We start from the raw sequence: 288,358 nt of genomic DNA on the forward strand, positions 1-288,358 counted from the left end.
AAAAAAAAAGACAAAAAAAAAAAAACAATCTGAAAAGAAACAGCATCTTTAAAGGTCACCTATTGCACCCATCAAAAGAACAGAGGCCAGTGGTTTGCCATCCTATTGTACTATCTCACGGAGAACAAGAGACTACTAGGAAAAAAAAATAAGATTAAATTAAATTTTTTGAAAAAGCAACAATGGAAGAAATTGTGTGATAGGACATCACAAAGAGGGACAGTCACATTTTCCAAAACTGACTTTTCTTTTTCTAAAGAAAAAAGGGGTCAAATAAAGTGAATCAATATTTTAGCCCAGAAGTAATTTCTGATTTTTGGAGAACATTTCTGGAATAAGAGACTAATTTCTAATGAATAAGCTTGATATTTTAGGGAACAAATATAGATATAGATCTATTTAATCTTATATTCATATAGTTACCATTTTGGGGAGGGGAAAAAAATAGAAGAAATGGTCAGCTTTCTGTCTTGACATGCTACAGCACTGCCATGGTTGAACTGGAAAATGCTACTTTTTCCTAGAAATATTGTAACTCTGTGTGCAATAAAACCCAGCAGGCTAGCGAGCAATAAACAAAAGTATTTGTTATTAGCTTGTGTTCTTCCTTTTATTGAGTCTCATGTTTCTTTGCCAGGAAGAATATTATTTGTTTTCTTCCTTTACCTCCCAAAGGTTTTCAAATCTCTATGAATATTTCTTTATTCCTCAATTACACTTTTATATGTTTATATGAAAAAACATAATTATATATCTACATAGACATGCACACATGGATTGAGACAATTTTTATATAAGATACATAATATATTAATAATTTATAACTAATGCATATTAAATACCCAACACTTTTTCTTCTTTCACTTCCAGTGCTATGAATAAGGAAAATCATAGTGATTTACCGTTTAAAGCTTTTTTAAGAGGTCTCCAATTTAGAAACACTGTGCAAGTGCCAGAAGTTTTGTATAACAAATGACAAACCCTCCCAAGATTTGTAACCAACTAAGATTTCCTAGCCAGGAAAAGACTGAGTTTCTTAGAAATACATGTCTGAGCCTTGTGTTGGGTCAGCTCTTCATGATAATTTGGAAACCATTTGCCAATTTCAATCAACTTTGTCATTGGAAGGCACATAAAGGCACATCTCCATATAGCATCCTGTAAAATGGGAGGGGATTGATCCCAAATGAGAATAATTACTGAAGGAAGGGAAGTGCCACTCGGTACAGACAGTCCAGTGAGCTCAGCTCACCAAGCACTTTTTCTGTTCAACAGTTACCTGTTATCTGCTCTTCTCTTTACCTGTTTATTTTTCTGCTGGTTCTCCTCACTTCTCTTTACAAACAAGGGTTTATACAGGAATTTTAAAGTTTCAGCCTCCAGATAAATGTGTTTTTTTTTTTCTCAGCACATAACTCGCATGTATTTTTAATTTTACAAAATGCATGTATTTGAAAAAATAGCAGTGGGATTTTTCATTGGATTTAGCTGACTTTATTAGCTGTGGGAAGCAGCAGAGTAGCTGCCTCTGGCAACACAGAAAGGAGCAGATGTTGCACCAAGGTAGGGAGGTTATTTTCCTTTTTATATTCGACATCTGCTTTAATCTTCTTTGACCTGTTCTATGATTAAGCTCCGGAGAGACTGTTTGCACTTAAATGTTCCTGAAGACTCCTCTCCCTGGGAAGGATTCTTCACCTATTAGGAAGGATTTGATGATCTACCTATTCAGTAGTAACATCCTGCAGATAATTCTGCCACTTCTTTATTTTAAAAATAGCATGTTCCTCCTCTGTCACCTGATCACTGCTGTGTGTGGAACAAGCAGCCCACTGCACTGAGCATTACCATGTTATTCCATTTTTTAGATCCTTTGCTTATAAATTTAAGCCAGTAAGAAAAGCAGTCATAAATACACAGTGTGAAGTGTAAGACTGGAGTATGTGCCTGTTACTATTACACAGTAAGTTTTTCATCTTGAAAATATCAGCATGTGAACACTAATGGAAGACAGGTGACCCTTAGTGACCCCTTGTAGTTGCATCGCTAAGTTTCATCTACAATGTCCTTCAAATGCAAATGCTGGGGTTGTAAGTGTTTGTAATGAGATGCTGGGTATCTAACTTGCATTAGACACCTGAGTTTCAAATGGCAAGAAAGTGTTGAAACACAATTTAGCTTGAATATGCATCTGAACCCCAAGAGCATCATCACATGAGGGATTTTGTTCACCTTTGAAAATGTAGTAGACAGCCTTAGAGCTATCGCATGGTCAGAGTGATCATAAGGAAATTAGATCAGAGTAACTGGATTGCTATTAATTATCATACTCTCGCTAAATGTAAAATACATTTTTTCCAGTAAACAAGAGCTCTGAGTGGAAATACTTGGTTATGGAAAGCTGCTTCCTCTAAACTGCCCTTGCCATTACACTGTTGGAGAGGTATGAACACAGACATATATATATCAATGATCTTTCTAGAGGACTGCAAATGGAACTGCAAAAAGAAAATATAGAAGTAGTTACTCTAACACAATTTTATCCTAAAAATTAAGGTCTCAGAGAAAGGTATTTAGATGTATGATAAAAAAGATATATTCACGCAGAAGAAGTTGAGGAATAATTATTGATATATTTCCAGCAGGAAGAAACCAAAAAATCTGAAGACAGACTTCAGCAGCCAGTCAAAATGAGTTATTTCCACTTACATGTAATCATTCACTACTTTTCAACCTAGGGAACTGGGACTGTCTTCACAAGAGAGTTCAGTAGTTGGACTGCCTCTCTCTAACGGATTTCTATTCTCCTGAGGAAAATACATTTTTATAAAGAGAGAAGTAAAACTTTGATAAATATTGTTCTCTCTCCAGATTATTTTTTTTATGCTTCCTCACTTATAAATTTAAAGCAAATGTTGTAAATATAAACAAATATTTTCTAAATACTTGGTGTTCCAGTACTGAAACAGACTTCATGAGGAGGACTGTACCAGTGTGTCATACAGAAGACAGGCAAGATTACTGTTAATCTCAGCTACAGAGTTCAGAACTACAATTATAACCCATTGAATATACCACTGGGTAAAACTTTTCTGGAGCACTTTCAATTTTAGCAGTTTCTAAGAGCAGTTTTAGAACCTGTACCAAAGTTTGTTCCCACTGTGTCACAACCCTTAAAAATAACTTGCTTGTGGCTTTAGATCACACTGGCATCTCCCAACTCGTCAATTATCTTTAGCACGCATAAGGGAAAATTAATTTGAACACTGTCACTGACAAAATCCCCAAGGCCACAACCACTGTCCATACAGACAGCAAGCGTGGAAGCCCGCAAAATCTTCACAACCCACTGTGGCCAAGGGGATTCACACAACTGCCCCACTGACACAAGACCCATCCCTCTACCTCTGCTACTCCCACCTGTGAATCTGGTAGGCAGAGTCTCCTCCAGCCCAAGAGACAAACAGGGGCAGCAACCTCACTCTCAGATGAACAGTTTGAAACAAATGTGCAAAATAGGCAATAGTTAAAAAAAAAAAAAAAAAAAAAAAAATCGGTGAGATTTTTATTTTCTTTGATTGCTTCCAAAAGGACAAGGTAGAGTTTGGCTGTAGAAAAGAAGCAGAAAAGCATGAACAATTTGTTACTGCGAAGGTAAACTGAAGGCAAAATAAATTCTATCATATACCATAAGCTGGCCAAGTCCTCACCAGCACAAAAGCCTACAGCCTTCACCCTTGTCACAGAGACGTGTAACAGTCATCTGCCAGCTTTTACTTCTTACAGCCTCATAGAATAAGGCTTTATTTGCTCACATAGAATGCAAATTTAAAATTGAATTCAAACATTAAGAAAAATAGAGTCCACAGAGATGGGGAAGAAAGAGCATACCTCCAGAAAAGGGTTAGAAACTAAGTGTGCATGCTACAGTTTTAATTGCACAGTAATTATTTCTTTTTCTGTAACAACCAGGTCTGGACTAACAAACATCTGAGATTCTGATTATACTAAAAATATATTATTGATTTACATACATTAAGAGGTGCTCCCTCTTTGCTCATGATCTGGATTTTGAGCATGGCAGGACCAAAATCTAAGGTGTGCCACTCCTATAGTATACAGCTTTCACAGCCCTGTGTCACAGAGCCAAGTTCCCAGCAGCGAGCTCTTGGGGTCAGGCTAGTGATGATGACCTCTTTGACTTGGAAACATAAAGCACGATCTCTACCAGATTCAGGTTACAGGCAGAAGCAGGATTTGAAATGCTTAGCTCTCTTGATTTTTATTTTCTGAGGTTATAAATGCCCACCTTTTCTGAACACAGTATCTTATTTCCGATTTTTAAGTCCCTAAACACATGAAGAAATCTCCACTGTCGATATTTTCAGAACTCAATATTCGTGTCTTGCTTTAAAATTTCATCTCATTCTCAAGACATCCTGCATAGGAAGGTATTCTATTACTGATTGCTACAGATTTGCAGTTCCTGTCCAGGTACAATTCCTTCCCATGACTGCAGCTGCTTCAGCAAAATAGAGGTCCTGGGATGTAATAAAATCCTTTGTTATGCTGTACTGTGTCATTTTTCCTTCATCCACATAACTCGCATAGAATCTTAACATTAAGGTCAGGTTATTTTTTCACCAAGCTAATGGTAAAGTAACTCCTTTATTCACATAATAATCATTACTAAAATTTACAAGGCCATGATTTGTACAGAAGAAAGTTTTCAGTACAAAGGCAAACTATGTGTACAAAGAGAACCCAGAAACTTTAACAGAAAGAGAAGAGAAACCTTGATCAAGTCTAACTTTTCATCAAGATACAATATTCTTACATACAATTATCTCCATGTCTTTCAAATAGAAATTATTTTTTTTTTTTAATTAACACTCTAGATAGAGTAAGACATTAAATTCTTGGTAAATCACATCCCTCTAGCCTGAGCCTTTAATCAGAGTCCTATCACACCTACCAGCCAAAATTATTGAATTATTGCGTGTATCATATCTATCTTCTAACTGCTGTCAGTAGCATCAGTGTAAATCCTTCAAAATCTCAGTAATTGATAAGCTGGTAAATTTTCCAAGACATAAACAAAAACTGATGCAGTGCATGAAATCTCTTGCTATACAATTATGTATAGCACAGAGGACGTCTTAATGTTAACATCTTTAGCCATGCCTAATTTTAGCATCCAAAAAACAAATCTAGATAAAAATCAGATAACTTCAGAATTTTCAGAGTTTGTTACATAAAGCAGTTTGTTACATAGATTTCTTTGAAACTCAAATGCCTTAAGCACAGGGAAAAAACTGTTTAAACCTTTAGGATTAATAATAGGAATTGTGTTGATGGTACAGATCTCAAGGAGGTCTTTGAAGATTAAAAAATAAAATCAACTGCAGGTATTTGCATAGACTACTAAATAAAAGTATAGTTGTGTTATTCTTCTTGTCCTTGGGGCCAAGTTCACTTGGGGCAGTGGTCCACAGGCACAGCAGCCATCTGTACAGCACTGCAGTCACAAATAAACCGGGGAGCACGATGCAACTTTCAAGGGCTAGGCAGGGCACATTTCACATAAATAAATCAGGGATATGCACTTCTACTTTGAAGATGTCATTATGTGAGTGAGATGAATAAAATGAGTAATGTCTCATAACTTCAGAGATAATTTACATTTTTATTTTTTTGAGTGACCACCATCAATTTTGAAATGTTTGTTATTTGAATAAGTGAGCTTCCATTCTGGGCAAAGGAACGTGCACTGCAGAAACCTGGAAAGGACCCAAGAAATGTGGCTGGTTTATTTTAAAATTCGTTCTAAGTAGATATTTTTATAATTCATCATTCTAAAAGAATACAGAAAGCTATTATTTATATTGATACCAATAAAAATGTGTAATTCTGGTTAGGATTTAAAGTGTTTATTAAATTTTCCACTGAAGCTTGTTATTTCAAAGGGAAGTTGTGCATGACAACCATATAGACAGTAAAATTCCATTTTCCAGAGTGATGAGATTTTCCAGCCACAGGACTTTTATAGAAGAAGCTACCTGTCTTTGTATATTTAGAATTGTCTCAAGACTGCCAGTTCTGTAGCTGGGATAACTGTGGATTTTGACTAAAAGAACCTTGTTTAGATTTTTCTGCCATGCCTTTCCCAGACTACTAGGTATCTACCACCATAACTCACAGAGAATGAGACGTACAAGCTTGGGACAAGCAGCGCAAAGAGGGAGATGAAATACAGAAGTCTCCTGCTGCGAGTCTGCATTGCCTGGTAACTAGAGACACTGTTCAAAGCAGGGTTTGTTGGATCCAGTTGTACACTATGCCCATTTACATTGGCTTCCCTCATTAAGATGAGTTAACATTCTGGAAGTCTCAAGAAAATTACTTGGGTGTTCGAAATCTAATTTAATATACCGCCTCCACATGAAGCCAGCAGCGTGGGTGTACTGAGACATTGTCAGTCTTCCCTTATCCATGCCTGTTGTATTGACACTGCAATGTTGTCCTGCAGCTGTAAGTATTTTGTAGGTACCTACTCTGTAGGCACAACCCTGAGGGAGAATTTTGGTGCACATCCTAATTAAATTGGCCAAGAAAACAGCGGAGAAACAGAAAGCCATCTTTAATTTCAGATCTTGCTCTAAAAATCAAGCCAAGTTGTGCTGATAAATCAATTTCACTGAATGCAAGATGTTTTAAAAATTAGCCCCAGTGGGTTTACACACACTTTACTCTGGTTTGAGTGGGGACCCTACTCCCCAGGGAATGTGACCCTGTAATGCCTGTAAGAGGGAAAGCAATATGTGAGATGCAGCAGGTAAATATTTTGCTATTTATTTAAATCCAAGCAGATTTGTTTTGAGTAGGCTCCATATCACACAGAGGGTAGAGACTTCTTCTGTTATAAAGCCATGTGCCAAAGAAGCTCATCTTACCCTGGTGCCATACTGACCTGATGCTCCTCTGCTCAGCTGCAGACAGGTCTTCTTGGTGCCAAGCTCAGCTCTCAAGCTTTAGCTTGGAGCTTTCAGACCTGCTGAAGTCAACCACATCCACTCACCACAGGTGTCATGGACATACTCCAGAGTCCTTTTTCCAGTCTACAGGAGCTCCTTCTGTGGGACACAAAGGGCACCCAGCTGTGGCCATGTACCTGTCTATAAAAACAGGCAGCTCAGTTAAGGTAGCTTGTTTGTCTAAGGTAACAAAATAGATCAACCTGGCAGCATGCTACCAACAGATTTATTTTCTCTGCTACACAAAACAAGGATCTCAAAACACAAAGTATCAGTAAATCGAACAACAAATTAATTGCCATACAGGAACACTTAGAAATAATAAAAGTACCAGGAATGCAGTATGATATTTTTTACTATACTCATAATTCACACAGTTGGTATTTAGGGGAACAGAAAAACTCTCCTTTCTTCTTTCTTTCAATACGTTCCTGGAAGGGGATGAAATATTATTCTGCTTTCCAAAATAAAGGAATTTTGTCAAGTACATTTGATACACAAAATGGTCTGATGACTTCTTCAGATTTTTTTTCCCAATATTTCAAATACAAGCAATTCACCTGGAAGAGCCATAAGGCCTGATTTTATCCTAGATTAAATCACCTTCCTTGGCTTTGTCTGGGCAATTTGGTGTAAAAACACAACTTAGCCACTATGAATCAGGCATACATAGTACTTATTTAAAAACTATATTAATATTTGGTGTTGTTTAGGGTTGGTTTGTTTTTAATTAACACTGTCCACAGTTTCCCAAGAATTCTGAAAGATTTTCCCCATGAAATGAGTGCTGCAGTTATCACTGGAGGAACAATAGGAGGAAATGCACAGATTTCATGGGGAATTTAAAAGTGATTGATTTCAGGCAACTTGAATCATTAAGATCTTCCAGTATAGCCAGCCCTATAGCTTGTGATTATAGTGATTTTCTATGTATATAATGCTCACTCTGGTGGAGAAGAGAGATGGAAACCAAAACCCACACCTGTATTCAGTACCCTCAACCAGGGATATCACATGGGGACAAAATTTTGTCTGCCTACTCGTCATATAAAGTCCTGAAAAATGTGAAGTACAAGCAGTCCATTTGGTATCTCCACCACATATTGGCAATTACCCAAATGTCAGAGTGATTTGAAAAAGAAATAACAGAAGAAGCAGCCAACCATGAGGAGTTTTTTTCCGCAGTGACAAAGGACAATGAAAACAACAATAGCCCCAATAACTAGGAAATACAAAGTAGTTCAGATAGGAATATCTTATTTTCCAGATCCAAACATTCAACATCAAAAATGCCAAAACTTAAATGATCTACATCATTTCCAGGTAGGCCTCCTGGGGACCATATTCATGTGTTTAAGTAACTTAATTCTCCTCTGGATGTCTGCTTTATCTGGTGAAAAAAATGAAGAAATTTTATTGAGAGCAGCAAGTGTGCTACATAAGGAGTTTGACTGGCTGAAACTATACTGATGATATATTTTTGCACAGATGGTATTTCTACCACAAGGTCTGCTGTGGAAGGTCTGTGTATGAAAGGTTTGTCTGTACATATAATAAGCAAAATAAGACAAAAATGCTTTATAGACAGTCACATTTATCTTCCAGACAGAGAGCTAAATTCCTCTGAAACAATATCTTTAAGTCCAGACAAAATGAATAACCAACTCCACAATTGGTTGTAAGTTCCTACAGGTGTCTGTAGGAAAAAAAAAAATAAAAAAAATAGAAAACAACCTGAAGGACAGAGCAGTGACATTTTTCTTACCACAATTTCATCTCACTTGTTTTAAGTGAAAAATAAATTATTTCATTCTGTGAATTTCCCTGTATGTACAACGATACTGATCACAGATCACAATCATGTCTTGATCAGTGCTGCTTCATATGAGTGATTAAAAGACTGTTACTAAAATCTCAAGGAGAATAAGACCTGATTAAAAAAGTAAAAACCAATTCAGTTTAAGAAATACTTCAAAAAAAAAAAAAAAAGTGTTTTACCATCTATAACAGTAATATTTTTGTTTCTAAAAGTAGGAAACTCAGGCATAGTGGTACACTTAGCACATGTACAGCCAATACTTTAGCTGCAGAAAACAGGAAAGCACATTAGCAAAGCCAGTATTTCAAACAACTAAAAGTACTATTTACTTAACCATTCCCTCCGCATTCTAAAGGCAACGAATAGCAATTAGACATCATTTCTGCTAGTGTATGGAACCTGATATGGAATTTACAATTTTAAGACAGCTGCTGAAGCGCTATAAATCCAGATCCTTCTGAATACAAGGAGACCAGTAACATAGTGAAAACATGAAAGTGAAAAGGAAAAGCAGGGTAAGCAGCAAAAACAGACAGGAAAAAAAAAAGAATCTGATGACATCCAATCACAATATCTTATCATAAATTAATTCCTGGCAAAATACAATTGCTTAATTCCTGGTATTTCAATCTTTTCTATTTCTTTATATATATATATATATATATAAATTATTATATATATATAATTTCTTTAAATTAAAATAGAATTATCCTGTGCTGTGAGGTGCAGCATAAACTCCTATTACTGTCTGGAGTGTGTCTTTAAAAACTTGCTTATCTAAACAGCAAAGTTGTCCAAGGATACCGTTTCAATGATATTTGGTCTATAAAGTGTTGCGTGCGTGCCATAAGAGACAAGGCAGTAAGTCAACAGTAAATCTTACATGGGCTTGCAGCATTTCAGTATTGCAATCCTTTGCATTTAAAGCTTCCAAATTTGTAACAGCATTCAATGCTGGCTTTACAAAAATCTCATTCTTTAGATAGTTTTATGTCTTTTTTTTTTTTCTTTTTTCAAAGAAAGAAACATAATAAATCAATATAAATATGTGCACTTGGTAGTTTTAACCAACAGGTCTTTACACCCATGGTACTGAAGAGAGCTCTGCAACATCTGCAGGCTGTGTCACTTTGCAGCAGTGGGGAGGAACCAGGCGGTGTGGGGGTGTTTTCTCCTGCTGCAGAGCTGCAGCTGTCTTCCAAAGCTGATGCATTACCAGGATCGGTCCCTCTGAGACTGTGAGTGCTCAGTGTTGTCATGGAGCCAGCATTAAAGCTACTCTAAACATGATGTATCTAAAGCCTGGAGAAACCTTTGACTCTACACTGCAGGGAGAGATGAAAGCTCAGTATGCTTTAGGAAAATATTATAGAAAGGAGATTTTATTTAGATCCTAACTAAAGGAAGACATGAGTAGAACATCCACGTTGCTCTGCAAGAGGAGGCTGTACTGGGTCTAGCTGGGATATTAACTTTCCCTGCAGCAGCCCATACAGTGCTGTGCTCTGCACTTGCTACTAGAACAGCAGTGGCATCACACCAGTGTTGTGTCTGCTGCTGAGCAGTGCTAGCACAGCATCAGGACTCTCTCTAACCCTCCTAGGGGGTGGGCAAAAAGTGAGAAAGGAACATCACCAGGGCAGCTGACCTAAACCAACCAAAGGGATATTCCATACCTTATGATGTCACACTCAGCAATAAAAGGTGGAAACAGGAAGAAGAGGGGAGGGGTGGGCTCTTGCTGTGAAAATGTTGGTCCTTCTCCTGAACACTGGCTATGTGCGTTGAGGCCCTGCTTCAAGGACGTGGTCAAGTATCGCTCATTTGTGGGAAGTAGAGAGTAATTTCTTTCCTCTGCACTTCCACATAGCCTTCATTTGTTGGTTTGTTTTTTTTTTTTTGATTTCCTTTTTTTTCCCTTCCCCCTCCCTTTTCCCCTTTCCCTTTTTTTTTTCCCTTTAGTTAAATTGTTTAGTTAATAACAATCTTTCCTTAATAATAATAATTATTATTATTCCCTTTAATTAAATTATCCTTATCTCAACCTGTGAGTTGTTCTTTGCTTTACTTCTTCCCCTCCTCACGTAAGTAGGGGTAGTGAGAGAGCAGTTGTGGTGTTTGGCTGCCCAGCATGGTAGAACCACCACAGAGGCCCACAGAAGACATTCAGGAGGGAAAACAAAACTGACCAGGAGTTACTTACCTATATTACGCAGTGCAGAAGATATCACCCTAGGCAATGCAGGAGTGGTCCACATGTTCCCAGGTACTCCCAGACAGGGCAGGACTCTATCTGGATCCTGTTTATCTCCCTCTAACTTGAGGATTTGTGCAGGTGTTGTGCAGGTGTTGAGAGGATCATAACAACGTTGTCTCCATCACTATAGCAAGTTGAAAACAAATTATCCATACTCTGCCCCCTCTTCTGCCCAAACAGCCCAAGAAGATGGCTTCAGACACAGCTGCTGTACCTACCCCGGGCCTGTTAGATCTTCTGTATCTGACTATAATCACCAGGTTAAACTTTAGATGTCTTTAGGGACAAGTTTAATTGTAACTATTCTATTATACATGGACACAAACCCTTTGGATGATGTTTTCTGACCAAACTGAAAAAAAAAATGCTCAAAAGATTTTGATCAGATTAGCTTCTTCTAAAAATTAAAACATTTTTATTACATTTAATTTAATACATTTAATAATTTAAAATTAAAACCTTAATTTAATGTAAATTTAAATTACATTTAAAGAACCAGTCATGTCAGAATTAACTATGTAATGGTGAAATTTTAAGAGTGATTAGTTTGATGGGTTAGAAAACCTATCTATGGAGGGGGTGATGTGAAGGCTGTATGATTTTTTTTCAAGATGTTGATATAGGAGGCTGGATAGCTGCCTTTACAGCCAAAATATGGACTTTGGTAAGCCAAAATCTGGATTTTCATAAAAGCTTTCAAAGTCTCTTCATGATTCTCAGACAAAATATCATTTCTCTTTTGCTCCAGATTCATTTTAGAGGAATGAAGGTTTCTTGAGGGGACAAAGGGTCTCAGAGGAGCAAACAAGAGATTTATTCATCAATTGTCCAAGCAAGACTCAAGGCATTTTAAAAATATATATACACCTCTCCTTATCTTCTGCTTTCTGGCTCTTGTAAAAGGAGTCTGCCACTGTTCAGAGAATATGGACTATGCTCCTCTGCTAGCATGATCACGGTGCATTTCATGGAAGCTCTATTGACTACTAGACTGTGAAGAATTTTGCATTTTAAGTCACAAGATCGAAGAGTTACTCATCAGGAGATCTGAATGCAATGGCTTTTCAGCCTTTCTCTTGCATCTTTGTTTTTTAGCACCAATAAAACAGTTAGGAAAAAAAAAGGACTACAGCAATGCTGACGATGACCAAGATCGAAGAGCTTCAGGCAGTACACAACACGATATCCATTAGGATAATATGTAGCTGTCACAGGGTAAGGCAGAAGTACTTCTGTGAATTAATGGACAAACCTATAAAGTCTCACCTACTTGAAGCTGAACACAAGCTTTCCTCACATATAAAATACAGTAAGGTGAGAGAATGGGAGAACTCCCACAGCATGCTAAGGACAGAGTGTTTTTGTGGTTGTTTTTTTTTGTTGTTGTTGTTGTTGTTTTGTTTTGTTTTGTTTTGTTTTGTTTTTTGGGGGGGGGGTAATATAATGCCAGAGTCATGCAGAAGTAGGGAGGCTTGGAAATGGGTAAAGTTTCCAAGCACAGATCCAGAGACAGCTACTCAACACCCACACGGAAGTGGATGCTTTTTATTTCCATTCCCAGTTCTCATCAGTGAACTCCTAAAGATGCTTGGCCCAGCCATCTCCAATGCAGTGAATGTCTACCCAGAAAAGGGAAGAAAGCAAAAGAAAACAAGACAGTGAGAAACCAAAAGAAAACAAGAAACCAAAAGAAAGGAAGCAAACAAAAGCAAGAAAGGAAAGAAAGCAAGAAAGCAAAAGACAAAGAGAACAGAAAAAAAACAGTGAGAATACAACAGAAAACAAAAGCAGAGAGAAGACAAAAGAAAGCAAGAGGACAAAAGAAAACAGAAATAAAGAAAATGAAAGAAAAAAATAAAACAAGAAAACAGGAAAAAAAGAAATAAAACAAAAGCAAGAAAACAAAAGGAAAAAATAAAAAACAAACAAAGTAAACAAAAGTAAACAAAACAAAAGACAAAGAAAAGACAAAATAAAACAAAAGCAAGCAAAAGAAAGCAAGCAAGAGAAAAAGAAAGAAAACAAAAGAAAGCAAGAAAAGAAACACCTTAGGTGTGAATTGAAAGTGCATTAAGCAATCAGTACCCAGCCCCTCTGCCCATGCTGCCACTCTGGTTTGACACACTAATGGCTCCTCTGTTGGATTTCACCGAAAAAATCAACTTTTCAAAGGGTTGTTGAAGAAAAGCTATTGCAGGCCACTGCCATTGGGCCTGCATTGGTGGGGGGGGAGGGGAGGGGGTAGTCTTCATAAATAGTTTGGATATTTTTGTAGTCTTTTCAGAGGACAACTTCTTTAAGTCTTCCAGACCAGAAATAACCCTCAGGCTATAAGAATATCACTGCTCTTTTGCCAACTGTTTTGGCAGAAATCCGTGGACCTTATATCCTAAGATCCTAAATCTGTGCAAAGCTCAGCAAAATATGTGCCAGGGAAAAACACCCTGAGACTCTAGAAATAGGAAGATTCTCCCAGCAAGCTTTTAATGCTCCTTGTTAGGTCCACAGATCTGTTTCAGGGTGATCCTTATATGGAAAAAAAGATGAAAAGGGAAAAATTTCCCACTGAAATGAAGAAACTCGTCTCTTGTTCCACACTCATTTGGTTTCCAGTTTCACATTTAAAGGCAATTGAATTGTTTCTTCTAAATATTATAGGGCTTGCTTTGTTTATCTAGTCAAATTAATGTTTGAACAACCTTCTGAAGAAAACAAACTGATAAACTGGTAACTCATGATGTTCTGAGCAATCATTTTTGTTTTCATAGCACTGAAAACTGTGAAGGTTTCACACAACTGAGCTATCATTGCTTGAACTGGAGTCTAATCATTTCGGTATCAATAATACATTCATTTTTCAGAAGCAAGACTACCCTTAAAGTTTCAGGGGTATGAAACACCTATATTCTGGTGTTTGGCTCCCACCACCTGGACCCTGCATACTCTTGAGCTTTCCTCAGCCATGTGTCCTGGTTTCAGTTAGCACAGAATTAATTTTCTTCCTAGTAGCTGGTGGAATGCTGTGTTTTGGCTTAGAATGAGAAGAGTGCTGATAACACCCCGATGCTTTAATTGTTGCAGAGCAGTGCTTATACTAAGCCAAGGACATCTCAGCCTTTGCTCTGTCCTGCCAACGGGCAGGCTGGGGGGTGCAGTAAGAGCTGGGAGGGGACAGACCCAGGACAGGTGACCCAAACTAGCCAAAGGGGTATTCCATACCATCTGACGTCATGCTAAACAATATATAGGGGTGGCTAGCCGGGGGGAGGGGGCCGGACTGCTCGGGGTTAGGCTGGGCATCGGTCAGCGGGTGGTGAGCAATTGCATTGTGCATCACTTGTTTGTACATACTATTATTACTTTCGTATTATCCCCATTGTATCATCATTATTATTATTGTTATTATTATTTTTGTTATTTTTTTTTCCTGTCTTATTAAACTGTCTTTATCTCAACTCACGGGCTTCACTTTCCATTTCTCTCCCCCGTCCCAGAGAGGGAGGGGGGAGGGTGAGCGAACGGCTGCGTGGTGTTTAGCTGCCGGTCGGGTTAAACCACGACAGTCTTTTTGGCGCCCAACGTGGGGCCCGAAAGGTTGAGATAACGGCAGATCTGATCAGAGTGTGTTAAACTAAAATTGGTGTAAGGATTAGACCTGCTTAATAGTCACTTGTCATGATGCTGATTGCTTTAATCACAACTCTGCTGCGCCTGTTTTCCAAATTGAGTATTATAGTACATTATTTTCCGTATTTGCTCTCTGTAGTGTTGTTTCTCCTCTCCGGGCCCTGGTTTCAGACCATTATGGTACTAAGTGTTATAGCAATGGCTTATGAGACGATAAGATATCTGGTCATGACTCTAACTTGGTATTTATACTCAGTAACATCGTGGACTCTGTACTTTGGAAACAGCATCTTGGGAACTATTAGCAATTATACCTATTGTTTTTCTCCATTAGAGAGTCAATCTGTGGAGGGGAAAGGGGAGGATATTTTTCCTTACTTGCTTACTCTCCCTTTCTCCTTCACCACCCCTGTATCCTCCTGGGTCACTCTGCCTTCCTCCTTCACCACCCTCTTATCCCCTGAGCTTGTCACAATAGCTCTCCAAGATATTGAATATTTCTGGAATACTCAGAATACCATAGTCTTGTTGTTCTGCCTCATGAATGCACTTCAGATTCTGCTTAAAGTTAAACAACTACTTATGAAGCTCATCCGGAGATCTGCCCGGAGGCAGTATAGTTGTGGGTGGCAGGGAGTATGGGTGGATATGGGCAGGCATCTAGAGCAGTTGGCACCCCCAGTGTGTTGGAAATTCACCCCTGAACAATGGCAAAATCCTCAAAAACTGGCAGAATGCTTGAAAAAAAGGTGTAATGATTCTGGCAGTTCCAAAGTAACACAAATCATTGTAACGTGCTGGGGCCTGGCTCATGCCTATCGAGCTGCCATTGATACTGCTGTCAACTTAGTGACAGACCCTGCGGCCACTCCAAACCCTGTGACAGATCCAACGGCCACTGTGACCCCTACGGTGGATTCTGCAGCCGCTCCAGTCCCAGCTCCTGCAGCCGCTCCAGCTCCAGCTCCTGCAGCCGCTCCAGCTCCAGCTCCTGCAGCCGCTCCAGCTCCAGCTCCTGCAGCCGCTCCAGCTCCAGCTCCTGCAGCCGCTCCAGTCCCAGCTCCTGCAGCCGCTCCAGTCCCAGCTCCTGCAGCCGCTCCAGTCCCAGCTCCTGCAGCTGCTCCAGTCCCAGTTCCTGCAGTCGCTCCAGTTCCAGCTCCGGCCGCTACTCCAGTCCCAGTTCCTGCAACTGCTCCAGCTCCAGCTCCTGAAGCCGCTCCAGCTCCAGCTCCTGCAGCTGCTCCAGTCCCAGTTCCTGCAGTCGCTCCAGTTCCAGCTCCGGCCGCTACTCCAGTCCCAGTTCCTGCAACTGCTCCAGTCCCAGCTTCTGAAGCCGCTCCAGCTCCAGCTCCTGAAGCCGCTCCAGCTCCAGCTCCTACTGCTGCTCCAGTCCCAGCTCCTGCAACTGCTCCAGCTCCAGCTCCAGCTCCTGTAGCCGCTACAGCTCCGGTTCCTGCAACTGCTCCAGCTCCTGTAGCCGCTCCAGCTCCTGTGGCCGTGTCAGAGAAACGAGCTGTAGCAGTGCAAGTTGACCCTGCAGAGGGCATTCCAACCCCTGTGGCAGACCCTGTAACAAAGTCAGAGAAACGAGCAGTAGCAGTGCAAGCTGCCCCTGTAGAGAAGGTGAAAATATGGTACAGAAATTCAAGTCGTTTAGAACGCAGAGAGTCTTCTGCCAATCCAGGTAAGGCTTCTGCCAAAACTAAGTATAGAGATGACGAAGATGATGACGACGCTGGGCCGTCAAGGATTCAGGAGGAGGAAGATGAGGATGCCGAAAGAGCAACAGTAACTACCCGAAGCCTAAACGAGCGCGAGCTACGAGATGTGCGAAAAGATTTTGGTCGCTGTATAGGTGAGCAGCTTGTCACCTGGCTGCTCCGGTGCTGGGACTCTGGAGCCAATTGTGTGGAATTAGACGGCAGGGAAGCCAAGCGGCTGGGATCCCTTGCTCGAGACGCCGGCATTGACAAAGCAATTGCAGATGGAGCACGACCCACCAGCCTCTGGAGGCGTCTCCTCTCAGCTGTGAGGGAAAGGTATCCCTTCAAGGAAGATATTTTATGTCTACCAGGCAAGTGGACCACTATGGAGAAGGGAATCCAGTACCTGAGGGAATTAGCCGTACGGGAAGTGATTTATGAGGATCCAGACCTCAATCAAACATCCACAGATCCAGATGAAGTCAAGTGTACACGACCCATGTGGCGGAAGTTTGTACGGAGTGCACCATCATCATATGCCAGCTCATTGGCAATAATGGCCTGGAAAGAGGATGAGGAACCCACAGTGGGTGAAGCGGCTAAACAACTCCGGCAGTACGAAGAAAGTCTCTCCTCTTCCTTACAGGCCTGCGTCTCAGCTGTGGAGAAACTTTCTGAAAAGGTTCACCAACTTGAAGAGAATCTATTGTCCTCCCCACCTGAACCAACCAGTGCCCACCGACCAAAGGAGAACACTTGGGAGAAACTTTCTGAAAAGGTTCACCAACTTGAAGAGAGATTATTCTCCTTCGCACCTGTACAAAGCAGTGTCTCAGCTGTCAGGGGTAGGCGTTCACCCACACAAGGAAGACGATATGGTGGGTACTCACCCCGTGCCACCCTGTGGTTTTACTTACGAGACCATGGAGAGGACATGAGAAAGTGGGATGGAAAATCTACCGCGACCCTAGAGGCACGGGTACGTGAGTTGCAAAAGAAAACAATCAGGAAAAAGGGATTCTCCGAAAAGTTTGCTGCTCCAACTTCCAGCAGACAGTCCTTCAAACACAGAAACGAGGAAGATTCTGACCAGGATTAGGGGGGCCCTGCCTCCAGCCAGGGGGAGGAAAGGGACAATCGAGTTTATTGGACTGTGTGGATTCGATGGCCTGGCACATCACGCGCACAGAAGTATAAGGCTTTAGTAGACACCGGTGCACAATGTACTATAATGCCATCGAGCTATAAAGGACCAGAGCCCATCTATATTTGTGGAGTGACAGGGGGATCTCAGCAGTTGACTGTATTGGAGGCTGAAGTGAGTCTGACTGGGAATGAGTGGGAAAAGCACCGCATTGTGACTGGTCCGGATGCTCCATGTATCCTTGGCATAGACTATCTTAGAAGAGGATACTGCAAGGACCCAAAAGGGTTCCGGTGGGCTTTTGGTATTGCTGCCTTAGAGACAGAGGGCATTAAACAATTATCTACCTTGCCTGGTCTCTCAGAGGACCCCTCTGTTGTGGGGTTGCTGAGGGTCGAAGAACAGCAAGTGCCAATTGCTACCACAACTGTGCACCGGCGGCAATATCGCACCAACCGAGACTCCCTGATTCCCATCCATAAGCTAATTCGTCAATTGGAGAGCCAAGGAGTGATCAGCAAGACTCATTCACCTTTCAATAGTCCCATATGGCCAGTGCGAAAGTCTAATGGCGAGTGGAGACTAACAGTGGACTATCGCGGCCTGAACGAAGTCACGCCACCACTGAGTGCTGCAGTGCCGGACATGCTGGAACTTCAGTATGAACTTGAATCGAAGGCAGCCAAGTGGTACGCCACAATTGATATCGCTAATGCATTTTTCTCCATCCCTCTAGCAGCAGAGTGCAGGCCACAATTTGCCTTCACTTGGAGGGGAGTCCAATATACTTGGAATAGGCTGCCCCAGGGGTGGAAACACAGCCCTACCATTTGCCATGGGCTGATCCAGTCTGCACTAGAGCAGGGGGAAGCTCCTGAACACCTGCAGTACATCGATGACATTATTGTGTGGGGTGACACAGCAGAGGAAGTTTTCGATAAAGGGAAGAAAATAGTCCAAATCCTTCTGAAAGCCGGTTTTGCCATAAAACAAAATAAAGTCAAAGGACCTGCACGGGAGATCCAGTTTTTAGGAATAAAATGGCAAGATGGACGTCGTCAAATCCCAATGGATGTGATCAACAAAATAACAGCTATGTCTCCACCAACTAACAAAAAAGAAACACAGACTTTCCTAGGTGTTGTGGGGTTTTGGAGAATGCACATCCCAAATTACAGTCTGATTGTAAACCCACTCTACCAAGTAACTCGCAAGAAGAATGAGTTTAAATGGGGCCCTGAACAACGACAAGCCTTTGAACAAATCAAGCAGGAAATAGTCCATGCAGTAGCCCTTGGGCCAGTTCGAACAGGACCAGATGTAAAGAATGTGCTCTACACTGCAGCCGGGGAGAACGGCCCCACCTGGAGCCTCTGGCAGAAAGAACCTGGGGAAACTCGAGGTCGGCCTCTGGGGTTTTGGAGTCGGGGATACAGAGGATCTGAGGCCCGCTATACTCCAACTGAAAAGGAGATATTGGCAGCATATGAAGGAGTTCGATCTGCTTCGGAGGTGGTCGGTACTGAAGCGCAGCTCCTCCTAGCACCCCGATTACCGGTACTAGGCTGGATGTTCAAGGGAAGGGTCCCCTCTACGCATCATGCAACTGATGCTACATGGAGCAAGTGGGTTGCACTGATTACTCAGCGGGCTCGAATAGGAAACCCCAGTCGCCCAGGAATATTGGAAGTGATCATGGACTGGCCAGAAGGCAAATACTTTGGGATATCATCAGAGGAGGAGGTGGGTCGTGCTGAAGAAGCCCCACTGTACAACCAGTTGCCAGAGAATGAAAAGAAATATGCCCTGTTCACTGATGGGTCCTGTCGTATTGTGGGGAAGCATCGGAGATGGAAGGCTGCTGTATGGAGTCCTACGCGACGAGTTGCAGAAGCTGCTGAGGGAGAAGGTGAATCGAGTCAGTTTGCAGAAGTGAAAGCCATTCAGCTGGCTTTAGACATTGCTGAACGAGAAAAATGGCCAGTTCTCTATCTCTACACCGATTCATGGATGGTAGCAAATGCCCTGTGGGGATGGTTACAGCAATGGAAGCAAAACAACTGGCAGCGTAGGGGCAAACCTATCTGGGCTGCTGCATTGTGGCAAGATATTGCTGCTCGGGTAGAGAACCTGGCTGTGAAAGTACGCCACGTAGATGCTCATGTGCCCAAGAATCGGGCTACTGAAGAACATCAAAACAACCAGCAGGTGGATCAGGCTGCTAAGATTGAAGTAGCTCAGGTGGACCTGGATTGGCAGCATAAAGGTGAATTATTTATAGCCCGATGGGCCCATGACACCTCAGGCCATCAAGGTAGAGATGCAACATACAGATGGGCTCGTGATCGAGGGGTGGACTTGACCATGGACGCTATAGCACAGGTTATTCATGACTGTGAAACATGTGCTGCAATCAAGCAAGCCAAACGGTCAAAGCCTCTTTGGTATGGAGGACGATGGCTGAAATATAAATATGGAGAGGCCTGGCAGATTGATTACATCACACTCCCTCAAACTCGCAATGGCAAGCGCCACGTACTTACAATGGTGGAAGCAACCACCGGATGGCTGGAAACATATCCTGTGCCTCATGCTACCGCCCGGAACACCATCCTGGGCCTTGAAAAGCAAGTCCTATGGCGACATGGCACCCCAGAAAGAATAGAATCAGATAATGGGACTCACTTCCGAAACAACCTTATAGACACTTGGGCCAAAGAACATGGTATTGAATGGGTGTATCACATCCCCTATCATGCACCAGCCTCCGGGAAAGTTGAACGATACAATGGCCTGTTAAAGACTACCTTGAAAGCAATGGGCGCTGGGACGTTCAAAAACTGGGATACGCATTTGGCAAAGGCCACCTGGTTAGTCAATACCAGGGGATCTACCAACCGAGCTGGACCTGCCCAATCAAACCTGTTACGTACTGTAGATGGGGATAAAGTTCCTGTAGTGCATGTAAAAAATATGCTGGGTAAAACAGTCTGGGCTACTCCTGCCTCAGGAAAAGGCAAACCTATTCGTGGAATTGTTTTCGCTCAGGGACCTGGATATACTTGGTGGGTGATGCAAAAGAACGGAGAGGTCCGGTGTGTACCTCAAGGAGATTTAATACTGGGTGAGAATAGCCCATGAACTGAATTGCACCATGTTAAATAGTATATTATACTGTATGTTATCACTACCATGATTACTATAGGTGACTAATTAGAATGTATGGAAAAGAGTGTAACCTGAGCATGACATAAATGGTATGGAATAAGGGGTGGATAGATGTCCTGGTTTCAGTTAGCACAGAATTAATTTTCTTCCTAGTAGCTGGTGGAATGCTGTGTTTTGGCTTAGAATGAGAAGAGTGCTGATAACACCCCGATGCTTTAATTGTTGCAGAGCAGTGCTTATACTAAGCCAAGGACATCTCAGCCTTTGCTCTGTCCTGCCAACGGGCAGGCTGGGGGGTGCAGTAAGAGCTGGGAGGGGACAGACCCAGGACAGGTGACCCAAACTAGCCAAAGGGGTATTCCATACCATCTGACGTCATGCTAAACAATATATAGGGGTGGCTAGCCGGGGGGAGGGGGCCGGACTGCTCGGGGTTAGGCTGGGCATCGGTCAGCGGGTGGTGAGCAATTGCATTGTGCATCACTTGTTTGTACATACTATTATTACTTTCGTATTATCCCCATTGTATCATCATTATTATTATTGTTATTATTATTTTTGTTATTTTTTTTTCCTGTCTTATTAAACTGTCTTTATCTCAACTCACGGGCTTCACTTTCCATTTCTCTCCCCCGTCCCAGAGAGGGAGGGGGGAGGGTGAGCGAACGGCTGCGTGGTGTTTAGCTGCCGGTCGGGTTAAACCACGACACCATGACACACTTGTTAGGCACAACCCCTCAAGGAAAATGTGCATACATTTTGCTGCTGTTGAATGGTTCATAACATTAAAGGTTAGACTAGATGATCTTAGAAGTTTTTTCCAACCTGAACAATTCTATGATTCTACGATTTAGGAATCCGAGAAGATATATATAAACATATCATATATTGTGAGAAAAATATTCTGACTTAGTATATAGTGCTCAGTGGAGAATCCAACACCACAGAAGGGGACCAGAGAAAAACAGTTTGTAGGGTAAGAGCTGTAAATGAAGCAGTTCATACAAACCTAAATAAAATGTGTTATTCCACCTAAAATGGAAAAATTCTGGGTTAAAAGTATAGAGAAGGAAGATACAGAGGGTGCAATCAACTTTTCCACACTGTCCTCTTCAATGTCATCAAAGTCTGATTGTCAGTCTCAGGCTGGAAAGGCTAAAGAAGGTTTAAAAAAATCCTAATGGCCACACAGTATTGAGTGGAAACTACAAGGGAGTTGCTTTGGGGCAGCAGGCTAGCTTTAAACAGGCTTGGAAGCCTGAGCATGGCAAACTCCTGTCATTTGCAGAGTCAGGATTTCAGTCTCACCTGCATGTTCTTTACAAGCCATTAAAAAATATCACTGTGATTTTTCTTCCCCACAAGAATAATCCACCTCACTCCCAGCATTAGGTTGGTCCTTAAAAGTTGCAGTAACATCAGCTCTGTACCCTTAGCTTTAACTGTGACATTAGAGCAGAGAGCATTAATGCATGTGAACATTAGATGGTACATTAGAGAGAACAGCATTTAAAAGAATAAGGCTGTGCCAGTGTTACTCCAAGGATTTTGCTGAAGCCTCCATCTCACTGCAAACTCAGGGGAAAAATAATCTGCAAAGCTGCACATGGATCTCCTATTTGAAATGGCTGCTCAGAAGGAAGCACTGGTCAAAGAAAAGCACAGCCAACAGCATTAAGCCTTTATAAAACCATCCCATTTAAGACAGCACTATTTATTGGTTATTTAAAAGCGCGGTACATTCACGAAGCACGTAGCACAGTACTTTAACACAAATATTCTGATATTAAGTGTCATAATTTTTAATTATTCAGGTGTGACGGAAATGCATTGCACATCTCTTAGACATGGCTTTCACAAAGTTTTGTGAACCTATAAAACACTCAAGAAATTCAGAGTTATATTTCTCTATAGCCTTGCTGCTCTGGCACAGCAACCATTTAAAAAGTTGTAGTCTTTTTCTGCACCAAGCCTTAAAGTTCCTAAGAGAATCTTGCACTCTTCCACCAGTGCCTGAATGATTCAGAGACCTGAATTCAGCTGTCCACACTCAGAAAACTATTTAGAAAGTGCAAGTAATAATCAAGAGGAAGAAAAAGATGGAAGGAAGTACTGTGAGCAGTCACTTGATCCCCAGTCACCCTCTTCTGTTAAATATTTTCACAGGAGGAGGAAAAATTGTTTATCAGCTGCAAGAGGAAATCACTGATCACAGCAAGATGCAGGTTCAGTCTGCCCTTTCTCTTCAGCCTGCTGGCATGTTCTCCCCCTTGACAGAGAATTCAGAAGCCATTTACTCATGGATAATAAATTAATAAAGGTTCCTTTGTCCTTATCGGCTTTTCTGAATGATTGCAGAACCTGTAAACTCAGTAGTAACATAAAACTGCAGGAGTTGCAGATTTACCAAGGTATTTTATGGAATTTATTCCGAAACAAAAACCTATCAGCAGTTCCAGGATTTGTGTGAAAATAACTCAGCAAAAGTACCTGAGGAACTGTACACTCGTACAAAATGAACATGGGGCATCTGGAACAAGCACAGCTAACACACCTACACAAATAATTCTGTATAGCAGCTTCCAATATAATGCGCGGAAATGAAGACACCAAAGGGAAGTCATAACAAAAAAACAAAGTAGGGAGGCCCAAGCAGAAAGCCTCAGAATGACATGGGAGATGGAAACCACAAAGCATACACAGAAGGTAGAAAACCTCTGATATTGCTAAATTTTTACATAAAAGACAAATTATTCCTGCTTTTGCCACACCCCAGAGGTAGTTTCTGCTCAACAAATACTTGATTTGGAGTGTGAAACCACAAATTGAGACATGTGGCGTGAAACAAGAACGGGTCACTGAGAAACAGGAGGTTTGTGGTGGCCTTTGTGGCTCTTCTCTGGCACCTGCTTGCATGGAGTCTGCACCTGAATCAGAGCTCAATGTCTAGTTCTCTGTTCTTACAGTACCTTGTGCAGGAGGCAGGATCTGGTTTTCACTTGGACTGGGCTTTCTTGTATTCTGACAGAGCTCCATATTGCTGTTCTGCAATGGCAATGCTGAACGTGGGTGTCTGGTTCTCGGAGGCCTGTAGGAAGTGACTCAGTAAGCACTGATGAAACAGGAGCTCTTCATCCCAGATAGAGGCTGCAAAATATTTTAGATTTTATTTTTAAATATTTATTTTTCTGAAATGAGCAGAGCTGGAAAAGACCATCTAAGTAACAAGGAATGGTGACTGAAGTTTCACAACTCAGAAATTTAAGCTTAAAAAAAAAAAAAAAAAAAAAAAAAAAAGATTCTCAAGGAAAAAATATAATCCAGTGTAGTAAAACTTTCATACAGCATCACCTTATTTATGGGATCTCCTGCCTGAAACACATCGAGAAAGTGACTGAGTATACCTCATTCTATCACTTGTATTAATGTCCCTGTCTTTCTGAATGTCGTGGGGTTATCCTTTCAGACACACAAGATGCTTCTCACATTTAAATGCAGTACCATACCAGTCCATGTCAGGCCAGGCTCCAAGCCCAGCATGTGCATTATATTCCCTTAATTCTTGGTGTTTCCTTGGGAGGCTTTGATTTAACCTCCGAAGGGCTGCAGAAGGCAATGATAAGGCAGGGAAAGGCTGCTTCAGCCCAGCCAGCTCCTAACAGGAGCAGGTAAACAGGTGCAGACTGTGGGCACCTCTGTGCACATTGGATGGCTGCTGCAAGGACCGGGCCACCCTCCTCACACAGGGGATTGATTGGGGTTGTGTCTGAAGACAGTAATGAAACAGATTTGGCCTAATTAATAGACTTCTGAGTACTAAAGCTTTCTGAAATTCATCTCTCTGCTTCAGGTTCTGGCAGGGGAGATACCAGCTTGCTTGAAACAGTAAAATATTTACAGCAGCATGTACCTTCAAAAAAAAATTGGACAAATAATGCTGTTTGTTTCTTACTTTCTAGGCACGTTTAAGGTATTTTTTGTCTGTCAGGGAATACAACAAGCGTCTGCTACTCTGAGAGGTCAACAATATATTTTATTTCTACAAAGAATCTGTTATTCCCTCTTTTCTACCTGATTTAAATACACATGCTCATAGATATAACCTATAACCTATATATGTATTTATTACTTGCAGACCTTTAGAGATTTTTTCTTATGTGTGTTACCCTTCCCATTTGGCCAACCCATGTGGCATACCACACAGATCAATGCAAAAAATTCTTCCCTCATTTCTTTTATTATATTTAATATATATATATTGAGAGAGAGAGAAAAGGAATTTTCCTATTTTCCTCTTGATTTTGTATCCAGATCATCTCCACTTGAAAAGACTATCCTTCTAAAGCTTGTAAGTGTAGACACAAACCCATGGAGCCATCCCTAAGCCTCATCTCACTCAGCCTTTTCTTAGTCAGATCACGTGGGCGACTTGGAGATCTTCTCCAGCAAAACTTATCAAAATTAATCAGCACACAGAGCTATGCCAAGACGGATATTTTTACACATATACCATTATTAATATTGCAAGAAGCTTACCAGAAGCTCATATCAGTTACTGGAAGCAGCAAAGATAACAAGGCAGTGGAGGTCCTACTTTACTGTTTCACGTATAGAAAGTTTTCTCCAATTCTTATTTGTGATATGGTCCAGACCTATACCTCCCTGGATACCTTTATGAAACTTATTACTCCTTAAAATGTTCAGATAGCCCTTTGTATCCTTGAAAGTAAAACTTTGTTCTCTAAAGAAGTGATCAGTGTGAGTGGAAGGTTTCCCTGCGAACAGACAGAGCTTGCCCTCCTGTGTGTCTAGCTGCTCTCTGTCACATTTGAAGGATCTCAGCACCTTTGATATGAATCAATTTACTTTAATATAAGCCACTCAGTGGTAGGGCTGCAGGCACACTGGGTCAGGAAAGGAAAAGGCCTTATAAGACCAAACAAGTAACAAGATCTTCTCTTCGAAGACTTGGAAGCGTAAAAATAAGATGCACCCCACCATGCTAATCCAGACTCCAACACCAGGGCTAAAGCTTTGATGCCCACAGAGGAAAAAGGTTAAGTGCACAGTCAAATAACAGCTCAACTAGAGATGGTAATTTGCAGCTGGAAGAGTGAGGCCAGGGGGGCAGATGCCCTCTCGCCATCTGTTAGCTATCCCACCTGAGCCCAAAGCTCTGTGTCCAGCCACGACACCTAGAAAAAAAAAAAAAAAAAAAGAAAGAAAAAAAAAGCTAATGAAAGCCAGATTTTCTGGATATGACAACAACGAAACTACAGGCTCTGTAATGGGTTTTTAACAGTGTAAATAAGTAATAGGGTAGGACACACACTTATACCAACTATGCAGAACAGGCATCACCAATGACAAAGTCACACATCTGCAAGACACTAGGAAAATTTGTTAAATTTACAGATTTTGTCAACTCTTTTGTCATTGTGGGTGAGACTGCAATAACCAGAGTGAAATTCTTTAGTTTATCCTTACATATCTCATCCAACTCATACTAATGAACCTGCTGGCATGAGTAAGAAACAGGTTTGTGATGAAAGTTTGTAAGCTTTCTAGACACCATGGAGACGCAGGCAAGATACCTAAGGGAGTTGTTGAAGCTTAGGAAGCAGCAGAGATTACACAATTTTTGGACTAAAACAGCAGGAGGTGACACCAATCAAGATTTTGAAATACAAAATTGGCCTATTCAAATCCATCCCAAAGGACAAAACGATTTCACCTTATACTAGAAGACAAAAGTAGCACTCACCTGGTATAAAGGCAATATTGGCATAGAATATCCAGCATGTGGTCATAGTGGAAAAACACTGAAAATGTTTACACCATGGCCTCTATTCTGCGCCAGCAGTAACTCTCAAGAGGGGACATACTTAGCAGGAAAACCTTGCAGGAAGACTGAAGCAAGTCTATAGAGTTAAATTCAGCAATATCCACGTCCTTTGGAAAACAGACTCCTTTGCTGTGATTTCTCACTGCCAGAGTTTTGTCATCATTTTTGACAGAGTGGAATTTCCATTAATGCTTCATTCTGTATGCTTGAACTAAACAAAATTCAAAATACAAAATATATATATATATATATTTTGGTAGCTGGATGGGGAAAAGAATGGTATTTGTCAGAGAGCAACTCTAGTTCTAACAGCAGAATTGATAAAGGGTGCCTCCCCTCAAACCTCAAATAACTACATATTCAAAATCTTTTAAATCTAGTCTGCCGTCCCATGCACTAACCCTGTTTGGTCTCTGTATTGCAGAGTCCATTTTAATGACTCAAATTAAATAATAATAATAATAACAAACAATAATTAAAAAGGAGGAGTGGGATTTTCCATTACTTCTAAATTGTCCTGTAGAGAGGGCAAGTCCATTTTTCATCAAGTTTTATTAATATAAATAAATAAAGGCTAAGAGCAGCTGCCTCTGAAGGGAAAGGATAACTGCTTTTGAACAGCTGTATCTTAAGACATTCTATTCATGTGGAAACATCCCTGGCTAACTCCTAGAAATACCAGAGTGTAAGCAGGGATTTCTTCCCTGTGGCCATCCTCACCAGATCCTCATACAGGCTATAGCTCCAGTGGGCATCACCCTGCTGCCTCAGGACCAGGCAGTCCAGCCAGCTGTTACCCATAGAGCACAAACATGAAGGGTCAGGGGCACATAGGCACGCAGAGACATATTTAAGACCTTGACCTCCCCTAACCCATTCCCAGCAGGGCATATTATTATTGAGTACAGCCCTGAGTACTGCAGATCATGACAAGGCATAGGCCCTTTGGGTAATAAGATGTGCAATGAGCCTGATAAATAAGCCAAGAGCTCATTAACTTCATTATGGAGTCTGACCTCACAGACAGAGACTGACCACTCACAAGCATATTTCTGCAAGTTTTTGCTGTAAATGAATCTGATGAATTTGCAGGCAACTTCGGTAAAGCCCTGAATGAGCAGTAACCTCAGCAGCTCATCTGATGATCTTACACGTTTGGCTTGTTAGACCTCCTCAAAGAATGGCTCAAGTTGGAGGAGACTTCAAAATCACCCGGTTCCAACCGCTGCCATGGGCAGGGACACCTCCCACCAGACCAGGCTGCCCAAAGCCCCATCCAGCCTGGCTTTGAACACCTCCAGGGATGGAGCATCCACAGCTTTTCTGGCAGCCTGTGCCAGTGCCTCACCACCCTCTGAGTGAAGAATTTTCTCCTAACCTCTAATCTAAACTCTTCTAGTTTAAAACCATTCCCCCTCATCCTGTCTTTATCTGACTGATAATGAAAAAAAAAAAAAAAAAAAAGTGTTCTCCATCTTTTTTATAAGCTTTAGATGGTTGTAACAGAAATCTCCTTGAAGTCAAAGCAAAATGAGAATTACAGGCATTGTCTTCTGTCATTTCATTGCTCTGCCTGTCTTTGAACAAAGGAGAAGGTTTCTTACACTTTACGTTTCTATTCTCACTTTAAAGTTTATCTGGAGATGAGACTAGTTTGGGGTTAGCTGATAGCTTTTAGGCATTCTTCCCTTAGGCAAGTCCCCAGGGTGTTAAACACAAGGTCAGGAGTTGCCAAAACATCACCCAGAGCCCTTCACCACGTCACACTCGTGTACCCACCACAGACTCACATCAGCATTTGTCAGGCAAAGCTTCTCTGCGGAGCAGAAGGTTGCAAGGGAGAAGGTTGGGTAGTTAAGTCATTCCCCTTGGAAATATGACAATAACATTTTAAAAATATATTTTGGAAATTACTTTTTTTTCCCTCCTATTTTTAGGAAAGGTTACACAATTTGTGTTGTGGAGGTTATAGGTGATAATAAAAACCTCTTCTGCGAAATACATCATGCTGTTTGTCTAACAGCCTGGAACAAACTGAACAGAGATCTAAAGGGGAAGGAATTAATCTTGTGCTCATTCATCAGTAAAGAAAAATTATTATAATTAATTGTTATAACACAGCTATTTAACAAGGTACGCTGTTATCTTTTCATGTCCCATAGTGCAACTGAAAATTTCCTATCAGAAATCATTTTGATTGAAGGAACTGAAAGAGGCAATAGAAACCACTTGATTTAATGTCAGGAAGTTACTCTGATGGGAATGTATATTTGAATGAGCCACATTTATTTTGAGAAGTCACATTTACTGCTCATTCACCTTGGAATAAATATTTCCAAAAGTGCTACAACTCATGCCAGCGATTATTCTGCTGATAACAGCTGAAACAGATGTGTGTTCAGCAAAATAGGGCTTAGCTGTCTGCTCTGTGACCTTTGGACTCCAATAATTGTTCCAAAGCATCAGTTTTACCACAGTATATACGCAAATGATGATGATAGTTTTAGGATACTAGTTTGCATTCTATGTATTTTTAAGGGTGAAATGAGGAAAGACCTCTCCTGGACAACATAGTACTTTTATGAAGTCCCTGTGAACATCATCTACCAGCTTTCTACAATTCAAGGTGACATAAATGCAAGATTGATGATAATTTAGTTAAGAACTGCGTTATAGAATCATAGAATGGCTTGTGTTGGAAGGAACCTTAATGATCATCTAGTTCCAGTCCCCCGCCATGGGCAGGGACACCTCCCATGAGACCAGGCTGCCCAAAGCCCCATCCAGCCTGGCCTTGAGCACCTCCAGGGATGGGACATCCACAGCTTCTCTGGGCAACACCTGGTCCAGTGCCTCACCACCCTCAGAGTAAAGAATTGCTTTCTCATATCTAATCAAAATATACTCTCTTTTAGTTTAATATCATCCCTCCTTTGTCCCTGACAAAGAGTCCCTTCCCAGCTTTCCTGTAGGCCCTCTTCAGGTACTGGAAGGCCGCCATAAGGTCTCCGTGGAGCCTTCTCTTCTCCAGGCTTAGCAACCCCAACTCCCTCAGCTGGTCTTCATAGGAGAGGTGCTCCAGCCCTCTGATCATCTTTGTGGCTTTCCTCTGGACCCACTTTAATAGGTTGATGCCCTTGTTGTGCTGGGGGCCTCAGAGCTGAACACAACAATCCAGGTGGGATCTCATTAGAGCAGAGCAGAGAGGGAGAATCACCTCCCTCAGCCTGCTGGCCACGCTGCTTTTGATGTGGCCCAGGATATGGTTGGCTTTCTGGGCTGCAAGCATATATTTCTGACTCTTGTCAAGCTTCTTATCAAGCAAAGCCTCAGGTTCTTCTCATTAGGGCTGCCCTCAATCCATTCCCCTCTCAACCTGTATTTATGCTTGGGATTGCCTCAGACCAGATGCAGGACCTTGCACTTGGCCTTGTTGAACCTCATGAAGTTTGCACAGGTCCACCTCTCAAGCCTGTCCAGGTCCCTCTGGATGGCATCCCTTCCCTCCAGCACGTCAACTGCACCACACAGCTTGGTGTCATCAGCAAACTTGCTGAGGGTGCACTCAATGTCACTGTCTACGTCACCGACAACAACAAAGATGTTAAACAGTGACTGTCCCAATAGTGGCCCCTGAGGAATATCACTCATTACTGGTCTCTGCCTGGACATTGTGCCATTGACTGCAATTCTTTGAGTATGACCATCCAGCCAATTCCTTACCCACCAAGTGGTCCATCCATCAAACCCATGTCTTCCCAATTTAGAGACGAGGATATCATAGCAGATAGTGTCAAATGCTTTGCACAAGTCCAAGTAAATGATGTCAGTTGCTCCTCCCCTATTCATCAGTGCTATAACCCCACCATAGAAGGTTGACAGATTTAAAAAAGGAAAGGCCTGAATGGACTTATATCTACTATTGCTATGTGAGTAGGAAACAGTGAGTTGTGGAAGACACCATGTGTCTGGCTGCTTTCACACCTCTCTAACAGTACAGAACATACACAGCAGAAGCATCCAGCTATACCCTCAGTGATCTCCCAATTTCTTTGAGATCAGAGGACAGGTAGCAGATCTCTGGGGCAGGGGAAGAGGAGGAACCAACAAGATATTCCTCCTGTGGAAAGTGCAAGAGTTTTAAACTATCAAAGACATTTAATATGTAATTGCTTTGTTCTTCAATGTGTACGTGATGCTTTTTTTCTTCCTCCAGCATTTTCAAATGCTCACAGCAACTTATTCTGTAGGTATAACTCCATTGTTCCTCTCTCTTGGTTTTCCAAGCTTGAAATGGATCCTGCTGATCTGAATTATCATTTAAAAGAAACACCATTGCATATTTTTCCTTTAAAAAGGGTTTGGTTTAGGCTTGTCATGTCACAGCCTGGTCCATAGTTTATCTTTACTGAAAAGCAGGCCTGAATAGGTGTCATCAATCTCTTTGGTAACAAAAACTGATATGAAGAAGTCTCACATGACAGAAAGCATTTATCCCGTGGTGGTATCATTTTCCAGCAGGCTTATTGCATACCAGTTACTGCAGAAGCACATTTGGTTATTTTTTGTTCACCTCTGGCTTCATGCTCTTCAATTTTTCCCTTCATTTTTCCTTGTGTTGTTCAGGGACTAGAGTGCTACAGTGCTGTAATCTCAAACTCAGGCTTACATTTCCCAAAAGGGCTCTTCTTTAACAACATAGTTGAGAATCAGTACGTTGGCTTTACTGTGACCCCTCCTGTAAAGTTGTTAAGTTTAACTGCATTTTTAAAATTAACATCTAATAGCTAGAGTGGAGTTTATGAGCTGCAGTAAGTACTTCAAAAGCCCCTGTATCTGCAGCTAGCAGAGTTTCTAGTTCATGATTTTTACAGCAATAAAATCAAATGCACATAGTTTATGATGAGATCTTTTCCCTTGTAGTGATTTCTTTTGTATCATCAAAAGCAGAAAGATTACTCTTTAATACCTAAGATAAATCTCAGCTGTTGTACAGTAAAGCAGGACACAATAACTCCAGAGTTCCCAATTGCTATTCACTTTCAAGCCATCCCTCACCCACTCATCTCCACGCTTGGAACACCTATGGAGCAGTTTAAGACAATTTTAAACTCTGCTAGCAATTTTTTAAGAAATCTTTCTATAACTGGCTGAGACGTTTTCAAAAGAAAAACCGTTTACAAGCAAGCTTTCTAGACAGGCAGCCAACATAACAGCCAGACATCAAGCAGAATTGTCTCTTAAAAAGGGGATAAACAAGGAATAATGAGATCTGCTGGCTAGCTATCAGAGATCTGCAGAGCTTTCCAGTCATTTAATTTTGATTAACTAGCCCGGCAGCAGAATAGCAAAATTACTTTGTATTTCTAATTCCTCTCAGAATGCTAACAGAAAAAAATAATAAAAGCCTACTGAAATATTAGCTAATGGCAAGTTTCCTCACAAGATGTCCATGTATATGTAAGAGATGGTCACAAGTATAACTCCCTGTGGCTATGACACTGCTGAACCCTGGACATTTCATTTAATGTCTGAAAAGATTTCTTCTGTTCAGTTTCAAAATAAAGATTGAGAAAGCCATTTAGCTGGGCTTCCTTTAACTCAGATTTATTTATTTTTTTTAGAATTACCTTTTAAATTATATTTCTTTATCTATAAAAATATTATCTTTCCAATGTAATATTTTATGAAAGTTGATCATAATCCAGAACATGAAGAGCTATTATTGGATTATTCAGATATGATATTGTTGCAATATTCATTATTCTCATTTCATTTGTAAAGCGATTAAAGGCACATATTTCATGTAAAATGGCACCTTGTCTTTTCTAAATTACGGCTTCTCTCTCTGCATTGCCACGCAACATTTCCAGGATGAAAATGATCCTCTCTCTAAAGCCGTTTTGCAGAAGCACTCACCTTGGAATTGGCAGGTTTACATTCACATCCTCTTTGCAGTGGGTGGTACAGTTCCAGAAGAAGAGACATAGAGACTAATCATGGAGTATTCACGAGTTTTGAAGCTGGCTCATTTCCCTAGGATGCAGATCTGATCTCAGTTCCTTGCTCAAAATCAAGCAGAGTGGAAAAAGATTTTCCTTCAGCCTAAGAAGCACCTTATCCACAGTTTTCAGGGATCTGATAGACACACACAAACAACCTTGTGATCCCAGAAAGTATGTGCTAGGATCACTTTTTATAAGGGGAAAAGAATATTTCCTCTTGCACCAGATAGGGCTCCACAAGCAAGGTCGCTCTGGTTTAACCATCATGTCAGCTTTCATTCAGCTGAGGTCTGCCCAACAGGCGTAATACAAATGCAATAGCGGTGTCCGAACGTTGGCATCAGCCCCAGCTATTAAAATTACATCCATCCTCCTCTTCGACTTCAACAAGGTTCACTAACAAGGTGTGTGAAGACAAATATATATATATATATATATGCATTGGTGCTGTAAAACAAAGTCCCAAACCTTTTCTCAGTTCCATAATGACTCCCTAAATAATTTAGACAGATAACAAAGTAACATAGCAAGTAGGGTCCAGTCCTGGCAAATTAACATTCTGAGCTTGTTAGAGAGGAGCTGTCATATAAACTGTGTTACTGATGCCTTTTGACTGCTCCTCCATTTGCAGGGAAGATCCTCTGTTGAGGAAAGGAGTCTCTCCCACATACTGTGTTGGGACATGCTAGAAGTGAAGTAGGGCCTGTGGGTGATACCATGGCAATAGTATTTACTACCTAAACTGGATGGTGCATTGCTTGAAATCTGCTGTTCCAAAACTTATCCTAGAAATATGTGAAGTTAAGTAGCATTTGTCATCAAGAAAGGTTTTATAGCTCTCAAGCAGCACATCCAGCTGCAGAACAGCAGCCTACTCACTTCCTGCAAAGAAGGCCCTCATGAAGAGAGCATTAGCCAGGGCTGTGAGAAATAGTCTTACATATCTGATCTAAAAGAAGTCTTTTAATCAGAAGACTTATGTCCCAAGTGATCTCTGGATTACTGGCTTCATCTTCTTCCTAAAGGGGAGGGTTCAGCCCTGAGAAGGATAAAAAAACTATTCAATTTTTTAAAAGTAGAGAAACTTTTCATGTAGCAAGAAAAACAGTGAGGTGGAATGGTGTATACTGGTGTGCATGGTGGGGAATAGTTGTAACAGTAAACAGAACATAGCAAGTATTTTAAATTATGGACACTGGAAACAATCTATGATGTGTAATAAAATTTAATATTTATGTAAATAGATTAAGATGATCCCAGTTGTGATTATAAACAGATACCTAGCTTATGAGATTCAGGAGAACAAGATAGTCTTAAAATTAGCCTGAAACTCTACTTAATACAAATTTAATTGTTTACCTCTAAACAAATTATCTTCTAAATCATTAAAGACTATTTTAAAAGCCTTTAAATAGTTTTAGAGTGTAATTACTGCCGATTTCCAAAGAAAGTCACATTTCCAATACCTAAGCTGTTACAAAAGTATGTCATCCCGATTCATAAAACACCCAAGCTTTTTTGAAAACAACCTGTTTATCATAGGTAAAGTGTGTGCAATTAAGCGGATTGTGCTATTTGACTTTTCTTGTTCCAGAGCTGTCGCAATGTGAAGGGAAAATAGTCATGTTTCTATACAATGCATAGGCATTGCTGCTTCTTCTGGTAACAAAATAATGTTTATTTTGACAGAAGCTGCTGGGAAACTCGTGAATACGCTGATCTCACTGCCTACCCATTTGTCTGCTAAAGGGCTCAGTAAGTCTGACAGCCCCCAGAACATTGAGATGTTCTTAAAGCTCAGCAAAACCCTTTCCCCTCTGTTTATCCTGCTGTGTATCTATTTCTCCTCCCCCTGAAGAAGAGACTGGAGGGGTGTGTGTGCATTTTAGGCAAAGGCTTCTTTGGGGATGGGATGTTAAGCAGGCAGCCAGCAAGCTACCTTAAGACAGACTGGTCCCTGCTTCTCTCCACGTAGGTCCTGGGGAACATGGCAGTAACCAAAGCAAGGTCCCCAACTCATGCCAACACCCTGACAGCCTGCTGGGGCACAGACGCATGTGGAGCAGCACAAACACATGAGCAAAGCACAGCCAGACCCTGCAGTGCCAAGGTGCACCCCTCTCGGAGGGATAGATTGCAAAGTACAAAGGATTACAGTACATCTCCGGCCACAGAGCCTCAGCCTACCAGGGTGAGAGCCTTCATTCCTTTTTAAGACATGATGCCGAGGATGCAAAATATCATCAAGGGCTACATGAGGCTGTGGCACGTGTGTATGCATCTCCCAAGAATGAAGGGTGTACCGCAGCCTTCATAAAATTTCTAAGTTGCCTGCTGATAATTGTCCAGTCCCATTATTCTCAATTTTTCCACCAGCACTACCCTATCCAATCTCCCCTCCTCTGTGAGCTGGCACTGCCTCATGAATAAACCACTACAATAAGCCCTTAATATCCTAAAACATCCTGAGCTTCTTGCCTAAATGAGCTGCTCCGGTTTCAGCCATAACAGCTGCGGTTTGCACTACTCAGCCCTTCAGGGTGGTTCAGCTCAGCAAAAGCTGCTCTGAAAATGTGGCAAAAGATGTCTTCCTCACAAAGGATGTGAGTAAATGAGCAGAGGGAGAGCTGGCTGCCCTGCCTTGGAGAAGAGTCACGCGCTCCCAGCACCTCTCTAATAACTCATACAAATCTTAAGCCAGCAGTAACTGGAACTGAAATATTTTGCCTTCCACGTTACACCTCACCCCGCACATTTTTACAGATAGCTGATTTAAAACATCCACTCATTAGTCTGTGGCTGTGATATATGACTACTGAGCACACAAAGATTCAAGGCTCTGCTGCACAGTGCCAATGATTTCAGTTCCTTTACGGTACCCAGAGGAGAGCTGCTAATCCACAGCCAAGCACTGCAAGGTCTGATTTTCTGATGACCTCCCCTTTTTACTGCCAGGAGACAGCAACAGCACAAACTGTGCAGAACTGGGGCTGGGGAAGGTATCTCACGTCGTTCATTTTGCTGCCACACCAAACACGAGAGGTGTCAGGAACAAGAGGCTCTGTAACTCCACTCATAACGTTTTGGTGTAGCATTGCACTATTTGAGGCATTCACATTGACTTTATGTAGCCTGAAATTATTGCGTAATGAATTTTGGGGGGTTTTGAGCTCCACTGGACACTCATATGGCCTGGAAGGTTTCACCCAGAAGAAGAAACAAATAAAAATGCAAGGAAAGAGGCAAAACACTGAGACTGTGTTGTTCCCAGGAGTTACATCACAGAAGTACTAATTACAATAACTTGATGTTGCCCAGACAGTGGCATTCTGTCAAGTTAATGAATATTAGCATAGTGACAAATCATTTTGTTTCTAATTAGGCACTACAGTATTCTCCTTTTCAGTTAAATGATTTTAAAGTATTTCACCATGTTTGGTTGCTCTTGTAGTTTTTTCTTCATTTGAAGCATATGAATACTTTGAGAGAACTTTCCCAGATTTTCAGCTATTTAAAAGCACACACAGTTAATTTTTGTTAACCGGTTTTGTTAACCGGTTTTGTTCCTGCCGTTCACAATCATGCCTAAAGCACACAAATTACATCACTTTGTATACATTTATACATCATCCATAGCACCAGATTGTGCAAAATATTCTTTTAAGAGTCAAGGAGGTACTCAGGCTTGAATGCATCATTTCTGTACTTCCAGAGAGCAAAAACATGCTGATGAATGAGCAACCTCACAGCTGTAGAAACAAATGGTATTTTTCCCCCCAGTTGCCTCCACTAGCATCCTCACAGATGACTTGGGCTCCCTTTCTTCTGAATTACTGAAACACTCTGCCTGTAGAGCCATATGCATATTGATGTTGTGCTGTTACCAGATGCTTACACTACAGAAATTCTAATTACAGGATTGGACTCTGCGTAGATGATGGTAGTCTGTCAAATTAATAACTATTATAACTCAGTCAGTGCTGGCACCACAAAGCCCTGACGTTTTCTTATTTAAATGTTTTTGATTCAGAGCACAAGGAAGCTAATGACTTCCTCACAGAAACAAAAAGGAATATTACATCAGAAAAAGACTTATGGACAAATTCATAATACATTCAAGGGCTAATAAAAATCATGCTGCTTCTTTTAGGCATCGTTCAAGCGTTTTCTCTTCCATGTTGTGCCTGCTTCAAGGAGAAGTAACCAAAATAAAATAATTCAAGACAGATGACTCTATGCCTCTCAGAACACAGATCCAAATCCTTAATTACAATCAGTTTGATCAAGGTCCATAAGGTGCCGAGTGCTCCCTGTAGCAGGAGTGGAGGACTACTGGAAGACACCCAGCACTTTGCAGGACTAAACTCTGCTGGATGGTTTCCACTCCAAGCAGTGACCAGAGTAGAGTCATGAAATCCTGGTGGCAGGATTCAGGGCCTCCCACCAACCTGACCTACAGCACGTCCCTTAGTGCCACATCTACACATCTCTTAAGTATCTCCAGGAATGGGGAGTCCACCACTTCCCTGGACAGCCTATTCCAATGCCTAACCACCTTTTCCATGAAGAAATTCTTTCTAATGTCCAATCTAATGTCTATCCACCGTGGAGGGAACTCAAGACCTTAACCTCTGCTGACAGTGAATGATCACAGACCTCTGCTGTCCTTATGAGAAATAAAACTAATACTGTTTAAATCCTAACCTACATGAAGTTCTTCACTTTTGTCTTTATTTTTTAAAGCAAACTTACACAGTTTGTATGAATCCTACCCCCACCCCCAGGAGCAGGGAGAAGATTAGTGGTTTGTTTGTTTTTTAATTTCACCTGATTTTTCCACTGTAGCTGATGAGTGCTTTTCATTAAAGTTATGAATTAATTACCTTGAAGGAAATAGTTGTATCATCACCTGTGTTTAATATTCGCAATTAAGGAAAAGGAAGAAAAAATATCTAATAATGCACACAGGACGGAAGGACTGGTCTTGTATTTAATGACTGTTAGCTCCTAGCTCATTAATTTTTAAGTCCAAATAAACCCCCCTCAGTTTCTGATATGATGATGATGGATCCATGTACCAGAACTCTAAGGACATTTGAACCTGAGTAAGGAGAAGCAGCTCCAAGCCTGTAGGCATGGGCTAGAGATTGTGACTGCCCCATGCTGACAGCCTGAACCGATGGAGCCTGCTCCTCTGAGACCTGAAACTGGTGCAAGCTTTTAAACTTTCTGCTCTGTGCCTGTTACTTGGAGAAACACTTAGGACAATTATCCCTCTGCTGCTACTGATGAATCATTTGGGTGTGTAATTCCTTATCATGAACATACAGCAGAAGAATACAGTATATCCAGAAGCTTCAGTATCAAAGTCCATGCAATTCTACTGGTCCACTATTTTATAAATAAATGAGTGATTAGAACTACTGTAAATATTATAAATATTTACATTTACATATTGTTGATAGCCAGAAGAGACAAATTAAGGTGGGATTTAACACATAACCAGGTGACCTGACACAACCGAAGAGATTCTTCCCAATATAACAATATTGTATCTTTGCAGAGAATGCCTGCTTATCTGGCATATGTCTAATGTGCTTTATTGCTGCAGCAGCCAGAGCATTTATTTAGAGCCTCACTGAGCTGCAGTACCACAGCCAGAGAAGTCACTGCACCATTCAGCCCTGGTTGCAGAACTGTACTCCCAGACTTCGGCTTTTATTTAGGCCACTGATGCACCTACCCCAGAAACGCTCCTGGACATCACAGTGATGGAGAAAATAGTGCAAAGGTGGATTACTAAATGCCTTTAGTTTTTCCTAAAACAAGATCATCACCGTTCTTTTGTGGTTTTTGTTGTTGGTTGGTTGGTTGGTTTGTTCTTTTTTGTTAATCACCTAAGAAAGGTAGGTGGAAGATGCCAGTCATCATGCTTTTTAATTCCTGTAATACAAAATTAGACTTCTCTCTACATATTTAAGTTGCAGCACTGTCTTATTCTTGAGGATTCCTTTTTTTTATATAAAAAAATAAGCAGTTCAAAAAGGTGTATGCAATATGTGTTTTCCTTCAGTGACTATGACCTTTAAAAATATTCAAGCTGGTGTTTGATTTAACATTTCAACAGCAAATATATTTTAATGCACAGAGGACTATTCTCAAAGTTCACAAAACTGTTTGCATAGATGAAAGGAACAGCTAAAAGACTATACTAAGAAATTATAAATATATATTTATGTATGTAGATTCCTTCCAGGTATAGAATAACCTGAAAACAGCAAGGTTGCTCATATACAGCCTGACACTGCACACTTCTGATCACCTTCAGCTCCAAACCAACATTTATAAGCAGCTCTGCTCGAAGTTCACATACATAACCAGGAAAAGTTTCACTATTTCAGCGGAGTTGGATCACATCCTTCCCACTTGTTAGGCATTTTCCTGCAACCATCTTGCAAAGCGGAAACAGATTTTAGAGGAAGGACAGACCTCTCACAAGGAGAGTGTGTGGAGACCTGAGAACATAGGAGAGGTTACACCATCACCATCTCTGGCTCCTGACCAGGGATCAGACCACAGTTCATTTGTTTAGTGACTGTACATTGCCAAAATGAAAGTGGGAAATGGCACAAGATGAACAGAAATGGTGCCTGGTGATCTACATACCCACAGCTGAACATCACGATATTAGATTTATTTTCAGTGCTCATGGATCTTTCATAAAACAATCAGTGCCCTACTTTCTTTGTAATTTGTTAACCCCTCTAAAGATCATTTAAGTTATCTAAATTAGTTTCACATGTGGGCCCAGTTACTTGTCCTTATGCAATCTCAATTGCGTGTTCTGGCTTTTCTCAAGTGTTTGGGCTCACATTTTTCAAAGTTTCAGGATTTATAAAAATCCTGAAATCAGTAATTCCAGTAGCTACTGAAGTTTGTTTAGACATTACATGCCCCCAAAGGAGGGGGTGGGGGTGTGCGAAGGTCACTCATTTCAGCAGAAGCATCTGCTGCTCTTGTGCACATGCCTTACAGATATTTTAGCTTCTTTCACTGTTGCTTAGCAAGCATCTCCCATGTGCTGAACTCTGGCTTGACTCAGGCAGCCAAACCTCAGCACCTGGTGCCACCCAAGATGCCTTGGGGACTCCTACGCCCCAGAACTGGCTGACTTGTATGACTGGTACTCTCTATGGCATCTCAAATTGCTCTAGATACCCCTGTTCAGACAAATAACTAACATCTGTTGTGCTAGAGACCGTCCCCCTCACCTCCCTAGTGCATTTGTAACCATATGGTTCAGCCTTGCCTTGTTTCCTCAGCACCTGATCCTCAGCTTCTACTCTTACACCAGGGCATTTGGCAAGGCTCTCAGCCAAATATGGCCATGGAGACAACATGGTGAAAGAGGGCAGCTCTTGGAGGCCAGATCTTCTCTCCCCTGGGGCTGAAGACACAAAGTCCATGTCTATCCCTATGAGCTCAACATCCCTCACCCCTGAAGGAAAGCAATGACAGCACCAAGCTCTTGCTGGCAGTGCCAAGTCCAGCCACTGGGAAACTAGAGGGTGGGGAGGTGTGCCAGTCGAGGCATTTCTCCTCCCTCCCTGTGGGAGGCTCTGAATTTACACACTTGGTTTTTCTAAAATGGCATATTCCTCCTAGCCAGAGCTAGGCAGAATGGGCTTCCTTCCTTGCAGGCAGCAGCATTTTCAAGCCCATAATGTTCAGCAGGCATATAAATAGTCATTGAATATGGACTATGATTTAGAGGATTTTTCTTGCCTTTTGTTTTGTTTTGTTTTGTTAATTTTTTCAAGGGGGTGTTTGTATTTAAATTCCCAGAACATTATTATCTTTTTAGAAATGCACCCAGTTCAGTGCTTTTTTCTGTTTCATTTTGTGTCTGTCCCATATTCCCCAACACACACACCCTAGCCACAACCCCCTACCAATCTGAGGGGCTCTTGGTGGTACAAGCACTCATTTACTGTGCTGGTGGGCAAAACTCACAGCTGAAGCCATCAACTTAATCTTTAGAAATAAAATCAGTGCTTGCAAGATGTTCATAGAGTGCAAAATCTTCTTAATGTGGAACTTGTTGGGGTTGTTTGTTGGACTCTGCCAAGCCTGTGGACACTCATTCCCATCACCCCACATCTCCCAGTCAGTTCAAGCTCAGGCAGAGCCCGGGAGCTGCTTGCTAATCTACATGCGATATGCCAACACTGCCCACATCTGTACCTCGAATGTCAGAAGGCTGCTCCTGCACCTTTGGTGCTGCCAGAGCTGGGATCAGTTCAGAAAGCTTCCTGCAGACCCAGAGCTGATGATCTCCTTCTGGTCTGTCAGCAGCAGAAACCAAACGGAGGCTCCTTCAATTAGGAAAAAAAAAAAAAAAAAAAAAAAAAAAAAAAAAAAAAAGAGTTATGAAGAGAAGAGTCTCTACTAAATAGTCTGTTTGGGGATTTGTTTTTCCCTTTGCCTAGAATAATGTATATATATTATTGAAAGAGCATGAGACCCCTCCTGTTCACCTCTACTTCTGAGAGAAAAAGTTTGTCTTTCTCTCTAGGTCTAGTGTCACAACAGTGCCTTAATCTCTCCAGCTGGGCAACTGCTGTTTTTTATGGATGATGTTTATCTTTTTCTGCTGTTGCATTATTTAAACATTCTGTCACAGACAGTGGCACTCAGGCTAAATATTTTAAAGATCAGTGAAACAAAAGCCTTTCAAAATATTATTCGTGGGGGGACATTTTATCAGGACTGTACCGGGTGTCAGTTTTATAGCAGTCAACCTTGCTAATACTCCGCTTGTGCTCAACCTTACTAATACTCCATTTGTGCTTACAGACATTCACAGATAAGAGTGAGCTTCAGGAAAAAATGCTAACGAAATATTGGCAGTTACAGTGCAAACTATTCACTGAAGCAGATTTCTAATCTGCTTTGAAAATATTGTCTGGAAAATTCAGAAGCAACAACACAGCATGCAAGGGAAACGAGACAGAATCCAACTCATCCTTGGACTGATGCTCCTTGATCCTGCTCTTTAAGACAGCAGACAGCTCAAGACCAGTTTTCACTGAAGGATCCAAAAAAGCTTTCCTTTACTTCTGTATATGAAACACTGTCTTTACTATTTGGGATTTCAACCACTGGTATCTCCCAAGACCTGAAAACCAAAGAACATATGTGCTTTTAAACGCATTCGTGGTTCTTCACAAGAACTGAGTCTATGATCCACTCAGCTGTGTTTTTACTCATTCCAGGAAGAAGATTTCACAGCTAGAAAGGAAAACACCTTTGAGTCTTTGCTTTCATCTTCACAAAAGGGCAGCAAGAGCAAGTGTGCAATTTCTTTCCAACTAAATGCTAACAGATCAAAGAGCAAAAATTGCTAGCTTGAATGCCTGTAGTGTTTTAAACTCCAGGAAATCATTTTGTCTCCCAGCCATACTCTGGGCTGTGTGAAGGCTCCATGTTGCTGTCTGTCCATACAGTACTGCTAACAGAAAGATGGCTCCAGGAGGGAAGCTAAAGGTCCGTGCTTACAGATCGCTGACAATTCTGGAGAAAAACAAACCCAAACCCCCCACACTGGCAATTTCTTCATGCAAGAGGTGGCTAGGCTGCAGGACTCTCACAGAGCACCATAAATGTGAAGAGTTGAGCTCAAAAAGGGTGCTGGAAAATTTGTGCAAAACAAATTAAGCCTCAAGATTACTTGAGAAAGATTTTGGTGCAAACAACCAACCTCTCTCAGGTTCCAGAAGTCCCTGAACTTTACTGGATGCCAGCAAAACACTTCAGGGGATTACAAAGCCTATCCTGCCCTCCCACTGCATCTGCTATGCTGGGGCTGCCCACTCTCCTGTGCCAAACAAACTTCTGGCCTCAGCAAGTACAGACCTGCTCCCTGTGCTATATACAACCTCTCTGTGCTCCCTGGTACTGCACTGGGAAGGCTACCCCGATATAGAAATAGCATTATGGGAATAAAATGATACACTAAGGAAGCCATAAAACCACACTTTAGTTATTATGCCACAACTTCTCCAAGCAGGTGAGCCTTACAACGGATCAAACTTCACTGACAAAAGGCTTCGTTTCCCAGAGAACACAAAATGACATCTCTTGCAACATATTTTTCCAAGGTCTACTTCTGCCAGGAGCCCTTAGTTAAATAACACCCCGAATCATTCATAACACACTCATCTTCCCACACCTACTTCTCCAAAGAAGGGGCTCAAAATATCCACAGAGCTATTTAGTGCTTTAGTAGTGAGTTACAAATATTTATTGATTTAGCTTTCCAAGAGGCTCAAGTGTTCAGCCTGTTATCTAGCTTGAAGGTATATATCCCCTTCTTAAGCCTTGCCAGAGAAGTAAAGGATTTCTGCCAAGCTAGTTTATTGTCCTTCTCTTTCCCCCATGGCTATCAATACCACAGAGTCCTGTATGTCAGCCTTCTGCTCAGGAATTGATTTTAGCCTCTAGTCTGCCACAAACATGGTGAGATTGGCTGGTGCCTTTCTGATAGAGATGCTTTTCCTCTGGGTTAATGCTAAGGAAGAAGTGCCCTGTTCACCCTAATCCAACTAAATTTATATAACCAATATTCTCCCTGCAAACTGCATACTTACTGTTTAAGTGCTAGAAGCAAGCATTATATTGGGAAGTACAATCCAGCAACGCCACCAGATCATCTCCCATACTATTCACTTAGAAGTTTCTGCTGAATTCCTCCTGTGTTTGGTGCCAGAAGGCCCAGTAAGAAGAGACCATGAGAGCAAGCTTCACAAACACCTGCTCTACATAGCAAAAGCCAGACCTGAAGAGATCTCAATGGCACTTTTTCTTTCCCTGTGTAAAAACAGGTCCAAGAAAAACAGATGGAATAGAAACAGGAAAACCTCCTTTGAAATGATTACAAACTCCCCAATATGATTTCAACATGCTTACAGTCCAATGCACTCCAGCAGACACTACACAGTGCGTACATATAAAGCTATTATCAGTCAGATGGTTTACAACCCCTCAAGTTTTGCCCGTATACATTTAACATAATGCTCATTGTCTGTGCCATAGGATTAGGGTTTTTAAATGATTCCAAAGAGCCCATAACTAAATCAGTCCAAGAAATTGCTATCGTTTTAGGTTTCATTCATCATACATGTGATTTTGGTGCTGTTATCCACAAAAAGACCCTGAAGATGCTTTGCTTGCTATTTAAGTAAAAGAACTGTGATCCGATCGTTACCGTATTTATTTCACCTTGCAGAGGTTTAACAACCACTGATGATGGATTATTGAACAGAGAAAGATAAAATCTCTTTAAATCTCCGTATTTTTTTAAATGTCAGTTTTATTAATATGCCTTTTCATCTTTTAAACAATTGGCAGCTGCTCGATCACAAACACACCTTTCATCATTTAAAAAGCCCACAAGTGCTTTTGTGCTACCTCTTTCCTACCACAGAGATGAAGAGCAGCCCAGCAGGCATTTGTTAAACCTCTCCTTTGAAGTACGGTTGTTCTGATGTCAGGGACGTTTCTTCTAGCCTGACCTTATGAAAGAGATGATTCACTTTTCACTCTCTCTATTGCACGTAATTTAGAGTCCATGTAAAGCAAGGAAATGAGAAATTATGCTTTTGTAAACTTTGAAAAACACAGGGTTGGATTGTTGTCCCGCCTGTGACACCAGCTCCCCGCAGCTGCTCCTTGATCACAGCCCTCTGGGATGCTGGAGCTGTCTCCAAGCAGAGAAAAGCCAATGACTGCAGCTGCTCAGAGGGGATCTTACTTTATCGAAGCAGAGGCACTGAACCAGAGCAACAGGAAGGCACGGGCAGCATAAAGCCAACTCGTACACTGGCCCCAGGAATTTACTTTGCTTTAAATGAGAGAAAATTCCCATGCACATTGTGTGTCTGAGGGTAGATGGGCATGCATAGTGGTGCCAGGTGAACCTCCTGGAGAAGCCCCACAACCTCTTGTTCCCCTTTGGTGAGCTGTTGCTCAAGCTGGTGAGGATGTGCTTGGCAAACATTGTCACCACACCTTCCGCGCCAGTTCACAGTCAGCAAGGCTTTATCTGAGAGTTCCTGTCAGGCTCACCCTTGGCCATGGCTCAAGGTGTAAAGCACCAACACACAACCAGACACTGTTTTCTGCTTACACCACATCCAGAGCTTCTTCTAGGCATTTCTGCCACAACACCACAAATTGGTTACAGATTCTTAAAGTATCTTGCCTCTATTCTTAATATTTATTTTTATTTTTGCTATGCCTTCATTATTACAGCCTTTATTACAATGTCTCCTTTAAATAGTTTTATATCAACAAAATAATTCTGTTCAATCTACTTCAGCCTCCGTGTTTTTTGCTCAAGTGTACATATGAAGAACTCTTGCCTTTTTTTTTTTTTTTTTTTTTTTTTTTTTTTTTACATAACAGTCCTTAGCTAGTGAGTGCAAAATATATTCTCTCAAGTATTAGGAGTGGAAAAATTATATTGAGGGAACATTAGAGAGCTATGCTTTGGGGAACTGTAGCTTGAAGGCGTGTTTGAAGACAGAAATTAAAATATAGCAAAGGAGTTGTAACCTGCGTTATTGCTTTACATAAGATTTAAATCACATTGGCAAAGTATTGCACAAAGAGTGTAGAAAAATATTTTGCACAATAGTGTTTATGCAGATAACACAGTCCTTTCCGTGCAGTTGAAGCTCATGGTGGTGTTCATATGCTAACCTACTTCATTCTAAATTCAGACTGCAAATCAGTTTTCAAAGTTTGTATGGAGTAGCTTTAATTTTTCCATTAAACATTTTTTTTGTTTGTTTACTTTTCTATTTAAAGGTAGAAAAAGAGGGGAACAGGAAAAATAGGTGGAGAAATAACTTGTTTGGCTAAACCAATGCTTCAAAATTTCAGGTGGCTTATTCATCATTCTTAATTTAATCAAGATGGGGATAAAGGAACAAAGCCCTATATTTTATTCTTTCATCCCACTAAACAAAATGCTTGTGAGCTGACCAAGTAAGAGCATGTGACAGCACCCTTTTCTGTCTGTATTTGAAGATGAGTACCGAAGTAGGAGTGTTTCAAATCTCTACCACCTAGTATTTCCAGAGCATCTTTGAGATCTAAATGCTTTAGGCTGTTACGAGTTTTTACTTTAATTCCATAGGAAAACCAGGCTTAAAAGGAAAAATGTTTCATGAAAGAAAATTATGAAGCCTATTGCATTGGAAGGGATTGATGTTCTTACGTCAATTGATCAGCTCTTTTCTTCTTATTTCAGCCAACCTTTACAGAAAAAGAGCCATAAACTTTAGGATAACTATAACAACAAATGATCTAAAAATATGAATACACATTTCAAAAGCGCTGGAAACCCAACAAATAACAAATCTCTTGAAATAAATATTGCCCTGTAATACAGATCATAGGGGAAAAAAACACTTCAGTGAAGAGCTATAGGGAGCTTGTATTTATTTTTTTTTTTAATAAAAACCTAGGTTTAAAAAAATAATAATAATGAAAAACAGTCCCTCAGTAACTAGCAGACTTACAGTTCATTATACATGGGGGGGAGATGCAAATGAAGCCATCGCTAAAGATACATGCATAGGATTCAGTTCTCCTTTTGACCCGGGCTCTTGCATGCAATTACCTGCCTTTTTTCAGATAGTTGTTTCTCAGCTGGTGAAAAACACCTGCTGTTTCCATAGTTGTTAATCTTTCTGTGGACTAACGGGAGCTCTGTTCCAACAGCTCTTGCAGAAAATCTGAGGATTTAAGATGCTGTAAGACACCCATTTTCTTGGGCAGCCAGAGCCTATTGCCTTTCCAAAGCCTAGTGCAGATATACCCCCAGAAGGATGGGATAAGCCAGGCATAGCAAAGCCTGCAGAACACTGACAAAATCTTTTTCCCCCTATCTATGCAACTCGGGTGATAAAATGATACAAATTCTTGAACCAAAAATGCGACTGAGAAGCTGAGATAACATAACCTGCAGAGTCAGTGTAAGGGCCCAAGGTGTCCCCCTTGATAGAGAAGCATCATTTGGCAGCTGTGCCCTCTTCCATCTTCCCTGTTGGGTTTGCCAAGATTCCCAGCAAGACTCAGGAGTTAAGCACTCCAGTCCTTCTGTTCGGGTCTGAATCACAGTCAGCCATAGATAGCACAGGGGAGAAGTCGCTGTTTCTCAGCCTGAAAGGTGAAAATATCTTGCAGAATTGCAATAACTTGTATGAAAGATTTCTACTTACGGGTTATCATCAACTTGTAACCAGAAGGGCTGCAAAGCTGATGATTCTTCCCAAACGGGCCCAGCTGACAGCTATTCACAGGGAAAAGTATGCATCAACTAAAAGTTATCAGAATAGGAATTTTTCCCTCCTGATACTGAGATCCCCTACCAAATCCACATTTGTCACTGTCCATAACTTCTGGCAATTCTGTTTATGCTATAGTGTATGTACCTAAAAGAGGCTGTGTAACAAATTACTGTCTTGAATGTAATCACATTTCTTTTGTCTGCTTCCCAGAACAAGAAAACAATATTGCATATACACAAGATATAATTATAAGTCAAAATGCTCAGCATTTAAACCACCAAGGCTCTGCAGCTAGTACAGCACATATGGGATGATGGGCCCTATTTCAGGCAAACAAGCAAGATGCTGTTAGAGTACACACTGCAGAGCGAAAAGGGCAACAGCCCCCATTGGGGTTGGGAGAAACTACTGTAATATAAATAATTTGCAAAAGGAGATCTCATTTAACATCCAAACTCAGAAGAGAAATAAAGATAGGCCATTGTGTTTAGGGCTGACATTTCAGATACTGTTTAGGTCAAGAGAAGTTTCCTGATCCTCTCCATTTACGGCTGTTCCCCAAGAGTCAAATGCTTCACCCCATCCCCTCCAGTTCTTCTCCTAATTATAAAGCTGTTTTAATCCAGTCAAGATATATAAGTGATAGACTGTGACTTACGTAATTACAGCAGCTCATCAAGCTCAAATTTAACATCAGTTAATTACATAACTGCTACTAACAATAACACAGAAAGTAGCAAAACATAGTTCTGAAGAGAAAGTTAAGTCAAATTAAAGAATAAAAAAAGCACTGATGGAATCACAGCCTGCTCATAGGCATTTCTATGTACAAACTTCATCTCAAATCCAATAACTTCTGTAGCAATCCACTCAATACCACTTCTATCCAAGTGAATGAAATTTTACAGCAAAGTTAAGAGAGAAACAATAAAGCACCACATTAAAAATCAAGACAATATTATATTAGCTCTTCTGTGTGCACAGGAGATATCTCCTATCCAGGTGTTAAGTGGATTAACTTCTATTGCCCTGTAAGATGAAATCAGGTTTGCCTGGCTGGATTTAATTTCTGTTCTACTTATTACGCTTCAGAGTTCCCATTAACTCCAAAGCATTTAAGCTATTTAGGAACTTAGGTCAAAGCAGAAAAATCAGCAAGCCTCAAAACAGCGGTTAGACTAATCACGTTGTGAATGCTACTGTTCAAATACCTCATCTGCCTAATTTCAGTTTGAAACCAGTTCTCTCTCTCCAGAAGGAAGCTGGGAGCACCAGCCTGGACTTCCTTAGACACTTCTCCATCTGCTTTGCTGCAACAGCTTCATTTCATATATCTGATTCACTGAGATAGGTACAAATCTCTGCCTTCTGTGCCCAAAACAGGTGCTCAGACTCCTCTGTCCCAGTATTTCATGCTCTGTATAAAGTAAAGAGTAGTGCATCAGTACACGTCCAGTTTCCAGCATCAGCTCCACTGTCCCCTTGGAGCTGGACATGGGCTAGAGGCTTCCAAAGACAGTGACTACAATTTCAGACTGGCAACACCAGGTGATTCTCTTGGGGAGTCTCATGTTAGCATCATTAGTTCAACAGTTACTAATTATCTGCTTTTAAGGTAAACCTACTGGAGAATTGGTATCATACTCAGAGTAGTTACCAATACCATAATACTTAAGCAATTTTGTTAAGATAAAATCACCAACAACTTGTGATCCGAACATGTTTTTCTAAAAAGACAATTTTATGCTACATTAACAATCAGCCCATTAAACTCTGGAAATATTTCAGTGCAGTTCAGCTCAGGAAAAGGACTGCAAAACCTCTTAATCAGATCTTGCTATGCAACCACATGCATGCAGTAAAAATCCTGCATTTCAGGACAACACATTAACACACTGTTAAGTCTTGTGAACAGAAGCAGGAGTTAACCTCTTCTTTGCTCCAGAACTAGGAGAAGAGTTCTTCATCTGCTCTGCTAGCAAAATTAGCAACACAAAAAAATAAATCCTACCCTTATATTCAATAACCTTGTGAAGCCTGACTATTTTTTGCAGGATTATACTAGTCTCTTTCATGAAGAGCACGGGTGGTTCTCATTGCAGTAGCAAGTCAAGAACTGAGTTACAGAAGCCTGGGTTTTGTCCTATCAGCCCATGTAGACTGAACAGAATGGACAACTGAACTGGGGGAGGATGGACAGACAGGACCTAAAATACTGTTGCACAGCACTAATATTTACATGAAACGTGTCAGCACGGGAAGGGCACTGACATCAAGGACCGATGATTAATAAGTAAGGTAGCACCCAAATTATCTCAAATTTAAGGCTTATTTAATGCTACATATCTTCATCTTCCCTTCACATATTCAATTTCATATACATCAAATAAATTAAGAGACCACTGGGAAGACAATGATGAAACAAGCACAGCTGTGTGATGTTAACAGAATATAGTAGCAGTTACATCAGAAAAACAGAAACTATTCAAAGGAAAACAGCTTCCCAGGGAAAAAGCAACTCAGAGACAACAGAATTGACTTTTCTCTTTGAGAAGAAAACATTAGCATAGAAATGGAGTAATGCATTTCTAAATTATTCCTATGTCACTTAGGTAAGAAGGAAGTGAAGACTGACATATTTGGCCACATAATTCTTTGGATGCAAGAGAAAAACAAATTCAGGTAACAAAATCAGGGAAGAGTATCGTTATACCGCAGGGTGGTTCATTCTGTGTGGAAAAACAAGTCCAAACAGCAGACTCAGTCACAAGATAATTGTGAAGTATCACATTTACAAGAGCTGTTTTGCTCCTCTACAGAACAATAACAATGAAAATAAATAAATAAAATAAAAGCCACATCTATAAACATCTTAATTAAAGCTTCTTTTTTTTTTTTTAATTTAGATACAATACCAGTCTTCCCCAGAAAGCCACAAATCTGACCCAATGACAACAAATAGCATATCAGTTCAGTAATTAAACCTCTAGTTATCCACCAGCTCATTAGTTATGTGCGTGTTACTCAAGCACAAGATTTTTTTGTGTGTGAGAAGGTATTAATGCCATTACAGATAACACCCGTACAGCCTATGTTTTACAAACGAGTTCCCTCTAGCACAGATTGAAGTTCACATCAGAACTTCCTAGCACCTCTAATACATCTGGTCTGTGGTGCACTTAATTGTGTGGGGTTTTGTTTGCTTTGCATTCAGACTCAAGGAAGAAAACAGACTTTGTGGTAAAATTAAGTCCCATTAGAATCAGAGGTTACCAGTGTTTCTCCCTATATGGCTGTGGTTTCTCCCTAAATGACCTAGGGAGGTGCCTGGGGGAAGTTACTGCCACAGGAGTGTAAGTAGCTGTAGGAAAATATTTGCAAGAGTAAATGACAATATCCTTGCCATAGCTTCAGTGAACCTGGAAGAAAGGTTTAGGGCCAGAGGAGCGGGTTTCTGGTCCAATCTTCCAGAAGGAAGAATAAGAGCAAGAAACAGCTGATACTAGGAGAAAGACACTTAATGCTGCAGCCTCTGAGAGCTGGCGACCAGAACCAAGTCAGGCATTTGCTGATCTTTCCTGAACCTTTCCTCCAGTCACAAGACAACTCTGTTTCCACAAATTCAAACTTTCAAGCCTTTAATGGAAACTGGTTAAGCCCCCAGAAAAAATACAGGGGGAAAATTGTTTTATTTCTTTTCCCTGTTGTAACATCTTCGTGGGCACAAACGGGCAGTAGTCTGACTCCTGCAGCTCAGGAGAGCTTGCTGCAAGGATCTGCCCTTGGAAACCAGATCATGGAATCAGCCTCTAAAAGGGATGAAATCAAGAGTAATTCTTATGGTGTGAGCAACCTAGAGGTACAGCACAGCAGCACCAGCCCCTCATGGGGCCCCTGTGCACGTTGGCCTAACGCTCTGGTGAGCCTGGGGTTACCAGGCCGTGCCACGCACTGCTCCTGGCACCTCTTCCAAAAGCTGAGCCCTTCCCATCAAAGCCTTGCTGTTCTGTATAAAACAGGGTCTCACGATGCTGCAGCCCAGAAGGGGGCTGCGCAGCCAGTTAACTGGGGAACCTGCTCTCTCCACATGGCATAACAACTATTTTCGTAACAAATTACATCAGAACACAAATTGGTTTTGGCCTCTTTGGCTTTTTATAAACCCTGTGCTGCTATTTAATCACCACTGTTGCATTTCCAAGCACTTGTTTAATTGTCTTGCTAGACAAGAGCTCCTGATAATACTGTAACCTTTATTTTTCCCTCCTTCACTGCAAAGTTGTGCTGAAAAAAGCACCATCTGCCTTCTCCTCTGATCACTCCCTTACTAGTTACCAGACGCTCATTTTCCATTTTGCCACCTCAAAGATGTTGGGAAAATGGCATGTGTTTTTGAAAAAAGTAATGTTTACAGCAAGCAAATTCCCAGACATTTAGAGAGGCTCTATGGTGACCCATCTGTAAAAGCCTAAAGCTTTCTGTGGCAGTTACTGCATCCAAAATACCGTAGCAAGGAGGTACCTCAAGTGAAGAGATGAGTTGCTACTGTCTGACAGCAGAGTTTCCAAAGGCTCAGAACGGTCAGCAAAAACATTTAGTGTTTGACATTTGGTCACCAGTGAGGAACCCCTTAAAAAGTAAACCAGAAGTTGTTATACGTAGTATTTTATGTATACAAGGAATCAGTTTAAGTAAAGATGAATACCAGGAATTCAGCCAGCACACTGGGGCCCAGGAAGGGTATTTTTACTAACACATCCCAACCAGCACATGCTGCCCCACATACAGGTAGTTGATGCCCTCTCTGACCTGACACATGCTTCAGCCTACAGGTAGAAAGCCAGGACACTATTATCAAGTCCTGAGCAAGTCTCAGAAGTACCACTTTATGATGTATGGCTCTATTTCACTCCTGCCCCGGGCGCTTCAGATTGGAAATAGCTTGCCTGCCACTCCATAAAATGAGAAGTTTTATCTGCAATTTCTAACAGCTTCATATAATAGGAAAAATATAATCGAGATAAAAACAGCTCTAAAGGAAGAACAAACAACATTCACCCCTGGAAAAGCTGCATGGAGCTCCTTAGCCATAACTACAGCGGGAGGAAACATCACCTCTCCTGGCTTGCCTGCTGTTTATGCTTCAGGGTGGGGAGCAGGTTTTCCTGCGGTCATACTGGAAGAAAGAAAAATGAAGCTGTACATCCAAGTACAGATGGAAGCAAATTGACAGCAATGAGGTATATTCAGAACAGGCTATGCAACCCCCTCTGCTTCTTCGCCAGCCTTCCAGAAAGCCCAAAGGTTACGTGAAAATAGCAAGCAATTCTTCACCATCCTGGGAGTCTGCATTTGTATCAAGACACAGCATGGAAGTATGATAAGGTGCATTTAGGAGAACAGCAAAACTGCTACTACACAGATGCTATAGTAGTGCCTCAGCATATATTCTCAAGGGGTTTGGTTTGTTGTGTTTTTCCAAAGGTAAGCAAGATGTAATTTTGTCCATAGAAAGAAAAAAGCCATTGATATAAATTCTTTTTGCTTCTGTGAGACAGATCTAGAAGCTGCCTCATGTTTGGTAAGGGCCCCACTGCTGACCAGAGCCGAGCCAATAAGCAATGTTGGTTTGTGCCTCTGTGAGAGCAGATTTAAGACAGGGAAAAAAACGCTGCGCCACACAGCAGCTGGGAGAGTGAGAGGAGTGAGGAACGGCCTTGCGGGTGCCAAGGTCAGTGCAGAAGGAGGGGGAGAGGTGCTCCAGGCACCGGAGCAGAAGTCCCCTGCGGCCTGTGATGAGGACCATGGTGAAGCAGGATGTCCCCCTGCAGCCCATGGAGTACCACGGTGGAGCAGGGTTCCATGCTGCAGCCCGTGGAGGAGACCACGGTGGAGCAGGTGGCCCTGCACCGACGGAGGCTGCCGCCTGTGGAAGACCCCTGCCGGAGCAGATTCCGGGCCGGACCTGTAGCCCGTGGAGAGGAGACCACGCAGGAGCTGGGGGTCTGGCAGGAGCTGCTGCCCATAGGGGAGCCAGGTTGGAGCAGTTTTCTCCTGAGGGATGGACCCTGTGGTATGGAGCCATATCTGAAGCAGTTCTTCAAGACCTGCTGCCTGTGGGAAGCCTACACCAGATCAGTTCACCAAGGACTGCATCCCATGGGAGGGACCCCACAGCACAGTGGACGAGAGTGACCGAGAAGGAGCGGCAGAGAAGAAGCGCTGTAGACTGACCATAACCCCCATTCCCCCGTTCCCCTGCGCTGCTCAGGGGGAGGAGGTAGAAGAGGATGAATGAGGGGGAAGGTGCTTTTGGTTTCTTTCCTTTGTTTCTCGCTTCTCTAGCTTGTTAGTAATAGTAAGATTTATTGTTTATCTCCTTACTCTGAGTCTGTTTTGCCCGTCACGATAATTACTGCACAATCTCCCTGTCCTTATCTCAACCCTTGAGCCCTTTCCATCGTATTTTCTCCCCATTCCTCTTTGAGGAGAAAGAATGAGAAAGTGGTTGTGGTAGAGCTTGGCCACCCACCTGAGTAAAACCACCACAAACACATACTTCAGAATCATTTTCTGACATCTATTTCTCAAGCCATCTTGAAGCAGGAGGCAGAGAGAAATATATTTTAAAAAATCATTTCAAGTATCCTGTTTATTGTTTCTGATGATTTAGAACTACTCCATTAGTACAAGCTGGCTTTTTTTAACTCAGGTCATAATTTGTTATATCTGCATACAACACTTAAATAGAAGAGTTAAAATTTAAATTACACCCTCTTGACACTGCAGCCTCACAGCCAGCAAGAGACGTGTTCCCATTGCTGTAGAAAAAGCATCTCCGTCTTTTCAAAACGCACATTTAGAAACCCAACCAGCTTTACTAGGTTCTATCAAGTAAACTGCCAATTTAAAACACTTTTTGTTTTCTTGTTAGGCTAACAGAGGTTTTAAAGAGAAAAAGTGCCTCATCCAAGGTGATAATTGAGCAGTCCTCACTCCTCAGAAATAAAGGAAGAGAGAACACTGATGGCAACTGATGAAGCACTGAAGATAGACCCAGTAAAGAGGACCATAGGTAGAAGTTCTAATTAATAATCTCAAACTCAACGGAGATGGTGGGGTGGGTTTTTATTGCATAAAGCATTGGGCAGATGGAAACTGAAGATGCATCTAGAAATGGAGTTCATATGCAATTTTAAGGAGACAGTTAACTGAGCATCTGCAGTTTAAATAAAAATAGCTGAGGACAAAATGGTCTTATAATTATATGACCAAAAAGGCATCAAATAAAGGAGAAAGTAACAGTCCTGTAACACTTCAGAACATGGAAGAAAGGAGCAGAAAGAAAAGACAGAATGGCTAATAGAAATAAGAGCCCCAACAAAGAGGATTATGTAAGCAAAAGGCAAGCCAGAGAAGACCAGAGGTTTGTCCCAGTACAAGAGACGCAGCTATACATGACTAAGGACTTTCTCATGCAATGAACCAGCTGATAGAAAAGTCAGATTGTGTTGAGAGCAGGAACACAGGATGGAAAACAGAGGATGAAAAGGATTCTCAATGGTTTGATGGAATAATCCACTATTTATCCTCCACACTGAGTTGCACCAAAAGTCTCATCCAAAATGGCAGCTACCATCCCTGATTAGGAAACAATAAAAAGGAAGATTCCAGCAAACTTCAGAGTTCCTTCCATCTCCAGAAATGGGACATAGACATAACAGGACTAACAAGTTGTAACAAAGTTAAACCACTTGGTCCCTACAAGGTGAACAAAGCCTTGCCCCCAGCTCAGCTTTGACCCAAACTACTTGATATCTACATTTAATGCCCATAAGTGTGAAAAGGGGGAATTGATCTTGACATAAACAGGCTCTTAACATGATCCTGAGTCTTTCTTTTGGGAACAGTATCTTATAGAATTTGAGCTGGAATGTGTAAGGAAAAATAAATAAGATCCAAGACAGAGGATCCAAAAATAGTTATGTCTTACCAGTAAGAGATAATTTTTTCTAAAACATTTCAGTTTTTCTAGGTCTCATCCATCATCTGCTTGACACAATATCAAGATGTAATTAAATTGGGAAATATCGCCAATTCTAAAAAGAATTAGGATATAATACAGAAAAAAATGGATGGCACTATGAACTGGAATACTAACAGAGAAGTGACATTCCACAATACTACAAGATGTACAATTTTTTGCACTTCATAATAAGAATCTTCTCTATAAAAGAAATTCATCTATTTAAGACACCTAAGATGTACCTGTATTTCAGTATCTTAATTATTAACTGATGATGATTATGCAAAGCTTTGTGAACACACATCCTACTGCTCCTCAAACTTCTTTAAGTAGCCTTACTCGAAACAACTACGATAATTTTTTTTTGTAGATTTAAAATATTGAAGAAAGCTTTAGAAATGTGAATTACCAAATGTGTTAATCTGTTCTGTAATTCTCCATCAAGTGTTAAAACTACAGTTTAAAAAAAAGTTGTCTCATACCTATGTATCTGGATAGGACAGAAGCAGCTCAATTCTACTGCACTTGGCTGGGGAAGCCAAATACAAAGTGATTCTTTCAGATTAATATTCCTTATGATCTCTTAACAAAAAAATAAAAAAAAAAAAGTTGCAACACTGAAAAGGCTTAAAAGAAAAAAAAAAAAAAAAACATTTCTAAGAACTATTTTTCTACATGGTATTTATGTCAAATTTTTTTCACCTTTTTGATGACTAATGTATTTGTACGCATCTACAATCCAACTATTAGCTGTGATCCCCACAGTGGCAGGCTCATTATCTGAAGCTGTATTTTAGCCAACTGAACATGATAGAATAGGCTTGTTTTGCACCACTTTCTTTTCATTTAAATTATCTAAAGAACAATGACCTTCAAGTCTGCAACTTGATTACATTCTCCTACCACAAAAGGATCTGATACCATGGTAGTTCTGGAATTTCTGAATCAATAGGTTATAACTGTCATTGCCACAATCAGCTACCTGTTTTTTTTGCCCATTTTATGGCTGGGCCAGATGTAAAGTAGCTTATGACTGCATTCAAAAAGATATTTAATTTTTAAGCTTTGTCTCTACATAGAATCCAGACAAGGCATACTAACTGAAGAGCCTTGAAAACAAAAAAAGTCATATCATGAATATGCACAGAAAGACACCGAGATGACTCATGAAAATGTAATTGTTCTTTGCTGCAGATTTAGTTTTCTTACAGACACAAATTTTACACTTCTGGGAAAATCTGTGATATTATCAGACTGAAAAAGAAAAAATATGTTCCTACTGCCAACATTTATATAAAGGGCTTTTAAAAAAGGAGTTGTTTCCTCCAATAAAAATTAGGTTCTTAAGGCACAGAAATTTTCTTGGGTAAAACCAAAGAACAGAAACAGAAAGAAGGCACAGCACAACAGTTAGACATTATTCCTTTTCTGTTATTATGCTCCTTACTGTACAGTAACCTAGCTTTAAAGTAGCAGTAAGGCCCAGGGGCAGGTCATGAAAAATATTCTTACATACGTTAACTGCTTTTAGCATGTTTTTCATGTTCAGCTGCTCCTTCAGCAGAAATTAAAGCTTTTGGATAGAGATGAGTCAAGAGAACAACTTCAGACCCTTTGTAATTTACTGGGCTAAAACTTGCATGGAAAATTCACTGAAAGAGAGTATTTTCCCAGCAGGTCCAAGTAGTACAAACTGAAAAACTTAATTTGTTCATGCACAAAGATATTTTTACCATTCTGATAAGCTATTAAAGAGGTTCAGTGCAGCAGGGTCCACCTAGGGCCCAGGCAGTCCACCTCCTGCTCAGCCCTGGTTTGGTTCAGTGTGGGAAAGCAGTGCACACTGGCCACGACCAAGACCTGGTTTCCTCTTCATCCAACTGCAGGCTTGTAAGAACCGTAAAAATGTACTAAGCATATCATTAAAGCATTTTCTTAGCTTACTTCCAGAAGGCAGTACTGTTCTTCCTCATGCTTCCTTTCTATCTCTTCTGCTTTGATTTATGACAGGTTTAAATTCCTTTTATGATTACTGTGTACTGCAAATTCACTCATTTATTTCCACTTACGATTTCAGACCCGGAGTCCAAAAGTTTAGAGAAAATCATTTAAGCAAATGTATCATGAAAAGCAAAAGAAACCTCAAATGAAGAAAATTTAAAGTCTGCTTATAAAGATTTCAGAGGTGCAGTTACTTTCATTATAGGAAAATTAAACTCCTGGAATCAAAGTGAGAGTGCAAACAAATTTAGGAAAAAAGAGTATTCATAAACAGATGTATTACCCTAATTTAGAGGAAGGTAATTTTAACTCTTTGCTTTATGAGCAAGGTAGTCACCTGGTCTGTGACAGATGACCTCCAAGTAATCTCTAAACCTTCATGTCACCAGAGTGATAGAAAGAAAGTGCTGGCACACATTTCTCTTCCCAACACCAAGCTCTACCCATGCTGTCATCACAGGGCCCTGAAGTGTTCAATCTGCCACCATGGCATCCGCCCATATTCCACATGCCAGATTTTGGGAGAATGTGACTGAGCAACTTAAGTGAGCAAACAGGTGAGCAGTAAAAACAGTGCTCAGAATTAAGAGCTACAGCTAATCAGAACTTTTCAGACTAAACACTGACATAGCAGAAAGCTTTATGAATTAGTTGAGATTCAGTGAATGTTTTTGGTCAAGTCCCCCAATTTCCACATTTAAAAGCTACAGGACAGCTCCACCACAACCGCTCTCTCACTCCCACTCCTCAGAGGGAAAGGGGGAGAAAATACGATGGAAAGGGCTCAAGGGTTGAGATTAGGGCAGGGAGATCACTCAGCAATTATCATCACAGGCAAAATGATTTACCATAGGGAGATTAATGTAATTTATTGCCTATCATTAGCAGACTAGAGCAGTGAGGAAACTAAAAGCAAAGTAGAGCCCTCCTGCGTGGGCTCCTCTCCACGGGCTGCAGCTCTGGCCCGGGGCCTGCTCCTGCGGGGGCTTCTCCATGGGCCGCAGCCTCCTCCAGGCCACATCCACCTGCTCCACCGGGGGCTCCTCCAACCACAGGGGGGCTGCAGCGTGGAGATCTGCTCCATGTGGGACCCATGGGCTGCAGGGGGACAGCCTGCTCCACCAGGGGCCTCTCCACAGGCCACAGGGGAACTGCTGCTGTGTGCCTGGAGCACCTCCTGTCCTCCTGCTGCACTGACCTTGGGGGCTGCAGGGCTGCTTCACACTCCTCTCTCTCCCAGCTGTTGTTGCACAGCAGTCTTCCCTCCCCTTCCTTAAACCTGCTCTCCCCAAGGCCCAACCAGCATCTCTCCCTGGCTCAGCTCTGGCTAGCAGCAGACAACTTTTGGAGCTGGCTCTGCTCTGACACAGGGCAGCTGCTCTGCTTAGAGGTAACTCCTGCGGGCCCCTACTATCAAACCCTTGCTATGTATACTCAGTACAACAGTAGACAAGCATAACATTTGGACGTTTGTGGACAATCCCACTGAAACCCAAGTTTCCTACCAAACAGTCCTTCTGTATTCTCTTTAGACAAGAAAACACCAAAGACTTCTGGTTTTGCAGACCTGGATATACCTCCCCCTTAGTGCTCCATCACCCTGGGCCCAACATTACAGCTGTAAGCATAGGACCAACCTTTTACAGCATCTTCAAAGTTTGTCTTGGGCTATACTTACACCAACAAGCAGGGTGACCCAAGAGTCTCATTTGTGAAGCAGTGCCAATTGCCTTAAGCCAGTCTTCACTCTGCATGCATTTCAAAGGGCTTTATTTCAAACAAATTCTTACCTGGTTCAGTGGACTGAACTCTTGCCAAGTAACCAAGGTACGTGACGTGCATCCTGCAGCTGAATCAAAGAATTTGTGTACCAACAGCAACGTGTGATGCAAATCCAAGTGTGAAATCAGGGAGGACTGATTTACTTTAAGACCACTCAACTGACCCAAGACACAAATGGCTGTGTCTGTACGCATGCATCCTTACTCTGCCAACAGCTTCCCAGGTCACCAGCATCTCTCATGACTGTAGGAACATTCACCATCAAGGTAAGATCCACCTAGATAACCCTCACTCTTACTCAAATCAATTCATATCCATTCAAGCCTTATTATTCTATTTTTATGATAACCACAATATCAATGCCTACTTCATACGTGCATAAGCAAGCAGTCATGAATTTACATAATCCAATTTTAATCCATGAAATTGGAAATTGTCATCCATAAGCCCACTCTCTCTCCTTTGCAACAGTGGTCAAACTTTAGTTGCGTACAATGAAAACCCAAAAAGCCAAAGAAGTTCCCCCAGTTTGTTTTTGGCTTGACAAAATATCCTAAGCTTTCTCAGAGACTTGCACCACACATGAAATTAAGTCACATTCTCTCATCACTTTCCCTTCTAAAAAGTGAAGCACAAGAATATGCTTGGTGTTGCAAGCACCTGTAGCCATGCTCATGTGTGTGCAACAAAGCTTTTCATATGCAAAATCCTATATAATCCTTAATCCATTGATGTTTACAGGTGATATCAGGTGCTATAAAATACAGAAAAACGTGATAGCCAAGTAACTTGAGTTAATGTAAATGGAATACAACGGATTTTAGAATGACACCAAAACCACAGCGTTTACAAGTATCTTTAATAATCAACAGAAACACTCCATCAAATTCTGAGTTCACCTATTACTGCACTTTTGTTATTAAAATGAAAAATCATTTAATCTTTGATCTGCAATTTTAACACTGCTATTATTCAGCTCCACTAATAACCTTAAGTATCACTTCTTATTAGAGGAGTCTTCTCCCTGCCCTCCCACCTTGTCCCCTTCTTGTGTACCAGTTTTAAAATATAGTCTCAAAAGAGAGAAGTCTACCCAAAACTGCTCCCATACATTTCTTTTATTTACAGTATTAACATTGTTTTGAGAGTTGGTATGTATTCCAGTACTGATAGTCAACAGTTCTCAGGCACTGCCTACAGAACACCAAGTCAAAGCTTTATTAATTTCTCTGGAGATACACAAGTGGATTTATCTTTGCTTTTCCTGTTAAGTGACAAGACTGATAACCCACTAAGAAAACAGAACATTTTTTCTAGGTTGTGACATGGAATGAAAATCCTTTAGTAGCATTCTTTATTATTAGAATAAATACATAAAACAAATGCAATATATTAGCCACATTTTTTTTCAGATACATTCAGAATATAACAGGAAGAGATAATAGGCATATTTGTCAGAACTAGCTGAACAAATTTTTACTAAGCCAAAAAACACTGAAGGAAAGTTGGAAAGCTTATGCACTAGCAGCAGGCAAAGACAATGAGATTTGTTTCCTTGGACAATTAATTTAACAATTAAAAGACAAACATATTCTAGTTAGAAGCAGGAACTGCAATGCACTGATGGAAGTGTTTAGCTCCGTGCAGTGGCCGTTTGAGGTTGTTCTGACTGCAGTTGCTTTCCAAGGTATTCCCTGAAATACAAAAAAAATAAGTTGAGAAACATTCTAGAGAACAGGGAGGTGGATGGTGGTGGGAATTACAAAGAGGGAAAAGATTTTTACATTTAGAGCTGTTCTTTCAAATAGAGTCTACTATCATTTGACAGTCACTGGAGCTACTATGACAGTACCCAAGCTTTAGGTATCCAACATCTAATCTTATGAAAATAAGGTATGAATTGAACATCAGCAAAACTCTGGAAAAAAAGAGCCCTCCTGTAACATTCACGAGTCCTGCTAACTGGTACAGAACACCCATGAAGTCCACAGATTTTTCTTGCTGAATATACTTTTTAAATAATTTGCCACAGTCTCTAATTAGTGTATCTCCTTCATGTGTTCACACAGACGTTTTACAAGTAATACTTTGTCAGTTTAACCCATAAATTGTCGTTTTAACCCATATGCTAGCAAAGTCTTCCTATAGCTAAAGAGGCACTTAGGAAATTTAATTTCACGTTGGAAGAAATAAAAGGTATTAAAAGTCAACACTGCTGTATATGAACAGGTCCTTTGAATTTTTTTTCCCCATTTGTTCTGAAGTCTACCTAGGCAGTTATTTTGTATCTGTCCTCTCAACAATCGAATAAACACCAAAGTGTCTTAGCATTAGCCTTAGCAACAATATCAAAATTCTACAGAAAACTGCACAATTCTGAGTCTTCTCATCTTTCGCTGTCTCCAACAAAAGCAGCTCAACACTTCACAGAAGCACAAGGAAGTTAGAAAAGGTCTTTAACAGTAGGTGGGTTGAAATTCGTTTTCTATAATAAGCATTAGTAATTGCACTGCTGTACCAGTTGAAAGAGAGGTCTCCAAATCTGTGGAATCTAGGCATTTTTCCACTTGCCAATCACACACTTTGAACCACAGTTTTCCTCACTAAACAGCTGTTTCAACCTATACAAGTTAAGCATTAGAAGCAAAGGAATGATGTTCAGAATTGAGTTTAGAAAATAATTAACTCAGAAGTATGCACTCCTGCTTTAAAAAAAATCTTTTTCCAAAAGAAAAAAATCAGTTCTTATTGCCCATTCCAAAAAATTGCTTTTTCAGTTTAGCGTCTTGTTGATCTGCAATTCCCTATGCATAACAATTTCTATTGCAGAATAAAATTTAGCAACACACCTGTATCACCCAACAGCATTTCTGTTTTAAAGCTAAAAACAGCTAGAAAAGCAAAATTCCTATAAAATACAATACTAGCTTCACACTCTACAAGCAATAATAGTAACATTTGCATGCGGAGCCACACTTGATGTTTTAGCACCTTCCTTCACAGCTTTATCAGGTGTTCCTGCAGGATTGCTGTATTTTAAGGCTAGCACTCAATAGAAATACTTTTGATCGTAATAAATAGGTTATCAGCCTCAAAGCAGAGGCTCCTGATGGCAAAGAAGGAAACAAACTGCTCTCTTATGGTTTGGCAGGACCCAAAATTATACAACCAAAATACATTTGACAGCCATCCAAAACCACAGCCAGCAAGTATGGAATCACTTCCAAAATCATCAAATCTCCTTCTGCTCTTTCTTTCATTCATGCCTACATGCATGTACCAGTTTTATTTCTTCTCACATCCAAGCCTTGAAAGCAACTAATGCTTGCATGTAGATCTGCTCGCAGCACCACAAGCCTGCCAAGTTATTTATTCTTAAAGCACACATGAACCACTTTGAACATGAATTTCCAAGGTAATTATTTAGAAGTAGGTATTTAGAAGTAGGAAAATCAATCAAGCTAACAATCCTTAGCAGTACAAATTGCAAAGCTTACACCAGTTCAGAAGCATACTCAAGACATAGTAAAATCCAGCCACAGTGCACTGTACTCAGCAAAAATGGCTTTTGAGAAGGCAGAGCAGAAGAATGTTTTATGAGCACTCACTAACATAATCAACCTCCACCTGCTGTTGTTAGAAGTACCAGTTAATCTTCAGTTTATCGCTTCCAAAGTATGTTTTATTGCTTAACCTAGGACCTTTCATCACCTCCCACACATCTTCCACTAAAACTCAAGCTTCAGCAGCCCCCTGTTCTCCCTCCGTTAAAATAGATACTGAAATACATGAAGATTTAAGTGTGTGCATGTGTATTTTTTTCCACACATGGGTATTTCATCACATCATGAGATTAAGCATCACTGTAAGCTTCAGTCTTCACACAAGCTGGGCACAAGCGTCCATCATTATGCTCTTACAGATCAAATGTTTAAGATTTGACTTATCCTGCATTTATCCTCAGTTAAATTTTAAAATACAAAATGGGATTTCAGAGCTACTGTTCACACCACAGAATTAAAGTTACCTTTAAGAACACAAGCATTCCAAACACTGCACTGGAAGATCGCATAGAGATGAAAGATGAATAGACCTTGTCAGCAAGGTAACTTCACAAAATATTTAAAGAAGCATCTGACACAGATTAGGGCTGCACACTACAGTGGAAAGTTACAAGGAATTGAAGTGATTTTTGAAATAAGATATACCCATGAATTGGACCACTTCTCCCTATCTTAAACATACTGTTATTCCTTCCTTTCCTTCACAGCTGCAGGAAAAGCCCAACTTTATTTTTTTTTTTTTTTTTAAAGCATCACAGTCTTTTGCAAGCACATCAAGTTTCTAAGATGGTTATGCTCAGAAGCAAAAGTATGACAGATGAACACGGCAACTACTGGTACAGGTTTGTGCCTGCCTGATCAGCTCGTTCTATAGGCTACGTACATGTAGTCCTACTAACATCTGAGATCACCAGCTTTTGGGACCCACATACCCATAGTCTTGCATTGCTTGGGTCTTACAAGTTATTGTATGTTTCCCTTCTAATCAGGTCAAGCGGATCTTTCTTAAAGAACACACATTGAGTGATTTGCTGAAGATACACAAAACTCAAAGAACAAAGCTGTGGAAAAAAGAGTAAAAACACTGCCAAAATACAAATTCAGTCAATAGTTCTTCCCACTGGAGGGCTGCCTTTTGTCTCAAGTAAGCGCTGCATTATAGCATAAAACACTACACACCTGTCAGAATAGTAAACATTTTCACAATGCACACATGATTTTTCTTTTGAATCATTTAAGGAGATGAAGGGAAATTAAATTCTGCATCCTGGTAATCCAGTAGTACTGAACATGTTTATGTATCACGCTTTATTCCTTAACTGCTGTCCAGAAAGTGAAGGAAAGCTCCTGTGCATTTAATGGTGCTTCAAGTACCTGGAAAATTCTGCCCTTTTCCACATGAAGCAGACTTACCAGTAAGCACATCACTTCAGTACACTCCCCACGCTGGGGCTGCCGAGTATCTACAGAGTTCGCTTCTCATGTATTGAGGGTACCTTGCAGCAGTTCCTCTGAACTAACTCTGAATCAGCACTAGAAACCACCCAACAGAACAAGCAGGCAATTCATCCTCCAGCCAGCATTAATAACCAAGATGTAAAATTAATTGAGCAAAAAGGCCCAAGCACCTCAGAGATTTAAATTTGCAAGTTTAGCACTTTGGAACAACAAGTTCTACTCTTTTTCAGTTTTCATCACACTGGAGCAGAAAGACCTTTACAAAGCATACGAAGCCAATCTAGACAACCTTGCAGTTACAGATAACTGCATTCAAACATGAAACAATCAATTCAACTTACAAGAGCACAAAATATTACCTCTGCACTGTAGAAGCATGTCCAAACATGCAAGTTAAGTATATCACTTTGTAGTGACTCAAAAGTCCTCAATAACTCAACTAAAGCTCAGACCAACAAAAATTGAAACTCCACATTTATCCCTCCTTGAAGTGAGGTGTAAGTATATTCCATATTAACCCTTTAATTTACACTAGAGAACCAAGTCCTTATACATTAGCAATTTCCCCTTTTTCAGACCTCATCTTTAAACACAGGTTTTCTAAGGTATCCTAAATGCTTTTTCCAACATGAAAAGGAAAACAGGAGTATACAAGAATTTCTTGCATCTCAAACACTTGTTCTAATTTGTTCCTTAATTCAGTTATGCTCATTTAATTGGTTCTGTTTGCATACAAGAGACACGAACACGCTGGAGCCGAGATACACTTAAACGTTAAGCAATTGCAACAAATGCTGAAAGGTCATTTGGGAGAAGGCACAAGGAACTGAGCCAACTAGTAAACCAGCAAATCCACCAAGTATGGGGTAAGGAGATAACCACAAACAGGCACAAGACTCTGAGAATTTTATACTAATTCTCAGGTTCAGCAAAACCATTGTCAACAACAAATAATTTATGATAGGAAATTTTTAAGACACAGACCAGATTTCCAGAGGTCACATGCCAAAAGGAACAAGCTTTGCAGTTTAAGTAGTATTCCTTCTAGGGTTATATTCCAATTTCCAGTCCAGTTTAGTCTTTAAAGGAACACTAATCAGAAACAAAACCACCAGAAAATTACTTTTTTGGTGACATCTTTCCCTGTTATTCAGCATAGCACATGAAATTATTTCTTTGAAAAATAAAAAGCAAACTGAGCAGGATGGTCGATATTTGTAAAATATTTTCAGAGTTTCTACTGATGTGGAACAAATATCAAAGTGTGTTTTATAAATGGTGCAAATCTCATGAGAGGAAATATAATCATAAACTGCAAGGTCCTGGAGAGCACATGCACAATACAAACCAGTCTCTAACTATACTGAATGAACCTTTACAAAGACACATTTACATCCAAATGAAAAGATGGAGCACTCATGCTAAATATAAAGTATGCCTATAATTAATTGGATTTTTGCTTAATTTGTCTCACTCTACCTGGCAACCATGCTCTTCAAAAACTATTAATCTTTAATCAGAGAATCTTCTCAATAATAGTTAACTACCTGAAAAGTTTGAGAAGAAATGCCATTGATAATGAAGGCCAAAGAAGATAAATATGTTTTGGATTTAAGTCTACTGTGTTAAGCATTATATGTCTGAGTGCTTGGAGAAACAACAAGGGGCAAACTTCATGGCTGCCAGTTAACTATCATCACATCTGCACTTGCTACCAGGAGCAAGTAAGGTACAGAAGCTATCTCAGGGGTTGCATTGGCTTTGGAGAAAGAAATTTATGCCTAAGAGAAGAATAATGACATGCTGCGTGTTCAGCGCAGGCTCCAGAACAACAGCTTCTAAATATACCATACTGCAAATTCTAGGCAGTTTCAGATTTTTTTTTTATTACTGTCTCTCTGCACACCTAGTCATTTTAAAAGATGAGAAGCAAGTAATTTTGTCTGGGATGTGCACTCTGAAAATAGCACATGAATCTGTTGCATATTCAAAGCTTACCTGAATGTGTTGCTTCCTTCAGTACGCCATTTGTTAATTTTATTTCCAGTACCATACTTGATTGTGCAGAGTATGAGAACAGAGGATGCTGAACAATGGGAGTTCGGATGTGTCACTGATGCACATTGATGCCTATTCATTGAATCACATTTTATTTGAAAAGCCTTTTCATTTGAAAGAGGTTTCTAGCTCAGAGCCCACACAGGTAAAAGGTCCCTGGGTAGACCAGGCATCACACCTGAGCTCAGAGATGCAATCCCTCACTAGCAGCAGCTCACTAAGGCAGGAGTAGAAAGGTGCAGCACAGTTCAGTGCTTTATTCAACGGGAGCGATCGCCGAAGATGCTACCAGTTCAGCCATTACCTTGACTCAGCCAGAGGAAAAACAAGCTTGCAGCCAGATTCACCGTGATTTTAGCACTTGTATGAAAAGTGAAGAAAATTTCACCTATAGGGGTTAAGCTACCACATTTTACTTCAAACTTGCATGAACAAAGAGCACAAGTGGCACATCTCAGCTCGCTGACAATAGGCCAGTTCCTCCCTTGTCATAACAAGTACACCCAGGCAACCTCCACTTGTCAGCCCTCCACCCTCCTTTCTACAGCAGTAGAGCACTCATCTTAGCACACAATCTGTAAAGTTGGGAAAATAAGTCATCTAGGTTGGAAGGGACCTTCAGGATCATCGAGTCCAACTGTTCAAGTGTTATGCTGTGAGGGACATAGTTCGTACGTAGGGATATATGTAAGTCCTGTCACTTTAGAACTTCACTTGGTACTTTTTTATTCTGAATCACAAAAACATCACTCCAGCAATAGGTTCCACAAACCAGTTCCTATTACTAAAATGGTCAAGTTGGGCATTGCCTCTGAACATCATCAAGAACAGAGATGCTCCTCACACACAGAGGAGGCACAAATGGAACAGGACAGCAGAAAAACCCACAGTTATTCCCACTCCAAACTCCCTCATCTGCCGATAACAGGCTTTCATCAGCAGCAGTGTCAGGACTACGCACACAGTTAAGTGAAATTAAAGCACAGAACAAGTTATCATTTAAAAATATTTAGCAACGCTAAAAGAAACCTTCACTACCTGCTTCCTCAAATGCATGACCATTTAACATGCAAACGTAACCAGAATATTTCACCTGAATTTACCTCAGAGAAACTGACAGCAGTTGCTGCCTTTGCCAAGGAAGTTTTGCCATTAAGCAGAATGCCTGACAGGCTGATTTCTTCCCCATTTATCCCTGACTTAAAATCCCCTAAGGAAAAGCCAGCTGAGCAGCCTGTAATGAACTATTCAAATTACTTAGAAGTTAATTGTCTCCAAGTTGAGGTATTAGCAGCCTAATGATACAGCTGTGTTCTAAGCAGGATGCCACTTCAGCTGCTTCATGACACTCCCACACTCAGGTACAAGCCTTTATTTTCTTGTCCTTCTCTATTAGGCTCCAGATCTAGGAAGAACCACACTGCTGCTGTCATGCACGCATCACAAACAGTAATGCAGGGCTGTACTGCAGAAATTAAATTCAAGGAAAAACAATTGCCTCAAGTGAAATAACTGGAACGCCAAAACATATGGAAGCAAGGTGAAAAATGCTTATTTCCCCACCTCTGAAGAGCAAGGTAAGCAAACTTTGACAGTGCTAGTTAATCCATATTATGCCAAAACGAAGCTAAACAAGCAGGCACTCCAACTGCACTATGCAGCATTTAAACACTCCAAAACTAAGTTCTCTCTCCTCCCCAAACAAGCTATGAAACTGAAGAGCTCCCAATTCATATCAAAAGCCAAACCTATACCAAGACAAATTTATCCTCCTACATCCAAACAATGCGTCATTTCTCTAGCACAAACTAATATAATTGCCAAAGTGTTCTCCTTATAATGGATGAGCCAAGGACAAATCACTCCCAGAGACTCTTTCCAACAAGCATTAAAAAATTCCCTTGAGAGGTGACAATACAAATCTGAAAATGGCGCTAACAAATTTTCTATTGACACCTCTGGAGATCTGAAATGAGATTTAACTGCAATCCCTCATTCTCAAGTCTAAAGGTTCACAAGCTGGGAAAGAAAATCAAGGGAGGGATGTATTCACACCATAAAAGAGCCAAGACTAACCCAGAATAGCAGATTTTATATATTCAAAATTAGTACACGAGTTGAAATTGAGAAAAGCCAGGCTAGGCATCCAGGAAAACTTCCATTGTCGATGAGATACATGCTGGAGAAAGACCAAAGATTAATATTTTGATTACCAGATTTTCAAGGCATCAGAACACACAGCAATTAAGACCCTGTAGAAGACAAATTCAGTAGCCAGCCCTTCCATGTTGTGATCTCTATATAGCAGTGGACAATTTATGATACTAGGAATGTTTCAAATATGTCAAAGCAGCATGAAGTAAGAAAAAAATACTGCTAAAAACAGCCACGCACGGTAGAGTGCAATACATTGCACTGCCCTCAGATTAGGTTGCACAACACCACACCTCATCCCCATCTCCACACACTCAGAAATTGAATGTTATTTACCAAAGTCATGCTTACAGGCAGAGAACATTCACTCTGGATTTGTTGTAGTACATGATTTAAATGTTTAGGTGTTTCTCTGTTACAGAAGGCTGCCCATAGTATGAAAGGAAGAAGCAGGACAACATGAATTTTATAATATGCATGAGTTAGAAAACCAAATACTTCAAAAAATGGAGGAGACAAGCACTGTTTTATAGAAGATATTTTTCAGGCAAAGGGGTCAGGAGGCTTCTGTCATCCTTGATAGCCTGTCTTCTACAGAAAGTAGGTCACAATGAACCTTACAGAACATACTTGGGAAAATTCCTGCCCCTTACCACTTTGACACTGTGTTATCATCACTAATCAGCATTTAAAAAAAAAAAACACAAGAACATCCAATAGAATTTATAGGTAATTCCAACAACCAGTCTTTTAGAATTAAAATGGTTAAGTTCAAAATTAAAATGGATGCTTCTATCTTCACATCTGTGTTCTAATGTATGCTGCACTTCACATCTGTGTTCTAATTCTTCCACACAGAACAGGACCTTTATAGGTGAGGCACTTGAGAGGCGGTGTGACCCACCAGCAAGTTCTGTGGCAGAACACTCCAAGACTTGAAGATTTGTGGAGCTTTATTAGGAAACTAGTTGACAAACAATGAAATGAAAAGCCTCACTTCAAATGCTATTCTAGGCAAATGATGAAAGAGAAACTGCTGAGTGGTTTTCAACTTCAACTAACCAGCCAGCCCAAAAGCCTTTGTATGCCATGGGCTCAAGAAAAACTGCACTTACGTCCCTTAAAATGGAAACAGAAAAATACCAGTGTAAAGAGGCAGAAGAGATCAGAGCAAAGAACAACAGTGCAAGAGAACAGTCAAGCAAGTACTTCGCAAAACAACTGTTACTTAAATATTTGAAATACCAATTCTTATAACCGCATCAGCCAAGACTAGTAAGTTTGTCAGGATGCCTATGGACATTCTTATTTTCAAGACTTTATAGTTTTGCAAGCCTGAATTGCAGCTCGTATTAAGCATTAAGCAGTTCAACTAAGTCCAGAATTTCACTAAACCAAATTACTTATTACTTTGGTCCCATAAGGTCAAGCTACAACATTCAATGGCAGTAAAAACATATGGAGAATGTAGCTAAGATCCTACACATCAGCATCACAGACAAGGATTATTGGGTCTTACTCCTGACTCCATACAGGACCACCCAAAAATCAAACCAGATGTCATGGACTGTTGTCTAAATGCTTCCTGAACTTCAGCAGGCTTGGTGGCTTGACCACTTCCCTGGGGAGCCTGTTCCAGTGCCCAACCACCCTTCTTGGTGACGAACCTTTTCCTAACTATCCACATCACTCTATCATTTAACAAGTGTAGTTTCATCATATTGAAGTGTTATTCCCACTCACCACCCTTAAAGAAATTGGTTTTCATTTCTCTTTATAGCCCAACATCTGTTAGCAGTATATTAAACAAGCCTCACATACCAGTTGTGAACCATCAGCTTCTGCACAGCCAGTAGCGCATTGTAACGAACTTGTTGGTCCTCGTGGTGCATGTGGTTCATTACTAGCTGTTTACCACCAAGTTGTTCAATCACTCTGAAAGACAGAAGAGCAAGTTTTTTCACATTACTTCAGCTTCTGGGTAGCAATGCTATCCAACATTTTCATGTTCAAGGCATTAAAACTTGAAGTAACATACTATTATTTTATTACAAGTATTTACTTCCTAACATATACATCTTATTTGACATGTTACCAATGCAGATCTCTCACACTACCTACTGAAAACATTTTTTGGAGAATCCACAACATCAGAACAGGAGTTTGCTACCCACTACCATAAATTTTGGAATAAAGCAATCATCAAGCAGGGAGCCCTTTTCACAGGAAGGGTGAAAACTTTACGCAGCTTGCTAAAGAACTCAGTATTGCCTTGAGAAGGTTGGCAGGGTACAGCACTATCGAGTATTATTTAGGGGAAGGTAGCATCCTCTATTAATTGATGACATCCAGGTGACCCCCTTTGTTTAATAATAAATCTCTAATCCAGTCCAGCACTGCTTACTGTGCTAGGTATATCAATACCTAAAGATCAAGCCTAATCTTCTTGGCAGTTATCAACAAACTGGTACTGCTCACAGGGCTTTTTGCCACTCAAGCTATACTGTATCGAGCCACAGTAATTCTTGTACAAGATGCTGAACTGGCTGCTAACAGTTACAATTTCCAAGAAAAAAACAGTTTAAGCTGCATCTCTTACCACAGATTTCATAGTTGTCAGCCAGACCTTAATATCTATGCCAAATCCCATACAAAAAGCTGATGAAGCCTTGCGTCATGTCACGAATAAATTGCTTCATAAATAAGCTGGATGGCAACATACTTAATCCTATAAAAGGTTGCATCCAGATGATATTACACGCAGAATTCTAGTCTTTCATAATAGTTTGGAGAAAATTTGCAAGGAATGTGTAAACTGATTACTCACCAAGTTGTACAGTGTTGTTTTGTTTTGTTTAAAAAAAAAAATTGGTTCTCCTACTTATCACTGAGTAGTTAAATATGATTTCTCTGTTAAGAGGCTATCAACAGCATTACTCAACTCAATGCTACCCTGATATTCTAATCTTGCATTAGCTGCCTATTTTTTTTTATTTTTTATTTTTGCAAATTAACACATTACTACTGCATAACACACCATGTTTTTGTAAACTACAAACAAGTATAAAGACAAAGCAGAGATGAAAAAAAACTTATTTCATAACTCAGACAAAAACCATCCTGGAAACCCCAGGGAATATTATTTCCCAAAAGCATTAAAACAAGGGTGTTTCATACAAGAAGCACAGATTGAGAAAAGTGCAGTTGCTTTAAGCCAGAAAATCCTCACCAAGAATTCTCTAAGTTATTAGTAACAAGATGAATTCATCAAACCTTTACTCCTGACTTTGGGTTTCTCACATTTCTATCAAGTTAAACCTAAAACCACTGTACACAAATACAAGACTATGAAATAAAATGAAGACCCTTTTCCTCATCACAAGACTGACTTGAACACTGAATTTCCAGAAAGTTAAAGAAGGTAAAAGGGGCACAAAACTCAAAGCCTTCCTTTTGCAAGGAGCATGCAAGAATCAAATGGAAAGGTCAAATTTGACCTACAATCAAATTGAAGTATTTTAGATGACAGGACAACCCCTGACTTTATGGCTGAGAACATGAAGAGCCCAAGAATGGTGTCACTGCCCTTACACAACACTTCCTAATTGTACAAATCACTTCCCAGCTACATGTTTTAGTCTGAAAGGTAAGCAACTAATGAGGAAGGTTCATAGTAAAGCTTATTGCTTCAATTGCTTCAAGTTCCAAAGCTGCTTAACACTTTTTTTTTTTTTACCTGCTCAAAAACTTTAAGTTCTTTTCCCTCCCCTCAATTTCTAGCCATTTTAGAGTAAAATACAGCTCAGTTGGCCAGTTACAATCTTTGTACATCTTCTGCAGACTCTTCCCAACAACAACAGTGCAGTACAAGACAGGGGCAATTCAAACAAGTTTTCTGGATGCTGAAGAGAGATTTTAATATAGCATATTAAAGGGAGAAGGGGAAAAAAGATAATGAGAACAGATTAGACTATTAAAACAAAATATATTAATTTGAAACATACAGTACATATCTAAAAGCAGACTAAAGTGAAAAATGGAAAGCAACCAACCTGTCCCTGAACCACGAGCTAAGGAATTGAAAAGCTTGGAGGTGACAATCTTAGACATGAGAAGAAATTTTGGAGTTGAGGTGATTGTAAACAAGCCATATGCAAACTGTAGAGGAGACTGATGTTTGATCTGTGCTTATTTTAATGACAAACACTAATTACATACTTTATTTCTGCTGTTATATTCTCAGCAAATGCATATTACTGACTTATCAGAAGCCCCCAGTGCTTAGTGGCCTTAAGAGTCTGCACTATGATGAACAATTTTAAAGGCAAGTTAAAATTATGTAAGCTGACATCATTAGAGAACAGTCATACAAAAAATGTAGCATTTGACTTAAAAGATATTTTCTTTTGTCAGACAAAGAGGAAGGTTGGTGACCTTTTAACTCCTGAGTCTCTGCTGCACGTAGCTGGTAAACTCAGAAAGTTTCAGGATTTAATCAACCACTTCAACATTCAAAGGCTTAAAGAGGATCCATTTAGAAGACAGGGATAAACACTTACAAGAAAAATTTACTTAAGATATTTGAATTCTCTCTTCTAAACCATTGAAAAGCATCCATTCTCCCAGTGAGTCACACAATAAAAGTGTGAAATGTCAACCAAGCACGGGAGCAGTAAATAGCTATATACCGAATACCACTGTGCTAAGGAATGGACTTTTCAATAAGAACTGACACACAGTCCTTTGGTATTTTAAGCTTTTAGCCCTAAAACTGTTTAACTGGAACTCGTTGGATTCCGATGGAATTCCTTAAAAGAAACAGGCATTTTAGTTTGCCCTTCAGAACACAAACCTAAATAATCCAGGTCTGCATGTAGAAAACAGTTGAAGTATTAGAAAATGATAAAAGAACATGGGTTAGAATGGTAGTAAGGACACTTGTCATTTCCAGTGTTCACTCCTTTTGAAGGAGGATACAGTTGTGAATAGGTTTACCAGCCTGGGAGGAAGGTAGCATAGCAGCTGAGCAGAGCTGAGGTCCCACCAGAAGTACATTTTCCCAACCAGAAGCAGAGAAATACAGGTCCTGTTCATCCACTCATTTGACTTCATAGCTTCAGTCCAGCAACTGTACAGCTGTACTAGACCAAGCATTACACTACACTTGAGTATGCATGCAAGCTGCTTAAGGATTATGCAGCTATCTAATAAAATTATTTCAGACAAAGGACAGCTTGAAACAGGAATATTCAGTACTAATCCTTCAGCTTTGCCTCCTTGCAGGCAGCAATATGTTTCCACCTTAGAAAATATATTGCCTCCACTCCAACATCACTTGTCATAAATCTCTTCTGGAAGACACAGGAGCTAATCAGCAAATACACAGCACTTCTCAGTGTAAGTGGAATACTGAACACCTGATTTTTTTTCTTAGTAGACACAGTTAACTTGTTCCAATAATCTAAAAATACTTTCAGTTCAAATTGCTTATACAAAGTCTGTGAGTACTTGAGCAAGTCTTTCTAGCATATGGCATCAAGTTGCAGTCTGGTGTTCATGATGCTGCTAATGTCAAGATAGCAGTCTACACAAGAAACGTTCACGCCATTTCCAACAAGCTCAGAAAACCATGCCATCCTCCCTGTTAAACCCTATGCAGAAACCAAAACCTGACAGCTTCATTGCTAGAGAAATTAAGTCACATGTCACCTTGGTGACTGATGAGCATGATTTCTGCAAAACTGAAAGGCCCCTTTCTGTTTCAGCAGTCTCTCTTCATTAGAGATGCAATTATTCAGCAAGTAATTTCTTAGCTCAGAGTTAAGCAAAGCAAATACAGTAGTGTCTGTATATTTTGACTAGAATTCAGGTTTACAATAAATTAACATTTTCAATTAAAATTTATACTTATATAGCCACAAGATGACACAGTAAAAATAATGCGAAAACTGAGTCTGTGCTAACGCCACTGAAGTTACAATGCCAATTGTTTGTGACAAAAATCTTCTTGATGGTTTTAAGTCACAAAATAGACTTAATCCTTGTGGAAATAACCCATCACTATTCTAAGTCCAATATGTATAGTCCAATAATTACCATGTTGCTTTTGCCCTCAGTAACTAAACAGCTGTTCTTATTTCTTCCCATGCATATCTGCTGCTTTAGTCTGAAAAACTTAAGATTGCTTTAGACATAGGAAAACGCAGACTAGGTCTTTGACTTCATATATTCTAGCATCCCTTAACAGTGGAGAAAACTTATCTGTAAACACCTTCCCAATGAATTACCTTAGTCATCACCTGCAATCCCTATGTAACATTTTAATATAAATTAGAAAAAAATCAGGTGAAGTGTATAGTAGCCAAGTGTTAAGCATATTGGCCTTTTTCTTACCGTTTCCCACGGGGATAGTGTCGTACATATTCTCCCACATCATGAGCAGCTACAGCCAGCACTTGTGGGTCATCAGAAACCTCCAGAAGTTTTGTCAGGATCCTAGAAAACAAACAAGTCCCAGGGTTTTTTTTGTTTGTTTGTTTTTGTTGCTTTTGTGTTTTTTTTTTTCCTCCCCTCAAACTGATAAACTGAAATAATCAAGCTGGCAAACAAAAACAACACTACAAGTCACGCAAACAGTAAAGCAGAACTTTTTTCAAATATGTCATTGCATTTAAAACAATAGAGACTTGGCTTTCATTAACAGAATTATTACAAGTATTTACTAAATTCCAAACAAGTCCAGCATCACTCGCTTAAGAAGTCAGTCATAGTTGACGGCAGAAAGAACAGTGAGTTCAACAGTAAGTTGAAGTATATTAGAGTTAGAAAAAGAGTAACATGGTAGATAAAGGAAAATAAAGTGACAGGGCTTGAAGCGAAAAGAGAATTGTTTGTCAAATGCCTTACAACATAAGAGAAATTCTTAGATACAAGAATCTCTCCACATTTTTGTTTTTGCTGTTGTGTTGTTTGTTTTTGTTTTTTGTTTTTTTGAAGGAACTATTGTAGATCACTGTCTTTGTGTTAGTACAAGTACGATATATCTAGCTAAACTGTCCCAAAATCTGGAGAGAAGAACAGAGCAAAGTATTTCCTGTAGTAACTGCAATACTAAATCTCAACATTATATTCATGTTGCAGTTGGCAGCAGCTATTTTATTTTTTTTGTCTGCAATACTAAATATTTAAGAACATGCCCTCAAAGTGACTTATCAGACTGGGCTTGATGAAGTCTCAGTGCAGACTAAAATGCACCTAAATTTCAGACTCGGTACATTCACTGTCTTCCAACATCATGCATATTTCACTTGACGTCCTGCCTGCTGTTAGGTCTTGCACTCATTAGTGAACACCAAACAGAAAGATCACCACATACTATCAGTTAATGACAACAAAATTAGACAACTAACAGCTCCCACAGAAGTTTAAAACCCAGACACCTTTTGAGTACATGCTTCCAGAAGTCAGCAAATAAGTCCTTGACCGCAATAAGAATAAACTTAAGCTTCAGCTTCACTTCATCTAACAAACTTACACCAAACTGTGTCCCAAGTAAAAACAGACTGTATATATCTCAGTAACACTGATTTTCCATGAAATAGTACCACTACTTTCGACTCCCAACTACTCAAGAGAAAAGCTCATTGCTCATATCAATGACAAGACAAAACACAATTACAATTAGCATAATTAAAAATGTTTTTAACATGTCTATTATTATAGCTGTTTTTCAAGTGCAGGCATTAAAAGATTCAACTGTACACATCTGCAGCTGGGTTAAGCTAGAGATATTCCCTCTATCATCAATACATTTTGACCAGTAGAAGCAAGTAAATAATTCAGCTTTTGGAAAAAATTAGAAAAAGTACTAAGTAAGGACCATCCATTCTAACAACAGAAAGATGCTCTGACTTGCATCTCATTCTACACATTCACACAAATAAAGCATTAAATACAGGCTCAGTTCAATATTGAAAATATTAAAGATTGATATAATTCAAGACTTGAAAACCTACTTGAGTAGTTCATAGTTCTTTTCATTTAATCTTACAGCGTTCTCCCGCCAAAACTTTTCAGACTTGTGCACAGGACTCCACTCCAGCCTTCCCGACTTGAGCTCGGAACTGTACTCATCGAAGGAGCTGCAGAACAAAAGACCTGAATGAAATACTGGCTATGTTGCCACAAATAGAGTCTGAACCATACACCAAAGCCTGTGCCTAGCAAGACAGAGCTGGAGCACAATTTGTTATGATACATTTAACACAATTGGAAGACTGCTGTCATCAGCGCATGAGAACTGCTCCCTGTCTCAGAGTTCAGATGAAAAATACAAAAAGGCATGAAAGGTAAGAGAAAAATGCCCTCCATCCACTCCAAAACAGGAATCCTGAAGAAAAAACACGTAACACTACACTTTTGGGAATCTGTCATCTGTTTTGCATGGTTTCTGCTTTAACTTCCCTAATCAAGGATCCTGGTCCTTATCTTTCATAGAATCAAACTTTTGATAGCAACTACAACACAGTTCAATTTACACACAAGAGCAAAAGTTAGGTAAGCACTAGCAAAAACTTGAGTTAGCCTGGACAGCAAGATGTATGCTAATTAGTTTTTAGCTTAGATTAGAACTCCTATAAACCTATTGTTGTCACATAATTATCAGTTAAGAAGATTATATATCCAGAAGTGAAAATTTATTTTCTATTCAGCCAGCATATACTCATTTCGAATAGGAAACTTTTATAGATAGAGAATGTACGGAGATTCTTATTATCAGCTATCATTTAAGTATCATAATTCCATATATTATACAGCTTTAAAGTAAAAAGGTTTTACCAACATTCATATAATTACACTTTTTGAGAAGTTCATACTTAAAACATACCTGAGGTCTTGCACGCTCTCACCAAGCTTGTCCAGTAGAAACTTGATATCTTCACTTATGTCTTCATCATCATATTTCTGCTGATCCAAATTCTCTAGCTGCTTTAAGACTTTACACTGAATCATGGCAAGAGCATACTCTTGGCGAGTTTCTCTCTCAGTCGATTTCTCCAGCAAATTCTAGAAAAACAAAAGGTTGTTTTTTGTTTTTAAGGACAGACTGTTTTGACCGACTAGTACCATTGAGAAATTCTTATTGGAACAATTTATTTTAATAAGTGACCATTAGGCAGAATTGAGCAATTCCTGAAATAACGTCTCCAAAGAAGTACGAGTTTACCAAACAATAGCTGCTTTACACCTACATTTAGCGGTGTCACCTAGGGCAGACACTGCTACACAGGAGTATTCACATGCGTCACTGTAGCAGACCAAGAGGAATTTTAAACAAAAAAAATTGGGCTCTAGCTTGCAAAAGCAAAGTAATGCAACCATGCAAGATGAAAAGCACAAATAACACTGCATTCAAGTCTGGGTTACTCAGACTCTTTTCCTCCTAGATGGTATGCTACCTTAAATATAAAAAAGTATTAATTACCTGTTTTTTTTTTTCATTTTCCATGTTAAATAGGGCTGACTAGAAAGACTATTCAAAGAAAAAAGGGCACACTTAAATACCCCAAATCCCAGAAACTCTACCATGAACAATTGGTTTTATCTGGAATTATCGTTTTAGCTTTGGGTGCAACATCGGTACAGAGCATGAAAGCCTTTTTAAGAAAAAAAAGTCATCTTTCTATCTAAAAAGCTAGCATCTGGATTAGATCAGCTTCTTTTGAAATTGGGAACATTCTATGTATTTTTATTCAAAGAGATGCTTATTGGTAAGACTGGAATTAGAAGCACAGAATATAATAGTCAAGTTCCAATGTCATTTATTCATTACGTTTCTACTCAATCAGCTTCAAATTACGTTGTTCAGAGCTAGCCACCTACATTTTCCACGAGATAAATTCCATGTAAAAGATGCTGTCCTTAGCAAACAGAAGGTGTGTCCATATAAATAAGCCTTAACACCTACCAGAAATAAGCTATGCAACCACACAGAAGAAATTAGGCTGCATCACTAGTTATATCACAGAACCCCTATACTTAAGTTATTAGTAAGGTAGAACACTGCAAAGAACTACTAAAATTTGCCTATTGAAAGTAAGTCGTATTACTGCTTTTAAAGTTAATTGTATGTGGCCATTAATGTGTGGAAAAAGATGCATTTCTATTTCAGCAAGAGAAGGTAATTTACACAAAGTAATGCAAAATTACCTACTTAGAGTTGTAAGTGCTAACAAAAGAACAAATCATGGACCTTGAACTTAAATTTTGTCTTTTAAGGAGCAGGTATATAAAGTTTCCACAGAGATATATAGACAGCTACTCCAAATACTATTACATAACTCACACCAAAGAGCAGTATTCAAGCTTTTTATAGTGAAAGGATGTATTAGGAAAATACAAACATATGACTAAGGAGAATGGATCACTGAACTATTCACTGATAAGTTTCACAGTACAAAATGAGTCACAGCTACGAGAGGGGCATAAAATGCAATGAAATCAAGGAAATACAGAAAACAAGGAAAAAATTTTAATAGGTAAACAGAGAAACTAAATGATATAATATAGACAGTTGCTTTACAGATAAAAATATAATTACATACTTCATATAACTAACTTACCAAAGAGGTAAACCAGAACAACTTAGAAGTCAGACAGTAAAGAAAATGTACTCAAGTCGTTAAGCCTCATGCCAAGCCTTTGGCAGGACAGCAGGCATGATTTGGAGAATTCTCAAGCCTACTTCTTTATACAGATCACGCCCATGACCCCCAAAACTAATACTGCAACCTCTCACACAGAAAAAGGTCTATTTTGCCTCCACTACCTATTTTAACTTTGCTTCAGAATTCACAGTTCTAACGTCTAATTTCTAATCTGTATTTCCTGGCAGCCAGTTTAAAACCTCATGCTCATGCTACCACTTATCTTCAGTGTTGGGAAAAAGAAAACAGCCAATTTTCCCTGAAGCCTGTAACAGAACCATCTTATTCTTTCTCAGCCTTTATTTATTAAAAAAGCTTCTCTTGATTTTTGTCTTGTCTTGCAAAACACACTAACCCTAAGAACTAGAAGTTTTTTCTCCTGTTTATAACTTCAAGAATTGGAAGAAGTTGAAAATGAACTGCTGAGCCCCTCAATTTTATTATTTTTTTTTTGGAAGTTGTCTTGCTGTAGCTCCCTGCCTAATCCTAGCGTCAAGGCCCTAAAGCACACTAGAACATCTAAAGAGATGAATACAGTAAGAATAGTCCAACTGGATACCTCACATCACTGACCTCCTTTAATAGGATAAAAATCATGTTCTTATAATCTGCCTCATCCAGTTTTTCAAGTGACAGATGCTTTTGGTTAGAGAGACCATTTAAGTCATAGATTGAGCACCTTCACACAGCTAGTTACAGCTGATCAGCAAGTCAGTAAGCAACAACTACCCTCTCCTCGTCCAAATTTGTCTTCAACAAATCCTCATTCATCTTGACAGAGTAACCAAGACAAGGGTTTTGGACTAGGAGATAGAATTCAAGTCAAAGAGCTACCTGATTAAAATATATTAAAATATATTAATTTTAATTGCTTCATAAGGCAGAAATGTATCAGATATTAATGAACTCCAGTCTTTTAGACTAGGACCAGCAGAAAAAAGTATCTTGAACTCAAGTAGCCTGCACTAAGAAAATTTTTATCGATCTCATTTTAGGAGACTGAACAATAGTCATTATCCACAGCAGCATGTCTACTACCCATGGCAAAACTCAGCTCACACAAAAAGGGACAATTAAGCTTTCATTCCAGGATACCTAATGCCTAACAGAAACAGCTGTGCATCAGCAGCATCTAACATCTGCTCACCTGAGAGAAGATTGCAGTCCAAAGACACTTACCCGAAATGCTGCAAGGATGATTCTAGTCACTTTCTCTTTGACTGACTCCTGAAGAATATCCGACAGCACTGGAACAATATTATACCGGCGGAGATATTCACACATTTGAGGGCTAAACGCCAACAGCCACACGCAGAAAATCATCTGATACTGGAGCTGGAAGCCACATTTGTTGCTCAAGACTCCCATGATACTGAAAAATTAACAGAAGAGTAATTTGATTTTAAATTAACTGCATACACTGTATTGTTCTGCACAGAAACGTGAAAATAAATGTCTAACAGGAACTTATTGGAAAGAGCTGCTGAGATGAGTATGCAACCCACTTCACAGTATCCTGCACCAGTATTTATCATTGCATGAGCAGCTTGTTCAGAAAGCCATCTTTAAAAAATATGCTTATTTCCTCCTCAGCCATACAGCCATAAAGAAGCTTTTTCAATTTGAACTACGGTGGTAGTGTATCCACCTTCAAGTTTACTGAGATTCTTTTTCCAGTGCGAAGTTTCGAGCATTATATGTCATTCCAGGAGAAACAGAGCTGCTTTTTCAGTTGAGAAAGAAGACTAAAAAGGCAGAACAAAATCTACAAGGATTGAATTTGTTCCTGTAATTGTATTTCTCCATCTAACATCTGAATTGAGCTGAAGTAATCACTAGTTAGCATGTGAGTTTTCAGAAAAAAAGGTTATAGGTGTAACAGGACAAACATACAGAGTATAACCAGAGAAGAAATGGTATCAGGAGACCTCTGAGGAAAAGAATTACACAGAAGCTTTGTTCAGCTCAACTTTTGAAAATTTAAAAAGCAATTTACAAGTGCATTCCAAATAAACACTAACCCAATTAAAAATTACTTTCAAAACTTCTCAACAGTGAAACAAGGTTGAAATGTAGACTTACTGTAACACTTCAATAGTTTATTGTATCAGCTTCCTTAGTGAAAAATTTTGTTTCAGTAGCATCATCTTGACACATATTTTGACCTTTCATTTTAAAATTAGAATAGTTCAGTTGAAAGGGACCTACAAAAATCATCTAGTGCATCTGCCTGACCTCTTCAGACATAACCAAAAGTTAAAGCATATCATTAAGGGCAGTAACCAAATGCCTCTTGAACACTGACAAGCACAGGGCATCAACCTCCTCACCAGGAAGCCTGTTCCAGTGTTTGACCACCCTCATGATAAAGCCATTTTTTCCTAACATCCAGTCTGACCCTCCCCTGGCACAGCTCTGTGCCATTCCCAATCATCCTGTCTTCAGTTCCCAGGGAGCAGAGGCCAGCACCTCCCTCTGCTTCCCCTCCTCAGGAAGCTGCAGGGAGCAGTGGGGTGACCTCTAGTCCTCCTTTTCTCTGGACAGGACAATCCAAGCATCCCCAGCCTCTCCACACAGGACGTGCCCTTTACCATCCTTTTTACCAGCTTTGTTGCCCACCTCTGGATGCTTCAAGTACCTGAACATCCCTTTATATTCTGGAGCCCAGAACTGCACAGAATATTCAAGGCGAGGCCATATCAACACTAAACTAAAGTGGGAGAACCACTTTTTTGGACCAGATTGCTATTCTTAATGCATCCCAAAATAAGGTTTGTCTTCTCAGCTGCCAAAGCATGCTGCTGGCTCACATTGAGCCTGCTGTTGACCAGCACCCCAGGTCCCTCTCCACAGGGCCACTCCCCAGTCACATTTCCCATCCTGCAGCTGTGTCAGGCATCACAAGTGCAGAACCCAGCTTTTAACCCTTGCCAAATTTCATACCACCAATGACTGCCCAAAATAATTTTACTGAACACTTTGACTTTTCTCCAGCTCAGAGAACAGTGCCATTTTTTCTTAAAATGAAAACTGTATAGCCACTGTCCCCAACAGACATACATGATAGAAAAGTTATTTACAACTTTTAAAGATGAGCGATAACATCCTAGGCTCATGCAAAGATACTTGTGCAGTGAATTTGAACTAAGATCTATTTGAAGCCATATGTAAAATAAATTAAAAGACAGGATCTTAGCTCTAGAACCTATTTCTTAGTTTCACTAACATACTGAAATTAAATAATTCCAAACTGAAAGACAATGATAATTAGCAGGAATTTATTTCTTCAGTTTTTGTTGTAACAAGTAAAAAAACAATCAAAGCATCTTCAGCTGAAGGCAGACAGCAGGTCTATTACCCTTCAGATATTTATGTCTACTCCATGAAGAGTAAAGCAGCATTAAGGCCTCACATTGGTACCCACATCTGCAGTTTATTTGTCTGGCTGTATGAATTTTTTAAAACAAATACGTTTTGTACTCCAACAAAGAAGCTGTCTTTTGTAAGAGAATTCTATTCCGAAAGAAGTCATTGGGGAAAATGCTATTGTAAGGTCAAGTATATCCAAATAAAGTTAAAAAAAAAAAAAAAAAGCTCACCAGTTTACCCCATCTGCTTCTACCCACGCAAAGCGATATTCGTTGACCCTTAGCATCAGCTGCAGGCATCCAGCAACGCACTGCACATACTGGGAGCTCTGGGTGGAAAGAAGAACACATCACTTCTTACAAGAAGAGTTAGGTGGCAAAGGCTAAAGCTCAGTTTTCCAAGCTAGGCTCTACTGGCATATTTCAGTACACTTTTCTTCAGCAACACTTGTGAGTTAAGAACAGCTCACCCATATAATGCTTTCCAAGCCCCTATTTAAATTTTAAAAAAGGACAAGAAAAGGAAAGGCGGGAAGCAAAATACAAACAGAAGCATTTTGAATAGGAAAGAAGTGTTATGCAAGCAATGCCATTTTACCATGCCAGCAGTAGATTATGGATAGCTCATTTGAACGTGCCTTCTTTTAGCACATATGAAGGCTACCTTCTGTTTGATTATAGTGCCAGAGCCATTTGATCAACTGAATCAATTACTACTCTCTAGAGCATAGCAGAAAATAAATCAGCCAACTTTTACAGAGCCTGCTTAAGTCTGCTGGAGGCCTTTGTAGTCAGAGGAACTGAGCTCAGTTTCTTCCCATTTCTGTTCTTGACTCAGAGCAGCAGCGAAGCCATTACAGCTTTATGTTTTCCTATGCATGTGCCACAGAGGACCACGCTCACCATAACGAGATGTGTATTTACACAAAAAAGATAACATTAGGAAGATGAGTACACAAAACCATCCTCAAACTTTAGCCCTGCATTTTAATTTTTTCTGTATTCATTGAAGTCTTAGCACATAACACCGTGCCAAGAAAAGAAAAATGAGTAAAACTTTCACATCAGAAAAATGCTGAGATGCATCGCTGAATTCCATTTTCATCCAGATTCCTTTATGAACTGTCACAGACTTAATCATTAAACAGCTTTCTAACTCTAAATGTACGTATTTTTCATGTAGTAACAAGATCAGCTGAAATTCAAAAATGCTTTTTTGGTCATTAAAAAGAAAGATCAAGGTATTACAGAAGTGGCATTTTATTCTCCCTTCGTGCTCAGATTCTGGTATTATCTTCGCTAACACTCAGACACCCTGCAGATAAAATATTTTTTCCTATAAGCCTTTTTCTTTATTAAGTGTCTTAAAAGTCTCACGGTAGATCAGTCACATAACTCAAGGTCAAACCTTTCAAACATTTACTGGAAGAAATAAATCAGGCCAGCCCATAGGAAAATAAGATAAAAGAAACCGAGCAATATCTGATGAAGGTCACAGAATGAATTCATCCTTATTTTTAAGACCTTTTTGTTAAAAGTGAGTCCAAACACCTAGATCCAAATCAAATAACATTTATTTCACTGGATAGCTATTTGCTCTCACATTTTCATGCAAATTATATAGTATAAACACAAACACTTCTGCCCCAAGTAATGTATTAACATCTGCATCACCAACCTGTGTACTACTGAACTTCTTAAGGCATTCTCTTACAACCCTATTACAATTGAAATTTCTGAAGTCCCAGACATCATTTCCAATCTAAAATTTTACACTTGCATCACCAGTTTACTCTGATATAAATTAGTTAGGACCTGCTTGGAAATGCAACCCAAGCAAGATCTGAAATCAGAAACAAAATCAACAGCAAACTTGCCCAACTTAATTATCCTGGAACGTATTTGTACCATCAGTTCTGCTGCTCTGGGACCCTGCAGTGGTACATCCATTCAGTGCTAAAGCACAATGAACACATTTCTAACCAAACTGGAACTGCTAAACAGCTCTGCAGCAAGTGGTATGGCGTGCAATAGAACTATTTACTGTCATATGGCCATATGACAGAGCCTAACACAACCTAACAGTATGGGACATTGAACTACACACAAACTACTGAAATACTTCAACTACCACTCTCAGGTTGTAATTTCCCCCCTACCTACGGCCATACATAGCAGTCTTTCATCTTTACTATTTTAAATCCCGGTCAGGTGGTAATTTAAGAGGCTTTTCTCTACAGGAAGCTAATGCTTTAAAGCTATGACTGCTTTTAGAAAGGAAACAAATTCCAGGCTCATATTTAAGTCTTCTGAAAGACTACAAACACTTTCAGGTTACAAGAGGAACAAAACCCACACTGAATCCCGCTCCACATTCAAAAGGCAAAGTAAACTGCCTCGCTGTGCCACAACAAAGATGAAAATCAAGTGTTATCATCACTTGCATTTGCTATACTGCCTAAATTCATCTTGGAGCCTAGTACCCATTATAGCCACAAGAAATTTAATGTAAATGAACACTGATGAGAAAAGAACAATCCACTTTCCCCTGAATTCAGGCTATTCAAATATAAACAGTTTATAGCTTCAAAAGCACTCTTGCAATTTCATGCTACAGAAGTTTCCGGGGCAATGTTTGCTTTAACAGTTGATGTGCTGTAAGTTCTGCACATTACAAGACCCAGAAACTTCATACCTTGTCTCATATTAGTCAGACAGTTTGGTGCTAAACAGCATCGTTCAAATATTAGATGAATTTGCCCACCATTCCTTCAAGTTTTATCAATAAGGATACCAGATACATCTACAGTTTTCACAACCCAATCCAACTTTGGAAATACATACTTCCACTGCCAGCATTTTCTGTGAAACCGGTGATTTTAAAAATACTTTTGTTTCTTGGCGCCATCACCTGGCACTCTGTTGTTGTACAGTTCCATTTGAAGCATTTTCTTTATTATGGATATCAGAACACCTCTGCACCTTAATCCAAGGAGTGGTTATCACCTGCCTTAAACAGCAGATTGAAAAGCTCAAAAGAAACACTCACATCACTTGTGGAGACTGCTCCTGCTTCCACAGAACCACGTAACTTCTAGGGAAAAAAAAAGTGTAAAATCAGAGCTGTCCTTCACACATACAGAAAGGCTGTTCCCAACACCGCTTCAATTTTCCCATCCCTCTAGTCATAAGATGTTAAGAATTTATTAGATATTTTTTCTGGTTAATATATTATGATAATATATTGTATTTCTTTCACACACACCATCATGTCTAGAGGAATATGCTTATCGTGGCATGCCACAATTTCATTTTTTTTCCTTTTTAGCTTAAGCATAGATTTAAGACTTTTATCCACCATTATCTTTGGATTCAAAAGCTCTTTTGAATCTTTCTGTAAGAAATTCTAAGATTCTTTCAGAGAAAAACAGAATTCTTAATAAAACTACAATTAGGAAACCTATGCAAAAATACACTGTTACTAAACATACTGAATTATGTTTCTCTGTTCTCTGTAATCTACTTCTGTTTTGGCACTACCTTAGAGAATGATGAATCACTAGGTTTTGATAAGGACTGAGGTGAAGAAACAGGTAAACCTCAAAACAGGAGGCAAAGGAGGAAGATTCATATCTGAAGGACATGCCAGCAGGAAGCAGGAGGTAATGCCATACAAGTTCTGTCCAAATAAATCAGGATTTATTTAGTTTCAAGTGGCAACTACAAAAAGACTTATAGTAAACTGGAAAAAAGTTTCCACATTCAATTCCTGTTGCCATGGGATTTTTCCTTCCTAGAAACAAGCTAGGAGAAGCAAAACAATTCAGTGAGACAGAAAACCCTCATGGTTCCTTACTGCCCAGTAGACAACGTACAGTAACCAACAGAAAAATCAAGTCTTATTTTTTAATTCAAACTTTTAAATGTAGAGTCACTGTAAAGCTTAAACAGAAGTAGCTTTTTACCTGTGAACTTAGCTGAGTTTTAATCCAGTTGAAATAGTAATTCAAGTCACTGCCCTCCATAAGTTCTCTCCCCCAAGCAGCCAGTTTGGCAATAATTCTTGCAGCCTGAAAGAGAATGGAATTAACAGATATTCAAATCCAACAGTTCAGTCTCCAGTGTTAGAGAACAGTCCTACCAGCTCCAGAAATTAAGTTTAAGTAAAGGATGGCCCCTTACATGGAAAACAGGTTTCTATCTCTGTGCCTAGCAACTTCACCTTTCTTTTGCTTCTACTTCCTAGTAACTGGTGCAATTTCACAAGGTTATCAGATAGCCATAGCTGCTGAAGTTCACAAAAGGTCCAAAGAACTCAGAATGGGCCTATCAGTGGGCTATGCCTGCAGGATTCTACTACAGTCAGAAATCCACCAGCAGTAAGACACTTAATGATCTAAGACATAAATGAGCAAGCTTACTTTAAGCAAATGTCAACACAAATTTAATAGTTGGCAACCATGTATTTTGTACTTAAGTTCAAGCAAGTCATTTTCAAGATGGAAGAAGGTTCCAACCTACAGAAAGAAAAACAGAAAACCAGAAGGAAAGGTGGAACTTAAGAATGAAGTTGAGACATAAAAATGGTGCCAGACTAAGAGTTTTCATTAGGTCTACAGCATAAGACTACACACAACGAATCAGAGGAGTGCATTTCTATGCCAGCCTTCTCAAATTATTTTTAAAGTAACTACGTGCTACAGCCTGCAGCATATAAGCAGAAATATCTGAGCTAACTAATACATAAAGAAACAGTCTAAAAAAATTACTGAAGCAGGTGTTAGTTTACCTGCATACAGCTCCATGATGCAGTGGGAAGTCTATTGCAGGGCCCTTGCCACTGTACTGCAATGGACCTAATTTTCTTCATAGCAGCCCACATGGTGCCATGTTTTAGGCTGGTGACCAAAACAGCTGCTAACACACCAGTGTTTTAGATATTGCCAAACGGTGCTTGCACAACACCAAGGCTGCCTCTGTTTCTCACTTGGCGTTCGCAGCAAGTAGGCTGGACAGAGGTGCAAGAGACACAGCAAGGACATCTGACCTGAACTCAAACAGCTATGTTCTGAGTTAAGTGTTCAAGGCCAGGCTGGATGGGGCTTTCAGCAACCTGGGCTAGTGGAAGGTGTCCCTGCCTGTGACAGGGGTTGGAACTGGGTGATCTTTAAGGTCCCTTCCAACCCAAACCATTTTGTCATTCTATATAACATCACACTCAGTAAGAAAGCTGGTAGGGAAGCTTCCAAAGCAGCTCAGTGACTGGCTGAACATCAGTCTGCTGGTGGTGAGGGATTGCTTTTCCATCATTTGTTGTTCTGTTTTTTGGGGCCTTTTTGCCCCATTTCTGTTTGTTGCCACCCCACCACCACCACCCCCAAGCCTCCTTCACTTACTAAACTGCCTACTCTCAAATCATGAGTTTTCTCACTTTCACCATTCCAATGCCCTCGCATCCCACTGTGGGGAACGGGACAAGCAACTGGGCGGGGCCTTTTTTCCAGCCATCCAGGGTAAACCCACTACAACAACAGCTGCTGTTTCCTCCCTAGTATGCTTACAAACCATTTTAAGAAGACTTCAAGCAGTGTTATAAAAATTTGACAGAGTAACGTTCAGCAAGATTTGTCACAGGATTAGAACTGAAATTCTAATGTTCATATAGGAAGAGGAGCATGGACTGGTAGCTGTTACAGAATTTACTTCTCTAGTTACACCTTACTGTGCCTAATTCTAAAATCCTTTCTTTTCTGAATCCTTAAAATCTACTCTAGTCTCCCCGAAAACCCAAACATCAGCAAACAATACAGCTTTTCCTTCTAAAGAGTGGTTAAGTCCAGCTTATATTAAGAATGACTCCAACTAGAAAACTTTGAAGTCCAGGCAGTAGATTAAGTTTCAAACTCCAAAAGGAAAATAAAGCCAGCATTCTTCCTCATCTTCAGAGGTGGATTCATTTGAAGCTTACCATATGCACAGTGAAAAGATCTTGTCGATTCAACATCGGCAGGAAGTAGGACCATGCAGTGTTTTTACCGCGTTTTGCATAATCGAAGAAGATACAAACACGCTGATGATTTTCCTGTAAAAATAAGGAGAGGGCAGAAGATCATAGACTTGTAAGAGCATTCAACAAGAGACAGGTACTTCTGCTCATCATTATATGTTAATACACTTTATCAGAGCGTATCCAGGATTGTAACAGTGCCTGGAAATTTTTCAGTTCGACAGTTACTTGCAGATGCAGTCCTTTTCAGCACACTAATATTGAAGTTGGAGATTTGAGGAAAGTGGAATTAAGCTTTGAAACCCTAATCGTATCTCAGTGTTCCAACGCCTGTTACAGTAAAAATTGATATATCCTTCTGATCAACCACAACGAGAGACTAGTTAAGTGATGCCATTTGTCATTATGCTTGAATAAAATCCAGGAAGTCTTTCACATACTGTCACTTCCACACTCCTCCCCTTTGTTGAGTCTGGCTGTGTATTCTATGAACAAAACCATAAGCACAAGCTAGCCCTGCCTCTCTACTTCCCTCAAGGGGAAGCAAGCTCTTCCAAAGCTGCAGCTAGTTCACCTTGGGCAGCCTGAGCACCAAGAGGACAGAACCACCACAAGTCTGTTCTGCAGAGCTGCTACACTGAGCCCCAGGATATCACAAGTGCCTGAACTCGAGTGCTATGCACAGCTGCTTCTAGCATTTAATGTAATAACCAGTGCGCAAAGCAGCTTTAACCTTAAAGCAGAGCAGAAAAGAAGCCACACAAACCTGAAGAAGAAAGAGCAGCTCTAAGTGCCTGAAATATATTCTTAGAGAAAGTAAAGTACATGAAGTCGTGTTTTTCCTCAGCACTTCCACATATTCTCTAGCCTGGTGGATAGTAAGCTTTTATTATAAAGAGATGTCTTCCCTTTGAAGTCAAGCTACTTCAAACAAATACACAGTTTCTATCAAGGAAGACAAAACTGTTCAAGACACTGTAATTAGGAAACTTGAACAATAAGAGTATCTCAGCCTCCACTATTGCACGAATTTTTCAAACTCCACTAACCGAAGAGCTTTCCACCACTCATACAGCACACGATTAACAATATGTGGATGAAAAAAATCAGCTGGGCAAGTCCACTTATTGGAGTACCTTCCATTAAACACAAAATCTGAACACATCCAAGATCCAAATACTGGCATTTCACCACGTATCAGAGTTGCAGCCAACCCTTTCTTTACAGTTTCAAAGTTATTGCACCAACTGGGCTGCAAATTTCTGCCCTGCCTACTTCCTGGGGAGGATCAGATGTCACTAACTATCTGATCCTCATAACTCTTCCAGAGATTCACCATTCAAGCATTTAATACTCTGAGACATATCAAAAAGCTCAAAAACTCAATTTCTGTTGTTCAAACTATGGAATGAAAAAAAAAAAAAAAGACTTAAGATCTCAGGAACACCATGTCTTCACAGAGAGCCTCAGCTCTGTGATAACTAGTTTAAGGAAAAATGATAGCTTGATCAAATAAAGTCACTGTTAGCATCTATACTTGTGCTACACAAAGCCTAGCTAAAACGAGCAAAAATAAGGTCAATGAATACAGTTTGCAGCATAGCTACAAAGAAGACGGGTCTGGAAGCAGGAAAGCTGAAATAACTTCAACATGCTGTCAATCAGAAAATCAGTCTGGTGTTTGCTGTTAAGGTGAGGCACAATGACAGGAGAAAGGACTGGAGAACAGCTGATGGCCCTGAAATACGTAGTGCTGCACCTTTCTAGACAGCTGACTAGATCAATAAAGAGGAAATCCTAAGCATCCAGATCAACAGTTGATTAATTATCCTTTTTCAGAAATGCCAGATGTTAAATGAAGCTCACTTGGGTGGTACTGCTCCCTCCACTAACTACTCTGCAGGTTCTTAAAGATTTCACAATTAACAGACTGTGAAGTGCGATGGGGTCACTAATTCAGAGAAATTGTTCCAAGCATTTAGCACATGATTAGAGAAATTAATGCTTTCTTGGGGATCCAGTAGGCAAACACTCTCCATAAACAGAATGGTGATGTTCTCAGAAGGCAATTTTCACATCAGCCTCCAAAAGAAATCTTCCTTAGAATGACAACCAAACCCCTAAATAGAACTGCTGGAACGATCCTAGACAGCCAGCTGGGCTTCTAGCACACTCAAAGCACAGTTGACATGATTTTTACAACCTCACAAAAAAAGTATTGAAAGAAAACAGACACAGATTGTCATTATCACAGAGAAAAGCTGGATGTTATTAATTATTTTAGCTTCTAGAAGTTTCAGCTATCAAAGATAGCTTTCAATTATTGTTCCTTCATCTCATGAACATACAGCAGGCATCCTTGTTCAAAACAATTTCACTGAGAGAATCAGTGGCACCATGAACAACTTGTTGCTTAAAATCTTGGATGTACTGAATTAAGCCCACTAAGGCAAAAAAAGGAGACATCATTTCCACTATTGTGGATTCTTCCATGCTCGACAGTTGCAGAGCCCTGCACTAAATTCAGCCACAGAATTAGTGGCCAATAAATATCCTGCTCTCCAACAAGAACCTTGCACCTTGGAAGTGCGCAACAGAAGGTCCATAAGGTATCATTGTCAGCATTTTTACCATCTGAACAAGATCAAAACAAAGTAGAAGCCCTGTTTCAGCTTTGTCTAGCAGAAGCATGAAGGGCTAGGCAGCTCTGGGGGGATGTGATGCAGATACCTGCACACAAAACCTCTTTGCCAGCAGCAAGATATCTCTGAATAATGAAGTGTCACAGAGCATTACAAAAGCCAGCACAGCCTTTCAGAAACTGAAGCAGAATTTCTGAAATGAAAAAGACATCCCAGTTCAAACAAAAGCAAATATACATAGAGAAACTTGCACTGACACCTCTTTTCTGCTCTATCACCAGAAAGCCTGAACAACTTTAAATCATTTAACTTTAAGTAGTTCACACTGCTGTAACGTGGTAAGGCCCTGAATACAGAAACATCAGTGCATGACCATAAAGTCAAGAAAGCATCTGCATCTAGTTGAACATGACAGAATCAAGTAAATGGTTATTTCCAGCTACTTTCTGTAACCAGCTAGAACTAATGCAGTTGTTTGTGTGGGCCAGAGAGAACGTCTACCTATGGGGTAAAGCACAGCACAAGAGAGGGTATCACCTATTGCATGCTGTAGCTACAGGGGATGTACTAACATCAAGGCCCATAAGCACAAGACCCACTAACATTCACTAGACTTGAACTTGACCAAGTAAACATACCAACATTCCTTTAAAGACTTGAAAATAAGAGAGGTTATTGACCTACTTGCAGCATATCATCAACCATAGTCAGAATGTACTGAACCGTCTGCTCCTTCGAGATGTGAGTCATCAAGTTTATAAATGTTTTAGCACACTAGAAAATAAAAGACATTAAAATTAATATTAACAATTGTGTTCATTCCTTTTGATAATACAAAACAGAACCTCATTAATTCGCAGTTAAGCCTTACACATTAAGCATCCCAACATTTTATTCAATTGCAGTAGGAGATGAATACATTTGGCATTATACGACAAAGAAAAGTTTTCTGTCATTGATTATTACCCTTTACAAATTGTTTTATGGCTTTCAAACAAGATAAATACTCCCCAGCAAAAGTCAGCAAGCTGCTTTCTTGAAAGACTGATTAGGAAAATCTCCATCCTATATTTAGCAAAAAGTAATTTTTTATACAAGCTTTATACTTCTTCCACAACATCTTAACTGTATCATCAATATTAAAATAAAGTTGGTATGAAAATTTCCTTCCATTCTCCCTCCCTGAAAAGGTATCATTAAAAAGAAAGGAAAATTACTTGGTTGCCTTCAGTTTGCAACAGCTCTTGTTTCTCTTCTGGATTTCTTTTCTGTTCAAATCTTTGAATAAATTCACAGTCTTCACCTGAAATCATCTGCCCTCTGAAAAGCAAAGTGTGAAACCATTAGCAACACACAATAAATTATTAAAAACCTTACTTTCTTCAACCTGGTATCTCAGCACAATCATTTTCACCAATCCTATATCCCACAGCAGAACATAAAGAGCTCCTTTCTGCAGATAGTCTCACGTGAAGAATTTAAAACTAATAACAGAACAATCACTCTGAATCCTTCCCTGTGCAGTGCTTCTGTTCAACCGCATTCTCTAAATCATTCTTAAGTTTCCAGAGGCTGAACATGATGGTCAGTGGGAAGTAGTTGAAAGAACTGAAATACATACAGCTATCACTTTATGCCATAATTATGAGTAATAGTCTAATCCAAACTGAAATAAGTGGTGAAAAATAACATTGTTATTTTAAGTTTCCCATAAGCATTGAAGAGAATTTTCAGAAGTACGTAGAGGTTGATTCCCAATACATTTTTAGCTTTCATAAATTAACATTTCAGCTTTTCCTGATAATTTAAAAGCTGATATGCCCACGAGCCCATCCATATACATAGCAAGAGGACTTGAGACAGTAAACTGCTGCAGGACAATTACAAGCTAACAGATCTCCATTTGGTCTTTTCCTTAACTAAAACAAATAGCAATATTCAAAGGGTTACTGCCACCAGAAAGGTTTATTTTTGTTACAGTGCAAAACTTACCATCACACCACACAATGAACAAATCAAAGTAGTGTAAGTCAGGTAGTCTTAGGATAAGAAAACTAATTTTAAAACAGGTAGTCCTGAAAATCCAAGACTAATAGGTGACCAGCTTTACTAGTTAATATCAGGAATGCTGCAGGAAAGAAGAAAATCGTGCACATCATCAAAATCAAATCACAGAGGATGAAAATATTAGACATTGCCCTGTTTAAGTGTTTCCAAGATTCATCTCCTCTTAATATTTCCACTGAGTCAACTGCCTCCTCCACTTTTCAAAGCTATGTAGCATGATTCTTTTAACCCATCTTTTCCATGTCCTGGGTCAGTTTCTGGATGTTCTGTGAATAAAGGTTCCATTAAAATCCTTGTAAACCCAAGTTTACAAGTGCAAGTTTTCTGTAATTGTCTCACCCAAACTCATGAACTACAGAAACATAAGATGTACAACATGTTCTCATTTCTATTCTTCCTTAAACAGTTATATCTCAGGATAGCCTCATTAGAGGCATCTTTTTTCACACTTACTTTTCAAGCAAAAACATAAGCAATCCGTACATTGTGCACCATTCTTGTATTCTAGCTGTTTGGTTTTTTTTAAGAAATATCTTCATATGTGCTGAGAAAAGGCAATTAAGACTGACTACACAGAAGATTCATGCAGCCTGTGGTAGTCTTTGACAGTAGTTTCTACTAAAATTGAATTATAGAGAAAAAATAATTAGCCAAGAGTGACCACGCTGCCACCGCATGTCTTTTAGATTAAGTAGTCTTCTTTCTCACCTATTAAAAACAGGGTTTGAGTAGTTGATGAAAAAAGAGGACAATTCATTTGCTAACAATATTGGCCACAATGATGCATGACTAGCAGCCACTCTTTTTTCAGTCAATGCTGACCAAGTCATGAACACCTGGATGACAGCAATTTAACAAGTGTTTATGAGAATACTGCCACTTCGGAAGCACTTCAAAGATGACTTAAGGTGAACCCTTAATTTTCAGCTTTAATGGTAGAAAAAAGCCTCAACCCGAGAAGTGCAATGCTTGTTTACAGGCAGGCTATTAGAAAACATGCTGATTTTCAAGGAAAAGTGGGATTTCCCAACCCCTTTAAGCAAACCAAAAGCTTCCCTCTATCCCTATTCTTAACAACCATTCGATTTCATTGCTTTTATTTTCCAGGACATGTCTACACAGTCTTTTGTCAATATGTAACATTCTGACTGAGCTTCAGCTGTCTGGATATAATCAGGTTCGGACTAAGAGTTCTGTAACCCTGTTATCAAAGCTCTGTGTTTGAAACAAAGTCCTGCCTTTGAGGGCACTAGCTACAGGACTGTAAACCGATTTTTAAAAGCATGAATGTGAGATCACCACTTTTTAAACCTCTTGGTCTCTCACAATGATTCAGAAACTTGTGATTTATTTTTGTTATTATACATTTTCTCCAACTGCTGTTCCTCCTTTTCTTTGTCTGAATGACTTAATGAAAATTATGGACTTCCCTCCCCTTAAAAAAAAAAAAAAAAAACACTAAGTACCATCTGCTACAAGTGTGAAGCTCGCATTTAGGGCTACCTACCACGATGTCAAGGCATGATTTCTTTTAAGCAATTATCTATAGTACTTTATAAAAAAAAGTTAAAACCTACAAGTTAGGAAACTTCTCTAAGACAAGATTTGCTTTTGAAGTCTGAGGTAACACTTGAACTGCTTTAGAAAGTTCCCACCCCCAGGAAACTAAAACAGGTATTTTAAAATCAGAATTCGCAACCATTTGTGAATTTCTTGAAGACACATGGGAAGCCAAATACAAGTCAGCCACCAGACACCTCTATTATTATTATTTACCTGACTAAACAGGGAGTACTGTCAAATGCTGTATACCTAGAAAACCTGCAGTGCAGTAAGACGTAATCTCTGAAACGAGTTCACTTCTCCAAAAAATCACTTACTACCTTTAGGAAACAAAAGGAGGTTTCCTTCCTTTGGGATAAGGTACCCTACAAAGGCATTCTGACACCTTGAGGCAAATGCTGACAGCAACCCCACAGAACAAAACAGCAGCATATCATATTTTCCACTGACAGCAAGCACCAACATCTCTAAATTACTAGGAGTTTCAAGATCCAAAGGCAGGAAAGGCTGTACAGAATTAATGGCCTCAACGACATTTAGTTTCCAAAAGACAACAAGATCCCCTACAGTTTTAAGGTTTGCTAGTTTTTTCTCCCCCAGAAACATCTGTTCTGTGTTGAATTCTAGCTGTAAGTTTCACTATCAAAGAAACAAAGTTTCCACAGCCTAATTTTGGAATGGTGAACACTGGAAAACGCAGGTGACACGTCCAGTTGTCGTACCTAAATATTTCACTTTTTTATGCCAATAACACACATAGAAAATATCAAAGTCATCAGCTGAGTTAGTTTGACGTTTAGTTTACAGTTACAACCTTCAGAGATGAAATAAACAGTATGCCAGTTAATCTTTAGCTTGAGTTAACTCTACAGAAGTCAGGCTGCTGCAGCCTGGCCAACTGCTCGTAAGCTATTTTATTTTTCCACTGAGGAACAGAGAGAGCAGAAAGGAACTTCAGAAGTCCTTCCTCTGTGACCCAGACCCCTACAGTGCTGTGAATGGTGCAGTCTTTAAACCATCTTTACACAACTGTCACAGCCAGATTAAAAAAAATAAATTAAAATCAAGATTTCTTGGGAAGTTTCTTTTTTAAAACTCTAAGTACAGAAATGCTACCTAATCCTTAAGGAACACAAATTATGTCACGCCTGAGTTGGTGTGTTAATTTAAGAAAACCAGACAAAATTCCTTCCTCTAATGTAAAGATATCTGAAGACTTCAGTAAGTCTCCATCAGTGGTGAAGGCTTTACGTGGAAGTTCACCTCACAAACTGCACAGACTGCCAGAACAGCAGCTCAGAAGAGAACAAAGAAGTGTCCTTCAAAATCATCAGTACACCAGCTTCCTTCTACTCTATAGGACAGAACAAACCACCCTGACCTGCCCCGAACAGGTCACCAGAAGCCAGCAGTTTCCAGTCAGTAATACAGCATGCCTCGTTCTAGAAATGCCAGTCAACATAGCTGCACTAGCTGACTTTTCAACAAATCCTTTAAAGCACTAGCCTCAAGGACATTATCATGACCAAATTTGGCTGTTGTAGAAAGGACACATTCAAAAAACAGAAATAATCTTTTCCTCTTTAGAAATCCCAGACGTTCTGCTAATATTTTCCAGTAAGTAATGATAAGCAAGCTCGTCAGCCAAGGAGGCACAGTTCACAATGCTCTGCGATCCCTCTGGCACCACTCGAGTTCATCCTTGGAGCCACCTTAGTCAGACAGCCTGTTATCAGTAAATACAAAACACAGGGATTATGTTTATTTCAGAGCAATAATAAACAGGACACGCTGTCATTGACATATAGAGGGCACCCAGAACTGAGCAGTCTCACATTATGGTGACAAACATTAGTCAGATGCACTGCAATAGCCTCCAAAACCTGACTAACCCAAAGAGAGGAAATAACTGACACATTCTCCTTTCACAGACTGCATATCAGAACAAAGTCAGATCCGAGGACCTGAATAAGAACCATCAAGTCTGCCTGCTGGTCAGAAGTTATATGGGAAGTTGGTGACGAAAACAAAGCTGCCCAATCCTCATCGATCACCACAGAGAGAGAACCCCAAGAATGAAGGTGAGTTATAAATGGTAGACCACATGAAACACATTCAAGTAATTAATACTGCATTATATATTCAAAATATAGTCTTCTGCCAAACAGAACCATCCCCTACAACAGCAACAGCTCACCCTTACCAGCCCAGCAGCCTGAACCACTAGAAACTCAGAGAAGACTTCTGCATACTCAGCAGATCAGCAGTGAACAGCTGTACTTCCACCATCCAATTACTGCCAATTTCCAACTAGAACAGCACTGAAACAGCCACGCAGGCTTCCCCAGAACACATTTCCTATCAGATGGGTAACAATGCATACAGTAACAGCAAAAGCCACGCAGAGACGTGTCAACAAACTCTTGGTAGCTGCCACTCTCAAGTTACCACACCAACCTTGCTCTTTTGCACTGCCACTGTAATGCCATCACACTACTAACTGAACCAGGAATCACCTGAAAAATAACCCAGAAAAAGGATGTTTCTTCAACAGATCAGTTCTTTAATCCAGTTTACCATGAAGAGCGGGAAAAATAATTACAACTGAACAAATGAAATAGGCAGGACTGAGCTCCATAGCACAGTGCACTTCTGCTGTGAATGCATTTCTCAGCTTCCATGTGTACGGTTTTGCAATCTTTTTTATTTTACTGTCTAGCAAATATTTACATATATATCACAGCCATCTGGAAGAACAATCACCTTTTGTGAAGTGGTGCAATGATAAACACAAAGCATTATCAGCATGGTCTGTACCTCTATAATCATCAAGATATCTACCACTTCAGTTACAGAGCAACTAAAACTGAAGTAATTTGCTGCCACAGGGGGACAATCAAGAGACAATACCAGTTCACACTTTGCTGGTATTCTTCATAGGTACTGGTCAGGAGTGCAGGGATCCAAGTGTTTCACATTTTACTTCAGATTAGAGTGAAGAAAAGTAGCAAAGGCCTGTTATTTTCCTTTTTCCCTACCTCATACACAAATTTATTTTCCTCAGCTTGTCCCTGTATCCTCTTTAGACGATATTTCTCCCACCAATTTCTGTGCTATTACTTTCTGCTCTTACCTAACAACGCAGCTCTCCCCAGACCAAAAGTATCAGCTACATAAATAAAATAAATAAAAAGCATTTACCTGCTTCAGCTGCTGTCCAGGACATTTTGGCCTTTATTTAAGGCACAATTCGTTTTCCCAGACCAGTTTTGCTAGCACAACTTGCGTTTACACAAAAGACACTTTACCAGTAGAGGAACTCTACCTACACCTACGACAACTCTTACTGTAAATCAGATTTATTTCAGTACCTGTCTGATTAAGCTAAAATTGAGAAAGGTTTTTCACTGGTAAAGAGAAAAACAGACTCTTTAACCATGCAGTGACACAAAGTTACATTTGTTATTACTGTCTTCAGTTCACATAAGTAGAGTTCCTTCTTGTAATAAGAAAAAATTCCCCAACTACTTGCATTTAATATAAACTTTTTCCAACCCTTCACATGACACCGAGACAGATTGTTCCACATTGTAACAATATTCCAGTGCAACCCAAAACTCCAAGAAGTCTAAAAAGAAAACAAAAAAGATTTGTGGCGATATTTTACTTACTGGAGATAAGACTGCCAATTTACTTTGTTTGCCCGAACTTCAGCAGCTTTGGCAGCAATGATATTCGTTGGGACAGCAGCATCTACAGCACCTCGGATATCCATCTTCACTGATATTTAAAATGTACCTGGAAATACAAGTCAGACTTGAAACCTTTTGTTAAAGTCCTAAAGAGCAGAATATTTGCCAATAATTTAGGAAAAAAGTAAGACTTCTTTTCAGTAGTCCCATTTGCAAAAGACATTTTAGTACTTCTGAGAAATTAAAGCTTTATAAAGCATCTAAAGTGTGAATTCCCTACAGCAGACAAGGGCATGCTATACTTGCACACTAAACTCTAAGCAATCATAAGTTTCCTAAAATAGGAGATATAAACCTGTATTAAATAATTTCCCACCTTATCAGTTCTCAATTAATCAAGCTAAATTATTTCAATGGACACTACACTTCTAGAATGTTCAAGGAGCCCTACAGACAGTAGAAACCATTTTCCTTCCAAATCAGGACTGACGATAAGACTTCAAATCCTGTGCACACGTGCAGCTGCCTCCTAACTATACTTCAGGACTGATTTAGTCATTTGTCTCTTAACGTAGAGGATAAATAAAAGAAGCCTACAAACACATGAACTACAGTTTCAGAAAGAAAAAAAAAACACCAGTCATGTAGATGAAGAGCCATACACAGACCAGGAGAGTGACCTTCACCACTTCTGCTTTCTCCTTCCCTTATGATTTAATCCCCAGCTGACTGATGCCCCAACAAGGCGCTGCTGGCAGGGCCGGCCGCAGCAGCAGTTCCCGACGCCCTGAACCGGCTGCAGCCTCCTGGCCCGGCCTGCTTCTGGCCCCTCCCGGCTCCCCTTTACAACAGGGACCCGGAGCAAACCGGCACCCGCTGCCCCACCCCCTGCAGACACAGCTCCCTCGCGTTACTGACCAAAAACACGACTTTAACCAAAATAGAAATAATAAATGAAGAAAAAAAAGAAACAAAAACACAGAAACCGACCTCCCCTTGAGCCCCCACGACCGGCAGACACCCGCCCGGCGTCCCGGAGCTCCCTCCCCAGCTCCCTCACCCGTCGGGAGGGCGGCCGGGGGCCGAGGCCCGTGAAGGCGGCGGAAGGCCGGGCAGCCCCGTCCCGCCCCCGCTCCCCACCGGCCGCAGCTCCCCCGCGCCGCTGCCGCCGCCACCGCCGCCGCCGCTCGACTGGCGCCACCGTCACGTGACGCCGCCGTCACGTGAGCCGCGACGGCGGCCGCCGAGGCCCAAGCCGCGCAGGAAGCGGGGCGCCCCCGGGAGAGCTGGGGGCGGGGCTGGAGGGGCTGAGGTGCCGCCTTTAGGGGGTGCCCTGCGGGGGGGGGGGAGCCATGAGTGTAACTCGCAGAGTCATTAGGGTTGTTAAAGCCCTCCAAAATCACCTGGTGCAGCCACCCCCTACCACCAGTGCCACCCACAAACCATGTCCCCAAGCACCTCGTCCAGCCCTTCCCTGAACACCCCCAGGGACAGTGACACCACCACCTCCCTGGGCAACCCGTCCCGGTGCCTGGCTGCTCTTTCTGAGAAGAAATGTCTCCTAACTCCTAACCTAAACCTCCCCTGGCACAACTTGAGGCCATTCCCTCTAATCCTATCACTAGTTATCTGTGAGAAGAGGCCATCCCCCAGCTCCCCACACCTCCCTTTCAGGTGATGCGCAATGCCCCCTTGGCTTGCAGTGAAGCAGTAGGAGTCATCTCCTTGACCCAACATCCATCTCACCCACTGAATATGCAGTCACTGCAACCGTTTTTTTTTCCTTTTTTTATTTTAATACCCATCATTTTCTCACTTTCTAACCCTGACACTGCAATAAAGCAAGCTTACTCTTTTTTCCAGCTAGAAATTTGGCAGCTGGGCCTCAATCTCCACTTCTGGTTGAGAGGGCGGAGAGACAGAATTAGGCCTTACTTCAACCAGTTCCTGTTTTATGAGTATTTGTCACTTCTGCCTCGTGGCATTCTGCATTTCCTTCTTCTCCGCTGCCTTTTTATTCTATGTTTAATTCTGCTCTTCTTTCTGGTTCCGGCATCAGGCACCTGGAATGAACATACTCACCTTTTCCACAGTCATTTCAAGTCCCATTACCAGTGATGATAAATATGGCTCTGCTCATTTTATAAACAAAAAAGCCAAAGCACAGAGGATTTACAAGACAATCTGAGCAAGCCTTGAGGCTTTTAAAATGGGACTTGCAGAATGAAGGCATCGAAGACCTATACGGTGACCCTACAGGCTACCATTCAGCCCTCATCTAACCTGGAGGCACTTCAGGCTTTCCTTACTTGAAAATTCCTCAGTCAACTGAAATAATATTTCTGTTCAAACCCCAGATTTCCCAACACCTCCTTAGCACACTTCTAGCTTAACCCATATACAGTAACCAAGTACTCTGGTTGAACTGAAGTACAAGTATACATAGGACTGATTCTTAGTTCTAGTCCCTAATAACAATATTGTTTTGTAGTATACAGTGTTCACGTAAGAAAAATAAAATTATTTCAATTTGGTGCCCAATGTGATCTGTTATTTGGACAGTACATTAGGTCGTCATTGGTCCTTTTTGGAGCAGACAATTTTTCTATTAATTGCGCCATCTACAAGAGTCTAGCACTATCCAATCAGTCTGGCTAAAAGAAGAGAATTTGCTATTTGCAGTGAAAGTTTTGATATTATAGCAACAGGGTCATTTTCCTACAGAAAAGCACTTTGAAAGGATATGATTTGTCATGTTGATTTTGTCATAAATGGCAGATTCTAGCTTTATAGCTTTTCTCTAACCTTGGAGTAAGGTGTAATGGCTGGAAGGATGTATCTACTGAATTATCAGAAAGAGAAATACAAAGAGAAGAGAAGTAATTGTGATAGTAATTAATCACATTAATGTTGTTACAGGTGTTCCAGGGGACATTTACAGAAATAACAAACAGCAAACAAGACATTTATACTAGGCAAGTTGAACACAATACACCCTATTAGAAAATGCAAACAATATATGGCTCTTCAATATACCGGTATAATAGTACACTTACGTAACATATTTTTCTACACCATGTAAAGGAATAAAAGCAAAATGTTAACAGAAAACCACCGCAGTTCTGTAAGGGACAGTTATGTCCCACATCTCTGCTGGAGTTCTTTGTGAGTGTGGAGAAGGTTGGTGCAGGAGACTCCACCTGGCTGATACAATCCACTTGGATTTCCAAGAGGTGTTCTATGAGATGCATATGCACATGCTTTAAAAACAATCAACCAAGCAACAGCAACAAAAACAAAAACAAAACAAACAAACAAAAAAAACTGTTGTGTTAAAATTAAAGGTCTGTGCATTGATTAATAACTCTTGAATGATATGTATACAAATATGTTCAGCTCTGGGGCCCCCAGCACAAGGACATGGACCCATTAGAACAATACCAGAGGAGGGCCACTAGGATGATCAGAGGGCAGGAGCACCTCTCCTATGAAGGCAGGCTGAGGAAGTTGGGGTTGTTCAGCCTGGAGAAGGGAAGGCTCCAGGGAGACCTTATGGCAGCCTTTCAGTACCGAAAGGGGGCCTATAGGAAAGGCGGGGAGGGACTCTTTGTCAGGGACTATAGTGATAGGACAAGGACTAATGGCTTTAAAATAAGAGAGAGAGGATTTATATTAGACATCAGGAAGAAATTCTTTACTATGAAAGCAGTGAGGCACTGTTACAGGCTGCCCAGAGAAGCTGTGGATGCCCCATCCCTGGAGGTGCTCAAGGTCAGGCTGGATGGGGCTTTGGGCAACCTGGCCTGGTGGGAGGTGTCCCTGCACATGGAGGGGGTAAAGACCCTAGGGGATCTTTAATGTTCCTTCTAACCCAAACCATTCTGTGGTTCTATACAGCAGAGGGTAGAAATAAATGAACAATCCCATCGTATGTCATGCAGATGAGTCATCCTCAGAGGAAGACTACACACAGCTGGATCATGAGAGTATTTTCCTGTTCCCCTTTTATTTCTTGTAATAAGGACTATGTATCATTGTCTCTCATATACTCTGCAAATTACAGCAGTGTTTTGCACACGTGCTGTTTAACCTTTGGGTATTTACTACATCAACTGGCTGTCTCTTGCATGTCTACACAACTTTTTAGCACATATAGAAGTAGCTTAGGAGGCTTATCCAACTGAAACATAAGAGTGAATACATTTCTTTAATCCATAAAATACTCTTGACAAATAATAAGAAAAAATGACAAAAATTGTAAAGAAGGACATTTTCAAAGTGGTACCTGTACACTAGAAAAGGACAGAGAATAGCCTCACCTTTAAAGAGTTTCATTCCTAAAACAAGCACCTCATTTTACCTTAGGATGATTCATCCAGGGCTTCAGACCATGTCTTCTGAGTGCTCACGCTTCCATTTTTCCAAGGCTTAAAACTCATCCTTGCAGGGCAAAGTGGAAAGGAACAGCAGATACACCACTTGACAAGGGAGGGATGAGAGCCATAAGCATGGGCTTCTTTCAGCATGATAGGATAAATAGAACCAATTATTTTAAAATTTTAAATAATATCTAGATAATATGCTTTATGTTTTCATGTATTTATTTGTAATTTTAAATGTGTTATAGGTATAAATTTCAGCTACAGATTAGTCAAAGACCAAGTCACTTTGTGCTTTCAAATGGACTTGACTTCTACAATTCTGGTTTGTCCCTATTTACATCTCATGGTTTTCCCACTCAATCCATCTCTCCCAGCAGATTTTGTGTTTGCCTCACGTTAAGATGCCATTGTCACAGGCATCAGGGAGGACCTTGGGGATAGGGGATTTTAATTTGTTGGTTATTTTCTTTTCTCTCTCTTTTTTTTTTTTTTTAATTATTATTATCTCACTTTCTTATTATCTCATTTTCTTTTCTCTTCTGTCTAAAAGAGGAGCGTTGTCACAGAAGAATCTTCCCTTTCACAGGCACAGAAGCGATTTTTCAGTGTGAGGTGCTTCACTGAGCCTTTCTCCTGAGTAATTACAGAAAGATTGCCTCACACGTTTGTTTGTTTTACTGCTTCAGCTGTCTTGGTCTTCTCCTCTTATTTTATCTCACTTTAGTGTCTGTGTCATTATGGGAGATCATTATTCTGTGAACACTTTTTAAACAAGAGTAAACCCTGCTTCCTGAAATCAATGCAGAATGCTCTGGCTTCAATGTCGTAGAACTTGGATCATTTCTATTTTTAATTAATCAGATCCTGGCCTAAGGGATCCGGTAAAGCTAATACACCACAATTTAGCAAATTTCTTACCAGGCAGTCTTCTGTTTGTTCCACTACCTCTTTGAAATTATTTTTTGCATTCTCATTTAGGGTGCCACACATATCTTACCCTCAGTAAGAACTACATTTTCCAAAGAAAAATAAACTACAATTGTGTTGTAATGAATACATCTTCAATCTCCCCCCTCCCCCTAGTAGAATGGAATAATGCTAAATTGCCCAAAAATTGAAAGTGAGGTACTGGGCAGAAACAGGGATAGAAAGGCCAGAGCAAAACTAACTATTTTCAGTCCTGAGAAATAAATGCAGCTGTAGTTAAAATAGACGGCTACGTTATTTTAGAGAGTGGGGAGATGTGTCTCTCAGTCTCGTGAACATGCAATTCTGTGTTGAAAGCTTGAGGATCTCAGACTCTTCAGCCCATCTTTACAGACTACAGCATCTCTCCTCAGTCTCCACTGCAGCCTTATCTGCTTCATGCTGGTGGCACTTGTCTGCACAAGCAGTTGGCTCCTGAAAGTGTAGAAGGAGCACACTTCTCTGGGAATTTGCTGCAGCACCAGGTGAAATGAAGCCCACCTCTGGGGTAAAAGGATAATAAAATAAAATAAAATAAAATAAAATAAAATAAAATAAAATAAAATAAAATAAAATAAAATAAAATAAAATAAAATAAAATAAAATAAAATAAAAAATAGATCTTCTAACTTCATCCTCTCTCCCAGAAAAGGCTAGATCAGAGCAGTACCTTCTTGGGGGAAGAAGGAAGTGCTGAGCTGCCCAGTGCTGTTGATGATAAGTCTGGCCAGAGGGCAGAAATGAAGGTGGTTACCTAAACCTCAGCAGTAACTCTGCCAAAGTCGGACTTATTACCAGGGCTTATACAACAGCTTTCTTACTGTGCAGTGATTTCTGGTGCAATTCAGCTTGTTAAGCCAAATGTTGGGAACAGTGTTCTCTCGTTGTTCTGTATTTTTCTCCTCAGCACTTACTGGATTTTTCTGAAGAAAGGCAGAAGTGTGAACGAGCCACTTGTCACAAGAGGCACTATAATGGCAGGTGGCATTATACCCACCTTGTAGATCTAGTGCTGAATTGTCAAAACTTTTGACTCTTGGCAGAAAAAAAAAAAAAAAAAAAAAAAAAAGCTTTCAAAATAAATGGAATATCCCATCCTACCCTTTCAAAATAGAAACTCTTTGGGTTCATCATTTATAGTAAATTATCATTTCGAATAGTTTCAGCTAATTTTAATAACAACACTAATATAAAATATAAAATTATTGACACTGGACATATTTTCAAATGGTGAACAAACTGATGATTTTCAGTGCACACTAACATGTATGATTTTTACTTTCTTCTCTCTCCAGGAAAACATATTTTTTTTAAGGATCCTGAATATTTTGCCACAGAAGAAACACTATAACTTGCTCAACTCTCATTAAAGCAGATTTGTAAGCAGTGTTGCAATTAATATTTGAATGATAAGTTCACCATAGCTCAATATTCCTCTTACTTTTTCTATGTTTCTCCCATCTGTATTTCAAATACTGAGCGAATGTTGACAAACAGGAGTCAGTCCCCTACAAGGCTAAGAGAAATAAACTATTAATAATCTACCTGGAGTCTGAGCCTTTATATTTAGTTTGTCTCTATCCGCAGACGTGGCTGCTGCTAATGTGGTGTTTTCCTCCGGGCTGGAAGGATTACCACTAGGCCATCTGTTCAGTCGCTTAGAAAAAACGTGATTGACAAGTGCCGCTGACCTAAGGCAGACATCTCCATTTGGTGCTGTCTGCAGAGTATAACTATGCGGTGGGTTGCGACTTGCTTTCTTATAGAAAGTGTTTCATGGTTCGTACTGCCTATTTCTCTTACATATATTCCACCACTACACACCCTTCTTCCTCCTTTTCAACTAGCTAAAACCTACAAAGCAGTAAATCTAATCTTTAAGCTGGCATGATGCTCAGAGGATGAGGCACCACAGACATCTGAGGGCAGATAATCCTGTTTGTCTCCAGAACGGTGGAGACCACAGGAGGATCTGGCAAGCTGCAAGAGGCCCTGACATTTGCCCATCGGCAGAAGGACAAGCGACCTCTATGTTGTTGTCATTCAGCCCAATGTCTGGGATTTGGTTTTGTTTCATTGTTAAATAAAACCTGTGCTTTTACAAGAAAGGTCACTGCAAGATTGGATTCAGGAAGAGCCTTTTATTTCCCGATGTGGAGGCAATTTTTGCTGTACTTCAGGACTCACAGCTACCGTGCAGACAACTCTCAAGAAAAGGACACCCTGCAAAGTGAAAATGAAGAGGATATTAAAACAGTACAGCCGCTTTTCAAGGTAAGGCCTTTCTCAAGGTTACATCTAAGGGAGGGCAACAAAGGTGGTAAAAGGGCTGGTAGGCAAGTCCTGTGAGGAGAGCCTGAGGACACTTGGGTTAATTTGGAGAGAAGGAGGCTGAGAGGAGACCTCACTGCTCCCTGAAGCTCCCTGAGGAGGGGAAGCAGAGGGAGGTGCCATCCTCTGCTCCCTGGGGACTGATGATAAGACACATAGGAATGGCAAAAAGTTATGCCAGGGAAGGGTCAGACTGGGCATGAGGAAAAATGGCTTTATCGTTGTCGTGGTTCCGCTCGAGTGGGCAACCAAGCTCCACCACAGCTGCTCTCTCACTCCCCCTCCTCAGAGAGGAACGGGGAGAAAATATGATGAAAAGGGCTCCGAGGTTGAGATAAGGACAAGAAGATCATGCAGTAATTATTGTAACGGGCAAAACAGACTCGGCATAGGGAGATAGTAAGATTTATTGCTTATTAGTAACAAGCTAGAGAAGTGAGAAACAAAGGAAAGAAACCAAAAGCACCTTCCCCCTCATCCACCCTCTTCCACCTCCTCCCCCCCGAGCGGCGCAGGGGAACAGGGGAATGGGGGTTATGGTCAGTCTACAGCACTTCTTCTCTGCCGCTCCTTCTCGGTCACTCTCGTCCCCTGTGCTGTGGGGTCCCACCCACGGGATGCAGTCCTTGATGAACTGATCCGGCGTAGGCTTCCCACAGGCCGCAGCTCTTCCAGAACTCCAGATATGGGTCCGTACCACGGGGTCCATCCCTCAGGAGAAAACTGCTCCAACCTGGCTCCCCCACGGGCAGCAGCTCCTGCCAGGTCACCTGCTCCTGCGTGGGCTCCTCTCCACGGGCTACAGGTCTGGCCCGGAATCTGCTCCGGCAGGGGTCTTCCACAGGCAGCAGCCTCTGTCGGTGCAGGGCCACCTGCTCCACCGTGGTCTCCTCCACGGGCTGCAGCGTGGAGCCCTGCTCCACCGTGGTACTCCATGGGCTGCAGGGGGACATCCCGCTTCACCATGGTCTTCACCACAGGCCGCAGGGGACTTCTGCTCCGGCGCCTGGAGCACCTCTCCCCCTCCTTCTGCACTGACCTTGGCGCCTGGAAGGCTGTTCCTCACTCCTCTCACTCTCCCAGCTGCTGTGTGGCGCAGCATTTTTTTCCCTGTCTTAAATATGCTCTCACAGAGGCACAAACCAACATCGCTTATTGGCTTGGCTCTGGTCAGCAGTGGGGCCCTTACCAAACCTGGGGCAACTTTTAGGTGCTTCTCACAGAAACCACCCCCTATGGCCCCCTGCTACCAAAACCTTGCCACGTAAACCCACTACAGCAGCCCATGTATGGGGCCTTTCTGCGCTGTTTGTGCTAGAAAATGCTACTGATTATGCACACCTCCTGCCTTTGATATAAGTTCATTTGTTTACAAAGCATGTGAGTATGCATGCTTCTGTTTCCCTGAACACAAGAGAGAAAAATGAGGTCTCCTCCCTCGCAGTTTTCGTGCGATCCTTCCAGGGGCAAGGAGATGCTGGAAGGAAGCAGGGAGAAGGAGAGGAGGGAACACTTACTGATCTCACTTGGGGAAAGCTTCATCAGTAAGATAGCAAACTATGACCACTCATAACCTGGTGCAACACTGTCAGCCCCCCGGATGATAGCTTAAAACTCAAGGCAGACAGTGCTTTTCCATACTGTGCATCATTTTGTATGTGTGATAAAACGTTGCCAGCCAAGTGCGTCCAGATGGGCATTGCTCCTTTGAAGAAATCATTAAAACATGGCAATTTGTGGGAATCTAGGCTAGAATGTGCTCTCACATGGAGCATTGGTGCAGGGCAGAAAGCTGAAAAAATCATTCTCCATGCTTGTAACTGAAGGGAGGGAGGAAGCTTTGCAAAAGATTGTATAATCATGTAAGTTGCTACTTCATGGAACTCGAATATAAGGCACTTAAAACACTGTGAGAACAAGGAGTGTTGTGGTCTTGCACCCAATACTCTAGTGTTGATATACAAAATACTTCCCTGACATATCTGAGTTCTCCTTTCAGCTGACTTTAGAGGGAGGATTTTGGAACAAATGTTCTATCTCATGTTATATGCCTGTAATTTCCAGGCTAGCTTATGGCAGGTTTATAAACACTCGTGTTTTTTTTTTTTTTTTTGCATTCCCTTTAGAGAGTTCTGCAAATGTTTGATAAATCCGGATGACTGGTGCAGGTTTTAGGGAATATGTAATTTGGCATGTGGAAGGTACTGGTCACTACCTCTGCTCATAGAGGGGATGGCAGATTTCCTAAATGCAGCTAGCTAAAATGATGTCTGACAGGCTGTTCTGGGCTGTGTGAAAGGGTTGCTCATCTCCTCGGGTTCCTGTAAATCGCTGGAGTTCCAGATCAGGGTAAAATTTTCAAAGTTGACGAAAGTACCTTAACTCTGCTGACTTCTTAATTTTAAAAGCGATTTAGGTAGGGGCTTACACTGTTGAAAACTATAACTGCCTTTGCAATGCTTTTCTAGTTGGTCTTCCTTGAAATAATATAAAGCTATTTACCGAGGAAAAATTTTAAAGGCTAACTTTGTCTATTTCTGCTTGCAACTTCATTGAAATGTTATCTCTGAGGAGAAAAAATTGGAAGTGACTTGCTGAACTGAGAAGATTGTCAGGGATAGTAATGGGTAAATGTTTTGACCTTCATTGTATAAATGATTACGTTCAAAACAAGTGCTTTTTTCCTCCATGCTTTGTCTTAGGAAAGAAACAATGAAGCCTGAGTTATTTTTCCTTCTCCAGAATCCATGTCAGGAAGGGGAATTTCCTCAAGCAGCTCCATCACAACAGATGAGGGTTTTCCATTAAATATTATTGCCCAGGCTGCAACCAGACCTCATTGCTTGTGCCCTTATTAACTAGGGTGGCCCTCAAAGACTAATTGAAATCTGAAAAGATTTACCCCACTTCTTCCCCTCCTTTGCAACAGAGGGCTCTGTCTGGGCAGCAGGAGGGAGATGTGATCTATGAAACCACGGCGGTTTTATTTTCAAGTTTATGTCGTTTGTTGTCTCCAGTGGCTGGGGGTCACACTTCCCATCAGGATGTCTCTGAAGTGCCCCACAAGGATGGTGCTTTGTGCCTGAGAGCGCAGGTACCAAGCATGCCCCAGGCAAGCTGGTGCTCTATACAGACAGCCACGGCAGGAGCTTGCAGCGACACAAGGACTGAGCTGCAAGGAAGGGAGCGTGCCTTGTAAGCAAGCTCCTTTTGCTGGAGTAATGAGTGGTGCTGCTGCTCCTCTGACAGCAGCAGTCCCACCAGCACGGTGGGACAGAAGGAAATTCAGTCTAAGCACTGTAGAGCCCCTGTCAGAGTGTTTTGTGGTCAAAGAAGGAACAGATTGCTGAAAGAGGGAGCAAACTGGTTTCCAGACCCACGCCTGCAGACTCTGGTCTCAGATTAGGATACTTAATCTCCTTTCAATTCTCTTGGTGCCAGCACCTGAAGAAGCGGAGGCTGGTGCACTCGCTCCTTCTGCAAAAGGCAGAGCCCCCCGAGGTTTCCCCAAGAAGGGCAGGAAAAAGCAGCCGATGAGGTTGTGAATCAGAAGCTTTATTTGAGGTGGATTTGAGAGATGTGGGGTGGGGTGGGGTGGGGTGGCACGGAGGCGTGCTGAGCTCTCTTTGTCCATAGCTGCAGGGCCCGTTGGTGTGCTTGTAGGCCCATGGCCGGGTAGGGACGGGATCCTTGTGTGCTTCCTGCTCCTTTGGTGGCTGTGCTTGTAGAACGCTGCCTCAGCCTTCAGGTCAGTGGCAAAGGAGGGTCTGTCAGTGGCAGATGTTCGTGTGCTCGGGGCTCTGTGATGGGGTGAGAAAGGAAAATGATCAAAAAGAGCAGCCCCAGCCTGTTGCCAGGGTCAGCCCATGTGTTCCTGGGAGAGGCTCTGTGAGCCTGACAGCAAGGCTGTCCATCCCGGTTCTCCCTCATGGGCAAGACTCAGCCGTGTTGGGCCAGGCCTTCCCGCAGGCAGTGAGATCGTGGTGGGGAAAGGGCTGGGGCGATCTTATCTGTCCTGGAGAGCGGGGAGAGTTCTCCATCGGGGTGCTGGAAGAGAGAGTCCAGGAGTGTGCCATGACTTCATTCCCTCACTGTCAGTGTGTCCAGCTGTAATAGAGGAGGTGACAAACAGAGCAGCCAGCCCTGGCAGCGCTGGAAGCCATCCCTTGCTCCCTGTGCGAGGCTCTCCCAGCCTCACAACAGTGCCGTCCATCCCACATCTGTGACAGCCAGGAGATGTCGATCATAGCCCAGCCATTTTGTGTTGGGGGTCGCTTATCTGTCCTGTAGAGCGTTGGCAGCTCTCCCTTCAAGCTGAGTGATCGAGGGCAGCGAGGCCAGGTTGTGCCGTTGTCTGGTCCCATCGCTGTGTGTGTTTCCAGCTGTAAGAGAGAAAGCCAAAGGGCAGCAGCCTTCCCCTGTGGCCAGCAGCAGCGCCTGCCTCCCAGCCTAAGGCTCTCCCAGCCTCACAACAGTGCCGTCCATCCAGTTTCTCCCTGTGGGCCAAGAATTATCCACGTTTTACCAACTCCACAGGCCCTGAGACCATGGTGGGGAATAGGTTGGGGGTAGCTTATCTGTCCTGTAGAGCGTTGACACATTTTCCAGCTGAGGTCTGAAGGGGAGAGAGGCCAGGAGTGTGCCATGGTCTGGTCCCAAGCTGTGTGTGTCTGGCTTTAATAAGATACAGAACAACAGAGCAGCATCCCCCTGTGACCAGGGCAGCACCTGCCTCTGTGCCTGAGGATTTTGAGCACCTCACCACGTCCGTCTGTCCTGTCGTCCTGATGGAGCTGTCACTGCTGTCCTGGCCCAAGCGTGTCGCTGTCCTGCTTGCGGTGATACTGCAGTGGGGTGTGGGTTGGGGTGATCTTACCTGTCCTGTAGGGCGTGGAGAATTGTCTGGCCCAGTGCTGGAAAGGAGCGGCCAGGAGCGTGCCATGGTTTAGTTGGGTCAGTGTCCTGCAGGGTGCTGAGAGCCATTTTTAGGTGAGGGCCTGAAGAGAGAGGCGAGAGGAGCTGAGTTCCTCTGGTGGAGTTTGTGTCCACCAGAGCTGAGGCTGAAGCAGGAGCAGGCAGCCGAGCAGCCTCCCCGTCAGCACGGGCAGCCATGGCAGGGCTGCGTGGCCGCTGGGGCCAGCGTTCTGGGTTCTGGGGCCGTCCCCAGCCCTTTGTGACATGGGGCACCCCCTGCCTGCTGTGACATGGGCGCTGCACCGGGGGGTGGCAGCAGGTGATGCGGAGCCCAGGAGTTTCAGTGCATGGGGCATTTCTGGATGCGCCTCCTACAAGAGTCGGGAGCGGGACTGTGCAAAAGGAGCGCCGTCCCCTGGGCTTTTGTTTTGAATCAGTTTGTTTCTGGCAGTCGGGTTTGTAAGCAGGAGGTGGCCAAGCTGACTAGGAAGAAGCTGGCCTCAAGTGAGCTGTGACGGCCAGCCATGGCAAGGCTGGTACGTGTGAGAAATGTGCAGGAAAGCTATGAGAGGCACTTAATCCCGAAAGGTAGAAAGCATGGTTCTCTTTGATTTCCAGCAGTGGGGCAGCCCCCACAGCAGCTCCACCTTGGGTCTGGCCCTCAGGTGTTATCCAAAGGCCCGGCTTTTGGGCCTGAGGTGTTTGTAGCAGCCTACGTACTTCCCGGACAGTGACAACACTTTTATTTGGCTTTAAAAAAGGGGCAGCTTCTGAGTATGGGGAGGGTTTGGCATGTGTTTTTTTCTCCTGTAAAAAAATTCAAAGGGAATTTTCTTGGTTTAGAAAGAAGGAAGTTGACTCTCTTGATTGAAGAGTGACAAATAATAGCATACAGAGGAAAAACAAGATGAGAATATATCACAATGAGCAACTGAGAAACATATATTCAAATCCAATTTTACTGCTTGTATACACATTTTCATGTGAACTTCTGAGTTCTTGTTCCAGTTCTTGTATGCTCCAGTCACAGAACTGAGCGATGTTAAGGCATAAGCTGCCTCTAACAGGCTGTTGGCTGGTCTCGGCTCCAGTTCACTGAGAGTGGAGCACATACTCAAGTATTTTGCTGAGCTGCAGTATTTATGATTTAGACGTGCAACAGCTATTCTGATATTTCCAGTAAGAAGGGTCCAAGAATATCTGGTCAGCCTGAATAACCCCGAGCAATTACCAGCTGTTGCATTTGTTTGTGGAATCGCTTCACACCATTCATTAAGCATCTTCTAATGTCGTGCATGAGATTTGCTGCGTTTTAGGTTTTGTCCTCAGAATTTGGACTGTATTTTGTCCTCTGGCTCCCCTGGAAACCTTGTCAGCTGATGGGAACCCAAGCAGGAACTGGCTGAGAAGACAAATTCCCTTTGTCATAACACTGTACAGTGCAATTTCTTGGTAAAAGAGAACACCATTTGTCCTACCAGCTCCCTGGCAGTAGCAGTTTACTTCTCCACCTTGAACTATCTGATTTTGTCCTCTTACACCTGCTTTATACCAGTGTAGTTTATAAGAGCCTTAGCAGACTTGTGATTTAGGCACAAACACAGCAGTGTGGTTAAACTCACCTTGATTTTAATCAGAACGAAGCCTGTACTTAAAGCTAATTTTGTACTTAGATATGCAACTGAAGATTACTTCTTCATTCATTTATGAAAGGAGAAAATTGAGCCCACAAATATGTATGGAATAAGGCAGGTATCTGTTTTTTGAGATTCTATTTCTAGTTTCCTCCTCTTTTTCCCATTTTTCTGTACTAAAATACTATCTTTTTTGGATTTCCAAAGACTTGATGATGGTGTTTTCTGTAGCTAAACTGGCGTCTCCAGACTTATGCCAACAAATTTAATCCACGTGCTTTCCCTCTTTCCTTAGCAGTCTCACTAGACCTACAGTAGCTGTTAAAGCAGTTCCGCTGCTAAAATTCTGTTTAGCTTTGCCTTTTTTTTGATATCTCTTTTGGAAAGATTGATGTCTGCAGATACTTTTCAGCTTTAAATCTTTGAGTTTCTTCAGGACTCATAATTAGAGATGATGGGGCGGTTACCTCTGTCACAGAGCCTCTGCAGGATGCCCCAGGTGTGTGCAGCCACCTCTGCTCTGTAGATGGGGTAAGAAGGGAAGCCCAAAGCCTTTCATGGCTCGCTGGTGTAGGAGCATTTTACCTGCTTTATTTCTTTGCCACAGCTCCAGTGTTTTCCAAGGTGACCAGGAGATCTGCTGACGGGTGTCAATGTAAATGGTACTTTCAGCCGACTACTGCTAGGATAGCTGTCCCAGCGTCCCCTTGCTGCTAGCAGAAGAGGCTCTCTTGCTGGCAGTTGCAGTAGAGCAGCCGAGACTTGAACAAAGCCCAGGAATCACAGAATCACGGAATTTCTAGGTTGGAAGAGACCTCTAGATCATTGAGTCCAACTTCTGACCTAACACTAACAAGTCCTCCACTAAACCATATCCCTAAGCTCTACATCTAAACGTCTTTTGAAAACTTCCAGGGATGGTGACTCCACCACTTCCCTGGGCAGCCCGTTCCAATGCCTCACAACCCTTTCGGTAAAGAAGTTCTTCCTAACATCCAACCTAAAACTCCCCTGGCACGACTTAAGCCCATTCCCCCTCGTCCTGTCACCAGGCACGTGGGAGAACAGGCCAACCCCCACCTCGCTACAGCCTCCTTTAAGGTACCTGTAGAGAGCAATAAGGTCGCCCCTGAGCCTCCTTTTCTCCAGGCTGAACAAGCCGAGCTCCCTCAGCCGCTCCTCGTAGGATTTGTTCTCCAGACCCCTCACCAGCTTCATCGCCCTTTTCTGGACAGCAGTTTTTCAGTTCCTTTCCAGGGCTGGTGCTTTGCTGAGGATTTCGCTTTGTGGCTTCTCCATGCTGGTAATAAAGCCTTACTGCAGGAGGTGGGGAGTCCTTCGCTGAGCCAGGTCAGCCTGCAGTCCCACACAATCAATACCTGTGTAGAAAATAAAGATAACCTTGCCCAGCAGTCACTGGATTTAGGTAATCAGGACACTTCATTAACCTCTTCTCTTGAAGCGTATAAAAAACACACTGCATTTCCTGTTGAGCAGTGATAGCAGGTGGCAAATATTAACCCAAAAGGTGTAACTCCATAACAGGCCCCCTGGCACAGCACACAGTCAGTCACGCTGAGCACCCTTGTAATTCTACCCCAAAGTCTCAGTGCTTTGTACCATGCCCTTGAGCTATATGATCATATCTCTGCAAAGAGCTCCTAAAATATGAGCAGAATACGCATCGACAGCCTAACGCCCTGTGCCAGTGGCACACACTTCACCGGGTCCAGAGTGAGCAGAGGCAGCTCGGTCTGTTCCCTGCCCAAGGTCAGCGTATCGCTTATTGGCTCGGCTCTGGTCAGCAGTGGGGCCCTTACCAAACCTGGGGCAGCTTCTAGATCCTTCTCACAGAAACCACCCCTATGGCCCCCTGCTACCAAAACCTTGCCATGAAAACCCACTGCAATCGTGAGGGTGGTCAAACACTGGGCAGGCTTCCTGGAGAGGTGGTTGATGGCCTGTGCCTGTCAGTGTTCACAAAAGAAGATATCCCACATAAATCAAACACAGTCTAATGCTAAAACCTATTAGGGTGTTACAGAAAATCTTCTCTAGTAAATCTGTAGAGCTGAAACATTTTCCCTAATTAAAACCAGCTGTCATCTATCCTCTAGATTTCATCAAAAGCCTGAAAGCTGTGTGAGGGCTGAACCAAAATAATTTGTGGTGAGCAGCATGCTCCTGTGCAGCTCAGTGGAGCAAGAGAGACAGGCGTAAGACGCTGTCTTATTAAAACTTTGATGCAAACATAGTACACCCTTGTGTTTGCTAGGGAAGAAGATGTAATAGCAAACTCGGACACTCTTGGAATAACAAAGCTCTGGGGAGGGAGGTCAGACTAACAGCACCAGAGTGGAGAGAAACTAATCAAAGAAACTAATCTCTTTGGTAAAAGGCAAGAGGGGGGAAGAAGCCATTCCCTATTCCTTAACAGCCCTAGAGCCATTCAAGTTAAAACAAGAAATGGCTTAAAACAAATGGTTAAAACAAGAAATGGCTTCTCCATCCCATCTTCTTCCCCAGTGCATGTCTGTTTCCCGGTGGCCATTTCGTTTGAATTACACGCAGGAATACACTCATCAGAAATCCTAAATGACTTTCGGAGGTTTTGCTGAGAGGAAATATTCAGCCTGCTTTGCCACTCTTAGGACCCCGTTCTTAATGATCAACAAAGTACTTCTCTTTCAAAATTTCATGTCATTCTGCCTAGTTATCTGTCCATTTAGCCTTCTTGGCCTTCTTGAAAGCAATAGGAGTTCTGTCACAGGCTCAGTGGCTTCTGAATTTAACCCTCCTTACTCACAGCTTCTGGAACCCATACACTGAGTTCTCCTCGGCTCGGGTACCAGGTTGTACACCATGTCTCTTGCCTGAAACTGTGTTTTGTTGATGTGTCTCTGAGAACATGGCGGACAGGACTGACTTAGGGACATAACAGAGTGTGACCTATTATTTCACTGCTCTGTAAAGGAGTTTTTCTCCAGAGGGACCTAAATGATACTGCAAGGTTCAGGGTCTCTCACTGTCCACAGTTATTTAAACAGCACTGCCAGCTTCCTGGCTTCCACTGGCTGTCTGTCCCATTTACTTTGATTTGTGCTTATATTTCTAAATGCTGCAGCTCCACTGGTGTGGCTCTGACCTCTGGTAGCTTGGACGCCCCAGGAGGTGCTCTGTAACCACTTCATGAGCTCAGCTGTGGTGAAATTCCTATCATGTGGAAGCTCTTGAATAAGGCTGCATGCTCTGGGGGAACATGGCTCCACAACTTCATAAATCATATCAGCAAATGGTTCAATATGCAACATGAGTAATGTTACTAGCAGATAACAACTGTCCAAAAGGGCTGTGTTAGAAATTACAAAACTTACCTATCTAGAAATATGTGCAGCCCTAAGGCTGAGGAAATATAACTGGCAAGCCTTGCTTCATCTCGGAAAGCAATAGTTTTACTTTTTACTGATAGGGGGCCAGGGCACAGAGGGTTGACATGATTTCCCAGGTCTCAGGAAATAATCTTGAAGTTTGTGAAGTTCAAGACCAGTTTGTCACTTACAGTCCCAGAACAGACAAGATCATATTAGAACTTTTCTTCTTGGTGACACTGAAGGCTTCAGAAAGTTCAGATTCTTTCTGGTATAGTGTTTCTATATGTGACATTGATCACTATGGACAAATGGTATCACTAGACCCATACATTTGCTTGACCGACAGGGACTTTGATCAGACTGATTGCACAGTCCTCATTAATTCTGGTGTTCCCATCAGCCTTAGAGGAGGTTTTGAATTTGATGCTTCTGAATCTGAGCAGGGGCTGCTTCGGAGAGCAACTTGCATAGTAATCCAACATGCCAAGTAGTAAAAATCATTGAAATATTAAATAAATTGAGTTGTGTGTGTTTTTTTTGTTGTTGTTTTTGTTTTTTTAATATTTTAACAGAACACTTGAATTAGACTTTTTTATTCTTGAACACGCTTTCAAAGAGAAACTGAAGAGAAATGTTTTTGGAAAATGGTAGGCAGAGTTTAAAGGCCTTTTAAATTATCTTCATGACATTTAAATCAACCCAGTGAGTTGTTTATTTCTCAACTCCATTTGCATTGCTGAAAACGCCTTTCCCTCTGACATGTTTACAGCTTGTTTTATAAAAGTGTTAAAAAGCAAAAGTGAATAAACTTTTTTTTACCAGTCTCAATGCAACTATGCAGAGACTGATTTAACCCAAAGCTAACAGGGACACATTCTCATGTACTCACAGTGTACTTTTTGCCAGTAACAACTCCCAAGAAACATTACACTGAGGAGGAAGATAGTGAGAGGGTGCAAATAGGTCACTTAATATTTTCCTAATGACATTTGTCTAAACTCCTGTTACACAGAGCTCAGTGTCATCACTTCCTCAGAAGAGAATAAGCCTGTTTGCAAAGATGCCACATTTTAGTTCATGCCCAGATTACATCTGAGTAGGACCCGTTTCACTCATGTCATGTAAATATGACTTTTTAAGCATGCTGGCCACAGATTCAATTGGTTTTACTGAATAATACACCTACGGACAATATGTAACTGGGGGAGTGTAGATAGGATGACAGTGTCAGGTCCCTAAGGGCACTAATAAGCCTTAATGGCCCTGACCAGCCTCACCTCGGGCTTCCACCCACATGCATAGGACCAGCAGTGCTATTTAAGCTCAACCCCGAGGGCTTATTTCTTGCTTGAGCTGTGTAGGAGGAGTGTTGGCCTCCAGCCAAGCTCCAGCCACGTTCAGTGTGGTAATGAAGCCACCTGGTTGAGACCATAAGCCCTGGGCTGACTTCCTGGCTTGCCCTTGGCTATCCCTGGTCCATATGTACTTGCCTGGTGACGGTGGGACCTGATCTTAACCCTGATGTGGAGAATAACTTCTGTCCTGCCATGATATTGAGATATTGCCTTATGGTCTGTACTCGTGCTTGGGCCTGGCCACCGTCTCCATGCCTCTCCTGTTTGCCTTGCTGAGGTACTGTGGCAGGTGAGGCATTTGTCCTGCTGGCTGTGGGATCCCTGTGGCTCCTAGCTGAACTTGCCTAGGGAGCAGCCCTGCTGTTCTTGCTGCTCCCTGACAAGCAACATCCTTTCTAGCTTCTGCTAAAATTGTCTTACCTGTAAGTGCTTTCTTTGCGCTGTTCCCAAGGTGTGGAGCAGAGAAGTGAAGAAAATCAGAGTGTGAAATGAGGTGTGTAGCAGAGAGAAAATTTTAAGCTTCCTTAAATGTTAACCTGTAGGCTGAGACCATCAACCTCAGGCTGAGCACCCAGATGCGACCTCAGTTACACCATCACTGCCTTTCTGCTTCCCAAGTCCCACCTGCCTGAGTTGTGTGCAATTCCAGGCAGAACCTAAAATGGCCACAAGCACGCTGGAGGAGCAACCACAGGGAAATACAACATCCTTTTTCCTTCACATTGCTGATCTCAGCTCTGCAGAAATCCTTTGGGTTTCTGGATATCAAATATTATTCCATGAACTGCACAACATGGAAATTGCTCGTGACCATGCATAGTTCATCTAGATTAGTCAGCAATTGCTGTGAATCATGATTTGTTTGATGAAATATGGATCCATTCACAAACAACTCCAGAAAGGTCAGAAATCATAAAAGACATTATTTGTGAAGGACAGCATGCCAGTTGTGGGATTACACTGTTCTGCAAAGCACTGTAGTGTCTTCAGGTGATAGTTATTAATTACTGTTAGCAGTCCTGCTGAAGTCAGATATTTTTGTTATCGTTCATAAGAATAGGAAGATTTCTGATATTAGTAAGTATACTCACTCTCTTCAGTCACTGTAATCTCTCCCAAGTAGATCTCCATGGCAGTAGTGTTTATTTGGTGAATTAAATTTTTCACACTTAGTCACAGTAGCATTGGTATGTCTTAAAGCTTGTGATTGTGTCACAGGATGTTAGAAGCAAGCCAAACTAATGTATATCAAGAACACATTCTTGCTGTTCTTTTGAACAGGTGTCGTGCCTAGTTAAATAGGCGGCAACATAGTTTAATAGTCACATTTTATTTAATTCTTCTGTTTGAGATGGGCAGGGGATGCTAACTGTAGGCTGTGGATTGAATCACTTGGCAGCTAGCACTCTTCATCTTTGCCAAAACATTTTTTCTTACATAGCAGCCCTTACATTTGAGATATGTTTGATGCTCTGTTTTATTAATGGGCAACATTGCTTCAACCAAAGCCAGACTTCTGGGAGAGAAATAGGAGTATTACAGGGTATTGACATCAACAAATTATGAGTGTCTAGTCTTACTGAAAACTTCTCTGAGGATACAGTATATTTGTAGGTAGGAAAAAGGGTGCCTATTTTGCTGAATAGTTAGAGATTAGAATAAGACAGAGAAGTAAAATAAAGTATCATTGGTTTTAAAGTTAAACAAAAAAGATTCTCCAGATAGTACAAACCAGAGAACGTTATTTCTCTGTAGTTTTCTGTGCTGTTTAATTTTATTTTCCTGACATGTATCCTATATAAGAAGGATTTATTTTGTTCTTGATGTGTTTTTACTAGTTAAGAAAGTGCTACTCCTGCACACTTTTAGAGTATCAATCTTTTTGAGAGCTGCAGTGTCCCACTAAATATCGGGGTTCATCTCTTAAGCAGATCTATTAGCAGGATTAAGGCCCATCAGACCCCATCCTACACAGGGTCAGGTGGAAACTGGTAGTGGTTTCTTGTTTGAGTGAGAATTCCTCCAAAGGAAAACCTGTTGCATTAATTGCCACCTGCAGAGCTCAGGAAGCACTCTGGCAGTATTTCAGGGTTACTCATACCCCAGCCTATAGCACATATTAGGGTCAGGTCATTTATGTTGTGAGAAAGACTGTAGTAGTCGTTTAGGGGTGAGAGTCCTGCCTCTCAAGATATTAATCTGAAGAGGGATGTCTTCTAGCTTAACTATAGTATATGTAACTGTGGTAAATACATTTTGTTTTTGAAGGATTTCCTTTAATCAGGGCCAATTTCCTTTACTCTGCGGGTCAGGTGAAGCTCCTACAGTTTTCTGTATTGTGTGAGGGAAGTAAAACAAATAGCTTGAAATTAAAAGGTACAGGACTGAAATCCTGCTGCATGTAGGTGCATTGGTGTCCACTAGAGCCCAAGTTCCAAGTTAGGGACCAGCTACCTGTGTAATGTGTGAACAAAACTGAATACACAGTAAGAGGATTCAAAAAGCCACTCTTCTGGAGAAGCAGCCATCAGCAGAAACACCAAATGACATGGAGATGTGCCTGTCTTCATTTGTGAATCACGGACTCAGACACTCTCCTGAAATTAGCCTCAAAGAGGGCAAAGAAGTGCTTTCTCATTTGATAGCCCAACACTTACTGCTGTCACACAAATTACGGGAAGTCCAGGTTTAAAATCTTCCTCTGAAGTGACTTGAAACCCGTGGAGGTTTTACTCATGTGGGCAGCTGAGCTCCACCTCAGTCACTCTCTCACTCCTCCTACTCAAAGGGACAGGGGAGAAAATACAATGCAAAAGGCTCAAGGATTGAGATAGGGATAGGGAGATTGCTCAACAATTATCATCACAGGCAAAACAGACTAAGGGTAGGGAGATAGTAAGATTTATTGCCTATTACTAACAAGCTGGAGAAGTGAGAAACAAAGGAAAGAAAACAAAAATGCCTTCCTCCCACACACCCTCTTCCACCTCCTCCCCTTGAGCGGTGCAGGGGAACAGGCAATGGGAGCTGCGGTCAGACCCTGACGCTTCATCTCTGCCGCTCCTTCACGGTCCCTCTCTGCCCCTGCTCCCCGTGGGGTCCCTCCCACAGGATGCCGTCCTTCCCCAACTGAGCCTGCGGGGGCTGTCCACAGGCAGCAGCTCTTCAAGCACTGCTCCCTCACGGCTCCGTACCAAGGGGTTTGTCTGTCATGAGCAAACTGCTCCAAAACGGGTCCTCCACAGGCTGTAGCTCCAGCCCGGGGCCTGCTCCATCAGGGGCTCCTCCACAGGCTGCAGCGTGGAGATCTGCTCCATGTGGGACCCATGGGCTGCAGGGGGACAGCCTGCTCCACCAGGGGCCTCTCCACAGGCCGCAAGGGAACTGCTGCTGCCTGCCTGGAGCACCTCCTGTTTTCCTTGGGGCCTGCAGGGCTGGTTCTCACTCTTTGCTCTCACAGCTACTGCTATGCAGCAGTTTTTTCCCTTTCTTAAATCTGCTCTCACAGAGGTGCAAACAGCATCGCTGATGACTGGGTTATGGCCAGCAGCAGAGCTCTTATCTAACATGGGGCAGCTTCTGGATTCTTCTTGCAGAAGCCACCGCTATGACCCCCCAGCTACAAAAACCTTGCCATGTAAACTCACTACAAAACCACACACTCTGGAAGAGTAACCTAACTGCTTACTGCAGTGTATCTGTGAGAAGGATGGCAGGTGTCCCTTCCTTTCTTATTGTTGAAATTACTCTTTGCTGAATCATAATTAAATATTCCTTGTAGGATAGAGTGGGTGGTGATGCTTTACTGTGTTTAAGGCATTTACCAAGCAAAGATCTGAGATTCACTGAGAAATACTTCCATTTTCCTTTTCATTTTTATCAGGGATTCAGTGAGGCCCAGAATGAAATCCATAGGGATTACACTTGCAGCCAGATAGGAAAATTGTCCCCCTTGCCCTCCACCTGTTAGCCAAGTCCAGGCACTTCTGGAAGCAAAGGCTGGTGTAGAAAGCCTCCAGCAGCTAGACCACCAGTCTGGGAGATCAGCCCATACAAATTCACCGTGAAAGAAGGATCTGGACCTGTATCGCCAATAAATATGTTAACAACAGCATGGAGGCCTGTGACAGTGACTAAGGAGGTATCAGTGATGCATATGCAGTGATGCATATACAGTGCCAAATCAGTCCCATCGCTTCCTTTGAAATATGCAATACAAATGCTTGTTCTTGTGTTTGGGAGTTCCCTCTGCCCCCATGGGGCAGCTCCCTGTTCAGTGTGTTGGGGCTTTTTGGACAGTGTGTTTAGATACCCAGCCCTGTCCATGTAGGAGGAGAGACCAGGCCCTGCTGCCAAACTCAGGCCTTTGGGTCCTTCTGGCTTCTGCAAAAGGTGTGCCCTGAAATATCAATGTATAAAACTCATTTTCACCACTTGGTTGCTATCAGGATCTTTGGTCTGGGGTTTCCTTCTCCCTATGTCTCCTCTGAATGCCCTTGGCATACCAATATGCTCCAGGCAGCTCAAACCATTACATGTAACTCCCTTGAAAAATAATAATATGCTTTAATTTTTAGCATCATATGTGAATGTAAGAACCGATGAATGTGGCTTATGGATAAATTGTTCTATTAGGCAGAAAACATTGTTTGTTAACTACTGGGAGAGTGGTTGAGCAGTGGCACAGGTTACCCAGAGAGGTGCTGGAGCCTCTATCCCAGAGGTATTCAGACCCTGCTTGGTGCTGTCCTGGGAAGCCTGCTCTGGGTGACAGGGGCTGGACTAGACGATCTCCAGAGGCCCCTTCCAACTTCTGTGAAACAAAGAGCTCATCACAAGGTCCTTTTTAAACTGTTCCATAATTGCTAAGTCTAAATGGCATAATAATAGCTTTTTACTTTATAAAAGATTTTTCTTTTGCATCCATAAACAGCGTTCTGGGAATAGATAATTTGTATTGTTCCGTGTTGTCTGTGAGCCAATAATAGCTGTGCAGACAAAAATCAGAGGGCATTCTTTTGTAAAAGTTGTCAAAATAATAATGTACTACACAGTAATGGGAGGAAAACTTGCATATTAATGATGTGTGAATTTTCTAGGCCTCTGAGATAATTTGTACTAATTAGCAATCATGTGTTTTTCCAATTTAGTGATTTACATATTTTACCTTTGAAATAACTCTAAAACTTCTTTTTAGCTGTGCATCTTTGAAACGGAAAATGCAGAAGCCTGGGCTGATTAGGATATTACTGTCAGAGAAAGTAATGACTACAAAAAACAAGGCAAATTGGTTTTTTGTAGCAGTTCCAGAATTTTTTCAGCAAAGCAATCCCAGATCAGCCTGAATTACAAAGTTTGTTTTTATTAATGTAAGATGACCTTCTTTAAGTGGAACAAAATGTCAGGATGGCTAATAAATTACCTGCTCAACCTAAATCTAAATGAACTAATTCAAGGTATGGCTATGGGTAACTTAGGACTTAAAAACATGCTAATTTATGATTTCCTTCCATGAGCAAGATTTGATGGTTTAGATAAAGGATCCTGAGATAAAGCAGCAACCCTTTCTCTCTGGAAGACCATACGGGTATCTTCTTTAAAAGGCAATTATCTTGGGTGTCTGTGAGATGGGAGGGATTACCGTTTATTCCATGATACATCTCTCACACCCAGACTGATGAAAGAAAATGTTTTCCAATAAAAAACAAAACTAAAATGAAGTAGCTTTGTGCATCACTGATCCCAGAATGATAAGATGCAATACAGTTAAGGTTGCTCTAATTTATGCCGTCTAGAGGACATCATGTGATGGAGATCATATGAGCACCATGTGTTCCTATCACACCTGGTTTTATTTCCACTACACCTTACGCCCATGGTGCCAATGGTGCAGAATAAGAAAGAGGAATTGTTTTGGGTTGCTTTGTTTTGTTTTTCAGTTCAAATTTGTGAGAGATTTCTGAGTGGCAGAGGAATCCCTAAGTGCCAGAACAAACTGTGCCTGGGTTACAGGCATCAGCCAGTCCACTTTAATTAGCAAATCCTTCCAGTGACCAGGAGAATCACCTGGGGTGCAGTATTGTCAAAGGCACTCCTGGGTATGAGCTTGAAAGCATCTTCTGACCCTTGCTGCTATGATCAACTACCCCTGAGCCCTTCCTGGCACAGGTTTACTTCACTTGCTTGTTAAAACCTCACTAACACAGATGCCACAGTCTAGGCAGCCTGCTCCCGTGCTTCACACTGCTACCATTAAAAACCCATTTTTCACCTAAATATGCCTGCCTGCAATTTAAATCCATTATTCATTGTATTACATGTAGCGAGCATGGAGAGGAATTTATTACTTCCCCTTCCCTGCCTGCATACAACGCACACTGCCTGGCATGTGTTTCTCATGAGTGAAGCAAAAAAAAAAAACAGAAAATTCATGAATCACAAATGTTTTTTCACAGCAGTTTCTTTACACAAAAAATAAAAAATAAAAATATCAGAGACTCCAGGGGAAGAGCAATGTTTCTTTCAATCCATTTAAAGCTTACCCAGTCCTACATTTAGCTGACGCTTTCCCCGCAATAGCAAGAGAGCTTTTTAACTCACATTTAGTTACATGTCTTTATAAATCATCTTTACCCAGTTAAAAGAAAGATGCAAAAAGAGACGATAAAATCCTGCCACAGAGACCTGCTCTCAAAGCCCAGCTCCAGGTTGCTAGGTGAGAGCTGGGTGCGTCCTGCTCAGAGCAGGACAAAGTCCCCCGGGTTTGCAGGGGGGAGACCTTCACACTTCTCCCAGAGTCCACACAGGGAACAAAAACGCTGTGTTGATGTACAATATGAGGGACTCTCTGTTTCATCATAAGCATAAAGACAACTCTGAGGCAGGCTGAGTGTTATTTTTCTACCAGCCACGTCCAAAAGATGTGCTGAATGGTAATGCTTGTGAAATGGAAGGGATCTGTGAGCATGTGAAGTGGTGAAGCCTGGCTCCCAGGGCATCTGCACCTGCCTACTGACTGATTACAATGTCTGAGAAGCCAGTGCCTCTCCCACAGCCCACCTCCGCGCTGGGCACTGCTTCTAATGAGACTTTGGGGAACTTGGAGTTCTCTGACTTGGAGACCTGCAGGATTCAGTACATGAGAAGATGGTTCTTACTGGTTCTTACAGCTTAAGCGTTTCCATTGGGGGTTATCAGGATAATGAGCAAAAACAGGGGATCAGACTTTGAGATAAAATAACGAAGGGTCTGGAGGGCAAGACACACGAGGAGTGGCTGGGGTCCCTTGGTTTGTTCAGCCCAGAGGCTGAGGGGAAGCCTCATGGCGGCCTGCAGCTCCCTCATGAGGAGGGGCAGGCGCTGAGCTCTGCTCTCTGGGGACAGCGACAGGACCCGAGGGAACGGCATGGAGCTGGGACAGGGGAGGGTCAGGCTTCAGGTTAGGGAAAGGTCCTGTACCAAGAGGGTGGTTGGGTGCTGGGACAGGCTCCCAGGGAAGCAGTCATGGCACTGAGCCTGTTGGAGCTCAAGAAGTGTTTGGACAATGCTGTCAGATGCATGATCTGAGTTTTGGGTGGTCCTGTGTGGAGCCAGGAGTTGGCCTTGATGATTTTTCTAGGTCCCTTCCAACTCAGGTTATTCTGTGATTCTATGATTCTAACATATTTGTTCTTGAATCTTGTTCTGAATAACAATCAGCATGTATTTTAAGTGGTAGAGGGATTATAATATTTTAAAATATTGTTTTGTTTTTGATTTTTTATTTTTTTTTTGCATCACAACACTTGATTTTGATAAAAACATGATCTTTGAATTTTATTGCCAAACTTCCTGGTTTAAACACCAGCATTCTCCTGTGGTGGATGTCTCTGGGGAAAGGAATCTCGTTTTAGGGCCTCCTTACCAATCCTGGAGTTGGGAATCCCAAATAAGCTTTGGCACCCGCGCTCTTTGTAGCTTTTGGTACTTGGAACTTGTATTCAGAGTCACACAAGTGCTCAGAAGTTGCTAAACAAGAGTTTTAAGGGGTGTTTCTCAGTTTACCACATCTTCTGGATGGTTTGCCATGAAATTGCTGGCTAGCTCTCTGTCAAAGACTGATGCATTTAGTCACAGCCTTAAATGCCAAGGACATTTCTTCAAAATGGAATTTCTTAATGTTCACTGAAATATTTTATTCCGAAAGGTAGCTGCTGTTCTTATGACAGACCCCACATGACAGACCTTCCTCACTGCACTCTCTATTGTGGGGACACAGGCCCTGTGCAGATGAATGAATGTGCTTCATTTAAGTACAAGAAAAGCATCTGCTTGAATGATTTACCTGATCAAGAGTCTCATGCTTAGACTACAAAATTGCTTCAGACTCATAAAAATCTGTGCTCTCTTGAGTATCTTACTGTGTTGTAAGCAGACACACGTTACACAGAAAGAAAAGCCAACCTGCAGCCATTCCAAATCACCAGGAGAAATAAGTTAAAGGTGTTACAGATCAGAGAAAAAGTACAGGCTGTTGCAGACAGAACACTTTCAGGTCTGCTTTGTCATCTCTGTGTTTGGGCAGGTGGTAGGTTTGAAATGAACGGCAGAAAGGAGGTTGGGAGGGACGTTTTGTCCCACGAGGAGGACGTGGTCTCTAGAAACAGTGGGGTAACAGAGAAAATGCCACGAGTCTGGTCTGCTAATGAGTTGGTTTGAGCGACAATGCTTAAAGGGGGATGTAAAAATGGGTTTGTACCAGTTTCTACCCATCTGGACTTCTGTACTCCCTCTTTAAGACACTTCTGGAATCTGCAGCAAAGTACATTGGGTTTTCAATGACAGAGAAACGTGGCAGACACCCCTGGTGCGGCCAGAGAAGAAGGACCAGACTGCAGTGCAGGTTTCTCTCGGCATCAGATGGAAGAAATGTGGTTTCACAGGATGAAGAAAAAATCAAATACTTTCCCCAAAAGCTCAGAGCAGGTCCTTTGCATCTACAGCCTGTAACTCACTACCTATGGTATCAAAGGAGACCTGGGAACTGTTACCATTTGTAAGGCTGCTCCTAAGCCTAAAGCAAGCATGACATTTAGCCAGCAATTTGTGCTGTCTGCAGTCACGGTCTGTGTAATCCAGGCATGCACACCTACTGCGAGATCGTGCAGGGCATCTCTGAAAAAGATTAGTAAGTGATTCTGCAGGGAAGCCCCCAGCCTTTCTTCTTGCTTCCATAGGACTATAAACACAACAGGGATAATCTGGCCTCTCCAAATTAGTACTCGTTAACTACCATTGATAATCTAGTACACTGGGGAAAATATCACCTGGAGCATTCCCATTTCACAGCTGCTCACAGCTGCTCTTCACCATCATTCTTATCAGGTCTGCTCCTCTTCCTCACATCATTGTGGGATTACAGTGTCATTACATTACACTGTACTTATAAAAGGAATTACAGTGTGTTTCAGCCATGGTGTCTTTTCATGCTCTCAGCCACATCCTGTAAGTGGATTGTATTTTCTGCCATCAGCCTTTTAACACGGCTGCATAATTCCTCCAGATTTTCTAAGGTCCAAAATGTGATCAAAAGTCAGTGGCACAAGTCCCGATGGCTTCCTCAGGAATCTTGTCAAGCTGCAACATTACCGTGCAGCCACTTTGTGCAGTCAGGTTCCCAAACTCACGTTGAACTATCCCCAAAAGTCAAGCTGTTCAGGAACATTGGTTCCAACTCACTCCGTTGATCTTCCTTAATGAGTCAGCTCTGGAAGAAGACAAACTACTTCTGTAGCTTGATAGACCTTGAAGTTGCAGTCATGTCAGTTTGGGGTTTTTCTTTAATTTAACTATAGTTATTTACCAGGTCCTCTGTAGTAAGGAGTCTGCAAAACAATTAGATTAACAATTAGATTAACAATTCATAACGATTCTGTATGCCACAGAATATCAGGGGTATTTCTGCGTGTCATGGTTGATATGCATCTCTTGAGTGATGTCGATACTGTGAAGATCGTTTTTGCTTTGCTAGTCATGAAAAGAGGAAAATATTTTTGTCTCCAGATCTAGTTCTGTTGATTTCCATTATAGGCAGAGAGGGGCACCCCTAACAGGAACAGAGCTTTGGCACATAACGTTATCAGTCCTCAATTGATGAGGTTCTCCATTCAAACTGTGGGTGCACAGTGACACCTTCTGGAGGCCTGTAATGAGAGATACTTGAGAAGCTTCCCTCATTCCTAAACACAAATTTTACATGTAGAAGCTAATCCTTTTCTGATCAACATTTTGCACAGCTTTTTGGCACGAGTTCTGTAACGTCATCGGGACATATAGTAGCAGAACATTGTCCTGATGGGAGAATTTTCTTCAAAAATCAACCCAAAAGTGTAGGGTTTTTTAATGATCACAAATAATTCAAATGTTTACGCAAGAAACAAACAAAAAAAAAAAAAAAGAGGATAGAATTAGTGATGTAAGTTAACTGTGTGATAAAAAAAAAAAAAAAAAGTATTACATTCTTAACTCTTTATTGATACAGATAAGGAAAGAGGGTCAGACAAAATATAGAGGGGCAGCAATTTGCGAACAGGAAATAAAATGAATGGCGTAGATTCTTGCTGCAATCTTGCTTCAGCAAAGATTTCATTTTAATGTGTGTTATATTGCAGTTTCTAATTAGACACTCTTTGCCCAGGCTGCTGACTTCCTGGGCAGTCTGCCTGCCAATCTGCCAGGATCTCTGAGTCACGGAGGATTTTAAGCCTGTGAGTTGTGCCACAAACCTCGGTCCAAGGGCTCGCAAACCCCACAGTGCCTGTGTGCATCAGCTGGATGGGGGCCAGAATGGGAAGCGGAGCATCACTGAGCCAACTGTGATGCTCCTATGCCTGGCATTCAGCCCCATTACTGGAAAATAACTCCTTATTTCTAATATTTTATTCCAGCTCAAAGACTACTTCTCCTTAAGCTTCCTGTTGCTTAGAAGCAACAAAGATGTGATATGTAGGAGTGGAAAAGGAACAGGGCTGTGTTTGGAGACAGCAGAGGCTGATTTCCAGCCTTCCCGAGACAACACAGTAGGTGCTAACTGATACGGATACTCGGAGACCCGCTGAACCCAAATAGGCTTGTGATTCACACCCACTGTGGGCTGACTCTTTGGTTTCCAAAGAGAGTTCCCCTGATGTATCTGGAGAAATCTGTTTTGCCACTATCTAAAACGACACAGTCTTTACAGATTCAGAAGTAAACTGCATAGAGAGCCACGTCTTCCCACAGTGGTCTGCACTTTTGGCAAAAGAGTAGCACTATGTAAAAGTAATCATTGTGTAGCAGAAAGAAATAAAGGCTGACAGTTCTGGCAGGACATCCATCTAGGCCCAGCCAACCCTGGGAAAATACATTGCCCTAGAAAAGTACCTTATGGAGCTGTAATCATTAGCAAAGTGCTAAGCAGAGCCATCAATAGCAAGCAGTTCTGGATGCACCAAGACCTAAGCCAAGTCCAACCATTACAATGGCTTTTCAAGCATGAGTTAATGCAATTGCCTAACCTAATGCAATCCCAGGTTTGAGCACAAGACCTCGAGGAAAATTAATCCTCCGGCAAAAGCCTAAGAGAAACCCTATGATTTACATATCTCCTACTGAACGTTACACTCTGACAGTGTAAATGAAATAGCCTTGGGAGAAACTTCTCCCCAGTGTGAATTTCACATGTGGGCTTACACCAAATCAGTTCTGCTGGAGAATTAATGCATTGCTGTTAATGTTTATAACGTATCAAGTACTAACATGCAGTGCCTGCACGTAAGATGGTTCCTTTAAGGACTGCTCCGTGCAGCTCTATAGTTTGTTATACATGTTTGAAGACCCTGGTTTATTTTTGCCTCTAGTCAGCCTTGAACCTAAATCTTCTGTTTCAAGTTATCTACTAACAGATCCATTAAGAAAAGCTGCTTACACCTGTCAGTGACTAATATTGAAAGAATGCAAATATTAAAAAGTTAAAGAATGAATATCACTAGGAATACATTCACCACAAAATATGTTTACTTCAAATGATCTTTTTAAATTACATATATATATATTTACATTTTTGTTTTCATTAAGGAGCAAAATAAACCAAATATTAGAACATTGCTGATATTTTTAAAAATAAATAAATAAATAATAAGTGGAGAGTTCAACTAAAGTCCCTGGAAAGTCATTTTACTTCTGAAAATATCTCCTCTCCCCAAAAAGCCTATTGGTTCTCGAAGTGATTTGCAGCAAGAGCACTTTCGTGTTGATGAAAACAGACAAAAATGGCTCCTCGCTTGCTGTTTGAATCGCTCACTAATTCACTATGAATTGGCTCTACTCTACAGTCCAGAAACTCCCTATTTCACAATCTAAGTGAGCAGGAAGCAGTAAAATAGATTAGCACTCATAAAGCCACCAGGCTACCTGCTCCTTCACGTAAAAATGTGGAAACCCTCTCCTTGGGCAAGGAGCAGAAGCTGAAGTGCGAGGCCCAGCAATCTGTCTGAACACCTTAAAGCAAAGTAAGACAAAAAAAAAAAAAAAAAAAAGGTTTTTGACATTATGTCACCCATTGAACTGTGATTGCCAGAATGTTGAAATACAATAATGTTATTAAAAAATAGATGTGTTCTATTTTGCCTTTATCATAACCCATTCTTAACATTTTCAATGGAAACAAATTTCTTTAAAAAGTTACTGTTTAGGTTTGTGGTAACTGGGGTTTCTTCATTCCCACAAATACTCAGAAAAGTCTAATATATATATATATATATATATAATTTAATGCCTTACATAGTAGCTAATATCAATATTGAAATCAAATTGTGATTTGCTATTTACCTTGCATATTACAAAAAGAGGTGCCACGATGTGGGATTAGGAGGTACTTTCATTAAACCCACAGTTCGTGTGTCAACCAAGAATTGTCCATAGGATATTTTTTGTAACAAAAGCAAGGCCCAGCTGGGGCCAGTGCTCCCAGCTGGGTTGACAGGGTGTCCGTGTTTCCCTTCCTCTCTGTCCTGGTGAAGGTGAATGAACCTGCACAAAGTGGGGCAGCAGCGGGGACTCGGAGTACAGCCTCAGATGCACATGCAGAGCAAGCAACTCCGATGGCTGAGGGAATTTTCTTCCCCTGTGCACGTGAGAAATTCACACTAGGGAGAAGGGGCGCTATCTTTTTACACAAAGCCATGTGCTGTTACTATGCACTATTCCTGTTGAAGTAACACCTTTAATATGGTGTTAGGTGACCATGACCCTCCTAAGAGATACGTGAAGGATGGGGCAAGACCATGGCTCCCAAAGGGTCACGCTGTGCCAGCACTTGCTGAAACACTCCTGATAGTGCTTTGAAAGCCACCTGAGACCAGAGCCTAGAGCGGTGACCGCCCTTCGCAGCCGAATGGCTCAGAGCTGGGTTCAGACACCAGTGGTGTAGCAGGTGATTTGCTCTGGATCCCAGGACACAGAAGGAACCACCATGGCACGCCTACTGGGTCTCTCTTCCCTTTTCCCCGCCAAGGAGCGAGGCAGGATCCTGCAATCCCAACCAGCAGGCCTGGCTCGGCTGGGGACGGTGCCATCGCCGTGGGAAGGAAGGGCTGGTTTCACACCGGGCAGGCGATGCCAGGAGAAGGGCTGTGGGCCAGGAACGGGGAAGATATTCTGGGACGGGCTGAAACGGAGCCCAGCGCCGGGAAAGGCAGAAATCGCTGCCAGGGAACAGGGCAAAGCCTGAGCCTGGCACGGCTCCGCCGGGCTGGGGGGGAGCGCGGCCTGCAGGACCCTGGAGAGCGGCAGGGCCCGGCTGCGGCTGGCGGGGACCTCCTGGTCTTGTTTATTTTGTTTATTTTACTTTATTATTTATTTTACTTTATTATTTAATTTTATTTTACTTTTTTCCCTTCCCTTCCCTTCCCTTCCCTTCCCTTCCCTTCCCTTCCCTTCCCTTCCCTTCCCTTCCCTTCCCTTCCCCCTTTCCCTTCCTTTTCCCTTTCTTTTCCCTTTCCCTTTCTTTTCCCTTTCCCTTTCCCTTTCCCTTTCCCTTTCCCTTTCCCTTTCCCTTTCCCTTTCCCTTTCCCTTTCCCTTTCCCTTCCCCTTCCCCTTCCCCTTCCCCTTTCCTTTCCCTTTCTTTTCCCTTCCCCTTTCTTTTCCCTTTCCCTTTCCCTTTTCTTTCCCTTTCTTTTCCTTTTTCCTTTCCTTTCCCTTTCTTTTCCCTTTTCCTTTCCTTTCCCTTTCTTTTCCCTTTTCATTTCCTTTTCCTTTCCCTTTCTTTTTCCTTTCCTTTCCCTTTCCCTTTTCTTTCTCTTTCCTTTCCCTTTCTTTTCCCTTCCCCTTTCTTTTCCCTTTCCCTTTCCCTTTTCTTTCCCTTTCTTTTCCTTTTTCCTTTCCTTTCCCTTTCTTTTCTCTTTTCCTTTCCTTTCCCTTTCTTTTCCCTTTTCATTTCCTTTTCCTTTCCCTTTCTTTTTCCTTTCCTTTCCCTTTCCCTTTTCTTTCTCTTTCCTTTCCCTTTCTTTTCCCTTCGCCTTTCCTTTCCCTTTCCTCTCCCTTTCTTTTCCTTTTCTTTCCCCTTTCCCTTTCCCTTTCCCTTTCCCTTTCCCTTTCCCTTCCCCTTCCCCTTTCCCTTCCCCTTCCCCTTCCCATTCCCATTCCCTTCCCTTTATTTTCATTTCATCCTCCCGGGTGTCCCCGTGCTCCCTCCACCCCTCAGACCCGCACCACACCGGAGGGTCTCCCTTAGACACCGGGCTGCACATGACACCCACCTACCCCCAAAAAAACCCCCCCAAATCCCACACTATCCCCTCTCCCCCCCTCCCCTCATCCCCCTCACCCCTCCCCACCCCTTCCCCCTTCCCCCTGAGCCTGGGGGCGGGGAGGGGAGGATGGGGGGGGGGGGGGCGTGTGGCGGGCGGGGAGCCGCAGCCCTGCGGTGCCTTAAAACACGGCGGCGGCGCCGGGGCCGCTTTTTGGAAACGGCGGCGGCGGCGGTGGGGGTGTGGGGGGGGGAAGATCCCAGCCCCGGGGCCGGCCCCATGGTGGCTCCCCCCGCGCCCCCTCCCCGCGCTGGGCGCCGCTGAAGCCCCAGCGGGACCCGCCCCGGCCGCATGCGCGGGGCCGCGGAGCCGCCGCCGGCAGCGGGCGCGGAGCCCGGAGCCGCCGCCGCTGCCACCGCCAGCACCGGAGGGGAAGGGGCCAAGGCCGCCCCGCGGGGCCCCGCCGGCAGCGACCCCGTGAGTAGCGAGCGGGGCGCGGAGCCCCCACACACCCCACGCACCCCACACCCCGACCCCTCCCCGCCATGGGGCGCTGCCCCCGGCCCCGCGCAGCGACCCCTGGCGGCTGGGGGCGGCACTGCACGGCCGGGAGGAGGAGGAGGAGGAGGAGGGGGAGGAAGGAGAGAGGGGAGGGGGGTTTGGGGTGGGTGCTGCTGGTACCGGGCGTCCCTCCCCTGGGGGTGTTAGGCTGGACGTGGTGCTCAGGGATGGGGTTCAGGGGAGGAAAAGGGGTAGGGGGTGGTTGGATGTGGTGGTCCTGCAGGGGTTTCCCAGCCCTAATGGGGCTGTGGTGCTGTGGAAGCGGGGTTAGGGTATCCCTGTGTCTGGCAGCAGGGCTGGTTGGCAGCCGGGTGGTTAACTCGCTGTAACCACCCCGATGTTGGCTTTTGGGGTGCACGGGGCACGGCCCTGGTTATGTCCCAGCTAGCTGGGAGCATGCTGAGACCAACTGGGTGGTGGCACCGTGGTGACAGACCGCTTCCAGGACCATAGGGTGGTTACTTCGGATCTCCGGGAATTTCTGCTCTGCCCACACGGGTCAGAGCCCGTTTGGATACCTTCCCTTTGGGGCTCCAGCTGGCTGACGTGGAGGGACCATGCTCACTGTTACCGCCAGCCTATCCTCTTGAAAAAGCAGCTCGTGTTTTTTGTCTTGGGGTGAAGTGCTGAACCTGGACAGCTCAGGGCACTGAGGCTCCTCTCTGCCTCTGCTGGGTCCCAGGTGGCAGCTGATGAACCATCAGCCAGGCCGGTGCCAGTACCCAGCCACTTCTGCAAAGTGACCCCATCATTTTCCCACCGAGCTGTCCCAAGGAGGCAGCAGGTGTGGGGAATATTGCAGAGACCTCCTAGCACTCAGAGCAACAGGATATTAGCTAGAGGCTCCCGACCCTTAACTCTCAGTGAGCAGGCATGTTTCAGATGCTTTCACAGCCAGCTGATGCCAAGAAGTCCATGGGTTGTTGCGGCTGAAGGGTGCTGAGCTGGTCCTGACCTTACCTCAGCCTTAAATGGGGTTGGTAACGCTTCCCAGGCTCCATCATCCATGGGGCTGGCGGTGGGCAGGGGCACGGTGAAGGCACCTGCCCGCCCGGCGCGGCCGGATTCCAGCGTAGTACAACCCGAAGTGAATCGCGACAACCAGGATCAATAGGGACCGGCTTGTGAATCACTATTTAATGCACTCCGGCGTGAGTCATCCTGACTGAAAGCAGCTTTCAGCCCAGGACAATGTCAGTCAGCTCCTACCAGGTTGGGAATGAGTCAGATCTCAGCCCGAGTACAACGCGGCGTGAGTCACCGGCTGCTCCATGTGACTCCAGAACCCAGCGCGAGCTGCCGGAGCCGCTGCGTGCTCTGAGTCACTTCGTAGTACAGGGAAATGGGCTTTCTGGAGACCATTCATAATGAAGCACGCTGCAACCAAGCGCTCGGCTGGAGACGCTCCGCTCGCTCCCATCAATCTGCTCTGCGCACCGGCTCCACTGCGCGCATAGTAAGGAGGTTTGTAAGATGCTAGGCTGAATGAACTCCGTGTGTGCGTGCTTGGTTTACAGCGAGCTGCATAAAAATAACCAGAAGCAGAGGCTTCCTCTGACTTTAAAGGCAGCCCAGGCAGGGCTGAAGCGGCGGTACAACTGCTGGCACTGGAGCTACCCCTTGGTCCTCTGAGGCTGTCTCCAGCAGCCACAAAAGACGAGGCAAGGGATGCCAAGAGTTGGTGCCCTACAGAGGATATGGGCTTGGTGCTGACTTAACTTAATTCCTGTTTACAATGACTTGGGTTGTGAAGGGACAGAGTTGTGTACGTACTTGCTTGCATGCTGCTCGACAGTCTCAGCACCCACGTAAACGGCTAGACCGGAGCGACAGGTTGCTTTTGTTGCTTTTTCTGGCTAAAAGGCTTAACATTCTCTCATGTCCTTTGCATATCACAGGAGAAAAAGTGACAGAGAATGACCCTGCTGGCTGCATTTTGGAGTAACTTTTTCAGTGAAGTCTTAACATGTTGCAGTCCAAATCAAAGACATACTTTGCTCTGCAATAGCACCAGCAGGGAAACAGAAACAGGGCAACACTCTTAAACACACCCCCTCCACCCCGTAACTGTTTCTTAGCAAGAAAGCCAGACTTTACTCAGAAAGAGGCTCTAGTGCAGGTGGTGTTTGGCAGAGAGCAGGCTGATCTTGCAGCCAAACGTGCAGCACCGAATACTGAAGAAGGAGCAGAGCACATGTAAGCCCTCGGTAGAAAAAGATGTAAGTTACAAGTGGCACGATCTAGGCACCGTTACCTGTTACTGTGTGGGAGTGATACATTTTCAGCTATTCCTTTTGAAATGTAAAGCAAGGCGTTCATCTGGAGAGATGAACCGAGCTCCTCAGAGCTGCTGCTCCTCTGGAAAAAAAATAAATGAAATAGAACAGGTAAAGGCCCTTGGTTTCTGGGCATCTTATCTAAAAGCAGCCCAGAGCTGGTGCTTACACTCAGGGAAGGGTACTGCCTTCTCCTGTCTCTCATCCATGCACTGAAGCCTTTGACAGACTTGGGTGCAACCCATCTGAAGCTGCATTACGAGGCGTGGCTCCCGGTATCCGCTCTATGAACGCCCGTCTTGCCTTCTTAAATCCTCAAGACACTTAAATCCTCCCCTTCCCATTACAAGAGATCAAATCTCCAGTGATATCAGATCTCCACAGAGCTCTTACTATTAAGTGGGCAGTCCGATAACTATGCATAAAGTGTGTGCATACGTGTGGGTGAGTTCATTGACACAAATGACAGCTCTTTATTTAAAATAGCACGCTGCTCAGTGCAGAAAGCACGTGTCAGATTTGTCAATGAAGAGGAAGAGGCATGAGTGTCAGCCTTCCTGTTCATATTTCAGCTGACAACATTGCCAGTGAAAGCACGTTGTGGCCCCAGCTACTTCTGAATTAATAAAATGCAGCTTCAGACTTACCTGCAAGCCGTGTCTGACATCAGTGGACAAGGACAATCTCTTTCTTCTAACTCTGGCTGCCATTACTGGCCTGAAGAAAGAGCAGCAATTGCAATATTTATGTAGCCTCACCTAAAGCTCACTGAAACCCGTGAGTGTTCTTCGTGGTTTCGGTGGAGTTTGGATCAGGCCCAAAGTGTCTACTGAAAAAAGGCTGGACTACAGCCATCCAAACCGGGCACTCCCACTGGCTGCCAGCTATTTTCATAGCACGTGGCTTCACACGCTGTGCACTCACTGCAAAGTCTTCAGGCTGTGGCTGTGCAAATCAGGCCCTGGCACAAGCTAGGGCTTGCACACCTGCTTACCTGTAGCGTGTGTAGGGAGGGAAGGTGTTTTATGTTTAACAGAATCTTTGCTCTTCGCTAAGCTAAGAAAACTTTATTGTGCTTTAGCATAAAGTGAGGATGAAAGTGTAAACATTGTCTACCATCTTTTTGGGGGGAGTGGTATTGTGATTTTTTTTAAAAAAAATCTTTGCAATTTATATTTTAAATATTCCTCCTTTGCGAAGGCTGTTTTCTGGGTGGACCACCTTTCTACCCAGAGATGAGCAAATATTAGAAATGTTACAAGTTAAATACCATTAGTATGGTGAGGTGCTTTTAACCAGGGCAGTAATTTTTCATTCCTGACCTTCATGCTTTGCTGTGTTCATAATGTTACATACAGAAATGCCTCCTAACCCGAATATCAGATAGGCATCCCATGGAGTGGAAAACGTATGACAGTCGTACTTATTTCCAGTACTTCAGTGTTGCTCTTAAGGCATACAGGATTGCTTCTCCACGGTTTTCAAAAGTAAAAATACTTGCTGAAGTCCTTGGGAGACTTTGCTGTTGTGTTTTTGTTTTCTGAATTACTCATTAGCATTCAGTAATAACGTGTGTGCTTTTTTTTCATTTTTATGAATCATAGATGCTGTCTAGCTAGATAAGGAGCAAGATTATGGGCCATTATTTTTCTCTATTTTTAGTTCACTGCTTTTTAGGGATATTTTTCTAATGGATTAAGTTTGCTGTTATTAAATAGAGAAGGATCTCGCTCTCCCTGGGAGATCTAGAAACTCCATATCTGTGTGCTGACTTACAGTAGTGAACTGACCAGAGACAAGCTGATCTTGTCAACAACTACTGCCCTTCTCAATTAAACACTTGACTGATTGGCACTTCACCATGGGGGGAATCAGACAGTTGTGTGGATTTCTCCAGGCAGATCCTGCTGTCTGCCTTAATCTGGTCCTTCCAGAGATGCCAAGGCTGCAAGACTGGTCAAACCCCACGTAGGTTGCAAGTAGTCAGGGGAAGCTTGTTCCTCACGTGGAAGCAGTCAGAAGAAACTTCCTGCAGATGCAGAAATGATTACCTATGAAACTGTCCTATGTGACAGGCAGTTAGGACATGCTGTGTGTGTAGCCTAAGGTAATCACTAGGGGTGGATCGGGGATGTGCCAGAGTGGTCCCAAGGAGCACAGGGCAGTTGGATGCAAGAACTGTGCATGGCTGAGGGAGTCTTACCTGGTCTAGTCAGCAATGCTACAAGGGCCTCAGAAGAGTGTTGCCAGCAGGCCAAGGGAGGTGATCCTCCCCCTCTACTCAGCCCTGGTGAGGCCTCGCCTGGAGTATTGTGTCCAGGTCTGGGCTCCCCAGTACAAGAGGGACATGGAGATACTGGAGCAAGTTCAGAGGAGGTCTACGAAGATGATGAGAGGCCTGGAGCACCTGTTGTACAAGGACAGGCTGAGAAAACTGGGCCCGTTTAGCCTGGGAAAGAGGAGACTGAGGGGAGACCTCATCAACGTGTATAAATATCCGAGGGGAGGGTGTTGAAAGGATGGAGCCCGTCTCTTTTCAGTTGTGCCCAGCGACAGGATGAGAGGCAATGGGCACAAACTGAAGCACAGGAGGTTTGGGCTGAACGTGAGGGGGCACTTCTTTACCGTGAGGGTGACAGAGCACTGGGACAGGTTGCCCAGAGAGGTTGTGGAGTCTGCTTCCATGGAGATATTCAAAACCTGCCTGGATGCCATCCTGCACAACGTGCTCTGGGTGATCCTGCTCGGCAGTGGGTTGGACTAGATGATCTTCAGAGGTCCCTTTCAACCCAAAGGCCTATTCTGTGACCTTTGCAACAGAAACTCCTCCTGTCGCCTGGACATTGACCAACTGTCCTGTTCCATAGCCTTGATTCTCTGTGCAAGTGTCAGCTCATGCAGAGAGATTTTTTTAAATTATTATCTTAAATTGCATGTCAAGACTTTTGAACTTGGTACAGGTGGGCCACACTTCATGCTGGTAAGTTTTGTCATCTGAGACTGATGACAGAGTTTGAGGATGACACCTCTTACCACAGTGAGTTGCTACTAGCAAAATCAGATCCCACTCACTACCCCAGAGGCAGCAGAATAGCACCTTTTATTCCCTCACTATCCCTGTGAGCCAGGCTGTTGTGTTTGTTTTTTTTTTTCTATGAAGTTATGTCCTTCACCAAACAGATATAGGTATCTTTGACAGCACCACAGGCAAACTAATAGAATTAAACGGAGATGCATTTCGTGTTATATACAGCAATTGGCTAAAACTGTATCCAGGCTGGAGTTAAATAACGCTGGAGACAGTAGAGGTTAAAGTCCTTTGGTTAAAGGTATCTCATCTCATTCCATAAAAAAATCTGAAAGTATTTTTCTTTTCTTTTGAAAGATTCCTTTCAAAACATGTATGAGATAGCAGCCCACCTCCAGTTTTTAAGTCTTTCTCCCCTGCCTTTTATTCTCAAACCCATTTTTAACAAGGCACATTTCTGCTCCAGGTGGTGGGGGACAGAGAAGGCAGATGCCGATTCTCAAGTGCGAACAGCACCCAGCACAGAGGATTCTCACACAGTTTGCTCTTGTTCATAACACCTTCCCCGAGGCCTGAAAATCTAAGATAAAGGACGCCCACAACACAGGAAGTTTGGAGCAGTGAAATTTCCATTTTGGTACGAGGACATTACCTATAGGATGAAAAACAATTCCTGATTGTCTTATTTCTCCCTTCCAAACCAGACTTAGGAGCATGGATCTCTCATGTGGTACAACAACTTAGTAAGGGCATTTAAGGTAATGGGGAATTAAAAAAGGACACGAAACTAGGCAGTAGCTGAGGTTTTTGAAACCCAGGCATATTCTGGAATACATCTCTCACAAATGAGGTTGATGAATTTCTCCATAAACTCTCCTCCTGGACTTTTCCTACCTTGAAGAAGTGATATAGTTTTGCCTGAAACTTAAAAGGGCAGAGCACTAGAGCTCCATGTGACTATCCAAGTGACTTTTGAAATCAACAGGCCAGTAATTTGGACTTGAACCTGTGAGATTCTGACCTTCATGAAGATTACAAAATTTCTCTGAGGATAAACCTATCCACTGCTCCTTTCCCATTTCAGTGCCATAGTGGCAGAACAACAGTCTGCTGTCTGATTTGAGTGACCTGAAGGCACCAGATGCAGGAGGATGCCCGTACACCTTGCTTTCCTCAGGAATGCACCCTCTTGTTCCATGGCCAAGTAACAGCTCCGGGGAAGCCCTCACCTTTGAACACACTTATATTTATACATACTTCATCAGTCTGGGCTTCTCAAGCTCCAAAGTCTTCTAGCTGATTGCTGCACCTAGTGTTTTCCCTGGCCAGCTCTGTACATGTGTTTCTCTTCAAAATCATGCTACTGGTTCAAGAAAACAGAGATTATTTCAGCTTACAACAAAATAAGAAAGCAAAGCATTATAATCAGGTTGTGAGGACGAATTTAAACCATCTCTTATGCTACCTATGAAAAGCAGCAGCTGGCAGGGGAGCAGTGCACAGGTACCTCTCACCCTGCTTCCTCACTCCACCACCTGTGAGTCTGCAAAGTGTAATCACAGCTGGGAATGGGAAGGAAAAAGATTTAGCTAAACATAAGCATCAACATATGTCATTCCCTTTAACAACTTTAAAAGTAAGCTATTAGCTCAAAATGCCAATGATGATTGAAATGTTGTCATTAATCACCTCCAATGTTGGTCTGGAACATAAAGTCCTCTTGCAGCATGAGCCGTCACACTCTTGTTTTGATTTCAGATAGTTCAGGCCCTTCAGCTGAATACTATGAGATAAACTTGAGGAGATAACAAGTCACTGATACTAGCTACTATAGCAGTAGGATCCACGGGTCAATAATTCTTCCAATTAATATTGTTGACTGCAAGTCTCTTCACTGATGCAAAGAACACAGACTAGATTTTTTTTTAAGTGGTTTTACACCTACCGCAAGACCCAGTCAGACCATCTGATATCCCAAAATTAGCAACCATAACATTTAATGAACAGAGAACTGTTTACTTGGAGGTCTAAAAAACCCTCTCCTTTTTGCCATTAGCATTTAAAATCTACTGAAGACAAAAGTAATGGCCATCATTCCCATAGATACGCAAGGTAGTCAAGCAATTGTTTAAACTGATGCTTTACATTACAATTGATGTTAGCAACAAGTGGTTTTGTAAATTCCTACCAGTACTAGTCACTGGAGTTGTTGGGAAAGCCACTGCCCATTCAAGCATACAGCACAATTCAAAACAGTAATTCTGGTGACTGACTGGGAGGGCTCATTACATAGCTGTGGTAACTGTAGGAAAAAGAAGGAAAGAGTGATAGTCAAATTCTGGATCCAGTAGAGTCAGCAGAAGAAGTACTATGGACATGAGTCTTTTCTGTTTGGGTCCTGTCGGTAGCTCACTGCATGACCTCAGAAGAGTTGCAACATCTCTATAACTTTTTTCTACTACACCTTCCAAGATCGTTATAGTTTTATGTGTACAAATCCATACCCAGGTGGTTTCAATGCTTTTTAAAGTACTTTTCTTTGAGTGCCTAGATGAATTGCATAATCTCAGCCTTTGTGCCTTTGCCTCTGTTCCCGCTACAGAGTGGTTCAGTGGGAAATAGGGAGCTCTTGGTAAACTTCTTATATCACCACACATGGCTGTAAAATTGCAGCATTTTTGTTACTTTTTTTTTTTTTATAATCATCTTTTAAAAAAATAAAAAGGCAAAGAAATTCAGAAAACAAGTACATATCCTGACTAGATGCATGGCACTGACATAGCTTGGAGCAGGGTCTGTCTTACAGCATGTTGAGGTTCATGTTTGGCAGTACACGGTCTCAGCACGATCACAACTGGAATATCCATTTGCAACAAACTGTGGTGCAAACATGATTTTTTTTTTTTTTAATCTTTTTTATCTTTACTATGTGGCCAAAGGGAGTTGGGTTCCAGTGGGTGATTATAGATAACAATGTGCTTGACTATATTTTGGCTTAGAACCAAAGCTACATTAAAAAAAAACAAAACACAGGACAGTGGTGCTGGATGGGTCACTTACTCATTGCCCGTCCTGTGACTTGGGCCAGCCTGATGTATTTTTTTGTCTCACAGGTCTTAACTTTATTTGCCAAAGGAGTTTCTTCAACTTTGTAATAAAAAAAAGTTGTCTACCTTGCTACTCTATAAAATCTAGCCTAGATTTTATTTATTCCAGGCTAACCCATTATTTATCTCTGAAAGGAATAGGGAGCAATAACAACCTTTTCTTGATCAGAAGATCAACATGCTTCTTGGTTTGCTTTTCTAGGTTAACAACCCTAACTCCTACAATTTCTCCATGTAAGTTGTGCTTCCTAAACATCTTGCGTACCCTACTCGCTCTGTCTTTCTTGGCATGTGATGCTCACAAGGAGTAAGTTTACACAGAGGAGTAAAGTACTTTCTGTATCTGAACACTATTCCTGCTAATACACCTCAGAAAGTCACATCCTGTTTAGTTTGTGATCCACCCCAAACCTCTATCATATGTGCAGTATGGCTGTCAACAAGCCTGCATTTCCTGTGGTAGAAAATCGTTGAAAAACTCTGTAATAAAAGCTTGGGCTGTCTTTAAGCCAACAGTCCTCTTATATATGTTACGCTAACCCAGCTCTGCTATCACAAAAACATGCTTTATCTGCTACAAGTATCTTTCAAAACAAGTCTTCACCACATAAGTGACCAAAAACTACTTGCCTATTCAATGAGAAAGTTGGTCTACATCTGCCAAATAAAAACGAAAACGCGTAACTCGATCTGAAAAAAAAAAAGTGTTGAATTTATTTTGCTCAATCCTTCCCTTTCTGTAAGTTGTGTGAGAAGTCATGCAGTGCTGAACATTCATAAAAATGTGTAGTGCCAGAAAACTTTCAAGTTAGGGGAATGATTCAGAAGTAAACCAAAGAGCACAACACGACTGGGCTGTACAGCTACTTCATCAAAGATGTCAAAGGACAATTCTGAAGAAGAACCTGAGATGGCAACAGTGGATCCAGAAAGAGTTTTGTTTAACTAAGTCGTAGTGGGGTGAAGTGGGGAGGAAGAGTGGATTCCTCCTATTTCCACCATCTTTTACCTTTCTGCTTGGAAAAAAGCAAACAGGAACCACTGTCAGTTCAATTGTAAAATGGATTAGAGAGATGAATTTATGAACTATCCACATAAAACATCTCAAGAGAAAGAGTGGCTGGATTAGGCTATATAGACAGCATACATTTAATTCCAAATTATGCTTTTCTAATAATTAATAATTGTTTAATGTCCAAGAAAGCCTGAAATGCTGTTAGATATAGTATCATCCCAACAATGCTTTATAGTTCTTTACTTTCTAACTGAAATACAAAAATGCATTATTTTTTTAAAAAAGATAGGTATCTGGAAAGGAATTAATACTTATTATTTTAATATTATAAAACTCCAAAGGAAAGAAATCTGAATTTACAGGTGTACTCTGCATTTCACATTTATGTTTCCACATTTTGAAATGAAAAATGTCCTGAGTTTTTTGGAAGCTATGTCCTTTTTCTGATTTTCTGTTTCTGGTCATTTAGGAATTGCTTGTGAGAACAGGCCTGCGGAGTTACCAAATTGGTTATCATTTCTATCTGCATCGTTCTTATGTTTTATTTCTCCTGCAAAACTGGAGCATCTTCTACTCAGCATGTCATACGTCTTTCCCTTGGGAGAGTGGGTGGTTCTCATAAAAACAAAATAAAAACTATTAAGCTCTATAATAGAAAAACAAATTCAGCAGGAAAAAAAAAAAATCCAGCAGAATTTAGTGCTGCACTCTGCTAAAATAAATCCACTTACTTCTGGCACTTCTGAAGCCTGTGACAATGTCCCCGCATCCTCCCTCCAAGTTACAACACTACTTCCTAAACTTTACTGAACATTTTAGAGAGGAAGGCAAGTTCTAACTGTCTGGTGTTCAGCTCATCAGATTGTGTTTCAAGTGTGATATTAAATTACCAACATACAACTAACATCTGTAGCAACTGATTTTAGTTCCCCTACAATCATCACAGCCTCACAAGGTTCAGCAACCTGAAAAAACCTACCTGCAAAGGGAGATCTTGCTACAGTAGGGTGGCTAGCTATGGATCCAAGAATCAACCTTGCAAGTCAAAAACCTCAGGAAATCCCTTGCAACCACTAGGCTTGTATGCCAGTGCCCTGAGAGCTGTGGCTCTCCAAGAACAGACACACCTCACTTCACCAGCATGCTCCTAGGCTCCCTATTCTCATTTGTATTCCCATTTGTGTGCAGAACTCATTGGCCCCTTGCCTTCCATCACAGCACTTCAATGAAACGCGTGAATTTTCCACAGGACTCAACACCTCGGAGATTTGATAGCGAATAAAAGGAAGCATTTAGCTTCTTGGTTCTTTTGAAGCTGTGGCTTTCCGTAGTTCTTGGTAAGGTTTTTGTAACAAAAGCAAAATAAAATAAAAACACGTGTCTTACTTTCCCCTTCTCTTTTTGTCTTGCAGCCCATGGGATCGGAGCGGATGGAGATGCGCAAGCGGCAGATGTCCACAACCCAGGAGACCCCGGGCGCTGCACAGGCTCAGCACAGCACGGGCAATCGAGGGTCCAACGCCTGCTGCTTTTGTTGGTGCTGCTGCTGCAGCTGCTCATGGTACTACACGCTCTTATTCAAGCCTCTGGGGAACGGAGTAGCAGGGGAGGGAGGTAACAGGCAGCGTGTAGGACAGCATAAGCTAAACAAAACACCTGGGAAATTCGGCAGGGCTGGGACCGTGAGAGAGATGACTGTGCGCTAGTACTAGACACAGCCTTCTGCTGTAGTGCATTTTTTCCCACTGAAATAATGGATATTTATGTAAAAACTCTGTAAAGTATCATCAGAAGAGATCAGAGTAAGAAAGCATTTTAAAAGATATTTTAGTTCTTGCCTTAGCCTTCCTCTAGGCTTTGCAGGTGCACACCTATACACATGGAAGTGACCCCCCTTTTAATGAAGCTCAGCTAACACGTTCAGCTGAAGTTTTAAGAAAACACCACAACAATGTAGCAGTAAAAAAAGTGTTTTTTCCTATGGGTATTAAGGGCTCTGTAAAGTACTCTTACATGCCTCCTTTTAGAAATCCTCCTGATCCTCACTCTGCATACTTCTGCTGGAGAGCATCCAGCTCTGATTCGATTTCTACCTATATAGCTATTCACCCCTAGACAAAATTGCCATTCTGTTTATCAGGATTTCATACCTAAATAGATACCTTCCTCTAAAGCATTTCTACACAACTCCAGTTATGCAAAAAGGGAGCTATATGGCTAGTATGCCTTTAACACACAGAAATTATATTCTCAGTGCCATTTTATGCAGTACCAAAAGCAGCACTTATTGAAATCAGATCTATTTTTATTTAAAAAAAAAAAAATAAAAAGGAGCAAAAAAAATCATGTATTAGGTAAATAGTTATGGTGATGTCCAAAAGCCTGGTTATATCACAGCTCTGCACTTTAAAATGCGTACTCTGCTAATGCTATGGTACCAAATGGCTTGCATCTCAGCCCGTGGCTCCAAAAAGCACTCCCTTTCTGTTGTCCAACTTAAGGTCAGAGCTTGCAACACCTGAACAGCTGAAGGAATAGGACAAGCTTAACCAATCCCTACGTAACTGCATGTGTGAGGATATATCTTGCTTTTTTAACGTTTTTTTGGAAACAGAATGAAAAATCGAACACACACACACACACTTTTTTTTTTTTTTTTTTTTTTTTTTAATTTCCTTGTATCTGTTTTTTTCTGCTGCTTGTTCTTAGCCTTCTCCTTGAACTGGCAGTTCTTACCTGGTATATCACATTCTAAATGAATACTTCACTGCTTATACTAGTTATAAGAATCATCTGACCACGTTTTTGAATAATACCAGTGATCCTCAGTCACCGCCAGTTTTTAAACCATCTTTCACTTGTTTCTCAACACCTTACGCCTTGAAGTTTTACTCTGCCATTACACCTGTTGCCACCGCTGTGTACTTCTCAGCCTCGAGCTTCACCTGGGCTCTCAGTAAAAACTGAAAGCAATTCCAGAATATGTAATAGTTTTGGATTTAGGATTGGGACTTAGGAGCAGCATAGACTGTATTAAAGGGAGTTAGGAGTAGGTGTAAGAATTCATTAGTCAGGAAACTAATAACCAAGTGTCCATTCCAACAGATCTGTTGTCATTAATTAGCAGCGTCAACCCATGGCACCTACAATTCGTATGAATTTAACCCTTGGGATTAGAGACTTTAAAAACACTGCATGCATTATTAAATAAGGATGAGGCAGAACACAATTCCAAAGAACTCCCACTGCAAGATGTTGAACAGGAAAATTAATCAAGGAAGCACAGCAAGAGAGGAAAAGGAATCACTTGATTCCTTAAAGTAATGATTTGTTCACTTTCTCTCTCATATCAGCTCCTCCAGATCCAGCTGATTCCATTCAAATTTCAAGTAAAGCTTGCTGCACTCAGTTCTGTTTCTGTTTGGGCCCATTATTAATGGCTGAGACCAGAAGTTGCACTGAAATAAAGACAAGTCTTAAACATCCATAGGAGTTCAGCCAAAACACTGACAGCAAGCTGAATGCTTCTTATAAACACACTATCCACCACATAAGCACTTCAGAGCAAGTAAACCTGGCACTGAGGTGAAGGGTAGAAGTCATAAAACAACCTGCCTGGCCAGACAGGGAATCTATTCACCATTACTTCCCCCTTACACACATGTACCAGCAGTTAGAAGTAAATGCTTTAGAGAAGAACATGAGCAGTAAGGGCAGAGCAGGCTCATCATTCCTCTGCTGTTGGTACTCAGCTTATCAGAAGTTATACAGACCCAACTCTGCCTTAATGCAAACAGTGAATATCTTGTAGGGTCAAAAAGCTTCGTTTTTTGCAAGATGTCAAGTACTCTGGCTCTGATTCGACAAAGCTTTTCAGCAGGTGCATTGAGGTAAACTAAGGTAACGTTTAGAGAGAGGTAATTACTGTGCCTGGTCAGGATTGGAGTTTGTTACCTCGCAGAGTGGTACCTATGTTAAAGCCTCGCTATACAAATACCAGTGTCATCTGAACAACTGTCCAGTGCCATCTCAAGTGGCTCAGGTTGGAGCTGCATGTTACACATACAAGCATCTTTCTATAAAAGAAAAAAAAAAATCTGTCAAATCAGAGTGCATAAAAATTGCATTCCATCTTTTAAATTGTTGCTAAACTGCTTTTTTTAATGTCTTACCTGATATTCTTGAGAATGCTCATTATCTGTGCATCCCACTATTCAAACAATTCAGAGAAAGCAATTTACTCAGAGTGTGTTAAATTACCCAAATTTCATGATGCTTAAAATTCCTATTTGCATTTCAGAATCATCTGGGAAACCAATACAAGCTCCAAAACAGAGCAGCTTGTTTTAGCTTTAAAATAATTTGTGATTTCTTGTAGAACAATTGTTTTCTAGTAGCAAGAAATGCAAAACAAACCGTAATTAAGCTATTTTTATTTCCTATTCATAAAGCCTTTCCTCAAAATAGCTCAAGTGCTTTGAGCAGAAAAATTATGAATAGGAGCAAAAATAACAGTCTGCATGAGTCATGCAGCTGAGTTGCAGAACATCCAATATTCAGCATACTCCTAATAGTAGACATAGAAAGAAAAAATGGTGAAACAAGTCTCTCAGCCAGATTCTCACAGCCTGTGTTCGCACTACAGTTAAAACTCAAGCCCGCAGTCCGTCACTCTTCCAAAACCTGAGAAGATGCAGCATTGCACGTTTAGTCTCTTTGCTATGTTTACCTGTACATTTCTGGGAAGTCGGCCAGCCTGCAGGGGTACTTTGTGAGACATGGCGTGTTCTCTTAAGGAAACTTCATTTCATCTTTCTACCCTTCTGCGCATTATCCTATGAAAACTGAAATCCTTTCCATCGGATCTGATGGCTCCTTCAGATTAATAACTCTGACAAGCACATAAATTCTTGTGTATGTGTGTGAGGAATGCACAATATACCACTTCTCAAATTAAAAAGGCCAACACTACTGGTACTTAGTAAAAGTCTGAATCCCGTAGTCCCAAAGAGAACAGAGCACTAACATTCTTTAACTACTTGTTTTCTTTTCTGAAAAAGCGAAATCAAATAGTTCATTGGTTTGAATGTATGGTTCAGATGTTGCAGAAAAATGTGTTTGCAGTAGGCACCATGCCTGCTCTCAAACTTCACAACAGGAAAGTTTTGCTACCTCTTCAACGCACACCTTGGCAAAGAGAAATAACACCTCTCTCCCCTATTGTCAAGCCTCCAGCCACTCTTCTCAAACCTTAAAATGTTACAATTCTCCATCCTCCATAATTATGGAGATTATGGACTACCACTGGAGAGAGCAAGAGAAGGAGTAAGCAGTAAATAGTAAGGCTGCAAATAAGACAGAGCCATGAGCTTAAAAGGAAGAATGGAAATAAGAATCAGCTGGTTTAACAAAAAGCCTTGCTAGGGGTAAATGAGATTCTTAGGGATTAAGACATCAAAACTGTCACAACATTTACATTGAAGTAAAATACAAATGAAGGAACGGAGTTTGTTATTTTCCTAGAATTTGTAACAACTGTACTGCTTTATTTCAGCTGAGGGATTTGTTTCATATAAGGTACTGTCTGTAATTCACTGGGACTTTGCTTCTTGACAAACTCCAAGCAGTTTTACAGATTATATGAACGTATGTGTGCGCACCTGTATTTCTCACTAAACTATGGTAATCTAGAGTACAGTCCCCATGTGCTAAAAGGAAACATTCATATGCTGAAATTCAGTATCAAAAGAACTCTAAAAGGATTTTTTTTTTTTAAACAACTAACTACTTACTTATATTGACCTTTGAGAAAAGCAGCTGGAGTTGACACCTACCCTTCCAAGGGTCATTAAAAATTCTCAGTGATCACTAGTGACTGCAGCACAATTTTTTTTCTTTTAATGCTACAAACAAGCTAATACTCATTTCCAGTCAAACATAGTCAAAAAGATATTTAACAATGATCTGCTGTTTGTCTACAGGCCTCAAATTTGGATGCATATACTAGCATTTACTTAATGCTGCAGTTCATAACCACACAACGTGGCTGTGTCTACATGTGATCTCTGAAGGATGCTTGCTCTTTCAACAAGGCATACAGAAGGATCTACCTTGCTTAGAGCTTCAGCTCCAGCTCCTGAATTCAGGCTTTCTTGAGTAATGCGGTGTCACCACTTTAAACCAGAATCTCGGCACTCATCATGCCCTATGGATATAAAAAATAGCCAGGGTGCAAAAAGAAAAACAAACAAACAAGCAAGCTTGAAGTTTAGCTTGCATAAAACCACTGCATCAAGTGTAACTCATGTGAGAACACTGCATCAAGCACACAATCAACACAGCATAATAAACCTCAATGGAGTACAGAGAGATTTTGTAGCTATTAAAGGCTCCTTGTGTGTACGTACACTTTCTACACAATGCTATATGTGATATGATATTGCACAGTTCTAAGTTTGCAGGTTTACACAACAGCAGAGCTAGCATCAGAGTATAATTATGAGTACTGTGGCTACAGTTAGCTTCTGTTCTTTTAGCTGATTTTTTATTTTTTTAAATATTAGAGAAGCATCTGCTGTATGTTCATTCTTTCCCTCTATAAAACTGACAAATTAATTGCTACCTTGCAGTCTTACTGTTAGAAATCAAGAGGAGGAGAGAACAAGGAGAACATCCCATGAACTCCAAGCAGAGGGTATTCCAAACTGCGAGGAAAGGTATGGTCTTTCTGAAGTGTTCTGTCAAACTAAAAATGAAACAAACCCAAACCACGCTAAATCAAGTGAATCCCCTGACATGTGCAACTAACTACTATTATCCATTTGTCATTTGAGCTGAATTTGCAAGTCATCTGTCTCTTGCCCCCTAAAGAACCAGAGGTCTGATCTATAATTTTTTACCTTATTTATATGCAGTATATAAACAAATCCCAACTCTCACAGTACAACAATAAAAAAGCATAGTAATTACAGATTCCTTTTTTTTTTTTCCTGAAATATTTTTTAAATACATCCTTTTCCCACCCAGAAAATACACACCGAAGCTAACTACTAGCTCTCAGCCTTAAAAAAAGGAATAAATACAAAGGGGAGCTCAGATCCTCTTGAGAATCAGGTAATTGTCTCTTACCAGTTAGGCAAACAGACAGGAGCCCCGCTGAAGTTGTAACAGACCGTGTCTTTTATAGTATTTGGATTCTTACTTTTTAAATATTTTCATTGAATTTTAACAATAATTCCACAGGAACTATTAGGAATTAAAAAAAAAAAGAAAAAAAGCTTAATTGTTGCTGAGGCACTTTTTTACTGCAATTACTTAGAGCAGTAAAGTGCAATTTCTGCAAAGTACAGGTGATCATCTTCATCTGAGCTTTTGAGAGAAAAAAGCATCTTATAAATATGTTTACTGGAGTTTACACCTAGGTAGCTGCAGTGCAGAATTCAGAGGCACGTGAGCCTTGCATTTTTGTTCCATCGCGATGGCAGATGCCTCCTGCCAGATGAAAAGCGTTGAAAGCAACAATCACTCATTTCTCTCTTCTTGCCCTCCTCTCCTCCTTCCTCCAGCCCTGCTCCTACTCTTGAAGAAGTAAATGCCTGGGCTCAATCATTTGACAAGCTGATGTTTACGCCAGCCGGCCGAAATGCTTTCCGTGAATTTCTACGAACAGAATTCAGTGAAGAAAACATGCTTTTCTGGATGGCCTGTGAGGAACTGAAACAGGAGTCCAACAAAAGTGTCATTGAAGAAAAAGCAAGGCTAATTTATGAAGATTACATTTCTATCCTTTCTCCAAAAGAGGTATATTACTTTCCCTAATACATTCTTTGATGCCATTTTGCACAGTTAATTCTAACGTGTTTAAAGCCACAAAAATACCCAGGAATAACTCTTCTTTCCCTGTGCTCCCACATTTCACTGCTAACAAGGAGAGATCTAGGGCTAAAAGGCAAACCTTGAGGTGAGAGTCAGTACTACTTTCAGTACTACTTTCTTTTTGGCTAGAAGAACACACTTCCTATGCTCCCTTGATGTGCTGATGTGAAGGATTTAGTTTGATGCATAACTAATGTACAGATGAAGATTTTATCCTTAAGTTTTATCTGTTGGACAAATCAGCATGGATTTTGTTTGGTGTGTGTCTGTGTGTGTGGAGATTGGGTCTCCAAAAGCAAAGTAACCACAAAGAAAGTGTTGCTTGCACAGCACAAACTGCTCTTGTGCAATATGTTCAACTTGCATGATTGCAAAGCACAAAGAGCAGCTGACAAAGTACAGCACAGAACAAAGCCTCCAGCTTCTTGAAATTTCAAACCTACTTGTCTCCTTGCTGCTAACAAGCATGTCAAATTTCAAAGACATCTCAGTTCACGGTTTGAATATAATCCTAGAAGTATGCTGGAATTTTAAACCCTTCTATTTTCCTAAAAAATTCATACACTCCATTATTTGTGGTGCAAGCTGTACGTATAAAAATAATGTTTAAATCTAGACGGTGCTTTCCAGTAATGTTAGCATCTTTCTACCTTCTAGTACTTGCAGGAAAAAAAATACAGCATAAAAGTGGTGCTTGGAATCATTATGTAACCATACTTTCAGTCCACATCAATTCATTCTGCTTTTTAACATAGGAATTTGATTAAGCAACAGCTTCCCAGGTTACAGCTTCCGTCTGCGTCATCCTGCTTACTCCAAATTCAGTCTCTTTCCAAAAGCGCTACTTCCCGAGGAAACAAACTGTCACAAAACATTACAGAGCCTCTCTACTACGGAGCAGGATGCTGGGCTGGGAATAGCCTACCAGTCTCTCAGGTTTTAGTAACAACGGGATTGCAGGCAGTGCTATTCAAAGTAAGGTTGCTCCAGTGAGAAAGTTTCTCTAACCACATACTCAGCAGGTTACTACTGCCAAATTTGAGCAGTCATTTTTACTGTAAGTATATTTAACAGTCCTTAGACTCTGGAAGGACACCACCTGAAGCTATTCAAAATACTTGCTTTTTCAAGCCAATAGAACAACACAAAAAAAAAAAAGCAAAATCAGCTACTGTACACCACTATTATTTACATGACTTTTTATTTTAATATGCAGGTCAGTCTGGACTCGAGAGTAAGGGAAGTTATTAACCGAAATATGCTGGAACCCTCACAACACACCTTCGATGACGCACAGCTTCAAATTTATACCTTAATGCACAGAGACTCCTACCCACGGTTTATGAACTCTGCTATTTATAAGGACTTGCTTCGGTCCTTATCTGAAAAATCCATCGAAGCATAGGATTTTTTTCTTAAATGTATTTATTTTAAAACAATGGGACTCTGGGCTATACCAATCAACAGGGAATTTAGTATTGATCGGATATTTACCTGAAAATAACTCAGGCAAGTTTTACTACAGACTGAATGTTTGAAACCCACACAGGGCTCTGACACAATCAGCTTACTGCAGTTTCTGATCAAATCAAGTATTACTTTGGAAAAGAGAATGAAGAGAAGATGTTAACGTTAAAAAAAAAAAAAAAAAAAAAGAACCCAGTATTTTTACAATGCAGCATGCAACTCACACACAGATCTCTTATAATGTGTATCTGAAGTACAAATGCCAACTGAGCATGAAAACTAATTTTTAAGTGGAGTGCCAGAATTTTCTTGAAAGCCAAATCAGTTGCCCCCATCCTCACTGTGACCAAAGTAAAAACAGTTGTACTGGCAAAATCTGGGTTACACTAAACTGCATTTCACAACCTCTATGAATTGTGCCTGGCACAGGTACACACCACTTCCCTTGGTATATTTAAGGTGCATACAATGTGATAGTGGAAATCAGTATGGCAATCTCAAGTTTATGGAAGCTAATGGTTGAAATAATGATGCCTATAAAACCTTTTGCTGAAAAAATGTTATTTTATTACTAGAGTCTGCTGAAAGCATTTTTAAGTTCATATTGTTCATGTTTATAAAGTTAAATTATTTAATTAAGAGGAAGAAGAGTCTGGGCATTTAAATTCTCAAATAAAGCACAATTCTCACATATTTATCTTCCTTCTGTAGGGATGTAAAAAGCATTTCACTATTTGTTCCTGAAAGGATGGTGGTATCAATCATCTTGGTTTTGTACATATTAAATTGTCCTGTTAGCTGACAGAGCTTCTATGGTTTATATAACAGATATTTGTACATTACATTGAGAAAAGAAGGAAGCCGGCACTATCCTGTTCCACAGCACTATTTCAGACTGTCCAAAAGAAAAGCAACATCTCCGTCCACTAATAAACTCCATTCATTACAGTATCCCCAAAGCATTGCACTTGATTTCCAGTCCTATCTCAAAATTAGTAATCACAGGAAGCAGTAGGAAGAAAGTAAGCTGAATCTGCACAATCCGTTTGAAGATCTGTTATTCTCGTAAATTCTTCATTTTAAATTACATGATCCACTACAATTCCACTGTATTAAACTTTGGGGCTTACAGTGGACTTCCATTAAACTGTAGCTTTACCCACACATTTATTCAAATGAACCAAATTGGGCAAATTCTAGAATTTGGGCAATTTGGTTCTAGAACCAAATAAGGCAGAATTTAGGAGATCCATTTGTTTCCTTAATACTCTAGCCAGGAGACATGATCTTCCCTTAGTGCATTTGCAGTATCAAACAAATAGTAAGGAGCTTTCTCATTGCATAGCATCACAGGAGGAGATCTGATACAAGGTAAGTTAACAACAGCTATGAACTGGTTTCTATCATCTTCCAAAACCAAAACAGTTTTCAACACACCATTTAGAAATATAGAGAAAAATAATACACCCTGAGAGCAACAAAAAAGGTTGAATTCCTTCTGTATACTACTACTGAGGACATGAATCATATCACAGAATCACAGAATGGTTGGAAGGGACCCGAAAGGTCACCTTGCTCACACCCTCCTGCCACTAGACCAGGTTGGACAGGGCCTTGTTATGGTCCAGTTAGGGATTGTGACTGCTTCATGTTTGGACATTGGTCATCTCAGCTGACTTTGTAGTAGACATACCCCCAAAGCACGAACAGTACACTCTTGGTTTATGGAAAATATTACACGACAGGCAGTAACTTCAACAAAAGATCAAACAAGACCTGTTGGTAAGGCAGCATTCACGGGAGCCTGCAGTCAAACTGAGGATGCCATAGCTGCTCTTTTAATCAGGTCGGGTGAGACTGCTCTAAGCTGACAAAGTAAGTTTAACTAGGTCAAATTCTGCTTGCTGGAAAGATCAGACACACACACATCAGAAAAAGTTCAAAGTGTATCATTTCATGAGATGGATGATACAGTTTCTTTTAACTTATCTCTCTTCCCTGCAAAGATACCTCATTAAGAGCTGGAAGACAGACTGAACACTCATGCTTTACAGCAGACAATATATTCTATTATCCTGCAAGAAAGAGATACACTGAAATTAAAGAGGAGACAAAGCTATATTGGCTTGGGCAGTTCTATGGCTAACATCAGACCATTAAAAGCAGTGATTTCTAAACTTACTTTCCATGTGCCATAACACCTAAGCACTACTTTTGCATTACAACATCTGATGTTTAAAATGCCCATCTTTCCTTAAAAATCTTCAACATTTATCCTTTGTTTTAGATTCAAGCTTTCACTCTACATCAGTGGCACAATGCTTGTCCCCAGGTATCCTGAGAAGATCTCAAAAAATACACAACCCCCCCCCCAATAAACCACATTATTCCGAGGATGTTTAATGTTGGATTTAATTGAAGGGGGAAAAAAAGGCAAAACAAAAACCCACCAGCGTAAGACAGATTTTTTAACTGCATTTCATTACTTTGTACTTGCTAATTACGCACAAACTTTTCTCAGGGCAAATGTGAATTACACTGAAATGTTACAGTGGAGATGCTGTTCTAGGACTTGGAGGAGAAAACAATGATATTGACGCAAGATATTATTTATAATTCATAAAGTAAAAACACCACAAAGTCGATTTATCCTAGCTTGAAAATAAGCGTGGCTGGCTTGCCTTGGCATTTACCTAACTGCAGGATATCATTAAGCTGTAGCAACTTTCCAGTCCACTGCTATTTTCTTCAATGTCTGCTCTTTACAAACCAGTAGCTCCCACTGAACACGCATACTGTTAAAGACTGCTCTTTCCATGAGCCTGCTAAGTAGTATTAAAATTGTATGGGCTCCTTCAGCCAGCGTATTGTGCTTTGCACTGACCTTTACATTCCAAAGTAATTAGCACAATACAAATGAGAAGAAAAAAAAAAAAAAAAAAAAACAGAGCCCAAAACATTCTACTATATAGATTAAAACTGATCACAAACGTTATGCATTCTTCCTGATTAAAAAGAATAGCTGAAACAGAAAGCGATCAGTGATCATCTATCTCAATGTCATCTTCAAACAAGGTTGCTCTAAACAGAGCACACACAAGTATTCTGCCTTAAATGGTATCAGTATCATGACAATAATAAAAGATTTTCTATACTAATCCCACATTTTCTATGCTTATCCCAAATCTTTATAAATCGTCTAAAAAAAATAAATAAATAAGTCAAGAGCAGTGATGATCTACCAAAACAGAAGACACATCAAAAAGATGGTCAGGACAAAATAATTTTAAACCCCAACATTCTCCTGTGCGTGTTAACAGGATTATGTGTGAGGAGATACCTTCCAGCTAAGGATCCAGAAGCCAGAAGTGTTTTCTGAGCAGCAGGAACCTAAAGCCTTTCAAACAAGAACACAAAGATGGCACTTCTTAAATACCTTTTCTCACACCACCTTTAAGAGGAATAAGCCTGGGAGAAGTGAAGCACCTGTTGCACAGATGTGCATCCAAAGCTCACTGCTGAGCATGTTCATTTTTGGACTCCGGTAAACAAAATGAAGCAAGAAGGGATTTTAGGCACCTATGGTTTCTTTTGGATCTACTTCTTGGACTTCACCCTTCTCCTGCAAGAAAGAAACTGTCCTCTTTACTGCAAAGTGAGGGGTGAAGCTGCTACCATGGCTGTAAGGTAACATCAGGTGAAACAAACATTTTATTTGAACTCCTGCTGGATACACCTACAACGAAGAAAACAATATTGCAGTTCTAACTCTTTTAATAAAGTCCAGATGTAATTTGGTAAGTACAGACAGACAATTACCGTATTTTCCTCAAATAGGAATTTTCTTGCCTGTCACCGATGTGCATGAAGATTAAAGGGCAAGCAGCATGAGGAAGATCATGCAAACCAATTTCTGCCTGTCCTTTATATATTTTTGAACATATATATATATAATATATACATATATAACATATGTATTTTGCTTTGAACAGAAACAGAAATTTAGGTCTCATCATCCAATTTGCAATCTTTTTTATCATAATTTTTTAGACTTGTTTCTTTACAAATGCACCCAAACACAGCACTGTCCAAAGTACTCATATCAAACAGCTGTGATTAGTTTGCTGCTCTCTTAAACAATATTTCTTTTTTTTTAAATAATCAATTATGCATCTAAGTAACTTCCGAAGAAGCATTCTTGCCAAAGGATCTACACATAGGCTGAAAATAAACCCATTCTGCTAATAGAAAAATAAATGTTTTCCAAATTAAGGAAGGGTTATCAAATAAGTTCAATTAAACATTTTTATACAAAATTATGGAAGAAACTTTGAAATGCTGAACAATGTTCTGCCTAAAAAAATGTTTAGATCCATAACTAAACTTTATTTTAAACATTTTTCCTTTCAACAGAAAAGCCACTTTTTCTTCCTTGAACGAACTGACTGGAAAAGTTTGCTCTATGAAGTATTTACCAAACACTTAGAGTCCCGCAAAGCTCGGGTGTTGTCACACTATTTTAATCTCGTGTTAAGACTACCTCCATCATGCAAAAACCACCCGCCAAAAAATTCATTTGTTTCCTTTACAGTCAATGAATTTATTCTCCAGGGACTGCACGTACTCTCCCCACCCTTCCCCACAAGTCCTATATATACTGTCAGGATGGACCTCCTCAGCCCCAGGCTTTGATAAATGAGATAACGTAGCCCTAGGTACAGCGTGAGATCTCCATCTCTTCTAAAGACGTTGACGTGTTCTTGTGGAGAGTGCATCTGAAAGTACTTCTAACCTCCTGCACTGTTAAAAAGCAGGCTGTAGCAAACCAGTTTTTCTATCATCCCACATATGGAAAAGGTTGTAGTTTTAAAAATTTATTCTTGCCTGCAGGTCTACGATTTACATCAGATATTCAACATCTCAAAATTCAGTTCATGAACAAAATGAATGCCATTCATATGACGTGAATTTAATATTAATTTCCCAGCCATTTTGTCTTGTCATGAATTGGTCAGCTTGGTGTCAGCAGGACAGGCCACAACAAAATGGTTTTGCTTATATACAACGTGTAAAGCAAAGTTGGTTTTCGAGCACAATAAGGAAAAGTGAACAACCAAATCAGATTTAACTGACTATTTTAAGATATTCCTAGAAATAATACCTACTGATAACATCTAAAATACATGCTTTGGGCAATAAAATAAATTGCATTGATCAAAGCTGGTTGCATAAACAAGCTTAACCAATCATCACAAAAGAGGTTACTGCATCCATTAATAAAGGTCCAAAACCCATGACCACAAATTTAGTCCAAGTTAAGAACTGGTATGTACACACCAGAGATTTAGTTAGCAAGCAGGTTCAACATAATTAAATTCAGTCAGGTACCTTGACTCTTTGCAAAATTAGTGAATACAGCAGCAAAAAGTAAATTCCAATCTTACAACCAAGCAAATGTGGAGAGGTAAAATACGTATCGGAAGAAGGTGTATGCTTCAGAATGTAATATATATAATATACGTACACACACACACACACAGTAAGTACATCATTCACATAGGGAAAAAAAAAAAAACACAGACTGATTACCAAAATTTTTAATTGATAGAATTTTAATGTGAACTTACTTATAAAAATGAAAAAATATTTTAACATTCACCATTACAGTTGAGCAACCTGGCCCTACCGACTATTAGCTATAGGAAGGCATTTAAGGAAATGTTGGTTGTGTCAAACCAAAGGCTAAATTCAGGCATGTATGCTGCTTTGAAAAAAAAAAAAAAAAGAAAAAGAAATAAGAAAAAGAAAAACAACTCATTTGCAGGAAGCTAGATGCTTAGCCTAGTTTTAAAGCTAATTACAAAATCCACTTTCATACTGGTCCAGATGTCTTGACAATTTCTTCTTCTAACAGAACTGTCAAAAGAAAAGAAACTTTATAAGGTCTTCACACAGCTTATTTCTAAATCCTTGCAAGAAGAAACAGTAATATGACTGTTACATATCCATAGTTAGGATATGGAAATTACTCGTTAAAGCATTTGCTTATATAATACAAACATTCCTTCACTCAAGCATTTTACAGAGACTTCCATAGCTGCCACCTTACAAAGGGTTTTAAGGACAAATGCACTTTTTCTACGTGATGCCTCAAACAACTTCTAAGCTTCATAAATTATTTAGATATCTCAGAGCACAGATTTGAACTGTATTCAGTAACAAGATGCATAAAAGAAGATGCATAAAAGATTTTTTTAAGCCATAATCTTAATGTATGCTATGCAACGTGGTTCTGCGGAGCTGCAGCCTTCTTAATATAGACTTAAAAAATGAAGACGTCTTGCTTTGTATTGCAAGCCTTCACATCTTAAGTACTAAATTTTAAAGGCTTTCATTCCAATAACGTATTTTGCCACTTGATTGGACCACTATTGCTCCTGAGAAGGTTTTTGATTTTGTTGTTGTTTGTTTTATAATCCCCATTTCCCAATCTTAAAAAAAAAAAAAAAAAATTAAAGCAAATTATCACTGTCCTACACTTAATCTGACACAGGAATATGGCAGCAGTTCTCTCTTTTTTATCCTCATTCTTTTCAGAGTAGAAAATACAAGGAAAAAGCAACACAAGGTGCAAAAAGGCCTATTCCACCCATCAAACCCACCCATCAACAGAGATTAAAAACAGTAGGAATATCTTTGGGTGAAGAATGGGAAAACACAGTGACTAACTTGCCACTTTTCTGTATGGCAATGCTTAGTACCTAAATGTCACAAGGTCTAAGTCAATATCCTGATTTTTTAGCCACCCCCAGCTAACCAGGTGTGTTCTCAACACCTTCAGTCAGTTTTCCAACCTAACACTATTTCACAATATCAACATATAATACCATTAATGAATTAAGAAACTACCACAAGTCAATAGAAACTCAGCTGTCATTTACTGTAAAACAGAAAATTAGCACAGCCTGGCTGTCTACTATCAGATATGCAGAACAGTCTAATAGTCTTACCTTCCATCTGTTTCCACATTCATTACAGACAACAAATGTTGTCATAGGTTCATCAGCACTGCGTGTTTGAACCTTTAGCAAAGGCAAGAGCCAGAGCAGAAAAGGAAAATTAGTACGTTCAACTTTTGTTAGCATGTGTTCAATGCAAAGGTTTAAAATCAAAGTGTAACATTAAGTAAATACATTTGGATTAAGAACATGAGTTAACTTTTTTTGTACCCATTGAAGACTTTTTGTTTGTTTGGACTGCAAAGTGATCATAAACTTACGTTTTAACAGATTTAGAAGCACTAAAATACCTATTTCAACATCAAAACTGTTCATATACTTCTAGGACAAAAAACTGCAGTAAAGCAGTTCAACTTTACATATATTTACAGATACAAAGGCTTAAAAGTCTCCCGATAAAAACACAGCTTTGTTTAAAGCAACTAACATAAAATACTAAATTATAAACATAGCTGATCCTGTAATCAAAATTACACACCCTGCAGCACTGCTAAGCAGATTAAAGCACTTCTTGTGCATATATTAAAATAGAAAAAGGTTGCAGGAACAACTGTAAATCAGTGCCTAAAATTAGTCAAATGGCAGGTTATATACATGTATTCACTTCCTCTCTTAGAAAAAAATGTTTATACATTACAACCAGCAAATTAGTTCTCATCCATATAAAACCAGATTATTAAATGTAATCAGAAGAATTAGCAAAAAAACAGGATTGCAAAGAAACTGGCATTTCAGTCTATATAAATACTCAGCTTAGATTTAAATAAAATCTTTAGTAAATTAATAGAAAAAACATTCTTCGTGTAAAAACATCTAAGTAGATCCAACAGTCTCCATGTATTTTGTAATTTGTTAGTATTTTGTTAAATGTTCATTTTGTAATTAAAACTTTTCTCTGACAATGTTTAGATGTACAGGATTTCAGCTTTGAAGAAGGAAAATGAACAGTCTCAATAGCCACGTACCTGGGTATACGTACAGTTCTTCTTTTTACACTTGCCACATGTAAACAGATCAGTTTGGGTACCTCCTGTTTTAGCCATCTGGTGCTCTCTGATAGCTTCTTTGGTCAGATTTTTGCGCATTTCTTTCAGCTCATCACTTGCCATTTCCTGTTATAGAAAAATTGCAGACAGTTTACTAGGGAGTTTTTGTTTTAAAGAAATCATCACTAGTATGCAAACCATACAATTCCAAACGCACATACTATTTCTTACCTAGAATCCATGAATAACTGCTCTATCAAAGGGCAAAGAAATTCTACAAAGTATTGCTTTTACAAAACTTGAGTTGGAATGTTTCAAAGAACACAAGCTACAAAAGGTGTCATATTTTTTTAATGCAGCTGAAGTTCAAACACCTGGAAACATTTATATGCAAACACATTTCTGAAGTTCAGAAGTGTAACAGATACATGGTAGGAGAGGATTTAAAAGGTCTCTTGAGGTAAAGAAAAAGGCCCTCTCCCTAGGTTAGATCTTTGCATAACTATCTCATTGACCTACAGATGATAGTGACTGCAGGAAGAATTTACACCATCTTGACTATTTACATATTTGTACAGAGAAATACAACTCTGCCATAATTTACCGCAGGTTAGCAGAAGTCCAAAAATCTTAGTATTTCTCGTTTAACCTTGGAAGTATGCTTCCCAAGCTAAAAATTGTACACCTCATCAAGTATGCACCTCAAAGCTGTTTGCTAAATTGCACATTCCCTTATTACCCTTATTACTGTATATCCTACAAACCCTCTGTTAGATGTACAGTGGACGCATCCCCTGTCATAACAACAAACCTTGTGTCAAGCCTGGATGCCAGGCAGTAACTCACAGAAAAAAAAAAAAAAAAGAAAAAAAAGTCCAAAAATCTGCTACGAAATCAATGCTATCAGGAACACGGGAGGAAAACAGAAAGGAACAGAAGTGTTGTTCCTCACAAAAAGAAAAAAAAAAAAAAAAAGATCATTTTTCAAACAGGCACAGGACCTGGTTTTAGATAAAATGTTTTTCCATTTGAAAAAAGAAAAAAAAGTAATATGCTAAATTTAATACTTCTCTGTTAGTTTGAGAGCCTGGATTGCCAGAGACCACGTTTCCTTTTCAGAGTGACTTCTACAAAATATGATTCCAAATAAAGGCTCAGACCGGATTTCTTCTTGTGCTGAAGCACTGTCATGGTAGGACAATGTAAACAGTAATGCCTATTACTAATAATTATCTGTCACCTAATAACTAATACTTGAAGAAATTTGGAACTTTTTTACTCAGGCTTTTCTTCTTCATTCAAGGCACTGTATCTAAAGCATGTAAATATAAATAGATATTAATTTACATCAGCAGCTTATTCCTATTGCAGTCAATAAAGAAACTGCAAATTTAATGGTGATGGTTGATGTATGTCAGAGCAAAGCTCAACAATGCTCTTCTACTGCCACACAAATTTTTTGATACTTTTCCCAAGTTCCTGGCAAAACAGATATTAAACCAGTGCCTACACTCAATGGGGGTAGCTCTACTCAAATGGAGATGCCTCATAATACTGCACAAACAAGGCACCTTCTTTAATTAATTGCTTAACAACTTCTTCTAGTAAGTTTTCCTTGACTTTAAGCATTTTGTTGGGTAAGATTATGTAAAAGCAAACTTTGCTTTGCATAAAACTTCACGCATACAGCTAGTTTCAAAATACTAACTGAAGAGCTCATATTCACGGTTTGTTTTTTTTTATTATTTGTTTGTAAATCTTGTATTAATGTGGTTTGACTTCAGAAATCATCTTTTTGATAGAACAGGTTATTTTAGCCATTACATTTAAAATCTTAGTCCAAGACATCAGTTAAAACAAAGAATGGGCACTGGATAACATGAAACGTATTTTTGTGCATATTTACATACACATGCATGTAGAATACAAAAACTCAAAATATGCATTTAACTTACTGCTCTTTACAAGTTCCTTTATCAGCCTTCATTTGCCCTGGCCTTGATATAAAGCTTTATAAAAAGCTATTCCTTCAGATCAAAACTAGTCATGATTTTCATTACTTGATTGTAAATTTAATTTCTTGTCAGTCTCCATGATTCTCCTTTATACCTACCTGATTGTGGCCAGTATAAGGAGGGTGGGAAGTAACAGAATCCAACACATACAAGCAGAAGTACAAAACAGAAATCAGATGTTAACCATGCTTTTATTTTCCTTTCCTATAACATCTAATTTTTTACTTCAGACTTCCTAGATTTGTTTTGATTTATAAATACAAAGATAGCGAGCATCTGAACAAAAATTTCTATTAAAGTGCTCAAAATGTTCTTCCAATAGCATAAATTTAATTTGATTCAGAGGGCAATTCTCCTAGCTTCTTTACCCCATCATTTATGTCGTCTTTCTATTTATTGTGAAGAGTTTCCTTCAAAATCATTTCAAGTAATCTGTCAAATTTGAGATAAGCTTTGACTCAACACTGAAAATGCCAAAAGGAGAGGGACTGATTTTTACCAGTGTCATCCCATGCATAGGGGTATAACAGCAGAGGTTAGTATTTGCAAAACAAATGGCAAGACAGACTACCACAGATGGTATAGTATTACATATCCAGAAGCATGAATTGGTTAACAGCTTGAAATCACTAGCCAGATATATTTATTTACATCTTCCTGAACTTAAGCTATCACTGATACATCACGTGGCCTTTCAAAAACTACCCAGTATTCTGTGCTTCACAGAACTTGCAAACGACAGCTTACCTGTCCCGTGACTCACAGAGAAAATCAGATGTTTAGGAACCATTAACACGGTTAACACTTCCGTTTGCTCTGCACCAATAAAGCCCTGTATAATTCAAACTGTGAAAGCCACAAACAAGCCATAGCCTCTCGAAGTACAAACACCTTATATTAACTGCTTCTGTGGCCAGGACATAAGTCCAATAGGGAAACAGTTCAAGGCATATGGTTTACTTACCTCTGCTGTCATTTTGGCAAGCTTGTCAGGAGGTATGTTCCCACATAACACATTTTTCCTTAGGTTTGGATTCTTTGCATCCTTGAGATTTGCTATTCTACTTCGTACCCTATTTTTGTATTTCATATCAGTGTTTTTAAACTCCTGAAAAATTGGTGCTTTGGATTTAAGGAACAAAACATTAGCAAGTAAAACAGAGCACTAAAGAATATTCTTTTTTGGGGGCAATCTTTTAAAGCCAAGTCCTTCCCCCACCTCCAAACAACAGTTCCTTTCCTGTTCAACAAAGCAGACACTAGTTCACGTCCTGCCAAAGCATAATTGTAATTTAGCACAGTTTGCGAAATGTGAATTTTGTGGTAATAGAATTTTAATCAAAATTCTCAGAAATCAGCCATAAATTTAAGTCCATCCTGAGGATCAATTAACTTCTGTATAAAAAGTAAGAATAAAAATCGTACACATAAAAAAAGCTACAGGTTTTAAGGTATGTGGTTTAGGCTGTGGTATTTTTTTAAACACTGAATTTCTGAACTGATGTGTTAAACACAGTTTGCTTGGTTTTGTCCTAGGTTAAATAAAATATTCACTATACAGATAAAATAAACTAATTTTTAAGATTATCAATGTTCTCTTATCCTAAAGCACAACAAAGGATATCTTCTTCAATCTGAGAACCCAGCTCTTCCTCATCAGCACCAATAGCAATGTAATCATCTGAACACAACAAAAAATAAAATATTATTTATTAGCACTCTATGATCTCAGCAGTATTTTATATCACTGAGTGCCCATTCAGAACATCAAAATAGAACAAATTATGAAACAAACACAATGAATTTTCTTTTTGATACAGAAAGTTTCATTTACTAAAAACTTATTATCTCGAAACTTTACTTTGAAGAAAAATAAGTGAAATGAAGAACAATAAAAGATTTTTAAAAAGCTTAATAGCCTTATATCTTTCACACAAAAATTTCTGTCTAGTTGCAAACACAAGTAGTAATAAAAAACACTTTGCTATACAGAAGAAAAAAAAGTTTTCTATTAGGCTCAGAATCTACCCATTTCCAACATGCATCTGTGCAAAAAATAGGTTTTTATAAAAAGAAAATATTCTTTATCAGGTCTTATCAATTCTTTCAGTCCACACAACAAAAGCCACACAATGTTTTGCAAGCATGCAAGAGACTGATTTCATTAGAAACACTTGAATTAAATAACAATATTATAATTAAAAAAAAATGCAGAGCTGTAGAGTCAGAAAACATGCAAATTAGAAGAAGTAAACCATAGCAATCTTGGTAACATTAGGAAAAGAATTCTTGGAAACCTAGATAAAATTCCAACTACATATAATTATGAAAACTAAGATGCTATATGCACATTTCTGGTTACAAATGTTTTTAAAGTCTATGAACTACAGATACAGAGGACCATAAATTCAAGGTCTTTAGTCGGCTTTGATTAGTGTCTGTGTTGTAATTTATGTGAATTAAAAGTAAAGAACAAAAGAGTGAAAAGAGTAAAAAAGATTACTTCAGAAGTCTGCTTACACTGTGTCAGCTTCACCTAAGCTAACAACAGAGAAAGAGGAGGTGGGTCATAAGTTCTGGTAGAAGAGAAGGACCCAAAAGAATTCAGGTATTCTGAGTAGTCCAACTTTTTATTTGCCAGTTTAAAGACACAGAAGTGTACATGATGGGGAAAAAAAAACCACCACACACACACAAAAACAACAGTAACAGTTAAGCAATTTACAGATGCCCATAAGGCATGAAAGCTGAACAATGCAAGAATGCTACTGTGATTGTATCAATGAAACTCCAAGGTTAAATCAAAACAAAAAGGCAGCCTTCAGAAATTGGAATCTGAAGGCTCACAGGACTGGAGTAAGAAAGGCAGTCGTGAATAAAGTGCCATTCAGTCACAGATAAGACAAAAAATAGCAGCTTCCATTAAAAGATTCAAATGAGGCATTACAGAGGAAATAACTTCCTGAAAAGAAGGTCCACTCTAGGCAAGATATCAGTTGAACAGAAGCTACAAAACGTCCCATATCACCAGCAACAAAAAAGTATTTCAAAACATATCCATACTGCCAAGGCTACCCAGTTTCTTGCAGCTTGGGTGAACTGGCCTATTGGGCATAAAGAATACAATAAACAAGGGCAGGAGAAGAACAGAGTGGGAAGGACTGAAATGAAAAAGGAAATAGTTAAACTTGAAAATATGGTCTACAAAGCTCACCTCCCGTTCTGAGAGCTGCAGAGAGCATTTCTCTACATTTCATTCGTACAGAATCTGAAGTGCTTGGAGCTCGAGGAAAAGAACGGATGAAAGAATTTGAGGAAGCACTACCCTCCTCCTTCCTGCTGCTGGAATTGCTACTTGAACTGCTAGAAAAAGGCAAGAAGAAAACTAGTATTACGTATTTTTTCCCTTCTTCAGATGACTTTGTTCTGGGGCAAAACACAGATCTTTTGCTATACCCATTGATGATATTGAAAAAAATAAAAGAGAATACAGGTCACTTTCTAAAAGCTATTTATGGCTCTGGAGGCAATAAAATTTTAAAATGTCTTTAGAATGTTAGCTAGGGTGTTTCACACAAGAGAGACAGCAGGTATTTCATTCCATGATGTGGTAAGTTTCAATTCTCAGTTCTCTACATTAACATGAAACCATTTTTTCCTCATGGAACTTTGCTTTATAAAACAGTGAAGAAATACCATTCTAATGTTCAGTTTGCAGCGAGTGCATTGCATTCACTCTACTTAGCATACTGAAGTGGTACTATAGTGTAAGGCTGCTTTTGCAAACTGTAAAACTGTTTTCAATTCACTTTGGGACAAATGATTAGAAGTTAAATTTCAATTTGAAAATGGCACTTGTAAACAGATTCACTACAAACAGAAACACACAGGAAAACTAGACTTGTCGACACTATTTTGCAAATGCTCATTAGCTCCTCAAGCGTCATTTACATGGGCTCATCTTTCTGACAACATATATTTTGTCTCTACTAAAAAAGGTGTAGAACAAGACTGTTTATTAAACACATAAGCTCACAGACAAAAGTAGTATTCTAAGCCTCTAGCATATGTAATTACCGCAAGGTTGTAACTGAAAGTTGTTTTACAGTTCTCAAAGCTCGGTGCTAAGATTGAGAAAAGAAAGTATCTGACAGATAAAACAGAATAAATAAACAAACAATAACTAGTCTGGCCTTATCTTGGCCTGTGTCTTTTTTTTTTTTTTTTTTTTTTTTTTTTTTTTTTTTTTTAAATATGCCAGCAGCTCTCTCTAATACGACAAATTTGGGCCACAGTTTAAATATATATACACACTGGTTGATTTTGCAGGTTAAAGCCAATTTATACTGAGTGAGATTATTTGTCTTCAAGAACTAAGTACCTTTCTTCTCTTGCTTCAGGGCTGTTTTGTGAGGAAGATGCAGACTCCTTTTTCTTTTCCTCAGAATCTTTATCAGTTGAAGGTCCATCTGGGAATACAAAACACGAGAAACTTTTACTCGATAACTGATTTAAAACAGTGGCAGAGTATCTTTGATGGTTTCTTCTGAGTCAATTAGAAATGCTATCAGCTCTCACTCTCTGACTTGACTTTCTCTTGCTGAAACAGTTTTCTACCCTCAACAGCCTCACCAACCCAGCAAATGAAATATATGTTAACACTTAGATGCTTCAGGTCAAGACCAATATCTGCTTAAAATGACAGTGAAGACATGATGAAAAGGTAAACTTCTACAATTTATTTTTGCCAATTCTACTGCATGAGATACACAATAACTACTTAAATAGAGACTTCATTAAGTCTCTGAAGTTCATCTCCCATTTTTTAAATACCAGTTCCCACTAAATGCATTTAATTCTTTTCAACTATATTCACAGTTTCACATTCTGTTCAATTATATTTAAAACACTGAATGAAAGGAACTGTAGGGTAGAAGCTACCTATGGTTGCCAAAAAAATACAGAATACAAAAATACAAAAAGTTTTTGAAGGAGTTTTACAGACGTGCACACAGTATTTTCTGTGATAGCTCTAGGAATATTGTTTAAAAAGATTTAAAGTTGCCTTTCCCCCACACAGGATGTATTTAATGATGATAACATCACAGAAAATAAGAACGGTCTTTTATTAAAAAGGGCAATCACAACACTTATCTGCAGCCTCGTGAACACCTTTTTATTGTAAAGGGCAATTCAGAGTGGCTAAATCAAGCTCCAGCTTTGACTTGCTTTCAGAAAGGTTGACTCTCTCCACTAGGTAGAGAGAAAGATTCGTGTCACCCACCTAAAGTTAGATTTTGTTAATTCCCCTCTGAGCCCTCATAAATCTGGCATTATACATCTGATTCTATAGACCGTTAATATTTTGATTACAAATATATTTAAAAAGAACTAAAACCAGATCAAAATAGGGAAATCTGATAAGGCTTAGTCATTCCTGTCAAGATACCCCAAACCAGGTATCTACACCTTTGCTTAAGCATCTAAAAGTATCCTAATTTCCAAAAGAACCCCATCTCCATATGTCTCTTATTTGAGCACTTAAAGCACACATCTAGTATTCTGTCTCCAGCTGCCTCAAAAAATAGATGCCTACAAAACAGTATGGGAACCAGGCAAATACACAAAATACTTCTCCAGAATATTCCCCCAGACTTCAAGAACTTAAAACTTTAAAGATTTCCTCACTAAAATTCACTAAGCAAATGAGGCTACAAGCTGAACAGATCACATACGTTTTCTGCTATGACACCCAAGGTGCACAGAGAAAGGAAACAAAACCCATTTTACCATGCATATTGACATGACTACTCTCTATGGCAACAAACAATACCTAATTTTAAAAATATTCTATATATGCATGCTGTCTCATTTACCCTCATCTTAAGTACATGATCATTTTTGTCAGAGGTTTTAAGACAAACTGACAGATCAGCCTTGGGCTACGCATTTCCCCCAAGCCTCAGGACACAAAGTATTAGAACAAGTCCAGAGGAGGACCACAAAGATGAGACTGGAGCACCTTTCCTACAAGGACAGGCTGAGAGAGCTTGGGCTGTTCAGCCTGGAGAAGAGCAGGTTTCAGGAAGACCTTACAGCAGCCTTCCAGTAAGTACCTAAAGGGGGCCTAAAGGAAAGCTAGGGAAGGACTCTGTGTCAGGGAACGTAGGGATAGGGCAAGGGGGAATGGCTTTAAACTGAAAAAAGCAGAGATTTAGATCAGATGTTAGGAAGAAATTCTTCACTCAGAGGGTGGTGAGGAACTGGCACAGGCTGCCCAGAGAAGCTGTGGATGCCCCATCCCTGGAGGTGCTCAAGGCCAGGCTGGATGGGGTTTTAGGTCAACCTGGTGTGGTGGGAGGTGTCCCTGCCCATGGCAGGGGGGTTGGAACCAGGTGATCCTTAAGGACCCTTCCAACCCAAACTATGCTATGGTTCTGTGATTGGTGAACATTAGCCCTGATTGCTTCTTTCATTTATGAAGGGCAGAGTATATGTGAGGCAGAGGGTTAAAGTAAGAGGTAAAAACATGGCTCTTTCTACAACTGCAGAGCAGTCTAACCAAGTATGTCTCAAACCAACATCAAACTCCACCAGCCAAGACACCTGGATGATCTTCAACAAATAGGCATTCAAAACTACACTATCTTTAATCTCTTAGAGAAGAGTTTACACAGATTTCACAGATATCTTTTATTAGAAATCTTTTCTTCGTTTCTGTTTAGTCCAGCTTCAGTAATCTGAAAATGAAGTTAACAATATTCTCTGCTTAGTAGAAATACTCTAAGCCATTCACTTTTATCTATTGGGAAGTACCAAGGACAGGGGATTCAGTGTCAAGCAGTATTTATTCTTAAACTCACACATGAGCAAGGACACTTTATTTTATTAAATACTGTACTGACAAAAGAATAGTATGCAATTAACAGCTTGCTAGACAGCATTTCAACTATCCTTTGGGGAGAGGACAAAAAAAGTTAACCTTGAGAGACTGAAGTCTCTTCTAATTAACTTATTTTACATTCAGTGGTCAGACTCAAGAGCAAAGGGAGAATGACAGCTAATGGAAACTACAGACAACCACAGAAATTCTAACAAAGAAAGAGGGAAAAACAGCCTTTCTGTGTGAGACATTTAAAAATTCAAATGAGAACATGATTCATGTCAGGAAATCTATAGAAGCAGAAAAATATTAAAAATATTTAGAGAATTTCAATTATAATTCTAGGTCACTTTAAAGAGGCAAGATTATTTCTTAAACCATTCAGCTGTTAAAACTTACCCAAATTTCATTTTTAATTTTTAATTTTTTTTCAGAAACAAACTGAAATCGTCATCACTTTTAAGAACGAAAAGCATAATTTCAGTTTTAGCTACTGCAGCTTCAGAAGGCCATAAAAAAAAAAGTCTTTTTTTTTTCCTTGTTTAAACAACGTGAAGTAATTTATACTAACGCCTAGTTAACAGGAGGTTAGAGTGAATGGGACTCCAGTCTACAAGAAGTGAAGGAAGAAGGACCTAGGGAATAACAGGTCTGTCAGTCTGACCTTGGTACCAGGGAAGGTCATGGAGCAGACCACCTTGTATGTCCTTACACAGTACACATGGGACAACTGTGCCCAGTGATCAGATGCAGCCAGCATGAGTTTATGAAAGGCTGGTCCCGCTTGACTAACCTGATCTCCTATGACAAAATGACCTTCTTAGCAGATGAGGGCAAGGCTGTAGATGTTATTTATCTGAATTTCAGTAAAGTATTTGACAGCATCCCACAGTATTCTGTGAGAAACTGGCTGCTCACGGCTTGGACAGGTGTACAGATTGCTGGCTGAAGAACTGCCTGGATGGCCAGGCTCAAAGAGTCACAGTGAATGGAGTTCAACCCAGATGGTGGCTGGTCACCAGTGGTACCCCCCAGGGCTGGCTTTGTTCAACATTTTTACCTGGATGAGTACACCCTCTGCAAGTCTGCACATTTTAATCTGGATGAGTGCACCCTCTGCAAGTCTGCAGACAACAGCAAGTTTGGCAGAATTGCTTGAAGGTAGGAAGGCTGTTGATAGGGACTGGCCACATCCAATCACACTAGATTCAAAAAGGCTGATTGCCAGGTCCTGTACCTGGGTCATAACCCCATGTGGTGGTATAGGCCTGGGGAAGAGTGGCTGGAAAGCTGCCTGGCAGAACAGGACCTGGGGATGCTAGTCTACAGCCAGCAGTGGTGGCCATGAAGGCCAGTGGCATCCTGGTTTGCGTCAGAAATAGTATGGGCAGCAGGACAAGGGAAGTGATTGTCCCCTTGTACATGGCACCAGTGAGATTGTACCTTGAATACTGTGCTCAGTTCTGGGCCCCTCACTAAAGGAAGGATATGGGGTTGCCCGAGCATGCACAACAAAGTTGGTGAGGGGACTAGAAACAATAGTTATGAGGAGTGCTGAGGGAACTGGAGAAGAAGAGGCTGAGGGGAGACCTCATCACTCTCTACAACTACCTGGAAGAAGGCTGCAGCAAGGCAAGTGCTGGACTCTCTTCTCATGTGAACAGTGATAGGACATGAGGAAATGGCCTCAAGTTATGCCAGGGAGGTTTAGATTGGGTATTAGGGAGAATTTCATGGAGATGGCGGTCAAGCTTTGGAACAGGCTGCCCAGGGAAGCAGTGGAGTCCCCACTCCTGGAGGTGTGTGAGAGATATGTAGACATGGCACTGCAGAACGATGTTTAGCGATGGGACTTGATGACCTTGAAGGTCTTCTCCAACCTAAACGATTCTATAGCTCATACCTGATATGTAAATTAAGAGATGTTCTAAAACTATTTTTGCACTTGATATCCTATAAAGACACATACTATTCTTACCTTTAGTAAACACTATTCTTGAACATTCTTAGATTGTCATTTAGGAACTTGTTTTGTCAATAACAGTTTTTCAAATACAATCAGTACGTTTTTAGATGCTCTTGAACAACTTTACCTAATGACAGCAGTAACATACCTGTAAGATAGTCCTAGACTGTACCAGCTTGTTCCAGCAGAATCAAAACCAGATTTGAAATAATAGAAGATAGTATGCACAAATTCCATTGAGCAATACACTTCTGTGTAGTCTGGCTGGCATTATCTTAAAAACATTAAGCACTTATTAAGTATGACTAAGCAATTTTGTTTTAAGATATATATATATATATATATTGAAACAGGTATTTCAAAATGTTCTTGGACCCATTTTTAGGTTTTTGGTGTGTGTTTGGTTTTGTTGTTTGTTTGTTTTTTCCTGGAAATATATGATCAGACTTGTGGTTACTGACAAGAGTATTGTCCAATCATTCTGCAATTTCAGTCCAGATCACAAGCTTCCTGAAGTTAAGTTTACTCAGTTAAAGGTCTGGACTTTATTTTTTTAATGTATACTCTTAGAGTTCAGTGAATAATTATTTGTGATAGAGGATGTTAAATTCCTTAGAGATTTTTTTAATGAGGATAACTTCATAAAAACCCTCATAACTTGAGTGGATACAACATAGGCATCTGTATAACATACTCTGCATACTCAACTACTTGGCAAAACAATAACTACTTGCAAATTCTATGGTATGACTTAACAGTATTTCATTCTGAGAACTGAATTTGCTTCTTCATCTAAATTGTGACCAACTAGTCTGTGTGGTTTAACGTTTTTATAACAACATCTGAAAGCAATCTTTCACTGTAGTTCATGCAGTGACTCACTTCAGACAATGCCTGTGAGCCCTCTGCTGGGCAGCTTCTGACCCTGCTGAAAAAACATTTGTAACCTGCCATGGTTTCAGGCGAGCCATAAATATCTCTTAACACTCTGGTGATTCACAACCTTATTTTGATTTCTTCTCTGTTCCCCATGCATCCTTAAAACACAAGTTCCAAAAGCATTCAAACTTAGGTAGCACATGCACCCTGAACAGTCAAAGATTCTTTCCTAAATTCAAAATGTCATTTATAAAAATAACTCACAAAGACTTCAGATCTCTGAGTACAATGCTTGGTACGATTAACAGCTGTCCGCTTCTGTTGCCATCTTTGATCCATACCATTTTACATGCACTATAAACAGCACAATCGAAAATGATTTCTCAAGCAGCTCAACATATGGTATTTCGTATTCTTCTGAGAAAGTCAAAACTAATGATAAAACAGAATAAGAGCACTTTGTAAGATTCCCACCCATGCTTCATGCAGCCCAGATACCCTATCTTCCAGAGTTATGACACTAAGTTCTAATGAACACTGAGCAGTGAAATAAGAAGTGAAACATTTAACCTACTGTGCTTTCTTATATGGTCTACACAGGAGAATTTAACTACATCAGTTTTTTAATATAAGCAATGTTGTATTTTCAAAATTTGTTTGATTTTATATAATAAATGCACAATCACAACTGTAGCAAACCTAGCACCGTAGTGTACATAGAGCAATATCTTCCCCCGTAACAAAAGTTAGAGAATAAACAAAGGTCACATACCCTCTGCCCCAAGAACATATTTAGTTCTGACTGTTGTCAAATATTTGCTATTTACATTCCAGTTCCTCATATTGTTTCTGTTACCGAAAGGGTTGTGAGGCATTGGAACAGGCTGCCCAGGGAAGTGGTGGAGTCACCATCCCTGGAAGTCTTTAAAAGACGTTTAGATGTAGAGCTTAGGGAAATGGTTTAGTGGGGATTGTTAGCGTTAGGTCAGAGGTTGGACTCGATGATCTTGAGGTCTCTTCCAACCTAGAAATTCTGTGATTCTGTGATATTTGACATCACCTGATGAAAGCAGTCTTACAGTAGATTTCACAATTGTCTTAATCTGAATGTAGCAACCATCAAAAGCAGCAATCCCACCTTTCCGCAGCTGCATGTTACTGCCCCGATCCCTGTGCAGGAATCAGGAACTGTAAAAGGGCCGGATCAAGAATCTGACACAGTTGAGATGTAATCCAGAAGAACAAGACGTTTAGTTTACAACTGGTCAGTTCCCAACTCTGACCTTCTGGATAGCCACTTGAGCACTAGTCTTAGCACAGGAAGGAGCAAGAAGGCACCTCTGCAAAAGGGAGGTCAAGACCACCTCTTTCAGCAGCAGCCTATACTCAGATTGACCTACCGTCATCAGAGTCCTATTCCAGACTTCTATAGCAAGACCAACTTCAGAGGTGGAGGAATAATAATTCCTGTGTTTCACAATGTTTAAACAGTTACATATCAGTCAGCTATAGTAACAATATATTAAAACAAATTTGACTGACTGAAATTACGTTTAAAATAATGAAACAGAAACCTTTTTCTACTGTCTTAACACATGAATTGCAATTCCTTTGCTCGAAGGACAGTGACACCCAGAATGCTTAGCCAGTGCAAAATGCAGTATCTGGGAGAATTCCCAAAAGTTAAGAACTCTGTGGAAAACATTTCTTCTGCTTTGTTGCCTAAAATAAGTTGCACTATCAGAAATCTTTAAAAAAGAAAACAGTAACAGAGCCGTTCTTTTCTTTTTTGAATCATTTATTACATATTCCTTACTTACATGAATAACTTGAGAGCTAGGTCCCTCAGTCCAGCTGCTGCTTTCAAGTATTTAGAGGAGGTCAAGTTAATATGCAAGTCTATTGCTGCTTTTACATATCTTACCATTTTTATGCATCAGACAGTTGGACTTCAATCAAGATATAAGTGGAAATTTAATCAGATGTACATGATTTCTAATTTTTACTGGTGACTTCCGATCAGATCCTTTATAAAGTGTGCATTTAATTTATAGTAAAAGTCAGCATGATTTTAAAAGTATTTTGGTAATACTCAATATGCTGGTAAAATTTAATTACTACTACTAGCCTAACGAGTGTTATCTAACATTTTAAAGATACGTTAAAAAATATCTGTGGTATAGAAGTTGTGGCTTCTTATTAGGGTATGTAAGTTGTAGAAGATTAGTTAACACTACATAAACTGTCACCATTTGTCCATATTTACATGCATATACTGACAAAGGGATATAAAGTCATTTTTACCACGTTTACAAAAGGAATAATAAAGTATTTGATAAAATACTTCGTAATTGCCAAAATGAGGCTGACAAATGAGACTAACGGAGTTGACAAAATGAGGCTGACTGAGGCTACCCCTAAAATGGCAGCCAGGTATTTAGCATATTTTTCTAGACAGAACGTTGAATATTTAAATCAGGAGAAAATAAAACCTGTTTCCTATTTCAAAATTTTAAGCTTCCTAAAGCTTAAAATGGGATCCAAAGAAATTAAATTGAGTTCAACCCAGTGTTATTAGCAAAAATAGCTCAAAGATACTGCTTCAGATTAGAGTCTTTTCAAACACATTAGAATTAAGTGCTACAAGGCATCCTTGAATAACCATCTATTAACAAAAAGGTTTTAATAACTGTATTCATTGCTGTAATGGAAATTAAACAAAAAGTATTAACTCATTAATCAGTAAGTTATTTAAAACTATTAAGGTTTTAGAGAAATATGTACCATCGGTAAGTTATAACAGAATTTTAAAGGTGTTGTTTTTTAAACTGTTTTTTCTCTTCACATGTCACTTTATATCCAAACTTCAAAGTCTCTACACTTTCATATGAGTTTTGCACAAACTCTTCCAAGTATGTTATATTTGACAAAGGAAATAGTCAAGAAAAGGTTCGTTAGTTTTTAGTACTGCAGCACAGTCACTCTAGCTCAACAGCAGGCAATGAGACTTCAGAAATGAGTCATGTTGCAGAAGTTGGTTTCCTACTGTTTGTCAGCCCTAATCAAAGTATATTAACTTTGTTTCTGAATACATTTTCACAGTAATGCACCGGCGATAGTCAAAGAGATTAAAAAAACCCACTACCTTCACACAAATAGTTTCAATACTTAAGTAGAAGCACAAGTATATCTGAAGCAAGGAAGTAGAAGGATTTGCATCAAATCTGCATATAGCTGAAACAGTAAAACAACAAGTAAAAAAAATAAATAAAAGTTTGTGTCACCTTACCTAACAATTTCTTCCAAGACTTGATCAGAGATTTTGCTAAAGATGTAACTTCTTCATCTGTGCTTTGCTTGCGTATTGCATTCACTGACATTCCGATTCTGGTAGACTGCAACAGAAATAAAAACATACACTATGAAATGTGACATGAAGATAATTAAACAAATATAAATTTCTATGAAGTTGTATTTGGACAACCGTTTTTTTTTTTAATAAACTTTTTTGTTTGTTTTTAAGAATATTAGGATGAAATGCTGCAAACCTTTACAGAACTTCTACATTTTACAGTGAAGCACAACAGTAACATTTGTATACATCACGGAAGTTTGGGGGTGAAGAGGAGTCATCAGAAGATTCCTGTTCCCGAATCATTCAAAAACAAACAAACAAACAAAAAAACTCTACAGAACTACTTACCTAAACTAAGTATGGCATTCAAGCCATCTAAGAAAGTGAAAACCTTATATAAATTTTAATATTATAAAAATATTTTAGCAAAGGTTCTAAACTCAAAATCTTATTTTTCCTTGAAGCAATGACTGTATTTATATTTTGGCATGAGCAGAAGGTTGCTAACTGCTTCAGCAACTTCATATTCTTAGAATTCCCATTTACTGGCTATGGAAGAAGCTGTAGTATTAGTTGGGAGTGGCCATGTTTTAGGTTCCTAGCAGTTTTAGCAATATTGAGATTCCTTAAAACCTTAAGCACAGAGGTTTCTGCTTTTAGGTAGAAACAGTAAGAACTGCCCACACTTCTGAAAATGCCACGCTGGTGACAGGCTTTAAAACTTCGGCACTACTGCCACCTACAGGGTGAAGATGAGATTTATTTACAATCCATTCCTTCTAACAATTAGAATTTTTTCCTTTTAAGAGCTATGATTTGTGTCCTCGTGAACATTACCTTTAGATTAACAGCAAAAGAAGCTTCACTTCAGAGTATTTTCAGCTAACATGTTAATATAACAGAGTATTTCCACACTTTTAGTTTTGGGAAAGGAATAAAGCATTTAACAAGACAAATAAGCATTTTGCTACGATTTTGTATTTTGATTGATAAGTAAATTTTTAGATTGTTCTTAAGATGCTCAGCTTTGCTGCATTTACTATTTGGCAGACTCGTTAAATATAATTTATTCTATGTACTTTTGAAATGGTTTGTCATAGACGTCTTATCCTTTAAAGGAAAACTTAAATCTTTGTGTTACACTAAAAATGGAAATGATTTGTTCCTGTAAATTACTCCTTACAGCCCACACAAAACACTTCTTTGTGCTCCACGGATGTGCTAAGTGATTGGAAATGTACTGAAATATTCAGCAGCAAAGGAAGCATATCAAAATCTCAGGTCTGAAAATGAGTGCTAAGCATATTTTAGACTAAAGAAAACAGATGGCTACTCACTTGTATAAAAGATTTTTTCAGGATGGACTCTGCACACTCAGACTAACAGAAAACACCAACTAGATGCAGCAGCTCTTCCTCTTGCTTTCACTTTTCCCCTTCTGTGGTTGAGCACTGAGGACAAGCCAAGGACTTCACTTACGGGCTGGCACTTTGCATTTTTTCCTCTACTTTTGACTGCATGCTCTTTTCATGATATGCTTTAGCCATCAGCAATTACATCACACAAAGGCCTGACCAGAGCAGTACTGACCAACTGCCTTGGCATGTTAAATATATACTCTGGTCATTATGTTCAGACAATAAAAATAACATACATTTGGAAATCCATAAAGTATTTGTCATATCTGAACATATCTGAATGAGAAAAAATGTACCTACAAAAAAAAAAAAAAAAAAAAAACACAAACAAGAAAACCTGATAACTGGGTATAACTATGGCCTACTTTTATCAGAAATGGGAAAGGACACCAACCTACATTTTTACTTAATGTAGAAAAACTCAAGTAAAACTCAAATTTAATTATTTTTTTTTTCTCTGACCACGAGCAGAACCTATGCTGGTAACTGTATAAACTCTCAGTTTTCTTAAAAGTAGTATGTAAATTCACTTCATTTATTTTCAACACATGATATGGCCTCACTTAAAAAGACAGGAAGGTATGATCTTCCTACCTATCTGCCTGAGAACTGACACAGGTAGTCACAAGAGGTTATTGTTATATTCTCCAAATGACCACGCTTCAACTACAAATCGGCTGTCAGCATTTGAAATTCCTCAGTTTTCCAAGGAACTGTTACTGTGAGAGCCATTTTAAGTGGAAGATTGGTACTTCTGTCCAGTCCAATTTAACCTGTGAAACTGAATCATCTCTGTGCCAGTTTATAAACATGCAGGTCTCTGTATGGATCATTCTTCTTCACTCCAAATTCCGAAGCACTCCTCTTTTGCTTTTCTTTAAGAGGCTCAGACTTACACAAACATCTGTTTTCACCTCCAAAGCATTCAAGCTGTAGGCCAAACAGCCTACACAAGTCACCACAAGTAACCTATACGTGAACCCGAAACAAAGCATACAGTGGCAGCCAAAATGAAAGGAAGAAAGGCAACCACTGAGGCAAGCACTGGTGGTACCAACTTTAAATTGTATGAAAGTAATAGGACAGAGAATCTGTGAGCACTTGGACGAAAAGAAAGCCAAATTCAGTCCTAGAGAATAACTACCAACAACCTCCCAGGTCTCCACAACTTGCCAGTGGACTGGCGAGTCATTAACAAGGACCATAGATCATGGCTTACTTCTGCACAGGGGTGTGTGCATGTGTGCATGCGATTTCCAGTAAAACCTGTTGGTTAAAATAAAGGCTGTCTCTCTTTAGCTGCAGCACTACCCACAATTAGCATCAGAGAAACAACGTCTTTAATATTGTGCAGCTGCTAAACAGATTTGTAATTCTAATCCCCACATAAATCACGTGCTACAAAGGCTACAGGCTCCTTGCATAGCTCAGCTCAACAGCTGTTAAGGAAGCACATTGCCTTGCTCACACATAACTTGTTAGATATGACAGATTAGTGGATGTAATCACTTCGTTTTCCTGTGGCAGAAGTCAGGTAAGAAAGGCCAATGACACAAGCACAAACCCAAATTACTGCCACGTGCCTTCCTATTCCTTGCACTTGTGAATTGTCAGAGGATCTCCCCGGTTCAGACTGAACTGCCAGTCATGTCACAAGAGGAATTGTCACTCCTTTTATTACAAAGGAATAATGAAACTATCACATCAGTCTGCGGTGAATTTCTCAGAGTAGTCCATTTTTGAGCAGTTTTCAAAATGGGCATCAAAGTATGATTTTCATACTTTCTTGTGCTTCATCAGTCCAAACATAGCAACAGATATCTCAACCTACTTAGAGGAATTTAGAGCTCCCACTTTCTCACCATCATTCTCCTTAACATCAGCACACTAATGACCCACCATTTCAACTGGTGCTCCAAGTCCTCCACTGTTTAAGCAATTTTGGGAGACCAACAAAGAAACATAGAACGGATGTTACATATTGATAAAACTCTCAACAAAAATAATATAAATTTGAGTTTAAATGAAATCTTACACAGCCAAAAAGCATCTGGGATACAGCAATGGATACTTCAGAAAAACTTCTTAACAAAGCTACAGTCAGTCTACTAAGCAAGACTAAAATAGCTCATCCCTTTAGACTTACTACTAGACTTACAGAGAAATCTTCTTTAAAAACTCATATGGTGCCCCTCAATGCGGATTAAAAACAACCTGTCATTAGAAATATTATTCCACTTTAAAAACAGGTACCTGTGATGTGGATGGAAATAAATAAGCTTCTTTCAAATAGAATAGAAAACAAGACAGGATTAGTATGCAATCTATAGAAATTAAATCAGGGCCACACAAGTGCCCCAGAAGAGAGACACTTGAGTTTATACTCATCAAGATTTAAGAGTCCCCTCTGTTGATAACACTAGTAAGAAAAGTTTTCATTGCAACTAAAAAAGAATGAGTTATCTGAAGGGATGCAAGACACAGACTCCTGATGGCTCTTGAACAGGAGACATTTATTGCCTTTTTTCACTACTACATATACTATCCCTGTAGCCCCACGTGCTGTCCAGGCACCCAAATCTGTCATACAATTGATGTTTGTATGATGCAAAATAAAAAAAGTATCAAATTAAGTTCTAAAGTGACCGGACTTACGTATATCCCTAGGTATAATTGGTTAGAGACCCTCAGACAGGCGCCTTGAGCTGGTCAGCAATTAGCCACTGCCCCAGAGCTGTTAAAGCTCATCTTTAACACTGTAGCCAATTTACTTTATCTCAACCTTGCTCAAGGTTTTGTTTCTACCACTTGTTTCCTCATTATCTCTAATTCAGGGACGTGTGAAACAGCATGGAGCCACCTGCTAATTCCTTTACCAGTTATCTACTTGTACATTCGTCAGATCCTTCAGGTTAAAGGGTAAATAAAGATAGCTCTGCTGTTCTGTGTCAAACTGCTCCTGGTCTCATTCATCATACCAAGCACATGAGATTTGCAAAGCAGTATTTACATACATAAAGAATTTATGGAGCACTTACACAGGGATTTTTCATTCCAAAGGGGAAATATATATATATATAAATATATATATTACACGAATAGTTTTAATAAGATTTACACAAAGAAACTCAAAAAAAAATAGGGTTGGAGAAGGTGTTCTGTTTCTTTGTTTTAGGAACAAGGTTGGACATAGGGAAAAAAGTTGCAGAGTTGTATCAGCCATGCTCATTCATGCATAAAGGTGAAACTTTCAAATTCCTATTTTTTGTGGCAAATGGTTTTACTGATAATGTAACCAAAATAAATATATTTGACAAATATATAGGAAAGACTGATGCTGCTACAGATACTTTTATCTTTGTAGCCAATTCTTTATCTGTGGCCATTGTCACTTAGCAAAATGATACTTTTTAGTCTTTTGGAATTTAAGTGACTACCACAGCAAAAATCAGGTCTTCCACTTAGCCCTATTTGCAAATTTTCATAGAGATTCGTAATACCCAGTTAATTTGAAACAGAAGTTAAACACTGCAGAGCTACATGACAAACTTTGAAATTTGACATGTAAATGAAGTTCATTGACTTATTTTTTTGAAAAGTTTGCAAAAGTAATATACTATGTTAGAGATGTAGAGATAAGCAAAATGAGAGTGTACGCCTGCAAGTGTGAGACAGCACCACACCTGCATAGAGGAGCAAAACCGGTACTGTAATTACCTTTATAACTACACTACTCAGAGTTAGATGGATAAAAAAAGGAAATGATCAAATACAACCTACCTGAAGGTATGAACTACTGTTCTCTTCACTTAAAATCCAGCTACAGAACAAACTAGGTAAAAAGGAGGAGCTCTAATCAGGTGCATTCTCCCTTACAGAGAGGGAAATGCATCACATTTCTGGTAACAAGAATCTACAAATGTAAGTAAAGCAAATCTATAAGCAGTACTTTTCCTTTGTCTGTAACTACACTCATTATTTTTAACTCAAAAGATGACCTTTAAGAGTGGAAGCTAAGTCTCAAGTGCCCTGAATCAGGGTGAAATCAGACTACTTATCCAAAATAACAGATTCTTCAAGTGCTTTCTCCACAGGAATCTATTTTAATTAGTGCAACCTTCCAGATTTGCTGGCCTCACCTTCATTATTACAGGGTTAATTTTTGCAGCATAACAATAAAAAGTCATACCTGTAATAATTCAAGAGTCATGGGAATATTCTTAAGCTCCTTTAATAAATCAAGAGCTCCAGCCTGCAAAAAGGAAAAAGAAACAGTCAATTTAGTAGCAATGAGGTATTTTAAAAATAGTATCAACAACATACTCTTATGTGCCTTAAAGGTCCCAGACTGGATTCAAACCATCAGTTCCCAATTTATCCATGGAACAATTCTGGGCCAAGGAATGTTCTGCTTCACAAACTAAAAATTAACTCAGATTTCAAAGTATTCACCGAAAGACTAGGGAAGTTTCATCCCATATAATTCAAATGCCAGTCAGAGCATCCTGTAAATTGCCACTTAACCAACACACACCCTCAACAACAGGCATCTATAAGCACATTTTGCTTAACAGCATCAGAAACAAACCAGACAACAATTGGTAATCTACAACAAGCTCACCTGCTGTTTTAGACAAGAATTTGAGTTGGGAAGCTCTGTACAGCCCGTCAATAATGCAGCTCATTATAACTCACTTTCTTAACTGTATCTATAGTGATGTGGTAAAGCCATAAAATTATGCTGGTTTAAAAATGATAATCAGATTACGCTATTTAACTAGACACAGGTTTACTGTCCCCCATAGAAATGACAACTGTGCATGCATGTCTGCTAACAAATGCCCCAATTAAAAAGAAAAAAGTTGAGCAAGACTTGCTTTCAAGTCTTATTTTCAACTACTGACTTTAAATATTAATTCAATGAAATATACATACTAGACTGCATAGGTTAGTGCAGACAGATAAGAGTATTTAGCCTACACCAGACAGGCCAAGCATCAACTTTTTCCAGACTGGAAGCCAGAGCCCATCCTAATGCACTAGAAACAACTGAGCTAATGCTTTTGTTTATTATACAGCTGCCATGCAGTTTTCTTTATTCCTCTTCCACTGCTAAGATAAGGAAAGGTATAAATTAACACTATGAAAGCACTAGTTTCCTAGATAGATGAGTTCATTTCAGAGATGATACTCTTAGCTGATCTGCTAAATATTGATGACAATCTATATACACAGCTGCTCTAACAATTTGTTCATTTGTGATGCTGGCCTCACTTAGAAGTTTTCATAAATGCAAGCAATAGGCTTCCAAATTTCCTCACTCAAGCAAATCTCTGCACCATCCACTCCTTGCTACACATGCGTTGGCAGAGCACAGCAAACTCCCAAAGGTTAAGAAATGCTTGCTGTTATTCAAGTGCATATGGTTCTGTACCTGTGACCTAAGAACAGCAAGAAGGCAAAGGACTTCTCATATTAGAGGCCACTCAGCCCAGACTAACCCCATTACCTTATTGCCTTTTTTTTTTTTTAAATAATAAAAAAAAAATCACTGAGGTTTAGAAACCAACTCCACACAATTTCCATCTTTCCATTCTTTGGAAATCCATCCCTTTCCTTACCTCTCTCTCAGCTCATCCTATTTTATTTACTTCTATATGCATTTTACATATTCACAAAGTATGTATTACAACATGCATTTTGCATCTTTTCATTTGCATGGGTCTTTGTTTTTAAGTTCTTCCCAACCAACTTCTGACACCTGTTGCAAAGGAACTCATGTAATCTGCTGCTGCACCTGCACGGTCTTCCAACTTAACCGCTAAAGATAGCGCATAAAACAACCACCAACAGGCTGAGCAAAACAAAAGTGGCATTTTAAAACTCACATCCACACAGGCACACGTTCAGATGCTTTCAAATGTCTACTACAACCTTTGTTTGTTTGTTTTTAAGTGTGTGACAGCAAAGAACCATCTAAAACTAAAAAATTCAGTATTTCCCACCTCACAGAAACCCAATTCACTCATAAAACCAAAGCTTTAACATTTTGCTGTCCCAGGAAAACAGTCTAATTTTTGAATAAAAGTTAAATAAAACTCCCCCGGAGGACTTTTAGCAGCAGTGGTGCAAGGTCAGTAAATCTCATGTTGTTTTCAGGTGCTGAACTGAGTTAGTATACTAATCCATATCTTTCTCTAAACAGTCATAAGCATGTTTGTTTGTTTGTTTGTTTGTTTTTCCCCGTGCAAACACAGATTGAAGTGAAACAAACCTATTACCTTTACAGCTACAAAAAAAAAAAAAAAAAATCAAGAAAATTTTCTTAGCCAAACAAGCTACAAAAAACAAAACGTCATTTTCAAAAATATAATCAGGTAACACTTACCTCCAAACCAGTTAACTTATTAGCAAACTGTACACAGTTTGTGATTGCAAAACAAACTCAGGACAATGTAGTCTGGTACTGCAGTCAGCTTAACAATGATACTGTAATACAAAGTAGGGATTATAGCACTCTTTTTAACTCATCTTGCAGGCAAAAATGTCAAATGGAATATATTTCTATTGTTTTTCCAACTGTAGGTATCAAAACAATTCCATTGTTCCCAGCCTAAATATTTTCCAAACCTATATATTGAGCTGTTAGTTTAACAGGCCATGCAACAAATCACAAAGCAACGCACTCTCTGTCCAGTACCTACATTTCATGCTGTTTTCTGTACTAAATTGCCAAAACTTCTAATGCACTGGTGCTTTCTAAGCCTTAACTCTTCTCTAGTCAATTGCTTCAGGTGTACTAAAAACTAGATGCATTAAATTTAAACCAAGTCCAAACTGTAACAGCAACTAAACAGATTTTCACAACCACTTTCTTTATCATAAAGTCAAACATTCTCTTCAACCCAAAGCAACCTGGATGCTGTAATTCCAATTTTTCTAGTGTAAGACTGTCCTGCTTTAAACGCTGTTACAGACATTATTACAAATCCTTTTTTGCAAGACATTTCTGTAATTCTATAGAAAGTGAAAGGTAATGCCCCAGCCCCATTCCTATTGGATTCCAGTTTACCTGACCTTTAATCTACAGCCTTAATAGACCACTCCTTTCAGCTTCCCTCAGCTGACGAGATCACAGCAGCAGAATGATGTTCTGTATGTATATTTTAAAGCTATGCTTCAGGCTATAGAAAATGGAGTATGTTTCTGAAGACAACAGGCCTATATACATGTAGTTATAGATCTGTTCCACTTAGGGAAGCAAACATTTAATAACATGGACAACTTTATTCCTAAACTTACTCAACTGCTGCTGTTTTGTTTGTGTGTTTTGTTTTGTTTTTTTTAATCCATGGGTGCAACCTTATCTTTCATAATCATTCATTAAAGTAACTCAGTGAGAGAAGAGTGTACTTACATACAACAAAAGCTATAGGAAGGCCCAACACACATTTTAACGAAACCACATTAATTCTAGAGGAGTGGTGACATCTATTCCCAATATGCAATCAATACTTGAAGTAACAGCAGAAATATGCATCTCATAGTGTGTTAAATACAATGTTGCTCGATTATTTCGTCCTCCAAGAACTGTATTTATCGCTTCAGTAAATAGTTGTGAAATCCGCACAGCTGCAATTAAAGCTTTAGTCAAGGCAAGTCACCAGGAACCTGACTCAGGAAGGGTGTCTGCACTGGCTGCCTTTTCATCTCATCAAAAGAAATGCCAAACAGGGCTCTGTCACAAACCACACGGACACCTCTTGTATGCGAGATTGAGGTGTCTCTTGCCAACGTCAGGGTGAAAAGGTATCAAAGCTTTTCTTATTGATGGGTTTCATCAAATCATTCTCAAAGACACACACCAAATACAGAGAAACATGAATGTTTTAGATTTTAAAACAGGTGCTTGGCAGCATAAGGAAACTGCCTAAAAGTTTCCTGTTCATGTTGAGTAAAAATGGGGAAAGGAACACATGAAGTTGTCAGGAACATGATCGTCTAGTGTGTGCTTATGTAAGAGCACATTTCCCAACTCAGCTCCATCTTTGTGAGACAACAAAGTACCTCCGTATAGAAATTATCTCAGTCACTTTGCTAAAGCTAGCATTTTAACTGCAGAGAAGGACTAAGTCCAACCAACACCTTACAACTGACAGAGACCAGCATGAAAAGCACAGAGAAAGAGCTGCCGAGTTAAATACCGATGCACTCCCTCTCCTAACACCCAGCTCAGGGTCGCCACCACAGCACACACACATGCTTTGGATAGCTGATACCACCCCGGTGCTGGGCTTCGCAGCATCCGACCCAGGCTGCCCCCATGGAGATGCTGTGCTGCCCCTACAGCTGTGAGCTGCCTGCACCGGGTTACCTGTGCTGCAGCACCTGCCTGCGTGACCCCAGCTGCTGCTAAGGATTACAGCCCAGACCCTAAAGCCTCCCAAATCACCACAAAATGCCCGGCCGTCACTTAGCACCTACGGTATTGCCCCACTGATGCTCCCCAGCACCAGCAGTTGTTTCCAGATTATCAGGGAGGTTTTTTTTTCTTCCTCTTGTCAGAAGTCTTCCAAACAACACCGCACAGACTGTACTTCACCATTGCTCCTCCTGCGATATTCAAACATTTTGCAGTCTGTATGTCTTTATCACAAAACCACAGAATGGTTTGGGTTAGAAGGGACCTTAACGATCCCTTAGCTTCCTCCCCTTGCCATGGGCAGGGACACCTCCCACCAGCCCAGGCTGCCCAAAGCCCCATCCAGCCTGGCCTTGAGCACCTCCAGGGATGGGGCAGCCACAGCTTCTCTGGGCAACCTGTGCCAGGGCCCCACCACCCTCTGAGTGAAGGATTTCCTCCTAATATCTACTTTAAGTCTCCCCTCTTTTAGTTTTAAGCTGTTCCCCCTTGTCCTACCACTGCACTCCCTGACAGAGCCCCTCCCCAGCTTTCCTGTAGGCTCCCTACAGGTACTTGAGGCACCTGAGGTACATCATAAAATGAAACACTGCTCCAACTTCAGAACTGAGAAAGTAAGACCACAAATCCTTTTGTGCTTGTGAGTAGGAGGGAAAAAAAGAAAAGGAAGAGCTGTGAATTAATACATCCCAGAAAAGCCTGCAGACTAGTTTCATAAGGGTATGAATTGGGACGTGAACACCTTCAGTACGGGAAGGGAGAGGACCACAACTCCAGCATCCACTAGCTTCAAGCCCCTGTCCTTGCCGCCAGCTGTTACTGAAAGCACCCAGTGCCGCTGCTTGCTGTGGAGATTTGGGACACGCAGTGGGACACACACAAACCTCACCGGTTTAATGCAGCTGGTGCTCCCATAGAGGGGTAAGCATTACTAAAAGCGTTATTGGTAATTTATATCATCTTAGAGAGGAAAAAGTCGTTGATGTGGCTACTGTATGGTACTAAGAAGTTGCACACAGATAAGTTTTGAATTAGAAACATTGAATTGTGAAGGTTGGAAGAGACCCCCAAGACCACCTGGTGCAGCCACCCCCTCCCACCAGTGCCACCCACAAACCGTGTCCCCAAGCACCACGTCCAGCCCTTCCCTGAACACCCCCAGGGACGGTGGCTCCACCACCTCCCTGTGCAACCCGTCCCGGTGCCTGGCTGCTCTTTCTGAGCAGAAATGCCTCCTCACTGCCGCCCTGAGCCTCCCCCGGCGCGAAGGGGCCGAGGCGAGGCCGGTGCCGGCGCCTCACCGCGTTCTTCTTCTGCACCATCTTGTCCATCTTCTTGGCGATGCGGATGATCTCGTCCTCCGTGGTCATGGCGTGCCCCCGCCAGGGACGCCCGCTGCCGGGGCCGCGCCGGGGCTCGGGGCTCGGGGTCGGGGCACGGAGCCGGAGCCGGAGCCGGTCCCGGAGCCGGAGCGAGGCCGCGGCGCTGCCTCCCGGCCCGCCCCAGCAGCACCAGCGATGGGCGCGGCGCCGCCAGGCAGCGCTCGGCGAGCGCCGGCCGCGGGAGCCAGGCAGCGCTAAGGAGCGCCGAGAGAGCGTGTGTGTGGAAAAATGGGGCTGGGGGGGACGTTTCTGCCCCCAAGCAACAGGCAAAGCGCAATGAACCGCGCTCCCGGGGTCTGCCGCCCCGACCCCAGGCGCTGCTCCGGGGTGGTGTGCCCTAAAGCTTCAGCTCAGCGCCTGCCGAGGGGTTGGTTCAGGCACGAGGTGCCCCAGCCGCGTCAGACATCTTAGGGCTGCGCCGCCGCCCTCAGCTGCCAGCCCCGCTGGCAGCATTCAACCTGCCTGGCTTGGGAAAGACATAAAGCCCTCCCTCCCCGTCACCGAAAAGGCCTTTTAAAAAGTCCATCTTTTCTATAACATAGAGGATTTCAGATTTTAGAACAGATTCAGGCTCAAGAACCAGTACAGCTGAGAGGCGGATGAGGAAGAAACTTTTGCGTTAGCCACATACCACACTGTAGTACCTCAGTTCCTTCCCAGTGTTTCAACCAGCCTGAACTTTGTATATGGTCGAGTAAGATACACAAAGTTTGACATAAACGTGTAATACGTACTGTCAATTTCTGTTCATGAATGTCTTTTTTTTTTTTTTTTTTTTTGTAGTTAGGAAATAAAAAAAAAAAAAAAGGCAAACCACGTCATTGAATCACAGAATTGTCTAGGCTAGAAGAGACCTCCGAGATCACCAAATCCAACATCTGACCTAACGCTAACAGTCCCCACTAAAACATATCCCTAAGCTCTACATCTAAACGTCTTTTAAAGACCTCCAGGGATGGTGACTCAACCACTTCCCTGGGCAGCCTATTCCAATGCCTCACAACCCTCTCAGTAAAGAGGTTTTTCCTAACATCCAACCTAAACCTCCCCTGGCTCAACTTTAGCCTGTTCCCCCTCGTCCTGTCACCAGGCATATGAGAGAACAGACCTTGCTACAGCCTCCTTTAAGGTACCTGTAGAGAGCGATAAGGTCGCCCCTGAGCCTCCTTTTCTCCAGGCTGAACAAGCCCAGCTCCCTCAGCCGCTCCTCGTAGGACTTGTTCTCCAGACCCCTCACCAGCTTCATCGCCCTTCTCTGGACTTGCTCAAGCACCTCGATGTCCTTCTTGTAGCGAGGGGCCCAAAACTGAACACAGTACTCGAGGTGCGGCCTCACCAGAGCCGAATACAGGGGGACGATCACCTCCCTAGCCCTGCTGGCCACACTGTTCCTGATAGAAGCCAGGATGTCGTTGGCCTTCTTGGCCACCTGAGCACACTGCTGGCTCATATTCAGCCGACTATCAACCATCACTCCCAGGTCCTTCTCTGCCTGGCAGCTTTCCAACCATTCCCCTCCCAGTCTCTAGCTCTGCTTGGGGTTATTGCGCCCCAGGTGCAGGACCCGGCACTTGGCCTTGTTGAACTTCATTCAGTTGGCCTCAGCCCATCGGTGCAGCCTATCCAGATCCTCCTGCAGAGCTTTCCTACCCTCAAGCAGATCGACACACGCACCTAACTTGGTGTCATCTGCGAACTTACTGAGGGTGCACTCAATCCCCTCATCCAGATTATTGATAAAGGTATTAAAGAGGACTGTCCTCAGTACTGAGCCCTGGGGAACGCCACTAGTGACCATTTAACTACTTTCACTGTAAAATCAAAGTGTTTACCTCAAGAAAGCAATCAGAATATCCACACGTTACATAAAGATTACATGCAGATTATCCCCTACTAAGATTCAGGATGGTGCTTATGTGTGCTTCTGGAAACTATTATTAGTAAACCGTCAAATGCTGTGGGTGCATTTGTGGGTGAGGGCTGGAAAACACCAGCATTTTGGAGAAGAGGTAAGATAGGCATTTTCCTTGAGCTGCCACTCAGGAAAGCAGTTAGAGCAAAGACTACTGACACTGCATTTACACGTCATGTACTTTGCAGCAAGACTGACTTAAATTCTGAAGCCACATGAAGACAGGAGGTTTTAAAGCACTTCTGCATGATGCTGAATGCACAGTGGTCGCAGCATCTGCCAGTTGAAGGTCTAGACATACACAGACATTTGAAGCAATAAAAATAATTTGGGAGCTAGACAGGATCTTCCCAGATGGTAGATCAAGGGCGTGAATTGGATAAACATACAGAAATCTTGTAGCTTTTTCCTTTAATATATGCTCAAGGGAAAAAACAAAGTTACCAAGAAACCTTTACAAGATTACCTTTGCTTTCATGGACAGATTTTGGAGAAAAAAAAAAAAAAAGTATCAATGCTCTCAACATTTAAGGGTTTGTGACAGTTCAGGTGTAGTTCATTTTGTCTAGATGCACTAGCCTAGTACAAGTAATAACTAACTCAGGTTAAATTAGATGCTAACTTGCTAACTTCAAATGAAAGGTGTTACTGTTTTTCTCACTACCATATCAATGATAAAAACAGTACATGGCGTGTTAGCAGCTGAGAGCTATTGCTATGCTGTATGGTAAACAAGCTTGTTTGTGTTCTACAGTACGTGCAAAATAGGCCAGAGACAACACTATCAGAAAACCAAAAATCTCAGATCTGTCAGTATGCTTAGTTCAAACGTATTTAAGTTCTGAAATGAAGTCTTCCCATATTAGTCTATCTAAAAACAAACAAACAAGCAAATAAACAAACAAAAACTTTCAATATCTTATTCTTTGGAAATGCAAGGAAAGTTCTAAAATGCAGATTAAACCTTATTAACATTCAAAATGTATCAGGTAAGGAAATCATAAATGTAAATCAAATGTGATGTAGCACTTACAAGGGGCTGCAGCAGGACTGTAAGGAGAAAGCAAATCATACATTTAACATCTAAAGTAATGAAAGGAGCATCAGAGAAATATTTCAGTAGGGAAATCAAAGACTAACCAGATGGTAATGCATATCCTTTTCTGCAAGCATCTGCATTAAAAAAAAATGCAGCTCACATAACTGATTATCATTCTGATTCTGTAGCACATAGTACAAATAAACTGAACCACTGCTAACAAGATTCTGTATATTAGCTGCTCTGTCAGCCTTACTGACAGTGATTCTTTATTGAGAAGAAAAACACAGCACGCTCCACGGTTGTTCTTTTAGATGACCCTTTAACAAGAAGCTTTGTACAGCATCAATTTCTTCTATAATGTAACATTTTAACTCCAAAGAATAGGAGAGGGAAAAAAAAAAAATCAAAAGTTAAAACTATGCAACCTTTCTGTTCAGAGCTTCTTTCTCCTAAATAACACATTGGAAAGAAGAAATAGCATACCACTTGTTGCAATGCATTTACCTGTTATAGCATGTTTTCACAGTTCTTTTGTGACATTCTCTAAAAAGTACCGTACGTATGCTGCTGCAAAGAGACAGTCCCTAATTCAGTAGTGCTTCTCATTTGCTGGACTGCAGGACCTTCCACAATGTGAAGATTTAAGAGACAGAAAAGGTTCTCCAAAGAGAGGGTGCACCTGTGAAACGTTGCAGACTTCTGCTAACTAGTCTCTTTTGCTATGATACAACATAGCCAGAAATTAAGGGGGAGGATCACAACAGTAGCACACAACAAATTTGTAGCTAAGGATCTCTAAACTCCTCCTGATGCACTTAAAGCCTTCCATTTTCAGGACTAATATTTCATATGAGAAAAGCTCCTCTAATTTTTGTTAGTACATCTACGGTAAATGTAAAATTCACAGCATTCCAAAAAGTTTTATGTAACCACAAAACATACTCATTGTGCCCCTCCTCTTTATTTGAACACTTCATAAACAGTGATTTCAGTCTATCAAAACAGAACTGCAATCGGTCTGCATCAGCCAACTGACCCTGTTTTTCACAGAGGAAAAAAAAGATTAGTACAAGATTCAATTCGTAACAGGAGCTGTAGCAACTGGGAGTTGTGATTTCTCTTATCTGTGAGATTTTCCTCCAAACTTTCGGAAACAGTAACGTGCATCTTGAGTAGTTATTTCTATTGTTCTTCAACAAATAGGGTTTTTGAATTCCTTGGACTAGCCAAAGGTTATAATGGTGTGACCTGAAGTTAGACCAAGCGCCCCTACTAGTTCCAAAACACGGTTTATATACTTTTTGATGACAGGACCCTCCCTTGTTTCTCCACTGAGTGGGTAATCCAGGTTCACAATCTCAATACAACATTCCTTTTAAAAACTCTGATGTGTCCCCAAGGAAAAACCACCTTGCCTACACAGAGAAACTAAACCTCTCACGTTGATGCCTGAGGTAAAGCTGACTACACCTCTGCAAACTGGCTAGGAGTTTTAAGTTTTACAAGTTTTGCAGATTAAAAAGGAGGAGGTTGTTCTTTTCCAGGAAATGGAACTAAGAGAAAATCGTTATCTACTGATTTACTTCGTGGATGCCAATTAAATTATGGAAGTACTTCATTTAAATCAGCTTTAATAAGTTATATCAAAGGCATGTTTCACTCAAGGAGAATTAATAAAACTTGCTATCCTAAAGGCAACTGGTGGTAACGTGAGAGTGGCAAGCAAAAAAAAAATAAAAAAAATTAGTCTTCAGAGAATCTCATTTACAGGTTAAAGAGTTGTCATGCTGAGAATTTTGTCACTTTCTTCATTTACCACACCAATGGTCTCATACCGTGTTGGATAAAGTTTAATTCAATACTACACTGTAATTTTTTACCATGCTAATTCTAGGCAACTTTTCTCCTCACAGCTGTATTGCTACTGAAAAGTATGCCACGGCTGAAAGCAAATGGGCACTGAAAACTAGTCAAAAATTTTCATAAACTGACAAATTACTGTGTATTATTGCATTTTTATTGTTACCAGCTCTATTTATATCCATAAGTTGCCACTGACTATTCACATATCTGCCTCTAATACACATTTCCATACATTAACTTCAATGTACCCCATGTGAATGTGTTGGCATCAGTCGATGCTGTGCTGGGTCTGTCTGGGCTGGAGTCACCTTTCCCTGCAGCATCCCACACAGTGCTGTGCTCTGCACTCGCAGCTGGAACAGCACTGGTATCACTCCAGCGTTGCGTCTATTGCTGCATAGTGCTGGCACAGCATCAGGACTCCCTCCAAGCCCCCAGGAGCCAGCAAGGCTGGGAGTGGGCAAGTGATGGGGAGGGGAGCTGCTCTAAACCAACCAAGGGGATATTCCATAACACCTGATGTCACACTCAGTAACGAAAAGGGGGCTCCTGTGTGGGAGGGGGCTGCCCTCCTGAACAACCACTACACGTTTTGAGGCCCTGCTTCCCGTTGATGGGAAGTAGAGAACATTTTTTTTTTCCTTCTCTCTGTGCTTCCTTGAGCTCTTTGTGTTGTATTTTCTCCCCCTTCCTCTTTGAGGAGAGGGGAGAGTGAGAGAGCGGTTGTGGTGGAGCTCAGCTGCCCAGCTGAGGAAAACCATCACAGTCATTTTTGGTGCCCAACGTGGGGCTCGAGGGTTGAGATAACAGTAGAATTGATTAAGGTATTTACAACTAATATAATGCTAGTCACAATGTTGGGTTTTCTGTTAATATTTTTGTGTGACTATGCTGTATGTAGTCCGTTCTCTGTTCTCTTTTTTCCTCTACATCCGATCAGAGAACACGTTGAAATCTGTGTTTGGTTTCTTTATCATGCTGTGCCTCCAGTTTCGTCTGGTACTCAGGCCTTGCATTGTTATCATTCTAGGCTCCTGGAGATTATCTTTTTGGAAATATTAAGAATTACACTGCCTTCTTTTTTCTCCCCTAGCAGTCAATCCGTGAATAGTATCGGGGTGGTGCTTTCTTTTCTCCTTGGGGGCTAACTGCAGCAGCCTTTGAGTATTTTGGCTACCCTTGGTCGGACGTTATCCTATTACTAGTTCCAGTGTTTGTCTTCCTCCTTGAGGTCAAACAATTTATTAAGAATATCATCCAAGGACCTGCCCCGAGACAAAGTAGTTGTGGGTGGCAAGGCGTGTGGGGGGATTTGGGCAGGTACCTGTCACAGTGTTCTCCTCTGATGGTTCTTAACTTCACCCCGGAACAAGTGCAAAATCCAAGAAAAGTGGTAGAGCATTTGAAAGATGTATGCCCTGACCCTGGCAATACCAGAGAACTCCACCAGCTTGCTGCACTCTGCTGGGGTCTGGCTTATGCCTCTCAGATGTCAATTAACACTGCCCAGCACCCTCAAGGGGACAGGGAAGTTCCTGAATTCGATGACGAGATAACACACACCGTGACCACCCCAAAGGACCAACCAGCTATGGTATCAGTCGCCCCTACAGTCAAGACAGAAACAATGGAAATGAAGTAAGCTTGTTTAGTAAGGGAAGAAGCTCCTCCTAAGGACGAGGGAGAAGATGAAAACCACCACATATGCAGACAAGCAGACATTTAGTTTCTTTCAAGCTGCTTGAGGGAGGTCTACTTTTACCACACGAAGACACCATTCGTTCTCACGTTTCTTCAGCTAAACACTTCACAGTATTTCTTCCCAGATAACCTCCATGTTTTCTCGTGGGAGTGCCTCACACTGTGTATACCGCTGTTCTGCCTCAGATTTCACAGTCAGCCTGAGCAGCACGTAACCCCTGACCAGAAAACTGATTCTTTAACAAGTATATAGAGTGGTACGTATGCTAAACATAACATAACTTTGAAGGGTTCCCTGACACTGCAGAAGCCCCAGGGAATGGTTTAACAGCACACAGAGAGAAGACTTTGGCTCCTCAGTGTCCTACAATAAGGGCACTGGAAAATATTTTAATTTCCTCTACCTTTCAAAATTACTGCAGATTCCAAGGAAGCAAGCTGAAATAAAATTAATAACCTAGAATATGAAAAAAAATAATTCATGCTTAGCATTCTTCTCAAAAGCAAATCATAATGTGTTTTGTTTGTTTTCAGTAACTATGAATCATCCTTTTGTATTACAGAATCATGCATCCATTACTCTGCAGTACATTTGCAAGAGGTCTCCAAGTGCCTGTTTCACAGCACGTGAAAGCTCGACTTCTTTCAGGTATGTACGGAAAAACTCGTTAGTACTTTCCCAAACACTGATTGATATTTATTTCACAATGATAAAAACTGAAAGATTTTACACCTTCCCTACTACAGAAGTAATTTTCAAAGTTGTGTCCTTATCATAAACTGAATTACATGTTAAATGTTTATAGTAAATATAAATGGCTTATACCTCATAACACAAAGAGCAAGTGTTCAGTATTTCTTTATAAAATTTAAGATGTGCAGGCCTTGTACATATGGCTTCATTAACATATACAGTTTGTTATTAGTCGTATCCATTAACAGAAACAGTGCCCCTACTTCCAAGATTCAGCCTAATAATTTTAATGAAGTTCAGTATACCCCATTAGAGAGAACATGTTTTAATTAACAATTCTAATACCAGCGATGGTGTACAGTACTTTTTACCAATCTACTGTGTTGTAATTGTACACAATGGGAAGAGACCAAATCATACAGCCCTCACCACAGTACATTTACTTCAGGAATGGCTGGAAGATTTGGCTCACAATACATGATTCAATGTGTTTAGTTAAAAATGGGGAACATCTTCTAAAAAGAAGTCAGAATTCTGATGTCACGAAACTGCAGTCAAACTTAATTTTGAATGTGAAATTAAAATGTATTGGGGAGCTCGATACCCACTGAAATAAACTGATCTGCAAGCAGGACATTTTCACCTCAGTGCTTAAACAGGCATTTTTAAGGCATCATCCCATTTCAATGAAGTTCAGCAATGCAAAAATAGAATTAATTCTTGGAGATTTTCAAGTCGTAGTTTCCGAGAACAGGATCTTCATATTTAGAGCACTGACAGCCCAACTTCTCCATTTTAATAGACTGTTGTGAAAATAAACACACTGGGACAAGCTATCATTCAGCCTAAAAACACATGCCAGCAAGGACATCATGCAACAACCCCAGCATCAAATCACGTCAGGTAGTGACTAAGTTCAGCTAAGAGATCACACACAGCTTTCCAATGAGCTGGGAAGTTAAAAAAAAAAAAAAAAAAAAAAAAAAAAAAGACTAGAGCTCAGTATACATACACTGCTATGGGAAGAAATGGGGCAGGCTTCAAATACATCTATGAAGTTTCCTCTGGTTTCTGGGCTCTTTAGAAAACCCCATCTACAACATACACATCTCCCCTGCAACAAAGCATGAGGAAGGACTCTTCTCAGAATAGGAATTCAGAATTAAGTCATGACATTTACTTTGGTAACACAGCTCTTTGTGGATAAAGCAAGCAGCAAAACAGTATGAACAACAAAACAAAACAAAACACATTGTTATGCTAGCTGAGTATTTAAACAAAGTTGTCATATAAAGCGTTTCTAAAAGAACATTTCAAAGCATCATGGAGACAATAGCTGAAGCTGATCTAAGTTTAAAATGCAGAATTTCTAGAAGCTGACTTTGAGCTGCGAAGCCTGTGCATAAAACTGAGAAAAGAGTTAAGCTAACACAGAATATAAGACCAATCTCATTTTAACATCTTAGGAATATTTCTTTTTAAACTAATCACAACATAAGAAAAAAATGTGAAATGTGCAGACTAAATAAGAGATGAACAACAGCAGCTGGACACTGTTATCAATTCACAAACAGGACACGAAAATAATAAAAAGATCAGAAGGTTATGCAGAAGTTTGGAAACAAGACAGTATTTGGGGAGTAACTTAGACAACAGGGGAGTAGGAATCAATCTGAAAACTAAGGGAAATAACATACTGCTTGACTAAGAAGTTTGCAATTCAGCGGGACTGCAAAATTAGCTAATGCAATTTGGGAATGACTCCAAGCTAGGAAATACAGTTTTCTGAACACAACTTTGGCACAACTACAAGAATATTATGGTTTCTTCAGTGAAAGAAATTAACTGAAAGACAAATTGGCAAATACATAGAACAGTGACTGAGACTGAAAAAAATAATTAAACTTCAAAGTTAATAGACTCCTCAGCCATGCAGATAGAATTTCTAGAAGTGCCCCAATACTGTTCAGAAAAAAAAAAAAATCCTTTTCAATTGAGATATTTAATAATCCAGAGAAACAGGATTAGAAAAGAAAAATAGCTTCCTCAAAATGAAGTGCACTACGTATGAAGAAAAGTAATGAAAACTGAGAACTCAGACCAGGTGAACAAGCCAGATTTCTGGCAGCAGCTATGTCAGAGGGATATACATACATAATTCCTGATTTATACATTTGTACTGGCAGGTTCCTGTGATGTAAATCCAAAAATACTGCAAGAAGACCGCCTGATTAAGCTGGGCGAGTAGAAAGTACCTTATCTACAGGTATGAATCACAATGCTGACAACACAGATGCATCCAAAACAGGAATATTCTTTGCTTGCAAACATATTTCAGTATAGAAGATTGTTAAGCAGCTTATTATGTAGTAAAAAGCATAGTATATTTTTTTTAATATCTCTAGTGTGGTGATGGCCTCTAAATGCTACAGAAGAACAGCTACTTCCAGAAAGTGAATTACAGCTCTTAACTACAAAAAGCATGCATCGATTTCTGTAATCCAGTGTGTTCTAGAACTTTATGCTTCTAAAATAAGAGACATTCTATATCTTGAACATTTTTTTGCCTGTAGTAGGTCTCCACATTCTTAGGCTACATTGATCCAGGGAAACATACAATCATATATTTGAAAATAACATTCTGTTTTCTTTTCCAGAAAAAATCTCAAGTTTTGAAATGAAATAAAAGAAAGTATTAGACAATAACAATTTAAAGTTATCCCAATTCCACTGGTAGTTCCACAAAAGAGAATCTAAACTGGTCAATGTCTATGTTACAAATGAGACTTCAACAATACACAAAACTAAAAACTACATGTCTGCACTGTTTTCATTTAGTTACTCCAAGGCAGCCAGAAAAATCAAAACTGTATGCTGGAATCGCTCATGTAAAATATATCATGAACATTTCTACATAAATGAAAGCTACAATGATTAAAGCATAAGATGAATGTTCAATATCAAAACAGGATTTTTTAAATGAAACTCATATTAACCTTATGCACTTCTTCAGAATTCTGTTCCAAGTCAGTATTTGACATAATTTTATAGTAATCTAAAACAACTGGCAACAAGACAGCAACGAATGATGGTGTAACAAGTACTGAGTCCCTTCATAATGATATAACTATCAGTATATACTTGTATGAAAACAGTTAAAAATTGTGGTGTTTCAAATACAGGATATACCTCTACTGACTAAGTCTTTCTAGGAGAACCACCCTTCTATCTGGTGTAAGAATTAACATTTAACATTTCAAGGTTTGTCCTCAGTAACATTTATTCTACCACCATATGCCCACTGTTACATACTTTTATACAACATTTGTTGTGTACTTTATGCATCCATTACATAAACAAAATGTTTTAATTTATTTTCAAAGAGTATTAAGAACAAACATGTCTCAAACATACTAAACTGGTCACATTTATGTTGTTCACATAAATTTAGTCTTTAATTACTTGTACAAATGGTTCAAAATTTTGCAATCAAAAGTCAGGCATGTCTTTAAAATAGTATGCTCAGTTTACATTCTATCATTGTTACCTAGCTGCCTCATTCTTACAATTTCATCAGTGGATGATCAATACTAAAAAGATTATCATTTCTCGCACGTGTGTATTATTTAATCCTTGTCCTAAGTATAAATTTGCAACACAGTAGTAACACTGTAGGTACAGAAGTAATGCTTCCTATCAGGCATGTGAAAAGATTAACGCTCTACCACAGTTGATGCTGGTGTATTTTATGTAGAAGGCTTCTCACGTATCATTTCAGTCTACAGGAGGTAGATGTTTGTCTATGAACTGTTTTACATCCATCATCTCCTGTTCAAAGAGAAAGGTATGCATTAGTTGAAGTTCACTACTAATATATTTTCAGCTACACGAAATAAGGTTTCAAAAATTCAGTTATTGTGAGCAGCTGGGCTAGAAATACTGAATATTCAATTAGTTACTTGATATGTTTTTACCACTTTGCACACAGCAAATCAAAGCAGGTAACTTCAAGGCAATAGATATAGCTTTGCTTGGAAGAGGTTAAAGCCAAAGGAAAAGGACAAAGGCCACCTTTGTTTGTTCAACTTCACAGAGAAAAATCTACATATTAATCATCAAGTAATGTGAACAGCACCAGGCTGAAAATGGACTGGCTTTGAATGTAGCTAAGGCTGTAGGTTCATGCATACTTTAAACCTTTGCAAGTTAACGGTGGTGTGAAAACCCAGCAGCACCTCCTCCTAGCCAAACAACTTTACCTTCATGATACTTCCTATCTTAAGGAATGAAAAGCAACACTGTGAAACAGACTGGGAAACCAATCCACATAAGAAATAATTTAGTTTTTATTATTACTTTTTTTTTTTAAACCAGGGAAGCTCCTTCATAGGAATACGCAATATACGACAGTAGCACTTTATGCAAGTTTAGAAAATGCATGACTGCCCCCCCGCCCCAAAGAAAAAAAAAAAAACACCTCAAAAAGTACTAATTGTCATAAGAAAGAACACATACATTTGCATGACAACCCAATGCTATTACTGTCTGAATGTAATAAAACTGCATAAACCTCCCAAAGAGATGCAGCTATCCAAATTTACAAAGTTACTGCTGCTGAAAAATGGAAGACCTGTTCGTTGCTGCCTATTCTGTTTTTTGCTCCTACCATTGTGTGGGTTCAGATGCTTCAACTCACTAAGGCAGCAAAAGTTAAGCCAGCAGCTTTTACCATTTTAGCAAATTCAGAGGGTTCAAAGAAGTTTCTGATCAGCTCCAGAGCTGGTGCAGGAAGAGAAGGGCCACAAGGTCAAGAGCAGAGGAAACTAGCCCACCCCATTCTGGCAGCAGCAAGCCATTACATCAGCTCAACTGCTTGCTGGGCCAGAACCATAAGCACAGATTTTGAGGCTGCCTCTTTCAAAATTGCAACACCCCCCTCCAAATTCCTCTGATGTCTCCAAAACCATCCACAGAACGTGCACTTCTCCCCAGAATGCCAAGCTGTACTGATGCTGTGAGAATTCAATCTGCATTCCATTGTGGTGATTACTTTAATAAGCAAGCAATAAAAATTAGGAAAAAAAGTGTTTTATAGACCAACCAGCCTAGACCCAAAAATAAAGTCTTACAATGAAATCCCCAACAGTCATATAAACATTTCCCTTGAATGTTTTTTTTCAGCCAGGCATTAACCTATTCAGTAAAATAAGTCAATAGAACCATGCACTTTTAATTAAAAATAAAAAATAAAACAACCAAAAAATTGTTTGGAGGGAAAAATAAAGTGCACAACTAAAACATTGTACATCAAGAAAATTACCTCAATACATGAGCTATGCATCATGCCAGAGTAAGTCCTGAAGGTTACATTGGCTGGATTTATCATACTCTTTAGCTTCTCAACAGTAAGAGAACCAAACATTAAAGGAACAAGTGGGTCACAGTCCCCATGGCACTGAAGAACGGGAATCTCCTTGTTGACACCACTGATAGTGCCCTGTCCGGGGTGAGATTTAAAGGGGGGAAGAGAAGAAGTAGACAGTAAATGAAGTAAAACTAACGTATTTGAGATAAAATTACCCCAGGGCACTACTCCCTGTGACATGACAAAGCAAGATGAATTCTCAAGGAAGAACATTATGAATAGCATGCAAGTTCCCCATGAAATACATTCTATGCCTGACCACCCACCCATTAAATTTAACAAAAAAAAAAACAAAAAAAAACAAAAAAAAACAGGAAAAACACACCTGCAAGTAAGATTTTGGCACTCATTTCAGAAAATTTCTTCAGAAAGTGTGATTTCTGGACTAGTAAAACAAACTGATACTTTTTTTTAAATACCTAGTTTTAATAAGACTTGCAGATGGAACTAGTGGCAAATAGAAAATTAATCTTCAAGGAAAATCTTGCCATATCCTGTACGTTTCCTCCGAATGTTATTTTAAGCAGAGGTAGCTACTGAGTTCTTCCTCATTTTCCCAACTTGCCTAACTCTAAACCTGCAGTGCCCTATTTCACAAACTTCGGAGCTATCTAAGTGCAGGCAATACTCAGTAATGACAACCACTAATTCCTGCACAAGATACAATCTTCAGATACACTAATTTCACAACTGCAGAACACCTTAAGAAAGAAACATAAATACCTGAGCAAAGGAAGTTCGTAGAGGAAGCCAACAGCTGAGGGCTACAACACCTGCTAATTTTTGTTGTGTTGTAAGAGCTGTATATAATGATAAAGCACCTCCCTAAGACAAAAAGATTAGTATTAGTATGGTGAAGGTAACGTTCCTTTTCATGTTTCTTTCAAGATCTTCAGTTTCTCCTTTAAAGAACTTTTTCCATTCCAATTTATTCTTCCTCGGAACCAATAGTAACAGCAATATCAAGTATTCTTATACACAAAGATACAGATATACAATACACTCATTGTATTTTCCCCCCACTTCCAAGCCCATGTGATCAATTCACAAGTAAAACGGCAAATTTACCAGAACTAACAGATGAAACTTAGACTTCAAAGCTAGACATGAATAAAAAGCACTACCACTCATGACAATATCATCATTATTTTGATATTTTAATTCACTTTCACATAGACAGTTGGCATATAGACCCGATTGTTCTACAGGACATTGGCCTATTATGATATTTTACAAACCACAATGGTTGAAAGACCATGAAATACCTACCAAATTGAAGTTAAATTAAAAATACTAGCAAGATGTTCAAGAAAAAAGATTTTCAGGCAACACTACATAAGACTTAAATAGACTATTAATTTTAGGAGCTTTTTCCCACATGTTCATTTTTCAGTGAACAGTAATTATTTACTTAACATGAACAAATTCATTTTTTCAGTCAAAGAGAAACTGACACTTTAAAGTTTCAGAAACACCTATCATCAGCTTTTTAGTTTGAGTTTGGATTTCCCACATGAGGATAGCTAGGTTATTTCCCTAGAAAGAGACACAGTTCTTTCCAACCATACCTTACCTGAGAAAAGCCTCCCAGAATAATTCGATTAGAAGGAATCCCATTTTTTACTTCTTGATCTATCAGTGCTTTAACTGCAACACAAATAAAGGCCAGTAGTGAAAATGCATTCCACTCTGTAGGAAGTCTACAAGAGCGGCTACAAGACAGTCTACAAGTTGGCATCTCCCTGATGACAACAGAAAGCTAACAAAAGGAAACTTTCATCTGCTTTGCAGTAAGAATTATCAAAAAATCTAGGACATGATTAAAAAAAAAAATCCAGTGCAGCTATACAATTTCCAAACAGGAAAACATGCAAGGAAGTCTTGCAAGTTTCCCTGCTAGGGAGATAGTATCCTCTTCTAACTACCCAGCAGCACACGTGGAAGACTGTTCTAACTTGCCATGCTATCCAGAGGCTCTTAAAAATAACAAAAAAAAACAGCACACTAGCTCCCACGTACATTTTATCATTGACAATATGAAGTGTATGAAGTGTTTATACTGATGAACTACCTACTCACTCATGAAGTTTAAAAAAAACATGCAGTTACCTAAACTCAAATCAGCAGTAACGCAACACATCGTATTACCTTCCCCAATGATTTTGACTTTGTGAATCTGTAGACTGTTTCAGACTAATGATCAGTTTCAGAATACAAAGTAGTACTTTTAAGACCTAAAAAGCGTTCCTAAACATACCATTCTCTGCTGCCTGCTTGATCCCAGCTTCATCTTCTTGTGAGTCTGGAGAAAGTCCAATGATATCAAACCTTACAAAAACATCAACAAGAGCATTACTCATTAGAGCATCCATTCCACTTCCTTAAAACACAAATAGTAAAAATTAGATATTTTCCAAACTAAAATGCCTTTTTCCTAACAAACTTATTTCCTAAGAATCGTCCATAGTTCACAAGAAATCATGGACAACCTGTAGATGTAGATAAAATGCTAGATCTAGTCAAAGTTGTTCAGAGTTTTGCTACCTTCTGTAATTTACTGCAGGTTCAGCAGCTCAATTTTGGTTTTGTTCCAAATATATCAGCAGTCATTTCAATTTAATAGAATCACCGAATCATCACAGAATGGCTTGGGTTGGAAGGGACCTCAAAGACCATCTAGCCCCAACCCCTCTGCCATGGACAGGGATGCCACCTACTAGATCAGGTTGGTCAGGGCCTCATCTAACCTGGCCTTGAACACCTTCCAGAGATGGGGCAGCCACAACCTCTCCGAGCAATGTGTGTCAGTGCCTCACCACCCTCTGAGTGACAAATTTCCTCCAATCACCTCCCTTGACCTGCTGGCCACTCCTCTGTTGATGCAGATTTAACAGGTCTGTGTACAACTTCACAGTTTTATGTACAAAATTAAAATACTGATTGGAGAAATATACAAAAAACAAACACAAGTTACTTGAGAAAAAAATAAAAAAAGTTAAACACGGACTGGTTTAAGTCCATTTAAATCTATCAAAGTGTTTCCACTTTCTCTTGAGAGTGGATGTTCTAAATTTTCTAGATGTTCTACTGCCACACCAAATATTGCTCACTAAGTAGCAACAGTATTTTCATTCCAAATCTCCACTACCGTTGACTACACACAATACAGACTATAGATTATACTTCTAAAATAAAATGGTTTTCAGCTGTTTTCTTAAGACATGCAAGTTAGTCCTGAGGAGTAACCACTACCACACAGGGAATTTAGTGTCATCATGAAAGCCTTTTTAAAGAAGGGAACTGAACCAAAAAAATTTGATACTTACATCCAATTAAAACTAGTCATTTAGGTTGTTCAGGATTTTTAATTAAGAACTATGAGTTTAAACCTCAAGAACTGTCTGCAGTTTAACAAAGTACTTACCACGATGGCATAGCCATGTTCATGTTTAAAGAAACTGGCATAACTGGCCTAAAAGTGAGAACAGACAGAAGTGACATCAGGTATACAGTGGAATTTGGTAATACAGATGCAGTTACACCATTAAATCATATATCTCTAATTCTGTCTCACTTTTAAACCATAATTAACATTAGCTACTCTGTAGCATCTCTTCAAGAAATCTCCCTTGAAATTAGTGACTCCAAGTGTTTATTATTCAGGGCTGACTTATCACCCTCGATGGAGAGGAAGCAAAACACTGATGGGCTCCTTTATATATGTATACATGCACACGTAAAATCCACACATATATATGCCTTTTAGTTATTTCTAAATTTTTTTTGCAGTTCCACAGACATTCTCAGTGGATGAAGGAACCTTACACAGCAGCAAACCTACAGAAGCAGCGAAATGCAGCACAAAAGGCCAAGTCTGGCCATATTTGCTTCTTTCAACAGTAGAAGCTACTTAAGCAACGTCTGCCTCTGCTGCAAGGCTCCTTCCACCCTTGTGCTGCTGTATGGCATCATCTCAGACAACTTCATGCCAGGGATCAATACCGGCTGCACTTTTAATCTACTGAAATGTAGGAAAGTAAATTCTGTGGGGAAGACTAGAAGATGACAAAGGGCAAGTGAAGAGAACAGCAGAGACTGCTGAGCCCTTTTGGAACAGCTCACTAAAGCCTGGTCACGCAGTAAAATATATAAATAATTCACAGCCCAGTAATCAATTGATACACACTGAAATATCATTTACCTATCCTCCCTATCACTCCTGCTCCGCATCTCCTAAGACTGTTAGAGCAGAAGACGACGTGATTTTTGTGTTAAAATAAATTCAGAAGACAGATAGATCTTAATGCTTTGTTTACTGACTCCTGACCCTGCTCAGAAGTATTTCACTTCTCAAACTGCATTATTTGCTGAAAATATGAATACGAATATCCTGGTAATCTTTGAAATGTGCTGTACATCATATGCAAATTGCATCTTCTACACACACACTTGAGTTTAAGATTTGCATTTACATAATGTGAAGCATTTCTAAAGGTCAATAAAATACAGAAAATTACTCCTTGTTCAGAATGGCTTTTAACAAATGACCGTGGGGGAGGGGTCATTTCACTCAATGCAGTGAAAGCATAAAGTCAAAAACAATTCTACTTTATACATAAAACTGTCCAATTATTTTTTCAGCCTGAATTAGTAACAAAAGGAAAATATGAATAAAAATGCAATTTCGTCCTGGAGTAAATAACCTGGCAGTTCCTAAAATTAACAGCATCAGAATTATTTTAAATGTTTTTAGTTAAAAAAGAAAAGTAGAGACATACAAATCCCATTTGACTTCATCATCTGTGCAAGCATCTTAAGATGTAACTCTACAGAAAAGGCAAAACAATAAAAGTCACAAACTTACGCATGTGGGCAAATGTATTTTACATGGGGGCTTTTGATACCTGCAAGTGCTTCTGACCACCCATGCCTGTTAACAAAAAAAAAAAAAAAAGCATGTTAAATGTCATTTATGTTTTAGCTTAGCTCTTACTTCTACGTTGCTGCAACAGCATAGAGCAAGTACGAGATATGCTGAATTAGGTCAGTATTTTTAGAAAAAAATTACACGTAGTACAGTGTGCTACAGATATCTTACAATACTAAATACAGATATCTTACAATACTAAGAAGGTTTATTCTGTCTGTGGCACTGCTGCAGAAATGCCACTCTGGCACTATGCAGAGCCTGCTCCTCACCTGGCAAGGTTTAACAACTTTGGCACTAAAACATACAAGCACAGGTATGTGCTGCTTCTGGACTCAGTGCTGGCCCACAGGCCACCGTGTTGCTGCTGTAGAGCTAAGGCAGCTTTTTTCACAGGCAGCTTTGCCATTTCTGAATCACATCTCTTGGTGTGGCAGAATAGCAGATTGACACCTAACCTAGCTCCTTACGGTGTCACCTAACCGAATCAAACACATTAACTTTGGCTTAGCTGGAACGCTCTCAGATTCAGGCAGTCCTGAACAACGCTTCACATCCCAGGTAGGTTTTCAAGTCTCTAGCATGTGCTGCATGAGTGCACAGAGCCTGGGATTTGCATAGGACATGAGCTGTCAAGCTTCCTACAAACCAGGAAACTGGAACTCGTAATTTAAATAAAGAGCTCTGCAAGACTCGTGCCAGGGCTCATCTAGACTTGAACTATACTGGACCCAAACCTGAATCCACGCAGCTTTCCCAAACATTTAGTAGTACCCGTATTTCCTTTTTTCCTGATTTTTCTCATTTTATAGTATTTACTCACACAGTAAACTAGGTAACAAAAAAGTTGATTCTAAGCAGCACACATCTGTAACAAATTCATCAGTGACACAGCTGTACTAACCTGTCCGACAGCAGACAAGCCATAACATCTTTTAATTTTAGTATCGGCCTAAGAAGTCAACGTATACTACATGAAGGTAACGAGGTTTCAAACACAGGGAGAGCACGGGCATTTGAAGCTCTGGCTGTGCTTGTCAACCTTCTCCCTACCCATGCTTTTACATATACTAGTAACAAATAGTGGGTGATCATCTTACTTGCATAGTTATGTCCAATAAACCACAAAATAACCAAATAAGAACCTAAAGGAGATATATGACTGAGAAGATCTAGTTAGATAAGAATTTGGGAACTTTTTTCCTTTAGCCAAGTATGAAGATTATTGTGACAAAACTGAAAAACTACATTGTATACACATTTACACTCTTACAACAATCCTCTATGTTGCACATTTTCTTCAGATTATGATGAGTATGTACAAATCCTTGTGCCACTTACGTAGAAATGAAAGAACACAGCCTCTAACATGTCAGACATCTCAGAGCAAGAAAAAGTTGGTAAAATTGAATTCAGCAATTTAAAAATTCACATGAAAAAATCCAAGTCAGTTTAAACTACAAGAATTTTAAAAATCTTTATTATGTCTTTTCAAACAATTATTATTATTTTTTTTTTTTTTATGTCCTATGACTTTTTTGGGGAGAAAATGGCAGTGTGTTCAAGCCAGCTTCAACTAATCTAACCTGCAGCGGTCTAGAGGAACAACACAGCAAGTCACCCTATTTCCACAGAGGTGTTACAACTTCAGGAGTACCTTCTGGTACACTCAGAGCTTTTGCAGGCTGAAGGCTGTGTGGCAGCTTTGTAACTAAAACAGAAACGTCACATTTGCATGAGGAAAACTATTTATGTTAAGGGGCAAACTTTTATGATTTTTCTCCCCTTGCCAAAATCATCAACCGAATTCGCAAGGACTCTAAGCCAGAAGACCCAGAAGATTCTGCAACCCCTTGCTGAACATTTGGTGCCAAGATGCAGGAAGTAACTGCAGCCTCAGCTGCGTCCTACCAGCAAAGAGGAAGAGGGATAATTCAAACCCGGTGACGAATTACCAGTCAGCACAATAAATGAGAGCAAACATCTCCGCTTGTAAAATATTGCCAAATGCACAGACTTAACTCTTTTTAAGTTACTAAGTGTCCAAGTTACATAAGTTTCAGTTCTGACAGTTGACTGGACTTCTTTTTTTTTTTTTTTCTTTTAAAAAAGCTTATTTTTTTAAATTTAAACACTGTCAATTTCAACCTAGAGGTGACACTGAAGTTCTGGGTAACAAAAAAAAGAGTTCTTAAAAAAACAAAAAACTATGTAGTTTTGTCCATAAAGAAAGCACAATTGACACAGCATTCACAGTAACTATTTCCAGTTCCCAGGTGCTTATTCCTTTAAACTCTTCTAGAAAAACAAAAAAAGTTTCAATAGCATGTTAATTCAATGGCTTTAACACTAGAGAAGAATGAATGCACACAAGCCTCAAGCAGGAACATTACACCACTGCTAGACTCCTCCCAAGGATTCCCTGCTCTTCTTATTTCCATTCCAGCATGGAATTTCCAGTGGCAAAGGAAACCAGGTGTTTTATGTCACAGCCTGCTTGTTGTTCAGGGTGAAGGGTTTTATTGGTGGTGGTGGTGCTTTTTGTTTTTTTCTTCTAAGAGTGTTAAGACCATACATCAGATAGAGAAACCTGTAGGCAGGAGGTGACTACCTAGGAGTTTGCTCAGAGGTGTTAAAATTCAGGCTTTCTTGATTTTAGTATCACATACTGAAGAAGAACCCGTGAACTAACTGCACCTACTAGCAAACCGGCAGTCCACAAGTCTAGAAAAAAAAAAAAAAAAAGGAAAAAAAACCTTCTAAATTTAGACAAACACAGGAATGACCAGGAACTACTCTCCGGAAAGAGAAACGTCAGAAACACACGGGGCTTCTTTTTCCACCAAATTTGAATCCCAAAGCGTCCCGTTCAGACCAAACTACGCGTCTGAAAGGCGGTAGAGGAAGCTTTTGAGGTTCTTTCTGGCTCTTTACAACAAATGGTTGCCAGCGTCGTTGCAGCATACGTGAAGTTACGGGTAAAACACCACCCAAAAAAAAAAAAAAAAAAAAAAAAGTTTAAATCCCATCAAGTCGCACCCAAACCCTTATCACTACCCGCACTACCCGACCGGCATACGCACCCGGTATCCCCCAATCCGTGAAGAAAAATCACCTGGAAAAGAGAAACAGAGCGGCGTTAGAGCCCTAATGACGAGCGCCCCCCCCCCTCCCCACCCAGCCCCATCCGCCATGAGGGAGCCGCCGCCAGGGCCGCACGGTCTACCCAGCCACCCGACCCCGCCGACCTTCCCCGGGGCCGGGAACAAAGCGGGGAAGGACGGGGGGAGAGACGGAGAGGGAGAAGGAGACGGAGATGGAGAAGGAGCCGCCTGCCTGCCCAACCCGCCCCGCTGCCCCCGCCCGCACTCACGGCGGCCGTCGCCTTCCTGGCGGCCGGGACGATGGCGGGCAGCGGCGCCGACATGTTGTTGCCGCACATGCACGGCGCTGCCGGGCGGCCAGCGGGGCGCCGGCCAGCAGCGGCGAGGCGGGGCGCGGGGCGGGCACGGCCCGCCCACAGCCGGCCGTGAGGCGCGGCCGTTGGGGGCGCTGAGGGGAAGGTGCGGCCGCCCACCCTTCCCCCAGCTCCCCCTCAGCCCCTCTCAGTCCCCCTCAGCCCCCCTCATCTTCCCCTCAGCTCCCCTCAGCCCCCATCAGTCCCCCTCAGCCCCCCTCAGTCCCCCTCATCTTCCCCTCAGCCCCCTCAGCTCCCCCTCAGTCCCCCTCAGCCCCCCTCAGTCCCCCTCAGTTTATGGTTCGTTTCTTCTCAAAATGGCTTTCCTGATGTTGTACAGAGCTCGGGGGTAAAGGGAAGTCCCCATACTCATCATGCAGTCGATATAAAATGGTCACAAGAAAGAGCGAAAACGCGAATATGGCAAAGGGCATCATTAGACGGAACTCATTTGTCCCCGTCACATCAGGTGCCTCCATCGCCAAATTAAATCTGGCTTATGGCCAAAGCGTGAGTGGCTCTTACTCACCCTGACACGCATCAGGCTGCTCAGGCACTGCCTGCCAAGCTGCTGCACCGTCCCAGTCCATTTTTAACACTTAGACCAGCTCCGGATAAGTACGGCGAACACATTTCTGCCCGAATGAAACACTCGGTTCTTTGTCCTCTACTCCATGCATCTTTGTCAGATGCTTCCTCCCAGAAAGTCAATCCGCTCATTGTGTTCTGCAGGCTGCGATCTGGCTAACACGGACGCTATTTTGGCAACTCAAGCAGCAGCTGAACTCATGCTGTATTATGTGAAAGCACATCCTTCCCACTGGCACACCCCATACCAGGCAGGGGTGGTTTTCTGCAGAGAGCAAATTTTGCTCAACAGCGTTAATATTTTTGTCAGCATGGCTGCATAAAATATATGAGAGAAGACTTTGCACCAACTAAGTAACTTTAAATACATGACCTCTTTTGCCATGACTATTATATTGCTTTGACATATAGTACTGATGCCAAGAGGTTCTGTTATTGCTGAAATTGGATTATTTTAACGGAAGGCTTTCTAGTGTTTTATCTCTGCACTTTAGTGTGTGTTCTTGCCTCATGCCTTGTGACTAGTGCTTTATCAGTGACATAGACAGTGGGACCACGTGCACCCTCAGCAAGTTTGCAGATGACACCGATCTGAGTGGTGCAGCCAATACAACAGAAGGAAGGGAAGACATCCAAAGGGACCTGGACAAGCCAGAAAAGTGGGACCATGTGTAATGAGAAGTCAGAAAGTCATCAGTGATAGGACCTGCAGGAATAGTGTCAAGCTGAGGCAGGCGAGGTTGAGGCTAGACATCAGGAAGAGGTTTTTCACTGAGAGGGTGGTCGCACACTGGCTCCCCAGGGAAGTGCTCACTGCACCAAGCCCATCAGAGTTTAAGAAGGGTTTGGACTGTGCACTTAGTCACATGGTCTGAATTTTTGGGTTGACCTGCGTGGTGCCAGGAGTTGGACTCAATGATCCTTGTGGGTCCGTCCCAACTCGGGATATGATTCTATGATTCTGTGAAAGTGCAAGGAGCTGCACCTGGGTCAAGATGAGCACAGACTGGGAGAAGAACTCGCTGAGAGCAGCCCAGCAGAGAAGGACTTGGGGGTTCTGGTGGACGAAAAGCTCCACATGAACCAGCAGTGTGAGCTCACTGTGCAGAAGGGCAACTGCATCCTGGGCTGCATTGGCAGAGGAGTGGCCAACAGGTCAAAGGAGGTGATTGTGCCCCTCTGCTCTGCCATTGTGAGGCCCCAACTGGAGTGCTGCATCCAGGCCTGGGGCCCCCAGCACAAGAAGGATGTGGGGCTTTTAGAGGGGGTCGAGAGGAGGGCCACAAAGATGCTCAGAGGGCTGGAGCACCTCTCCTATGAAGAAAGGCTGAGAGAGCTCAGGGTGTTCAACCTGGAGAAGAGAAGGCTCCAGGTTGACCTCATTGCAGCTTTTCAATACTTAAAGGGGGCTTATAAAAAAGATGGAGAATGACTTTTTATACAGGCAGATAGTGATAGAATAAGGGGGGAAGGCTTTAAATTGAAAGAGGGGAGATTTAGATTAGAGGTTAGGAGGAAATTTTTCACTTGGAGGGTGGTGAGGCACTGGCACAGGTTGTGCAGAGAAGCTGTGGATGCCCCATCCCTGGAGATGTTGACCTGATCTAGTGATCTAGCATCCCTGCCCACGGCAGGGGGGTGGAACTAGGTGACCTTTAAGGTCCCTTCCGACATGAGCTGTTCTATGATTCTATGGTGCTGTGATGTACCCAATCCAAATGTGTTACAAAAATGTAGTTCATGAATAAAAGATTCCTAAAAGATCAGGAGCTTCACGCTATGTCAGCTGCTTATCAAGCAGGATAAACCTGATGCTTTCTGTAGAGGAGGTGAAAAAATAGTCTTCCCTTTCCACCCCAGCATTGACTACGCTGTCACTTATTTAGTGTATGGAAATGTCACGAGGCAGCCTGCTGGTGCACCTCCTGCTTCGAAGGTCAGCAGTCGGCTCATGACTGGAGCAAGCTTTCAGTCGGAGCGATCTCACAGCGTAGTCGGGGCTGCTGCAGGCACACAAGCTCCCAACAGGGCATGGGGCAGATGGTCTGGGGGACTTAGATGTAGCTCCTAAAATCCCAAAGGAATCGGTGACAACATCTGGGTTGTGAATCTTTACAGCCTTGTGAGTTGGATATCTCTTCACAGGGGTCTGCATATGAATGTTTTCTTGGTAGCCTAAGGCAGTGCAAGCTTTATGAGGCAAAACACTAGGCATTATAGTAAAACAAAAAAATATGTATTTTCGCTGCCCTAGTGATTGAAATGCACTGAGATGGTTCCCCATAGCACTCCGTACAGCTGTTTTGCACAAGAAACTTCAGATTTCACCCTGCTGACCCCCTCACACTTTATAACTCCCCCTCCCCTCCCTGTCCACATCCCCCCCCCCCGGCCGCCATGTCGGGGCCGCGCTGCCCCGCGCGCGCTCCCGCCTTGGAGGGGGGGAGGGGGGGAAGCGCGACAGTGCTGCGCGTTGCGCTTTGCGGCTGCTGCCGTAAAGCACCCCCCCCCCCCCCCCCCCCCCCCCCCCCCAGGCAGCGGCGCTGCCGCCCTCGGGCCGGGATGAGCGGCCCCGGCGGGAGCAGGGCCCTGGAGCTGCTGCGGGCGCTGCCCAAGGTCAGCCTGGCCAACCTGAGGCCCAGCCCCGGCTCCAAAAAGAAGGTGAGTGCCTGCGGGGGGCCGGGGAGGGGTGTGGCGGGTGTCGGCGTTGTGCGTTGTCCCGTGTCCTTTGAGCTGTCCCCGTGGGAAGCTGGGCGGTGGGTGGCTGGGTGGTGCAGCTGGTACAACGGAAGGAAGGGATGACATCCACGGGGCCTGGATAAGCTAGAAAAGTGGGCCCGTGTGAGCCTAATGGGGTTCAACAAGTCCAAGCGCAAGGTGCTGCAGCTGCACTGGGGCAATCCCAGACATGAGCACAGACTGGGAGAACTCACTGAGAGCAGCCCAGCAGAGAAGGACTTGGGGGTTCTGGTGGACAAAAAGCTGGACATGAGCCAGCAGTGTGTGCCTGCAGTGCAAAAGGGCAACTGCGTCCTGGGCTGCACCAACAGAGGAGTGGCCAGCAGGGTGAGGGAGGTGATTGTGCCCCTCTGCTCTGCCATGGTGAGGTGCCACCTGGAGTGCTGCGTCCTGGGGCTCCCAGCACCAGAAGGATGTGGGGCTGTTAGAGTGGATCCAGAGGAGGGCCGCAAAGATGATCAAGGGCTGGGGCACCTCTCCTACGATGAAAGGCTGAGAGAGCTGGGATTTCTCACCCTGGAGAAGAGGAGGCTCTGGGGTGACCTCATTGCGACCTTTCAGTATTTGAAGGGGAGCAACTCTGTTCAATCTGATAATGATAGGACAAGGAAGAATTGTTTTAGACTAAAAGAGGGGAGACTTGGATTAGATATAAGGAGGAAGTTCTTTGCGCAGAGGGTGGTGAGGCCCTGGCACAGGTTGCCCAGAGAAGCTGTGGATGCCACATCCCTGGAGGTGCTCAAGGCCAGGCTGGATGGGGCTTTGGGCAACCTGGTTTGGTGGGAGGTGTCCCTGCCCATGGCATGGGGATTGGAACTAGGGGATCTTTGAGGTCCCTTCCTTTCCTGTTAGGAAAACATGTTCTTTCTTTTTTTTTTTTTTTTTTTTTTTTTTTTAAAAAAAAGAAAAGGGTCCTAACTTTAAAGTAGAGATTTTTTGTATACTCATTGGGTCTTTTGTAAGTAACTTGCAACTTCAAATAGGAAGTGAATTGCAGTTTTTTCCCCATGTTAGCACAAACTTCAGTTAGAGCTTGGACAGATGACCTCAGTTCTCTTTGTCAAGGAACCTGACAGCTTTAATCTGTGATTATTCTGCCCACGTGAGTGGGTTTAAGAGCATTTTACTTCACAAACAAGTTGCCGAAACAACCCAGATGTTTGGATTGACTTCACTGACAGCCTGGGCAATATACCAGTTGCACTCTGGTTTTGACCCCAAATCACCCATGTGTTTGTGTTAAACGAAGTCACTGTGTACACGGCGGTGTGGGCAGGTTGTGGTCTCCCTCTGCCTCCGAGTGCGGGGAGCCAGGTTATGGAACCAAACCTGATGAAAACTAATTAGGCCAAAAGTTAATTTTCATCCATTTTGATTCCCTGGTGCAACGCAGAGGCACGTGGCTCAAGGGATCCTGCAAGTAAAGCAGCAGAATGTGGGTGAGGGACGAGACAGCTTCCTTTGGTGGCAGCAGTAGTCTGGTCAAGTGTAAAGCTTCACTTGACCTTTCCGCTGCTCAGCATTAATACAGGGAAGCTGTGCATCTTAGATCAGGTGTTCCAAGCATATCCATGCATTTTTTTTCTGAGGCACGTCCACGTTGGCCTTCTTATTAATATGGCTGTGCAGTAGGTGGTCGGTAACTTTGGAAAACTTGCACAATAGAAAGCATAAAACATCAAATTTTATGTCTGTGGTGGCAGGCAAATAATCAGGTACCGTGATGCACTGAGCAGTTTTCAGACCTTAATCTCACCAAATGTGCTGTGCTGCAGTGTTACTGCGCAGCAAGAATGGCAGGATATGGGGTGCCCGCAGTTTGGCTGAGTGTTGGACACAAAAGAACAGAATGTGAAGAAACTGGCTGTAGTTTGTCTTTTCAATAATGACTTCTTTAAATTATTATTGATCCAGCAGGGACTTAATCAAGGTTAGCTTGTAATCACAAATGCTGTTTAAAATGTGTTTCTTTATCAATTCAAGTTGAGGAGCACAATGGAAAATAGCAAGGATGTGTATTCTGTTGTGGACATACGAGACTTAGCGATATGGCACTGCTCCTTCCACGTGTGTTCGCAGTCCAGTGAACGGTAGCTTAAATGGGAAAACTTTGCGAGGCCAAACGGATGCTTCAGAGTGGTGCACGGGTATGGTCGTGCCTCTTGGAGCTGAGCAGAGATCCCTTACTGTGTTCAGCACAGCAGTGAGGAATCTGGAGCTTGTGGCTTATCCCCAACAAAGCGTGAGGAAATTAAAGTGATCCTCAGTGCTGCAAAATCCTCAGGGCATGAACTACAGCCGTCTGACAGGAGGCTTCTGATAGCTAGCTCAGCGTGGGCTGGCACCGCTTCATTTAATATCTGGTGCTCCCAGGTGCTCGTTCCCACCATTGTTTACCGCCTGTCTTGTAATGCCACGGATACTGGCATACCTGTGTTGTACTGAGTGGTGCAACTGATCTAAATTTGGGAGGGGAAAGGAAGTGGTTTTACCTTTATCTTTGATCCTGTTCACCATTTAGCTATGCAAGTGCTTTTCCTACCACAAACAGGAGGTGAGTGCAAGAGGATTGCTGAAATGCTGTACTTACAGCTGCAATTCTAATTTAAAGCACTCAGTAAACTAATTGCTTAGTTTCACGGTCTTAATTTAAGCAGTAATAAAGTTCTGAAATATAATCCTCTCTTCTGATTTGTAGCCAGTGGTTGCAGACTTGCTAACAAGTCTGAGTCCATGAAAAGAGCTATGTGTATGTGTAGTGTGTGTAGTCTGTTCCCTTGATGTGATTTTTTTCGTTGTTAGTGCTCAGAAATTTCTGAGCACTGAGCAACTTTCTTACAAAATAGCAGGAAATATCAAAGGTTAATTCAGGGGAATAATCAAACGTGGAGAGTGCAGGATATTAAGAGGTAGGATTAAGTACTGGTGTTTCTTTTGTGCAACACCTGCCTAGAGCTGTGTGCAAAAATGACATTGACTGCTCTTCTGAGTATTTTTCCCTTTAGAAAAGAGTTATATCTTTTTTTTTTCTTTTCTCCAAGAATCAGCATTTTAAGTTGGTTATACCTCTGAAATCTTCTGTTTTATAAATGCTTACCTACAAAGTCATTGACTGTGCTGTTGTTTGTTTTCAAGGAGAAAAGACGTGGCCGCGGAAGATACGGAGGTAGAAAGTGTGGCAGAGGTCACAAAGGAGAAAGACAAAGAGGAAATCGTCCCCGATTAGGCTTTGAGGGTGGCCAAACTCCATTTTATTTGGCCATACCGAAGTATGGGTTTAATGAGGGACATAGGTAAGTTTCTTCACATATAAGCAGGCTGATTAATTTCTGAGTGTCTTAAGTGTTCTCCTGAAGCCAGAATCTCTCTAATATGCCAAAGCAGGGCTAACTGAAGATGAGGTATTCCTCTGTGATCATTAGCTTGCCTGTCAGCACGATCTCTCATTTCTTGTGAGATTTTAAAATTTATTTTAATTATTTTTTGTTGTTTTATTTGCATAATTCTTCATGTGTTGCATGTGCCCATGCTCCTGTAGCTGAGCACATTCCTTTGTCTTTCTTTGTTATTTCACTTTGCTTTATTCACTTGAAGCCCTGATCTGCTGCCAGCCAAACAAACCCGCTTCTCTTCATTACTGTACACTTTAGCCATGTGAAGCTGCTCTCTTTCTCTGGGCTCCATCAGTTCCACCTAGTATCTTAACAAACTGTGTAATACCAAATGTGTTGTAAGAGTCCATTAAGTCATCTTCTGCCATTGTTCTCAGGCATTCTGCCTTGGCTGTCACTTCTGTCCCCTTTGCACATTGTGCTTGCTTGTGCTGTTGTCCATCTTCCAGCTTTTTAAAATGATTGTCCTAACATGTCTTTCCCCTAGTGTTTTCCCTTTCTGTTTTTTTTTTTTATTATTATTTTTTAATTGTCTATTTTTTAAATCTGTTTTTTATTTCCTAAGATAGCTTTCATGTTGCCTTGGTCACTAACCATCTTGTTGCCTTTACATATGTTCTCAAACTTCTATATCCATACAATGCTGCTACAGGTCCTAGTAACAAAAACGTGCCACATCTAGCAGACAGTTCAAGAATGAAAGTACTGATGTGTACTTATTCATCAGTTGTTAAACTTGCAGTTTGATTGCATGTTTCATTTGCTGATATAACTTCAGCAAATAGCTGCACATTTTTATAGTTTCAATTTATACATGAAGTGTAACTTACAGACCTGTCCTCATTATTGAAGGTTTTCTCTGCAAGTCTTGTTAGTTTAAAAAACTTCAAAACTATATTTCCAATTACTGCCATTTCTCCCTCTTAATTTATTATAATAGTAAACAAGAGGCGCATTTGATACACAGAGGATGATCTCCAGAATGCAGATGCTGATCTTATGTTAACAGCATTCCCAAGTTTATTCATAAACAACACAAATCCAAGCCTCTGCAATTAAAAAAATTAACAATGTTTTGCTGCTTTTTAACCACATCTGGCACACGTGGAAACAACAAATAAAATATTCATAATTTTTCAATGTTTTCAAAACTCCAGTGTGAGACTACTATAAAAGTTTTTCTGGTGAACATTGTAAGTGCAATCGAGAGACTGTTGTGGTGGGATAGGAACATGCTGAACAGTGTCTCTACCTGTTTATCTTCACATTGTTCTTTTTTTCTCTGTCTGCAGTGGTGTTTCTCTGCTTTTTGAACTCTTGCTCTGTTAGGAACTGTCTGATGGGTAATTCTGCTGCTTGGTTGTTTTCTGTTTTGTTTTGGTCAGCATACCATTAAAGCTTAATAGATAAGCTTTTCATTTTTTCTACTAACACAGATTTCCAGTAGTGGTGGTGAAATAGATCATTTGAGAAAGTTCTGAGCAGCAGCATAACTGGTATGCAGGAGGTATAGAACCAGGAAGGACTACCCAGAGGATTGGTTTGTGCAATAAAGTTAGAACTTCATAAAATGCAGCAGCAGATTCTGCTGAAGGTGATAGCTACTGACACAATATTCCATTCTCCTTTGGGGATATAGATTAATGTAGACATTCTTAATATTTCTCTCTCTTGGAGGATGTTCAGGAAGATTCCATTTACTACTTGTTAGATGTCAGGTGCAGTGGTATGAACTAAAAAAAAACTTGTTGGATAGAGGCAAGCTGTGCAGGAGCATGTACTGGGTTTGGCTGCTATTCTGACTAAATTTCTATGGAAAGGCAGAGGTACTTTTTATTTTCATAGTGAGCGTTTTTTGTTTGTTTTTATTCATTTGTTGTCTTTTGGTTGGTTGGACTTTTTTTTGGTCAGATTTTCCAAATGCATCACCGAGGCTACCAAGATGGATTCACTTTGAAGCTGATAGTTATTTAGAATCTTGTTGACTTACCAAGAAATGCTGATGCTTCAACTTCTTCATGTCTTGCTGCTTCCTTAAAAAAGTCAGCAGGTAGAGAGGTATTCTGGAGTAAATTGAGTTCAACAAAAGGATTAATGTCATATTAGGGGTGGGAACTGAATGTGTAGTGTAGTCTTGAGCTCTGACTGGGGCTTGTAAGTTCAGTTTAATGCAAATATGATTTTGGCTTATGGATGACTGTTTCAAGCATTTTCTTGGTTGTTTTAGGACTGGGTAGAAAATGGATTATGTGCTGTATATCACTGACCAGTTCTATTAGAGTTTCATAAATATCTTTGTTCCTTTTTTTTCTCTCCCCAGCTTCAGACGTCAGTATCAACCACTCAGTCTTCAGAAGCTGCAGTACCTGATTGATCTAGGTAGAGTTGACCCCACACAACCAATTGACTTGACACAGCTTACTAATGCCAGAGGTATAACAGTCCAACCTCTCAAACGAGATTATGGCGTCCAGCTTGTGGAGGAGGTATGCATACAAAACAGATCTATTGTTTTGGGAAGTGTAAAGCCTTGAGTTCTCAGTTTTTCCACACCAGGCTATCCAAATGTCTTTCTCCTTCCTCTGTTTTTGGAAGCATCTTTGTTTTTCTAAATTAGTTTTCTGTGGATTTTTTTGCGATATTAAATCCACTAGAGGGCACTGTGTGTTAGCAAAATAATAGGATGGTGTTTCAAGACCAGAGAAACTACAAAAATAATAGTTAAGGGACATATAACGAGAAGTCTTAAAAAGTATCTTAGAACAGAAGACTAGAATGTACTAAAAGAAATGTCTGAAAAATTTGGACAAGCAAGCTTTTTTACTTGAACCCAAGTGACTGAATGAGAACAATACGGTTACTGTTCTTGGTGCAGAAAACAGACAAATCATAATATTTCACAGGCCTTAATGTTTCTTGTAACTTTGCAGAGAGGAATGAATGTGTGCCTTAAAATAGTCATTTTAATATTACTCTAATGTTTTTTGAAACTTACAGGGTGCTGATATTTTTTCAGCAAAAGTAAATATTGAAGTACAAAGGGCATCTGAATTAGCAATTGCAACCATAGAAAAAAATGGAGGTGTTGTTACAACATCGTTCTACGATCCAAGGAGCCTGGGTAAGGATTTCCAGTTTCTTCTGTCTGTGAGAAGGTGAAATGATCCAAATCTCTCCAAACAGTTCTTACTGGATGATCCTCCCCTTTCTATCTTCTGAGACATCCAGCAACATATATAAATGTTATATATATAACACTATGTCTTTGTTTAACTGTTTTTTAAACTATTCACCTGTTTAGCCCTCCTAGTGTTTATAGTTATTTACCAATCAGCCAGTTAAAGAAATCTAAGTAGCTCTGTAGCTAGAGGAACTAATAAAAGATTGTTTCTTTGAATTTTTGTATTTCAACTTTTCCACACATTTAATAACCCTAGGAAAATTCAGGGACTTAAATGGACTTAAATAACAATTGGTTGTTGATATTTTTTTATTTAAAATACTTTTCCACTTAAAGTGAGGAAGTAACTAAGCTAGAGAAGGTCAGAATCGTTCCAGTCAAAATGGCTATTGTTTTGAGAACACTTTCACTGAAGAATGTGGCTTTGCTTTGCTTGAGGCTGCATCCTGCCTAATATTCATTCATGCACTTTTTATTGGCCATAATGGAGATCTCATGTGTGAATGAAGCTGAGCACAAGAGGAACAGATATTTTCCAGTGCGCAAAATATATTACCCTGGACTGATACAAGTTTGTTTGTTTTCTGATCCAGAAAATGATCTAAATATTGAATTTAAAAGGGTCTGAAAAGTAACTTCCCAACTGTAGCAAAATTTGAGGAGAAGATACTCTCACAAATGCCTAAAAAGAATCACAGAATAGTTTGGGTTGGAAGGGACCTTAAAGGCATCTGGTTCCAACCCTCTGCCATGGGCAGGGACACCTCCCACCAGACCAGGCTGCCCAAAGCCCCATCCAGCCTGGCCTTGAACACCTCCAGGGATGGGGCATCCACAGCTTCTCTGGGCTGTGCCAGTGCCTCACTGCCCTCAGAGTGAAGAATTTATTTCCTATATCCAGCCTAAATAGGTGTACATACTGTTGATTCTTTATTTAAAATACTTACAAAAACACAAAATTCTGTACTCGTTGACTGTGTAAATAGACACTTCTAACCTGGAAGTCCATCTTTGGAATAAGGTGCCATCTTCTGGCTTATTGTATATTGTATATTTCCAAAGCAGGCGTTATAAATGCATTAGAAATAATGATTCATCTGGATTGTTTTAACTGATCTTTGTAGTAACAGTTGTCACTAGAGTTGTTTGTTTGGGTAAGTGAAACTTGTAAATAAGTATTTAATTCTAAACAAGAATTTAAGATTTTTTTTTTCCTGATGTTCTTTAATAAATGAGTTCAATGACTTATTTAGCACAAAATACCCAATGAAAAAGTGTAATGTCTCTAAACGTTGATTGTAAAGCATCGTATCTAATTTTGTCTCTTCTCTGCACACAGAAATCTTAATTAAGCCAGTAGTGTTTTTTCTGCGTGGCCAGCCTATTCCAAAGCGGCTGCTTCCACCTGAAGATCTAGTTCGTTACTACACAGATGCCAATAATCGGGGGTATCTGGCAGATCCGTCCAAGGTTGAAGAAGCCCGGCTTGAACTTGCCAAGAAATATGGTTATTCCCTACCAGACATAACTAAGGATGAGCTCTTCAAAATGTTAAGCACGCGCAAGGATCCCAGGCAGATATTTTTTGGTCTTGCTCCAGGATGGATCGTAAACATGGCAGACAAGAAAATTCTGAAACCAACCGATGAGAGGCTGCTAAAATACTATAGCTCATGAATTCAGGACTAGAGACAACTGCAGGTGTACAGGAAACATCTGGGTATGAAATAATGGATACAAAGTGGTGTTTGTTTTTTTTAAGACTCCTGTTACACCAGACAAAACAAAAATTATTGTTTATGTAATCTACTGGTGTGGCTCTCAATTTTTTTTATTGTCACAATACTGTCCGTAAAAAATCTTAATGTTTGGCAACTGTGTAGAGTCTGACATAAATAAAGTGTGTGTTTTGGCACTTTCTCTTGCTATGATTTGCCATTTACTTTTACAGAAAAAAATATTCCAGTGCTTCATCTGTTTCAGGGGATGATTCCAAAGAGTAGCTTGACTTCATAATTAGTTTGTATTCTTCTCCCTTCAAATAAAATCCAAAACAGGGTTGTTCAAAACAATATTAAGTTTTACAAGTGGTGCATAAAATTTTCTACAACATTAATTGAAATAGCATCTTGAATACCTCTGAGAAGTAAACCATTATTTTTTGGTTGGGGAAAATTAGGAACAATTGAAAATATCAAAGTACAGAAGAACTCATTAACCTCTTCAAGTCCACAGACAGCAATGTTTGATATTGATGGCAGTGGCAAAATGCAAAAGTGGTTGAGAGATCTTTATTTACTTACTGTCTTATACTCATCCCTTCACGTGGAATTGAGGAAGTCATGGTGTGCAGTTTAAACATTTTATCTAAATTTAAAAAAAACAAAAACAAAGGATAGCTGTCCTAAATCAAAAGGTACCTTTATTCAAATAGCACTTAAAACTTATCCAGACACAAATGTAATGTCAGTAATAAAAATGCATAGCAGAAGCTAGTGTCAATGAATGTCTGTGCATCTGATGACATTAGATCGTGATGGACAAAACACCCGGTAAGTGTTCAGTTTTCAGATTGGTCACAGACTGTCAGTGGCAATGAATTTAGGTGATGTAAAAAATTATCAACAAATTACTTTTATGGGACAAAGTATCAATTTATTGATAGTGTCAATTATCAATCTGGGTAAATAAATTTTCCAACAAGTGTTTGTTTCATCAAACTGTCCATAGTACTATATTATTCCTATCCTAGGTTTCATTTGTGTGATGAGGATTGGGCATTTGGGATGACAAACCAAGCAGTAAATTGAAAGCTAAGTCTAAGTTCATGCGTAAGAACTTGATCTGACTCCTCACAGGGTAATGAGATGCTTCATAATGTCTTGAATCTTTAATGGAAGCTGAATTTGGCTTTAAAGTGGGGATAATTTGGATATCAGGATGCAGGAAATGGTCCGGAAGACCAGAACACAAGAATAAGTCTTGCTTTCCAATTTTTTATGTGCCTTTGGAAACGCTGCTTATAGTTTCCTGTAGCTGCCAAACCATCCCATCTCCTCGGGAAAGCCGTCCAAGTGCCAGAATCTGCTTCTCCTGTGTAACACCTGCAATCCAGTTGTGTGCCCCAAGAAAAAATCATCTGTGTTTTCTTTCAGAGAATAACATGAAGCAGATTAATTTTTTTCTTGGTGTTTGTCAAGCCAACCCAGGTTGTTGCATCAGTCAATAAATAGCATGTAATAGTATGAGCATCTGTAACCCAAAGCAAAGTAAAATATCTTCCATCCCATTGCTGATAAACTAGGATGGAATCCAGAGATTAACAATGAAATACAACTAACTTTTTGAGAATTTACTCTTCAGTTTCTGTTGTTAATGTGTGCAAGATGCTATTAATAACGGGACCTGACTTGTGGTTTTAAGTATAGGTGAAGCATAGCAAAACAACACCGATACAAAATTGGATTGTGAATAGGAGGATTTTGGTTTTAGTGGCATTAACATCAGTATTTTTTAAGGTGCACAATGCTTTCTTGGCACATTAAGACTAATACCCTGTGCCAAAACACGTATAGGTAGTGTTAACTTGAATGTGAAGTAAATAACTTTCTCACTTTAGATGTATCCTGTTCTGCATCCTGATGATTGTTGGTTTGGAAACTTAAATGACAAGCAATACTCTTTTTTTTTTTTTTTTGGCCTTTATTTTTTTTTTCTGTTATTACAATACTACTGCCTCCATTTGGAAGGAGTTGGAGGGGGGGGAGGGGGGAAGAGTATTTATTGCCTTCCCTTATTTGTGCCATAATGTTTCTGTTTTTATGAATCAATTCACAATTGTGTTATGTAGAGGTGGTGGTACTCAACAGGAAAGCTACTTAACTGGAAGCAAAGAAGGAAGTTAGTCATATAAGTGAAGACCAGAAGACAAAAGTGTTTATGTATCATTGTGTATTTTTGGGAGGAGAAGAGGGGGGAAGGCAACTGTGTTTCCACTCCTGCTCTTTGTATTAAAATTCACGAATTGCTGAGAGCAATTTTTTTTTTTCTAAATCAACTTCTTTGATACACACACGCTGGTTACTGTAGGTTTCTAAATGGTTTTCAGGTGAAAGGGTAACTTGGATAAAATGATAACAGTGAAAGAAAGAATGAAAACAGGAAACAGATGTCTGGTGACGTCGAGTGATTGGATAGCACTTATTCAGTGAACGACGTCTTAGTCACAAGGCAGCTGTATCCTGGCTCTGATACTATAATGCTCCAAGTACCTTGGAGCCAAAACAGCCACGTTCCACAAAATCCGGTCATTCTACTTTATAAAGGTGATCTTTTATCATCGTATAATTGGAGAGGGCAAAAAGGGCTGTATGTTGCTTTATTTAAAATATGCAATGCTTGTCTTTTTTTTTTTTTTTTCCCCTTTCTGTTTACAGTAGCTAGCATTTTATAACACTTGTTCTGATTTTATTTACTAGTGAAAAAAGTGACAAGGCTATAGAGGATTTCCTGTTCATTTTATCTCGTCAGGAACACAAGTCTCCCAGCAACCAAACACAGAATTATCAAAAGCACGAGTAAGTTATTGACAAGGTTTTTAATAAATGCACAATAAACAACCTCCCAATGGACTATCGCTTACATGATGGTCAGGCTCTTTGATGCACTGGCATCTAAAGCCAATCTCTTTACCCAGGAATTTGTACCATGTTCTCATGTTCATAAGATAAACGAATGCTTTGGATATCCTGTTCTGATATTATTATTTTTTTTTTCCTTATGCAAGAATGTGTTAAACAGCAAGAAGCATTTTCCATAACTGGAAAAACATCTTCAAATATCTGAGGAAAAGAAACATATTTGTGCTGTAAAATACTGAAAGTCATGTTAATTTTAGCAATAGCATCGTACTCTTAAATTGTTCCTTGATAAAACTGACCATATATGTGAGACTGAAATCAAAAGAAAGGCCTCTGAGCAAGTACATGGCTACATAATTAGAAACTGTCTATTTGTAATGAGATGGACCCTACTAAGAGTAGCTAGTCAGTATTGTACTTGCAGGTGGTTGACTGCAGACTTGAAGGCCAAAAAAATGTATTTTTCCTTCCATTTATATGTACAACAAAATACTTCAAAGAGCTACTGACTTTTTATTCACTATAGTGCATACTGTAGTATTTGTGTTGAATAGCCAACAGTTGACCAAACCATTTGCTGATTTCCAAAAAGTAACAAATAAATAAGTTGGTGGCCCTGATCTGGATCTTCGCTGGCAGAGCGCCAACATTGTTTTGACATACAAGTGTAATTGATGTCAGTGCTCCAGGAAGTCATATAAAAGTGATCAATTATGAAGATAGCTTCCCATTGCTATTTTATTGTTTTCTATTTCATTTCTATTTCAATTTTTAAATGCTGATTCAAAGCTAATTTTGTACTCTTGAGCACTCACAAGTTCTGTAAAAATGTGTCTCTGTATTAATTTGAGATAATTGCACAAGTTTTGTATTATTTTAAATAATAATGTTATTCTTAGATATCTCTAAAATAAGAGAGATGCAGTGTCTGTCCGAAATGGACAGTTTAGTATTCCAGATGCAGATTTCTCTCTTAAATTTTCCCAATCAGAGATCAGATGGGAATAGTTTTATGGAACTCCCAATCTGTATTTCAGTTTATTGTGTTGTGGTTTAATATGTGAGAAGTTGTACTTGGAAGTCCTGGTGTGCCAGAATTCTTACCCAGCAGAGGAAGGTTATGAACCTTAAGCTCCTTCATCTCCTAGCCCAAGTGGCCACTTTGGTCTTTTGTAGCAGAAATGTCTAAATGGCATTGTCTAAAGAACTGCCAGTTTCTCGGTGGAAGCGAACTGTCCTCTGATCTATTCTGTCTCCTTCGGCTACGCTCCCTCTGTTGCATCTGCGCCTTTCAGCCACCTCTTCCCACTTCTCCTCTTGTAGTTGTGGGAACTACAGGGCTCAATCATTCTCACAGTGTCATCCTGTCTGGCCCACTCCAAGTTTGAAAATCTGGTTGTTTTATGTGCCTCTGGAGCAGGAAAAGTGTTGATCATTCCTGCATCTGTTTATACGAGGGGGTTTTTCGTGGCTTGAGTTTCCTGGACTGGTGTTGCTTTTGTTGTTAAAAATGTCAACAGCGAAGTTGTTTACTTGTTAACCTTGTAGATTCAAAGACACATGCTGGCCGGTGCGTGGGGCCCTTTCAGCAATGGATTTGGAGCTTATTGAGAGTCAAAGAGCACTCCTAGAAGGGTATCCGTGCACTTAACTCAAAATTACACACACTAGATGTAAGTCTTAATGGGGAGGCACTTCTGCAATTCAACACATCACTGCCCAAATCAGTCCCTCCTTGCACTTTTGGAAACCCAGCCTCTGTAAAGCTTATACTAGTCTCCTGTTAGGATTGCTCTGTCTGGTATCTAATCTATAAACATGGGCAGATTTGCCAGAAAGCCTACCATTTGTTGGTGCTTATATTTTTATTGTTCTTCCCTGGGCAGGGTAATGACAGCTAGAACAGTCTATGATAAATAAGTTGATAAGTTAATTTACAATAAAGAAGTTCTGTGAGGACTTTGGGATTTATTTATTTTTTTTCAATGCTAGTATAGTTTGTCTTGCACCCAATGCTGGAATACTTAAAATTAAGAAAATAAATTCAGTCTAAATATCTAAAAAAGGAAGATGTTTTCGTTACTTGCTTGAATGTAGTTGTGTTTCAGAGCTTCAAATGGTAGCATCTAAGTCCTGAGATACTTTTTTAATTTCAAAATTAATGCAAGTTTAATTTTATATTGCTCACAAGCAGATGATTATTTAATTTTGTAGTCAGTAGAAATATGACTTGAAATCTTGCTAGAATCAATGGAGCCTGGAGAATCAGTGCGTTTAGCCTGAAGCAGGCACCTGAGCTGCTAAATTGCTCTCTAGGCTCCAGTGTCTGAAGCGGTAGTTCTAACATACAGCACACTTGTATACAGCCAAACCTGAGGTATTTGGAGCTGAATCCCATTCTCTGTGTTTTCAGTGACCCATGATGCTTGAAGTGTGAGCTTGGAAGGTCTCCTTAAGGATCCCATGTCTAGCTCAGCATTGGGAACTTCTGAAGCCTGATGACGTATTTGTCTTTGAAAATAAGCATGCTGATTTAAAAAACAAGTCAGAGGACATCGTAATGCCACAAGAGGTGAAATGCTGGAAGTCATATGATGTGTGTTATTTTGCAGTTATGGGAGACAGCAGCTTTTCTGAGTTACAGAAACCATTGACAATCCCTTCCTAGAAGTCTCTGACTCTTTCAGGGCTCCCCATTCCCATATCTGCAGTGGTATTGCCATTCAAAAGTTGCTTATCTTCTTGCCCCCCCTGTGTAATAGGTTGCTGATGTTTGTGCTAACTCTAATGGATGTGTTTCCTCTGTAAGCAAAGCATGGAAATTAAAGCCACCTGCACATGTGAATCAGAAAAAAATGGGAGAGAAGGATGGTGCCCTTCCAAGGAGTCTGCTTCAGCAAGTGGTGCTTGTCGCTGTTGTTTCTTGTAGCTGACAGCCATTTAGACACAGGTCTCTGAGAACATACAGCCCAGTGTGTCCCTTAGGGACCCCCTATAACTGCTGTGATGGGTTGTGATGTCAGTATAAAACACACATTTGGTACTGACCCTTGTACAGACTTTGACTTGCCATTTCTTCCATTCCCAATGATTTCTGGGTCCCCGGCACCCCAAAGACAGGCTTGTTTTTGTCTTGTTTTTCAGTGCATAGGCAATCATTTATCCCTTCTTTTTCCTTTTTTTTTTTTTTTTTTTTTTCTTTCCCCAATGTAAATAGCACTAATCACCACAGCAAGCAGTCTGGGTATGGGCCATGTAGTAGACTTGAGACTGCTCCAGTCAAAATATTGTTCTACTTGTTTTATGTTGGGCTTGGCTGGCATGACTTTTCTGCTGCCCTGACTTCTAGGACTGGTGAAATGCCTGTTTTTATTGTGATTTTTTTTTTTTTTTTTTTTTTTTGGTCATTGTAGGAAGGCTCCAGCAATCACACATTCATCATTAAGGACAGGTATGTACTAGGGAATGATCATGAAATGAATCATCATAGTGTGGATGTGAACAAGTTGCAAAATTCTACCCATGCCAGTTTTTCTGCAATCATTTGTGTGCATCTGAGGGAATCAAAGCACTGGGATGCTCTAATTTTGTCTTTATTAATTGTGGAAAATCTTCTCTGTCCATTAAGAGAACCTAGGAAGAAAATGGAAGGCAATGATCTGTTAAGCGATTTTTGTTGCACCATGTGAAAAGTGCATGTTTTCCCACTTCAAACTATTGCTCTCAATGAGGTTGAATGACTGCTTGCAGCATATTAGGAAGCCATGCACAGAACCTGCAATGGTCCCAGATCACTATGGGCATTGACATGCAGCTATGGCACTCTGGTTGGCCCTAGTAGAAGAAAAGATCATTTTCACAGGCTTGGGAACACGAGAAACAAGGTATGAAATTCTCCATCTGAAGAGATTCCAAAATCAGAAAATATCCTACTATTCTGCAAGCCCTACTCAAACTCTGCTGCCTGCTTAATTGCCCTTTATTTTTGCTGACTATACTGCTACGGACTGTGAGTGTTCAAGAAATCATTTAAAGAATACATTTGAGGTTTTCTTTATTGTTCTTACAGTTTTCAGCCCCGCAGGAATCTTGTTTCCAAGCATTGTTCCTGTATCCAACAAGGCTAGAAACAAATTTAAGAAGTGGGAGCCAGCATTTTTATGTGATGGCATTATTCCAGGAACTGGTGCTTTAGGATAAACAGTAAATATTGTAGGGCTTGCAAAACAGTTACTGATTCATTGCTTATACCCTGCTGATTTTATTAATTGCCTGAGAGCATAACTCCGCTGCTGTATACACAGTTGACTTCTGGTCACATCCCCTCAGCATGGAAGTAACATTCAATGCTCACCTTTTGTTTCCAGCATCCAAACCTGAGGGCAACACATGCTATATGAGCTGGTGCATAACCATCCCACACAAACGGCTCCCCTTCCCCAAATTACAAGAATGCTAGGATGATTTGTAGTGCCGAGAGTTGCATCTGCTCACTGGGACAGGGAGAAGGTCCCGTGTCCTTCTGGACAGACAAGGCTGACACCTAGTGACGGGATGGATTTATTCCTAAGGGGATTCACCGAGTCCTGGTTCAGTGACTGTTCAGTCATTTCTAAATCCGGAAGGTTTAAACTTCAAAGTGGGTAGTTCATTTGTTTCATCATTACTTTTGGACTTTGTTTTCAGTGTTTCTAGTGTACTCTGCTAAAGGTCACGTTAAGGTGGCTTGAAAGCTTGTTTAAGTATTGGAGCCATGAAGGTTTTGCGTGTGTTCTGAGAGCGGTACCCTGCGGCTGCCCAAAGCAACTGGGAGATGGCTCATAGCAATCAGTGGTAAGTTCAGAATATGGTCCTCATGTTTTTTTTCCTCATTGAAATCATGGCTGATCTTGGGGTTTGGATTCTCTTTGTTCTTCCTGTTGCAATGAATCCAAAATCAAACATGATGGAATATTCTCTCGGTTGCAAAATTTCCTGTCCACTGATGTCTGCAGACCAAGGATAGCATCTTACAAGGACACCGCCACTTGGAAATCACAACCTGTCCCATCATCACTGCAGATTCTGCTGGAAATAATGTGAGATCTGTGCCTTAGCAAACTGCGTGTTGAAGACAAAAAGTAGAAGCTGCTAAAAGGCACTTCCAGAATGCTTCTGACCTTTTTTTTTCTTACCTAGATTGAAATTTTGGAAGCATAGCATACTTCTAAGAATTGTGTATGACCTTTATGAAAAGAAGTAGCCATATGAATCTAGGGAAACTGTGTGTGTCCCCCCCCCCCCCCCCCCCCCCCCAGTGTGAACCAAAGTAGTCTCTTCTGTGTAAGAAAAAGAATTGACTCCAAAAGGAGAATGCAGAGGTTCTCAGTGGTTCCCCAAGTTAATGGGTTTCACATGAAACCATAAACTGTAGCCCCAAAGAAGCCTTCTTGGATCAGTCCTCAGGACGGAAGGAATTTTTATTTTTTAAATGTCTTTTAAGTGTTTCTTCAAATGTTGGAAATAAACATTTTGGTTGATTCGGCATGACTCTTTGCTCATAGCACTGTATTTGGCTATACAGGGAGTCGGAGCTCAATGTTTTTCTGTGGCTGAAAGGAAACTTTGATTCTTCCTGAATGAAATAACTAGGAACTTGCACAAGCCCTGTGTTGTTGAACGGAAAAAGCAGGCTTCTTTTCCTTCAGATAATCTCTTGTATCTGACTCAGAACTTTACAGGCAGCTCAGATTCTGTATCTGTGGTGTGTTTCTAATTAGCCTGTGAAAAATATAAAGGTTTCGTATGTTAAAATCCACTGAGTTTTCATGCACTAACTGTTTCTGATAGGATGTATCTCTGGAGAGAGTGCTAACAAATTCCCGAGGCAGAAGTCTCTGCCAAAGGCAGCAGAGTCCAGTCCCCAGGCAACACGAACCTCCAAGCAATCCACACTCGCATATTTTTTTTTTGTCAGAGGGGAAAGAACGGTGTTATACATGTTTGTTTGGGCAGGCTTGCTGTTTATACTCCTAGTGTCAGGGCACCGTTTGTACAACTTGGTGGGCGTCCTAAAACTTTCACCCAGCAATATGTGCCTGAGCAAAAATTTGGTGTGCTTTTTCACTGATGTTTGCAACTGGCCTTGGTTTCTCTCCAGAAGGAGCTCAAAAACAAAGCAGGCTGAAAAATAATTCATTTGCACCATCAGTGTGAATAATTATTTTAAAAGTTCATGAAAATTAGCAACATAACTTCATTCACACTGAAGACCTCATGAGCTGTGATGAACTGTGACTCCCAGAATAGGTAAAATGTAACTTCAACCCATTATAAGTAATGAAAAGAGTACTAATTCTTAATGTGAAAGCTAAATATTGGTAACTTTGAATGTTGTCTTTGAGTTTAGAGGAAATGCAGTATTTAGTGAATGCCCCCACCCCTTTTTTTTGGGAGGGGGGAGTCTGTTAGTTGATCAGAATAACCCAGTTGTTTTCCTTATTTCAAACTGCTAGCACAGGATTCCTGCCCCTGTTCAGAGCAGTGCCATGGGCAAGAGTGAAGTTCTTTGGTATCAAAGTAGCATTTTGTGACTACAAGGAGCAAAGGAGGACATCTACCACAGCTGCATCTCCACAGGCAGATGCAGGTCACTGCACCCTTGCAATACTCCTCTCAGAGCAGTTGCCCTAGTGAAGAGCTATCCATACATCTGCTCTGAAATACCACGCAGCATGCAGCTACTGCAGTGTGTGTACAGGTGAGGGTGCACAGAGAGCCCCACGACCCAGGCATGTGCTACTATATCCTCCTCATGCTGTTGTAACCTGGATGGGGATCAGCTCGGGTGCCCCCCCAGCTCACTGAGTTAAACCCATTTGCCTCTTGCTGGGCTGGGAGCCAAAAAGATGGCCTTCCCAGGATGGGTTAAAGCAACAGCAGGCAGATCTCATGCATGTTTGGCATGGAAATCCCCATCCTGTTGTCCTGCCTGAACATCAACAAGCTCAGCAGTGGAGGCACTGTTCCCTTTCTGGAGGAAAGCTGTATGGTTAAAACTGGGACAGATTCTGAGAAGGGATAGCTTCTAAAGAGAGTTGGCTTTCTCTTCTAATATTTTCCAATCAGCTACTGAGATAATGTTGCCCTGTGGGGACAGAGACAGTGACTTGTCCGTTCACTATTTGCCTACCTGTCTAAAGTCTGATGTTCCTGCAAACAGAGGACATTTTGGTTATGCATTATCCTGAGGTCACGCTCATATTTCTCCTCCAACAAACTCACCTGCAAGGGTCCCAGTATTAGCTGCCACCCTGCAATGGTCAAGAATTACATTTCCTTTTGTCAAATAATGGCAAACCCACCCAAACAATCACAGGCCTACCTCTGCCTGCTAATATGATGAACTAACATCATACCAAAGAGCTCCATGAATGTCTTTTTGGGTAGTTGAGCAAGACATGTATGTTCAAATTATTATCAACAGAAACGCACTTACCAAGTTCTTACTAAGTTCTTACTAAGTTCTAACACTTACTTGTTCTCCCACGTGCCTGGTGACAGGACAAGGGGGAATGGGCTTAAGTTGAGCCAGGGGAGTTTTAGGTTGGATGTTAGGAAGAACTTCTTTACTGAAAGGGTTGTGAGGCACTGGAACAGGCTGCCCAGGGAAGTGGTGGAGTCACCATCCCTGGAAGTCTTCAAAAGACGTTTAGATGTAGAGCTTAGGGATATGGCTTAGTGGGGACTGCTAGCGTTAGGTCAGAGGTTGGACTCGATGATCTTGAGGTCTCTTCCAACCTAGAAATTCTGTGATTCTGTGTAAAAGACAGAGAGGTCAAAAAGATATAAAAGTCTCATACGGATGAAAAAAGTCGTTATGACATGGAAAGAGTTTTAGAGGCTTTTTGTTTTTCCTATTTTTCTCTCTTCACCCATTTCCATCTCTTCAGTGCCATCCTTCCTAGAAAGCTAAAGCCTCTGACCACATGAGAGGCATGTCTGTGGGTTCCATGGGGCACAAGCCATCTGGCTCACAACACAGTTCAGTTCTGACTAGTCCCTGCATACTGTTTTTTTTTTTTTTTTTTTTTTTTTTTTATCATTTAGATTACACAACTTCTTTGTTGTTTTTAATTTGTTTGTTTGTTTTAGTACATCCAATATAAAAACAAATCTACATCAGGGTCCCTTATTTCTTATGAAAATATCATTGCTACATCTCGACTGATGATCAAAATTTTGTTTTGGTAAAAGCCCAGTGCACATAAACCAATGATTTTGTCAAGGTTTGGCCTGGAGAACATAAAGACACCACCCCCATATACAAACGTTACGGAGTTTCAAGTAAAACTTTGACCTGGATAGCCTACAGTAGTTGTGGAAGACAGGTGGAGGTCCATTGGTCACAATGTTTGGGAGGCACAGATAAAACAAGAGATGGCAATGTCTGCAGAGCCACTTGTCTGATGGGCAGCAATGCTCTCAGCTGCAGATCCACCCACAAAAGAAATACACTTCGGTAGCTAATACCAGATGCCCCATCCCTGGAGGTGTTCAAGGCCAGTCTGGATGGGGCTTTGGCCAACCTCTTGAGCAGTTCTGGTTTTGCCTGACAGAGGAGTGGAGATGTCAAATAGAGGGAGCTCCACCAAGCCCCATGAAGACGAGCAGCCAGACAGGAGCAGAGGCCAGTGTGCCCCCACTGATACTGAGGCTGAAATGTGAATTCTTCTCATCAGGCACCAGCAAACGTAGCCCCAGGCTTAACCTAGAGAAGCTGGTCTGCAGCAGGGCTGCTGCCCAGAAGCCACGTGTCTCCCATCCCCAGTGCTGTTTGAAAGATGCACACAAACATACTGAATGGAGAGGGGGATGATGCAATCAAATCCACCAAAAAATCCCATCAAAAGTAAAATTGAAATTATTTTTTTTTTCCAAATATCTTTCAGTTTCAATCTTAATATTGCTTGTAACAGTAGCAAAAACAGTACTTGTGGTTGCAGTATGACTTATACAAAGTTGGCAGCCCTTTAAGGGGCTAGAAAAAATGATAGTTGGAAACTTGTTTTCACATAATCAAGTCCACACCTTTCAAAGCAGTTCATAGTGTATTTAATTACAAACTCAGTTCAGCACACTGAATTATTACACGCTGCTTTGTTCCGGTTTTGTACCTGCCTCCACTGATGGTCTGACTGCATTTTTTCTCATTGCCACTTCGGCAAGAGAGATCTTGTTGATTAATATCGGAAACATCTGTAGAGCACAAACTTAACAGAGAATGAGAAAGATTGGTAGCTGCTATTAGCCCAGGGGAAGATTTTGATAACAAGATAACGCCCTAATTTTCTGAGAAGAACATTCACTTTTTACTAGCGTGCTGTGTTTGACTTGGTGGTGACTTTTACTGGTTACCCAGGCGAACATAAATAATGCTTTGTGTAAGCGCATTTTGCAGATGCAGACTGTTTCCAGATCACCTAAACACATCTCTCTCACTTTGCTACTAATTTTCCCTGGGAGAGGAACCAGCTCCTTTCCTGCCCTGGCCGGGGCAGGGAGCATGCACCTGCCTTCCTTGCCCAGCTGGCTGCGAGGAGGTGAAGCAGCTCTGCAGGGGCCAGAGTGTTTCAAGGAAGGGGCTGGCCGCAATGTTGGTGACTTCCCAGCATGTCCCTTGGGGATGTAGCCACTGAAATGTGCTTGTTCCTAAAACACCAGCATGACAGAATTGGGGGCCTGGGGAGCAGAGGCAAGGGGTGAGGAGGAAGCAGGGGGTGGGCAGCAGCCTCCAGCTTCCGTGGGGTTTGTGCCACCAGGGAATGAGGTGATCACTCCGAAATCCTGCCCCAAAGCCTGTCCCAGGCTTCTGCAGGGCTGTGCAAATATAGTGTCAGCAATCCCTGCTTACAGGAAGATCCATGAAGTTGTGCAGCAGGAGATATACCCGTGAACTCCACTGTTTCACACGAAATGAGAACTAAGGTTGAACTATGTATGGTTGGTTTGGGTGTTTTTTTTTTGGTTCGTTCGTTTGTTTTTCCCCATAAATTAACATGGAAAAAAATAAGTTGGAAAAAACAAGTGCCAGGACCGCTGGGGGGAGGTGTTATCCCGGTGATCCTGGGCCGGCTGCACCTCCTGCAGCTCCCGGCTGCAAGTGCTTAGTGCACTTTGGGGTAAGGCACTGAGAGGAAAATTTGCTTGCTTTAGGTGTTCCCAAGCTTTAATACTTCAAAATGTGCTCTGCACCAGAGCAGAGAGTGCTGCTTAAAAAGTCAGAAATGCCCTGAAGTGTCTTTTTGTAATTAATTGATCATAAAAGCTTTTAACACTTTCAGTCATGCATGGAGATTAATGAGGCAACAACTTTAGGGGATGGCAAGGAGAGTTTTAAAAGATAATGGTTAGTAAATGGGGAAGCTGCTGGTCTATTACCTTTGCATTTCCTGGTGTTAAAAACTGCAATCTTTGAGGATATCTGTGAGTCAAAAGGGGAAAGATGAATACTCCTCTTACAATGAAATAACTGAGCTGTGGTAAACTTCTTCAGTTTGTCAGGAAAAGAAGCAGGAACAAGGCAGTATGCAAAGGTACCTTGTAAAGATACTTTTTCTTTCTTCTGCAACATTTAAATGGCAATTAAAAGTCCACTATGGTCAGACATCTTGTCAGAGGGGAATTACAATGCCAACTCCATACTTTCCATTTTCTTCCTTAAGGCACAGTAAGGGCTGGAGCTCCTCCAGTTAGAGACATGCAGAAATGAGACAACATGGGCTGCTAAGATCTGACAACAGTCACAGTTGTCTTCCCCATGCTCTCCCACAGGATGAAGCACCTGTGATGTTTCAGAGCCCTCTCACAAAAGAGAAGTTCCACACATGGCAAAATCAGATTAAGTTTGCTAATTTTAAAAATGTTCCAAAGCAGGAGCCATCTTATTTGGTTTTGGTATTCCTCCATATGCAGACAGAGCATAGTAGGAGCACCAATCAAGAGAAAAAATACACTTTATTCTATTCCTTTTTTTTTTTTTTTTTAAATATATATATAGAAATAGTTATTCACAAAGTCAATTGCTTTATTTTCTCCAATAACATATCCAGGGAGTGATGAGCCCAGCTCCAACACAAGACCTCTTTTCTACACATTCACTGCATAAAAGCTTTGTCCTTAAGTTTATCTTGGAACTTCAGTGGAAGGTTTGTGACTGAATTTTGCTAGTACAAGCAGGGAATCAACATCTATGTGATTCATCTTCCTCATGGCATAAATAACAGATTCCTTATTTTTTTTTGTCATGTTCAAAGGCTAATATCACTGCAAAGTTTGTTGATTGCTTGTGCCCTACCAATTGCAATGAGCTTTAGGACACAAAAAAACATCCTGGAGCATTCTGGAATAAGGTGAACCAAGTTGCCCAGGAAATCCCTTTACCGTGTATGAATCTTAAGTGTGAATCTCAAATGCATAACCAAGGTTGGATGATTTTATTTCTTACAGATGATAACTCTAATTTACATGACATAAGCATGAGCAATAGCACGTAGAAACTGATGCTGTTCAGCATGTTCAGAGCATATTCTGCCCTGTTTAAATCCAGCCTTACAAGCTTAAAGTCAAAGTGCAAGAAGAGACTTGTAGAGATTTTTTCTATTTCTGTTTATCTTAAATGACTGTGAAAGAAGAGAAAGAGCTCTTGGCATGTGGAAATACATAAGCCCTATCTTCAGCACAGTGGAAATGGGTAGCCATTAGAAATATAAGGTACTATGCTCTTACATGATGAGTGATGCAGGAGATTTTTGTTTTTGAGTAAAATGAATGCAATTTATTGTTTTGGAAGAGATTCTTCTAGTTTCTATCAAAGAAATCATTATCTCTTTAAAGAGATCAATCAGAATAAAATCTGAACAGAGTAATAAAGGAATTCCCAAACTTTTCCATGACCAAATGAATTTTATATAGTTTTTTTTTTTTTTTTTTTAAGTAGAACTATGAATCACCAAGTGAGATGTGGCCCAAATTAAAAGAGGAGTTCCCAGGTATCAGGAAGCCTGGTCCTTGAACTTAACTGAGATCTTACTGTTTAATTGCTCTGTTTAAGAAAATAAGATTATGTTTATTTCAAAGGTAACCTCAGCACTTCCACGGATTTTGCAATACTGCACAACGGATGGGGTCTTAGAACAAAAGCACAAGAGCAGATTCAGTCATTCTGAATTCAACCCTGCATCTACGCAGAGACTCTTGTAACATAAAGAAAATCCCTGCTGAGACAATCTTCTACTTATTTATTTCAGGATCATATGAGCAAGCAGAGAATGTCCCAAGCTTTGTTCCTAGCACCCAGGTTGACAAGCTGTCCAGAGTCAGAATAACCCTGGCCTCATACTTCTTGCTACCGTCTCCTGCTGAGTGTAAAATATGGCTGTCTTGCAGTTTGAATAAGGCTTTTAATATGCCATGGGATGTCACGGTCCACAGAAATGGAATACAGTGTTCTGCTTGCTGTGAAATAGAAAAAAAGCTAACCAAACTGGTTCCTTCCTCCTGAGTACATAGTGACTGATTTGAAGTTCAGTCACTGAGACTAAAAGTATCAGCCTTGATCACAAAAAGAAAAAAGCACTTGACAGATGGATTTAGTCTTCCCTCAGCATGAACATCTATTTGCCGCTAAAAGTTTGGTTAGTATATTGAAGCCGAATAATGGGATCTCTTCTCTTAATCCATCATTAACAGAGTGTGGCATGAGGCGGATATTATTTCTTTGAATTGAGCTCTCTGGGGGGAATGTTCAGTGCTCTGGTAGAAATCATGCTATTTGGAAGGGTGTACATGGCTGGGGGAAAAGAAAAGTTTATTTGAGAATATAAAGAGAAATAACTCTTAACAGCAGGGCTTTTTTCCACTGCATGGCTACATTTACTGGAGCTGAAGTGCTGACTCCCTGTCCTCACACCCACAAATACAAGCACAGATTGCTCTGATGAGACCAGTCAGTGCTCTGTGGGATGCTGCAAATAAATACTAGTGAATATAAAAGTGCTACAGGAGCAGCAAACACAGAGTGTGACATCAACATCTCCAGTGTCGTTGGGTATTCCTACAGATTTCTCACCACCTTTCCTCACCCTCTTCCTGATGCAGTGCTACAGAGGAAGACGGGATGTGAGACAGGTAAGTGCCTTGTTCTGTCCAGCCCCAGTGAAAGGGCTGACCAGGGTCACAGCCATTAGTTGACGATGAGATTTCAGAAGCAAAGTCAACACACTTTGCCTTGGGTAAAATCCTGTTCAGTGGACACAAAACTGGCTTGGAGAATCCATAGTGAAGCTGGAGACCATGTGTGCGAGTGTTGAAGCATGCTGTGGAGCTGGCGAGACGGCTTAAAGGTATTTTCTGGAAATCTTTGCTCTCTATCGCTGCCTGTACCAAGAAAGTCCTTGCCATGGCCCTGATTTTGAGGATGATAGTGCTTTTCACTATTTTCTGACTTCGAAGCCAACACAGAGCTGTGTTCTCTTTCAAGCCCTACAGTGTGCTGTTTTACCATGTTGGACTCAACTAAGGCGACTGTCCAATTTTAATAGATGTATTTTCCACAGGAAATTAATGTATTGTTTCCCCAAAGCTATTTCAGTCAGTAAACTTCACTGCAGCCTGACCAAGTCGCACGTTACTTCAGCCAGCCAGATGAATTTGGTGCCGTCGTTCGGTCCTCTGACTAGTTTTGGCCAAGAGAGTTGTGACAGCCTCAGGCTGCCAGCTACCAGGTGACAGCTTGCAGCACAGTCTGGTAGCCAAACATCCCTGTGTGTTGTTTTTGTTTGTTTGTTTCTCAAGGAAAACTGTGTATAAAGATTAATAGTTAATTAATAATAATTAATTGTTGTGTTGCTTCTTTGACTATCTATAGTATATATAATTGTATAGTATGTAGATAGGACATATATAGTAGTATGTATATCATAGTGCCAGGGTATGGGATGCGGAGTATATGCTCTGCATTTGATTGTGGATTTCTGTTTTTTTTTATATTTTTTTCAGTAGATTTACAATTATTATGTCTTTCTCTTCTCCAGGAGGTACTGCAAAAATGAGAGTGAAGGCTCAGCTTCACCTCTCTGGAGATAAAACCTTGCAAGCAGCCACAATCCCTTCCCCGAGCCTCTCTCTGTCATGATGACAAGCAGCTCACTGCTGTCAGGCCCGTGTAGGAAATCCACACAGCGACACGGAGAATGTTTATTGTGGAGAGAGAACTTTTGCCCTGTGAAGTCACCTCCTACCAGTCACCAGTAGGTTTCTGATATTCTATCACAGGAAATTCCTGGTGGACCACAAAAGCAGTCCCCTGAGTGCAGCTGCTGGGGGGGAGAAGCGGTGCGTTGCGCCGTGGGGCCGAGCTGCGGCGGCCAGGGTGCAACCGAGCACCTGTGCCCTGCAAAATGCAGACTGTGTGCTCTTCAAACAATGTTCCAGTGAGCTATACAGGGGGGCAAAGGTCACGCGAACCATTATTGTGCTGCATTTTATGCAAACAAAAAAAAATGTATTAGAGGATGTGCTTTGTATTGTAACAAGGTACTGTAAGATTATATTTAGGCTTCGTGGCTTTGAAGCCCTTGGTAACACAACTGTATAATCACAGCTCTTGATGTTAATGAGGAAGTTATATCATAAGGTACTCCAACTTACTGGGAACGGTGTAGGAAGAATTAATAACCTTTAGGAGAGCCTATAAATCCAGCTACCGAAGCCTCGAATGCTGGTTGTATGAGATAGATACATATGAGATGGATATACATGTACATATACATCTCATATACATCTCTGCAAAGCAGAAAGAATCACAGAAACACAGAATGGCTCAGGTTGGAAGGGACCTCAAAGGCCATCTAGTTCCAACCCCACTGCCATGGGCAGGGATGCCACCTACTCGATCAGATTGCCCAGGGCCCCATCCAACCTGGCCTTGAACACCTCCAGAGATGAGGCATCCACAGCTTCTCTGGGCAACCTGTGCCAGTGCCACCCTCGTAGTAAAGAATTTCCTCCTTTATTCTAAATGTACCCTCTTCAAGTTTAAAACCATTCCCCCTTGTCCTGTCATCTCCCTGATTAAAAAGAAGGAAGATACCAACTGGCAATTGCTGTTCTCACCTTGCTTGTCAGGCACCTGTTCTCCTTATATACCTCAGGGTGCGGAGTCCTCACGGGCACATCACTTTCCTCTGCTCTTCTGCTGGGGTTTCAATAGGGGATCACAGTAGCTACCTCAGCAAGCGAGCAAGACCGCATGAACCTTTATCTGAGTGAGTTACTGCATGATGGGGAAGCAGTCAAAGGGTGAACACCATGTGGCTGGACGCTACAAGACTGCAGTTTCCTTGACTAAAAAGCAGACTCCTCCTTTCTTTTAAAGATAGGGATGCTTTGGAAAGAAAATGCTAACTGGCACCTGCTAAAAGCAGACTGCATGCTTCCAGAGAGCTGCTGTTAACTTTTTACCAATGTCTGATTTCTGTCTCTAAATCTGCAGTACCTTTACTATAAGACAGAACTTGAACAAAACAAGAATTGACCCAAATATAAGCTGTTCCACTCATACTCATACAACCCTTCTACAACAAGAAGTTAAACTGTTTCTCTTCTCTTCTCTTCTCTTCTCTTCTCTTCTCTTCTCTTCTCTTCTCTTCTCTTCTCTTCTCTTCTCTTCTCTTCTCTTCTCTTCTCTTCTCTTCTCTTCTCTTCTCTTCTCTTCTCTTCTCTTCTCTTCTCTTCTCTTCTCTTCTCTTCTCTTCTCTTCTCTTCTCATTTCAATATTCACTTCTCACAGCATTTTCCAACTATCCCAATCCCCAGGATGTCTAAATCTTGCCAAAAGGGCTTGTTTTGGGTCCCCATAGGATTCTGATGCTGTGCACATTTGCTGTTCCTGCAGTGCTCTCTATTCAGTGGTGCTTGCATCACCACGCTGTCACTACCAGCCTTGTCAGGGCACACTGTGTGTGTCGGCATAAGGAGCACGGAGTCAACATTGGAGGCATCAGCTCCTTGCAGAGGGGTACAATCATGTTCAAAGAGGTTGTGTGCTTTGGGGATTCGGTGGGTTTGGGGTTTTTTATTGAGTTAATGAGCGTGACTATCTTCTCTTTTGAAGGAACTATTTAGAAGGTGAACACCAGCGTTGTGCCAGCCTGCAGTGACTGCACCAGGTTATTGCAACCCCAGAGCACGTAGTCTCCAGACCTACAAGCAAGGGATTATAAAATTATAAAAAGGGATTACAAACCCTGTTTTCAGAGGGTGCCCATGTGACTGAGAAGCATATGCACAGTTTTTAAAAAGTGACTTACTGAGAGATGATGGACTCGGCAGAACCTGCAGAGAAATCAGATGGGCATTTTTGAAAACTGTGCCCCTTATTTTAAAAGAAAGGAAAACGTGAGGCAATCGCAGCTGATTCAGCATCCGGCAGTCTCAGCCAAGTCATATTTTACCTCTTCCCTTCCCTCCCCGTACAAAACTTCCAGGAAAACCTGCAAAGAAAAGGCATATGTGGGTAGGAGGAGACCTGCTTTTAATTTCTGTACCTCCTATTCAACACAATGCCACACAATGCACAGGATGCGAATATCCCAAGGCACCTTATACAATACAAGTAACAAAAGCACACACACATGCACAAGAAAGGGGGGAGAAGCAAGTATGACAGAGCTACAATGCAAAATACAGGTAGAGCTGTCTTTAAAGTGCTTACATGGAGGAGCTTCACGAAAAACTCATCTCTAGAAAGGAGAAGTTGGGGACTGGAGAAATATTCCAGTGATTGCAAAAATTGGATTTCCATTTCAAAACATGATTTATCAGTTTTTCTCTGTTGTTTTGAATGTAGTGGCCAGATCTTTAAGGCCCCTTCCAACCCAAACCATTCTATGATTCTGTGAGACTGTGATCTTCATTACCAACAGAGGAGGACTCTAATGCAACGTGTCCTCAGTGTAATGTCCACTGATGCTCCTATGGTATTATCTATAGAGCAACCTGAAGCCAGCACCGAGTCACATAAAGGCTGCAACGACAGCCTGCAGAAATTGCTGTGGTTAGAACTATATAACAGCTATAACTGTTTTGGCTATCAGGGGATGAGTGCGTGTAGGAGGTGCTGACTCCCACAGAAACACCACCTCACCTGACTAAAAGAGATCCTTCAGGGAACAGGACTGCAACCACCATCCTGGTAAAGTGCTGCAAAGTGTTTAGAGCAACGCCCAGCATTAAGGCTGCTGTCAGCACTAAATGAGTGCATCAGAGCCTGATCAAAGAAATCTAGGGTTTCTTGCAGCCTCTTGCTGAGGCACTGCTCTGCATTTCCATGAGAATGACAGTGCTGTGGGTGAAGCACCTGGAGCCTCGCCTGGCCTGCTCTCAGCTCAGGCACAATTCACTCAAATTTTTTGAGCTCACAAAATCCATGAAGGAGACACGATTTCTGAGCCAGCCACTCTTCAACATTTGTCTGGAGTTGCCATGAGAGTTTTACAGCAAGAATGTATGCTGTTATCAGATAGGAACAATAGAGAAAAAAAAAAAAAACACTTAAAAATAGTTGGACAAAATCTTCACAATCTTTACATATGTATAATAAAACAATATTTTATTTATTTTTATTATTATTATTATTATTATCATTATTATTATTATTATTATTATTATTATTATTGTTGTTGTTGTTGTTGTTGTTGTTGTTGTTGTTGTTGTTGTTGTTGTTATTGTTATTATTGTTATTATTATTATTATTTAATAGAGGGCTTTCATAGGAAAGCCTAGCTGAATTTTAATGACAACAATGTTGGCTGGTGCATCAAAATCAAATGTGAACATACAGAGACAGAGAGGAGAAGCTGGAGGAAATATAAGCAGGCTATAGCCATGAATCACATTCTCCCTATGGAATGGGGTTACTGGTGTAACATATTACCTCTGTGTCTGAGAAAAAATGAAACTGGTATTTATTTATTACATTTGAATATTGGTGGACAGATGCTATCAGTACAGTAGTAGTTATTATGGTGGAGCATTTTGAGTATTTGAACTGCATAATTCTGAATCTACCAATACAAACCTCTCCCTTAATCAGAGAATGGCTTAGGTTAGAAGGGACCTCAAAGACCATCTAGTTCCAACCCCACTGCCATGGGCAGGGATGTCACCCACTAGATCAGGTTGCCCAGGGCCCCATCCAACCTGGCCTTGAACACCTCCAGGGATGGGGCATCCACAGCTTCTCTGGGCAGTCTGTGCCAGTGCCTCACCACCCTCTGAGTGAAAAATTTCTTCCTTATATCTAACCTAAATCTCCCCTGAGTTTGTTTAAAACCATTCCTCCTTGTCCTGTCATTATCTGACTGAGCAAAAAGTCACTCTCCATCTTTTTTATAAGCCCCCGCTAAGTATTGAAAAGCTGCAGTGATATCTCCCTGGAGCCTTCTCTTCTTTAGGCTTAACAGCCCCCAGCTCTCTCAGCCTTTGTAGGAGAGGTGCTCCAGCCCCTTGATCATTAATGGATGATCAAATACAATAATACCAGATCAAATACATGCTCAGTGTAATGGTACTAGGAAATTCACTAGAAAGAAAAAAGAAAAGCAACAACAACAACAAAAAGATCTTTCTTTTTATTTTTTTCTTTTATTATTTTATTTTATTTTATTTTATTTTATTTTATTTTATTTTATTTTATTTTATTTTATTTTATTTTATTTTATTTTATTTTATTTTATTTTATTTTATTTTATTTTATTTTATTTATTTTATATTTTATACATTGTGAAGTGTGATGAGACAGAGGCTTTGTATAATGACTTTTGAAATGGTCACCAGTGGAATCAGACGTCCTAGACCTGTCAACAGGGATGGCACCTCCAGGTTTGGTGCACAGAGCTGCTTAGAACTGCAGGAAAAGTTTGTGTGAAGGACACAGGTTTGTTATATATATTGTATACAACCCCTTCTTGCATTTCTGATAGGATTGCACTCTGGCTTTTGATCTTATTTTTCTGAAAATAAAAAATTAAACAAATGTGATACTGATGTACAAAGGAAGGGTTATCTTAGCTGCATGCAGTAGTATCTTTTACAACAAGAATGTATTTAGGATTTTTCTAAAGGTACATATAAAAATTATTTTGCATTAGCTGAGTAAACATTATTTAAACAATTGGCTTATCTTTTGTGTGCTTTATTGGGAGGTTGGATAGATAAATAAACAGTTCTTCCTTCAGCAGGACCAGCCCCACTCTGCAGCAAGCTCCTCACCTTCCCTTCCCTGCTCCCCCAGCTCTGCAGATCTGGCTGCCTCCAGCCTCAGCTGCCACTTCGTCACCCCAGCCGGCTCAGGAAAAGGAGTCATTTGTTGCCTGAACATTGGGCCGAGTTGGTAAAAGTGACCGAAAATGAATCCGTAGGTTAGTTCCAGTAAGTGATTTCATTTTTCTTGTGTTTTAAATGTGCTCTTACCTGGCTAAAAGCCAATGGTTTGCTTAGAAACATGCTGGACACCAGTGATGCCTGCTCTGTGAAAGTCAGCTCATGCCATACACCACATCCTTTTAGCATGTGTTGATGCCTAAAAGTGTGCGCTCAGAAACAAATCTTTTTATAGTAAAATAGCTTCCAAATTTTATCCCATAGACACTTTGCACCTAGTTTTCTTGCAGATAGCAGAGCTCTTATCAGTGTGTGAAATGTGCTGATACATTCCCAGTGACCCAGAATCCAAACTCCTGCACAGACATGTGGTCGGATCTCCAGGAAATTTTTGCAGGGTCTTGGATCTTGGATAGGGATTGGATAGGTGGAACAAAATTTATCTTTGCTTTCTGCTAAACTTTCTGGCAGTTTTAAAAGATTCCTGTTCTGCACTGATGAAACCAAGACGTTTGGTGAATAGGGTAGTTTTTATTTGTTTAAATTTTATTTTTATTTATTTATTTCTCTGTGTGTGTGTGTGTGTGTGTGTGTGTGCGCGTTTGTAAAACCAGAGAGACTTAGGCACTTTAAAGTCGTCCTGAGACCTAAGACCAGGAATTTAAGTACTAATCAAAGTCTGACTTGATCATCAGAGTACTCATTGCTCTGTAGGGAAGCTCTCACTCACTCATGGGCTACAACACTGGAAAACTACTTTAAATAAAAATTTACATTGTGGAGAAATTAGTTATCTTATTTTCCTTCGATCTTCTTTTGAATGCAAGATAGCCTTAGTCAGTACAGATTGCAAGCTACATTTGATCTTCTGTCCTGTAATTCCAAATTTCCTTCATCAGAGTTTGGGGGTAAAAAGGAACAAACTATAAATTGCTGACTGAAATGTCTAAAACCCAGGTATTGAAAAGCTGGCACATATTTAATCAATCTTGAGAGGAGAACGGGTTTTTATATTAGGCTGTAGAGAAAGCAGAAAGCTTTGGGTGAGCAAAGGTATGGAGAGAAGTTTGCTGAGATCTTTGTAGTGTAATAAACCATAACTCAATCATGGCTGACGACTTTACACTGTGAAACAGGTCTGACACCCTGCGTGCCTCCGGCATACACAGAGCTCTGACACTCTCCCAGGTTAGGTACAGACCCATAACCCAGATGAACAACAGTCATCAACATGAACCAAATTCGACAACCTCAGCCTGGCATGACAGAGGGAAAGTGGTAAAAAATTCAAACCCTAATTTTGTAGTTTGCTCCAGAATCACAAACATCCCACTTTTTTATTTCTCTTTTATTTTTTAATAAACAGAACCTAAATTCAAAACTTAAGCTCATAGCCACTTCTTTTTTCCCCTCCTTGTCTTGTTTACATTTGCTTCCATCAGGGTCTCACACTATAACAACAATAGTGATATTTGTTTTCAGCTATACAGTAATGTCTTCAAAGTAGAAGTACAACTTTGGGAGCTTGTGACCCATGTTTGGTTTTGACTAATGTTTGTATTTCCAACTAATGACCTCAATAACAATAAATAAATACATAAATAAAATCTATTTCTACCCTGCCACTGCAGCACAAACATACCAGATGAGATCTTCTTCTAAAACTGCTGGTAAAGGATTTTGTGTGCTTTCAATTAAGAACAATAAACACAACGAACTTCAGTGCTTACGCTGATTGCTACTGGGAGGAATGAACAACTGACCAACTGTGTTGCTCACTGCCAAGTCTTTCAGGAGCTCATTTGCTTTGACAGCTATGCTGTGAATTTGAGTGCCCTTCCTCGGTCTTGATTAATTATTGTTGGAAAGGTGGGACACCAAAGTATGTCCCTTATCTGCAGGTGGAGATCATGGGTTATGCTATTTTTAATGCAGGTTTTGGCCAGGAAGCTTCATAGCCAATGGACACTCTCATAATTGTATCATTAGAAAAAAATCATAGTGTCTATCCCAGAGTGTCTGGACAAGACTTGGACATTATTGTCTGGGTTATAAAGTGACTCAGTGCCGTAGGAATGCCAGCAATGAAAAGAGGAATTCTTTACATCCCACCCAGGGGAGTAAGAGGGAATCTCTGGCACATCCCTGCATGAAGTCCAAACAGCCAGACAGCTTCCAGCTGCTGGGCATGGCTCTACTTAAAAGAGAACTACAAAGTAGGGGGGGACATGGGTGTGGTTTGTGTTGACTGTGTTGTAGGGCAGAAAGATCTAGTTTTCCTCCAAATATATATATATATATATATTTTTTTTTTTTTACACCTCCCCCCTTCTCCCCCCACCTTCTGTTTGCATTTCTTCTGTTTGTTTGTTTGTTTTTTAACATCATGACTTTGGACTTTGCCTGTCCCTGGAAGACTCTGTGGCTAAACAGAAATAACAATATGGGAGTGAAAGCTGAGAAATGGAGTGGGAAGGGTTTCTGCAAATGGGGCAGTCCCAGCATTCTGCCATTACTAACACGGTACTGACTGCTGAGCACTGAATTACTTGGCCATGAACCTGTGCAGACACCCAACCACATACTCTTCTTGTGGGCTCTTTGTGGAGGTGCCACCGGGTGTCTCTGATCCCTGGGGCTCAGGCTGCCTCTATAAGAAGGGTGAGTAGATGTGGGTGGTCTGCAGAGAAGCTGCCCCCATCTCCAGAGAGAAAGGTAACATCAAAGAGGGACCTCTGCTGTTGTTTTGCTTCCTGCAGCTATGGGTTAGTGAGTCCAATCGGAGGAGTGGTTGCAGACTTCTGCAGTTCAGTGAGCTGCCTCTGCTCCTGGGAGGGATTTAAAAGGTTAGCTGGATAGAAGTGTGTGTGCCAGAGCAGCAGGAACAAGCAGTCCTCCTGTAAGTGCCTGACAACCTCACGTGAAGAACAAATTCCTCGGCACACCCAGCAGCTGATGCTGGTTCACTGCAGCCTGGGGTAGGCACCAGGGTCTGTAGCACTAAACAGGGTGCAGAGCATCAGTGTTGAAGTAGTGATGTGGATTCAGGGCTTACATGGGTTTTGGAGCCTGGTTTGGTACATGCACCAATGAAGATGTCTTTCAACAGCCCTGTGTTTCTCTTTTAGGGGCATCACTACTACTTTATCTCCTGAATTTTAGAGTAAGAGCTCCGGATATGGGTGAGGCTTTTGCTCTTTGAAGTATTGCATGGCAAGATGGAAGAAGGTAAGAGCAGTAGGTAGAAGGTGAAGAACTTCTTAGGCCTTCATTTCAGGCTCCAGATTTCCCACGTATCCACATTGTAAAGTCCCTTTCCAGCTGATTTTCAGTTTCTCTGTAATGAAAGCAGAAGCATTTTGAATATTGGCTTTCCACACCAGAAGAGATTAGATAAAAAGATGATGCAAGCTCACTTTAAAGTAAGAAAGAAAAAAAAAAAAAGACCAATCAATCCCTGTAACCTTAGGAATGATTATTAGATGTAATCTTTTCTTGTTTGTTTGTTTCTGTGTCATTAACTGCAGGTCACAATGTACTCTTAAGGATAACTCTTTCCACAAAACCCTGAAAAGCAGCTTGCAGTAGGGGTGGTGGGTTTAAGAATCCAAGAGTAAGTAGTAGCTGATCTGGCTCAGCAATTTCCTAAGTTAGCATTGATTAATCCTTCTTTCTAATGTTACCTGTATGAAACAAATAGACCTTTGCCATTTCATTTGGTGGCCATCTATGTGCTGCTGGTTTAATAGTTAATTTAAGCTGTCCTACATAAGTACTGCCTTTATTTTCTGTTAGTTATCTGTGATTTTGCTGTTTTGTGTACCTCCAGGTATTATGTGTCACTACTGAATTATTTTCTAAAGAATGCTCTGGGGAAGCTTAGATGTAACCTGAAAGGTGAGACCTACCAATGAATTCCCAAACTGTCAAAATCTTTGTATTTAACCTCTGCTTGAGCTTTCTAGGTATTTTGGCTATGAGGTTTTCCACATCTTAGCCAAGCTCTTCCCAAAGCTAATTGTTACTGCCGCTGACCTAGAGTGAGTTGAATGAAGATCTTGACAGCTCTATATCCACTTTATCCTGATTTTTTTTCTTTCTGATTTAGTGTCTGATGTAATGTGCAGCGCTGAATACCAATGGTGTCTCATTAATGGATTTTTTTCCTTCCTGTACTTTGTTTTGTATTTAGATATAATAAATGTGGATGGCTGCCGCTAATGGATGAATTGGCAGTCCACAGTCTTTGTTGACAGATTCAGCCAGCAACATATCTGTATTTTTTTAAGATGTTAATCAGTTGTGTGGTCACTAATGACTTTTGTGACTACAAAAGTTAGGGCTAGAGTGATGAGGTAAGTGACATACTTCCTAGGACACACTTCCTAGTGTCATGCTGGTTTTCAGTGCTCACACTTATCATCAGGGGCACAAGATGTCTTCACAAATTTAATAAAAATTGATTATTTGCAACATCCATGAATAAGTTTTTGCATGGATGGGTGTCTGCCCTGTGTGGTGGGGTAAGAATCATGTCTTAAACGAGAATGACCTTCATTTATCAAAATCCCAAATATGTCCCTCTGCTATATCACTTGGAATTCAATTCAGTGGTTATTTAGTTTGCAGCTGAATTACCTCATCCCATGCTGGCAAGGTCGGGCCACCTGGGGACTCCACCTGGGTCATGGGCGCTCCAGGAAGTGTGGGTGGTTGAGCGCGGTGGGTGGCACGCTGCCCACTGAGTCACTGCAGCAAGGCCTTCACAAGGCCATGGGGCATGAAGGGAGGCATCTTTCAGAAGAGAGACAACGCTGACTGATGGAAAATCCAAGGTGTTTTCTCACCAGAGAGAAAGCAGTGTTCTACCTAAGGAATATGTATGTGTTTTGCTGTTAGCATCTCTCTTGTACTGCTGAAATAGATGTTAGTGTGCTGTTCAGTAGCTTTCCTATTTAGGCATAGAGGCATAAAGGGTGATGTGATTCACCGGAGAAACAAATGTGTAGCACTCCTGCAGGTGCAGTTACTAGCAAAACATTCAAGGGTTTAGCATTATTTCACTAAACATTGTTTAAGTTCTGAGAATATACAGGGTAAAAATGTTTTGTTTTACTCTCCAAGGAAAAATGTTTGAGTTCACGTTTAACTATTATACTAATAAAACCCAGCCCAAAGTCCTCTCTTTTAATCAAGACAATACCCCAGTGCAATACCCCCAGATTTGAAAATGTGGCTCCTAACTGGGCTGCTGAGGATAAATACTATAAATAGCTCGCCGAGCTCCTTTTCATGTGCTCAAATGTGTTCCGCAGTGAGCCTGTGCAGAAAATGTGAATGTACTCAGCATATCTCAAAGTGATCATCACAGCTTACCCTCCAGTTAGCTTTTGCAAATGCTATAATCTTTGGTGGCATCTTTACTTGCTTCTCTCACAATGACTTTGATTTCTTGACAAGTCCTGCCAAGGGGAGAAGGATATCTCTGGTCCGGCCCCAGCCCCATGGGGCTGCAGCTGCATCACTCCACACTCTGGCCTCAGTGGTCTGGCTGGTGTAAAGTGTGCTGGCCAGCAGGACAAAGTGAGTGGGGGTCCAGCAGCAGCCAGAGGAGCAGCAGAGCAGCTGAGGCAGCCCCTGCGGTCTCCTGAGTCTTTCCCCTCTCCAAGCTCTTCAGCCTCCCGAGCTCAGCTCCCTCTCTTGTTGGAGCGTGCACATCCAAAAAGTGGTATGGTAGAGAACAAAGTTTAAAATAAAGATGAAAGTTTAGATTTGTGAAATAAAAAGGTACTTGACACTTGGCAAAGGGGGTTGTGTTGTTTATTTAAGTCCTTGAAGGGCTGTCCATTCTGTTGTGCAAATAAAATGAGCCAAAAGGTGAAAAATACCTAAAATGGCAGAAACCGTGTAATCATCTGTTTGAGACAGACTTTTTCTTCTTTTATTTGCATGCTGTTTACCTGGGACTGGTGACTCCAATAGAAGTCCATCAATACAAAGTGAAATAGCCTGATGTTTCAGTGCAGCTGACAGGCACGAGCACGCCTTCTGAGCATGTGTATCGTGGATAACACACTTTTAACCCTACCTCCACAGAAGGGCTTTGCGTTTTTCCTTATTACTTGTCTCTATCCAGTTCAAGTTCACAGTGATAAATCTAGCTTATAAGGCACTTACAAAGATGGGTGTGGTGTGCTGATAGCATTCATGATTAAGTGCTTTCCTGTGTCAAATATAGCCTGTAATATACTACAAACAGGCAGTCGATTTTTATACAAACTGATCTGGCTGCTATCAGACTCTGACATTTTATACTAATACTTAAAATAAATCTAGAAACAGGAAAGAAAGTACAGAATTATTGTTTTAAGCAAACTGTGAGGGCTTATCTTCAAAGTGGCAGAGTTTCTATTGTATTTAAAGAAACTGGTCCGTATACTGGTGTAAAGGTTAGAAGTACGCATGAAGCTGGAATTAACTTCCAGCCTCAGTTTTCACTTTTGATATAGATCCTCTAAGATGCTTTTTGTTTTAACTCAAAGACTTTAAAATATGTTTGCCTTATTGTATTTTTTCCAATCTTGCCAACTTTGAATTGAAACCTACTCCTATTGAAATCTCTGGGAGTTTTTGCCATGCATTGCAAAAGGGCTGGGATGCAGCAGCGTGCACTAAAATGTGTGTGACTTGCTCAACACCACAAACTACTTACAGATGAGCTGAGGACATATGAGCTAACTTTAGCCGTCTTTTCATTGTGTGTTTCATTATATGTAATGTCCTCATGTCTTTTGAGTTACCTGTTTTAAAGGCTAAGAAATTGCTTAGAGTTTGGTCCCCTTGCAAATCAAGACTGTTTTTGATCTGAATGTGCTCACCTTAGTGGACTTCAGAGAGAAGGCACTTGAATATAAGGAAAAAGTGTAAGGGCTAAGGAGGAACCAAACCCCAAATAAAGCTGAAGCCAAAACTGATGAAGTAGAAAACATTTTAACAGAGGACATATTTCTCATTTGAGATTTTGACAAGATTCTTTTACTGCCTGCTAAGGCCATTTCCATGACCCTACCTGAGTCTCAGAATGTCAACCATCCACATGGTTTATGCCCATGCTCACACTGGCTATAGGCTTGCTTCAGCTGTGGTTTGCTAAGGGGAAAGCCCAATCACACCTGCACTGTGATCTGACCTGAGCTTCCTTTCCCACCGTCTGGACAGATCAAATGTGATATGATGGTCCCCAGAAGATATTTTAAGGGAGTTTGAGCTCCATCTGGACTAATAGGCAGCAGTTCAGACTGAATATGATCCAGGACTGTGGAGTTTCCCATCGTGAGCCTATATTTGAGGCTGCTGTTGATTTTATAGTGTAAATGCTTGTCTTATCTTTTCTCCCACAAGTGAAAATGACTAACTGTGGCATGTCAATGTCAAATTCTGAACCTAGGGAAATGCGAGACTAACAAAAAATGACATTTCTATAATGGAGAAACAAAAATGAGGAACTTCTTCAAAATGTGAAAATTCATGGACTTTAAACAACTGAGTGACAAACTTTATAAGATAAAATCCTAAACAGTTTAATTAATTTAATAGTCATGGTCTTTTTTGTTAGTAATTAGAGCATGCATATATCCCACCAGTTTAAATCAACCAACATGAACAATGTTGTCACTCCAACCTATTACTTTCTGAAGTCATCTGAATAGTTAAAATTTAATAATAGTTAAATAAAAATAGTTAAATAAAAATAGTTAAATTTTTATTTATTATAGAATTATAGAATTTAAGCTAAATGAAATAGATGAGAATATTTCTAGTCTGAGTCCTTCTTTTTCTCTCTCTCTCTTTTTTTTTTTTTTTTTTCCCTCTTGCTGACTGGTGTTCTTTCAGGTTAGAACTATGAATTTGTGTGTAACTGGTACATTTTACTTGTGCAACACTGCTTTCATCAAAGGTACACATGACTTTCCAAGAAAAGAGAATGTTTAAAAAAAATCAAAATTATTGCAAAAATCACACTCCTGGTCTTGGAATGTGGATGTTTGGTGAATCCTTGCAACAGACTAGTTTTAACACACTGTGATGACAAGGGGTGAGGGAAAAATGAAGGAAAAAATACCTGACTGACAGCACTCCACCCAGATAAGGCCACTGCTTACAGAAACTTGGGAATTGCTCAGTGCAAGGGCTGTGCCAGGAACACACGCTCTGCTGCATCCAAGAGTGGTTTTCAATCATTCAGCCCCAAAGAGGTCAGCAGTAGCAACAGCCTGCAGGCCTGTCCTCTCACCACAGGAAAGACTCATGCCACTCCTGAATCTGATTTAGGTCCTTTTCCTTACAATCTCTACCTTATTTATAGAATAACAGAATAATTTACATTGGAAAGGACCTCTGGAGGTCATCTTGTCTGACTCTCTGCTCAAAGCAGGGCTAACTTAAAAGTCAGATGAGGTTGTTCATAGCCTTGTCTACTCAAGTTTTGAAATTCTCTAAAGATGGAGATTCCAAAACTTTCTGGATGTGTTTAACCACTCTTACCTGTTTTGTTTTATTTATTTATTTATTTATTTATGGTTGATTGATTGGTTTGGTTTGGTTTTCTGTTTTTCTTTCTTTCTTTATATTTCCTTCTTATACTTGTTGAGAATTTCCCTGGCAGCAGCTTGTGACCATTTGACATTTCTCCTTTGGCTGCACACCTCTGAGAGAAGTCTGGCTCCATCTTGTCTGTAGCACCCTTTCAAGTAGTTGAAGATTACCATCAGGTCCCACTCCCAACCCCCAGCCTTTTCTTCTTCAGGCTAGCCAAACCCAGTTTCCCCATCCCATCCTTGTCTGACCTGCACCACAGTCCTGGTCGCCCTCCATTGGTCTAAGCCTAGCTTGCCAATGCCTTTTACAGGGGAACTCAAAACTGGACATGACACAGTATAACAAATGCAGCCTCAAAAATGCCAGTTGGAGGGGAATAACCACTGTCCTCCAACTGCTGGCTGCTCTCTTGCTAATGCAGCCTGGCATGTGGTTAGCTTTCATTGCCTCAAGGGCGCACTGCTGATTCGTGTTCAACTTCATCACCCCAGGTACTGCCCTGCAGAGCTGCTCCCTCCCCAGCCCTTCTCCAGCTTGCACTCTTTCCGGGGCTTCTTCTCTACCATGTGAAGGACATTGCATTTGTTCTGCTGAAGTTTATGAAGTTTCTGTCACCCAGAAAGGATGTACAGTGTTACGCAACATCAGCAAATCCATCATCCTTTTCTCCAGAGCAAAGGTCTTGGCTTTCTCACTCTTTACAGGAGCCCATAGATGAGAACCTAGCCTACATCCCATAAAACTGGTTCTCAACCAGACCTGCATCACAGCATCTCTGTGTTTTATAATCAATCTGTACACAAGTGTGTAGTGTCAGACAGGATTTATCTGATGCTCAACAGATGAGGCTGGGCATACTGTGTTGTGTCAGGTCAAAAAGGAGCAGAATATTGTGAGTGGTTGTCTCATTGGGCAACATGAGGAAAATAACAGGGAATATGAAGGACACAACCCTAAACAAACTATTTTCAATCCTCTGAAGAAAGCATTTAATAGTTAGGTGAACTAGACAGAAGAGTTGACGTATAAGACATTGTCATCATAATGGACAAATTAGTTCCTCCTGACCTTTCTGATATCATTCCATGGAAATGTGCCAGAAGCAGGACCTTATTCCAGCTCTTGATAGGGTGTGAGAATCTCTCTTTCTTGTGCTTTGGAGAACAAGAGAAATTTCTGGGCCTACACACATGGGAATTTAGGAAACTATTTGTCTAGAAGTTTTTTTTTTTTTTTTTATTGTTTTTTTAGCACAGGTGGCAGAAAATAAACACATGGGTCTGAATTTCTTACTGAATGCCATGTCTCTTTTTCTGTTGATAGTATTCAGGAGAATGCTAATGTAGTCTTTTGGGAAGGTAGGATTTTGAGTGAAACCAGGGCTTTTACACTTCCCCTAGTGGAATTTCTTCTAGGCTTCTCCCTGGAGAACAGATAGTGGTTGGCCACAGACTGAGAATCAAACAGCTGAATACACAGACCATGGTCTCTGAAAAACCTAGCTTGTCTCCTAAATTCTCAGGCAAATTTTGTGTAGTTTGTCCCTAGATATGTCCCTTGCTGTCTATTTAAATGTGACGTGCATCTTATGCAGTACTTTCTAAAAGTGTGTGGAAGTGTTTGAAATTTTTTTAAAGGCTTCTTAAAAGGCTAGGTCATCAGTTGTTGTGTCAGGAATATGTGGTTACTGTACTAATTAGAAAAGGCCTGGTATACTTATTAAAATCTATGGGAGTTCTGCTTTTAAATTCAGCTGGGACAGATTCAGTATCCAAATCATAACTAAACTTCTTCAAGGCCAAATAACAGAGGTGAGTGGAGATGAAACTGTTCCCATCATCACAGTTATATCTGATTGTGTGCCCATCCTGCAGAATGGGAATACCTCAGAGCAGGAGATGTACGTGGGAAGCATGCCAAGTCCTGAAACCCTTTGTTCATTTCACCACAAGGAGGAAATAAGGAAAACCCTCAGTGTCTGACTCATGGCAGACCATCAGTGGCATCAAATTTGGAGTGAAGCAAAAATTATAGTTGCCTAAGGCAGCAAAGAGAAATTGCAGTCAAAGGCATTGATGAGGCTGGCTTCAAGGATCAGACTCTGAGGTGACAGACTGACCTAATTTCTGGGATTTAACAAAAACAACACATCTGCATTAAAAACAAAATATGTGAGGGAAAAAAAGGTAGCTTAAAGTGTTTGAAGGGCTTTTGCCAGACGTTCTCAGCACTGCAGTTCTCACTGTTCTGGATCACTTCTTTATTGTTTATCTTAAGTAAAGCCCTTTGTAATTAAGTTAATACTGATTTAATCATGACAATCATAGCTGGTAGATATCCAAGCCAATGATAAATAAAATTAAGCAGTGGACAGATTGCATCTCTAAGAGGTTGAAGAATAAAAGAATACTGCAGGCGCAGGTCATAGTGCAGTTTTCCTACTGTAACTACTGTTAAAAACATATCCAAACAAGTCAGAAAGCTAGAGCTGCTTCTTCTGCAAGTATTTAATCATGCTTTGTGTAATAACGTTGGACTAGTTTGTTAACACAATCCCATGTAGTGGTGAGGATTTGACAGCCACTTCATTACATTGCAACTTGGTTTAAGGATGGTGGGAGACGCACTCATTGTGTTTTAGGTAATTTGTGTTCATTAGCAAGCACAAAGCCATCAAAGCCATGTTTGCCTTCTCCTGCTAAGTGAGGCTACAGCTCTCTCACCTGGACTCAGCATCATCCAGATATGCAGCAAGGCTGTCCCATCTGATGCCTCATCTAGAGAGAATGAGTTGGGATCATGAGGCATTAGGCACAGCTCCACTATTTCTTAATTTCCTTTAATTACCTGGCGAGTTGTCTGCCCAACAGTAGCAGCAGATTGGAGGGGTCTTGGAGGCAGGTGGCGGAGCCACTACCTGCAGTGCCAGTACAATACTTCATCAGGCTTAGGTCCCCATCCTCAGACCAGTGCTTGCTCAGATAAGCTAGCCAGCGCTAGCAGAGGAAAACCCTTTAGCATGATTCATGTGTTACCTGAAACAATGTCACAGCCCCATTTCAGATTAGAAAATGTAATTACCCTGATCAGTTGTTTACTAAGAAATTGTTTGAAGCTTTCCAAAGACATTGTTTGCAGTCAGGGCAGTATCACTTCCATTGTGTGTTTTGTGTACTGGCCTGGATAGATAATGATATGAGCTCCTAGAAAACGACCCTCCCTCAAAAGCACTGAAGTTTAAAAAGAGTTTACAACCCAGCTGTAGAATCTTGTACAAGACACAAAATGTATCAGTCTTTAAATCCATGACTATTAAGCTCATTATGTTTTAATTTGAAAATTGGACACTCAATGTTTCAATGATTTATGACCTTACCCTGCACACACTGAAGTCAGTGGGAGTTTTGTCCTTGGCTTCATTTGGAACAGGATTAAGTTCTTGTGATGTAATGTTTGATCTCCAAGCAATGAACTCAAGAAATAACTAGATCTGAGTAGTTATCAAGATCACTTAGAGCTAATCAGATAAAAACACTGCAATTTTGAGGGAAAGAGGGAGGGTGCCAGAAATTCAGGGCCACTGACTGCCATGGGAAGACACGGTGGAGAGCATTTCTGTGTTGACTAAATTTAAATCACAGTCACAGCTGTTCTAAGCCAGCCCAGGCTGGAAAAAACCTTGGCTGACTTACAGAGTGGAGCAGCTCTGAAGGACTGCCATTTCATTTCAAACTGAAGTTCAGAATTGATGCTGAACTTAAATGTTACATTGCACTGGGCTCGATACCTCATATCTCTCACTGGTACTAACCTGGAAGCAAAATCTGGTCTGAAACAGTTGAGTACTGGGGATTGATACCTTTAAACACAGACATGTTCATACTTTTTTTTTTTTTTTTTTTTTTTTTTTTTTTCCCTTCTTCACACTAATGTTAGGCTACTGGAAGTGGAGAAAGGGTGAAATTGGCCATAGTTCTCCCATACTGATTTTCCAAAATGGGGATATTTTCTACAAGGGAGGAGCTTTCTAAATTAACACAGTGACACAGTAACACAGTACTAACACTGTAACTGTAACACTGCAATTAATTACTGTATTAACACAGTAACACAGTGAGTTAACACACTGACAAAAACATTAGAAGACACAGATGAAGAAAACATCCTTAACCTTAATTGTGCTTTGATACAGCTGATATCACAGCTGATGTGACCACATTCTGCACTGACTTCCAGTGTTTTACAGACGTAACTTTTGAACTTAAATTTATCCTTATATGTGTGTGTCCTTATACACATCCCGACTCCCTTTACACTCTAAAGGTGCTTGAAAATGGCAAATCTATCACATGTAAAAAAAATGTGATAATTAATTCACTGGTTTTCAGCTTTTTTGGAAGAGCTTCAGGCATGCATAAAATGTGCAGATTTCAAGTGGATGCCTTTGCTATGAGGGAAATGCTGAGTGTAGTGCATGCTGCTCAGGAAGCCACCAGAGCTATTAGCTCAAACTGCCAGCAAACTGATGGCTATCCTGTGACAAAACTGGATTGTAGTATTTCTTCTGGTTATAGTGCTGGTGGCACACAGCACTATAACCATTGCATGCTCTGCACTGCTGTGGTGCTGGTGGCACACAGCTGGAGCAGAGGTTCACATTTGCAAAGTCTGGGGTGCAAAACTGAAAATAACTAGCATGAAAGACAAACCCAGGGAAATTTGCTGCGCAACGTTTAACTAATGCTTTTCAGTGGCAGGGAAGGGGCATTTATAGCTATCCTCTTTCACCTTTCTTTGCCTGGAAAAGCAGCAGTGGTTTTAGTTTTCTCTGAAACCCATCAGATTCCCTGTACCTGTGCAGAGGTGAGAAAGCTGCTGGAGCCATGGAAACATCCCCATACAATCCCCAAGGACTGGTTTCAAGGATCTCCTCCCCCTTCACTCCACCTTTCTCCTCCTCCAACCTGCCTCCAAGGGCTCCCTTGCTGAAAGCTGGGCCAGAAGGAAAATGCAAATCTGTATTTTAATTTAGCATAAAGTCTGGAACGGCTATTGATACACCCTCTTCCTACCTGTCAGAGATCTGAGAAATGCCTCGTGTTGGAAGTATTGGGAATAAAACATTTGCTGCAGTTCATCACGTTGGTTTTACAAATCCAGAGCTAGGTCTCACCTTCTCCAAAGCAGCGGCGTGGAGATGTCTCAGCTGGCACTCCTGAACCACGGTGCTGCTCCATTGCTGATCCCATCACCAGCCTTCTACCCCATTTCAGTAATCAGGTTACAGCGTATAGACGTAGATTCAGTCATCAGCAAGGAAGTAGTGATTGCCTCCCTTGCTCATGACGGCATCACATAAATCCACTTCCTACACAGAGAATAATGAACCGGAATCTTTCCTCGCGTGGAAGGCCATATCCTCCCTCCAGTCACATGCACAGAGCCTGGACACCTAAATGCATGTTGATCGCAGGGCCTTCCACAGCGTCTCTGTCTGAAGTAGCCATCCAGGTGGAATCATTTGTGAAATCCAGATTTCTTTTCTCACATGTGAAGTAGCTTTCCAGTATCCCAAAAAGGAGATTTATGTGGAATGGGATAGAATAAAATTCTTGCAGAATTAAACCCATTGCTTTAAGCTATTTCCCCCACTCACAGGATAATGCAGACACAGCTAATAGATGCCCATACAGGTACGAATGTAGCAAGAATATCCAAGTGTTTGCAGCACTGGAAGACACTGAAAATGTGAAGGGGTCTGAAAAACTGGTATTTAATGCACTGATCTTTGGAGCCTTCACAATGAGGCATTGTTAGATATAGGATCTGCTAAACAATGAGTCCTTGATAGGACATAATACCTATTCAGAAGCTCAGCTTTGCACACTTGCTCTTAAAACATCCTTAGCCCAACTTAAATTTACCTTTGTTGCACACAATGCACATGTGACAGACGGTTGCATTCATTCATCTACTTTATTTAGATCACTGACCAGCTTACCTACTGTCTGCTGTAAAGCTGAGGTTGTCATGGGTTCTTGATGCGGTGCTATTGATAGCTGGTAGCTTTCGAAACTGTCACTGTCAGATGCTTCCCTGAAATAATGTTGAGGAGAGATTAAAGCTTGGAGCTCTGCGAGCACAACCTGGTTTTGTCTAGTTGCTTTTTGTGCATACCTTATATGCCCTGTTTGGACAGTTTCTCCCTGTGAATAAGAAGTGCAGCTTACAGCACATGCTGTACTTGGTCTACCAGTGATTAAAGATCCGAAAGTACTGTTTGTTGTTAGCAATCAGTTAGGCACCTCCTATTACTGTGGGCTGATAGCCAAGCTTGCAGGTCTGGAAAAGGTAAGAGAAAGCAGGACACAATATCCCAACTGTACGTAGTGTACTCTGCCACCTGAACAGATTTTCCTCAGTGAGCTCACTCGTGTACAACTGGCATTCCTGTACGACTATGGCACATGAAGGTGACAAAAAATGGCAAAGGTTTTCACCAGAAATGGTCTGTTCTGCCTTGGATTCTGATCTTGGAAATGTCTCACAAACATGCTTTAACAAACATGCCTGCTGTTTCAAAGTGTGTAAGTTCCCCCTGCAACACCTGAACAAAACTGACCATTTGAAAATGGGTAACCTTTTAACATTTCATACACTGAAAATAGAAATTTCAAAGCACCAAAATCTGTAGAGGTTTGTTTGTCCATTTTTCCAGCTGATTTTAGATTTGCTTTTTTTTTTTTTCAAAATCTAAAGAAAATTTTCCAAAACAAAAAATGTCAGTGGTGATTTTAATATAAAATATGTGCTTAAATTGTAGCTGTTTACAGCAATTTCTGGGGACTCATTCAGCTGGAAAAATACTTCCTACCTGGCTGAGGTGTTGGGGTGCTGCAGTTCCAAAGAGTAAAACCCATCGTGTGGCCAGGCAGTACCTCGTAGCAGTCATGGATTTAATCAAAGGCAAATGCTACTGAGCTCATCTGACACAAATCTTCCCAGAGGCTGAGTGGATCACGATTCACACTTCTGTATGCTGCAGTAAAGTTGCAATGCTAATGGTAGGGGAGAAGAAGAAAGGAAGGGCCACTGAGCGAACAAGTTCATGCTTGTCCTTTGGACAAGCCTGTTCTTGCTACCCTAACAAGATGGTTTGCATGGTGCTTAAAGCAGGAACAGGAGGCTGACCTTTCAAGGAGGGGAACTTGTGCAGTAGGAGTAATTAATTGCATGTGTGATGGGCCAAGTGACCATCAGAATGCTCTACAAAGCCCTTCAGCGTGACCATGGTTTGATCAAGCATAAGGGTGAGGAGGAAGTAGTGTATTTGCACATGTCCCTTGTCTAACTGTTAATGCAATAGATGTAAATTAAAAATAGAAGTTGTGGAAACTCCAGGAAGCAAATTTGTTGCCTTTTAGCCATTAGGAAATGAAAATGAGAAACTTAGCTCAAAATTGGAACAGCTGAGATTTCATTTGGGTCTTGGGATCCCTATCATTGCTCACATTCACTGCTAATTTGGGTGATATAGGCTGATCTACAGACAGACTGTCCCAGGTTTTACAGTTATTTTTGAGTCCTTTGATAACTCCCACTTATCCCTCCTCTTCTACAGTGTTTTAAAATGACATTGGGTATTTACATTTTCAATAGTGAAAAATATAGGCCTGCCTTTTAAATGGCCATCCCTTTCTGTTACCAGGCAGCCTGATTGCCTGTGATTGAAGACAATTCTGCATGTAAATTAGGTGCTTGAAAAGGTGGCAGACATAGGGTCTGTGGATTGGCATGCACAGCCAGCAAGGTGGAGACCAGAGTGGGGACACCGTGACTCATCTGCTTTGCCTGGGAGGCTTAAAGTCCCACTGGAAGGGACTTGTTTCTCTATGGTGTCTGGCCACATCCCTTTTCAAGCCAAGGAAAATATTCCTGGAAATTAGGCCATCCTTCCTGTCAAATACGTATCTTAAACATCTTTCTTATAGATCCATAGGACAAGTACAATTGCACCTAGCTAGCATGAGACCAAGCACTAATGTATGTTTATTTTTAGAGAATTAGTTAGCTGAATGGGAATTTGCCTTCTGATTGTGTTGTTTGCACAGTGTTTTCAGACCTGGTTTCCTAAAGGTTAAGGGAGATCCTTGCCAAGGCTTTGAGCACAAATCTCAGCCACCTCTGCAGGGTTTCACCAGCTCTATGGCACCTTCTGACAGGGATGCAAATCTCAGCACCCATCTTTGCCTTCCCCTCTCCTGGTACAAACCGGTATAGAGGGACCCAGAACTTACTACAACCAGGTTTTGCAGTGCTTTCACCCCACACTGGCTATCAAAGGCAACTGGGATAAGTCTGCCTGAATTATCAGAACACTTGTCCATGTAAACAACAGCTTGTCTGACATCTCCTTTGCAAAAGAATCACTTGGTAGCAGAATGGAGTATCACTACAGAAATATATATCTTTGGCTTTATGGCTCATGGTTTTCAGTGCTATATGTGAGTAGAAGCAGTGGAAATTAAAATTTAAGTGTTCTAAATCATTTCTGCACCAAAATTGCAAAAGCCTTGGCGAGCTTTTCGGTTAAAATTATCTGATGTTGATGTCTGTTATTTGTTAGGGCTAGTTAACCTTCTCATACACTGAAGTAAACTGTATTGGCTGGTTCATGGTTATAGCATCCCCAACAATTCTACCCGAGCACTTCATAGACTCCTGTTACTTCTTTCATGTATCTCTTAGAAAACAAAGGAAGTGTTCAGTATTTCTCTTGTAGTCCATGGTCTGATTCAGGTCTCTTCATGAGAAATCACAACCCACTGTGAAAACTATTTCTGTATTAGAGAATGGATCTAACAGCAAGACTGGCACCATGAGGATAAGGGCCAGAAAAGGCGGAGGTGACTGACTTATTGTTAGTGCTGTGAGTCACTGTTGAAAGTCAAGGCCAGCATTTTGTCTGGGGAAAGTGTTTTCCTTCAGGACAGGGGGCAAAGAAGAGCTGACTTTATTGCTGCATCTTGCAACAGCTGCATAGCTAGGAGTAGGGTTAGAGGCAGCCAGGTGAAATACCCCATTGCTGGTTCTGTGAGTGCTAGAAATCTCTGTGGTGCAATTCAAAATGAGCTGGAGTGAGAAGGAGGGCCCAGGGTACTACAACAAGCCTAGAGGTAGGTTGTTGTTGTCTGTTTGTTTGTTTCTGGATTCTATAAGAGCGGTAACCTCTCTAATGATAAGTTCAGACAGCAACTTTTGGAAATGTATTTGGGTCACTAGACAAAACTGCTGACTCCAGCCTTAGCAGTATACATGGGCCAGATAATTTCATAATGGTATATAACCACTTGGTTATAGTCATAAAATGGAAACTGCATCCTTCTTTATCTTTAGTCATTGCTTTGAGACCATAAGAGCCCTCATTCTGGCTCTGCAGCCACCTCAGTTTTTGGCTTCTGTTGTTCTATTTATTGTCCATGTCCAAAGCTCAGCCTTACTTTGGCTTGTGAAATGATCGGTGGACTCCCTGTTAACAAACTTGAAGCCCTTTGTTACTGTCTCCAGCCTTTGCTAGGTTTTGCAAGCTTCCTTCTGCTCCAGCTAGTTCCAACCCTACTTTAATAGCCTATTGAGACCCTCCCTGCCAGTGCTGGTTGTTTCAACACCAGTCTGCATCTTATTCGCTTCCAGCATCTTATTCACTTCCAGTTGGTGCCTGCCTTCATCATAGACCTCTAGTTATTGTAGAATTTAGTGATAAAGCAATCTTTTCAGTTCATGCTGTGCCTGACCAGAACACAAGCCCAAATCTAACTGTAGGGTAAGGTACAGCACAGCAAACTCAGAGGAAGTAATTTACCCATTTTGGCTTAGTCTTCATCCCACTACTGCAGCTTTGCACATCAAAAATCAGCTCTGTCCTGGACACAAACTCTAACCCCAAGATGAGACTGTAGTCCATTTTATTTGTTAGCAGACCTATGTGCTTTAACGTATGCTTTTTGCACCAATGTTTATGCTGCAAGCTACACAGGGTCACTCAGCTACAGTTAAGCCTTAGCCTTGAGTATCACAAAGGTGAAGACAGCTCACTGCTGGATCCTACTGTCCCTGCAGGGCTGGGATGAAAGTCCAGTCTGACAGGTGAGAATATTTTAAGGCAAGTTTTAAAATGTTTTGGGGTCATCCTAGGGCTGGGTCAAGTTTTTCATAACTAAGGATGGAAGCTGTATGTTTGTGCGAGGTCCTGCTAGAGTCACAGCTCCTGTGGGCATAGACAGAAAGATTTCTTGTTGTGGATACAAGTCCTTGGGATATGGATAAATTATGGTAAGGTTAAAGAGTATGTAAAAGAAGAATGAAGAACTGAATTTATTAATGGATGCTGTATTGCTGGTCTTGCTGGGAGAACCAATGTGAACATCGTGTTGGGGAATCTGTGATAGCCAAGAGTTACGTGAGTGTTGGGTTGGGTTTGGGCTTAGGTTTAGGATAACTCCAAGACAGGTAGCTTTGTAGTTGGACAGATAAAGCTCTCAGAGATAAAGTGAAGATGAGGCCCATTAACATATTTAAAGAACAAATAAGTGCTATTTTTATTTCTGCTGTAGAAAGGATTTCTGGGCTGCAGTGAGGTTACTCTGGGGATTAGGGTAAGGATTTTGGACAAGTAGAGGTAGGTGTATTTCTGAATCATACAAAACATTGCAAGGATGTAGGATTTTTCTAGTCATGATAAAAGCCTTTTGATTAGTTCTGGGGCAGGTACAAGTCACTGGGATAAGGTTCAAGGTTAGTGTATGCCTAAACACAGCTTTATTCTCCCTCCATTTGCCTGTGGATAGCCGAACATGCGCTTCCTGTTTGTGACTTTTCTAAAAATGAACGGGAACAGTTCAGGTCTGAAGGGTCTCTGGGTTTTGAGCAAGCTGGGGTCTCTGAACAATGTGGTCCTGCTCCCATCCATCTGAAATTCAGAAACATTAAATGTTGGGTGGGAAAATATCTAGAATTTAGTGCCTTGCTTAAATGCTTGTTTCTGATTTTTCAGGAGCAGGATTTGAAACAGAACAGTAGTTGTCTTTCCTGGTGCTTGTTTAAGCTGTGCTTATTTTGCTAGAAAACAGCCTAATTGCCCAGGGTGAAGAGTTAAAGTTTATTTTTATGCCGCTCTGTTTTTAGCTGCAGGTTGACATAACTGGCTAGTAGTGGAAGCCTCTTTGTATGAAACATCCCTTATCGTATATGTCCCTTGAGCATATTATGTGCCAAATTATCATTCCTAATAGGCTGGTTGACTTTCTGGACAGAGGAAACATCTTGATAAGTTTGCTAAATATGTTATGTCAGAGAAAGTGTATCACGGATCTTTTATCATCCGCACAGGGACTTGCTCAGTTCAGATCTGAAGTGCCAAATTCCCTAAGCTCACCTGTTGAGCAGCATGTTATTCACAGCATCTGATTATCCAACTGTGTACACTTGGCTGCCATTTTTTTTAGAGACACTTACGCAGTGGCGTTGTGCAATGACGTCAATTCTTTTCCTGCCTGACCTAGAAGACTACAGTGACTCAATGTTGGCTAGGCACCCTTAAAGATTAAATCGAGGACACTAGTTTAATTACTTTAACAGTCCCTTTAAAGGATTTCCCAAGAATGAGAATCATGACAAATGGTAGCTTAGGGGATTTTAGTAATTCCTGAAACTGAAGCTAATGATGCAACCCAAGATACGTTCTGCATTCCTGTTGATGCACTGCAGATTTCTTAAAAGAATAATCAGCATTGGGAAGACTTTTGTGCTGCAAAACCTAAATTCATTTGGAGCTTAATTCTGATGCACTTATTTTGAGACTAGTCCTGCTACTCAACTGGAATACCTTACCCAAGTAAGACTTGCAGTGTTTGGCCACAGTGAAGTGTTTGCAAAATCACTTGTGTGGCTAACACAAGTTAGCCACAGTAACTTGTGTTAAATTAAAAATAAATAAGAGCTATTTTCATATATTTTATCACTGTTGGTCAAAGCTTTAATCTAAAACTATCTATCTTCAGATTTCATTTTCATCTGCAGAGCTTTGTCACAGAATTTGGAGAAGCTATACTTGCAGTTTTTACTGTAGTGAGTACCTCTTTTTGTCCCTTTGCTAATTAGCATAACAGACCCTGATCTCTGCTACTCCTTCAGAAATATGAAGTAAAACAAGTGATTTTCACTTTATTGCTCAAGCAATACTGTAGTCTTTATATATATATATATATGTCTAACTTGGCATTTATTACATTTGAACAGAAATACTATTTTTTTTCTGTATTTTTTTTCACAATAAGCTACTCTGTATCACCATTAGAACATCAAAAACATTGAGTCATATCTTTGCTTCAGTTACACTGGTGTATTTCCAAAGTAATTTTAGCACAGTTAGTGATTTCACCGAACACTTATACTGGAACAAATAAGACAGATTATTAGCAACCTAGTTATCATTATATAATGATATATGATATGATATATCCATTATATATGGAAGAGAGAGTCCATCACAATCTTGATCCTTGCAAAGTCTGCCTGGGTTCTCATCATTTATAGTCAGTCCAGCTTACAACCTCAGATCTGCAGGAGGAAGAGAATTTACTCTAGCAGAGCTAGAGAGAAAGGAAGATGAGTAAGTCTGACAAAATATTTTGGACTTCTGTGCAATGCTTAAAACTTTCTCAGCACCTCAGAAGAGCTATCTTTTTCCTCCATGTAGCTCTCCTAACCACAGATTAATTTTCCTTCCTGTAAACTGTAGAGCTGTTGGGGAAAAAAAGCTAAAGTATTTTCCCTAAAAGTAATTTGCTTAAGGTAAACTAGGAGTGATAATATTTAAAGGTGAATAAAACATAGTAATGCTTGTAAGAATACTGAAGGCAGTCATGGACTGCAGTCTCCAGATGCAGCAAATTCAAGGTAAGATGCAGTGAAAAGATGCTTGCATTTGAGCTAACAAGATTCTGATCCACAAGGGAAAACAAAAGATTTTTGAATGTCTTAGATTTCTGTGGTTAGTTTTGTAGTTGTTTGACTTTTTATTTAATGGTAGGCATTATCTGTGTTCTTTAAAGCGTAGCTTCCTAAAACACATAGCAACAAACAGAAAGTGGGCCAGAGTAACTACTGGATGGGAATGCCTGGCAGTCAGCTAAGTGGAATGTCCTTAAAAAGGCAAAGGAAAACCAGTAGTTTGGTATCATCAGTTAAATGTGCTTTTTTTTTTGTTTTTCCTCCCTGTCTTGTTAAATTAACTAATTCGAAAGGATGCAATATTGAGTTTATGATAACCAATCAAATACTGAAATCATTTACAATGGTTATAAAATGTAGACATGCATGTTTTATCTTGGTATCAATCTACCTCACAAAACTCTCTGAAGACAAAATACCTTTCACAATGTGTTAGCTTAAAAAGTAGCCCCCGAACGTGTCAAGAGAACAGCCTCTCCTCCCTGGGCCGGGGTCCTGTGGCTTGACCAGGATTTTAAGGGTATCCTCAAAAAAACAGGAGTACTATGAAATACCCAACCTATTTACTTTTGATAAGAGCAGCAAGAAATGCAAAGAGAATTGTTTGCTCAGGGGGAGAGGCAGAGCTAGATGATCTGAAGAGTTTTATAACCAGCTGTGTGTACGGTGCATCCTGAATTCCACAGTAGCCCCATTTAGCAAGGCTGGAGATTGCTTCTTTCCCAGTGCTGAAAGCTTTCTCCTGCTGCCTGCAGATTCTTTCATCTAGACCAACCACATTCAGCCTTCTCAGTAACATTTTTAGAAAGTATACTATTGAAACAAAAGGGTGATCCTGTTAATCCCATTATATCCATGCATCTTTGACTTTTTATTGCTTTTTAGTTAAAGTGAATGACTTATTTTGAAGGAAATTAATATATTGTGTTATAAAATAATTGCTAAGCTTGGGTTTAACCAAGCTTATGTTCAAAGCATTAGGGGGAAGAAATTTTCAAGGATGCTGTCCTGAGATTCAAAGGAGTTGCCTTGGACTTCTCTGGGAACAGACGTAGAGGAAAAGAGCACTTTTGAATAGTTTAGTATCTCAGGAGCACACTAAAGTATAAAAACTAGCTTTGAGGAAATTGCTATGTCCTGAAATGCAGTCATTATTTCTAAGTAACATGAAAGAGTCACAAAGAGATGGCAGAGCCTCCGAAGTCATGAAATGTGCATACGGCATATTGGGTGGAAGATAGCTTCTGTCTGAAAAGATCTTTGCCTTTCTTTCTGACTTGTCATACACATGAGGTATTAACAAAGAGTAATCAAAATGAACTTAAACCAGGAATAAACTGATATATGACTCGTCATGAAATATTCCTATCTTCACAGCTATTGTGCTCTTTATCTAATTTCCATAGCTATCTGATCAGGGCTGTTTATTTCACTGTTGAATTATTGCTGAAGTCTGAGAGGGCTCTGTTTTAAACAATGGAGCCAGTCAGCAGTGTTAGCAATTCATTTCCATAATATCTAGCCCTGTGAGGGTCTGCAAAGTCTGGATTTGTCCTTGAAGCTCTCTCTCATACCAGATAGCTTCTGTAGATATGGCCAGGGTAGTGCTGGTTTCAAGGACAGCAAGACACATACTGTAGTGGGTTTCCCTGTGATGAGTACCTTTGATATTGTTTTGGGGTATGTATTTGCTACTGATGATGGATGACTGTTAAATTTGAACTACAAGATTGCTTGGGTTTGAATAAATGAAAGAATGCTGCCTTCCAGTTGTCAGAATGCTTCATGCGACTTTCTAGGTATTTATTTAGTAATTATCTTCTGGTTTAAACTGCAGGGAGCTGACAATGGGGAGTTCTTGTTTTAAGCATCTTTTCTTTTTTACCAAATTAGGTTACCTGATGCTGTCTCCAAAGCCTGAATTTACTATATAATACCAAAGCAGTATTGCCATGGTGGGTGTAGAAGGGAGGGACAGATGGAGCTCCCTCTTCTTGACAGCTGACTGAGCAGACAATGCAAGATGCAAGGATATTTATATATTTTTCTCTCTGCAGATATAACTATATATCTGTAAATTTGGCAGGTCTCGACAATTTTTCTAATAATAAATAGTTGATGCCCCATACTTACCACTCTGAAAAAATACAGGTACTACTGGTGTGTGACCTGATGTTTTAACATGCTGTGAGTGAGGTGCCTGGCAGATGGCACCAGGGCTATTCCAGTTTGCATTCAGTGCTAGTCAGTCAAGTGGGGAGGTATTTTTTTGGATGGACATTCTCCAGCTTTCCAATGTTCTGAGATTTTACAAGCTGTTTTGGCAGAGTAGCAGACCCTTACGAAGGATGGATGTGAAAGGGTACAAGGAACTGCTACTTTTATGCCTTATCTTGTCAAAGGAAAGCCCACTGACATTTTCATGAGAACATGGATGGGCCAAGACAGTTGATGCGCAGTGAAGCACAAGTGTCAGTTACAACCAAGTTTTCTGGAAACACATTATGGGAAAGCTGTTGACCTGATATTGCACTCCCAGTCTGAGGAGCAGGCTCTCAAGCTGCTGCTCCCAGTGAAGGGATGTGTGATACCAACAGAGAGGTTGGCTTTTGGGAGCCCCCGGAGGGATGTGAGCCCTGCTGGGATGCTCAACTCCCTGCCTGTGCTGCCTGGCAAGATCCACTGAGACCTCATCCATTTGTCATTTTATCTCTGCTCATCTGACACCAGAGCTGGGCTGGGAGGTACAGTTTCTCAGCTATTCTTAGGGATTTTGACACCTGCTGCTACTTTGCGCATTGTTCTGGTGGGCAGCTTCAGCCTCTTCCCTGGACACGGCCTGACCCAGTGAAAATAGAAGGGAATTTCCATGAATGTCAATGAGGCTGCACCCTCATTAAGCAGGAGCTGGTTTTGACACTAATTCTTTCTTGAGGAAATTGTTGGTGATAATCAGTGCTGATCTGTAATAATCACCTTTGTGCTCTGCCTGTGCTGCACCCACACCTCTCATGTGTGTCCTCTGGGCTTGGGCAGAAATAAGGCTTTAAATGTTATTGCTAAAGGAGGTTTAGCTGGATTTACTTTGCACATAGAGAGTGCTATTTGAGTTTATTATGGCTTGATTTGAAAATCTGATTCCTCAAAGAAGCCAAAGTTCCTGAAGTTTTCCATCAAGGAGATTTCAAAGGTGCCTGAAATAAAACAATTTTCAGTTGTGTGGATTCAGGATTATTCCTATACGCTGTAAGCTCAGGGAGATGGCTACAATACCTATAAAATGACATCTTGGGGAATTATCAAGTATATCACTTGTTTTTCATCCTGAACATTATACAGTACAAATAGGAAATAAAGTATTATTATTGGCAAAGAGAGACGACAAACCTTGTTTTTTTGCTTGTACACAAATTGTTTCCATGTTTCATTAGCTTCTGGAGGTATTCTGCTTCTTTCCTCTCCTTGGGGACCAAAAAAGGAACTGGAACACAGAGTGTAACCCCTTCCATGCCATTCCTCCACTGACTGGACAAAGCCTTTTAGAAATTAAAAAAAACTATCATGACTGATCTGACTGTTACTTTGCTTTATATGCATGCAGGATTTAGGAAAACATGAGGCAGGATGGAGATAATTGTAAATGAATAATTACAAAGAATAGACAGGAATAGATGGATAATTACATAGCTTCTCTTAGGGACAATATTACTTGTCATTAAATTTGATGGACTGATTTTCTTTAGGATAAACAGGCAAATGTGCCTTCCTAAACACTTAAAGTTACTTCCTAAGAAACATATGTTTTGTTTAGACAAAATTAACCCTTTCTGAGAGGAATAAAATATTGGTAGAAGTAAAATTCTTGACTAACTTTCAGCAACTTTTGTGTGGATTGAAGAAAGCCAATCACATAACTTTTTAATCTCCCTTTTCAAGAAATAGGACAAAAAAAAAAAAAAAAGAAAAAAAAAAAAAGATTGATTTACTACTTTGATTTCATAGGAGCATGCTGATTTCCTCATAAGTCTGTCATAAAGTCTGTCATAAGTCATAAAACATTACTTGTTTTGTGATGCTTTCTAAGATAGGCTGACCTGAAGGTATTCAGTCTGAGCAACCACAAATATTAGAGGAGTATGAATCCAGATGTAGGTCAATATTTTAGATTTGGTTCCTTTTGGACTGGAACCAAATCTGAATACTTCCCTGAACTCTAGAGAAATTTACTTTCATGACTGGATGAGCATCCAAATATTGCACTTCAAGCAGCAAAGGGTGAAACACAACAGAAAAGGTGTATAAAACCTCCAATATGCTTACACCAATGATTCAGTCAATTTTGTGTCCTGTGTCTCTGAAACTGTCAAAAATCCAGTACTCCAGTTACCAGAATAGCTGCCCCCAGGGGCAGCTTTGCTCTGATTGCTGAGCATGAGGCTGGGCTCCTCACAGTACAGAGGCTGGGGTCTCTTATGGAGTGGTGCTGGATGGGTAGTGGTGGCAACATGGGAGATTGCAGGAGAGTAGGACACCCCACATGTGAGGTGGAGTGGCAAGACCCAAATAAATCAGAGCCACCATGCATTAGAACCATTTCAGCATCATTTGAATAGCGATGCCTTAAAGCATGGAGGCTTATACATTTTGTCAGTGCTAGAATTATTATGGTGGATATCCCCATCCACACAAATATCCAGCCATTGTAAATCCTGCTAATTGGAAAAGACAGCCTCCCAGAACCGTCATTTACAATAACAACCACAGTGGTTAAAAAAAAAAAAAAAAGCCAATTTAAAAATGAAACAAGATAAAAATATACCTTAAGACAAATCTGTTGTTGTGTTGCTGTTGGGTGATGGATTTTCCACCAACATGCCCTTGGCAATACTGACTGGTGAATAACGTACACATCCCAAATGCCTGGCAACACCAGTGCATGAATATGTGTATGTGCGTGCACCGCCCCACACCACTGCAGCCTGTGCATGGAGATAATTTTTTCCCCCTCCAGGGTCGCAAAGAGCAACTGTACAAAAGACTTTTTTAATAGAATATGTTCTTATCTTTCGTAAAACATGGACCCACCCGACACTTGGACTGGTCTGTGGGCCCCACCCTTGCCCTTTTGTTTGGAGCCTGGGATTGTAGGATGAACGGGGTTTGTAAGTTGCTGTTTATGTTCTTCAAACCTCATCTATTTCATTTTACAAGAATACACCAAACTGCTGTGGGCTTATTTGTGCTGTGGTAAGGGAGTATTAGTTGGCGGTGGGGAGAGGGGTCCAGAAAGGGGAAGGAGAATGATATCCGTCTATCATGATCCGCTGGTGATTCCAGATGTGGGGCTGGTGACAGCATGATGATGGTGTTTTAAAAATGAAAGGGCTGGTGTCTGAGTTTATTGTTCTAAAAATCAGGAGCAATTTCACTGAAATTGCTTCTCAGAAGTGCAAAATGTCTTCTCAGAAGTGCAAAAATAATGTGTCTGAAAACAGAATCATGCCTTTGAACTCCTAGATTTTCGAAAGGAGTTGCAATGCATTATGATCAGATGGTTTGTGACACTTCAGCAGGCACCTGGGGCATGCAGAAAGGACAACCTTGGCCTGCTTCTGATTCCCAATTTAATCTGTTCCCTTCACCAGACTGATGTTTGGTTCACAGTGGTGTTACAGAGGTGTTTCTGGTGCCCCAGACCCTGTGCTGAAGCTCTAACGCAGAGCTTGGAAGTTGTGCGTTATTGATCGTGTTCTGGTATTTGCCACAAAACACTTTTCCCACAGGACAATGGGCTACTAAATCAATACAGTCAGACTTGGTGCCAGACACATGGAGGCTGATGGCAGGGGCTCGGTGGAGCCAGTCGTCACAGAGGAAGACTCGGGAGGAACCTTGTCTCCAGAGATATAACCCTCTCTGTCACAGAGGACAAACGACCCAGCTGTAGGAGAATGGCTTTATCATCTGGTGCAGACAACAGGCCAAGGTAATGAAGTAAATAATGGCATTTCTGGGCACCCTGCCTCATTTGGGTAGCTGGAAGCGATGGGGAATAAGGAAGGGAGTGCTGTTGCCCTGCCTGGAGGACAGGGCCAAGTGTTGTGCCAGACATTTTTGCAGGAGGGTGCAAAAGTTACACCAGTTCCCTACACATGCAGAGGGATCCTGTGTGGGCCAGATCACACGGGAAAGCAAGGTTTTGAGTCGACACTGGTGTTCACTTTGGGCTGGTTTTGTCTGCTGCTTTGTTAGCCTTCTTGTCTGCTGTGCTTACAGTCCAAATTGCATTTCACACAACATCACAGCAGGGTGTGTTGACAGGGCTGACAGCTTGGCACGAAATGTCTCCTTACCTCCTGCCACCCAGCCACAACACTGACAACCATGTCAACTTTCCTGAGGCTGCAGGGGACCCGGGGTGGGGGGAGATGGCTCTTAGTAAGGTCCAACACCCAGAAGCTCCTGGTCTGAGTGCAGATCCAGGAGGCAAGTGGTGGTTGATGGTGGGACCTGGAATTGCCATCTCTGCACTCTGTGTGGTGCATGACCAGAAAGCCTTGGGACATTCCTCCTGGAGCCAGCATTTTTGGAGGTGCCTTTGGCACAAAGAAGCTGAGTGTGTTGTACCAAAACTTCAGACCTTGAAAACACTGAATGGTCAGTTGCAGCATACATGTATTTGAGCTGGAGCCCAGGACTCAAGAGAGCACTGGTGTCCCTGGCCCTAACCTGATTTGTAGAAATGGCTGTAGTGTCCCATTGGGTTTGATGAAAGGTTTTTGAATTCAAATGATTATACATGAAGCATTTTATGCTCCACAAAATCTTCAGTTCTAGTGCTGACATGTATTGAAAGTCACTTTATATTGTTTTGGCAGACACTGGACAGCATAGGTGATATCAGCTAATATATTACGCAGTCTTGAAAAATCCTAAATCCTAAATTTGCTCAATTTCTTATTTTGCAAAATAATCAGATTAGTTTAGACAACAGAAAGATAAAGTGAATTGAAAAAAAAAAATATCACTAACACTTGCAGCATTCTTGGTCCTACCAAAAAAAGATTTGTAGAGTAAAATGAAAGTATTTAGCAGTAAGGAATAAAATTGTAAACTAAGTATTGCTGTGTCAGTCCTGTGGTTTACCTGTTTCAGAGGCCATCTTTTGAAAATTTGTTCCAGCCGAAGCCACACTTGATTTCAGTCTGGCAGGATAGCCATGGTAACAGTGTGCTTCCAGGTATTCATCAGGGTGGGGTGAAGAGTTGGACACACTCCAAAATTCTGCTCCGTGCTTTATTAACACCCTGAAACCCGACTTGCAAGTACTACAAAATAGGGGAAAATAAGGATTGGAGCTGGAAGAGAGAGAGAGAGAGAGGAAAATAGCTGCAGTAGTTAAATGTTTAACGCATTGTTACCTTAATAAAATTACAAGTAAGGTTTCCATATCTTGTGTGAACCCACTTTATATGACTTCAAGTTTGCTTGCAGAGTATAGAATTTGGGAGGCTTTTGATGGGAGTAAAATAGAGGATGGTGGAACAAACAACTCTGAGAATACAGAGACTGCCACACACGCTTCTCAATCTGCTTATTTATCCCCTTTTGTTTCTTTCATGTTACTGTTCAGAAATCTTCTATATCTTATTGCTGCATTGGAGATACACAGGTGCAGGGACTGTATCTCTACACTCAATGGGATCAGTCAAAATGTACACTGTGCAGAGATACCATGATTTAATTGATTTAATTTCGTCAGGGAAAATACCTGTATATGTTTCCTTATTCACCTTTTCTTTAGTGCAAGAAATGGAGGTGAGAAAAAAGAAGCATGCCAAAACAAAACAAAACAAACATTCATTTAGAAAAGCACCAGCTATTTGCAGAATTGAAGTATCAAAAGCAAAACTCTGCTTATTTAGCATCACGGGGGCCAGTGGAACTGCTCCTAAACAGTGTTGTGGAAGCAGTGTAAAACAAACAAGCAATCAAACAAGCAACCAAACTATATATTGTCCATTTAGCGGAACATATGTATCTAAGAACTATGATAGTTGCTGGTACCTTGGTTGACACACTAGGGATCACACTGGATATTTCAAGTATGAGGTACAGAGCTTGAGATAAAGATCAAAGGCTTATGTACCAGATACTGCAACAAGTGCATATCCATAGAGCTGCACACAACATACCTACAATGCCTGTTTCATGCAAAGTGCTCAAACAGGTTGTTTCCCAGTGCGAGGGTCTGGGTTCCTTGGACTATCTGGCAAGACACATACACTCTGCGTTGGACTGCAGAGCAGGAGACAGGGCAATGTGGATGCATAAGATGTGTGTGTGTGTTTTAATTATTATTTATTTATTTATATTTATTTATTTTAATTAGGTGTGGGGCATGTTTGGGCTGGTCTGCTGTTAGTAAGATATAAATGCACTTTCCAGGCTAGAATCTGTCCAAGTGTTCTGAAGAGTAATTTCATTTTTAATGGCTTTACCACAACAATTGGCTTTTACTTATTTATTTTAATAGGTAGATTTGCATGTGTCAAAGCACTCAGAAATGAGGGTGGGAGAAAGACGCCAAATTTGCTTGTGGTCAACATAGATATGTCTTATGGAAAGGTTTGCTTCTGATATTTCCTTTCTTAAATTTATTTTCATGTTTCCATAAAACCATATGAATTACAAGTAGAATATATTTTTAAATATAGAAAAAAAAGGTAAAAGAAGGAGGAGTATTTTATGGGTATAATTCCTGTTTTATCTTCTCATTTTAAAGACACTGCAATGCTTGTCTTACAGGGCTGACTTTTTTAGCCTTATCAGCCTCGCTCTGCTACAAGACCAGGCACCACAGACTACATCTGTTACTGGTCACATACTGAATTCTGGTTTCTGTTTTGTCACTATTTGTTTGCAAACCACAGTGGTTCAGAAACTGCTTCATAAGTGGCTCAGCTGTTTGGGCAGTGATGACCATCACAGGAGATGGTGAGAGAAGGCCAGTCCATTTCACCAGGAGCACAACAAAAGGACCTAAACCAGGAGAAAGGTGGTGGTAAGATCTGGGGGGAGCAGAACTAGGTAAATACCAATGCTTCCCAGGCAACACTTTTTGGCAAGCTGCTCACAGTTATGGGTACGTGATTGAAAGTGAATGAGTTAACACATTTATAGGAGTCACCATCCCTTAGCAGGAAGTTATTATCCTTCAACCAAGGAACAGCGGCTGTGTGTGTTCTGTTTTATTGTGGCATTCAGGACAATAGGTTAGTTTAAATCATCTTAAAGCATGCTATTTTGATAACTTGCTTCTGTAGGAGCAAGCCCTGATTTTGCATCTTTTAAAAATTATTATTGCTATTATTATTGCTATTATTATTATTATCAAGGGAATACAAACTATTATAAAGTTTTACAAGGCCTCTTTTGAGAGGAGATGTCCCACTGATTCTCATAAGGACTTTGACTGGTTGGCCTTATTTGAAGAACTAAACCCCAGTTTAGAGGCTTTCAAATTCAAGACAATTTGAATTAACCTCAAAGATCTAGTAATACAGAAGCTCTTTTTAAAGGGACATTTCATTATCATGTGATTCTAAAGTAGTTGAAGAGATTTCATAGAAAAAATAGAAAAATGTAAATGAGTAAGTTTTTGAATAGAATGAAGAATACTTCCCTGAGAATGGTAAAGTTTTCTATTGAGAAGAATATGAAAATGAGGATTTTAAATAAAAAAAATTAGAAAATTACCATTAGCTGAAGCAATCAGTGTAACTGTTTGTAGTGTGAATGACCCATTTATTTTTTTTCATATTATCTTTGTAGTGAAATTATTATTTTTTCTTTCTCTCTCTTTTTTTTTTTTTTTTTAATGCCTGTGTCAAATCATATCCTAATTCCTCTGCTCATCCATTGAGCTATACAATAATGTAGACTTACTCTTTGGATTTTCAGTTTTGGATCCCCTAATCCCAAACTGAATGGAATTCAAATAAGCATATATCCTGGGAAGCTTAACTATATAATAAAAACAGTCTTTTCCACACTACCCTGCTGAATCAATCAACTGTAGATATGAAGGGAAGAGAAGCAAGGTCCTTATGGTGCAAAAAAAAGCCATGAGACCTCCAAATGAATCAAACCCATTCATCCAGCTGCTTAGTGTACTTCTGTTTGTGTTGTCCAGAGAGAGGGAAATTATAAACCTTACACAGACTGCAGCTGCTGAAGGTTAAAAATCTGTTCCCTGTTACTTTTAATGTGACTTACAGAATTAAAGTTTTATGTGAAAATGAATAAACGGTGCTTTGCTGGATAGAACTGAGATCTTTTTTACACATATAGATTTCATTCATTTAGTGGGATCTCTGCTCCCAATTTTCTGAAGTAGAATAAGATAGCATATTGAAAAAGCCAGCAGATAACATTTGCAAGGCAGAGCTGTACAAAACACCAATACCAGTTCTAACATACGGTGCATGTGTGTGTGTAATTTTATAATTTGATCTTCCCTTAAGATGAAGAGCTTGATAGTTGAGAAAAGAAGCTTCACATGGGGGACCCACTGGCATGACAGGTCAGATATGAGCTTATTAGTCTTTAATGGGTGACAGGATGGGTCCTATAGCTCAGCGATAACTAAGCGATACTGTTCTACTTTTCCATAAATCAAATGCAAGTTGTGTTACATCAGTCTTAGTTACAGCCATGCCCAGTACTTCCGCACTGCTGCCTTCTCCCTGCTTGTGGTGTGGCATTGAGCTTTGACTAAAAGGGATGTGCTGAGCTTTGCAAAGAGCCCTTCTCCCATCCTGCCTCTAATCTCTCCCTTCCTTGCTGAGACCACGGAGGGTGAGGGTGGCAGTAGTTCTCTCCAGCTTGCAGCTGAAGGAGCAACACATTTCCAGTATCAGTCCCATACAAGTATTGTTATTTTTCCTGTCATGTTTGTTGGGGTACAGCTTTTCATTTATTTTTCTTGCAGAAAGACAGGAAAGCTGATCTGGAAAAAATACCGCTCGCTTGTCATCAGTAATTACTTGGCCGTTGTGCCAGGCATTGGCTTGCTGACAGTTTCAAGGTGGAGAGTGGGTGAGACCCAGCTGCAGCCAACAAGAAGAAAGAGGGAGAGAGATCTTAATCTAGCTTGGGCTTCACTCGCCCTCCCTTCTTTTCCCCTCCATCCTTCCCCTCCTTGGGGAGTCACAGCTACTGCTTCACACAATTAGTCTTCCCCATTCTTTGCAGGACTGCCTTTCTCTGGCTTGTGCAGATTTCTGTCTTCTTTCTTCCACTCGTTAAATGTAACATCTACAGAAACAACCTACACTTAGGAGGGAAATGCCTTAGGAGGGAATAGAAGCCTTGCCCACATCCAGGAAAAAAGATAAATAGTTTAGTCTATAGAAAGCATGAGAGCAACAAGAGGCACCATGATTCTGCAGATAGTTTCCAACAGCTATTTTTAAATTCATGCAGTTTGTGAAATGTAATCTATAATTTACTTGATAGCTTAAAAAATTAGCTTGTTCAAGTCATCGCCTAGAAGGGATGAATAACATCCTACGACAGCTCAGTGTGTCAAACTAGAGTATGATACTGATGGATCCAGAAATTGTGAGTGCCTATCATTGCTCAGGTGGGAGGAAATATGATGTATGGAGAGGCAGCACATAGTGCTCTTCTCTCTCTGACACTGTTGAAGTAAAGCCACAATTAAGGTGGGTGAAACGATTTCAGGATTTCAGGAGAAGAGGCTCAGTGCTTGTATAGCACAGGCCTGCAGGCTGGCCTTGTGCTGCTGGCTTAGGTAACCTCTGGCTTTCAACACTGCCAGGCTGTGAGATTTTCAATTCCCAATGCAAAGTGAGGAATTATACCCCTTGATGCGGGTGTATACCTGATGGACTTTCTGAGTCATATGGTCACCCACATTTGGAGTTAAGCCAGGATCCTAGCATGTTCAGCTGCAGCGCTGCTAGATTGCCACCTTCTTTGATGTGGCTTTTGAGTTGTTTCACTGTGGTGTTGAATGTTGCTTTCAAAAAGTGAAAACGTCAGGTGCTGGGGTAATCCTGCAAGTGGTAAAAACTAGTGTCATAGCCATGGTTTCAGAAATCCGGCAGGGAAAGTAAAACCAGCACAGTCAGTGTGTGTAAGCAGTTCACACTGCAGGGAACACAGTTTTTAAGGGTACAAATTTGTACTCTTTCCCTTCTCCTCCAGATCATCCAGAAGACCTATTGCAGAAAGCTGGCCCCACAAGAAGCAGCGCTGATGTACTGCTGAATAGCAGTTCCTGTCCTCTTCCTCCTCTTCACTCAAATCTTTCACTCTTGCAGACTTCTGCACAGCAGAAATCTTCTCCCACTACCCCAAGGTGATGACAAAATCCCTACTGGCTATAAGAGAGCATACTCTTGGAGAAGCAGCTGTCAAAAAGAGTTTGCCAAGAGTCTGATTTTAACACAAAGATTGCATCCCCACTTCTACAGTCATTTGAATGACATCTTGCTGACTGGACTCCTTTTGCAATTTAGGAGGTTATATTCAAACACAACCCTCTGGAATCTTTTCCTGTCTTGACATCTTCCCCTTCATCACCTGAAAGTCATGGCTTATGGATGGGAGGTTTGTTGTTGTTTCTAATTTTTAACATAATAATTTCTGTTTTGAGGAAAAAAGTCTAAATAATTCAGGGGGATTTACAATTTGAACTGAGAACACCTGGCAACATCAGTTCAATGGAGTTTTTTATGTGACAGAAATGAGAGCATGTTTCTCTGTGGTATGTGCTGAAAGCCCAGCTCAAACTGAGAACTCTGGGTGAGGATCCCTTTTTTTCCCTGGCTGCAACACCACTGAACTGTCTAGCACTTGCTGTCATGGATTTAGATTGAATTAATCTTAAAGAACAAGAGTGTGACAGGATGATATTCTCCACTCTGTGCAAGCTGTGTTTGGGTTCAGGGAAGAGGAGATCTGGGGAGCCAACATGATTAAACTGTGAATTAAGTCTGTGTAGACATAATAAGAAAAGCTAAATGCTAGGTACTTCACTTGTTTTTGTTTCTCCTTTAAATATACTTATTTATTAAACTGATTAAAATACTTCTTGTGGGTGGACAGATCTTCACATGCTCTGCACACTGTTATGTTTCAGCCATGTAAGGAAAAACACAAGACTGCATGAAGCTTAACATGGGTAAAACCTTTTAGGCTTGCAGGAAGGGAGTTATAAATTTGCAACTGGTTCTTAACAGCAAGAGGGACACGGTAAATCTCTGTCAGCTTTTAAGCAAGTGATAGAGCTGATAATGCAGATGTGTTAATATCAAACTGCTATCAGTACCATGTCACTACCTATCTGTCTCAGAATTTATAACCTGTTAACAACAGGGAAGTGATGTGGTCTAATGACCTGAGGACAGGACTATGAGCCAAGAGGAAGTGGGGAAAGGAAGCTGCATAGAAGAACAACTTCTCTGAACAGGATGTCTGGTCCTGCTGCAGCCCAATTTTGCTATATTTTCCTTTGGAGTTCAGTACATCTTGGAGGGTCATTCTCCTGACTCATTAGGCATGTTTACAAACTAGCAAATTACATTGCTGACCGTGATATTAATTGGTGAAACTTGCTCTTTTTCTGGTCATTTAATTATGGTTGCCTGGCATATTATTAAGTTTGTCTCTGTCTCTCAAGGTTTGCCTCCCTTGGAAGAGCAATCAGGTATCAAAATTACTTTCATTGCAACTCTTCAAAGCCTTATTTTAGCAAGACAGCTTTCCAATGTGAATGTAGAAACCTTCTGCTTCACCTCTGGTTATCTTGAGAGATTTACTGGGATCTCTAAAAGTGAAAACTCAGATGTTTTCCTTTTGTCTATCAGTTTCCTGAAAGTTTCTGAGAAGTACTGCTTCTGGGGATAGAAAACTTAGCTGTATCTGAGTTAGAAAAACCCTGTGTTTCTCCACAGGTTCAAGAAAGTGGAAAATGAAAGCCACTTTCTTCATATAACTTAGAACAAGCTGTGTAGCTAGAGCAAGCTCCAGGTATAGACAAGGCTGGCAACTGCTAAGGCCTAAGGTAGATTGACCATACTGCAATGCCTTCTTTGTTTGTACAGGACCTGCAGAAGACAAGACTTAGAAGCAGCTGCTGCTCCTCCACCCAAGAGAGAGTTTCATGTCCACAGGGCAGTTGAAGCAAGGAAGGCTTCTTGCCAAAATACCCAGGGCTCCTCTTGACCATTCTACATGTGCCCTTTCCATTTTCCTGTTTCTTATAAAAGGAATAGTCGTGGATTTGTCTTGTATTTAAGAGCAGAAAAATTCAATGCTTCTGAGAAGTATTGAGTCAGCTCTGTATACCTATGCCTAATGTGAGAGATACTACTTTGTAGTGCTGTTTGCTGACAGCATTTACAAACATGCTACATGAATCACAGAGGACATGCAGATGATCCCAGCCTCACTAATGTTTGTATCACTAATAAATGATGAACTTGATGGGCAAATGAACAACAGTCTGAACACTAAACTGGAGAAATTCAACAAGTTTCTGTTAAGGATGATGATATTATACTATATCCACTCACAGCAGCAAGGGTCTTGGCCCACTGGCTTTAATTAATTTTTTCCTGGTGTACAGCAGTACAAATGGCAGAAAAAAAAAAAAAAAAAAAAAAAAAAACAGCCTTGGGAGAAAGACAGTCAAGCAGTAGGAATGCAGGTATGATATATAGGATTAGGTATGTAGGATTAGGATGTGGTATATAGAAATAGGGTTAGGTATGGCTGTCCAAGTGTTTTTTAGTGAGTTTCTCTGCTCAGTGTACGCAGAATTTCAGTGAAGCAATGTTGTAAAAAGTTCCTTCATCCAGGGCTTGTGTCAGGTTAGGGTGAAACTGGACAGCTAGATTGTGGAAGGTCATTCCTATCTGCTAGAAAGAGCAGCATGGAAGAAGGTGCGGATATGTTTGAGAGATAAGAATGAGAAAGGAGTATTATGTGAAGGACAACTGATGTAACAATGAAAACATTTGCAGTGATGTTGTTAACAGATGTAGGAAAATATGAATAATTTTTTTTTCTTGTTCTTTAATTTAAATTCCTGTTGTTTTCTTTACAGTGCCAATAATTCCTTAGTCTTCCTTGTCCTTGTATTATATGAGATTCTCACAGAAGAGATGCTTTGTGCTGCATCTCACTTTTATACTGTGATATGTGAGTTTTTTTATACTCTGGAATGTGTTTCTGGCAACTTGCCATGCATGGCGGAAGGAGGAAGAGAAGCCCTTTTTGGAGGACTGAGAGTTGGGACAAGGACTGGGGCTGGTAACCATGAGCATGGAACATTCCTTGCTACAATTTTTTGACAGTTTGTAAACAAAATGAACTTCCTAATTAAAGCAACCAGTAAACCGTTTAACTTGCATAACTAGAACTGACTCAGTACATTAGCCCAGGTCTCACTGACCCTGGCAGAATGACAGGACCCGTATTTTGTGTGGATGAAATGTTCAATAATTTTTCCAGAGCATTATGTGCAAATGGGCTTTTCTTTAACAGCAGGCATGCATGTCTTCTCCTTCCACCTTCCTGTTTATTTTATCAGTCAGCAGATCTTAGGTGGACAATGTGAGAAATCATTACTTTCTCTTCATCTTTTTGTTCCTGTAAGTCAAATAGAGTATAGCATGTTTATACAAAAAATTAATCAAGGGTTCTAAACTTGCCATATTCTATGTTTAATTTTGGGGTCTAGGTGGAAACTCTTTCTGGTGTATACACTAAGCAGCTGGGGTTTCTTTCACTGTTACTTCAAACATCTGGTGATACTTATAATTTGGTGTCACTCCCTTTCAGAAATTCTGGGTGTATATATGCCTACATCCTAAGTGGCAAGTTTGAGAGACATCTCATCCTAGTAGTCTGAATTAAATATCAGTAACTTTATAATCTACAAGGGGCAAGCAAATAGTGATAGCAAATAACCATCATGGTGCTGCTGAGCTTGGCAATTCATCTCTTTTCTGTGTGTTCTGGGCTTTAGCAACAGTATGTGGAGCTTACATAGCTTTTTCATGCAAGCACCTCAAAATTACATTGCAAGCATTGCAATGAACACTTTTAGAAGAGTAAGGGTTTCTATGTACTTTTTTTTTTCTTTTTTTTTTTCATTGACAGAGATCCAGAGAACCTATGGAATCCTCCAAAGCACTATGTGCTCCAGTTAAGACTGAAGATCTTAATTCCCTAAGCTGGGTAACTATACTGGTTTGGGTGGAGGAAGTAGGGATGAAAGGACAGAAAGAAAAGGAGAGGGAGGACAGAAGCCTAAGAGAATGCTTTTACTTACTGCACTAACAAGTGAAGATAAAAGATGGAAGGAAAGGAGAGAGACATCAGTTAAGACAATTAATGGAATACTTGCAATAGGAAGCAATTCATGATATTTTGGTATGTATCCATTGTATTTTTATCTGTTATCTTTGTAATGTGAATTATTAGGTTCTCTCTGTTTCACAGAAGTGAATGCTAGGTACTCCAGGTACACATGTGATAAACCTCAAGTCTGTAAGACTGGTCTCACTGATATCAACAGAATTCCTTGTGGTGAAAAAATGAATGCATGTTATCATAGAAGGGAAAGAGGGCGGATGGATGTCAAGCTATTTCCATAGACCTAAGACTTGTAGTTTAAATTGAGAGGAATGCTATAGGTCTAAAACTCATGGTGTAAACTGAGAGGTAGGGGGATTCCACAGTGCCTGAAGAATCTCCTATTCTCCTGTGAGAAGAACTCACTGAGAGCAGCCCTGCTTATAAAAAAGATGGAGAACAACATTTTACACAGGAAAATAAAGATAGGACAGGGAGGAATGTTTTTAAGCTAAAGAAGGGAAGATTTAGATTAGATATAAGGAAGAAATTGTTCCCTTAGAGTGGGAATGAAGCACTGGCACAGGCTGCCCAGAGAAGCTGTGGATGCCCCATCCCTGGAGATGTTCAAGGCCAGGCTGGATGGGGCCTTGAGCAACCTGATCTGGTGGGAGGTGTCCCTGCACATGGCAGGGGGGTTGAAACCAGGCGATCTTTAAGGTCCCTTCTAATCCAAGCCATTCTATGATTCTCTGATTCTAGGATTCCAAGATTCTAGGGATTTATTCAGTCCTTGTGATATGCCCTACAAGGTCAGAGCATGTTCTGGCTCTGCAGTCTGCATCCAAAAGTGTACCAGGCAATGCTGTTTGGAGAAAGGCCAGTATGGCTGACCACATTCAGTGGTGCTTTTCCCATATGCTTCCTAACAACCGAAGATGTTGTATGAAGGATATACAGGGACACATCTCTGCCTGTTCCTTTCAGAAGCTGTTTATGGAGCTGTTTCCCATGAATTTGTCCAACACATTTTTGAACCACTGCCTGCCTCCACAGCCTCCAATGGAAGCAAATTCTCAAAGTTTACAACCTGCTATGGAAAGAAATACTTTATTTTATTTCTTTTAAACACATCTTACAGTTTCAGTAAGTTTCCTCTCATTCTGCTACTGCCAAACTGATGTTTAACAATTCTACCTTCATCACATACACCTTATCCACCGTCTTCATGATTATCTCAATAATATCTTCTTCAGCCTTGCCTTCTCCAGTCTGAAGAGAAACAATCTTGTTTTCAATCTCTCCTCGTAAGACAATTCTGTGTCTGATATAGTCTATTTGCACTACAGTAGAAGCTATTAGGCCTTGTCTGCAGATGGATTTCCTAGCAGTATAGTTGGTGAATATTAATACTTCTTATGGCAATGAAGACATTGCTTCAGTGTCTGTGACTTAAACCTGTAGTCCCTCTTCCTTTGAAGTATCTAGAGGTAAGAGACAATTGTGTGGGACAACTGATTTCTACTAGGGTGCACAACACCTACGTGCTCCTAAAGAGGAATTGTTCTTGTAGATGCTCTCTGAGTTTGCCAATCAGCAGAGAATCAGTCAATGCAAAGATAGGGCTTTTCTGTGCTTCAAGCATGGTTTCACTATAAAATGAATAAATAAATAAATTGCCTTGAAAATAGATATTTCATAAGGAGAAAGTGAAAAAAATTCATATCAGACCCATAGATGGTATCTTTGAGCCCAGCTCTTGCCCTAGTTTCTCCATTTTGCAGCAGTTGAAGGCCCTCAATATATTTGTCAGGTAAAACTGTGTTTAATCTTATGCTATAAGGCAATCATTGCATAGCTTAAACTCTCAACTAGGCTGAACAGCAGATCAGTCAGAGAATAATTTACTGATGTTAAGGCTAACAATGTCTTGTGTTTCAACCATACATTAAAATTCTATTAGCCTCCTCAGGTCTTGATTTAAGAAACAGAGACTTCTCTATCCTCTCCCTCTCTCTTCAAATGCAGGCCCCACAAAGGTACTGTTTTCTGCAAACAAGACAAAACAAGGAAACGGGCTATCATCCCTGCCTTTCAATGCAGCATGTCCTCTTGACAGGTAAATCTTGCGAACTTGTTCACCAGGGATGTGATGTTATTGTTTTACATTCCTCTTGTAACAGCGTGTGATCACAAGTGAATCTGAGATACTTTGGAGCAGTACAATAAAGACCCTGTTTGTTTGCTGTTGTACTGTCAGAAGGAATATTTTAGCACCTGATAGCACTGCATAGATTAGGTTTGAGAGGATGTCCATCCCTAACTAAAACAATAGTAATCTGCATCTTTTCTATTGATGCCTTCTCCCTGCACTCTGTACCTGATTCACTTCTAATCAAGAAGGCATTGTATTGGTGCTGCATGTATAACCAGGAAGGTGAGTGGACTGTGGATTAGCTTTGCTTTCATCTCCTAAACTTTTTAGAGGACTAGAAACCTAAATTAGAGTAAGGATGCATTCTAAAGGCTTTGAAGTACTTGTTAGTAAACAGAAGTTTAACATATCCGTCCTTCACTAGAAAATGTTATGCATTTCATTAGTGTACCTCCTGAACTATTACTCTGTACTAATGTATATCTTTTATTATTACTTTGTATTAACTAGGTATTTCTTGAGATGTGATGACAAGTAATTTATTTCAAAGAATTAAAAATTATCAACATGCATGCAGAGACAAATGAATTATCTGAAATGTCACCTGGATTTTTTTTCCTTTTTTCTTTCTTTTCATTTCTCTCTCTCCTTATGTACTGAAATTTTTGCTCCTATGGCTTACTTCTTAAAAAAGTAAAGCAACACATACATATGTCCATAACAGTTGCTATTTTGCATCAGAACAAGGTCTGCTTAAGTATCCCATTTCTGGCAGAGGCCCAGAGCAGATGCCCAGGAGGAACTTTAAGAACAGGACAAGCGTATATCTTATTTTCCTGAATGCTCTCCCAGTCTCCAGCCATTGCTTGGAGATTTCCTGACCCAGACAGGGCTTCTATATAAGTAAAAACCTTTCATGAATTTCTCTTCCTCTGGTTTTCTCCCTGAACTTGTGTGTCTTCCATCCAGAGAAGCTTTACAATTACTGCATATTTGAGAAGCTTATTGGATCAAATATATATATATTTTTCCCCAGTTAAATAAATGGCTTAACAATATAAGATTTTAAAATCTTTTTCTGTGCAAATCTTGTCTCTCTCATAGCCTTACTGCTGTGATGAGGGCATTGCCACTACAAATTAGGACTATACTGGAAAGTCTTTCCTAATGGTATTTGAAGCTGTTCATGGGATCTGTTTAATAGCAACAAGAACATTCATTCTGCCCAGTTTTAGGCATACAATTAAGGTTTCTTACTTGCCAGTTAATCTCCTTAAGTTTGCTTTATATTCAGGGAAGAAGGTCTAGTACAGATTTATGTAAACTGTATATGTAATGCAGAGCTCTGAATTGTCCTCTGGAGCAGCCAGTCTACCCTTGCAAACAGAGTTTAGGGAGACCAGATGAAGGATCTTAGATTGCTTGGTGTGAATATTTCCACATATGAAAGAAGACATTGATTGATTAAAATTGCTTGATTAAAAATGGACTATATATTCCAACTATAAATGGAGAGACAATATAGGTATGCAAAAAAAAAGAAATCTTAAAGGGTCTAAACTGGAGTACACTAAGATTAAAAATATTGTGCTTATAAAACATATAATGAAATTTCTTTAGACCTCAAGAGATTAAAAACTTGTCTTGATAACTATTATAATTAGAACTATTAACTAAAATAATTTCAATTACAATTTACAATTGAATAAAAGAGATAAATTATTTTGTGTTGTTAAAAATGTGTCCTTTAGGGGCAGTCATATACCAGCATTCTGTCTGAGCAGAAATTATAAGAATTGTGCTAGCAAGGCTTTTTGAGAAAACAGCTGTATGGAATAGATGTCATATGAATCTTGTTCAAAGCAGCAGGGAGATTTCTAATTGCTATTTAGAGTCTCTTGTTAATGAATCTCTGATTAAGTAATGAAATTAAACATCTACATAGTGGAGACCAGCCTTTATTCTTAATTTATAGAGGTCATAATTTCAAAATTTAAAAAATGAAAGTATGGCAATTATACTATGTTTCAGAATGTGCTCTTCAGAGGCAATACTCCTATAAAGGAGTAGTGTTTTTATAGGTATTTTAGCCAGAATTTGAAAATTTAGAAACTGAAAAGGTAACCAAAGCCATGGCTGCATTAATAAAAATGGTGTTCCGCTTGCAATTCATCTTTTGAGAGTTTTGGTGACATTTCTTCCTTAGTGGCTTGTCCTCTTTCTCTAAATGGGATTATGCTTAGCATTCAGGGAGGCTGAAGGATAATACTTGACAGGACTGACCAGCTGATCTGGGATTCATATTATAACCCCAGTTTTCAAGAGACGGGAATTGGTGGTGGTGATGAATAAATGGTGACATTAGTGAAATGATATGTTCAAGCATACTTGCATTCAAAGTAATGTGTTGCTCTCAGCTTAGACAATGGAACATTATTCTTCAAAAGTCTTAAATTATACATATATATAAAAACTTATAACATTTCTGATAGTCACATCCATTTTGCTTTAGAGAAAACTTTATAATGACCCCTGTTACTATCACTGTAAAAAGGAAAATGGCCTCAGGAGGTTAAATATATAGCTTTCTATAAAGACAGTGAATTTGATCGAGAGCTTTCTGATTTTTTTTTTTGTTTGTTTTAAAACTGAAATGCAGGACTTGACAATTCTAATATTAGTCAAGTCCTTATTTTTATTTATATTGTATTATATTATTAAAAAACATATAAAACTAATTGATGAAGTATCTGAACAGAAAGATATAAAACTTCTCATGAGCTCAAAATATTTCACATGTTAAAAATATGGTGTTGACAACATTCTTATGAAATTCTTTATTATCCATAAACCGGAACTTTCCAATACAAGTGTATATCATTTACGATATAAAATTTCTAAGCAGCTGTTAATAAAAGTTACTGGCACATATGATTTTTACTGAGCCACAGAACACAGTGTAATTCATTAAAAAGTGTAAGTCATTTTTATGATATATGATAAATTAAATAATGCAGATAGTGTGATGATTAAATGAGCAGCAAATCCCAGGTGCCTGAAACATACCTGAACTCTGATTCCTTGTGACAGAAGGCAAATTTATGATAAGAGAAATTAGGAAGGGATATTCTCTTGGGTATATTGTTTTATAACTAGATATTTCAAGGTTTCTTAAATTCTCTGAACAAACCATTGTCTCTACTGCAAATTAAGGAATATGCTATACGGTGCATTATCCAACTTACTTTTTTTTTTTTTGTATTTTGCATATTAGGAAAATGTGGATGAGCTAATTATTCATTAATTTCATTCATTAATGAAATCTTACATCAGACATAGCATTCACTGAATACATAACTTGCACTGAAATACAACCTCCACATTTATTAGCTATTCATGTAGTATTTTGAAATGGTATTGTCAGTCACATTTTTGGTGAGGTGAACTTCCCTCATGTGGCAAAACCTCACATATATGGGCTTTGTGACACTGTAAAATAAGTTTCTTTGGAGTACAGAAATAAAATCATTGTCGATCTTGAGAGTCATCTGAAATAACAGTTTTAGGAGGACAGGTATTTATTGTCTTCTTGACTTTGTCAAACATAGTGAAATGTTTTTATCATCTTTCTGATGATTTTTATGTTTGTTTATTTTTTATTTATTTATTTTTAAAGCAAAGTTTCTAACATGCTCCTTAGTTTTGTCATATAAAGAACAATGCAGCCAGACTCTCCTATTGTGCTACTCTTAACATGCTTGAAGCAGTTTCATGCAGAAAAGCTAAGTCAGGACAAAAGTCTGGTGTTTTGGCCAACTGAGGCATTGACATGAATGTTCAAGTGAATCAAGTTGGAGAACTCGTAGCACTACTTTCCCCTTTCTGACTCTTTGCTTCAGGTTACATCTTCCTCTGTCTTAAAAGGAACATATATATATATAGATAGATATAGAGAGACAATATAGATATGTACCATACCTACTTCAGTGCAAAATCAGCCAGTTTTCTTTAAAACTTATTTGCCTACAGCTTATGCTAAGCCACTTGACTTTGTATTGAAATATCTGAGACATCCACATAAATCTTGTTTCACTGATCTTATAGCAATACAGGGGCACAAAGACACATCCTGAAAACCATAACATCTTATATCAACATTACCTTTTATTAAATGCGAATGTGTCATTGCGATGATAACAGCAGAGCTGGCGGCTGATGTTTGAAATGCAACCTTCAGGTATCAAGTCATTGCATCCATCTGAGTACATCTGCTCCTTTAACAAAATTTGTCTAAAGAAAGTCATTTCGTTTAGTCTTCCTGCAACTGGTTGCAGTTTCTGGACTGAGCATCATCTCTTGTTCTAACAGTTGAGTTTACACTGAAGATATCCAGAAAAATGAAGATGAAGAAATCTGGGACTGCTGTTATGAGAGATTTCCTCACCACCTTTAACACCACCTTACAACACATCACAGGTCCTGTGAGCTGGGAATGGCTGCAGGATGTCACAACCCCATCACTGCTGCAGCCCCTGCCATCCCTTGCAGCTGCCTAAATGCAGCTTATCTGTTCTTAATGACATGAAAGCACTACATTTTTTTTTTTAATGGCATAAACGGTTCTATTAAAAATATTATTTTTAATGTGCTTTTTTAAAAGGAAATATTTTTCTTCATCTATTTTAGTTGAACTTCTATATAGTGTTTTTATTCAATGCTTTTAAATGAATAATAATGTGTTAGTAGAAGAAACCTTTATGCTTAATGGCAGGGGGTAAGAAAAGGAGAGGGTGGAAATCAATCTTTCCTGAAAGCATAATACAGCAATAAAGGATACTCACTCTTGAACATTGTTGGCTGCTTTATGATTTTTTTCTCAGTTCAAACAAAGCTGTATTCAAAACAAGGATAAACATATCAATGCTAATTTTATATAAGACTCTTCCTTCTATAGTAATTCCACATATTCTATTCATATAGTAAAGAGCAGGATTTCTTTGATCTCTTCCTGCCATCTATGTTTTGCCATTTAGGCTACTACTTAATGTCTTTTGTTCTGGTATATATTTGCTAAAAGTGATGGATCATTCTGTTTATAATCAACAAAACTGTCTATATTTCTGCCAGATGTCAACTACTGCTCTTTCCTGTTAAAGTTCTCAGGAATATATAGTGGTAAATAACTCAGTACCAAACAACAAAAATAGGGGATGATGCTTTGGGTTCCCATGTGAAAATCTCAGTATGAATGGGGAGTTTTTAAGCTTCACTCGTAATTATGTACAGAGAAATTAACAAAGAATAGGTCACTTCCATGGGGCAGGATATCTCCCTGGATAGTCACATTGGTATGATTAGGTAGATTTTTATTTTTTTTTTAATACTTAGGATCATGAGATATGGTCCACTTGAGATCCATGAGATATCGGTCATAGCGACCATGAAGTGGTTGAGTTCAAAATTTACGGTGACAGAAGGAAAAGTGCCACCAAAACCTCATCCCTAGATATGGGGAAAGCGGACTTCAGGCTGCTCAGGGAACTAGTCAGCAAGGTCCCCTGGGAAACTGCTCTTTAAGGCCTCGATGTCCACCAGTGCTGGTCATTCTTTAAGTGATGCCTCCTAGAAGCACAAGATCAGGCAATTCCTAAATATCGCAAGTCAGGCAGGCGGGGCAGGAGGCCAGCATGGCTGACCAGGAACATTCTAATGGAGATTAGGCGGAAACAGAGAGTGTTTTGCTACTGGAAGGAGGGCCAGGTGTCATGGAAAGAATACAGGGATGCAGTTCGTGTTTGTAGGGAGAAAGTTCGTGTGGCCAAAGCACACCTAGAGTTGAAGCTGGCTGTGTCTGTGAGAGAAAATAAAAAGGTTTTTTTTAGATATGTGAATGGAAAAAGGAGAACTAAAGAATACATAGGGCCGCTCCTTGATAGGGAAGGTCTCCTCACAGACAATGACATAGGCAAAGCAGAGACGCTTAACGCCTTCTTTGCCTCTGTCTTCAATGCCGATGATGGGCTTCGGGACCCAGGGTGCCCTGAGCTGGAGGACCGGGACGGTGGGGATGACAAACTCCCAACCGACCCTGAACGTGTGCGGGATTTGCTACTCCACCTGGATCCCTACAAGTCCATGGGTCCGGATGGGATTCATCCCCGGGTGCTGAAAGAGCTGGCGGACGTCATCGCGGAACCTCTTTCAATTATTTTTCAACGATCCTGGGAATTTGGAGAGGTCCCGGTAGACTGGAAGCTGGCAAATGTTGTGCCGATTTTCAAGAAGGGTCAGAAAGAAGACCCTAGCAATTACAGGCCTGTCAGTCTCACGTCAGTGCCTGGTAAAATCATGGAGAAGATGGTTCTCGAACTTATTGAGGCTCACCTGGGGGACAAAGCAGTCGTTGGTCCCAGCCAGCATGGGTTTGTGAAGGGTAGATCCTGCCTAACTAATCTGATTTCCTTTTATGATAAGATCACCCGTATGGTGGACCAAGGGAAACCAGCTGATGTGATTTTTTTGGACTTCAGCAAGGCTTTTGACACGGTTTCCCATAGGATCCTACTGGACAAAATGTCCACCATACAGCTAAATAAAAATATCATACGATGGGTGAGCAATTGGCTAACGGGCAGGGCCCAAAGGGTTATGGTAAATGGGGCTGCGTCAGGCTGGCGGGCGGTCACCAGTGGGGTCCCTCAAGGCTCCATTTTAGGGCCGGTACTTTTCAATATTTTTATAAACGATCTGGATGTAGGAATAGAAGGTATTTTGAGCAAGTTTGCTGATGACACCAAACTTGGAGGAGTTGTGGACTCGAATGAGGGTGGAAAGGCCTTGCAGAGGGATCTGGATAGGTTGGAGAGCTGGGCGATCACCAACCGCATGAAGTTCAATAAGAGCAAGTGCCGGGTCCTGCACCTGGGACAGGGAAACCCTGGCTGCACGTACAGACTGGGTGATGAGACGCTGGAGAGCAGCCTAGAAGAGAGGGATCTGGGGGTCGTGGTAGACAGCAAGTTGAATATGAGCCAGCAGTGTGCCCTGGCAGCCAGGAGGGCCAACCGTGTCCTGGGGTGCATCAAGCACGGCATTGCTAGTAGGTCAAGGGAGGTGATTGTCCCGCTCTACTCTGTGCTGGTGCGGCCTCACCTCGAGTACTGTGTGCAGTTCTGGGCACCACAGTATAAAAAGGACATGAAACTGTTGGAAAGTGTCCAGAGGAGGGCTACGAAGATGGTGAAAGGCCTGGAGGGGAAGACGTACGAAGAACGGCTGAGGTCACTGGGCCTGTTCAGCCTGGAGAAGAGGAGGCTGAGGGGAGACCTCATCACAGTCTACAACTTCCTCGTAAGGGGGTGTCGAGAGGCAGGAGACCTTTTCTCCATTAACACCAGTGACAGGACCCGCGGGAACGGGGTTAAGCTGAGGCAGGGGAAATTTAGGCTTGACATCAAGAGGGGATTCTTCACAGAGAGGGTGGTTGCACACTGGAACAGGCTCCCCAGGGAAGTGGTCACTGCACCGAGCCTGTCTGAATTTAAGAAGAGATTGGACTGTGCACTTAGTCACATGGTCTGAACTTTTGGGTAGACCTGTGCGGTGTCAAGAGTTGGACTTGATGATCCTTAAGGGTCCCTTCCAACTCAGGATATTCTATGATTCTATGATTCTATGACTTGTCATGTTACATGACATGCAACATGACTGTTATTTCTGGTTGGAACAAGGGATGATAATTCCATTACTGGCTCACTTACTTTGCTTGCCTCCTTGCATAGAGATCCCAGGAGGGCATGA

At 40.8% G+C, this 288,358-nt stretch overlaps 4 protein-coding genes across 7 annotated transcripts; 2 read left to right on the plus strand and 2 right to left on the minus strand.

Moving 5' to 3' along the window:
- Positions 1–59,616: 59,616 nt before the first annotated feature.
- ATP6V1H (ATPase H+ transporting V1 subunit H) lies at positions 59,617–99,238 on the minus strand. Of its 2 annotated transcripts, none has more exons than XM_084306957.1 (14): positions 99,107–99,238; positions 98,026–98,152; positions 91,942–92,044; positions 91,409–91,498; positions 88,044–88,157; positions 86,041–86,145; positions 85,125–85,169; positions 82,307–82,404; positions 79,887–80,079; positions 76,889–77,067; positions 76,017–76,142; positions 74,395–74,496; positions 69,823–69,936; positions 59,617–60,462 (listed from the first exon to the last, which is right to left on the minus strand). In XM_084306957.1, the coding sequence occupies exons 2-14, from the start codon at positions 98,127–98,129 to the stop codon at positions 60,402–60,404; spliced, it is 1,434 nt and encodes a 477-aa protein (XP_084163083.1). In that variant the 5' UTR covers positions 98,130–98,152; positions 99,107–99,238; the 3' UTR covers positions 59,617–60,401. The 2 variants fall into 2 exon arrangements, with proteins under 2 accessions (XP_084163083.1, XP_084163084.1); XM_084306958.1 differs by having other exon boundaries at positions 99,037–99,184.
- Positions 99,239–105,545: 6,307 nt separating this feature from the next.
- RGS20 (regulator of G protein signaling 20) lies at positions 105,546–151,032 on the plus strand (the record flags this gene model as incomplete). Its single annotated transcript, XM_084283260.1, has 5 exons — positions 105,546–105,668; positions 143,165–143,313; positions 148,382–148,468; positions 149,318–149,552; positions 150,844–151,032. 5 exons carry the CDS (start codon positions 105,546–105,548, stop codon positions 151,030–151,032), a joined length of 783 nt encoding a protein of 260 aa, XP_084139386.1.
- A 5,687-nt stretch (positions 151,033–156,719) lies between these two features.
- On the minus strand, positions 156,720–206,485 carry LOC311207238 (transcription elongation factor A protein 1). 3 transcript variants are annotated; one of them, XM_084283199.1, is made up of 17 exons: positions 206,357–206,485; positions 206,067–206,098; positions 202,921–202,986; positions 201,481–201,528; positions 200,314–200,384; positions 199,630–199,703; positions 198,780–198,881; positions 197,952–198,128; positions 179,805–179,867; positions 174,132–174,237; positions 165,496–165,583; positions 164,329–164,477; positions 162,739–162,795; positions 162,079–162,233; positions 159,079–159,225; positions 158,105–158,176; positions 156,735–157,010 (listed from the first exon to the last, which is right to left on the minus strand). In XM_084283199.1, exons 1-17 carry the CDS (start codon positions 206,423–206,425, stop codon positions 157,002–157,004), a joined length of 1,485 nt encoding a protein of 494 aa, XP_084139325.1. In that variant the 5' UTR covers positions 206,426–206,485; the 3' UTR covers positions 156,735–157,001. The 3 variants fall into 3 exon arrangements, with proteins under 3 accessions (XP_084139323.1, XP_084139325.1, XP_084139324.1); XM_084283197.1 differs by lacking the exons at positions 197,952–198,128; positions 198,780–198,881; positions 199,630–199,703; ... (3 more) ...; positions 206,067–206,098; positions 206,357–206,485 and adding an exon at positions 185,339–185,534 and having other exon boundaries at positions 156,720–157,010; XM_084283198.1 differs by lacking the exons at positions 156,735–157,010; positions 158,105–158,176; positions 159,079–159,225; ... (4 more) ...; positions 174,132–174,237; positions 179,805–179,867 and adding an exon at positions 195,886–196,459 and having other exon boundaries at positions 206,357–206,484.
- A 3,075-nt stretch (positions 206,486–209,560) lies between these two features.
- On the plus strand, positions 209,561–218,260 carry MRPL15 (mitochondrial ribosomal protein L15). The gene is made up of 5 exons (XM_084282728.1): positions 209,561–209,689; positions 212,903–213,060; positions 215,480–215,645; positions 216,157–216,280; positions 217,680–218,260. Exons 1-5 carry the CDS (start codon positions 209,591–209,593, stop codon positions 218,015–218,017), a joined length of 885 nt encoding a protein of 294 aa, XP_084138854.1. The 5' UTR covers positions 209,561–209,590; the 3' UTR covers positions 218,018–218,260.
- Positions 218,261–288,358: the final 70,098 nt, after the last annotated feature.

Source organism: Netta rufina, assembly GCF_964035555.1.
Source record: "Netta rufina genome assembly, chromosome: 2".
Classification (NCBI taxonomy): domain Eukaryota; kingdom Metazoa; phylum Chordata; class Aves; order Anseriformes; family Anatidae; genus Netta; species Netta rufina.

What these genes read in the sequence shown, in the direction of transcription:
- ATP6V1H (XM_084306957.1), bottom strand. Translation starts at nt 98,129, where the DNA reads ATGGATATCCGAGGTGCTGTAGATGCTGCTGTCCCAACGAATATCATT. An exon ending in AATTGGCAGTCTTATCTCCA is followed by an intron (nt 92,045 to 98,025) that starts GTAAGTAAAATA and finishes TTTGCTTTTCAG; the next exon opens with AGGGCAGATGATTTCAGGTG. An exon ending in AAGAACTATGAACTACTCAA is followed by an intron (nt 74,497 to 76,016) that starts GTAGGTTTTCAA and finishes TTTGTTTTCTAG; the next exon opens with GATCCTGACAAAACTTCTGG.
- LOC311207238 (XM_084283199.1), bottom strand. Translation starts at nt 206,425, where the DNA reads ATGTGCGGCAACAACATGTCGGCGCCGCTGCCCGCCATCGTCCCGGCC. An exon ending in TTCTGGGAGGCTTTTCTCAG is followed by an intron (nt 198,882 to 199,629) that starts GTAAGGTATGGT and finishes TTTTTGTCTTAG; the next exon opens with GGAGGTGCTTTATCATTATA. An exon ending in TACGAACTTCCTTTGCTCAG is followed by an intron (nt 198,129 to 198,779) that starts GTATTTATGTTT and finishes CACCCCGGACAG; the next exon opens with GGCACTATCAGTGGTGTCAA.
- MRPL15 (XM_084282728.1), top strand. Translation starts at nt 209,591, where the DNA reads ATGAGCGGCCCCGGCGGGAGCAGGGCCCTGGAGCTGCTGCGGGCGCTG. An exon ending in GCCCCGGCTCCAAAAAGAAG is followed by an intron (nt 209,690 to 212,902) that starts GTGAGTGCCTGC and finishes TTTGTTTTCAAG; the next exon opens with GAGAAAAGACGTGGCCGCGG. An exon ending in GGGTTTAATGAGGGACATAG is followed by an intron (nt 213,061 to 215,479) that starts GTAAGTTTCTTC and finishes TTCTCTCCCCAG; the next exon opens with CTTCAGACGTCAGTATCAAC.